Here is a 288,358-nt window from a genome sequence, read left to right on the forward strand (position 1 = left end):
TAAGTGATCATCTGCAGATACCCCTTATGGAGCCAATACACAATAATATCTAAAATATCATCAATCTGAATGACGTGTTCAAAACTCACTTATGCTAATCACAGCGACCATCCTTGCCAAATCAATTATTATTCAATTATTCAAATTCAGCTGATCAGGCTTGGAAATAAACTTCATCAATCAATCAATCAATCAATCAATCAGTTAAAAACGTGATTGTTCTTAAAGTCTAGAAAGTGGCACCTATCACACAATAGACTTTATTAGGTAGATTCACAAAGAGTTAGGCCGGCTTATCAGTAGATAAGCCAACCTAACTCAGAATCTACGCCGACTTATGTTTAAGTGTATTCTCAAACAGAGATACGCTTAAACATATCAAAGGTACGACGGCTTGCGCCGTCCTATCTTAGGTTGCAATATTGAGGCTGGCCGCTAGGTGGCGCTTCCATTGCGGTCGGCGTAGAATATGTAAATTAGTAGATACGCCGATTCACGAACGTACGCCCGGCCGCCGCAGTACATTTACGCTGTTTCCCTAAGGCATTATCAGGCCTAAAGTTATTCCATCTAATAGATGGAATAGTAATGTTAAAGTATGGCCGCCGTTCCCGCTTCGAGATTCAAAATTTTTACGTTGTTTGCGTAAGTCGTCCGCGAATAGCGATTTACGTCGTTTACGTCCACGTCGAAATCAATAGGCCCGTGCGGCGGACTTAGCCGCAATGCGCACTGGGAAATGTAGGCACCTGGCGCATGCGCAGTTTAAAAAAAACGTAAAAAACGTAAGGTCAAGCCCCATTAACATAAAACACGCCCCCTAACTTAGCAGGCAAGTACATTGTGAATCATGTACTTGCCTAGCTAACTTACGGCGGCGTAGCCTAAACACGCTAAGCTACGCCGCCGCAAGTTTAAGCCAAGCTACCTGAATCTACCTATATATGTAAACACACAGCTCCCGGTCCTGTCAGGGAAGAAATGCCTGACAGTCTGTTCATACAATGTATGAACAGCGATCAGTCATTTACCCATGTCAGTCCCACCCCCCCTACAGTTAGAACACACCCAGGGAACATACTTAACCCCTTCCTCGCCCCCTAGCATTAACCCCTTCACTGCCAATGGTAATCCAATGCATTTTTATAGCACTGATCGCTATAAAAATGCCAATGGTCCCAAAAATGTGTCAAAAGTGTCCGAAGTGTCCGCCATAATGTCGCAGTACCGAAAAAAATATCGCTGATCACCGCCATTACTAGAAAAAAAATATATTAATAAAAATGCCATAAAACTATCCCCTATATAAACGCTATAACTTTTGCGCAAACCAATCAATAAACATTTATTGAGATTTTTTTTTTACGAAAAATATGTAGAAGAATACGTATCGGCCTAAACTGAGGAATTTTTTTTTTTTTTATATATATATATTTTTGGGGGATATTTATTATAGCAAAAAGCAAAAAATATTCATTTTTTGCAAAATTGTGGCTCTATTTTTGTTTATAGCGCAAAAACTAAAAACCGCAGAGGTGATCAAATACCACCAAAAGAAAGCTCTATTTGTGGGGAAAAAAAACCCCTAAATTTTGTTTGGGAGCCACGTCGCACGACTGCGCAATTGTCAGTTAGAGCGACGCAGTGCCGAATCGCAAAAAGTGCTCTGGTCTTTGGCAAGCCAAATGGTCTGGGGCTATAAGTGGTTAAGATATTTCAATATATATTATATTGCCTTTTGAGGTGTGTGACAAAAATGTTTAATATATTTTTTTAATTTGGAGGTGTTTCTCCTAATTAGATCTATAGCGTTGCTCATCATGCAACTGCTAAGGGGCCTAGTATCATAGGGGGCCCAGTTTTGTCTGCCACTGACAATACAATATGCCATAGCTACTAGCAGTCAGACACATTCAACTGGACTTGTTCTGTGATATTGAAGACATTTTGCAGCCTATTGAACCGAAGAAGTGGCTTAGAGAAGCTTTGAAACATCTTCAAAATGACATAGTTACATAGTTAGTGAGGTTGAAGAAAAGACACAAGTCCATCCAGTTCAACCTATGTGTGTGTGTTTACTAGGGTTGTCCCGATACCGATACCAGTATCGGTATCGGGACCGATACCGAGTATTAGCGGGAGTACTTGTACTCCCGCTAATACCCCCGATACTAAAATAGAATACTTCCCCCCCCCCCCCCCCCCCCAAACCGCCGCCGCTGCCACGTTAATCACCGTGGCGGGGAACATTACAGACAGCGTTGGTTTGAACAGCTGTTTTCCCCGCCGCGCATAGACACTCCCCCTTGCTCGCGATTGGACAGATCCGTCCAAGGGGGAGTGTCTATGCGCAGCGGGGAAAACAGCTGTTCAAACGAACGCTGTCTGTAATGTTCCCCGCCGCGATGATAACAGTAAGTACGGGGGACAATGGCTGCTGTATGGGGGACATGGCTGCTGTACGGGGGACATGGCTGCTGTACGGGGGACATGGCTGCTATACGGGGGACATGGCTGTTATACGGGGGACATGGCTGCTATACGGGGGACATGGCTGCTGTACGGGGGACATGGCTGCTGTACGGGGGACATGGCTGCTATACGGGGGACATGGCTGTTATACGGGGGACATGGCTGCTATACGGGGGACATGGCTGCTGTACGGGGGACATGGCTGCTATACGGGGGACATGGCTGCTGTACGGGGGACATGGCTGCTATACGGGGGACATGGCTGTTATACGGGGGACATGGCTGCTATACGGGGGACATGGCTGTTATACGGGGGACATGGCTGCTATACGGGGGACATGGCTGTTATACGGGGGACATGGCTGTTATACGGGGGACATGGCTGCATTTGGGGACACATTTAAAAAAAAGTATCGGTATCGGCGAGTACATAAAAAAAAGTATCGGTACTCGTACTCAGTCCTAAAAAAGTGGTATCGGGACAACCCTAGTGTTTACGTCAATAGTACATTGTATACCCCTGCATCTTGTGGTCTGACAGTAAAGAACCCTCTACGCATTTTAAGGTTAAATTCACTTCTCTTCCAGTTTTAGTGAATGGCCGCATGTCTTTTTGAATTTGCTTTCACAGAATAGTTTTATCCCTATTGTGGGGTCACCAGTACAGTACTTGTACATTGATATCATATCCCCTCTCAAGCATCTCCTCTCCAGAGAGAATAAATTCAATGCTTGTAGTCTTTCCCCATAGCGGAGATCCTCCAGTCCCTTTATTAGCTTTGTTGCCCTTCTCTGGACTCTCTCTCCAGTTCCAGCACATCCTTCCTGAGGACTGGTGCCCAGAACTGGACGGCATACTCCAGATGTGGCCGGACCAGAGTCTTGTAGAGTGGGAGAATTATCTCTGGAGTGAATCCCCTTTTTAATGCATGCCAATATTCTGTTTGCTTTGCTTGCAGCAGCTTGGCATTGCATGTCATTGCTGAGCCTGTCATCTACTAGGACCCCCAGGTCCTTTTCCTTCCTAGATTCCCCCAGATGTACTCCCACTAGCGAGTAACTTGCGTTCGTATTTTTGGCACCAAAAAGCATTACCTTACATTTTTCAACATTAACCACTTGCCGCCCGCCAATGACATATTGACGTCGGCAAAGTGGTTGTAGAATCCTGACTGGACGTCATATGACGTCCTCAGGATTCTGAGCCGCTGCGCGCCCCCGGGGATAGGGATTTACATCATTTACGTCCACGTCGAAATCAATAGGACCGTGCGGCGTACTTAGCCGCAATGCACACTGGGAAATGTAGGCGGACGGCACATGCGCCGTTTCAAAAAAACGTCAATCACGTCAGGTCAAAGCATATTATCATAAAACACGCCCCCTCAGACGATTTTGAATTAGGTGCGCTTGCACCCGCCGCATTTACGCTACGCCGCCGTAAGTACTTTGAGAAAACATCACTTGCCTCTCTGACTTAAGGCGGCGTAGCGTAAATACGATACGCTACGCCGCCTTAAAGTTGCGGCAAACTACCTGAATCTAGCTATATGTGTGTAAAAAGTCCAAACACAAAATAAGTTCAATAGTGCAAATAGTGAATGTTCAAACAATGTATCAGAGTCCTCAGACAATGTATCAACTTCTTCAAATAGTGTACACAATCTAGTCAGTAAACATTAGGAACAATGGTCTGGCTATCACAAGACCGAGTTCCTTAAGGACCCTCGGGTGCAAGCCATCTGGTCCCCAAGACTTATGTTAAGTTTTTCAAGTCTATTTCTGATTCTGTCTTCTGTTCACACTACTGCAAATTGGATGCGGCTTACCCTGCATCCAATTCGCATGTCAGAAAATTGTGACCGGTGTCTTGGTTCCCCTATCGGATAGGGTCCGGTCTCGACTGCGCAGGCGCAGTCGGAGGCTGCGGAAATCTCTGAGTCTGAACACCTGTTCGTCAGCTGTACACGCATTCGCTCCTGATGATACACGACGCGCAACAAGGGCCCGAAAAAGGGGTGGAGACTGATGTCACATTGAGCAGTGCTTTTTAGCTTGGTTATACACGCCGCTCTATACTACACGCTGCTCTATACAGCAAGGGGCGCATGTGATATTGAGCAGTGCTTTTTTGGGGGATGGTTTTCTCAATAAAATACGCGTCTCACATCCGCCCCTTGCTGTATAGAGCGGCGTGTATAACCAAGCTAAAAAGCACTGCTCAATATCACATCCACCCCTTGCTGTATAGTGCGGCGTGTACTATAGAACGCTGTGTATTACCAAGCATCGGTGGTGTGTATAAACAAGCATCGGGAGCGAACGCGTCTACAGCTGACGGACAGCTGTTCAGGCTCGCTGATTTCCGTCGGCTCGGATTGCGCCTGCGCATTCAAGGGGGAACCGTATCGATAGGAGGAACCAAGGGCCAGATCCACAAATATCGGGCGTAATTTAACTTTTCCCATTTAAGTTACACTGCCGCAAATTGTCCAAGTTAGTGCCCGATCCACAAAGCACTTACCTGGAAATTTGCAGCGGTGTAACTTAAATCTGTCCGGCGCAAGGCGGGCCAAATAGAATGGGGCGAGTCCCATTTAAATTAGTCGCGCTCCCGCGCCGGACGTACTGCGCATGCTCCGTCGGGTAAATTACCCGACGTGCATTGGGCTAACTGACGTCGCACCGACGTCATTTGCTTAGACGGTAACGTAAATGGCATCCAGTGCCATTCACGGACGTCTTACGCAAATGACCTTGATGTTTAAATTTCGACGCGGGAACGACGGCCATACTTAACATGGCTTAGGAGAACTAGGGCTCAGCCCTAGTTTTACGCGGCGTAACCCGACGGAAACTACGTAGATTTAGATCGACGGGCTGTTCGGGACGTTCGGGGATCGCCGTAAATCTTCATTTGCATATTCTACGCCGGCCGCAATGGCCTCGCCACCTAGCGGCCGGCCTAGAATTGCATCCTTAAGATCCGACAGTGTAATTCAATTACACCTGTCGGATCTTAGGGCTAGCTATGCGTAACTGGTTCTATGAATCAGTCGCGTAGTTAGAAACAGAGATACGACGGCGTATTAGTAGATACGCCGTCGTATCTCGTTTGTGGATCTGGCCCCATATCGTTAGAACACCGGCTCTCTATGGAGCCGGTTCACACATCTCCAGAGCGGCTCCGGTGCGAATTGCACAGGAGTCCTGTTTGTCTTCCGGGCTGTTTCAGGTCCGAATTCAGCCAAAAATTTGGGCTGAACTCGGACCTGGAACATTGATGCACCAGACCCTTGCTGTGAGTCGCTCCGTGCCTTAGGGTGCTTCCTGTGACATTTTATTAGAGAGATTACCTTGATATGGAAAGCAGAGGAAGGAGGCCACATCATGTAGTTACCAGGGGTCAAGTCCTGCGGAAAAAAGTGTGGGAACTCCCAACCAAGATCCACTCCCCCACCAAATAAAAAAGATACGCTCATATGCATAATTACTGAACCGCATTTATTAATTTTTTCGATCCACTGTATCTTAGTACAGTTCTTTCTAAAGCAAGTTCTTTCTAAATCCCGCGATAACTCGCGGCAGACCTCCGCAATGTCTCCTGGGAACAATGACAAAAGCTCCCAGGAGACATTGCGGCATCGAGGAAGTGACGGAATACCCGCACACTACCCGATGAATCCAATATACAGGAAGCGACCTGTAACATAAAGGTGACTCGAGCTGGTCATCGCCGCTTAGCGAAGGATTCGCTCGGGCGGCTCGGCTGCTCGGGTCCTGCAAATGGAACATAGGGCCAGATCCTCAAAAGGGATACGCCGGCGTAACTGCTGTTACGCCGTCGTATCCCTGTGTCTAACTATGGAACTGATCCACAGAATCAGTTTCTCATAGATAGGCAGAAGATCCGACATGTGTAAGGGACTTACACTGCCGGATCTTAGAATGCAGTACCGTATCCGCCGCTGGGGGCATTTCGTGTCGAAATGCCGCCTCGGGTATGCAAATTAGCACTTACGGAGATCCACAAAGCTTTTACGCTTCGTTTTTTCTCTGTAAGTTTTAGTTTGCAAACGCAAAATTAGGGCTGCTTTTACAAAGTGTAAACTGTTTACACCTTTGTAAAAACAGACCCTTCTGTCCAGCGACGCGATTTTTTTTTTGTTTTGAATTTTTTTTTTTTCGCCGTATCATTTTTTTTTTCCCGACGCAACTTTATTGACCCGTCGCAATCCACAAAGCTCGGCGTAACGTAATTTCGTGCTATGCACGTCAGGAAAATGACGTCACAAGCATGCGGGGAATGGGAATCGTCCCCATGAAAAGAGGAACGCCTTGCGCCGGCGGAATTTAAGTTACACAGCCAAAAATTTCTAGGTAAGTGCTTTGTGGATCGGGCACTTAGGTAGAAATTTTAAGGCAGTGTAACTTAAATGGTAAAATTTACGTTACACCGGATCTTTGTGGATTACCCCGAGTTCCTGCTGTGAAAAAAGTGCAGGAACTCCGTTCCCACGCGTTCAAGCAGGACTTGAGCCCTGGTAGTTACGCCTCTGGTTATCCCAACAGTTATTAAAAAAGAAAGTCCCATTGCAATGAGAATGCATACTTACCACCTCCATTCTTATAGCATAGATAAGGAAACCGCCACACATTGCCCAGTCCAACGGCAAACCCTACACAGGACATCATGAAATCCAAATGCATGGCCCACGTCTCTCGAACCGGAGGGGCTGTAGTGCTCCGGGTTCCTTCATCATTCTTCCCAAAGCTGGGATCATGGTCTTTCTTTAGACTTAGTTCTTTTGAGGCATTACTACAATACGCGTCCTCCAAGTTTACTTTATAACTAATAGTTTGCACCTCCATCTTGTTCTTCTCCATCTTGAAGGACGCTGGTGATGTTAGCTGGAACGGTGGCTTGTTATGAATGAATGGTTGTATGGCGTTGTCACAGCAAGTTCTCCTTGTGTTTAAATAAATACCAATACTTGGCAGGGAATGTCAACGACCAAACAGCGTATTGGAGGATGTCGTAAGAGAGAGAGACTGGCGTGTTCCAATTCAAGGTTGGGCGATCCGTAAGTCAGGTACAGTAAATTGTTTCTGCGCTGACGTGTGCAGGTCCAAGATGTGCTGCTAATGCTTCTACAAATATATCCTGAGACATGCGAGGAGAAGACGATCCGACACAGCTGAATGGGATCGTTCACCAACCTGTCATTTAAAGGATTGCCTGTGGGAGGTCTGCAAAGGCCCACAGCCAATACGTTCCTCCTAGTCACATTTCAACAAGCACTGGCCCCCAGAATAGTTCTGTAGACTCTGCTGTACGAAAAGATTCATTGGCTTGGGCTAATCAACATACAATAGTGCCCATGCAGTGCAATGTAACGTAAACAAACCAGAGGGGGGGGACTGTTTTGTGTCAACGAGACAATCACAATTTTCAGCAAAATACGCACAAGGAAGGAAAATTACTTTTTTATTTAAAAAAAAAAATTAGGTCGATTTTCAATTTTTTTTATAAACAATGTAAAATTTCTTTAGGATCAATGAAGAAAGAGAAATTCAATTACAGTAAAACCTTGGTTTGAGAGCGTTTTGCAAGACAAGCAAAATGTTTCAATACATTTTGGGCTAGATTCAGCAAGAATTTACGCCGGCGTATCTATAGATACGCCGCGTAAATTCAAAGCTGCGCCGGCGTATCTTCTTTCTGTATTCAGAAAGCAAGATACGCCGACATTAGCCTAAGATCCGACTGGCGTAAGTCTCTTACGCCGTCGTATCTTAGGGTGCATATTTACGCTGGCTGCTAGGTGGCGCTTCCGTCGTTTTTGGCGTAGGACATGCAAATGACCTAGATACGCAGATTCACAAACGTACGCCCGGCGGAATTTTTTACGTCGTTTGCGTAAGGTTTTTTCCGGCGTAACGTTGCTTCTGCTATATGAGAAGCAACCAATGTTAAGTATGGACGTCGAATTTTGAATTTTTTACGTTGTTTGCGTAAGTCGTTCGCGAATAGGGCTGGACGTAATTTACGTTCACGTCGAAAGCAATGATGATTTGCAGCGGAATTTTCTAGCATGCGCACTGGGATTCTTTCATGAACGGCGCATGCGCCGTTCGTAAAAAATGTAAAATACGCGGGGTCAACAATAATTTAAATAAAACACGCCCACATCATCCCCATTTGAATTAGGCGGGCTTACATCGGCCCACATATGTTACGCCGCCGTAACTTAGGGCGCAAGTTCTTTATGAATACGGAACTTGCGCCCTAATTTACGGCGGCGTAACGTGATACGTTACGCCCACACTAAATTACGCAGGGCTATCTGAATCTAGCCCTTTGACTTGATATACAAGCGATGTCTTGATATACAAGTAGCGTTTACTCACAACTGAGTATAAAACAGAACAGAGGTGCCTCTAAGTGTAGCAATATGGTTACATTTAACCACTTCCGCCCCGGACCATTTCGCTGGCCAAAGACCAGAGCACTTTTTGCGGTTCGGCACTGGGTCGCTTAAACAGACAATTGCGCGGTCGTGCGACGTGGCTCCCAAACAAAATTGACGTCCTTTTCCCCCCACAAATAGAGCTTTCTTTTGGTGGTATTTGATCACCTCTGCGGTTATAAACAAAAATAGAGCGACAATTTTTCGCTATAATAAATGACCCCTAGAAAATTTATAAAAAAACATTTTTTTTCCCTCAGTTTAGGTCGATATGTATTCTTCTACATATTTTTGGTAAAAAAAATTGCAATAAGCGTTCATATAGTTATTGCATCTACAAAATAGGGGATAGTTTTATGGCATTTTTAGTATAATTGTTTTTACTAGTAATGGCGGTGATCTGTGATATTTATCGTGACTGTGACATTATGACGGACACATCGGCAATGGCACAAAGGGGAGGGTGGGACTTTAAATGAGGCGCATATGTGGTGCACCTCCATCCCTAATTCTGGAAGAATAAAAAATAAGGGAGTTTTGGGACTTTAAATGACACATCGGACACTTTGAAACATTTTTGGGACCATTGTCATTTTCACAGCGACCAGTGCTGAAAAAATGCACTGATTACTGTGAAAATTACACAGGCAGTGAAGGGGTTAAACACTAGGTGGTGCTGAAGGGGTTAAGTGTGTCCTAGGGAGTGATTGTAACTGTTAGGGGGCGTGGCTACGAGTGACACGTCACTGATCACTGCTCCTGATGAGAGGGAGCAGCTTTCGGCCTCACGGCCGGGCACCCACTGTGCATGAGCGAGCGGCACTGCGCATGCGCGAGCGGTGCGGCGCCGTCCGATTGGACAGGCGCTCGCCTACAGGGAGGGGCTGCAAGAAGGCGATTAAGCTAATCGCCTTTCCAGCCCCTCGGCGGAAGGAGGAAGTGGGACAGGAAGTCCCCTTCTCCTGAAGCCCCCACTCCTCCCCCAAAAAAATTACGGTACATGCCAAATGTGGCATGTAGGGGGCGAGGAGTGGGTTAAGCGGAAGTTCCATTTTTAGGTGCAACTCCGCTTTAAGATAAAAGTTATCCTGGTTAAACCACGAGTCCTGTAACCTGGGACCCCCACATCAGGTGGGTTTGGGTGCTCAGCAGTATTAGGCCTGAAACCCCTGGAAGCTGAGAGACCCCTCAATAGCAGGGAGTGTTTGCCAGTGTGGCCTGGAGGGTATGAAGAGGTAAGCCAAAGTGGTGTCTCTCAGACCCACCATCACGTAAAATGGTGAAGTAGGCCTGTGAGGTGTTCGGCATAGCTCCCAACTGTCCCTGATTTGAAGCAATGTCCCTCTTTCCCCCTCATTTGTCCCTCATTTTGATCTGATCTATTTACAGGGTGTGCCATTTATATGGATACACCCTAATAAAATGGGAATGGTTGGTGATATTAACTTCCTGTTTGTGGCACATTAGTATATGTAAGGGGGGAAACTTTTCAAGATGGGTGGTGACCATGGCGGCCATTTTGAAGTCGGCCATTTTGAATCCAACTTTTGTTTTTGGTGTATCCATATAAATGGCCCACCCTGTAGATGTACATACAATTAACTTTGTATCAATCAAAAAGTGTTTTCCAGCGCTAAACATTTCATCTGGTTTCTAAATTTCTGTATTTGTAAATTCCGAAAGCCAATATAAAGAAATAGTAGTGGTAAAAAAAGCACTTGTGGGTTTAACCAATCTTGTTTTTTTTTTGTACAATTCCCCTTTAAGGGGGCGTGGCAAGGGGTGTGTCCTATGCCTGCATACTTTTTCTGATAGGTGTCCCTCATTCCCATCTCAGAAAGTTGGGAGGTGTGGTGTGCAGCTTAGGGGGTTTACAAGCAGGTACCACGATCATGGTTCCCAAATGTCTGTCATTTCATAGGACTGTCCCCCTTTTGGAACCAAATTCCGATGTCCCTTGATCAACCTTTTATGTCCGTTGTTTTTGGTCTGATGTATAAACCTCTATAAAAGAACATATTGACTTGACACATTTTATAAAACTTTTATAATATTTTAACCACTTCCCGCCTGCCGTATAGCAACATGACGTCAGGAAAGTGGTTCTGTTATCCTGACCAGACGTCAATTGACGTCACCAGGTAAACAAGCTGACGCACGCCCGTGGGGGCGCGCAGCGGGGTGATCGCCGTTGTGATGCGTCAGTCTGACATACCGCAACTGAGATCTAGGTAAAGAGTCTCTGACGGAAACTCGCTCATCCGTGTCTTTATGGACCTTGCTTTGTGCACTGGTGTGCAGTCATGTTGGTACAGGAAGGGGACATCCCCAAACTCTTCCCACAAAATTGGGAGCATGAAATTGTCCAAAATGTCTTGGTATGCTGAGGCCTTAAAAGTTCCCTTCACTGGAACTAAGGGGCCAACTCAACCCCTGAAAAACAACTCCCCACACCATAATCCCCCCTCCGCCAAATCATTTGGACCAGTGCACAAAGCAAGGTCCATAAACACATGGGTGAGCGAGTTTGGTGTGGAGGAACTTGACTGGCCTGCACAGAGTCCTGACCTCAACCTGATAGAACACCCTTGGGAGGAATTAAAGCAGAGACTGTGAGCCAGGCCTTCTCATCCAACATCAGTACCTGACCTCACAATGCACTTCTGGAAGAATGGTCAAACATTACCATAGACACACTCCTAAACCTTGTGGACGGCCTTCCCAGAAGAGTTGAAGCTGTTATAGCTGCAAAGGGCGGGGCCAACTCAATATTGGACCCTACGGACTAAGAGCCCATTCACATCTAGGCGACAAAACGCCGGACGCTTCTGCCGCTAGAGGGGAGAATTCCCATTGCTGTCTATGGAGATGGTTCACATCTCATAGACGCCGTACGCCTGCCGCCTGAAAAAAAGTCCCGGACCCTTTTTTTCAGGCGGCATTGGCGTTCGACCATACAAAGCAATGGCAAGGCTTTGTAAAATTAAAAAAAAAAAAAGTTACACACTCGCGGCAAAATACGCCGCGTACGCGGCGTATCTTGTCGCGGAGGTGTGAATGGAGCCTTAGACTGGGATGTCATTGAAGTTCAGGCGTCCCAATACTTTTGGTAATATAGTGTATGTCCAGGGGTATGCTTACATATTTGTCCTCAGAAAGGTAACCCTCTTTCTCATCTTAGGCTGGGTTCACACTACGGTTTTCCCGTCCGTCAGCCGCATACGATTTATATGGAAAACCGTATGCGGCTGAAACGGACGGGAACGTATGGAACCGCACACATGTGCGTTTTCCATTAACATTAATGTTAAAGGAAAACGTATGCGTTTGCCATACTGTTTTAAAAACGACCGCAAAACCGTGGTTGAACACGGTTTTGCGGACGTTTAAAAAACGTTTTGCCAGCAAATCGTACGCACCCGGATGCATTCTCTATCTATACGTTTTCCCGTCCGGGCCCGTACGTTTTCAATACTGAAATCGTATGCGGCTGACGGACGGGAAAACCGTAGTGTGAACCCAGCCTTAGAAAGGTGGGAGGTTTTCATTATTTACACAAAAAATAAGAAATAATGAGCCAGAAACTCTTTAGGTTTGTAAGAATTATTTTATTTAAAGTAATAAAGACATTGGGGTAGATTCAGATAGAATTTACGCCAGCGTATCCATAGATACGCCGCGTAAATTCAAATCTGCGCCTGCGTATCTACTTTTTGTATTCAGAAAGCTAGATACGCCGACATTAGCCTAAGATCCGACTGGCATAAGTCTCTTACGCCGTCGTATCTTAGGGTGTATTCTCACGCTGGCCGCTAGGTGGCGCTCCCGTAATTTTCAGCATAGAGTATGCAAATTACCTACTTATGCCGATTCACAAACGTACGTGCGCCCGGCGGTAGTTTTTTACGTCGTTTGCGTAAGTCGTTTTTGTCGTAATGTTGCTCCTGCTATTAGGAGGCGCAGCCAATGTGAAGTATGGACGTCGTTCCCGCGTCGAAATTTGGAAATTTTACGTTGTTTGCGTAACTCGTCCGTGAATGGGGCTGGACGCCATTTACGTTCACGTCGAAACCAATGACGTCCTTGCGAGGTCATTTAGCGCAATGCACGTCGGGAAATTTTAGGGACGGCGCATGCGCAGTACGTTCGGCGCGGGAACGCGCCTAATTTAAATGATCCACGCCCCCTACCCGGATCATTTGAATTAGGCGGGCTTGCACCGGGGGATTTACGCTACGCCGCCGCAACTTTACAGGCAAGTGCTTTGTGAATCAAGCACTTGGCCGTAAAACTTGCGGCGGCGTAAAGTAAATGTCATACGTTACGCCGCCGCAGATTTGCCCGATTCTACGTGAATCTGGGCCACTGAAGTAAAAAAAGACCCCTCTACTAATTCCCTTACAGATATTGGCCCGGATTCATGTAGAGCGGCGTATATTTGTGCGGGCGTAGCACATCTCATATGCGCTACGCCGACGTAACATAGAGAGGCAAGAACAGTATTCACCAAGCACTCGCTTCCAAACTTGCGCCGGCGTAGCGTAAATTGGCCGGCGTAAGCCCGCCTAATTCAAAGTAGGTTGAAGGAGGGCGTGATACATGTAAATGAACCGTGACCCCATGCAAATGTATGGCCGAACGAACTGCGCATGCGTGCGCATGCTCAGAATCACGTCGCATATAGTCCCTAAGATACGACGGCTCAATGCCTTCGACGTGAACGTAGCTTACGCCCAGCCCCATTCACGTACGTAAACGACGTACAATACGACGGCTGTTCCGACGTCCATACCCTAACATGACTTACCCCTGCTTTATGTGGGATAACTTTACGTCGGACGTACGCCTTACGTACACGGCGTAGATTACTGCGTAAGTACGTTCGTGAATTGGCGTATCTTGCTCATTTACATATTCAACGCGTAAATCAATGGAAGCGCCCCTTGCGGCCAGCGTAAATATGCGCCCCAAGATACGACGGCGTAGGAGACTTACGTCGGTCTGATGAGGCCAAAATTCAGGCGTATTTTCTTTTAAGAATTAGGCGCATAGATACGACGGCGCATCCATGCACTTAGGCGGCGTATCAGAAGATACGTCGGCGTAAGTGCTTCAAGAATCCGGGCAATTGTGTATAGACACAATACAATGTCCTAGCCCCAATTCCCAATGATAAAATATTTCCAGCCACTTTAATCCAATTGTTGTTCTCTGGTCTTCTATCTACATAATCATATAATCACATAACTGCATTTACACTGAGGACCTCCCACTGGTAGGACGTCTTCATGACACACAAGATTTTCTCTGTAGGTAGAACAATATAATGAAAAGTAAACATGAACCACCGGTCTTCATTTCTATATACACATATATATATAACAAACCATGTAAATCCTAAAAATTCACAATACAGCAAAACCTTGGACTGCGAGCATAATTCATTCCGGAAACATGCTTGTAATCCAAATCACTTGTATATCAAAGCAAATTTCCCCATAAGAAATAATGGAAACTCAAATGATTCGTTCCACAACCATTTATTCATAAATCCTTCAGTTTATAGTCCATATAAAAAGATTAGAGCAATGTGAAGGTTGTGTAACCATAAAATGTCCATCCACAAATGGAAGCCTCCACAAGGGGATTAGACGCAAAATCCAGCAGGAGCTCCAGAGTATAAAAAAGAGAAGAGAGGGCCCTTTCACACGGAGCGGATCAGTAATGATCCGCTCCGTGGGCTAGATTCACATAGATTAGCGGATCTTTAGATCCGCGTAATCTATGTGATTTACAATCCGCCGGCGCACTTTTGCGAGGCTAGTGCAGTATTCACAAAGCACTTACCTCCAAACTTGCGCCGGCGGATCGTAACTCCCCTGGCGGAATTCAAATTCCGCGGCTAGGGGCAGTGTACAATTTAAATCAGGCGCGTTCCCGCGCCGATTAAACTGCGCATGCGCCGCCGGCGATATTTCCCAGTGCGCATGCTCCAAATGACGTCGCTAGGACGTCATTGTTTTCGGCGGCAACGTAAATTCCGGCCATCCGTATTCCCGACCGACTTACGCAAACGACGTAAAAATTTGAAACTCGGCGCGGGAACGACGGCCATACTTAACATTAGCTACCCCTCATATAGCAGGGGTAACTATCCGCCGGAAAAAGCCGAACGCAAACGACGTAAAAAAAAAGCGACGGGCGGGCGTTCGTTTCTGAATGGGCGGAAATCGGAATTTGCATATTCCTCGCGTAAAAAAACGAAGCGATACCTAGCGGCCGGCGGGATATTGCAGCCTAAGATCCGACGGTGTAAGTCACTTACACCAGTCGGATCTAAGGGAGATCTATGCGTAACCTGATTCTTATGAATCAGTCGCATAGATCCGACCGTCGGATCTCAGAGATACGACGGCGTATCAGGAGATACGCCGTTGTATCTCTTTGTGAATCTGGCCCTGTGTGTCCGCAAAGCTCAGCGGGGATCCTCCATAAAATCCCCGCTGAGCTGGCAGCTGACAGGGCGGTCCCCGCACACTCCCCCTATGGGGGATCGCACGAACACAGACCGTATGTCCGTGTTCATCCGATCCGATCCGGCAGACGGAAGAAAAATAGAATTTCTTCCGTCCGCAAATGCGGATCTTTGCGGAGGCAGACAAATTACGGGTGTCAACGGATGTTCATCCGCTGACACCCGTAATCACATAGGGACCCATGTATGTCCCGTTTTCATCCGTAAACGGACGGATGAAAATGCGCACATACGGGGCCAGATTCAGATAGGAGATACGACGGCGTATCTCTAAGGCCAGCCGGTCGTATCTATGCGACTGATTCATAAAATCAGGTTACGCATAGATATCCCTAAGATCCGACAGGTGTAAGTGACTTACACCGTCGGATCTTAGGCTGCAATTCCAGGCCGGCCGCTAGGTGGCGCTTCCGTGTCTTTTACGCGTCGAATATGCAAATGAGCATTTACGCCGATTCAGAAACGAACGACCGCCCGGCGCTTTTTTTTTACGTCGTTTGCGTTCGGCTTTTTTCCCGGCGGAAAGTTACCCCTGCTATAGCAGGGCTAAGTGCGGCGTATCCTATGTTAAGTATGGCCGTCGTTCCCGCGCCGAGTTTTGAATTTTTTACGTTGTTTGCGTAAGTCGTTCGCGAATACGGCCGGACGTAATTTACGTTAACGTCGAAACCAATGACGTTCAAGCCTCTCGGAAGACTGTCAATCAAGAAGGAACGCCCATTCCCGCAGCCCATACCCGGAAGCGACGGAGAAGATGCATCTCGTAAACGGGTAAGTACGGATCATATTTTAAAACAAATAGCAGATTCCCCTAGACAAAACGAGCATAAAGCGAAGGGGAAAATGTGTAAGGTATGGGTGAACCTCCGCTTTAAGCCCTCGCCTCAAAAACTTGCGGCGGCGGATCGTAAATCAGATAGATTACGCGGATCTAAAGATCTGAATCCGGCCCACGGTCCGTACGTGTGAAAGGGACCTAAGTGTAGCAATACTGTATATCTCCCCCGATTGCCCCCTCCCCTTTTCTGTCAGCTGAAGAGAGAGAGAGAGCGTCACTAATTGAATTTGTCGCGCCGCTGCCTTGCTTCCTGCCCGCTGTTTTCCTTTTAGAGAATGCCCCCCCTGCCCTATGGAGCGGACACTCATGAGCAATATGGTTACATTTAATGAAGATACAACATATAGCAGCTCACATGATTGATGATTAAAAGAGGCACATCTAAGTAAGGAGACATCTGGGGTAAAGCTGTCCACATAGACCGTCCTCCTCACCGACGGCTCTCACCGATGTCAGTCTGCAATCGTGACCAGGAAGACTACCCTGCAGTAGAGCGATCTGAAAGAGAGGCTTGAATCACTCGTGGAAGGGACGGCATCAATGGCGGTGAGGAGGACGGTCTATGTGGACAGCTTTACCCCAGATTCCTGCCTACATAGATGTGCCTGTTTTAATCATCAACCATGATTTATAAATGTTGTACCTTCATTAAAGTGGAGGTCCACCCTAAAAAAAAAAAAATTGCCAAAAAGGCTACAAAAAAATGAGGGAAAAAAATATATATTTTTTTATACTTACCAGAAGTGGCTATTACTAGGAAGATCGTTCTAATCTACCTCTTCCTTGTCCGCGGTCATGGGCGTCCGCTCCATAGGGCAAGGGGGGTCATTTGCCCCCCCTGGAATCGCCAGTGAGAGCCAGGAGCAGGGCCGAACTGGCCCTGGGGCCGCTTTAAGCGGTGACTGCAGCGCTCCCCTCCTTCTGTTCTCCGGCGCTCGTATCGTATGTCATGGCGCTGGGTCTGTGTGCAAGGTCCCGCCCCCCTAGTTTGGCTCGTCTTATAGTCTTTTAGTGTTCTGCCTATCACACGAGCCGAAATAGGGGGGGCGGGACCTTGTATAATTTAAAGGGGGCCAGTGATGCAGGGTGCTGTGTAATGTAAAGGGGTCCAGAAGTGTGGGGTACTGTGTAATGTGAAGGGGTCCAGAGGTGCAGTTGTGGAGAGGGGGTACACAGTAGTGACAAAGAGATATTGAAAGATGCAGGGGGCACATTGGGGTGTTTTTAAATTTTAACGTGGGGGGGGGGGCGCTTTTATCCACCGCTAGCAGTCGAAGAAAGGGTAAAATGCGACTGTGTATCGCCGCTGCCGAAGCGCCCCCCTCTGAAAAAATGTCAGCTGACGCCCATGTCTGCGGTGGTCTTCTTTCTTCTCTTCCTCGCGCTGCCTCCTGAGAAATGGGGAGCGGTGTCTTCTGGGACCTATGTGTCTCCCAGGAGACATCCGCCCATTCACATAGCACCGCGCGACTCTCGCATGCGCAGTAGGGAATCGGGCAGTGAAGCCAAAACCTTCATCAGGGGTAACGAGCAGGGGTGAGTATGGTCAAAAGTTATTTTTTAACTCAGTAAGAGTGGTTCCATATGAAAAAAGTTTGTACAAGCGCTAATAAAAGCAAATTGTGGGAATGGGGATACAGAGGAGCATCATCCAGTACCAACTTGAACTTGAAACTAATAGATTCAGGTCCTGAGATTTAGCCAGTGGGCAACGATGTCCAGATTCCAGTGATCCAGTGGGGTAGATTCAGGAACAATTTCCGCCGGTGTAGACTGAGATGCGCGGCGTAAATGCCAATTTGCGCCGGCGTATCTCCGCGCCGTATTCAGCAAACAATATTACGCCGTAACGTAGATTTTTTTTTTTCGTTTGGACCTTTCCACGCCGGTGCGGCGTGGGCGCCCATTTACGCTGGTCTGAACTAGCGCGGCCCTGGTTTTTCTATTTTAAATATGCAAATGAGGGAGTTGGTCCGATTCAGCAAATTACGAATTGCCGGCGCAGGCTACTCCCGGTGCGTGTAACTCTGGTTTGCAGCGGAAAGTTACCCTTTATAAAGCAGGGGTAACTTTGCACCAGACTTGCTCAAGTCAGCTGGAGAGGGCCCGGATGGGAACCCCCTTAAAGGTCCGGAGGCCACCAGGGCCCCAGATGGCAACCCCCCTTTTTTTTATAAAAATAAATTACCAAATAAAGGGGGCTTTCCATCCGGGACCTCTGGGCCCTTTAATAATAATAATAATAATGATAATAATAATAATTATATATATATTTTTTTGTCCGAAAGGCACTGGCTGTGAACTTGTTCTGCATACAGACGGCAGAACTTTTTCAGCCAACATTCACGAAACGACGTAGTTTTTCTGCTCTTTTGTCCGATGGAGCGTACAGACAGTTTGATTATACGACAAAACACGTCCATCGGAATATTCGATCCCAAAGGTGTTGAGGTCAGGACTCTGTGCAGGCCAGTCCAGTTCCTCCACCCCAAACTCACTCATTTATGTCTTTATGGTCCTTGCTTTGTGGACTGGTCCAAATCATTTGATGAAAGGGGGGATTATGGTGGGGGGTTGTTTTTCAGGGGTTGGGTTGGCCCCTTAGTTCCATTGAAGGGAACTCTTAAGGCGTCAGCATACCAAGACATTTTGGACAATTTCATGCTCCCAACTTTGTGGGAACAGTTTGGGGAGGGCCCCTTCCTGTTCCAACATGACTGCTCACCAGTGCACAAAGCAAGGTCCATAAAGACATGGATGAGCAAGTTTGGGGTGGAGGAACTTGACTGGCCTGCACAGAGTCCTGACCTCAACTCGATAGAACACCTTTGAAATGAATTAGAGCAGAGACTGCAAGCCAGGCCTTCTTGTCCATCAAAAAAATATAATTACAAATATATTAAAAAAAATATATATTTTTTTTTAAAAAAAAGGGGGGTTCCTATCTGGGCCCCTGGGGACCCCCGGGCCCCTTACAGGTGTACTGCCTGTACCCCCCTGATGGTGGCCCTGGTCATAAGTCTCCATTGCTGTTATGAGGGCTGACATCTCCTGGGTGTTAAAGTTTTTTTTCCTCCTCTGCCTGTGGGGAACGGGAGTAGCCATCTCACAGCAAATGTACCTTCCCTGGGGGGGGAATAAAGCTGGATGTACATTTGCATCGGCTGGGCGTAAGTTGGGCCGGCGTATCTCTGTAAGTTGGGCCGGCATAGTTGTGAGCATGCTCAGAAGGGAACGAACGTACTGAGCATGCTCCGTTCAAGATACGCCGGGCGTAAATCACTGCTCCACGTTCAGAACATCATTTGCATAAGGTCACACCCACTTCCACTTACGCCGAGGAAATTAAGTTAGGCCGGTGCAAAGTTAGGCACAAGTGCTTTGTGAATACCCTACCTGCCTCTCCACGCTGGTCCGGCGTAGTGTAAAAAAGATGCACTACGCCGGTCCAAAGATGCGCCATTGTACATGAATCTGGCCCAGTGTAAGGCAGTATACGTTCAGCAGGCAAGGATGTGACGCTATCGGGACCTTCAATAAAGCAACACAAATCAGTGGATGGCTCCAAAACAGTTCCTGTATGCCGCTGTGATCGCCCCTATATGTCCCCATATATCCCGATATATCAAGATTTGTGCTTGAAAAGGTGATATGGTAGAGGGAGAAAAAACATTTGGGGCAGATTTATGCTATTATAGATGATTGAGGATAATTGTGCTAGGAGGAGAATTTGGGGAGGGGGATGTGTGCTAGGAGGGGAATTTTGGGGGGGGGGGGGGGGATTTGTGCTGGGGGGGGATTTGAAGTGGGTGGGGAGAGGAATTATGCTCGGAGAGGAAATTTTGGGGGGCAAAAGATTTATCGTAGGTGGAGGAAATTTGTTGGGGCTAGGGGGGTTGTGCTGGGAGTATAAGGAGGCAGTGGATTTTAAGTGGAAAGGGGGGGGGGAAGGCAAAGATTTGTGTATGCAGATTGGTTCTCAATTTTTATGGGGGTGGGGGATTTTTGCTGACCCATAATGCTCATATATCTTGGGAAGGGGGGGGGGGGTACAATTTGGTCTGTTCTCCCTGGCTTCTGGATGACCTTGTCCCGGTGATCTGACGATATGGTTCCTCCTATCGATATGGTTCCCGTTTTGACTGCGCAGGCGAATCTGAGCCGACAGAAAACACAGAACCTGAGCAGCTGTAGCAAGAGGTCCAGGGCGACGTGAAATTTGCTTCGCTCGGACGTCTCGCTGCGCTCGCTCAGCCTCCTGGCTCTTTTTTCAACATCCTCCAATCCACGGGGATGTTAAGGAATGAGCCTGGATGCCGCCCGAGGTTCGGAGATTCCCGCGGGCTTCGTCTGCGCCTGCGCAGTCAAGCAGGGAACCATCTCGATAGTTGAACTAGATCGACAAGACACCGGCACTGTGTGTGGTCATCCATTTGTACCTCCAATGCCTAGCAGCAGCACAACCACAATGGCTATAAACACAACTATTAATTGTAAGGGCTCGTTCAAACCTGCCCCATTGGTCAGTGTTGCCCACAGTGGCGGTTCGTCCATAGAGAGCGCTGGAGCGCCGCCCCCTCTGGCTCTCACCGCCACTGAGTCTAATAACATAGATTCATGCATTGCACAAATCTATGTTATTGTCGCCACTGCCGCTGTTCTATTCAGATGGCCGGACATGAGCGCCGACCATCTGAATAACGGCAGCTGGTTGGCTGTACGGAAGTGCCTATCAGAGCCAGCGGCGACGAAGGGCACAGTGACATCAATGTGGCGACAATAGGCACAATGGGGACAATTGGCACAGCGGCATGAATGGGCACAGTGGCGACAATAGGCACAGTGGGGACAATTAAAGGGCACAGTGACATCAATAGGCACAGTGGCGACAATGGGCACAGTGGCGACAATTAAAGGGCACAGTGGTGACAATTGACACAGTGGCGACAATTGATGGCACAGTGGCTGCGTTTGATGGCATGGCACAGTGGCAACAATTGATGGCACAGTGGCTGCATTTGATGGCATGGCACAGTGGCTGCGTTTAATGGCATTGCAAAGTGGTGCGAATTGATGACACAGTGGCTGCGTTTGATGGCATGGCATAGTGACTGCATTTGATGGCATGGAACAGTGATGACAATTCATGGCACAGTGGCTGCGTTTGATGGCATGGCATAGTGACTGCATTTGATGGCATGGAACAGTGGTGACAATTGATGGCAAAGTGGCTGCGTTTGATGGCATGGCACAGTGGTGACAATTGATGGCACAGTGGCTGCGTTTGATGGCATGGCACAGTGGCTGCGTTTAATGGCATGGCACAGTGGTGCGAATTGATGACACAGTGGCTGCGTTTGATGGCATGGCATAGTGACTGCATTTGATGGCATGGCACAGTGGTGCGAATTGATGGCACAGTGGCTGCGTTTGATGGCATGGAACAGTGGTGACAATTGATGGTACAGTGGCTGCATTTGATGGCATGGCACAGTGGTGACAATTGATGGCACAGTGGCTGCATTTGATGGGCACAGTGAGGCTGCAATTTTTTTTTCCGTTTGCGCCCCCCCAAAGATTTTGAGCACCAGCCGCCACTGGTTGCCCAATGCTGCCCAATATAGACGAGGCAAAGTGTGCCGAAAAATAAATAAATTGGGAAACAAAATGGAAGCTGTAATCATTTTTACCCTATTCATAATATAAAAACACAAAGCTTTGGGTCTAGATGTACTTTAAATTGGCGACGATGCAAAGGTGAGAAGCTGCCAGCACATGGCATTATTGTCCTATTAGATTTACTCCAGGGACAGACAATGGCTGACTCCCGCCTGTGTTATTTGTACTGTCCGCTCATTGTTCTGCCCATGGAATTCATTACAGATAAGCATGAGAAATCGCTATTTGATTGCAAAACTATTGATCATAGTAAAAGCCATTCATAGGCTTCAATGTACTGGAGGGCAGAAGACAGATTGGAGATTATTCCTGGCTCCAAGCCTATCTTTACTAAACGCAGTTATTGAGTGAAAAGATTACCCTGTGCTTGCCATAGAGACTCATTTATCTCTTTGCTTAGTGTACATTGATGGAGTGATGTATTGTCAGGGAGAAATTCTCAGAATACTATTTAGTATGAAACAGGTAAATTATATACAGTATTAGCTAGATTCAGGTAGAGTTATGCCGGGTACAGACGAGAGGATTGATCCGCGGATTTGGATCCGATGGAGTGTACTCACCATCGGATCGAAAAGCGTGCCGAAATCCCATCGCGATGACGTGTCGCGCCGTCGCCGCGATGACGCGGCGACGTGCGCGACGCTGTCATATAAGGATACCCACACATGCGTCGAATCATTACGACGCATGCGAGGGAGGGAATCGGACGGATCGATCCGGTGAGTCTGTACAGACCACCGGATCGATCCGCTGAAGCCGAATCCAGCGAATAGATTTCTTAGCATGCTAAGAAATTTTTATCTGCTGGAAATCGGTCGGCCCGAAAAAAATCCGTGGAAAAATATCCGCTGGGTTGTACACACCAGCGGATCTATCCGCTGGAACTGATCCGCAGATCAATTCCAGCGGATAGATTCTCTCGTGTGTACGGGGCCTTAGGCCGGCGTATCAGTAGATACGCCGACCTAACTCGGAATCTGCGCTAACCTAAGTTTAAGTGTATTCTCAAACAGAGATACACTTAAACCTATCTAAGATACGACGGCTTGCGCCAGGGATGGACTGGCCATTGGGACTACAGGGAGTTTCCCGGTGGGCCGGTGGCTCAGTGGGCCAGCTTCAGTGACAGTGGACCACCGCCCCCCTCCACTCCTCTGTCTCTCCCTTCCCACAGCGCTCACCTTCTCTCCCTCCCCGCAGCGCTCACCTGGGGGGAACAAAGATGCAGGGGGAGGACCAGAGGAGCAAGGGGGACGACAGGGGAGCATGGGGGAGGGGACAGACAGCTGACTCAACAGCTATGGCCTGGCAGTTTCTGCCTAATCTTGTCCCATAAGGGGGGGGCACCAAACGTATTGTTTGCCCCGGGTGAAATAATGTCTAGCTTCCCCACTGGTACTGCCTATAAGAGTACCAGTACCAGCCGTTCTACGCTAATAAACTAAAACAGCTAGTGGCTAGTGAAGGGGGAGAGGGGGCTTGGGTGGCCGAGGGGGGGGGGGGTGCGGGAGTTGTCCGGTCGCCATGGGAGAGACCTGTCAAAGTGGGCCAGTCTGGATGAAGTCCAGGGCCAAATTTTTGTCCCAGTCCAGCCCTGGCTTGCGCCATTCTATCTTAGGGTGCAATATTTAGGCTGGCCGCTAGGTGGCACTTCCATTCCATTCTAACAGTTCTCTTACAGACAGTGGGGTAGATTCAGGTAGGGGCGCGCACTGATACAGCGGCGCAGCGTATCGTATTTACGCTACGCCGCCGTAACTTACAGGAGCAAGTGCTGTATTCACGAAGCACTTGCTCCGTAAGTTGCGGCGGCGTAGCGTAAATGGGGCCGGCGTAAGCCCGCGTAATTCAAATGTGGAAGGGGGGGCGTGTTTTATGTAAATAACGGATGACCCGACGTGATTGACGCATGCGCCGTCCGTGTACATATCCCAGTGTGCATTGCTTCCAAGTACGGCGCAACGACGTATTGGTTTCGACGTGAACGTAAATTACGTCCAGCCCTATTCGCGAACGACTTACGCAAACGACGTAAAAAATTCAAATTTCGACGCAGGAACGACGTCCATACTTAACATTGCGTGCGCCTCTTAATAGCAGGAACAACCTTACGCCGAAAAAACCTAACGTAAACGACGTAAATAAATTGCGCCGGGCGTACGTACGTTTGTGAATCGGCGTATCTAGTTAATTTGCATAATCTACGCCGACAACAATGGAAGCGCCCCTAGTGGCCAGCGTGAGAATGCACCCTAAGCTACGACGGCGTAAGAGACTTATGCCAGTCCTATCTTAGGCTAATGTCGGCGTATCTTGCTTTCTGAATACAGAAAGAAGATACGCCGGCGCAGCTTTGGAATTACGCGCCGTATCTATGGATACGCCGACGTAATTCTTTCCTGAATCTACCCCAGTCTCTGCATATGCCTCAGCAAGCATTTCCAAAACCATTCATGTTGGGCTCAGCTGAGTGTTCATGATTCTGTTAAGCAGAGTGTTGGAGGTGGAAGTAACATAGGAAGATGCTACTGATGTGGCCTCATAGCCGAGTAGAATTAATAATTAACAATAATCAGGACTTTTTTTTCAGCAGGAACGCAGTTTTGACACCACAAAAACTGAATGTATGTAATGGGAAGAGGTGCTGGGGTGTGCTGGAGAATCTATTGTTGCTGGCTTCTGGGGGACATATTGGGCCAGATCCACAAACGAGATACGACGGCGTATCTACTGATACGCCGCCGTATCTCTGGCCCAGATTCAAGTAGAATTGCGCGATATTTGCGGGGGGGAGCAGGGCAACGATTTTGCCCTGCGCCCCCGCAAATATTTTGCGCTGCCCTCGATTCACGGAGCAGTAGCTCCGTGAATTGCGAGGGCGCGCCGCCAAATTTGCCCGGCGTAAGCGCGCGCAAGTTAAATGATCCCGCCGGGGACGGGAATCATTTAAATTAGGCGCGCTCCCGCGCCGAGCGTACAGCGCATGCTCCGTCGGGAAACTTTCCCGACGTGCATTGCGGCAAATGACGTTCCAAGGACGTCATTTGCTTCTAAGTGAACGTGAATGGCGTCCAGCGCCATTTACGTTTCACTTACGCAAACGCCGTGAAATTCAAATTTCACGGCGCGGGAAGGCCGGCTATACTTTAGCATTGGCTGCCCCTACTATTAGAAGGGGCAGCCTTGCGCTAAAAGTAGCCGTACGGAAACTCCGTACCTGGCTTGCGCGGAGCCCGCGCAAGCTTGTGAATCAGTGGTAGTATGAAATTTGCATACTACACGCTGATACACAATGGGAGCGCCCCCTAGCGGCCCCCGCAAGAATGCAGACTAAAATCTGCGAGGCATAAGAGCCTTATGCCGCGCAGATTTTAGCCTGCAGTCGGTGTAACGAGGTTCCTGAATCAGGAGCACTCGTTACACCGGAGCAAGTAAGCACTTGCGCTGCGTAACCTATGGTTGCGCGGGCGCAAGTGCTTCTTGAATCTGGGCCTCTGTTTCTAACTATGCGGCTGATTCATAGAATCAGTTACGCATAGCTAGCCCTAAGATCCGACAGGTGTAATTGAATTACACTGTCGGATCTTAAGGATGCAATTCTAGGCCGGCCGCTAGGTGGCGAGGCCATTGCGGCCAGCGTAGAATATGCAAATGAAGACTTATGGCGATCCCCGAACGGCCCGTCGATCTAAATCTATGTAGTTTCCGTCGGGTTACGCCGCGTAAAACTAGGGCTGAGCCCTAGTTCTCTTAAGCCATGTTAAGTATGGCCGTCGTTCCCGCGTCGAAATTCAAACATCAACGTCGTTTGCGTAAGACGTCCGTGAATGGCGCTGGACGCCATTTACGTTAACGTCTAAGCAAATGACGTTGGTGCGACGTCAGTTAGCGCAATGCACGTCGGGTAATTTTTCCCGACGGAGCATGCGCAGTACGTCCGGCGCGGGAGTGCGCCTAATTTAAATGGGACTCGCCCCATTCGATTGGGCCCGCCTTTTCGCCGGACGGATTTAAGTTACACCGCTGCAAATTTCCAGGTAAGTGCTTTGTGGATCGGGCACTAACTTGGAAAAATTGTGGCGGTGTAACTTAAATCGGGAAAGTTAAGTTGCGCCCGGGCTACGTGGATCTGGCCCATTGTTGCTGGAGGGGATCTATTTTTGCGAAGGAAGGGGGTTTATTGTTGCTGGGGTGTTCTTCTTTTGCTCGTGGTGGATCTATTGTCGCTGGGGGATCAGTCTTTGCTAGGAGGTATGTACTGTTGAGAGAGGGGTCTTTGTTGCTGGTTGCTGGAGGGTCTATTGACGCTGGCTACTGGGGATTTTATTGTTGCTGGAGGGGATCTATTTTTGCAGGGGGTTCTATTGTTGCTCGGAGGTGGGCAGGGGGCGGAGTCATGGGTGGCTTGGAAGGAAGGAGTTTCTGCACCTCTTCTCTGAGAAAAAAGCCCTGACAATAGGTAATGTTTATGCTATGCAGAATGGTGGAGGAACGGTGACGTAGGCTGATGATACTGGTGTAGACTTGTTGGAGGTAAAACTAGGGATTGGAACCAATTCAGAAAACCTTTCCAACTGCTTCCCTCATAAGTGGTCATCACAGTTAGGTAGATTCAGGTAGAGTTAGGCCGACTTATCAGTAGATAAACCGACCTAACTCAGAATCTACGCCGCCGTATGTTTAAGCGTATGCTCAAACAGAGATACGCGTAAACATATCAAGTTGCAATAATTTGAATGGCCGCTAGGTGGCGCTTCTATTGCGGCCGGCGTAGATTATGTAAATGAGTTTGTACGCCGATTCACGAACGTACGCCCGGGCCGCCGCAGTCGATTTACGCCGTTTCCGTAAGGCCTTAGGTGGCCTAAAGTTATTCCACCTATGAGGTGGAATAACAATGTTAAAGTATGGCCGCCGTTCCCGCCGCGAGGATTGAATTTTTTACGTCGTTTGCGTTAGGCCCCATACACACGATAGAATTTATCCGCGAATACGGTCCAGCGGACCGTTTCCGCGGATAAATCCTCTCGTGGATTTCGGCGGATTTTCATGCGATGGTGTGTACACACCATCGCATTGAAATCCGCGCCGAAATCCTCTGGCGATGACGTGTCGCGCCGTCGCCGCGATTATGACGCGGCGACGTGCGCGACGCTGTCATATAAGGAATTCCACGCATGCGTCAAATCATTACGACGCATGCGGGGGATCCCTTCGGACGGATGGATCCGGTGAGTCTGTACAGACCAGCGGATCCATCTGTTGGGATGGATTCCAGCAGATGGATATGTTGTGCATGTCAGCAAATATTCGATCTGCTGGAATCCATCCCAGGGGAGAAATATCCGCGGAAAAAGATCCGCTGGCGTGTACACACCATAGGATCTATCCGCTGAAACCCATTCGCTGGGATTTATCTGCGGATAGATTCTATGGTGTGTACGGGGCCTAAGTCGTCCGTGAATCGGGAGATACGTCGTTTACGTCCACGTCAAAATCAATAGGCCCGTACGGCGTACTTAGCCGCAATGCGCACTGGGAAATGTAGGCGCATGCGCAGTAGCAAAAAAACGTCAAAAACGTGAGGTCAAGCCTCATTACCATTAAACACGCCCCCCTTCAACCCATTTGAATTAGGCGCCCTTACGCCCGCCGCGTTTACACTACGCCGCCCTAAGTAAGGAGGCAAGTACTTTGTGAATCATGTACTTGCCTCTCTTACTTAAGGTGGCGTAGTGTAAACACGCTAGGCTACGCCGCCGCAAATTAGCGCGCCCCTACCTGAATCTACCCAATGGACATCTTTCCAACTATCATAGATGGTATAAGGTTGAATGGGAGCCAAGGCAAGGTAATAGCTCCACCCCTTAAGTTGACATTGATAAGGATTATATTAGCGAAGCCGCCATTTGTATTGCTTGACCTCATCAGATACCATCTCCCTATAAGTAATGTATCTCCTCCCTTGTGGAGTAACAGGCAGATGCAGAGTATTCAGAAAGAACTTGCGCCCTTAGTTACGGCGGCGTAACGTATGTGTGGCGGCGTAAGCCCGCCTAATTCAAATGGGGATGTTGGGGGCGTGTTTTTTTAAAAATTTCACTTGACCCCGCGTTTTTGACGTATTTTTGGAACGGTCCGTAAAATATCCCAGTGTGCATTGCTCCAAAGTACGCCGCAAGGACGTATTGGATTCGACGTGAACGTAAATGACGTACAGCCCTATTCGCGAACGACTTACGCAAACGACGTAAAATTTGCAAAAGTCGGCGCGGGAACGACGGCTATACTTAACATTAGCTACGCCTCATATAGCAGGGGTAACTATACGCCGAAAAAAGCCTAACGTAAACAACGTAAAAAAAAATGCGCCGGCGGGACGTACGTTTCTGAATCAGCGTAAATACCTAATTAGCATATTCCTTGCGGAACTATACGGAAGCGCCACCTAGCGGCCAGCGTAAATATGCAGCCTAAGATACGACGGTGTAAGACACTTACGCCAGTCGGATCTTAGGGAAATCTATGCGTAACTGATTCTCTGAATCAGGCGCATAGATACAACCGCCCGCACTCAGAGATACGACGGCGTATCAGGAGATACGCCGTCGTATCTCGTTTCTGAATCTAGCCCAGGGTCTGCAGGTGAGTCATCTGTACACAACAATAGGGCAGAGCTGGGCACCATTAGTAGCAGCACTTCACACCGAGATATCAGGACACAGCAAAAGACTAAGGGCCAGATTCACGTAGCTCAGCGGATCTATAGATCCGCTCGATCTACGTGAATTAAGATCCGCTCCCGCAAGTTAAGGAGGAAAGTGGCTAATTCACAAACCACTTACCTCCAAACTTGCGACGGCGGATCCTAAATCCCCCGGCGGAATTCAAATTCCGCGGCTAGGGGAGTGTACTATTTAAATCAGGCGCGTTCCCGCGCCGATTTAAATGCGCATGCGCCGTCCGGGGAATTTCCCGGCGTGCATTGCTCCCACTGACGTCACTAGGACGTCAGTGGTTTCGACGTGAGCGGGACTTGCGACGCGCGTGTTCGTGAATCGGCGTACGCAAACGACGTTGGAAAATTCAAATTCGACGCGGGAACGCCAGCTATACTTAACATTGGCTGCGCCTGCTAAAAACAGGGGTAAGTATACGACGGAAAACCGCTACGGAAACGACGTAAGAACACTGCAACGGGTCCACGTACGTTCGTGAATTTGCGTATCTCGCTGATTTACATATTATTTATCGTAAATCAGCGGGAACGCCCCCGGCGCCATTTTTAAATTGAAAAAAAGATCCGACAGTGTAACACAGTGTGACACTGTCAGATCTTAGCCCTATCTATGCGTAACTGATTCTATGAATCAGGCGCATAGATAGGACCAGTGTAAGTCAGAGATACGATGGTGTATCTGTAGATAATACACTGTCGTATCTCTTTGTGAATCTGGCCCTAAAACTTCAAGGCAGGGTCGTCTTAACCTCTTGACCACTGGGCACTTAAACCCCCTTCCTGACCAGACCAATTTTCAGCTTTCGGTGCTCTCACAATTTGAATGACAATTACTCCGTCATTCAACATTGTACCCATTTGAAATTTTTGTCCTTTTTTTCACACAAATAGAGCTTTCTTTTGGTGGTATTAGATCACCTCTGGGTTTTTTATTTTTTGCGCTATAAAAGAAAAACGACCGAAAATTCTGTAAAAAAAAAAAAAAATAACTTGTTTCTGTCATATTCGCAGGTTATTTCTCACACACAGCATATGCATACCACGAATGACACCCCAAAACACATTCTGCTATTCCTCCCGAGTATGGCGATACCCCATGTGTGCAACTTTTACACGGCGTGGCCACATACAGAGGCCCAACATGCAGGGAGCGCCATCAGGCGTTCTGGAGCACCCAGGCCAATTCTGACATTTCTCTCCTACATGGAAAAATCACAATTTATTTGCTAGAAAATTACATAGAACCCCAAAACATTATATATGCGGAGTATTGGGGTATTGCGGAGTATTTGGGTATTGCAGAGTATTGGGGTATTGGGGGTATTGCAGAGTATTGGGGTATTGCGGAGTATTTGGGTATTGGGGGTATTGCAGAGTATTTGGGTATTGGGGGTATTGCAGAGTATTGGGGTATTGCAGAGTATCACGCAGGGTATTGGGGTATTGCAGAGTATTGCGCAGGGTATTGGGGTATTGCAGAGTATCGGGGTATTGCAGAGTATGGGGTATTGCAGAGTATCGGGGTATTGCAGAGTATCGGGGTATGGCAGAGTATCGGGGTATGGCAGAGTATCGGGGTATGGCAGAGTATCGGGGTATGGCAGAGTATCGGGGTATGGCAGAGTAACGGGGTATGGCAGAGTAACGGGGTATGGCAGAGTATGGGGTATGGCAGAGTATTGCGCAGGGAGGGATGGCAGAGTATGGGGTATGGCAGAGTATTGCGCAGGGAGGGATGGCAGAGTATGGGGTATGGCAGAGTATTGCGCAGGGAGGGATGGCAGAGTATCGGGGTATGGCAGAGTATTGCGCAGGGAGGGATGGCAGAGTATGGTGTATGGCAGAGTATTGCGCAGGGAGGGATGGCAGAGTATTGATGGTACTGCAGAGTATTGCTGGTACTGCAGAGTATTGCGCAGGGAGGGATGGCAGAGTATGGGGTATTGCAGAGTATTGATGGTACTGCAGAGTATTGCGCAGGGAGGGATGGCAGAGTATGGGGTATTGCAGAGTATTGATGGTACTGCAGAGTATTGCGCAGGGAGGGATGGCAGAGTATGGGGTATTGCAGAGTATTGATGGTACTGCAGAGTATTGCGCAGGGAGGGATGGCAGAGTATGGGGTATTGCAGAGTATTGATGGTACTGCAGAGTATTGCACAGGGAGGGATGGCAGAGTATGGGGTATTGCAGAGTATTGATGGTACTGCAGAGTATTGCACAGGGAGGGATGGCAGAGTATGGGGTATTGCAGAGTATTGATGGTACTGCAGAGTATTGCACAGGGAGGGATGGCTGGATCTGTGACTGCAGTTGTCACAGATCCAGCCCACAGCAGCTGCTGACACCCCGCGCTCCCCCCCCCTCCTCTCCTCTCCTCTCACACTGTACCGAACGGTACAGAGAGGAGAGGGAGGAACCGGCGTCATCAAATGACGCCGGTTTGTTTACAAGTGATCGCTCCGTCATTTGACGGAGCGATCACGTGGTAAACAGCCGGGATTCGCGGCAATTTACCGTGACTCGTGATGCGCCGGGTCTTCTAGACCCGGCGAGCACGGACACTTCCGCGAGCGCGCCCCAGGGGACGCGCAAACGCGGAAGTGCACGAGGACGTCCCAGGGACGTCCTGTCACAGTAACTCGACCGCGCTGTAGCAGTATTTTTGCTATAGCGCGGTCGGCAAGAGGTTAATAGCATCTTGGGCCCCTGGGCAAAGTAATGCTCTGGGGCCCCTACAATGATGACAGTGTAGGTAAATAGACATCAAATAGGTAAGAGGCAGACTGCCTCCCCTGTGTATCTATCACTCTCAGTGCTATCATGGGGCCCCCAATTACGGGGAAAGGTGGGCTCAAGGACCAGCTGCTTTGGGCAAAGTGCAGGGGCCCCCCATGCAGCTGGGGCCCCTGGGCAGTGTCCAGGTGTGCCCTCTCATTAAGACAGCCCTGCTTCAAGGGACAAGGGAATTTAATCTGGGATAGTTGGCAAGTAAGTGGCAACTGCTTTGGGCCCCACAACAATGACAGGTCCCAGGGCAGCTTCCCCTTTTGCCCTGCCTTAAAGATGACCCTGACCTCTTCTACCCATAGGGGGAAGACTCTAGATCCACTCAAACTCAGCCAATTACATCTACTGTCATCTCATATCTATGGGCATGTTTTATTCTGTTCACAGTGTAATGTGAGCACACAGCTGGTAAAATAATTAAAGCACAAATTTAACCTCGGGGACCAGTGGAAAGTCTGATTAGAATTCCATTTTTTACATTTTATTAGGTCATTCAGAATATTTCCACAATGTTCTACAAATACAGCATAAGTAAGAGAGACCTACAGATATTCAGAGGAACATCACATGAATGTTCGGGAAATATACCAGCTTTATTGTCTTAACCACTTAAGGACCGGACCAATATGCTGCTAAATGACCCAAGGGGTTTTTACAATTCGGCACTGCGTCGCTTTAACAGACAATTGCGCGGTCGTGCGACGTGGCTCCCAAACAAAATTGGCGTCCTTTTTTCCCCACAAATAGAGCTTTCTTTTGGTGGTATTTGATCACCTCTGCGGTTTTTATTTTTTGCGCTATAAACAAAAATAGAGCGACAATTTTGAAAAATAAATAAATATTTTTTACTTTTTGCTGTAATACATATCCCCCAAAAACATATATACATTTTTTTTTCCCTCAGTTTAGGCCGATACGTATTCTTCTACCTATTTTTGGTAAAAAAAAAACGCAATAACCGTTTATCGATTGGTTTGCGCAAAATTTATAGCGTTTACAAAATAGGGGATAGTTTTATTATTTTTTTTTTTTACTACTAATTGCGGCGATCATCGATTTTTTTTCGTGACTGCGACATTATGGCGGACACTTCGGACAATTTTGACACATTTTAGGGACCATTGTAATTTTCACAGCAAAAAATGCATTTAAATTGCATTGTTTATTGTGAAAATGACAGTTGCAGTTTGGGAGTTAACCACAGGGGGCGCTGTAGGAGTTAGGGTTCACCTAGTGTGTGTTTACAACTGTAGGGGGGTGTGGCTGTAGGACTCTATCAAGTCTCTATCGAGTCTCCCTATAAAAGGGATCACTCGATCGATGCAGCCGCCACAGTGAAGCACGGGGAAGCCGTGTTTACATACGGCTCTCCCCGTTCTTCAGCTCCGGGGAGCGATTGCGATGCGGCGGCTATAAATGAATAGCCGCGCCGTCGTCCCGGATTGCTCCCCGCGGGTATCCGACTGCCGCATGTAGTGGGGGGGGTCCCGATCGGACCCCCGACCCGCGGAAAGGCAGGGACGTACAGATACGCCAATGTGCCTGTACGTGCCATTCTGCCGACGTATATCTACATGCGGCGGTCGGGAAGTGGTTAATTGCAATTTATTTTTTCCGCCGCTAGGTGTCGCCGATGTCGTTTTCCCGATCGAGTATGCAAATTAGCAAAATACGCAAATTCCCGAACGTATGCCCGACCGACGCAGTGAAGGTACGACGTTTCCGTAAGATTTGCGATGCGTAAAGTTGCCCCTGCTATATGAGGCGCAGCCAATGTTAAGTATGGCCGTCTCATAACTTGCTTCTGGGCATGCGCGGGTTTAAAACGTTTTGCCCACACACGATCATTTTGTACAACACGAAAAACGACATTTTGAAAAACGACATGAAAAAATGCAGCATGTTAGAATTTTTTTTATGTCGTTTTTCAGAAGCCGAAAAACGATGTGAAGCCCACACACGATCATTTTAAATGACGTTTTAAAAAATTTCGTGTTTTTTTTCATGCCGAAAAACAAGCGCGTGTACGCGGCATCAGACTTGGGTCTATGGCTTTCCCAGTGCACACCTGCACTCTATTAGGTGGATTCAGAAAGACTTAGGCTGGCGTATCAGTAGATACGCCAGTCTAAGTCTGAATGGGCGCCGGCGCTAATTTAAGCGTATTCTGGAAACCAGATACGCTTAAATTAGGCTCAGATACGAGCGGCGTAAGTGTCTTACACCGTCGTATCCTAAAGTGTAATTTTTAGGCTGACCGCTAGGTGGCGCTTCCATTGCGGTCGGCGTAGAATATGTAAATCACTAGATACGCCTATTCACGAACGTACGCCCGGCCGACGCAGTACAGATACGCCATTTACGTAACGCATTATCAGGCCTAAAGTTATTCCATCAAATAGCTGGAATAGTAATGTTAAGTATGGCCGTCGTTCCCGCGTCGAAATTCAAAAATTTTACGTCATTTGCGTAAGTCGTCCGTGAATAGGGATTTACGTCATTTACGTTCACATCGAAACCAATAGGACCGTGCGGTGTACTTTGCCGCAATGCACACTGGGATATGTAGGCGGATGGCGCATGCGCCGTTCGTAAAATACGTCAATCACAAAAGGTCACCCCCACATTACCATAAAACACGCCCCCTCAGCTAAATTTGAATTAGGCGCCATTACGCCCGCCCGATTTACGCTACGCCGCCGTAACTTAGCAGGCAAGTACTTTGTGAATACAGTACTTGCCTTGCAAACTTAAATGCCATACGCTACGCCGCCGCAACTATGCGCCCGCCTACCTGAATCCACCTATATGGCTTCTCCAGTGCACACCTGCACTCATCGGGAGGGTGGAGCCCAGAACCCTGGTCCTGACTCTATTATCAGGCTGGGTTCACACTATACTACACGACTTTCATTGCGACATTGGTTCTACACTGATCCTACATTGGTCCTACATTTATCCTACATCCATCTGACTTTAATCACTTCCATACCAGGCACTTACGCACCTTCCCGCCCAAGCCAATTTTCATCTTTCAGCACTGTCGCAGTTTGAATGGCAATTGCGCGGTCATGCTACACTGTACCCAAACAAAATTGACGTCCTTTTTTCCCCACAAATAGAGCTTTCTTTTGGCGGTATTTGATCACCTCTGCGATTTTTTTTTTTGCGCAACAACTATTTTTTGTAAATAAGTTTTTCTCTTTCAATTACGGGCACTGATATGGCGGCACTGATGGGCACCGATGAGATGGCACTGATGGACATCGATGAGGTAGTACTGACGGGCACAGATGATGTGGCACTGATTGGCGGCGCTGGTATGCGGCACTGATGGGCACTCATAGGCGGCACTGATGGGCACACATAGGCGGCACTGATGGGCACACATAGGCGGCACTGATGGGCACACATAGGTGGCACTGATGGGCACTCATGGGCAGCACTGGGCACTCATAGGCGGCACAGATGGGCACTCATGGGCGGCACTTATGGGTGGCACTGATGGATACTTATGGGTGGCACAGATGGGCACTGATAGGTGGGCACTGGGCATGGATGGGCACTGTGGGGTGGCACTGATGGACACTGTGGGGTGGCACTGATGGACACTGGGGTGGCACTGATGGACACTGGGGTGGCACTGATTTAACCATGTTGCCAGTCAGTGCCCATTTGTCAAAACGCAGCGTTTTTTACCGCGATTTTTTACAGGTCTAGGGTCACCAATGTAAAACGCCCAAATTCGAGCGACAAAAAAGGGTCCAGAACTTGTTTGAGCTTCAGGCGTTCGGCGTCAGGCGTTTTGTAGTGGAGATGTGAACCATCTCCATAGAGAATAATGTATTTTTTCCCCTCTGGCGTTTTGGGGCGTCGCGCTTCAGGCGACAAAACGCTCAGGTGTGAATGCAGCCTAAGGCAAGTAAAACTGCTTTCAGGTACCTTAGGCTGCATTCACACCTGAGCGTTTTGTCGCCTGAAGCGCGACGCCCCAAAACGCCAGAGGGGAAAAAATACATTATTCTCTATGGAGATGGTTCACATCTCCACTCCAAAACGCCTGAAGCCGAACGCCTAAAGCCCAAACAAGTTCTGGACCCTTTTTTGTCGCTCGAATTTGGGCGTTTTACATTGGTGACCGTAGACCTGTAAAAAATCGCGGTAAAAAACGCTGGCCCAGATTCAGGTAGAATCGCGCAATATTTGCGTGGGCAAAGAGCAAATATTTTTCTCTGCGCCCACGCAAATATTGCGCTTTGCCCGCGATTCACGGAGCAATTGCTCCGTAAATTGCGCGGGCGATATGTTAATCAGCCGTGCGTAAGGCTGCCTAATGTAAATGATCCCGCCGGGGGCGGGAATCATTTAAATTAGGCGCGCTCCCGCGCCGAGCGAACAGCGCATGCTCCGTTGGGAAACTTTCCCGACGTGCATTGTGGCAAATGACGTCGCAAGGACGTCATTTGCTTCTAAGTGAACGTGAATGGCGTCCAGCGCCATTCACGGTTCACTTACGTAAACGACGTTAAATTTGAACGTCGCGAGCGGGAAGCGCAGCTATACTTTAGCATTGGTTGCGCCTGCTATTAGCAGGAGCAGCCTTATGCTAAAGTCGCCGTACGGAAACTCCGTACCTTGCGTGCGCAGGGCCCGCGCAACTTTTGTGAATCGGTGGTAGTATGCAATTTGCATACTATACGCCGATCACAAAGGCCGCGCCCCCTAGCGGCCAACGCAAGAATGCAGCCTGGGATGTGAAGGCATAAGGAGGCTTATGTCTGTCACATCCTAGGCTGCATTCGGTGTAACGAGGTTCCTGAATCAGGAGCACTCGTTACACCGGAGCAAGTAAGCCCTTGCGCAAGTGCTTCTTGAATCTGGCCCGCTGTGTTTTGTCGCGGCAAATCGCGGTAAAAAACGCCTGCATTCACACCTAGGCGTTTTGTCGCCTGAAGCTCGACGATAGAATATGCTGTAGGGGAAAAATAACATTGGCCCAGATTCAGGTAGGGGCACGCACTGATACGGCGGCGCAGCGTATCGTTTTTACGCTACGCCTCCGTAAATTACTTGAGCAACGCTGCATTCACGAAGCATTTGCTTCGTAATTTGCGGCGGCGTTTCGTAAAAGGGGCCGGCGTAAGCGCGCGTAATTTAAATGATCCTGTAGGGGGCGTGGATCATTTAAATTAGGCGCGTTCCCGCGCCGAACGTACTGCGCATGCTCCGTCGGGAAAATTTCCCGACGCGCATTGCGGTAAATGACGTCGCAAGGACATCATTGACTTCGACGTGAACGTAAATGGCGTCCAGCGCCATTCACGAACGAGTTACGCAAACGACGCAAATTTTGAAAATCGCGACGCGGGAACGACGTCCATACTTACCATTGGCTGCGCCTCCTAATAGCAGGAGCAGCCTTAAGGCGAAAACGAAGTACGCAAACAACGTAAAAAACGAGCGCCGGCCGTGCGTATGTTTGTGAATCGGCGTTAGTATGCAATTTGCATACTCTACGCTGACAACTACGGGTGCGCCACCTAGCGGCCAGCGTCAGAATGCACCCTAAGATACGACGGCATAAGAGACTTATGCCAGTTGTATCTTAGGCTAAAGTCGGCGTATCTAGCTTTCTGAATACAGAAAGTAGATACGCCGGCGCTACTTAGCAATTACGCTGCGTATCTATGGATACCCCGGCGTAATTGCTTGCTGAATCTACCCATTGTTCTCTATGGAGATGGTTCACATCTCCACGCCGAAATGCCGAACGCCGAAACGCCGAACGCCTGAAGCGGAAACAAGTCCCAGACCCTTTTTTGTCGCGCGTATCGGGCGGCTTCGGCGTTTCCCATAGCCGACAATGACCACTACGAAAACATGGTTAAAAACAACGCGTTTTGTCGCGGCAAATCGCGGTACAAAACGCTGCAATTTGTCGTGGAAAATCGCGTTACAAAACGCAGCAAATCTAGGTGTGAATGCAGCCTTAGACATAAATGAGCATTTGCCCCTTGCAGCACAGGGACGGTGGTGGTCGAGGGGGGGCGGCCTTGGGGTTGGGAGCCGCACTGCAAGACCAGTTTTACATTTCCCCCCGGAGTTTAGCCTTAAGATAGTTCTGAAAAATCCCGTTCTAGAAGCTTCTCTCGGACACGCAGGGGTGTGTAGTAAAATCTCCTGCATCCATGTAGCCGCTTCATTATTCACCACCGGGGAGCAAATAAAATGGAGATATGATGTGCGGTGGAAATTTGATGCATCACCTCGGTATTATCTTCCAATAAATCCATATCATTCCAGTAAAGAGCGTTTAACATACATACTTCCATGCATTGTATATTTAGGGCTAGATTCAGGTAGATTCACGCATTGTTACGGTGGCGTAGCGTATAGTATTTACGTTACGCCGCCGTAAGTAAGTGAGGCAAGTGCTGTATTCACAAAGCACTTGCCTCCTAAGTTACGGCGACGTGGCGTAAATGGGGCCGGCGTAAGCGCGCCTAATTCAAATGAGGATGAGGGGGGCGTGTTTTATGTAAATGGGTGGTGACCCGACGTGATTGACGTTTTTTTTACGAACGGCGCATGCGCCGTCCGTGTACATATCCCAGTGTGCATTGCTCCAAAGTACGCCGCAAGGACGTATTGGTTTCGACATGAACATAAATTACGTCCAGCCCTATTCGCGAACGACTCACGCAAACGACGTAAAAAGTTCAAAATTCAACGCGGGAACGACGTCCACATTGCGTACGCCTCATAGTAAACAGGAGCAACGTTTACGCCGGAAAAAACCTTACGCAAACGATGTAAAAAATTCCGCCGGGCGCACGTACGTTTGTGAATCGGCGTATCTAGGTCATTTGCATATTCTACGCCGAAAACTACGGAAGCGCCACCTAGCGGCCAGCGTAAATATGCACCCTAAGATACGACGGCGTAAGAGACGTACGCCAGTCGGATCTTAGCCTAATTTCTGCGTATCTTGCTTTCTGAATACAGAAAGAAGATACGCCGGCGCAGATTTGAATTTACGCGGCGTATCTATAGATACGCCGGCGTAAATTCTCTCTGAATCTAGCCCTTAGTATATAATATATATATGCATGTGTATTTAATGTATTCATTACGTTGGTCGAATGCCGCAAAGCATCCCCCCCTGCATGCTAATACCTTCGCTGTCGTCTTTTTTTTTCTCTGCAGAAAAACACTGCGCTTTCCACCAGTTCATCGGACGTGAGAAGAATGATATGGATTTGAAGCCAATGCATTTCTGATCCACGTTCATTCCTAGTATAGTGTGGAGAAGCGCTGCCCTCTACTGGGCGGACTGAGGGACCACACCCAACGTTCCAGACTGGGATGGCAGTGAGCGATGAGCTACGGATTTGCTGCATTGTGCGTTGGGTACACTCGCTAACGCTTTTTTTTTTTAAAGTCTCCAAGAAGGAATTGCTATACTATAGAGCCCTGGATATCATCCAGAGCCAAAATCTGCGCAGCGATCTATACATTTCCTACGCATTCCTCCCAACTTTCAGAGAGAAGGACGTCTTTAAGCACAAAGGCCCAGATTCTCGTATCTGGGCGTAAAACTGCGGCGGCGTAACGTATGTCATTTACGTTACGCCGCCGCAAGTTTTACAGGCAAGTGCTTTATTCACAAAGAACTCGCCTGTAAAGTTGCGGCGGCGTAGCGTAAATCCCCCGGCGCAAGCCCGCCTAATTCAAATGAGCTGGGTAGGGGGCGTGGATCATTTAAATTAGGCACCGAACTTACTGCGCATGCGCCGTCCCTAAAAATTCCCGACGTGCATTGCGCTAAATGACGTCGCAAGGACGTCATTGGTTTCGACGTGAACGTAAATGGCGTCCAGCCCCATTCACGGACGACTTACGCAAACAACGTAAATTTTTAAATTTCGACGCGGGAACGACGGCCATACTTAACATTGGTTGCTCCTCATATAGCAGGGGCAACTTTATGCGTCGCAAATCTAACGTAAACATCGTAACTTCACTGCGTCGACCGCGCGTACGTTCGGGAATTCGCGTATTTTGCTAATTTGCATACTCAGCTCGTGAGGTTAACCAAAAAATCAACAAATTATAAGTCCCAATAAGTGTGCATATACAAATTGGTAGAAAACTTGGTTGAAAAGTTCCTAATAATAGTCCATAAACTAAGAGGTGAATCCAATTCTGTTGTTAAGGTTGGGACAATATCCGAGTGAGAACGTTCAGGCTTAACCCTTACCAGAAGTATAGATCCCCAAGGATCAAAAAGAGCCATCCATAATGTAGCCACAAATAGATCCAACATGGAGCGGTGCAGGAGTTCTTACTTCCGTGGACTCAGCTCAGTGAAAAACAAAAAACAAAAGAGAAAAATAGTGCAAAAACGTATGGTGAGCAGACACAGACTAACTCCCAGTGACTAATGTTGACAAACACTGTGCAGTAAGGCTGGGGTCCCACCACCAAAAAGACACACTGACCCTTACCGGAACAAGGCGACCCTCAAAGGATCAGTGTTGCATGTCAGTGTGTTACGATCTACAGCAAGGAGGCGTTTGTCAAGCAAGTCCTTTCAGTCCAGAGGTCAGGTAGCCAGGAACCATGAAAGATATGCAAACTCACATAGTGAAATACCGCCAAGGTTTAATCGATAAAAAAAGTAGAGCACTTACAGTTAAAATGTGTAAAAACAGCAAGGACAAATTGTAGCCGGCCGGCGAACAAACAAACGAGGCACGTCCTCAGTACGCGGTGACGTCAGCACGCCAACCTCCCAACGTTTCGTCTTCGGATAGACTTGATCACGGGAAGTCTATCCGAAGACTGGGGGCCAGATCCACAAAAGAGATACTCCGACTTAACTGCTGTTCAGTCTGTGTGTAACTTTGGAAACGATCCTCAAAAGGCTTTTTCCAAAGTTAGGCAGAAGATCCGGCATGTGTAATTGAATTACACTGCCGAATCTTAGGATGCAGTACCGCATCCGCCGCTGGGGGCATTTCGAGTCGAAATGCCGTTGCTAGTATGCAAATTAGCACTTAAGGCGATCCACAAAGCTTTCTAGCTTCCTTTTTGCGCCGTAAGTGTTATTTTGCAAGTGTAAAATTAGGGCTGGTTCTACAAAGTGTAAACTAGTCACACCTTGTAAAAGCCCATTCCAGCGACGGCATTTGGTATGCTTTCCCGAGGGAGAACTCCACGGCAATTTGTAAAAACAAAACCGGCATGGGTTCCCCCCCAGGAGCATACCAGGCCCTTAGGTCTGGTATGGGTTGTAAGGGGACCCCCCTACGCCGAAAAATCGACGTAGGGGGTCCCCCTACAATCCATACCAGACCCGTATCCAAAGCACGCTACCCGGCCGGTCAGGAAGGGAGTGGGGACGAGCGAGCGCCCCCCCCCTCCTGAGCCGTGCCAGGCCGCATGCCCTCAACATGGGGGGGTTGGGTGCTCTGGGGCAGGGGGGCGCACTACGGGCCCCCCCACCCCAGAGCATCCTGTCCCCATGTTGATGAGGACAGGACCTCTTCCCGACAACCCTTGCCATTGGTTGTCGGGGTCTGCGGGCCGAGGCTTATCGGAATCTGGGAGTCCCCTTTAATAAGGGGGCCCCCAGATACCGGCCCCCCACCCTAAGTGAATGGATATGGGGTACATCGTACCCCTATCCATTCACCTGTAGGCAAAAAGTTAGTTAGTAAACACACAACACAAGGCTTTTTAAAATATTTTATTATTCTGCTCCGGATGCCCCCCCTGTCTTCGTTATTAGCTCAATTAGCAGGGGGGGCTTCTTCTTCCGCTCTCCGGGGGTCTTCCACTCTCCGGGGGTCTTCCGCTCTCCGGGGGTCTTCTCCGCTCTCCGGGGGGGGCTTCTCCGGACTCCGGGGGGCTTCTTCCATCTTCTCCCCTCTTCCGCTGTTGACTCGGCGAACCCCGGTTCTTCTGCAGCTCTCCGGTGCCTTCTTCTTCAGCGCTGGCTGCCTGCTATGTTTGTGTGTTAGCTCGATTTCAAACAGGCAGCCAGCGCGGTCTTCTGTGGCGTCAGGGTCTTCTCTTCCTTTCTTCCGATGTTGCCTCGTCGCCTGTTGTCGCTGTAATGATGGAAGCGCGCCTTGCATCCCATTTATATAGGCATCACCGTCCCATCATGCTCCGGCAGGTACCCACGTGGTGGGTGCCTACCCACGTGCACCCACCACGTGGGTACCTACCGGAGCATGATGGGACGGTGATGCCTATATAAATGGGATGCAAGGCGCGCTTCCATCATTACAGCGACAACAGGCGACGAGGCAACATCGGAAGAACAGAAGACAAGACCCTGACGTCACAGAAGACCGCGCTGGCTGCCTGTTTGAAATCAAGCTAACACACAAACATAGCAGGCAGCCAGCGCTGAAGAAGAAGGCACCGGAGAGCTGCAGAAGAACCGGGGTTCGCCGAGTCAAGAGCGGAAGAGGGGAGAAGATGGAAGAAGACCCCCGGAGTCCGGAGAAGCCCCCCCGGAGAGCGGAAGACCCCCGGAGAGTGGAAGACCCCCGGAGAGTGGAAGAAGAAGCCCCCCCTGGTAATTGAGCTAATAACGAAGACAGGGGGGGCATCCGGAGCAGAATAATAAAATATTTTAAAAACCCTTGTGTTGTGTGTTTATTAACTTTTACTTTTTGCCTACAGGTGAATGGATAGGGGTACGATGTACCCCATATCCATTCACTTAGGGTGGGGGGCCGGTATCTGGGGGCCCCCTTATTAAAGGGGACTCCCAGATTCCGATAAGCCTCCGCCCGCAGACCCCGACAACCAATGGCAAGGGTTGTCGGGAAGAGGTCCTGTCCTCATCAACATGGGGACAGGATGCTCTGGGGTGGGGGGGCCCGCAGTGCGCCCCCCTGCCCCAGAGCACCCAACCCCCCCATGTTGAGGGCATGCGGCCTGGCACGGCTCAGGAGGGGGGGGGGGCGCTCGCTCGTCCCCACTCCTTTCCTGGCCGGCCGGGTAGCGTGCTTTGGATACGGGTCTGGTATGGATTGTAGGGGGACCCCCTACGTCAATTTTTCGGCGTGGGGGGGTCTCCTTACAACCCATGCCAGACCTAAGGGCCTGGTATGCTCCTGGGGGGGAACCCATGCCGGTTTTTTCTTTGAAAATTGGCATGGAGTTCTCCCTCAGGAATGCATGCCGCTGTCATTTTTTTTTTTTCCCGACGCAACTTTTTTAAGCCGTCGCGATCCTCAAAACTCGGCGTAACGTAACTTCGCGCATGCGCAGTACGGCCGGCGCGGGAGCGCGCCTCATTTAAATGGGACTCGCCCCATTTGAATAGGAACGCCTTGCGCCGGCGGAATTTTAGTTACACAGCCTGAAATTTCTAGATAAGTGCTTTGTGGATCAGGCACTTAGGTAGAAACTTTAAGGCAGTGTAACTTAAATGGGATTTTTTAAGTTACGTCAGGTTTTTGTGGATCTGGCCCTGGGTGTTTATGTGCATTTTTCCTAAGCGTCTTCAGGGGCTTGTCTGCTTGCATTTCCTTGGAGGTCACTTCCTTTCCTTTTTTTCATTGTGTAGCCAAGTCCCGGGACCCCTAGAGGCCTAATGGGGACCTCCAGAGTTAGGGACAGCTGACATCCTTCTGTGTAGAGTGGGTTACAAGGCATGGTGGGTGTACTGCAAGATGAACAGGTGGGCGCCAGACACTTTTTGAATGCAAAGACATTTTTTGTCTCTTGAACAGAACTGGGGGTTCAGGGAGATTCAGGGATCAGGGAGATTCAGGGACTGTTTCCATTTGCTTCGACTTCAACACAGATTAAAGATCCTACCGCTACAACGTGCATTTTTGATGCTTTAATGAAGCTTGGCAACTGCCCTGTGCATACTGATTTTCTATTTGTTTTACAGGGGCCCAGTAGGACCCCAGCTCATTAGTACCCCCATTCAGCAGATCCCCAGCTTAGTAGTACCCCCACTTAACAGATCCCCAGCTCATTAGTACTGCTGTTCAGCAGATCCCCATCTTTTTGGTAACCTCATCCAGCAGATCTCGTGCTTTGCTGATATTATGCTCAGTAGTAACTCCCAGCTCTGCTAATCCCTCCGCTTAGTAGTAACTCCCAGCTGACCACCCCCCCCCCACTAAGAAGTAACCCTCTGCTCTGCTGATCCCTCGCTTAGTAGTAACCCCCAGCTCTGCTGTTTCTTCACTCAGTAATAACCCCCAGCTCTGCTGTTTCTTCACTCAGTAATAACCTCCAGCTCTGCTGTTTCTTCACTCAGTAATAACCCCCAGCTCTGCAGTTTCTTCACTCAGTAATAACCCCCAGCTCTGCTGTTTCTTCACTCAGTAATAACCCCCAGCTCTGCTGTTTCTTCACTCAGTAATAACCCCCAGCTCTGCTGTTCCCTCACTCAGTAATAACCCCCAGCTCTGCTGTTTCTTCACTCAGTAATAACCCCCAGCTCTGCAGTTTCTTCACTCAGTAATAACCCCCAGCTCTGCTGTTCCCTCACTCAGTAATAACCCCCAGCTCTGCTGTTCCCTCACTCAGTAATAAACCCCAGCTCTGCTGATCCTCTGGTTTTCTGACTCTCCTCTCTTTCTGGTCTCACCTCCCACTATATTGCTCCCATGCTGCACACTACATGCAACATCTGCTTGTTTCTACTGCTCTGGTCCCCCAATTCTGTTGCTCTTCTGCCACTAGTCTTCTCTCTCCAGTTGAGATCATCTTCCGCTTTAGCATTCCCATATTGCATATGACGTTTGCCGTCTGCTAGTTGCTCCGCTCCAGTCAGGACCCCCCTCACCTTCATGCTGCTCCACACCAGATGTGACGTCTGCACCAGACACTCCCAGAATATATAAACATGAACTGGAAGTGACTGTTGATGATGTCTTTACGGTTCATTTGTTGGTTTACCAGTGCATCCTGGGATATCTCATACCAGCAATACCTTCAAAACGAAGCAAAGCTAACTGAATAAAAGCCTCTGAAAAACTGCAGGTGCTGTTAGCGAGCGTTGCCAAAGACTTCTATGGAGGATTTGGAGACGCTTTGAAGCACCAAGAAAGCGACCTGGGGTTTATTTTTTGCAACCATGCAATGTATGAACAGGACTAAAAACTTTCAATTTTATTTATTGACTAAAAGCTTTGATTAAAGTGCTTTAAAAAAGAGTGTCCAATGCCACGTTTTAAAGCAAGCGTAAACCAGCCCTTGGGCCCCATTCACACCTTGCAAAACAGAATTGGGGGCGTTCCAACAGAGGCCACTTGAAGTCTTCATCGGAGGCCCAAGGGACACACTGAGCGCATGTAGACAGGAAGTGGCTGCAAATAGACTGCAGGAGATAAGCAGCTTTAAGATGTACAGTGCCTTGAAAAAGTATTCATACCCTTTGAAATTTTCCACATTTTGGCATGTTACAACCAAAAACTTAAATGTATTTTATTGGGATTTTATGTGATAGACCAGTGGTTTCCAAACTGCGGGATTTTATCTGGCCCTTGGGGGACTATTTCATTCACTGATACCAACTTTGGGGCATAATTCCCCCTCACTGACCCCAGTCAAGGGACACAATTCCTCCCAATGGCACCAACAATGTGGCACAATTCGTCCCAATGACACCAATAATGGGCAACAATTCCTCCCAATGACACCAGCGATAGGGCACAATTCCTCCCAATGACACCAGCGATAGGGCACAATTCCTCCCAATGACACCAGCGATAGGGCACAATTCCTCCCAATGACACCAGCGATAGGGCACAATTCCTCCCAATGACACCAGCGATAGGGCACAATTCCTGCCAATGACATCAATAATGTGGCAAAATGACTCCCAATGATCCCCAACAACGATCCAAAATTCCTCCCAATGACCCCAACAATGGGGCAAAATTACTCCCAATGACACAAATAATGTGGCACAATTCCTCTCGCTGACACCAAAAATTGAGCATTGTGTTTTTCCCACTGACATTGGGACCTTTTTTTATTCTCAATACCCACAGTCCGGCCCCCCAAAAGTCTGAAGGACAATAAACCGGCCCTTTGTTTAGAAAGTTTGGAGACCCCTGTGATAGACCAACACAAAGTGGCACATAATTGTGAAGTGGAAGGAAAATGATAAATGGTTTTCAATTTTTTTTACAAATAAATCTCTGAAAAGTGTGGTGCAAATTTGTATTTTAGCCCCCTTTACTCTGAATCCCCTAAGTAAAATCTAGTGGAACCAATTGCCTTCAGAAGTCACCTAATTAGTAAATAGAGTCCACCTGTGTGTAATTTAATCTTAGTATAAATACAGCTGTTCTGTGAAGCCCTCAGAGGTGTGTTAGAGAACCTTAGTGAACAAACAGCATCATGAAGGCCAAGGAACACACCAGACAGGTCAGGGATAAAGTTGTGGAGAAGTATAAAGCAGGGTTAGGTTATAAAAAAATATCCCAAGCTTTGAACATCTCACGGATCGGAAAATGGAAAGAGTATAGCACAACTGCAAACCTACCAAGACATGGCCGTCCACCTAAACTGACCAGCCGGGCAAGGAGAGCATTCATCAGAGAAGCAGCCAAGAGGTCCATGGTAACTCTGGAGGAGCTGCAGAGATCCACAGCTCAGGTGGGAGAATCTGTCCACAGGACAACTATTAGTCGTCTCTCCACAAATCTGCCCTTTATGGAAGAGTGACAAGAAGAAAGACATTGGGGAAAGAAAGCCATAAGAAGTCCTGTTTGCAGTTTGTGAGAAGCCATGTGGGGGAGGGGACACACCAAACATGTGGAAAAAGGTGCTCTGGTCACATGAGACCAAAATGTAACTTTTTGGCCTAAAAGCAAAACACTATGGCCCGGATTCACAGAGAGCGGGCGCACATTACGCCGCCGTAACGCAAATAATATACGCTACGCCAACGCAGCGCAGAGAGGCAAGCATGGAATTCACAAAGCCAGTGCTCCCTACGCTGCGCTGGGTTTCGAAGGCGTACGCCGGCGTAGGTGGAAGTGGGCGTGAGCCATGCAAATGAGGCGTGACCCCATGCAAATGATGGGCCGAGCGCCAGACAGATATACGTATCACGAACTGCGCCGAGACGTGGACAAATCCCCCTGCGAATGCTCACAACCACGTCGGAACAACTGCCTAAAATACGCCGGATCACTGCGTACGGCGTGAACACAATCTACGCCCAGCCAGACACGTCCAACGTAAAATACGCCGGCTTGTGTTCCCTGGTGCAAACCTTTGTATGTCTGCTGCTGAGTTACACCTCCTTTATGTGGAATTACTTTACGCCGGACGTACAACTTACGCGCACTGCGTCAGGCGCACGTATGTTCGTGAATTGCCGTTTTTCACTCATTTGCATATTTAAATGGGTAATCAATGGGAGCGCAAACATGCGTCCAGCCTAAATGTACGCCCACCCTACGCCGGCATAGGCAAGTTACGTCGGCGGGGTGAAGCCTGTTTTTAGGCGCATCTTAGTTTGTGGGTCTGGCGCACACATACGCCGGGCGCACATTTGCACTACATCGATGTAAAGTGATTTACGTTGGCGTAAGTGCTTTGTAAATCCGGGCCTATGTGTGGCAGAAAACTAACACTGCACATCACCCTGAACACACCATCCCCACCGTGAAACATGGTGGTGGCAGCATCATGTTGTGGGGATGTTTTTCTTCAGCAGGGACAGGGAAGCTGCTCAGAGATGATGGGAAGATGGATGGAGACAAATACAGGACAATCTTAGAAGGAAACCTGTTAGGGTCTTAAAAAGACTTGAGACTGGGGTGTAGGTTCACCTTCCAGCAGAACAACGACCCTAAACATACAGCCAGAGATACAATGAAATGGTTTAGATCAAAGCATATTCATGTGTTAGAATGGCCCAGTCACAGTCCAGACCTAAATCACATTGAGAATCTGTGGTAAGGCTTGAAGTTTGCTGATCACAGACGCTCTCCATCCAATCTGACAGAGCTTGAGATATTTTACAAAGAAGAATGGGCAGAAATGTTCCTCTCTAGATGTGCAAAGCTGGTAGAGACACCCCAAAAAGCCTTGCAGCTGTAATTGCAGAAAAAGGCAGTTCTACAGGGTGACTCCGGGGGGCGCCATACAAATGCCCCCCACACTTTTCACATATTTATTTGTAAACTATTTGGAAAACCATTTATCATTTTCCTTCCACTTCACAATTATGTGTCACTAAAATCCCAATAAAATACATTTACGTTTTTGGTTGTAACATGACAAAATGTGGAAAATTTCAAGGGGTATGAATACTTTTTTAAGGCACTGTAACAAAGAATGAAAAAAAAAGGTGATTTTCTTTCTTATTAACCACTTGAGACCCGTGCTGTAGACGAAAGACGTCCACAGCGCGGCTCTCAACTGCCTCAACTGCCTGTCCCTTTATTTGCATTCCCCGTGCGCGCCGCTGGGGGCGCGCAGTGGGTAAAAATTGTGCCCGGGGCATCGCTAAGGTGCCGATGCACGTGCCTGGCGGCCACGATGTCCGCCTATGCCCGCGATCGGCAGTGACAGTAGGAACGTGGAGTTCTGTGTGTGTAAACACAGAGCTCCACGTCCTGTCAGGGAGAGGAGACCGATCTGTGTCCCTTGTACATAGGGGCACAGCATCGGTTACCTCCCCCAGTCAGTCCCCTCCACACACAGTAAGAATCACACCCAGGGAATACATTTAACCCCTTCCTCACCCCCTAGTGTTAACCCCTTCCCTGCCAGTCACATTTATACAGTTATCATTGCATTTTTATAGCACTGATTGCTGTATACATGTGAATGGTCCCAAAATAGTGTCAAAAGTGTCCGATATGTCCGCCGCAATATCACAGGCCTGACAAAAAAATCGCAAATTGCCGCCATTACTAGTAAAAAATAAATCATAAATCTATCCCCTATATTGTAGGCGCTATAACTTTTCAAACCAATCAATATACGCTTATTGCGATTTTTTTTAACAAAAATATGTAAAAGAATACGTATCAGCCTAAACTGAGGAAAAAAATATATTAAAAAAAAATAAAAAATGGGATATTATTATAACAAAAAATAAAAAATGTTGGGCTAGATTCAGCATACTATTACGGCGGCGCAGCGTATCGTATTTATGCTGCGCCACCGTAAGTTTGAGAGGCAAGTGCTGTATTCACAAAGCACTTGACTCCTAACTTACGGCGGCGTAGCATAAATGTGGCCGGCGTAAGCGCTCGTCATACAAATGATGTTGAGGGGGGGGCGTGTTTTATTTAAATTAGGTTGACCCCGCGTATTTTACGTTTTTTACGAACGCCGCATGTGCCGTTCGTGAAAAAATCTCTGTGCGCATGCTCGAAATTCCGACGCAAATCGTCATTGCTTTCGACGTGAACGTAAATTACGTCCAGCCCAATTCGCGTACGACTTACGCAAACAACGTAATAAATTCAAATTTTGAAGCGGGAACGACGTCCATACTTAACATTGGCTGCGCCACCTAATAGCAGGAGCAACGTTACGCCGAAAAAGCCTTACGCAAACGACGTAAAAAACTACCCCCGGGCGCACGTACGTTCGTGAATCAACGTAACTAGGTAATTTGCATATTCTACGCCGAAAACAACTGAAGCGCCCCTAGCGGCCAACGTAATATTGCACACTATTATACGGCGCCGCATTCAAGTTACGTCGGCGGAGGAAGCCTATTTTTTAGACGTATCTGCCTTGGAGAATCGCCTTAACGATACGCCGACGCAGATTTGAAATTACGGCGGCGTATATAGTATGCTGAATCTAGCCCAGTGTGTTTTTTTTTTATTTTTTTTGTCTTTTTTTGTTTATAGCGCAACAAATAAAAACCGCAGAGGTGATCAAATACCACCAAAAGAAAGCTCTATTTGTGGGGAAAAAATAATAAAAATATAATTTGGGTACAGTGTTGTATGACCGCGCAATTGTCATTCAAAATGCGTCAGCGCTGAAAGCTGAAAATTGGTCTGGGCAGGAAGGGGGTTTAAGTGGCCAGTAATGAAGGGGTTAAACAGCCAATAAAAGGCCATTGAGTTAATAAATAATCACATTTCCCCTGTGATTATGGTGTGACAACCCACCTCCCCTTTCGCAAGGCTTTATCTGCATCCCTTTGGCCTTTATTGTTTCATTAATTAAAGAGATGTGAATATGTATTATCTTCTCTGGGGAGGCTGCTCTTGCTTCATTTGATTCTGCACATGGCACTGGTGAGCACACGCTGGCAGAGTCAGGTCACCCACATTCCCCTCCGCCTGCTTTATTTTGCTGGAAGGAGCCAGGCAATGACGTCAGGGCATCTCCTGACCTGTTTTCCTGCACCCGCCTCTCCCTGCAACCTGCCAGCCTCATTCATCTTTCAAGGCAGCGATTCATGTTTAATGCCCTCTTTAGATAAAGCCGAGATAGAGCCGAGCGCAGCTTTGGCGATTAATATCTCCGGCGCGGTCTCGCCATCTTGTAGGATGTACAAGATGTTCGGTATTCCCTACATCTCTCACCCCGGACTCTGATGAAGACCGTCATGACAGGTGTCACTCAAGGTGTACGCGGGAAACCTTCACCGAAGAAAACACGACGGCTTGACATTTCAACCCACGCAGGAGACGCGGCCTACTCCCAGAGTCGCCCTGATTTGCACCCTGGATGCATATCGTTCCGTCTCATGGGGTCCCTGAACGTCTCAGTCCCGGGGCCACATCGTATATTTTCCAAATATTGGGGGGACAAAAAATAAATTAAGATTTTTTTTTTGGAATCAGGGTAATATGATTTAAAAAAAAAAAAACTTCAGTAACATCAGAGCCCCCCTTTACATCAGAGTCCTCATCAACGTCCCCCCTTTACATCAGCGATCTCATCAGTATCACCCCTTACATCAGAGTGTTCATCAGCGTCCCCCCTTACAGTAGAGTGTTCATCAGCGTCCCCCCTTACATCAGAGTGTTCATCAGAGTCCTCCCTTATATCAGAGTTCTCATCAGCATCCCCCCTTATATCAGAGTGTTCATCAGCGTCCCCCCTTACAGTAGAGTGTTCATCAGCATCCCCCCTTACAGTAGAGTGTTCATCAGCGTCCCCCCTTACATTAGAGTCCCCATCAAAATCCCCTTTTACATCAGAGTCTACCTTAGGAATGCCCCTTTAAATCAGAATTCCCATAGGAGTCCTTCATTACATCAGAATTTTAGGCCTCCATCAGAGCTCCCTTACATCACAGGCCACCTTAGGAATCCTTTACTGACATCAGAGTCCTCATTAGAGCCCCTCTTACATCAGTCTGCCTTAGAAGTCCTTACATAAGGATCCCCATTAGAGCCCGCCTTACATAAGGGTCCCCATCAGAGCCCGCCTTACATAAGGATCTCTATCAGAGCCTGCCTTACATATGGGTCTAAATCAGAGCCTGCCTTACATATGGGTCTTCATCAGAGCCCGCCTTACATATGGGTCTTCATCAGAGCCTGCCTTACATATGGGTCTTCATCAGAGCCCGCCTTACATAAGGATTTCCATCGAAGCCCACCTTACATAAGGATCCCCATCAGAGCCTGCCTTACATAAGGGTCCCCACCAGAGCCCGCCTTACATAAGGATCCCCATCGAAGGCCACCTTACATAAGGATCCCCATCCAGGGATGGTCTGGCCATTGGGACTACAGGGAGTTTCCCGGTGGGCCGATGGCTCAGTGAGCCGGCTTCAGTGACAGCGGACTGCCGCCCCCCCTCTGCTCCTCTGTCTTTCCCTTCCCACAGCGCTCACCTACTCTCCCTGCCCGCAGCATTCACCTGGGGGGAACAGAGATGCAGAGGGAGGACCAGAGGAGCAGGGGGGACGAAAGAGGAGCATGGGGGAGGGGACAGACAGCTGACTCAACAGCTATGGCCTGGGAGTTTCTCAGTTCTGCCTAATCTTGTCCCATAAGGGGGGCACGGAACTGATTCTTTGCCCCAGTTTAAATAATGTCTAGCTTCCCTACTGGTACTGCCTCTAAGAGGACCAGTACCAGCCATTCTACTCTAATAAAAGTAGAACGGCTAGTGAAGGGGGAGAGCGGGCCTGGGGGGGGGGGGGGGGGGGGGTTGTCCGGCCGCCATTGGGAGAGACCTGTCAAAGTGGGCCAGTCTGGATGAAGTCCAGGGCCACATTTCTGTCCCAGTCCAGCCCTGTCCCCATCAGAGCCTGCCGTACATAAGGATCCCCATCGGAGCCCACCTTACATAAGGATCCCCATCAGATCCCACCTTACATAAGGATCCCCATCAGAGCCCACCTTACATAAGGATCCCCATCAGATCCCACCTTACATAAGGATCCCCATCGGAGCCCACCTTACATAAGGATCCCCATCAGATCCCACCTTACATAAGGATCCCCATCAGAGCCCGCCTTACATAAGGATCCCCATCAGAGCCCACCTTACATAAGGATCCCCATCAGATCCCACCTTACATAGGGGTCCCCATCAGAGCCCGCCTTACATATGGGTCTTCATCAGAGCCTGCCTTACATAAGGGTCCCCATCAGAGCCCGCCCTACATATGGGTCTTCATCAAAGCCCGCCTTACATAAGGGTCCCCATCAGAGCCTGCCTTACATAAGGGTCTTCATCAGAGCCTGCCTTACATAAGGGTCCCCATCAAAGCCCGCCTTACATATGGGTCCTCATCAGAGCCCGCCTTACATATGGATCTTCATCAGAGCCCGCCTTATATATGGATCTTCATCAGAGCCCGCATTACATATGAGTCTTCATCAGAGCCTGCCTTACATAAGGGTCCCCATCAAAGCCCGCCTTACATATGGGTCCTCATCAGAGCCCGCCTTACATATGGATCTTCATCAGAGCCCGCCTTATATATGGATCTTCATCAGAGCCCGCCTTACATATGGGTCTTCATCAGAGCCTGCCTTACATAAGGGTCTTCATCAGAGCCTGCCTTACATAAGGGTCCCCATCAGAGCCCACCTTACATATGGGTCCCCATCAGAGCCTGCCTTACATATGGGTCCCCATCAGAGCCTGCCTTACATATGGGTCCCCATCAGAGCCTGCCTTACATATGGGTCCCCATCAGAGCCTGCCTTACATATGGGTCCCCATCAGAGCCTGCCTTACATATGGGTGCCCATCAGAGCCTGCCTTACATATGGGTCTTCATCAGAGCCCACCTTACAAAAGAGTCCTCAACAGAGCCTACCTTACATAAGGGAGCAGTAGCCAAATGTAGGACAGCTAGCACTAAATACTTATTTTCTATTTTGCTACACCATAGGGGCTTAGGGTTGCCACTTTTTCTTCAAGCCAAACCCGAACACTTTAGCGGCACACAGTAAACTTTTTATGGTTTAGTATACACTATAGGATTGTAACAGACCTGGGCAGTGGCGGCTGGTGGTTATTTTTTTTTTGTGGGGGGCGTCAAACAGTGCCCCCGCAGCTGCCCCCCAGTCTGGTCGGTTGGTCAGACCACTTACCCCATCCATTGCGGGCATCACAGGCAGCTTTCCCCCCAAAACACCCCCCCCCCTTAGGAAGTCATGCCTCCGGCATCCTTCAAGCGGATGGGCGCACGGATAGGGGGCGGCGCCCGTGTGCCCTTAATTGACGGGCCGCCCCTGGACCTGGGATACCTTTGGGCACTCCAAATAGAATAGTAATGCGGTGCACCACATTGCCCCATTTCCCTCCTGCCAAGCCTTGTCTGAGCCACATTCTTGCCTGAATATTGTGTCCGGGTTTCAGGTGGACTGAAACCCTGACACATGATTCAAAATCCAGACTGTCCAGGTGAATTCGGACAGGTGGTAACCATTTAGGGGCACGTAGTCCCTGTCTGCAATGGGCATTTGCTTTGGGTCTGATAGAGCCAGTGTCAGATCCCCACATCAGTGCTAGCTGGGACTGCAAGCAAGTGTAAGTGCTGGAGATTGAGGAGAAGAGATTGTATATACTGGAGTGTATATAGTTAAGTCCCTACCAATTCCTTCAATCCAAGTTCTATTCCCCTAATAAAAAAAAAAAAACAAGGTTGCAAGGACTGCTTCTTGACTCTGTGGGCCAGATTCACATAGAATTGCCCAGGCGCAGCATATCAGAGATACGCTACGCCGCCGTATCTTACCTGGCTCTAAGTCGAATCCAGGAAGATTTCGCGCCGTAAGTTACAGCGGCGTAGTGTATCTCTCAGTGCTTATTTCATATTGGGCGGGTAGGGGGCGTGATTCATTTAAATGAAGCGCGTCCCCGTGCTGATTGAACTGCGCATGCTCCGTTTTGAAATTTCCCGCCGTGCTTTGCGCGAAATGACGTCGCACCAACGTCATTTTTTGAACTTAGACATGAGTTACGTCCTTTCCTATTCATGGACGACTTACGCAAAAAAAAAAATTAAAATTCGACGCGGGAACGACGGCAATACTTTAACATGGCAAGTCTATCTATACGCCACTAAATAGCAGCTTTAAAGCGGAGGTTCACCCATAGCCAACACATTTTCCCCTTAGATTCCTGCTCGTTTTGTCTAGGGGAATCGGCTAGTTGTTTTAAAATATGATCCGTACTTACCCGTTTTCGAGATGCATCTTCTCCGACGCTTCCGGGTATGGGCTGCGGGACTGGGCGTTCCTTCTTGATTGACAGTCTTCCGAGTGGCTTCCGACGGTCGCATCCATCGCGTCACGATTTTCCGAAAGAAGCCGAACGTCGGTGCGCAGGCGCAGTATAGAGCCGCACCGACGTTCGGCTTCTTTCGGCTACGAGTGACGCGATGGATGCGACCGTCGGAAGCCTCTCGGAAGACTGTCAATCAAGAAGGAACGCCCGCTCCCGAAGACCCATACCCGGAAGCGACGGAGACGATGCATCTCGAAAACGGGTAAGTACTGCTCATATTTTAAAACAAATAGCCGATTCCCCTAGACAAAACGAGCATGAAGCTAGGGGGAAAATAGAAAAAAAAAAAGAATTGGTTGAACTCCCGCTTTAACTATACGCCGGAAAAAGCCGACTAGAGACGAAGTAAGAGAATGCGACGGCCGCGCGTACCTTCGTGGATTGACGGAAAAAGCTAATTAGCATACCCAAAGCGGAAAACGACGCAAACTCCACCCAGCGGGCGCCGAAGTATTGCACCTACGATCCGAAGGCGTGCGAAGCCGTACGCCTGTCGTATCGAAGCCAGAAGCCGCAGTATCTTGGTTTGAGGATTCAAACTAAAGATACGACGCAGCAAATTTGAAAGTTGTATCAGTAGATACGCCGGCGTACTTGCTATGTGAATCTGGCCCTGTGTGTCTGGAAATGCGTGGGCTTGGCTGTACAGGGCTGGAGACGAACCACATTCGCCAGCAGCCCCTTCAGAGGTAGCGCTTCATACAGGCTGGTACTGAAGTAGTTAAACGGTACGGCTCTACTTTGTAAGCCAAGACATAAACTTTCCGCCGGCATATGGCTGCTGTGCCAAGCCTCAGTGTGTCAGAGCCGGCCTGCAGAGGGCTTATAGCTGTCGGTGACACAAGCATCTGTGTATTGGCAGGGGTCTTCCCAAATCATCACCGGAATGGCACAGGTCTAGCAGATGGCATGCAATGGCCACCCTCGGGATCTCATTACACACCAGCGTCTTCTACTTTGGAACTTCTTTTTTTTTATTGGGCATTCAACAGCAATGCTACAAAACTCCCCTAATGTGAAGGTATGAAACAAATGCAGTGTATAGTTACAATATTAGGAGTGTGAGCCTGTTAGTGAAATAATAACATTTACATTACGAGCATAATCTGTTCCAGGAGAATGCTCGTAATCCAAAGTACTCGCATATAAAAGAGAGTTTCCCCATTGAAATAAATAGAAATTAAAATAATTTGACTTCAATTGCATGCAATACCGCATGCAGCCAGAGGTGGGGGGGCGCCTCGGAAATGGCCGGAATAGCTTGAGAACAACTCGGCTGACCTCGGAAAGACTTATAGGTAGATTCAGAGAGATTGGTCTAAAATTAGGACGGCCTAGCCTAGTCTTTTTAGGCTACACCGCCTTAAATTATTTAGGTTAAAAGTGATTCTCAAACCACTTACCTTCAAATTTTAGGCGGCGTAGCCTAAAACGAGCGGGCGTAAGCGCGCCTAATTCAAATGACTGGGAGGGGGGCGTGTATTATTGAAATGAGGCTTGACCTCACTTTTATTGAAGTTTTTTACACTGCGCATGCGCTGGGCGACTACATTTCCCAGTGCGCATTGCGGCTAAGTAGGCCGTACGGGCCTATTGATTTAGACGCGTACGTAAACGACGTAAATCCCGATTCGCGGACGACTTGCGCAAACAACGTAAAAAATTCGAACCTCGCGGCGGGAACGGCGGCCATACTTAACATTGTTATTCCACCTCATAGGTGGAATAACTTTAGGCAGCCTATCGCGTACGGAAACGACGTAACTCGACGGTGTAGGCCCGGCGTACGCTCATAAATCGTTGGGAATCGACGTAGCCCCTCATTTACATAATCTAGGCCGGCCGCAATGGCAGCGCCATCTAGCGGGCAAAAGAAACATTGCAGCCTAAGATAGAATGGCGCAAGCCAGCCTATCTTAGGTATGTTTAAGTGTATCTCTGTTTGAGAATACACTTAAACATAGGCCGGCTTAGATTCAGAGTTAGGTCGGCTTATCTGTAGATAAGCCGGCCTAACTCTTTGTGAATCTACCTATTTGTTCCCGAGGTTTGCCGAGGTCAGCCGAACTGTCCTCTGGCCTTTCCGTGCATTTCTGAACGGCAGCGATCAGCTGCGATTGGCGCCGTTCTGCTTCGCTCTGCTTCCGGCGCCTCCCCACCTCAGGCCAAACGCGGTACTGCACACCACTTTGGCCTGAATCATGCTCGTTTTGTGAGACCACACTCACAAACCGATTTAGGATTTTTTTGAATACAGTGCTCGTATTGCGAAACGCTTGGTAACCGCGTTACTCGCAATCCGAGGTTCCACTGTATTGTGAAATATAATCATGAAAGCTTTATTGAGGCTCCTACTAATGATATGTGTTACGCACTGCACTTACACTGATCAGCCATAACATTATGATCACCCACCATAACCCGTTGAGGCTTGGACTCCACTAGTCCTCTAAAGGTATGCTGTGGTATCTGGCGCCAAGCTGTCAGGAGCAGATCCTTTAAGTCCTGTAAGTTGCAAGGTGGGGCCTCCATGGGTCAGACATATTATTGCACAGATGCTTGATTTGATTGAAATCTGGAGAATATGGAGATAATGTGCACACCTCAAATGCATTGCGCTCCTGAAACCATTCTTGAATTCATTAGACCAGGCCACCTTCTTCCATTGCTCCATGGTCCAGTTCTGATGCTCACCTGCCCATTGTAAGCACGTTTGGGTGTGGACATGAGTCAACACCTCAAACATTGTTGTCTAGCTCAAACCATTCTTGAATTCATTAGACCAGGCCACGTTTTTCACTTGCTCCGTGGTCCAGTTCTGATGCTCACATGTCCATTGTAGGCACTTTGGCCGTGGACACTATTCAACGCCTCAAACATTGTTGTGTTCCTCAAAACAATCTTGAATTCATCAGACCAGGTCACCTTCTTCCATTCCCTCGTGGTCCAGTTCTGATGCTCACATGTCCATTGTAGACACTTTTGGCTGTGGAAATGCGTCAACACCTCAAACATTGTTGTGTTTCTCAAAACAATCTTGAATTCATTAGACCAGGCCACCTTCTTCCATTGCTCCGTGGTCCAGTTCTGATGCTCACATGCCCATTGTAGGCACTTTTGGCTGTGGAAATGCGTCAACGCCTCAACCATTGTTGTGTTCTTCAAAAAAATCTTGAATTCATCAGACCAGGCCTCCTTCTTCCATTGCTCCGTGGTCCAGTTCTGATGCTCACATGCCCATTGTAGACACTGTGGGCTGTGGACATAAGTCAACACCTCAAACATTGTTGTGTTCCTCAATACAATCTTGAATTCATCAGACCAGGCCAAATTCTTCCATTGCTCCATGGTCTAGTTCTGATGCTCACATGCCCATTGTAGGCATTAGGCACTTGTGGCTGTGGACAAGAGTCAACACCTCAAACATTGTTGTGTTGCTCAAACCATTCTTGAATTCATCAGACCAGGTCACCTTCTTTCATTGCTCCGTGGTCCAGTTCTGATGCTCACGTTTTCATTGTAGGCACTTTTGGCTGTGGACACGGTTTAACACCTCAAACATTGTTGTGTTCCTCAAAACAATATTGAATTCATCAGACCAGGCCAAATTGTTCTATTGCTCCGTGGTCCAGTTCTGATGCTCACATGCCCATTGTAGGCACTTTTGGCTGTGGAAATGCGTCAACACCTCAAACATTGTTGTGTTCCTCAAAACAATCTTGAATTCATCAGACCAGGCCACCTTCTTCCATTGCTCCGTGGTCCAGTTCTGATGCTCACATGTCCATTGTAGGCACTGTGGGCTGTGGACATGAGTCAATACCTCAAACATTGTTGTGTCCCTCAATACAATCTTGAATTCATCAGACCAGGCCAAATTCTTCCATTGCTCCGTGGTCCAGATCTGATGCTCACATGTCCATTGTAGGCATTAGACACTTTTGGCTGTAGACAAGAGTCCACATCTCAAACATTGTTGTGTTGCTCAAACCATTCTTGAATTCATCAGACCAGGTCACCTTCTTCCATTGCTTTGTGGTCCAGTTCTGATGCTCACATACCCATTGTAGGCACTTTTGGGTGTGGACATGAGTCAACACCTCAAACATTGTTGTGTTGCTCAAACCATTCTTGAATTCATCAGACCAGGTCACCTTCTTTCATTGCTCCGTGGTCCAGTTCTGATGCTCACGTTTTCATTGTAGGCACTTTTGGCTGTGGACACGATTCAACACATCAAACATTGTTGTGTTCCTCAAAACAATCTTAAATTCATCAGACCAGGCCACCTTCTTCCATTGCTCCGTGGTCAGTTCTGATGTACACGTGCCCATTGTAGGGCTCTTTTTGCTGTGAACACAGGTCAGCGTGGACACTGACCGGTCTACATACACAACAAACTAAGATGCTCTGTGTGTTCTGACACCTTTCTATCGGGACCAGCATTACGTTTTTCAGCAATTTAAGCTATAATAGCTTATCTATTGGATTAGATTACACAGGCCAGCCTTTTACTTTCACACGTGCATCAATGAGCCTTGGCTTCCCATGACCCTGTTGCCGGTTCACCGTTTTTCCTTCTTTGAATAACTTTTGGTCGATCCTGACCACTGGAGACTGGGAACATCCCACAAGAGCTGCAGTTTTGGAATTTCACTGACCCAGTCTTCTAGCCCAGGGGTCATCAAACTTTCTAAACAAAGGGTCAATTTACTGTCCTTCAGACTTAGGTATAGCATTTTTTTTCCAGCATCAGTGGGAGTAAACTGTGTTCCATCTTTGGTAATAGTGGAGGGATAGTGCTCCATTGTTGGTGTCACTGGGCAGAATAGTGTCTTGTATCAGTTGGAGGAATAGTGCCCCAAGGGCTGGATGAAGGCAAGCGGAGGGCTGTATTTGGCCTCCGGGCTGCAGTTTGGAGACCATTGGTCTAGCCATTATAATTTGCCCCTTCTCAGTTGTTGTCATAGATTATTGAATACATCAGCAACTGGCCAAAATTTGCTTGGTGGGTGCCAACCTGCCTGACCTCATCGAATGAAGAATCAAAGGAGCCATGCAGAAAATTGTGGGCTGAACAGTGCCTGTATCCAGCTAGATGGTCAGGTACATTGACAGCCGGAAGAATACAAGAGCCATAACGGGAGATTCCTCCATCCTCGCTGTTTAGCGTGTGCATGGCCAGCTTTAGGCTCCAGTGTTGGATGAGGTTTAGCCAGGTGGATGACGACACCGCCATTCCCCTTCCTCCAAGACGTGGTGATTGGCTGCTCAAGACCCAGCAAGGTGACATTGTCTCTTTAAAGAGTTTTAGAACTCTCTGGCATCCCCGGAATTTGAAGGCTTTTAGTTAGAATAAACACTTGTAAACACTTATGATCCATGGAATGTTTATGGAGACACATCTACAAGTAGAGGATTGTCCAGCTGCAAAAAGAAGATGGTCTTGTGCTTGAAGAAACTATCCTGTGTCCTTAGATTTGGAAATGCAAATTTTTTGAATGAACAGTTATCACATGAGATGCTTACAAGCAAGGCCCTGATTCACCGCCAACAATGGAGATGCTGGCCAAGGGCACCTCCCACCATCGTCCTACAACAGGAAATATAATTATTACTAGTCATACAACATTAGAATTCTACTATAGCTTGTAGGCGGAACATTCCACCGGAAAAGTATGATTGCAGCATCGTACAGTTTCGCTGCTCCGTCGGATCTTCTTTGAACATTCGATAGACAGTCAGACACCATAAGCCTTCAATGACAGATTCAACCTTAACCACTTAAGACCCGGACCAAAATGCAGGTAAAAGACCAGGCCCCTTCTTGCGATTCGGCACTGCGTCGCTTTAACTGACAATTGCGCGGTCGTGCGACGTGGCTCCCAAACAAAATTGGCGTCCTTTTTTTCCCACAAATCGAGCTTTCTTTTGGTGGTATTTGATCACCTCTGCGGTTTTTATTTTTTGCGCTATAAACAAAAATAGAGCGACAATTTTGAAAAAAATTCAATATTTTTTACTTTTTGCTATAGTAAATATCCCCCAAAAACATCTAAAAAAACATTTTTTTCCCTCAGTTTAGGCCGATACGTATTCTTCTACCTATTTTTGGTAAAAAAAAATCGCAATCAGCGTTTATTGGTTGGTTTGCGCAAAATTTATGGCGTTTACAAAATAGGGCGCCTGGGTGCACTGCACCATGTGCACCTGCCCAGGATCCCATTCCACATCTAAAGCCAATTGGGTTTGGGGCCTAAATGGCAGGTGCTTCGGGGGAATCTTCCTGGCCACTGCCATTGATGAACCCTCCACAAATGGTTGAGTTCTGAGACCAAATAGCCCCCTAGCATACAGCTTGTTTAGCCAGGTCTCAGCTTTGCATGGGCACAAACTGGGGCCCTGACTCCTCCCTGCCCTCTCAGGTTCGACACTTTTTTGGGCATAGGTCCTCTCAGGAGTCACTACTTACACTTTGTTCACAAATCCTGACCTTCCCAGTGGTTCCAGGTTTAGTCCATTGGGGATCCCATCCCACACCTGAGTTCCATAGGAATAGGGGCCCAGATTGCAGGCAGATGTGTGTCCAGGAAACCTTCCTGGCCACTGCCATTGATGGACCCTCCATCACTAAACCACTAGTCACTCTTGACTGAACTAGCAGTCCTTACCTATTTTGGTCCACAAACATGTAAAAACGAAGTGTACAAATATGGCATTATTTACCAAAAATATGGTTGTCAACCTTGGTTCCCCACCTTGGTTTCGATTGATTTCACATCTATGGTGCTCAATTTGCTTTACAGAGGTGATCGACCAACTTACATGTGCTATCCCTTCCTGGACTGCAGGCCTGAAGCCTATCTACTTACCCATTAAGGGTAACGTGTGTACATGCCTACTGCTACATCTCTCTCACGGCTCAGGTGGACCTACTGGGACAATGGGTGTGCAGATGGGGAAGCCTCCCAGGGCGCAGTGGTACTGGAGGGCGTCCCTCTCACCACACCCAAGCTTCAGATCAGTGGCTAGCAACCAGTGGGCCACAGCTTCATGTCTGCTTTGACAGCAACACTGTGCTCCAATATACCCGCTCTCCACCCCATCCACCCACAGCTGGCACATGCAACTACCTTCTAGCAACAAGAAAGCAAGCAATAGCCATGGGTGGGCAGTGCACATTCCATGCCAACCATGGACAGCTGGAGCAAGGGGGCAACGAATGGGCACAAGGTGGTACACCTATTCTATGGCATGCATTAGGAGGGGGGTGCAGTTCTGCATCCTTGCCCTGGGCACTGTACAGATCTGTCCTGCTTTTGGTAGCCTACTGCCACCCTATACAAAGTGGGTAGATCCATCCTTAGAAGACAGCGGGCTTAACCCTCAAAAAAGTGAGACCAGCTAAGTAGGCAGTAACCCCCTGCTACAGATGCGTTAACCCAAAGGGCATTAACATAGGCGTGCGCACAGGGTGTGCCAGGTGTGCCTGGGCACACCCTAAGCGAATAAAAGAAAGAAAGTCACCGCTCCAGGTGGGTCTACTATATGGTCATGCACTGATACAGGATTCCAAGGGTGCTGGCGGTGCACTATGGCTGAATAAGCACTGATTTTGTGCAAAACGTCGGCTGTCCCCTGTTTCTGTTGCTGTGATCTGGTAATGCTTTTGCTGTTCATTTAATAAAAGACAACCTGTACGGTTTTTGGAGTGCGGCCATCCATCCTTCATTCAACCTTTACCCTAATCACCCTGTGTGGTGCAGATTGCCCCGAAATATACTGCGTTAAACCTGCACTAACGCACAGAAAAATACAGCATTAAACGGCACATAACACACTGAAATATACAACGTTAAACATGCACTAACACACGGAAATATGCTGCATTAAACGTGCAGTAACACACTGGTATATACTGCGTTAAACATGCAGTAATGCACAGAAATATACTGCGTTAAGCGTGCAGTAACGCACAGAAATAGACCCCTGATATTTCACCAAAGCTCCCTAATGGGGCTCCTAAAATAAAGTAAATATATAATAAAAAATAAAAAACTACTGACACTGTCCACTGCCCTATTGACACCATCAGTATACTGTATATACACATGAAAATATGTTTGAGCTTTGGGGTGCACACCCTATTGCAATAGGCTGCGCACACCTATGGGCATTAACACGTGTTGTGTAAGGCCCCGTACACACGACCAAACATGTATGCTGAAACTGGTCCGCGGACCAGTTTCAGCATACATGTTCGGTCGTGTGTAGGCGCGAGCAGGCCGAATTCCAGCAAACATTTGCCCACCGGGCCTTTTCCCAGCAGACAAATATTCCTGGACGTGTTTTAAAACCGTCCGCTGGAATCCTGCCCGCTCGGACATGTACGGTCGTCAGTACAGACCTACCATACATGTCCGAGCGCCCGCCGTCCCTCGCATGCGTCGAATGACTTTGACGCATGCGTGGAAGCCTTTAAATGGCAGGCCCGCCCACGTCGCCGCGTCATCGCCGCGTCATCGTCGCAGCGACGACGCGGACACGCCCCGCGTATTGTTTACGCGCGGACTTCTGTACGATGGTTAGTACAGCCATCGTACAGAAGCCCTTTGGCAGGCATATACGGTGAAAACGGTCCGACGGACCGCTTTCATCGTACATGTTTGCTCGTGTGTACCGGGCCTTAGGGTGGCCAATTCATTTCCGTGGGGTCCCTAGCACTCTACATGTACCAGAAATGGTCCATGTACTGTTTGGAAAAGGCAGCACACCACACCACAGGTTTGATTGGGAATGTATTGAGGATTAATAGCACTGCAGCATCACAACACCCAACGTGCGCTTTCACATTTCCACAGCTCATAGTTATAAATGGAGCCTATCACTTCAGATGAAATCGATATGGTTTCCACCAGCTTCCAGTGAGATTCCCCCCCCATCCAGTGCAGATTAGAAACCAAAAGCCATTTTCTGACGGCAAGCCAGGCCACCACATTCCATTGCAGTAGTTCCCAAGGTGCTGACGGCTCTCGCTGTTTAATCACAAGTTGCCTGGGAGACTCAAGTGGGATGTAGTGTATATCAGGAGTTCCAGGAATAGTTTGAGGACATTTCACAGATCTCGCTGTAGCAACAACCTTAGCCAAAGCAGTAACTGCTACCAAGACCTATGAACCGGCCTCGAGGGCAATTGTTTTGTTTTATCTTGCACCACCACAGCCATAATGCTGATATTGGGGTAGATTCAGGTAGCTACGCTATAAGTTACGGCGGCGCAGCGTAGTGTATTTACGCTACACCTCCGCAACTTACAGGAGCAAGTGCAGTATTCACAAAGCACTTGCTCCGTAAGTCGCGGCGGCGTAGCGTAAATGGGGCCGGTGTAAGCGTGCGTAATTCAAATGGGGAAGGGGGGCGTGTTTTATGGTAATATGTGATGACCTGACGTGATTGATGTGATTTACGAACGGCGCATGCGCCGTCCGTGTACATATCCCAGTGTGCATTGCTTCCAAGTACGGCGTAACGACGTATTGGTTTCGACGTGAACGTAAATTACGTCCAGCCCTATTCGCGAACGACTTACGCAAACTACGTAAATAATTCAAATTTCGAAGCGGGAACGACGTCCATACTTAACATTGGCTGCGCCTCCTAATAGCAGGAGCAGCCTTACGCCGAAAAAGCCTTAACGCAAACGACGTAAAAAACGAATGCCGGGCGCACGTACGTTTGTGAATCGGCGTATCTAGGAAATTTGCATATTCTACGCCGACAACAACGGAAACGCCCCTAGCGGCCAAAGTTATATTGCACACAATTCTACGCCGCCGCAATCAAGTTACGTCGGTGGAGGAAGCCTATTTTTTCAGCGTATCTGCCTTTGTGAATCGGCGTAACGCTACGCGGGCGCGGAATTCAAATTACGGCGGCGTATCTGGAGATACGCCGCCGCAAAAGGTATGTGAATCTACCCCAATGGTTATATCTAGCCACTCTCTGAGGGCACACACATTTAGGGGGTCTATTTATCAAAAAATTTGCTGTTCGAATGTCTCAAACATTCACTCAACTGTCAGGAATCATCCCGTCTTTTGCCTAATATGTTTATTTCCTAGGATCATCAGCTCCATCTAGTGGCCGTAATACGGTATTATGTTGACTAAGGTTTTTCAGAAAAATACTGCATTGTGGCCACTAGATGGAGCTAATTATTCTAAGAAATAAACATATTAGGCAAAATATGGGATTATTTTCGATAGTTGACAGATTTTTTTTTATTTTTTTATAAATAGGCCCCTTATTATATTGAGTGAAGAATTTTAGGAGACCATAGATCAGTGATGGGGAACCTTGGCACCCCAGATGTTTTGGAACTACATTTCCCATGATGCTCAACTACACTGCAGAGTGCATGAGCATCATGGGAAATGTAGTTCCAAAACACCTGGGGTGCCAAGGTTTGCCATCACTGCCATAGATGATAAGATTTTTTTTTCCTTCCACCCACAGGTGGAACAGTTAGTGTTGATGGGGGAATCCCTCCCGCAGCGCTGTTATATTCTGCCAGAAGGGGGCGTGAGGAGCCTTCCCTGCCGGCAGAATAGAATAATTACTGCTAGCTGCTATAGAATACCAATATTAAAAAAAAAATTTTTATAGTATAAGACAGCCCAGGGTGTAAGCATGCCTCGTTCTATATCCTTTTATTTATTCTTATTCTGAGGTGCCATGACTGGTTAGCTGCAGTGGAGGGCAGAGGTGACATTAGAGGACAAATTGATCCTTGATTTCTACACAAAGAGTACCTGTCATCTGCCAAGTGCTATCACGTAGGGGGCTTGATCTGCATGAAAGATAAATAAAAAAGGCATAAAAAAATAATAATGTATATACAGTGCTTAATAATATCATTACATATATAAGCTTCATTAACTTAAAAAAATAAAAATTAAATAAACTCCATATGAACAAAAATTGTAATATTGTAAGCACCGCCTGCCAGCACTAGACAGTTAGGCCCAGATTCACAACGGAGATACGACGGCGTATCTCCAGATACGCCGTCGTATCTCACCGTTGTGCCGTCGTATCTATGCGTCTGATTCTTAGAATCGGTTACGCATAGATATCCATTACATCCGACAGGCGTAAGTCTCTTACGCCGTCGGATCTTAACTGCAATTTTTTTTGTTGCCCGCTAGGTGGCGCTTCCGTTGATTTCCCCGTCGAGTATGCAAATTAGCTAGATACGCGAATTCCCGAACGTACGCGCGGCCGACGCAGTAAAGTTACGACGTTTACGTTAGGCTTTTCCTGGCGTAAAGTTGCCCCTGGGTCTATGAGGCGCAGTCAATGTTAAGTATGGCCGTCGTTCCCGCGTCGAAAATTTAAAAAGTTACGTCGTTTGCGTAAGTCGTCCGTGAATGGCGCTGGACGTAATTTACGTCCACGTCAAAACCAATGATGTCCTTGCGACGTCATTTAGAGCAATGCACGCTGGGATATTTTAGGGACGGCGCATGCGCAGTTCGTTCGGCGCAGGGACGCGCTTCATTTAATATTACACCCCCCCTACCCGCCGAATTTGAATTCCGCCGGGTGATTTACGTTATGCCGCTGCAACTTTACACGCAAGTGCTTTGGCCCAGATTCACAAAGGAGATACTCCATCGTATCTCTCAGAGTATCTATGCGACTGATTCATAGAATCAGTTACGCATAGATAGCCCTAAGATCCGACATGTGTAATTGACTTACACTGTCGGATCTTAGGATGTAGTACCGCGGCCGCCGCTGGGGGGAGTTCGCGTCGTAAACCAGCGTCGGGTATGCAAATTAGGAGTTACGGCGATCCACAACGGATTTTCGCGTTCGCTACGTCGCCGCTAGTCTAATTTCCTGTCGCAAAGTTAGTCGTCGTTTTGGGTGCCTTAACTTTAGACAGCAAACGTATTGCTGTCTAAAGTATGGCCGTCGTTCACGCGTCGAAATTTAAAATTTCACGTCGTTTGCGTAACACGTCCGGGAATACGGAAGTACGCTACGCACGTCGCCGTTCGAAAAAATGACGTCACTTCGCGCAAAGCACGGCGGGAGTTACGAAACGGAGCATGCGCAGTAGGTCCGGCGCGGGAGCGTGCCTAATTTAAATGTTACCCGCCCATTCGATTTGGACCGCCTTGCGCCAGACGTATTTACGATACACCGCCGCAAGTTTCCAGGTAAGTGCTTTGTGGATCGGGCACCAAAACTGAAAACTTGCGGCGGTGTAACGTAAACGGCTTACGTTACACGGGCGCAATTGTACCTGAATCTGGCCCTTTGTGAATAAAGCACTTGCCTGAAAAACTTGCGGCGGCGTAACGTAAATCAGATACGTTACGCCCGACCAAATTTACGCCCATCTACGTGAATCTGCCCCTTAATCTCAACCCCGTAACTGTCATTTTTCCTGGGCAGCTTGATCCGCATAAAAAAAAATATATAAAATGATATCATTACAGATATTAGCCTAATGTTCTTTTGAAAATAAATAAATAAAATACATAGGAACAAAAATCTGATTACTGTAAGCACCCCCTACCAGCATTAGACAGTTAATCTCAACCCTGCAACTGTCATTTTTGCTGGACAGATTGATCCACATAAAAAATATAAAATAATATCACTACAGATTAGCCTCATGTTCTTTTGAAAAAAAATAAATAAATACACAGGAACCTAGGGCCAGATTCACAAAAGGGATACGACGGCGTATCTGCTGATACGCCGTTGTATCTCTGTTTCTATCTATGCGACTGATTCATAGAATCAGTTACGCATAGATATCCCTAAGATCCGACAGGTGTAATAGTTTTACACTGTCGGATCTTAGGATGCAGTACCGCGGCCGCCGCTGGGGGGAGTTTGCGTCGTAAACCAGCGTCGGGTATGCAAATTAGCAGTTACGGCGATCCACGAAACTTTTTCCCGTCGTTACGTCGCCGCAAGTGTTAGTTTGCCGTCGCAAAGATAGGGCACCTTTTACAAAGTGTAAAATTACTACACCATGTAGAAGTATACCCGTCTTTCCCGCGTCGCTTTTGAATTTTTTTTTTATTTTTTTTTTCCCGCGCAAGTCTTTTTTTCACGTCGCGATTCACGTTGGCGCGTCGTAATTTCGCGCAAAAAAGCACGTCGGAAAATTTGCGTCGGGAGCATGCACAGTACGTCCGGCGCGGGAGCGCGCCTAATTTAAATGGTACCTGCCCCATTTGAATTGGCCCGCCTTGCGCCGGACGGATTTAGGATACACCGCCGCAAATTTCCAGGTAAGTGCTTTGTGGATCGGGCACTTAGACAGAAAATTTGCGGCAGGGTAACCTAAATCGGTTATGTTACGCTACGCCCGGGCTACGTGAATCTGGCCCCAAGATCTTATCATTGAAAGCCCCCCCTACCAGCATCAGACCGTTTTTTTAAAAAAAAATATCTTTATTAGTTTTTCATATAAACACAACATTGTAACCTAATACATTACATTTCAAAAAGAGGATTATTAGTATACACAACCCGTCCCCTCGCCTACCAGCATTAGACAGTTCATCTCAACCCTGTAACTGTCATTTTTGTTGGGCAGCTTGATCCATATAGAAATAAAGGTATGCAAAATAATAAATAGAGCAATATATACAGTGAGGAAAATAAGTATTTGAACACCCTGCTATTTTGCAAGTTCTCCCACTTGGAAATCATGGAGGGGTCTGAAATTGTCATCGTAGGTGCATGTCCACTGTGAGAGACATAATCAAAATTTTTTTTTCCAGAAATCACAATTTATGATTTTTTAACTATTTATTTGTATGATACAGCTGCAAATAAGTATTTGAACACCTGTCTATCAGCTAGAATTCTGACCCTCAAAGACCTTTTAGTCTGCCTTTAAAATGTCCACCTCCACTCCATTTATTATCCTAAATTAGATGCACATGTTTGAGGTCATTAGCTGCATAAAGACACCTGTCCACCCCATACAATCAGTAAGAATCCAACTACTAACATGGCCAAGACCAAAGAGCTGTCCAAAGACACTAGAGACAAAATTGTACACCTCCACAAGGCTGGAAAGGGCTACGGGGAAATTGCCAAGCAGCTTGGTGAAAAAAGGTCCACTGTTGGAGCAATCATTAGAAAATGGAAGAAGCTAAACATGACTGTCAATCTCCCTCGGACTGGGGCTCCATGCAAAATCTCACCTCGTGGGGTCTCAATGATCCTAAGAAAGGTGAGAAATCAGCCCAGGACTACACGGGAGGAGCTGGTCAATGACCTGAAAAGAGCTGGGACCACCGTTTCCAAGGTTACTGTTGGTAATACACTAAGACGTCATGGTTTGAAATCATGCATGGCACGGAAGGTTCCCCTGCTTAAACCAGCACATGTCAAGGCCCGTCCTAAGTTTGCCAATGACCATTTGGATGATCCAGAGGAGTCATGGGAGAAAGTCATGTGGTCAGATGAGACCAAAATAGAACTTTTTGGTCATAATTCCACTAACCGTGTTTGGAGGAAGAAGAATGAGTACCATCCCAAGAACACCACACCTACTGTGAAGCATGGGGGTGGTAGCATCATGTTTTGGGGGTGTTTTTCTGCACATGGGACAGGGCGACTGCACTGTATTAAGGAGAGGATGACCGGGGCCATGTATTGCGAGATTTTGGGCAACAACCTCCTTCCCTGAGTTAGAGCTTTGAAGATGGGTCGAGGCTGGGTCTTCCAACATGACAATGACCCAAAGCACACAGCCAGGATAACCAAGGAGTGGCTCCTGTAAGGAGCATATCAAGGTTCTGGCGTGGCCTAGCCAGTCTCCAGACCTAAACCCACTAGAGAATCTTTGGAGGGAGCGCAAACTCCGTGTTTCTCAGCGACAGCCCAGAAACCTGACTGATCTAGAGAAGATCTGTGTGGAGGAGTGGGCCAAAATCCCTCCTCCAGTGTGTGCAAACCTGGTGAAAAACTACAAGAAACGTTTGACCTCTGTAATTGCAAACAAAGGCTACTGTACCAAATATTAACATTGATTTTCTCAGGTGTTCAAATACTTATTTGCAGCTGTATCATACAAATAAATAGTTAAAAAAATCATACATTGTGATTTCTGGATTATTTTCTTTTTGATTATGTCTCTCACAGTGGACATGCACCTACGATAACAATTTCAGACCCCTCCATGATTTCCAAGTGGGAGAACTTGCAAAATAGCAGGGTGTTCAAATACTTATTTTCATCACTGTATACTGAAAAAATGATATTATTCAGTATATACATTTCTTTTTTGCATACCTTTATTTATATATTCCACGTAGATCAAGCTGTCCAGCAAAAATGACAGCATTAGAGCGTTAATCTAAACCCTGTAACTGACAGCGGTCAGATTTTTGTTCATATGGATGAGACATATATATAATAATATTATTCAGTATATACGTTCCTTTTTTTTACATACCCTTATTTATATATTCCATGCGGATCAAGCTGTCCAGGAAAAGTGACAGTTATGCCTTGTACACACGATCGGAATTTCCGATGAAAAAAGTCAGACGGAATTTTTTCATCGAATATTCTGACCGTGTGTGGGCCCCATCGGACTTTTTTTTCCGTCAGAGTTTTGTTTGTTTTTCCGATCGTCTGTGTGGAACTCCGACGGGGGAAAAAAAACACGCATGCTCAGAATCAAGTTGACGCATGCTGGGAAGCATCGAACTTCATTTTTCTCGGCTCGTGGTAGTGTTTTACGTCACCACGCTTTGGGCGGTCGGAATTTGGTCTGATGGTGTGTATGCAAGACACGCTTGAATAGAATTCCGACGGAAAATTCCATCGGATTTTATCCCATCGGAAATTCCGATCGTGTGTACGGGGGATTACAGGGTTGCAATTAAAGGTCTAATGCTGACAGGGATGCGCACAGCGATCAGATTTTTGTTCATTTGCATAGGTGTGCGTAGCCTATTGCATTAGGGTGTGCACTCCAAAGCTCATGCACATGTGTGTATATACTGTATACTGAGAGTCTCAGTAGGGCAATGGATGGTGTCAGTAGAGAAGTGGAAGGTGTCAGTAGGGCAGTGGACGGTGTCAGTAGAGAAGTGGATGGTGTCAGTAGAGCAATGGATGGTGTCAGTAGGGCAATGGATGGTGTCAGTAAGGGAGTGGATGGTGTCAGTAGAGAAGTGGATGGTGTCAGTAGAGCAATGGATGGTGTCAGTAGGGCAATGGATGGTGTCAGTAGAGCAATGGATGGTGTCAGTAGGGCAGTGGATGGTGTCAGGAGGGCAGTGGATGGTGTCAGTAGAGCAGTGGACGGTGTCAGTAGAGAAGTGGATGGTGTCAGTAGGGCAGTGGACGGTGTCAGTAGAGAAGTGGATGGTGTCAGTAGAGCAATGGATGGTGTCAGTAGGGCAATGGATGGTGTCAGTAAGGGAGTGGATGGTGTCAGTAGAGAAGTGGATGGTGTCAGTAGAGCAATGGATGGTGTCAGTAGGGCAATGGATGGTGTCAGTAAGGGAGTGGATGGTGTCAGTAGAGAAGTGGATGGTGTCAGTAGAGCAATGGATGGTGTCAGTAGGGCAATGGATGGTGTCAGTAGAGCAATGGATGGTGTCAGTAGGGCAGTGGATGGTGTCAGGAGGGCAGTGGATGGTGTCAGTAGAGCAGTGGACGGTGTCAGTAGAGAAGTGGATGGTGTCAGTAGAGCAATGGATGGTGTCAGTAGGGCAATGGATGGTGTCAGTAGAGCAATGGATGGTGTCAGTAGGGCAATGGATGGTGTCAGTAGAGCAGTGGACGGTGTCAGTAGAGAAGTGGATGGTGTCAGTAGAGCAATGGATGGTGTCAGTAGGGCAATGGATGGTGTCAGTAGAGCAATGGATGGTGTCAGTAGGGCAGTGGATGGTGTCAGGAGGGCAGTGGATGGTGTCAGTAGGGCAGTGGATGGTGTCAGTAGGGCAAGGGATGGTGTCAGTAGGGCAGTGGATGGTGTCAGTAGGGCAATGGATGGTGTCAGTAGAGAAGTGGATGGTGTCAGTAGGGCAGTGGATGGTGTCAGTAGAGCAGTGGATGGTGTCAGTAGGGCAGTGGATGGTGTCAGTAGAGCAATGGATGGTGTCAGTAGAGCAGTGGATGGTGTCAGTAGAGCAATGAATGGTGTCAGTAGGGCAAGGGATGGTGTCAGTAGGGCAAGGGATGTTGTCAGTAGAGCAGTGGATGATGTCAGTAGAGCAGTGGATGGTGTCAGTAGGGCAGTGGATGGTGTCAGTAGGGTAGTGGATAGTGTCAGTAGGGCAGTGGATGGTGTCAGTAGAGCAGTGGATGGTGTCAGTAGGGCAGTGGATGGTGTCAGTAGAGCAGTGGATGGTGTCAGTAGGGCAGTGGATGGTGTCAGTAGAGCAGTGGGTGGTGTCAGTAGAGCAGTGGGTGGTGTCAGTAGGGCAGTGGATGGTGTCAGTAGGGCAGTGGATAGTGTCAGTAGGGCAGTGGATGGTGTCAGTAGAGCAGTGGGTGGTGTCAGTAGAGCAGTGGATGGTGTCAGTAGAGCAATGAATGGTGTCAGTAGGGCAATGGATGGTGTCAGTAGAGCAGTGGATGGTGTCAGTAGACAAGTGGATGGTGTCAGTAGGGCAGTGGATGGTGTCAGTAGAGCAATGGATGGTGTCAGTAGGGCAATGGATGGTGTCAGTAGAGCAATGGATGGTGTCAGTAGAGAAGTGGATGGTGTCAGTAGGGCAATGGATGGTGTCAGTAGGGCAGTGGATGGTGTCAGTAGACAAGTGGATGGTGTCAGTAGGGCAATGGATGGTGTCAGTAGAGAAGTGGATGGTGTCAGTAGGGCAGTGGATGGTGTCAGTAGAGCAGTGGATGGTGTCAGTAGGGCAGTGGATGGTGTCAGTAGAGCAATGGATGGTGTCAGTAGAGCAGTGGATGGTGTCAGTAGAGCAATGAATGGTGTCAGTAGGGCAAGGGATGGTGTCAGTAGAGAAGTGAATGGTGTCAGTAGAGCAATGGATTGTGTCAGTAGAGCAATGAATGGTGTCAGTAGAGCAATGAATGGTGTCAGTAGGGCAAGGGATGGTGTCAGTAGAGAAGTGGATGGTGTCAGTAGAGCAGTGGATGGTGTCAGTAGGGCAAGGGATGGTGTCAGTAGAGAAGTGAATGGTGTCAGTAGAGCAATGGATTGTGTCAGTAGAGCAATGAATGGTGTCAGTAGAGCAATGAATGGTGTCAGTAGGGCAAGGGATGGTGTCAGTAGAGAAGTGGATGGTATCAGTAGAGCAGTGGATGGTGTCAGTAGGGCAATGAATGGTGTCAGTAGAGCAATGAATGGTGTCAGTAGGGCAATGGATGGTGTCAGTAGAGCAGGGATGGTGTCAGTAGAGAAGTGAATGGTGTCAGTAGAGCAATGGATTGTGTCAGTAGAGCAATGAATGGTGTCAGTAGAGCAATGAATGGTGTCAGTAGGGCAATGGATGGTGTCAGTAGAGCAGTGGATGGTGTCAGTAGAGCAGTGGATGGTGTCAGTAGGGCAGTGGATGGTGTCAGTAGGGCAGTGGATGGTGTCAGTAGGGTAGTGGATAGTGTCAGTAGGGCAGTGGATGGTGTCAGTAGAGCAGTGGATGGTGTCAGTAGGGCAGTGGATGGTGTCAGTAGGGCAGTGAATGGTGTCAGTAGGGCAGTGGATAGTGTCAGTAGGGCAGTGGATGGTGTCAGTAGAGCAGTGGGTGGTGTCAGTAGAGCAGTGGATGGTGTCAGTAGAGCAATGAATGGTGTCAGTAGGGCAGTGGATAGTGTCAGTAGGGCAGTGGGTGGTGTCAGTAGGGCAATGGATGGTGTCAGTAGAGCAATGGATGGTGTCAGTAGGGCAGTGGATGGTGTCAGTAGGGCAGTGGGTGGTGTCAGTAGGGCAGTGGATGGTGTCAGTAGAGCAATGGATGGTGTCAGTAGGGCAGTGGATGGTGTCAGTAGGGCAATGGATGGTGTCAGTAGAGCAATGGATGGTGTCAGTAGGGCAATGGATGGTGTCAGTAGGGCAGTGGATGGTATCAGTAGGGCAGTGGATGGTGTCAGTAGGGCAATGGATGGTGTCAGTAGGGCAGTGGATGGTGTCAGTAGAGCAGTGGATGGTGTCAGTAGAGCAATGGATGGTGTCAGTAGGGCAGTGGATGGTGTCAGTAGGGCAATGGATGGTGTCAGTAGAGCAATAGATGGTGTCAGTAGGGCAGTGGATGGTGTCAGTAGGGCAGTGGATGGTGTCAGTAGAGCAGTGGATGGTGTCAGTAGGGCAGTGGATGGTGTCAGTAGGGCAATGGATGGTGTCAGTAGGGCAGTGGATGGTGTCAGTAAAGAAGTGGATGGTGTCAGTAGCGCAATGGATGGTGTCAGTAGGGCAGTGGATAATGTCAGTAGAGCAGTGGATGGTGTCAGTAGGGCAGTGGATGGTGTCAGTAGGGCAAAGGAGGGTGTCAGTAGGGCAGTGGATGGTGTCAGTAGGGCAGTGGATGGTGTCAGTAGAGCAATGGATGGTGTCAGTAGGGCAGTGGATAGTGTCAGTAGGGCAGTGGATAGTGTCAGTAGAGCAGTGGATAGTGTCAGTAGGGCAGTGGATGGTGTCAGTAGAGCAGTGAATGGTTTCAGTAGGGCAGTGGATGGTGTCAGTAGGGCAGTGGATGGTGTCAGTAGTTTTTATTTTTAGTATTTTATAATTTTTTATAATTGTATTTCTTTAAATGTCAATAGAGCAAGGGACGGTGTCAGTAGAGAAATGGATGGTGTTAGTAGAGCAATGGATGGTGTCAGTAGGGCAGTGGATGGTGTCAGTAGGGCAATGGATGGTGTCAGTAGAGCAATGGATGGTGTCAGTAGAGCAGTGGATGATGTCAGTAGAGCAGTGAATGGCGTCAGTAGGGCAGTGGATAATGTCAGTAGGGCAGTGGATGGTGTCAGTAGGGCAGTGGGTGGTGTCAGTAGTTTTTATGTTTATTATTTTATAATTTTTTACAATTTTATTTCTTTAAATGTTTTCTTTTTCAATTTTTTTTTAGGAACCCAGTTAGGGGGCTTTAGTGAAATATCAGGGATCTAAACAGGGTGAATATGCATCACATGGGGTGATTAGTGCGCACGCCTATGTTCACATGTATGAGACTAATATATGTAATATATATATATATATATATATATATATATATATATATATATATATATATATATGTATATATATGTATATATATATATATATATATTAGTCTCATCCATATGAACATAGGCGTGCGCACTAATCACCCCTAATCACCTCATTTTCTTTTTGGAGAAAAAACAAAATCCATATGAACAAAAATCTGACCACTCTGAGCTTCCCTGCCAGCAATAAACAGATAATCTCAACCCCTGTAACTGTCATTTTTGCTGGACAGCTTGATTTGCCTTAAAATATATATATATATATATATATATAAAAGCATGCAAAAAAAAAAAAGAAACGAGAAAAAAGGAAAGAAATGTCTATACTGAATAGTCTCATGACAGGTAGTAGCCTCATACAGCTACCAGAATAATTTCATGCTCTCGTGGTCCTTCAATCCTGATAGCCTCCCGCCGAGTCGAATATTCACCCCCCCAGGTCTTTCACACTTTCATTCATGCAACAGATGCACGCGGGGGGGTAATTTTTCCATCCACTGTGAATCCTTCCTAGGGGCTACTCAGCAGCAACCAGTGATCTGCAGACATTTTTCAGCAATGTCCTTATAAGGATGGACCCCTTTAAGGGAGATGGATGATAAAGGGGTGGGGAGAATAGATGATAGGGAGGGTAAGAGAGAGAGAGAGAGAGAGAGCGAAGGAACAGAGAGAGAGAGAGCTACAGTTTGCTGGCCTGGACTGTAGGGGATGAGAATGTTTTAAATAGCATGGAATATGTTCACACAGTCACACAGCTCTGCATCACTTTAGAAGAGACGCTCTCCTCCAGACACACCAGGCTAATGCACTACTGATCACAGCCAGGTAGGTTCCCCATTTTCTCAACCATTTAAAGGGCAGCCTTCCTTTTCTTTTTATATTGATTTCTCGCCCGGAATCCCTCACAACAATATTTTCCTTTTTTATTTAATTTTTCTTGTCTTTTTTTTATTCATTTATTTATTACCTTGTTTTATTGATTACTCGCCCGGGATCCCGCACAACAATATTTTCCTTTTTTCTTTTTATTTCTTGTCTTTTTTTTATTTCTTTTTTTATTACCTTGTTTTATTGATTACTCGCCCGGGATGCCGCACAACAATATTTTCCTTTTTTCTTTTTTTTTTCTTGTCTTCTTTTTTTTTTTTATTGGCTTGTTTTATTGATTACACGCCCGGGATCCCTCACAACAATATTTTCCTTTTTTCTTTTTTTTTTCTTGTCTTTCTTTTTTTTTTTAATTGGCTTGTTTTATTAATTCCTCACCCGGAGTCCCCCACAACAATATTTCCCTTTTATTTTTTATTTGTTTTAGCCTTCTTTTTATTTTTTATTGGCTTGTTTTATTGATTTCTCTCCCGAGATCCCCCATGACAATATTTCCCTTTTATTTAATTTTTTCTAGCTTCTTTTTTTATTGGTTTGTTTTATTGATTTCTCGCCCGGGATCCCCCATGACAATATTTTCCTTTTTTTTTTCTTGCTTCTTTTTTTATTGGCTTGTTTCATTGATTTCTCGCCCGGGATCCCCCACAACAATATTTCCCTTTTATTTATTTTTTATTTTAGCCTTTTTTTTTTATTGGCTTGTTTTATTGATTACACGCCCGGGATCCCTCACAACAATATTTTCCTTTTTTCTTTTTTTTTCTTGTCTTTTTTTTTTTTATTGGCTTGTTTTATTGATTACTCACCCGGGATCCCCCACAACAATATTTCCCTTTTATTTTTTATTTTTTTTAGCCTTCTTTTTTTTTTTTATTGGCTTGTTTTATTGATTTCTCACCCGGGAATCCCCCACGACAATATTTTCCTTTTATTAAATTTTTTCTAGCTTCTTTTTTTATTGGCTTGTTTTATTGATTTCTCGCCCGGGATCCCCCACAACAATATTTCCCTTTTATTTTTCTTAGCTTTCTTTTTTTTTTTTATTGGCTTGTTTTATTGATTTCTCGCACGGGATCCCCAATGACAATATTTCCCTTTTTTGTTATGGCTTCTGTTTATTTTTTATTAGCTTGTTTTATGGATTACTTGCCCGGGATCCCCCACAACAATATTTTCCCTTTTTTTAACCTTATTTTTGTTTATTCTTTACTTTTTTTTTATTGCCTTGTTATATTGATTACTCACCCGGCATCCCCGTGACAATATTTTCTCCCCCCCCCCGTCTAATTTTCTCACCCAATGGCATTTTGCTGGTGAGGGGTGACCCCAGAAGCCTTTTCAGGACCGATCAATGATATTTCTCCTTTGACAGCAGAGATGGAAAGGGGGGAGAAGTGTATGTGCGTTGGGGGGGGGGGGGGTTGGTTTGTTTCTATGGGAAGTTGTAGCAGGGTGCAGCATGCAACACTTGCTTAGTTAGGAGGACAGGACGCCCGCCTCGCTCGCTCTTCAGTGGAATTTTGGCATGCTGGGCACACGGGCGTCTGGTGCCAGTGCTGAGTCTAGAAAGTTGATGCAGCTTTACCTCTATCTTTTAATTAAAGAAATGTTGGCAGTTGACAAGACGTTCAGAGCTAAAGCCTGTTCCGCTATGCCTGTGTCCAGGAGACTCACAAAGGGTTAATTTAAAGAGATATTGTCCGTTAACGTAATATTGAAAGGTAAAGCACATTCCGCTTTGCCCAAGGCCTTGGGCAAAGTGGAACGGGCTTTAGCTCTGTACGTCTTGTCAACTGCCAACATTTCTTTAATTAAAAGGTAGAGGTAAAGCTGCATCAACTTTCTAGACTCCACACTGGCACCAGAAGCCTGTGTGCCCAGCATGCCAAAATTCCACAGAAAAGCGAGTGAGGCGGGCGTCCTGTCCTCCTAACCAAGCAAGTGTTGCATGCTGCACCCTGCTACAACTTCCCATAGAAACAAACCAAAGGGTTAAAATACTGAAATATTTGCAGTTGACATGTTGTTGAAAGCTAAAGCTTATTTTACTTTACCTGTGGGCAGGAGACACACAAAGAATACATTAAAGAAATGTGGGCAGTTGAGGTGCTGTTGAAAGCTAAAGCCTGTTCTACTTTACCTGTGGCTAGGAGACACACCAAGAGCTAATTATAAAAATGTTGGAAGTTGAGGTGCTGTTGAAAGCTAAAGCCCATTCAGCTTTATCCAAGGCCAGGAGTCACACAAAGGGATAAAAACACAGAAATATTGGCAGTTGACATGCTGTTGAAAGCTAAAGCCCATTCTGCTTAACTGTGACCAGCAGACACAAAAAGGGTTAAATACAGAAATGTTGGCAGTTGACATGTTGTTGAAAGATAAAGCTGATTTCACTTTACCTGTGGGCAGGAGACGCACAAAGAGTTATTTATAAAAATGTTGGCAGTTGATATGTTTTTGAAAGCTAAAGCCTATTTTTCTCTAGCTGTGGCCAGGAGACCCACCAAGGGTTCATTTAAAAAATGTTGCCAGTTGGCATGCTGTTGAAAGCTAAAGCCCATTCTGCTTTACCTGTGACCAGCAGACACACGAAGGGTTAAATACAGAAATGTTGGCAGTTGACATGTTGTTGAAAGCTAAAGCTAGTTTCACTTTACCTGTGGTCAGGAGACACACAAAAAATACATGAGGAAATGTGGGCAGTTGAGGTGCTGTTGAAAGCTAAAGTGCATTCCACTTTACCTGTGGCCTGGAGACACACAAAGGGTTATTTATAAAAAAAATTGGCAGTTAATATGTTATAAAAAAAAGCTAAAGCCCATTTTTCTCTAGCTGTGGCCAGGGGATACACAAAGGGTTTCATTTCAGAAATGTTGCCAGTTGACGTGCTGTTGAAAGCTAAAGCCGATTCCAGGGCTTGATCAGGTTGTAACTCTTTAAAGTTAAACCTTTAGGCTGATGTCAGACGGGTGGTTTTGGCCAGGGGACACACCAGGGGTTAATTATAAAAGTGTTGGAAGTTGACATGTTTTTGAAAGCTAAAGCCCATTCTGCTTTACCTGTGAACAGCAGACACATGAAGGGTTAAATACAGAAATGTTGGCAGTTGACATGTTGTTGAAAGCTAAAGCTAATTTCACTTTACCTGTGGTCAGGAGACACACAAAGAATACATGAAAGAAATGTGGGCAGGTGAGGTGCTGTTGAAAGCTAAAGCGCATTCCACTTTACCTGTTGCCTGGAGACACAAAGGGCCAGATTCACAGACAAATACGTTGCGCAGCGGCGGCGTAACGTATCCCATTTACGTTACACCGCCGCAGGTTTACAGTGTAAGTGCTTGATTCACAAAGCACTTACCTGTAAACTTGCGGTAGCGTAGCGTAAATCCGCTCGGCGCAAGCCCGCCTAATTCAAATGGGGCGGGCACCATTTAAATTAGGCGCGTTCCCGCGCCAAGTGTACTGCGCATGCTCCGTCCCTTAAATCACCCGACATGCATTGCGCTAAATGACATCGCAAGGACGTCATTGGTTTCGACGTTAACGTAAATGGCGTCCAGCGCCATTCACGGACGACTTACGCAAATGACGTGAAATTTTAAATTTTGACGCGGGAACGACGGCCATACTTAACATTGGTTAGGCCACCTAGAGGGCATGCTTAGTTTTACGTGACGCATCTCTACGGAAACGACGTAAATTTAGATCGACGGGCAAAGCGGACGTTCGTGAATCGCCGTAACTAGTCATTTGCATATTCTACGCCGACCGCAATGGAATCGCCACCTAGCGGCCGGCCTAGAATTGCATCCTAAGATCCGACGGTGTAACACAAGTTACACATGTCGGATCTTAGGGCTATCTATGCGTAACCTGATTCTATGAATCAGGCGCATAGTTAGGACGGGCGGATCACAGAGATACGACGGCGTATCAGGAGATACGCCGTCGTATCTCTTTTGTGAATCTGGCCCAAAGTTTTTTTTTTATAAAAATGTTGGCAGTTGATATGTTTTTGAAAAGCTAAATCCAATTTTTTTCTAGCTGTGGCCAGGAGATACACAAAGGGGCAGATCCACAAAAGGATTACGCCGGCGTATCTACTGATACGCCGGCGTAATTTTAAATTTCCTGCGTCGTATTTTTGTTTTGTATCCACAAAACAGGATACGACGGCATCTGGGATCGATCCGACAGGCGTACGTCTTAGTACGCCGTCGGATCTAAGCTGCAATTTTCCGGCGGGCGCTAGGTGGCGTTCCCGTCGAAATCCGCGTCGAGTATGCAAATTAGCTAGTTACGGCGATCCACGAACGTACGTCGGCCCGGCGCATTTTTCGTTCGGCTTTTTCCCGGCGTATAGTTAAAGCTGCTGTTATGAGGCGTACTCAATGTTAAGTATGGCCGTCGTTCCCGCGTACAATTTAGAATTTTTTACGTTGTTTGCGTAAGTCGTTCCCGAAAAGGGATTTGCGTAGAATGACGTCACAGTCGTAAACATCGGCTTGTTCTGGGTTAATTTCGAGCATGCGCACTGGGATACCCCCACGGACGGCGCATGCGCAGTTAAAAAAAAACTTTGTTTACGTCGGGTCACAACGTATTTACATAAAACACGCCCCCATTACATCCATTTGAATTCTGCGCCCTTACGCCGCAATAGATACACTACGCCGCCGTAAATTACGGCGCAAATTCGCTGAGGATTCAAACCAAAAAAATGTAAGTTACAGCGGCGTAGTGTATCTTAGATACGCTACGCCCCGGCGCATTAATGCGCCGATGTACGTGGATCTGCCCCAAAGGGTTTAATTTCAGAAATGTTGCCAGTTGACGCGCAGTTGGATGTAACTCTTTAAAGTGAAACCTTTAGGCTGACGTCAGACGGGAGATTTTGGCCAGGAGACACACCAAGGGTTAATTAAAAAAGTGTTGGCAGTTGACATGTTTTTGAAAGCTAAAGCCCTTCTTTACCTGTGGCCAGGAGACATACAAAGGGTTAATTATAGCAACGACGCCAGTTGACGCGCTGTTGAAAGCTAAAGCTGATTCGGCTTTACCTGTGGCCAGGAGACACGCAAAGGGTTAATTAAAGAGATGTTGGCAGTTGGCACGCTGTTGAAAGCTAAAGCCCGTTCCAGGACTCGATCTGGATGTAACTCTTCAGAGTTAAACCTTTAGGCTTCATTTCCATGGACGTTTTTACAGACACTTTTCTGAGCGTTTTTTGCAGCTTAACCACTTAACGCCCGCTGCACGCCAATTTACGTCCACAGAATGGCACGTACAGGCAGATGGGCGTATATATACGTCCCTGCCTTCTAGCGGGTCGGGGGTCCGATCAGGACCCCCTCTGCTGCGTGCGGCGGGGCAGCTTACCTCAGGGAGCGATCTGGGACGACGGCGCGGCTATTCGTTTCTAGCCGCCCCGTCGCAATCGCTCCCCGGAGCTGAAGAACGGGGAGAGCCGTATGTAAACACGGCTTCACTGTGGCGGCGTATCGATCGAGTGATCCCTTATATAGGGAGACTCGATCGAAGACGTCACACCTACAGCCACACCCCCCTACAGTTGTAAACACACAGTAGGTGAACCCTAACTCCTACAGCGCCCCCTGTGGTTAACTCCCAAACTGCAACTATCATTTTCACAATAAACAATGCAATTTAAATGCATTTTTTGCTGTGAAAATTACAATGGTCCCAAAAATGTGTCAAAATGGTCCGAAGTGTCCGCCATAATGTCGCAGTCACGAAAAAAAACGCTGATCACCGCCATTAGTAGTAAAAAATAAATAAATAAATAAAACTATCCCCTATTTTGTAAACGCTATAAATTTTGGGCAAACCAATCGATAAACGCTTATTGCGATTTTTTTTACCAAAAATAGGTAGAAGAATACGTATCGGCCTAAACTGAGGAATTTATTTTTTTTATATGTTTTTGGGGGATATTTATTATAGCAAAAAGTAAAAAATATTCATTTTTTTCAAAATTGTCGCTCTATTTTTGTTTACAGCGCAAAAAATAAAAACCGCAGAGGTGATCAAATACCACCAAAAGAAAGCTCTATTTGTGGGGAAAAAAAGGACGCCAATTTTGTTTGGGAGCCACGTCGCACGACCGCGCAATTGTCTGTTAAAGCGACGCAGTGCCGAATCGCAAAACCTGGCCTGGGCATTTAGCAACAAAATGGTCCGGGGCTTAAGTGGTTAAAAACGACTCTCCATGTTAGTCTATGGCCTCATGCCCACCATGACGTTTTTGAGCTGTAGATGGCTGATCCGTTTTTAAGCTGCAAAAAAAAAAAACAGTACCAGTGCGTTCTGAAGCTCCAGAGTAGAGGTGTAAAAACGCTCAGAAACGCGCAAAAACGCTACCGCAGCGTTTTTGAGCTCCAGCTAAGAAAAAAACAAAAAATTCAAAAAAACAAACAAACATGGACAGGCGTTTTTTAAGCTGTAAAAAAGGCTAAAGAAAGTGGCTGTAAAAACGTCCATGGAAATGAAGCCTTAGGCTGTAGTCAGACGGGTGAGTTTGAGGCTGAGATGAATGAGTGCCGCAAATCATTAATGCCGGGGATGACAGCGAGTGATTGAATTGCTAGAGTGGTCGTTGATCGCTTCACGGCATTGTGCTCTGCTAACAGGCGCTCTCCTTTAGTGACTTGAGCAACATTCCAAAGAAACATGCTTGGAATCTTGCCATCATCGCAAAACTCTACAGAGCTAGAAAATGGCTTTAAAAATGTAAGGGGGGCATTTATTAAAGAAAAAATTATAAAAAAATAAAATTGCAGAGCTATTCCTCCTGTGAAAATGCATGTACGTTCGTTATGTGTGAATCGGGGGAACATTGAATGTTATCAGGATATTTTCTCTCCAGGTCGAATGTTGATCATTCATATTAAATAGACAGGACCAGGAAAACACTGCATTATGGCTACTAGATGGAGCTGAGAATCATAGTACAGTTGAACCTCGAATTACGAGCATAGTCCGTTCCAGGAGTATGCTCGTAATCCAAAGTACTCGCATATCAAAGCGAGTTTTCCCATTGGAGTCAATGGAAATAATTTGTTCCGCATTGACTTCAATGGAATGCAAGGCGCGGGGGCGCCAGAGCGCCGAAAACCGGCGAAAAGGCCAGAGGACACTGCGCCCCTGTACTTCAGGCCAAATGAGGTACTGCAGGCCAATGTTCGGCTTCTCTCAGCTCCTGCGCCCCCGTATCTCAGGCCAAATGAGGTACTGCAGGCCAATGGTCGGCTTTTCACGGCTCATGCGCCCCCGTACCTCAGGCCAAATGAGGTACTGCAAGCCTATTTTCGGCTCTGCTCGGCTCCTGCGCCCCACGTACCTCAGGCCAAATGAAGTACTGCAGGCCTATTTAGCTTGAATTCTGCTCGTCTTGCGAGTCAACACTCGCAAACCGTGTCAGAATTTAAAAAAAAAGTTTGCTCACAAATCAAAACGCTCTCAAACCAAGTTACTCTTAAACCAAGGTTCCACTGTAAATACATAGTTATCTAGATTTCATTAGCTCCATCTAGTGGCCATAATGCGTTTTTTCCCCTGAATCACCTTATTCTGTGTGAGTGATTAAAGCGGGGGGTTCACCCTAAAATTAATTTTTTGCCTAACCTATCTCTAGCCTTAATAAAGGCTTGTAGCGTTGTCAATTTTTTTTTTTTGTGTACACTTACCTGTCTTCAGCCATCGACGTAAGAGAATGCGACGGCCGCGCGTACGTTCGTGGATCATCGGAAATAGCTAATTTGCATACCCGACGCGGAAAACGACGCAAACTCCACCCAGCGGACGCCGAAGTATTGCATCTTAGATCCGAAGGCGTACGAGGACGTACACCTGTCAGATCTAACCCAGATGCCGTCGTATCTTGGTTTGAGGATTCAAACTAAAGATACGACAAGGGAAATTTGAAAGCACGCCGGCGTACTCTGTCTGTGGATCTGCCCCCAGTGTGTGTGTCATATATATATATATATATATATATATATATATATATATATATATATATATATATATGTGTGTGTATATATGTATGTATATATATATATATATATATATGTATGTGTGTATATATGTATGTGTGTATATATGTATATATATATATATATATATATATATATATATATATATATATTTTTTTTTTTATTATTTAAAATATATATTATAAATATATATTATATATTATTTTTGAAAAATATAGTGTAAAGTTGCAATTTCTTACAGCCAGACATTGATGGTCATAGTGTCCATAGTTGACTTTCAGGGTGACCTCGGATAGTCTCCAGTCCCATAACAGGGACCAGTGTACCCCCAGTGTACCCCCATGCACATGCAGTGATGCGGGTTAATAAAGCACATTTTTTGGTGTCTGCTTCCAAACGTATTTATGCGCCGTGACCGGCGTTTTTTTTTTTTTTTCTCTCTAACCTGAACAGCCGGCATAGACCATACATCCATTTTTGTCTGTAGGGATTTCTTGCATCAGAAAACACGACCTGCTTGAAGTACAGAAATGATCGGACCAGGCCCCTTCACTCGGTGGAAATCACTTTTAGTAGCCATTTATTTTATCTATTTACAGTACAAAATTCCATAACCGGATGAAATTCAGACTGACGCAGAGAATATTTTTATGCACGCTGCATGAAAATACAAATTGTAGGACGAATGCAAACTAGAACACTGACTTTTTCCTACATAAACGAATATTGTAATCAGATGTACATTATCTCACAAAAGTGAGTACACCCCTCATATTCTTGTAAATCTTTTCTTCTATCTTTTGTGATAGAACACTGAAGAAATGACACTTTGGTACAATGTAATGTAGTGAGTGTACAGCTTGTATAATGCCGCGTACACACGATCATTTTTCGGGGTTCTAAAAAATCTGACCACAGATTTTCTATGGGATTGAGGTCTGGGCTTTGACTAGGCCATTCTCACACATTTACATGTTTCCCCTTAAACCACTCTTTAGCAGTGTGTTTGGGGTCATTGTCCTGCTGGAAGGTGAACCTCCATCCTAGCCTCAAATCACACACAGAGTGGCACAGGTGCTCAAGAATATCCCTGTATTTAGCACCATCCATCTTTCCCTCAACTCTGACCAGTTTTCCAGTCCTGACTGCTGAAAAACATCCCCACAGCACGATGCTGCCACCACCATGTTTCACAGTGGGGATGGTGTTCTTTGGGTGATGGGATGTGTTGGAATTGCGCCAGACACAGCGTTTTCTTTGATGGCCAAAATGTTAAATTTTAGTCTCCTCAGACCAGAGCACCTTCCTCCATACATTTTGGGAGTCTCCCACATTCCTTTTCGCAAACTTAAAACGTGCCATTTTGTTTTTTGCTGAAAGTAATGACTTTCTTCTGGCCACTCTGCCATAAAGCCCAACTCTATGGAGCGTACGGCTTATTGTCATCCTATGTACAGATACTCCAGTCTCTGCTGTGGAACTCTGTAGCTCCTCCAGGGTTACCTTAGGTCTCTGTGCCGCCTCTCTGATTAATGCCCTTCTTGCCCGGTCCGTGAGTTTTGGTGTGCGGCCGTCTCTTGGCAGGTTTGCTGTTGTGCCATGTTCTTTCCATTTGGTTATGATAGATTTGATGGTGCTCCTAGGGATCATCAAAGATTTGGATATTTTTTTATAACCAAACCCTGACTTGTACTTCTCAACAACATTGTCCCTTACTTGTTTGGAGAGTTCCTTGGTCTTCATGGCAGTGTTTGGTTAGTGGTGCCTCTTGGTTAGGTGTTGCAGCCTCTGGGGCCTTTCAAAAGGGTGTGTCTATGTAATGACAGGTCATGTGACACTTAGATTGCACACAGCTGGACATCATTTCACTAATTCTGTGACTTCTGAAGGTAATTGGCTGCACCAGAGCTTTTTCTGGGCTTCATAACAAAGGGGGTGAATACATACGCACAGGGCCGCCATTAGGAATTATGAAGCCCCTTACACAGCCTCAGGCATGGGCCCCCTATAGCAGAGAACCTGGGGGGTGCTGTCGCCTGAAATTGAGAAGCAGGGGGGGGGGGGGGGCTTTACAAAAAGGAAGAAATAAAGAAAAATATATATAAAAAAAGGGGGGTATTCATCTGGGGCCCTCTGGGCCCTTTAATAATAATAATAATAATATTATATATATATATATATATATATATATATATATATATATATATATATATATATATATATATATATATAAAAAAAAAGAAAAAAAATATATAAAAAATAGATTATTTTTTTTTATAAAAAAAAAAAGGGAGATTGTCTTCCGGGGCCCTGGGGATCTCCGAACCCCTTACAGGTGTACTGCCTGTACCTCCCTGATGGCGGCCCTGCATACGCACATGCCAATTATCAGTTTGTTATTTCTGAAAAATTGTTTTATGTACATATTTTTGCTAATTTTACTTCACCAACTTAGACTATTGTGTTCTGATACATCACATATAATTCAGATTAAAAAAAAACCCACTGAACTAAAGGGTGTAATGTAACAAAATAGGTAAAAAGCCACGGGGGTGAATACTTTTGCAAGGCACTGTATATCAGTGGCCTCCAAACTATGGCCCGTGGACTGGATGTGGCCTTTTTCTTGAGTTGAGAGGTATCCTGCATTCTTGCATTTATCCAGCTCTTGGGACACCTTTCCTCCTATTGACATCAACAATGGGGCCTAATTCCTGCCACCGACACCCAATGATGGAACATTATTCTTCCCACTGATCTAAATGATGGAACATTATTTTTCCCACTGATACCAACAATGGTGCACGATTCCTTCCACTGACACCAACAATAGGGAACTATACCTTCCACTGACACTATGATGGGGCCGACCGCCACACGCCTATTTACAACGACAGAATGGCACGGACAGGCAGATTGGCGTACAGGTACGTCCCTTTAAATCTGCCGCCCAGCGGGTGCGCTCGCGCCCGCCACGTGCCTCGCGAGTGCGGCCGCAGGTCCCGGGAACGCGATTTTCCCCGGGAGTCCCGCGATTGCGGTCGGCAAGAGCAGAACAGGGGAATGCCTTTGTAAACAAGGCATTCCCCTATTCTGCCTAGTGACACTGTCACTGATGACCATTCCCCGTGATCGGGAACGGTCATCAGTGAAATGTCACGTGTAGCTACGCCCCCTAACAGTAAGAATCACTTCCTAGGGAACACTTAACCCCTGCAGCGCCACCTTGCGGTTATCCCCCTCACTGCCAGTGTCATTTTTACAGTAATCAGTGCATTTTTATAGCACTGACCGCTGTAAAAATGACAATGGTCCCAAAATGGTGTCAAAAGTGTCCGATGTGTCCGGCATAATGTCGCAGTCACGATAAAAATCGCTGATCGCCGCCATAACTAGTAAAAAAAAAATTATTAATAAAAATGCCATAAACAGTCCCCTATTTGGTAGAAGCTATAACTTTTGCGCAAACCTATCAATAAACCCCTTTTTTTACCAAAAATATGTAGAAGAATACGTTTCGGCCTAAACTGAGGAAAAACATGTTTGATATTTTTTTGGGGGATATTTATTATAGCAAAAAGTTAAAAATATTGCAATTTTTTCAAAATCGTCGCTATTTTTTTGTTTATAGCGCAACAAATAAAAATCGCAGAGGTGATCAAATACTACCAAAAGAAAGCTCTATTTGTGGGGAAAAAAGGACATCAATTTTGTTTGGGAGCCACGTCGCACGACCGCGCAATTGTCAGTTAAAGCAATGCAGTGCCGAATCGCAAAAAGTGGCCCGATCTTTAACCACCAAAATGGTCCGGGGGTGAAGCGGTTAAAAGCAGCCGAGCATTCTACAGAGGAAATACTGGATGTCCTCTATTAAACTTGAAATGTTTAAATGGACCCTGTCTCCAGGGGAGGGAAAACCGTAAATAGAAACAGCCTGTAAGATTACTAATAATTACCAGTCTGGAAGACATGGACTCTTATCTCCATTCTTGTAAAGCAACAGCCACCTCTGATAACCTACACTTCAAGGAGCATGATAGTTTGACCCCCCAAAGGATTCCCCTGCTCAGCTCCTATTGTGTGCTGTAGTAACAAAGTGTCTGTTTGGTGGAAACAATGAACACAATGGCCCGGATTCACAAAGCACTTTCGCCGACGTATCTCCAGATATGCCGCGTAAGTGCAAATATGCGCCGTCGTATCTGTGCGCCGTACTCACAAACTAAGATACGGCACTAAGATACGCCTAAAAACAGGCTTCATCCCACCGACGTAACTTGCCTACGCCGGCGTAGCGTGGGCGCATATTTACGCTGGACGCATGTGGCGCTCCCATTGATTTTCTATTCCAATATGCAAATGAGGGAAATACGGCGATTCACGAACGTACGTGCGCCCGACGCAGGCTACGACTAGTGCGCGTAAGTTGTACATCCGGCGCAAAGTTAAGCCCCATAAAGGAGGTGTAACTCAGCAGCAGACATGCAAAGGGCTGCACCAGGGAACTCAAGCCGGCGTATTTCACGTAGTTTACATTGGACGTGAATATGGCTGGGCGTAGGTTACGTTCACGCCATAGACAGTGATCCGGCGTATCTTAGGCAGTTGTTCCGACGTGATTGTGAGCATGTGCACTGGTATGCGTCCACGGGACGGCGCATGCGCCGTTCGTTATACGTATCTGTCGGCCCTACATTTGCATGGGGTCATGCCTCATTTGCATGGCTCACGCCCACTTCCACTTACGCCGACTTACGCCTTGGAAACCCAGCGCAGTTTTGGGAGCATTGGCTTTGTGAATTCCATGCTTGCCTGTCTGCGCTGCGTCGGCGTAGCGTACAGGAGATATGCTACGGCGGCATAAATGTGCGCCAGTGTCTGTGAATCTGGGCCATCGGGTGACAGGGCATTAAACATGCCCTAAAGTGTTGGATACCAATGGCTGCCATAGCTGTGCAAGAGAGCAAAGACTGGAGTCACCAGATTGGTAAGTATTTGTAACCTACTGCTTTTATTAAGCTTTATTTTTTCATAGCAATAGGGCAGCGATGGTGGACCTTGGTACCCCAGATGTTTTGGAACTACATTTCCCATGATGCTCAGCTACACTGCGGAGAGCATGAGCATCATGGGAAATGTAGTTCCAAAACATCTCAGGTGCCAAGGTTCACCATCACTGCAATAGGGTCACTTTATTTGACAACTTGACATGGCTTCTTAATGGGCTGACGAATACCTTCCCACGCCGCCGGTTTACAAAGAGCATGTGGTAGCGGGGCACTGGACACTGATTTTCACAAGTTCTCAAAAGATGGACAAAATCATTACTAGTGCCTAATGGCTTATGCCTCGTACACACCACCGAGAATCTCGTCGTAAAAGAAACATCATTTCCCTCTATGAGATTCTTGTCAAGCTTTCCTTGCATACACACTGTCGAGACAAAATCTTGTCGTTCTCAAACGCGGTGACGTACAACACGTACGACGGCACTATAAAGGATAAGAGCGATTCCACAGGCGCCACCCTTGGGGCTGCTTTTGCTAATCTCGTGTTACTGCGTGTTAGTAAAAGTTTGGTGAGAGACGAGAGACGCGCTTTTCAGTCTGTTACAGCGTGACAAATGTGCTATCTCCATTACGAATGCTACTTTTACCGAAGTGGTTCTCAACCTGGGGGTCGAATGATGATTTGCCAGGGGTCACCGAATCCTGGGCTGTTCCTGAAGCCCGCGCTGCTCTCCCAGCCTTTTCACGGCCGCCCAGCAGGGCTGTTCCTGGAGCCCACGCCCGCCCATTCAGTCTCTTCGCAGCCGCCCATTCAGTTCACAGCATGGTTGGGGGCAGAGACTAGAGGTCAGCTGACTGGTGAGGAATGTGAAGTGGGAGGGGCTGGAGGAGACCCTATCTCCTGATTTCGGCATTGGTGTCACTGCTACGAGACACTTGAAGCCGGAGACACAGTGAGTAACACTTATAGTTGCCATTAACCACTTAAGCCCCTGACCAATATGCTGCTAAATGCCCAAAGGCGTTTTTACAATTCGGCACTGCATCGCTTTAACAGACAATTGCGCGGTCGTGCGACGTGGCTCCCAAACAAAATTGGCGTCCTTTTTTCCCCACAAATAGAGCTTTCGTTTGGTGGTATTTGATCACCTCTGCGGTTTTTATTTTTTGCGATATAAACAAAAATAGAGCGACAATTTTGAAAAAAATGCAATATTTTTTATTTTTTGCTATAATAAATATCCCCCAAAAACATATATAAATTTTTTTTTTCCTCAGTTTAAGCCGATACGTATTCTTCTACCTATTTTTGGTAAAAAAAATCGCAATAATCGTTTATCGGTTGGTTTGCGCAAAATTTATAGCGTTTACAAAATAGGGGATAGTTTTTTTGCATTTTTATTAATTTTTTTTTTTTTTTACTACTATTGGCGGCGATTTTTTTCGTGACTGCGACATTATGGCGGACACTTCGGACAATTTTGACACATTTTTGGGACCATTGTCATTTTCACAGCAAAAAATGCATTTAAATTGCATTGTTTATTGCGAAAATGACAGTTGCAGTTTGGGAGTTAACCACAAGGGGGCGCTGTAGGAGTTAGGGTTCACCTAGTGTGTGTTTACAACTGTAGGGGGGTGTGGCTGTAGGACTGACGTCATCGATCGAGTCTCCCTATAAAAGCGATCACTCGATCGATGCAGCCGCCATAGTGAAGCACGGGGAAGCCGTGTTTACACACGGCTCTCCCCGTTCTTCAGCCTCGGGGAGCGATCGCGATGGAGCGGCTATAAACGAATAGCCACGCCGTCGTCCCGGATTGCTCCCCGCGGGAATCCGCCCGCTACACGCAGCGGGGGGGGGGTCCCGATTGGACCCCCGTCCCACGGAAAGGCAAGGACGTATATATACGTCCTTCTGCCTGTCCGTGCCATTTTGCGGACGTAAATAGTCGTGCGGCGGGCGTTAAGTGGTTAAAAGTCCCTAGGACAGTTCTCAGATCAGCAGATGACCTTGATCAAGAGCATCTAATTCGGCTGATCAGAATTCCCCCCAGCACTGCCACTCATCCCACCCCCATCCAGCACAGCCACTTATCCCCTATAGAAGGTTGAGAACCACTGCCCTAGAGCCTGTTTCATAAAGTAGGGACAGTAGGGAGGCTTTAGTATGCTTTTTTTTTGTGGCATTGGAAGTCCTACGCCAGAAAGGACAGTGGTAAGCTGAACTGGAGCAGCATTTTCTCCAAGAACGATAAGTATTTTAGCCTTTTCATTACTTTTTATATATTTAGCCTAGCAAGAATGTTACCAGAATGCTGTTAGCACTTGAGTACAGGTTCCCTTTATGGCAGATACTGTACCAAAGAATAAACATATATCATGCGCTATAATGAACTGCATTTCCCATGGTGCTCAGCGCAGAATTCGGCGCTTGACAGCTGGAAATGTATTGCCTGGTTTTCTCCCCATATGAAGACCTTCAGTTCATAGAAGAGCTATACATATTTTATTTTCCCTTTGTGCTGTCTCATAACGCACATACACTTGGTGCTACTAGCAAGACACAAGCTGCTGCCTGGTGCCCCTGCTCACTTCCTCACTGGAATGATAGGCAGTTATATTTTTATCATCAGGTCCGGGAAACGCGGCAATTATTCTACCCAGATTATACAGAGGGCACAGGAGAAATGTGAACAAGAGGTGAACACACTGAAACTGCTGCAATATACAGTGGGCTAGATTCACAGAGAGTTACGCCGGCGTATCAGTAGATACGCCGTCGTAACTCTGAATCTACGCCGCCGTAAATTTAAGCGTATTCTGGAAACCAGATACGCTTAAATTAGGCTAAGATACGAGCGGCGTAAGCCTCCTACGCCGTCGTATCTTAGCGTGCATATTTACGCTGGCCGCTAGGTGGCGCTTCCGTCGATTTCAGCATAGAATATGCAAATGAGCTGGATACGCTGATTCAGAAACGTACGTGCGCCCGGCGGATTTTTTAACGTCGTTTGCATAAGGCTTTTTCCAGGGTAACGTTACTCCTGCTTCTATGAGGCATACGCAATGTTAAGTATGGACGTTGTTCCCGCGTCACATTTTGAAAATGTTACGTTGTTTGCGTAAGTCGTTCGTGAATAGGGCTTTGCGTAAATTACGTCCACGTCGAAAGCATTGACAATTTGCGGCGGAATTTCGAGCATGCGCACTGGGATTCTTTCACGAACGGCGCATGCGCCGTTCGTTAAAGACGTCATTTACGTGGGGTCATGTTTTATTTACATAAAACACGCCCACCTCTTGCAATTTTAAATTCGGCGCGCTTACGTCGGCTGATTTACGCTACGCCGCAGCAACTTACGGAGCAAGTGCTTTGTGAATACTGCACTTTCCCGTCAAAGTTGCGGCGGCGTAGCGTAAATAACATACGCTACGCCCGCACAAACTTACGGCGGGCTACTTGAATCTAGCCCAGTATATATATATATATAAATTTATATACAGTGCCTTGAAAAAGTATTCATCCCCCTTAAAATTTTCCGCATTTTGTCATGTTACAACCAAAAATGTAAATGTATTTTATTGGGATTTTATGTGACAGACCAACACAAAGTGGCACATAATTGTGAAACGGAACGAAAATGATAAATGGTTTTTAGAATTTTTTACAAATAAATATTCTATGTGAAAAGTGTGGGGTGTATTTGTATTAAACACTTTGTAGAACCGCCTTTCGCTGAGATTACAGCTGCAAGTCTTTTTGGGGATGTCTCTACCAGCTTTGTACATCTAGAGAGCAGGGATGGACTGGGACAAAAATTTGGCCCTGGACTTCATCCAGACTGGCCCACTTTGACAGGTCTCTCCCATGGCGGCCGGACAACTCCCGCCCCCCCCTCGGCCACCCAAGCCCCCTCTCCCCTTTACTAGCCACTAGCCATTCTACTTTATTAGAGTAGAACGGCTGGTACTGGTACTCTTATAGGCAGTACCAGTGTGGAAGCTAAACATTATTTCACCCGGGGCAAAGAATCAGTTTGGTGCCCCCCCTTATGGGACAAGATTAGGCAGAAGTGAGAAACTCCCAGGCCATAGCTGTTGAGTCAGCTGTCTGTCCCCTCCCCCATGCTCCTCTATTGTCCCCCCTGCTCTTCCCCTTGCTTCTCTGTTCCCCCCCAGGTGAGCGCTGCGGGGAGGGAGAGGAGGTGAGCGATGCGGGAAGGGAGAGACAGAGGAGCAGATGGGGGAGGCGGTCCGCTGACACTGAAGCCGGCCCACTGAGCCATCGGCCCACCGGGAAACTCCCTGTAGTCCCAATGGCCAGTCCATCCCTGCTAGAGAGGGACATTTCTGCCCATTCTTCTTTGCAAAATATCTCAAATTCTGTCAGATTGGATGGAGAGCGTCTGTGAACAGCAATTTTCAAGTCTTGCCACAGATTCCCAATGTGATTTAGGTCTGGACTGTGACTGGGCCATTCTAACACATGAATGTGCTTTGATCTAAACAATTCCATTGTAGCTTTGGCTGTATGTTTAGAGGTTGTTGTCCTGCTGGAAGGTGAACCTCCGCCCCAGTCTCAAGTCTTTTGCAGACTCTAACAGGTTTTCCTCCAAGATTGTCCTGTATTTGGCTCCACCTATCTTCCCATCAACTCTGATCAGCTTTTCTGTACCTACTGAAGAAAAGAATCCCCAGAACATGATGCTGCCACCACCATGTTTTATGGTTGGGATGCTATGCAGTGTTAGTTTTCCACTACACATAGCGGTTTGCTTGTAGTCCAAAAAAGTTTCATTTTGGTCTCATCTGACCAGAGCACCTTCTTCCACATGTTTGCTGTGTCCCCCACATGGCTTCTTGAAAATCGCAAATGGGACTTCTTATGGCTTTCTTTCAACAACGGCTTTCTTCTTGCCACTCTTCCATAAAGAGCAGATTTGTGGAGTGCTGACTAATATTTGTCCTGTGGACAGATTCTCCCACCCAATTGGATCTCTGCAGCTCTTCCAGAGTTACCATGGGCATCTTGGCTGCTTCTCTGATGAATGTTCTCCTTGTCCGGCCTGTCAGTTTAGGTGGACGGCCATGTCTTGGTAGATTTGCAGTTGTGCCATACTCTTTCCATTTTTGGATGATGGATTGAACAGTGTTCCGTGGGATGTTAAAACAAATCCCCCTTTAAGAGCATTGGGCGGAGGTGACGTTTGACATTGCTTCCGCCAGTCAATGTTATGGAGCCAAGCGACCACAGGAAAGGACGCAATCGTCTCTGCCGCTACCGGCGGGTCCAGTAAGCGGCGGTGACCCCCAGAGCACAGGGGAGGGTGGGCACCTCTTCAGTCACCAATAAAGACGTTCTCCTGGCAAAACCACCTGCTGAAGAAAAGGATACTGGGGTTACGGCAGCTAGCTTCAACCATAACAACGATATCCCTCTTCAAAGAACCGCCATATAATGACGGCGATCCGTAAGTGGTTAAAATACATAAAGATCCTAAAAATTCCCCCGGTCACCCCATTGTGCCCAGCACTGAGTCAGTTACCATGCCTATAGCTAAATACCTGAATAAGTGTCTTTAATAACACCTTTAATAATCTAAACTCGTTTATTTATACGAGATACTCAAGTAAAATTGAACACTTGACACTTCCCCCTGACTCAATGCTGGTCACTTGGGATGTTGTGAATTTATACAAAGCTATTCCACATACATACATTGGGTTTTGGGTTTGGAAGCTTGCCAACGACTATTAACTGACTCAAAAAATACAGTTCAACTCTTTTCTTTTAGAACTGTTGAAAATGTCTTCCTATATAAAGAAACGCATTATTTACAGCTCACGGGAGCTGCGATGGGTTCAATTGTGGCCCCCACCATATGCCAATGCGTTTATGGATATGCTGAAACATGCACTCCTTTACAATTGTAAATTGTTCATTGATTTTTTTAACAGCTTGGTACAGATTTATCGACGACGCATTTGCTATATCGGTGTGCAACCTTGAATCTTTGTTATTGTTCAATGCATATTGGAATTATTTAATTCCTGTTTGGAAATTGAATGTATCTATTAATAACAGAGAAATAAAATTTCTGGACACATTCTTAACTATACATGATGGACACATTATTAGTGGCCTATACAGAAAACCCACCAATCGTAATCAATTGTTGCACTTTTCCAGCTTCCACCCCCCTGGAGTTTTTAAATCTATTCCGCGGAGTCAATTTAAATGTGTAAATAGAATTACTATCAATCCTGACACATGTGAAACTAGATGCGATGAAATGGAGGGCAGGCTCCGACAGCGTGGATACCCTAGAGAAATAGGGCCAGATTCACAGTGGGGATAAAACGTCGTATCCCTGTTTCTATCTATGCGCCTGATTCATAGAATCAGTTACGCATAGATAGCCAGAAGATCCGACAGGTGTAATTGTTTTACACTGTCGGATCTATAGGATGCAATACCGCGGCCGCCCCTGGGGGGAGTTCGCGTCGTAAACAGCGTCGGGTATGCAAATTAGGAGTTACGGCGATTCACAACGGATTTTCGCGTTCGCTACGTCGCTGCTAGTCTAGTTTCCTGTCGCAAAGTTAGTCGTTGTTTTAGCTGCCCTAACTTTAGTCAGCAAGTGTATTGCTGTCTAAAGTATGGCCGTCGTTCCCGCGTCGAAATTTAAAAATCAACGTCGTTTGCGTAAGCAGTTCGGGAATACGGAATTACGCTACGCGCATGGCCGTTCGAAAAAATGACGTCACGGTGCGCAATGCACAACGGGAGTTCGGAAACGGAGCATGCGCAGTAGGTAGGAGGCCGCCGGCGTAGGTTTTCATCGCAAGTGCTTGGTGAATCAGGCACTTGCGATGAAAAATTGCGTCGGTGTAACGTATCTACGATACGTTACGCCGACGCTCTCCTATGTGAATCTGGCCCATAGTTCATAAAAAACTTACTAATTTGCATTATATTAAAGCAAGAACCACGGGTCGCAGAATGCCATTCACTTCACAATTTATTCCCTTTTCTAACCAGATATACAATACTTTTAAAAAACACTGGTTGATTTTGAATAGCAAATATCCCATGGTCCCAGAATTTTACCACCCCCCCCCTCTTTACACTCATATAGTCGAGGGAGAACCATTCATGATAGATTAGTAACATCTGATCAATATTGTACACCTACCCCCCACGTCACATTCTTGGGTCCACAAAAAAAGGGCTAATTTCCTTGCCTTTGTTGTATAAAATGTACCCATAAAGGTTATAACATACCAATAAGAGATTACTACACTTGTCAATCATATGTAGTATATATTTTAAAATGTCCATGCGAGACATAAATATTACATTCGGGACAAGTTGGAGAAATTACCTTTGGCAAGACATTTATTAGAAAAAGGTCACATAGTATCGCAAGCTTAGATACATGGTAATTGATAGTGTATCTAGGAACAGACAGGGAAGCAATAGAGAAAAGGAGCCGAGAAAAAGAGTGGTTGATTTGGATCCATAGGCTAGATACTCTACAGTTCAAGGAGTTAAAATCGGATTTTGACTTGTACAGTTACAATAAAAAGTATGTGAACCCTTTTGGAATGATATGGATTTCTGCACAAATTGGTCATAAAATGTGATCTGATCTTCATCTAAGTCACAACAACAGTCTGCTTAAACTAATAACACACAAAGAATTAAATGTTACCATGTTTTTATTGAACACACCATGTAAACATTTACAGTGCAGGTGGAAAAAGTATGTGAACCCCTAGACTAATGACATCTCCAAGAGCTAATTGGAGTGAGGTGTCAGCTAACTGGAGTCCAATCAATGAGATGAGATTGGAGGTGTTGGATACAGCTGCCATACCCTATACAAAACACACACCAGTTCTGGCATTGCCTGATGTGAATGATGCCTCGCACAAAAGAGCTCTCAGAAGACCTACTATTAAGAATTGTTGACTTGCATAAAGCTGGAAAGGGTTATAAAAGTTTCACCAAAAGCCTTGCTGTTCATCAGTCCACGGTAAGACAAATTGTCTATAAATGTAGAAAGTTCAGCACTGCTGCTACTCTCCCTAGGAGTGGCCATCCTGTAAAGATGACTGCAAGAGCACAGCGCAGACTGTTCAATGAGGTGAAGAAGAATCCTAGAGTGTCAGCTAAAGACTTACAAAAGTCTCTGGCATATGCCAACATCTCTGTTAGCGAATCTATGATTCGTAAAATCACTAAACAAGAATGGATTTCATGGGAGGATACCACAGAGGAAGCCACTGCTGTCCAAAAAAAAAAAACATTGCGGCATGTTTAGAGTTTACACAAGAGCACCTGGATGTTCCACAGCAGTACAGGCAAAATATTCTGTGGACAGATGAAACCAAAGTTGAGTTGTTTGGAAGAAACACACAACACTATATGTGGAGAAATAGAGGCACAGCACACCAACATCAAAATCTCATCCCAACTGTGAAGTATGGTGGTGGGGGCATCATGGTTTGGGCTGCTTTGCTGTGTCAGGGCCTGGACAGATTGCTATCATGGAAGGAAAAATGAATTCTCAAGTTTATCAAGACATTTTGCAGGAGAACTTAAGGCCATCTGTCCACCAGCTGAAGCTAAACAGAAGATGGGTGTTGCAACAGGACAACGACCCAAAGCATAGAAGTAAATCAACAACAGAATGGCTTAAACAGAAGAAAATACACCTTCTGGAGTGGCCCAGTCAGAGTCCTGACCTCAACCCGATTGAGATGCTGTGGCATGACCTCAAGAAAGCGATTCACACCAGACATCCCAAGAATATTGCTGAACTGAAATAGTTCTGTAAAGAGGAATGGTCAAGAATGACTCCTGACCGTTGTGCCCGTCTGATCTGCAACTACAGGAAACGTTTGGCTGAAGTTATTGCTGCCAAAGGAGGTTCAACCAGTTATTAAATCCAAGGGTTCACATACTTTTTCCACCTGCACTGTGAATGTTTACATGGTGTGTTCAATAAAAACATGGTGACATTTAATTCTTTGTGTGTTATTAGTGTAAGCAGACTGTGATTGTCTGAGGCGATGCGTTGTCAGGAGAGAAAAAAATCTCCTGCAAGCAGCATCTTTGGAGCGGTGAGAGGAGCGGTGTGTATACCGCTCCTTCCCATTTAAAACAATGGGAAACCGGGGTAATAATGCACTGCTAGCGGCTGAATCCCGCGGCAATTCCGACGGTATAGCGGCGCTATACCGCCACCGCGCCTCCTGCCCCAGTGTGAAAGGGGCCTAAGGGGTGTACTCATTTTTGTTGACAGTGGTTTAGACACTAATGGCTGCGGGTTGAGTTATTTTGAGGGGACAGCAAATTTACACTGTTATACAAGCTGTAAACTCACTACACAACATTGTAGCAAAGTGTAATTTCTTCAGTGTTGTCACATGAAAAGATAGAATAAAATATTTACAAAAATGTGAGGGGTGTATTCACTTTTGTGAGATACTGTGTAATTCTATAGATTTTTTCTTTATTTTTTTATCCTTTTTCTTTTCATTTTTTTTCTAATACACTGTTATCGACCGACAGTATCTTTGTGGTGTGGAAAATTTGAAAATACCTGTTGACTTTTTGGCCACAGCATTGATTAGTATTGTGTAGTGATAATGAATTGTGTATAATCATGTAGCCATTAATTGGTTCCAGATGGTTCAATTGTTTAATGATGATGTAAATGAGCTAAATATTCTACCATACATGTGGTAATTTGTAGGTATTTGGTCTTTGAAGGAAGGGCGTTATCTGTTCAAGCCTGAAACTGTTACCATGAATACCATGTATTTATGTATTTTTAATCTCTTCGTTCAAATATTTTTTGTGCAGCAATCCCACCTCCTTTTTCTATATATATATATATATATATATATATATATATATATATATATATATATATATGGCTAGATTCGGGTAGGGGCGCGCAATCTACTGGCAGCGCAGCGTATCGTATTTACGCTACGCCGCCGCAACTTACAGGGGCAAGTGCAGTATTCACAAAGCACTTGCTTCCGTAAGTTGCGGCGGCTTATCGTAAATGGGGCCGGCGTAAGCGCGCGTAATTCAAATGTGTAAGGGGGGGGCGTGTTTTATGTTAATGTGTGTTGACCTGACGTGATTGACGTTTTGCGCCGTCCGTGTACATATCCCAGTGTGCATTGCTCCAAATGACGTCGCTAGGACGTCATTGGTTTCGGCGTGAGCGTAACTTGCGTCCGGCCGTATTCTGAATCGACTTACGCAAACAACGTAAAAATCCAAAACTCATTGCGGGAACGACGGCCATACTTAACATAGGATACCCCTCACATAGCAGGGGTAACTATACGCCGGAAAAAGCCGAACGCAAGCGACGTAAAAAAAAAGCGACGGGCGGGCGTTCGTTTCTGAATCGGCGTAAATGCTCATTAGCATATTTGACGCGTAAAAGACACGGAAGCGCCACCTAGCGGCCGGCCTGGAATTGCAGCCTAAGATCCGACGGTGTAAGTCACTTACACCTGTCGGATCTTAGGCATATCTATGCGTAACTGATTCTATGAATCAGTGGCATTGATACAACCGGCCGGCCTTAGAGATACGACGGCGTATCAGGAGATGATTATCAATGAGTGTCAATGCTCAATCTATCATTAACCACTTGACCACTGGGCACGTAAACCCCCTTAATAACCAGACCAATTTTCAGCTTTCGGTGCTCTCACAATTTGAATGACAATTACTCAGTCATACAACACTGTACCCAAATGAAATTTTCATCCTTTTTTTCACACAAATAGAGCTTTCTTTTGGTGGTATTTAATCACCGTTGGGTTTTTTATTTTTTGCGCTATAAGAAAAAAAAGACTGAAAATTCTGTAAAAATTTTTTTTTTCTTTGTTTCTGTTATAAAATTTGGCAAATTAAGTATTTTTTCTTCATTCTTTTGCATAAATGTGAAAGATGAAGTTACGCCGAGTAAATAGATACCCAACATGTCACCCTTCAAAATTGCACACGCTCGTGGAATGGCGCCAAACTTCGCTACTTAAAAATCCCCATAGACAACGTTGCAGGGTATTGTGGGGTATTGCGGAGTATTGTGGGGTATTGCGGAGTATTGTGGGGTATTGCGGAGTATTGTGGGGTATTGCGGAGTATTGTGGGGTATTGCGGGGTATTGCAGGGCATTGCGGAGTATTGCGGGCCATTGCGGAGTATTGTGGGGTATTGCGGAGTATTGTGGGGTATTGCGGAGTATTGTGGGGTATTGCGGGGTATTGCAGGGTATTGCGGTGTATTGCGGAGTATTGCGGGGTATTGCGGGGTATTGTGGGGTATTGCGGGGTATTGCGGAGTATTGCGGGGTATTGTGGGGTATTGCGGGGTATTGCAGGGCATTGCGGAGTATTGCGGGCCATTGCGGAGTATTGCGGGACATTGCGGAGTATTGCGGGACATTGCGGAGTATTGCGGGGTATTGCAGAGTATTTTGGGGTATTGCAGAGTATGGGGGGTATTGCAGAGTATTGGTGTTATTGCAGAGTATGGAGGGTATTGCAGAGTATTTATGTTATTGCAGAGTATTGCTGGGGCATTGCAGAGTATTGCACAGGGAGGGATGGATGGATGGCTGGATCTGTGACTGCATGTGTCACAGATCCAGCCCGCAGCAGCAGCTGCTGCTGCTTCCGCTCTCCCCCCTCTCCTCTCTCACACTGTACCGTTCGGTACAGAGAGGAGAGGGAGGAACCGGCGTCATCACATGACGCCGGTTTGTTTACTAGTGATCGCTCCGTCATTGGACGGAGCAATCACGTGGTAAACCGCCGCTATCAGAGGCGATTTACCGTGATCCGTGATCAGCCGGGCGGTCACGGAGAATCCCGTGTGCGAGCCCCACAGGGTGCGCGATTCTGGGAGGACGTACATTGACGCCCTCCCAGAGTTAAGCAACCGCCTTGTAGACGTATTTCGTCTATAGGGCGGTTGTTAAGTGGTTAAGCATTGACACTCAATGAGAAACGCGTCAGCTGTTTATCCCACTGTGTGCTGATACCTGTAGTGTATTTTTTCCTGTACCCAATAAAGGGCACATCTTTTTTAAGCTACTGGAGTGCGGCTGTCCATATCCTTGTTGTTTTTGCACGGCCTCTAATCTACATGCAGGGCGCCGGACGCATTGATTTCAATATTTTTTATTTTTTTTTGGGCGCAGAGCACTAGCAAGTTAATATTGGCTAATGTTTTTCTGCTTCTCCTCCCGGTCAATCAGGAACTGGGTTCTGAGACTCGATTGGCGGAGGAGTCTAAGGACTCCTGGCCAATCAGGTCTCAGGACCCACTTCCTGTTCGGCCGGGAGGAGAAGCAACGCCTATTCGGCCGGGAGCCTGGAGCGAGGAGAAGCCATCTAAGGTAAGGCCAGACTGATCGCCACCTTCCCATCCGATCACTGCCTTCCCGTCTGTGTCCCGTGGGGTAGCGGTTGTGCGAGTGAGGGGGGTGCAGGTTTGTTTGCCGCCCCCCAAAATATCGAGCACCAGCCGCCATTGCTTGGAAGTTTTCGGGCAAGCTGAACGAAATCCCACCATCATTTTTGTAAGGGCCCTTTCACACGGGGCGGATCAGTAATCAAGTGCAGGAGCAAGTGCAGTATTCACAAAGCACTTGCTCCGTAAGTTGCGGCGGCGTAGCGTAAATGGGGCCGGCGTAAGCCCGCGTAATTCAAATGTGGAAGGGGGGCGTGTTTATGCTAATATGTGATGACCTGACGTGATTGACGTGTTTTACGACCGGCGCATGCGCCGTCCGTGTACATATCCAAGTGTGCATTGCTTCAAATGACGTCGCAAGGACGTCATTGGTTTCGACTTGAACGTAAATTACGTCCATCCCTATTCGCGAACGACTTACGCAAACGACGCACAAAAATTCAAATTTCGAAGCGGGAACGACGTCCATACTTAACATTGGCTGCGCCACCTAATAGCAGGAGCAACGTTACGCCGAAAAAGCCTTACGCAAACAACGTAAAAAACTACCGCCGGGCGCACGTACATTTGTGAATCGGCGTAACTAGGTCATTTGCATACTCTACGCCGAAAACAACGGAAGCGCCACCTAGCGGCCAGCGTGAGAATGCACCCTAAGATACGACGGTGTAAGAGACTTATGCCAGTCGTATCTTAGGCTAATGTCGGCGTATCTTGCTTTCTGAATACAGAAAGAAGATACGCCGGCGCAGCTTTGAATTTACACGGCGTATCTATGGATACACCGGCGTAAATCGTTGCTGAATCTAGCCCACAGGCCGCCCGTGTGAAAGGGCCCTAAGAGGTTACTTCCTGCTTCATCAGCTCCATCTAGTGACCAAAATGTGGTATCGTTTCTCATGGAGTTATTTCAGAAAACTATACAGCGTTTTGGCCACTAGAGGGAGCTGACGACACAGGTTTTAATCTCTTACAAAAATTACAGTGACATTTCGTTCAGCTTGCATGAACTCTTCTGAAAATTCATGGAAATAATTTTTTATAAATTGACCCCAAAATAATTCAATAAAACATGTATTTAGACAATGTTTGCTTATCACGAGTTTAGCTTTGATTTGTACTCATTGGCCCGGATTCAAAGAGATCTGCGCTCTATTTGCGGTGGCGCAGGGGAACAATTTTGCCCTGCGCCCCCGCAAATATTTTGCGCTGCCCTCGATTCACGGAGCAGTAGCTCCGTAAATTGCGAGGGCGCGCCGGCAAAATTGCCCGATGTAAGCGTGCGCAATGTAAATGATCCCGCCGGGGGCGGGAATCATTTAAATTAGGTGCGTTCCCGCGCCGATCGTAAAGCGCATGCGCCGTCGGGAAACTCCCGACGTGCATTGCGGCAAATGACGTTGCAAGGACGTCATTTGCTTCAAAGTGAACGTGAATGGCGTCCAGCGCCATTCACGAATCACTTACGCAAACGACGTAAAATTTGGACGTCGCGACGCGGGAAGGGCGGTATACTTTAGCATTGGCTGCCCCTACTATTAGAAGGAGCAGACTTACGCTAAAGACGCCGTACGGAAAATCCGTAACTTGCGTACGCAGGGCCCGCGCAACTTTGTGAATCGGTGTTAGTATGCAATTTGCATACTATACGCTGATCACAATGGGAGCGCCCCCTAGCGGCCAACGCAATAATGCAGCCTAAAATCAGCGTGGCATAAGAGCCTTATGCCACGCAGATTTTAGGCTGCAGTCGGCGTTACGATGTTCCTGAATCAGGAGCATTCGTAACGCCGGCGCAAGTCAGCAATTGCGCTGCGTAACCTATGGTTACGCAGGCGCAATTGCTTACTGAATCTGGGCCATGTAGTGTAAATCTCGACTGGAGATAGTAAATAAGACTTTTTTTCTTCTAGAGATGGATGCTTGTGCTCACTACTGTTATGGAAGCAGTCAACAGTGATTAATGACTGCGTTTCACTGGGTCCCAATAATTAAACATAGAGAATTGGGACCGGGACTCGCCATACAGAGGTGTGTATCTGATGCAGAACACGGCTTGTTGGACAGGTACATTAATGGCGCTGTCACACTCTTCTCTGTGACAACATCTAATGGGAGGCAGAGATGCAGCAGAACAGCCGTGTATCTCTACAGACTATCAGGGGAGTCTGTGATGTCTGGCATGCAGAGACATTGACTAAATGAACTACTTTTTTACTGGGAGCAGATTTGGATGTGCAGAATTTTCATGCATGGTTTACCTAAAGCTGAAATCCAGGCGCAAATTAATACAGCTTTGTAATTAACCAATTCAACTCGGGCCAATTCCCATACTTCTCACATACATGTAAAAATCGAGATTTCCGGCAAGAAAATTACTTAGAACCTCCAAACCTTATATATATATATTTAAACTGGGGCCCTAGAGCAGTGATGGCGAACCTTGGCACCCCAGAACTACATTTCCCATGATGCTCATGCACTCTGCAGTGTAGTTGAGCATCATGGGAAATGTAGTTGCAAAACATCTGGGGTGCCAAGGTTCGCCATCACTGCCCTAGAGAATAAAATGGTAGATGTTGCAATATATGCTACATAGCAGTTTTTCAAATGCAATTTTTTTTGGGGGGGGGGAACACTTAAAGGGGTTGTAAAGCTTTGCATTTGTTTCACCTTAACCCCCGGACCATATTGCTGGTCAAAGAACAGAGCACTTTTTGCGATTCGGCACTGCGTCGCTTTAACTGACAATTGCGCGGTCGTGCGACGTGGTTCCCAAACAAAATTGGCGTCCCTTTTTCCTCACAAATAGAGCTTTCTTTTGGTGGTATTTGATCACCTCTGCGGTTTTTAGTTTTTGCGCTATAAACAAAAATAGAGTGACAATTTTGAAAAAAATGAATATTTTTTACTTTTTGCAGTAATAAATATCCCCCAAAAATATATAAAAAAAACATTTTTTTCTTCTCAGTTTAGGCCGATACGTATTCTTCTACATATTTTTCGTAAAAAAAATCGCAATAAGCTTTTATTGATCAGTTTGCGCAAAAGTTATAGCGTTTACAAAATAGCAGGTATTTTTATTAATATTTCTTTTTTACTAGTTTTGGCGGCGATCAGCGATTTTTTTTCGGTACTGCGACATTATGGCGGACACTTCGGACACTTTTGACACATTTTTGGGACCATTGGCATTTTTATAGCGATCAGGGCTATAAAAATGCATTGGATTACTATAAAAATGCCACGGGCAGGGAAGGGGTTAACACTAGGGGGAAGGGAAGGGGTTAAGTATGTTCCCTGGGTGTGTTCTAACTGTAAGGGGGGGGACTGACATGGGGAAATTACTGATCTACTGTTCATACATTGTATGAACAGAAGATCAGCATTTCTCTCCCTGACAGGACCGGGAGCTGTGTGTTTACACACACAGCTCCCGCCCGGTCCCTGCTCTGTAACGAGCGATCGCGTGTGCCCGGCGGCGATTAAGCCCGCCGGGCACGCGCACGGAAGTCAGGGGCGAGCGCCCACCGGGCACGCACACGGGAGTCGGGAGTGAGCGCCCACCGGGCACGCGCACGGGAATCGGGGGGGCGAGCGGGGGGCTCGCACGCGCCCCTAGTGGCCTGCGCGAGAGCCGACGTATAGCTACGGGCTCTCGCGCATTTTAAAAGATCAGCATTTAAAGGAGCGGCATGGAAAATGATTGGCTGAACCGCAACTGCGTCCAATGAAATGCAGCCGCTGTTCATGTATTTTAACAGCTGGTGGGGTCTTGAAATGTAGCAAGGGTCTTTTCAATGGAAGAGAATGATCCAGCGGTTTTTGTCCAGCCAATGTCTTCAATGGCATATGAAGTTGCAAGAAGAGACCAGAGAAGAGTTCTGATTTATACAAAATCTTATTGGTGGATAACTATGTGCAGCTCTGACAGTGTCGATATTTTGGCAGTTTGCAGATTTTTTTCTACTGAGAAAAATACCTTTCAGACTCAGCCCTTTAGTTCCCTGGGTGTGTTCTAACTGTAAGGGGGGGGGGGGGACTGACATGGGGAAATTACTGATCTACTGTTCATACATTGTATGAACAGAAGATCAGCATTTCTCTCCCTGACAGGACCGGGAGCTGTGCGTTTACACACATAGCTCCCGGTCCTCGCTCTGTAACGAGCAATCGCGTGTGCCCGGCGGCGATTGAGCCCGCCGGGCACGCGCACGGGAGTCAGGGGCTTTCTTTAACCACTTCCATACCAGGCACTTACGCACCTTCCCGCCCAAGCCAATTTTCAGCTTTCAGCATTGTCGCACTTTGAATGGCAATTGCGCGGTCGTGCTACACTGTACCCAAACAAAATTGGCGTCCTTTTACCCCCACAAATAGAGCTTTCTTCTGGTGGTATCTGATCACCTCTGCGATTTTTTTTTTTTTGCGCAACAACTAAAAAAAGACTGAAAATTTTGAAAAAAAAATACGTTTTTATTTTTTTCTGTTAATTTTTTTGTAAATAAGTACGTTTTCTCTTTGAATTACGGGCACTGATATGGCGACACTGATGGGCACCGATGAGATGGCACTGATGGATATCGATGAGGTAGTACTGACGGGCACAGATGAGGTGGCACTGATTGGCGGCACACATAGGCGGCACTGATGGGCACACATAGGCGGCACTGATGGGCACACATAGGCGGCACTGATGGGCACACATAGGCGGCACTCATGGGCACTCATGGGCGGCACTGATGGGCACTCATGGGCGGCACTGGGCACTCATGGGCGGCACTTATGGGTGGCACTGATGGATACTTATGGGTGGCACAGATGGGCACTGAAAGGTGGGCACTGGGCATGGATGGGCACTGTGGGGTGGCACTGATGGACACTGTGGGGTGGCACTGATGGACACTGGGGTGGCACTGATGGACACTGTGGGGCAGCACTGATCTACCCATGTTGCCAGTCAGTGCCCATTTGTGGGCACTGATTGGCATCTTTTTTATTTTTTAAAGCTTTTTTTTTTTTTTCAAGACTTTTTTTTTTTTTTCCCAATACTTTTTTTTTTATTTGCCCTTCCCCGAGGAGGGGCTGCGCTGATAAACAATCAGCGCGAACCCCCCCTGTCAGGAGAGCCGCCGATCGGCTCTCCTCTACTTGCGTCTGTCAGACGCGAGTGAGGAAGAGCCATCAACGGCTCTTCCTGTTTACATCGTGATCAGCCGTGATTGGACACGGCTGATCACGTGGTAAAGAGCCTCCGCCGGAGGCTCTTTACCGAGATCGGAGATGCAGGGTGTCAGACTGACACCCTGCATCACCGATCGCCGCGCTGCCTGCCCCCACTGGCGCGCGCGGCATGAAATCCTGCAGGACGTCCATGGACGTCCAGTCAGGAATTCAAAGCCACTTCCCGGACGTAAATCGGCCATAGGCCGGGCGGGAAGTGGTTAAGGCAGGGCAAAAGGGGCGGCTTCCCTGGGCCATGTCATTGTTGTGTGGCCCAAAGCAGCTGCCTCATACTTCAGCTAACTATCCTGGTTTAAATTCCCTTTAACTTTTAGTCCTGTGCTGTGTCCTGATATCTCAGTGTAAAGTGCTGCTACTAATGCTGCCGAGATCTACCCTATTGTTGTGTTTACATGTAAATAACCATAATTCATATGTAAATAGAGGTGGCATTCATATGTAAATAGCTGAGGCCGGCGACATTCATATGTAAATAAAGGTGTCATTCATATGTATATCATGCCCCTCTAGATGATGTGCTGTAACCTCTAGCAACCAATCAGTGAGCAGTATTACTGTACAATAACCTCTAGCAACCAACCAACAAGAAATAATGTGCTGTAACCTCTAGCAACCAACCAGTGAGCAGTATTACTGTACAGTAATCTCTAGCAACCAATCAACAAGAAGAAATCACGTGCTGTAACCTCTAGCAACTAATCAGTGAGCCGTAATGTGTGCTGTAACCTCTAGCAACCAGTCAGTAAGTGGTAATGATATGCTGTAACCTTTGGTGGCAACCAATCACAATCACTGCCTGATCTGATACAGTAAACTGATTTTAAGTCTAGATGATATTTATTGTATGTCTCAGAGCAGGTGGAGAGCAAAATGCATGGGGGGGGGGCAAAGACATTTTTTGCCCCTGGTCCAATCAACATTAAATACGGCCCTGGTATTCAGGATGAGCTTATCAATGATAGCTTGGCAGTGGTCACCATTGCTGTGTTCTTCCACGCTCGTAGTATTCAGACAGAGAATGGGCTAGATTCAGATAGATTTGCGTAATAATGTGCGGGCGTAATGTATCTCCGATACATTACGCCGCCGTAAATTAGGGCGCAAGTTCCGTATTCAGAAAGAACTTGCGCCCTAATTCAAATTTGGATGATGTGGGCGTGTTTTATATAAATTTAGTGTGACCCCGTGTATTTGACGTTTCGCCGTCCGTAAAAGAATCCCAGTGCGCATGCTCGAAATACCGCTGGCAAATCGTCAATGCTTTAGACGTGAACGTAAATTATGTCCAGCCCTATTCGCGAACGACTTACGCAAACAACGTAAAAAACTCAAAATTCGACGCGGGAACGACGTCCAACATTGCGTACGCCTCATAGAAGCAGGAGCAACGTTTCGCCGGAAAAGCCTTACGCAAACGACGTAAAAAAAATTCCGCCGGGCGCACGTACATTTGTGAATCGGCGTATCTAGGTAATTTGCATATTCTACGCCGAAAACGACGGAAGCGCCACCTAGCGGCCAGCGTAAATATGCACCTTAAGATACGACGGTGTAAGAGACTTACGCCAGTCGGATCTTAGCCTAATTTCGGCGTATCTTGCTTTCTGGAGACAGAAAGAAGATAGGCCGGCGCAGCTTTGAATTTACGCGGCGTATCTATAGATACGCCGGTGTAAATTCTTGCTGAATCCGGCCCAATGTGTGTACGGCTTTGTTTTGTACTATCGGTCTGCGGTCTTTCCATATGTTTCTAATTAGGGTTTATACTAATTCTCATCCCATGTAATGGATTGCCGATGGAGTGTTTAGAAGGAAGTGTTTCCTGCCGAGAGCAGATGAAACGACTTTTTATTATATCTCTTGTGAATTGTGGGGGGCCGGATGGGGGCCGGCGGTTTTATTTTTATATAAGATTATTGAAGAGCGCGGAGATCTCAGGGGGATTAGTCTGACAATCCACGTCCAGTTTTGGAAGCTTCTCTGTTTTTCTAACTTATGTATTAATTCTCAATATTATAAAAGATAAGTTAGAGTTTTGTTTTATCCCACTGAGGGTAAAGCGTCAGTTTGGTTTTGCTACTGCAAGATTCTGCTTCCACCTTCGTCTTCCACTTCCCACCACTTTCTCTGCTAACCAATCAGATTGTAGGAAAATTCTAGTGCAATCACATAAGTCACCCCTCCAATCAGATGGGCCTGTGTTTCTGCTTCCACCTGCCCCCATAGCCCCCCCCCGCCCCAGAGATCCTCACTCTGCCCCTCCCAGTCCTCAGAGATCCTGTACTTCCTTGATTGAAGGAGCACAAGAGAACCAGCCTGCTCCTGAGCCCCGCACCAGCCTGCTCCTGAGCCCCACACCAGCCTGCTCCTGAGCCCCACACCAGCCTGCTCCTGAGCCCCGCACCAGCCTGCTCCTGAACCCTGCACCAGCCTGCTCCTGAACCCTGCACCAGCCTGCTCCTGAGCCCTGCACCAGCCTGCTCCTGAACCCTGCACCAGCCTGCTCCTGAACCCTGCACCAGTCTGCTCCTGAGCCCCGCACCAGTCTGCTCCTGAGCCCCGCACCAGCCTGCTCCTGAGCCCCACACCAGCCTGCTCCTGAGCCCCGCACCAGCCTGCTCCTGAACCCTGCACCAGCCTGCTCCTGAACCCTGCACCAGCCTGCTCCTGAGCCCTGCACCAGCCTGCTCCTGAACCCTGCACCAGCCTGCTCCTGAACCCTGCACCAGTCTGCTCCTGAGCCCCGCACCAGTCTGCTCCTGAGCCCCGCACCAGCCTGCTCCTGAGCCCCGCACCAGTCTGCTCCTGAGCCCCGCACCAGCCTGCTCCTGAGCCCCGCACCAGTCTGCTCCTAAGCCCCGCACCAGCCTGCTCCTGAGCCCCGCACCAGTCTGCTCCTGAGCCCCGCACCAGCCTGCTCCTGAGCCCCGCACCAGTCTGCTCCTGAGCCCCGCACCAGTCTGCTCCTGAGCCCCGCACCAGTCTGCTCCTAAGCCCCGCACCAGCCTGCTCCTGAGCCCCGCACCAGTCTGCTCCTGAGCCCCGCACCGGCCTGCTCCTGAGCCCCACACCAGCCTGCTCCTGAGCCACACACCAGCCTGCTCCTGAGCCCCACACCATCCTGCTCCTGAGCCCCGCACCAGTCTGCTCCTGAGCCCCGCACCAGTCTGCTCCTGAGCCCCGCACCAGTCTGCTCCTAAGCCCCGCACCAATCTGCTCTTGAGTCCCACACCAGTCTGCTCCTGAGTCCCAAACCAGTCTGCTCCTGAGCCCCACACCAGCCTGCTCCTGAACCTCACACCAGTCTGCTCCTGAGTCCCGCACCAGTCTGCTCCTGAGCCTCACACCAGTCTGCTCCTGAGCCCCGCACCAGTCTGCTCCTGAGCCCCACACCAGTCTGCTCCTGAGCCCCGCACCAGTCTGCTCCTGAGCCCCACACCAGTCTGCTCCTGAGCCCCGCACCAGTCTGCTCCTGAGTCCCACACCAGTCTGCTCCTAAGCCCCGCACCAGCCTGCTCCTGAGCCTCGCACCAGTCTGCTCCTGAGTCCCGCACCAGTCTGCTCCTGAGTCCCAAACCAGTCTGCTCCTGAGCCCCACACCAGCCTGCTCCTGAACCTCACACCAGTCTGCTCCTGAGTCCCGCACCAGTCTGCTCCTGAGCCTCACACCAGTCTGCTCCTGAGCCCCGCACCAGTCTGCTCCTGAGCCCCGCACCAGTCTGCTCCTGAGCCCCACACCAGTCTGCTCCTGAGCCCCGCACCAGTCTGCTCCTGAGCCCCACACCAGTCTGCTCCTGAGCCCCGCACCAGTCTGCTCCTGAGTCCCACACCAGTCTGCTCCTGAGCCTCGCACCAGTCTGCTCCTGAGCCACACACCAGTCTGCTCCTGAGCCCCGTACCAGCCTGCTCCTGAGCCACCGCACCAATCTGCTCCTGAGCCCCGCACCAGCCAGCTTCTGAGCCCCACACCAGCCAGCTTCTGAGCCCCACACCAGCCTGCTCCTGAGCCCCGCACCAGCCAGCTTCTGAGCCCCACACCAGTCTGCTCCTGAGCCCCGCACCAGTCTGCTCCTAAGCCCCGCACCAGCCTGCTCCTGAGCCCCGCACCAGTCTGCTCCTGAGCCCCGCACCAGTCTGCTCCTGAGCCCCGCACCAGTCTGCTCCTAAGCCCCGCACCAGCCTGCTCCTGAGCCTCGCACCAGTCTGCTCTTGAGTCCCACACCAGTCTGCTCCTGAGTCCCAAACCAGTCTGCTCCTGAGCCCCACACCAGTCTGCTCCTGAGTCCCGCACCAGTCTGCTCCTGAGCCTCACACCAGTCTGCTCCTGAGCCCCGCACCAGTCTGCTCCTGAGCCCCACACCAGTCTGCTCCTGAGCCCCGCACCAGTCTGCTCCTGAGCCCCACACCAGTCTGCTCCTGAGCCCCGCACCAGTCTGCTCCTGAGTCCCACACCAGTCTGCTCCTGAGCCCCGCACCAGTCTGCTCCTGAGCCCCGCACCAGCCTGCTCCTGAGCCTCGCACCAGTCTGCTCTTGAGTCCCGCACCAGTCTGCTCCTGAGTCCCAAACCAGTCTGCTCCTGAGCCCCACACCAGCCTGCTCCTGAACCTCACACCAGTCTGCTCCTGAGTCCCGCACCAGTCTGCTCCTGAGCCTCACACCAGTCTGCTCCTGAGCCCCGCACCAGTCTGCTCCTGAGCCCCACACCAGTCTGCTCCTGAGCCCCGCACCAGTCTGCTCCTGAGCCCCACACCAGTCTGCTCCTGAGCCCCGCACCAGTCTGCTCCTGAGTCCCACACCAGTCTGCTCCTGAGCCCCGCACCAGTCTGCTCCTGAGCCTCGCACCAGTCTGCTCCTGAGCCACACACCAGTCTGCTCCTGAGCCCCGTACCAGCCTGCTCCTGAGCCACCGCACCAATCTGCTCCTGAGCCCCGCACCAGCCAGCTTCTGAGCCCCACACCAGCCAGCTTCTGAGCCCCACACCAGCCTGCTCCTGAGCCCCGCACCAGCCAGCTTCTGAGCCCCACACCAGCCAGCTTCTGAGCCCCACACCAGCCTGCTCCTGAGCCCCACACCAGCCTGCCCCTGAACCCCACACCAGTCTGCTCCTGAGTCCCAAACCAGTCTGCTCCTGAGCCCCACACCAGCCTGCTCCTGAACCTCACACCAGTCTGCTCCTGAGTCCCGCACCAGTCTGCTCCTGAGCCTCACACCAGTCTGCTCCTGAGCCCCGCACCAGCCTGCCCCTGAGCCCCACACCAGTCTGCTCCTTAGTCCCAAACCAGTCTGCTCCTGAGCCTCACACCAGTCTGCTCCTGAGCCCCGCACCAGTCTGCTCCTGAGCCCCACACCAGTCTGCTCCTGAGCCCCGCACCAGTCTGCTCCTGAGCCCCGCACCAGTCTGCTCCTGAGTCCCACACCAGTCTGCTCCTGAGCCCCGCACCAGTCTGCTCCTGAGCCTCGCACCAGTCTGCTCCTGAGCCACACACCAGTCTGCTCCTGAGCCCCGTACCAGCCTGCTCCTGAGCCACCGCACCAATCTGCTCCTGAGCCCCGCACCAGCCAGCTTCTGAGCCCCACACCAGCCAGCTTCTGAGCCCCACACCAGCCTGCTCCTGAGCCCCGCACCAGCCAGCTTCTGAGCCCCACACCAGCCAGCTTCTGAGCCCCACACCAGCCTGCTCCTGAGCCCCACACCAGCCTGCCCCTGAGCCCCACACCAGTCTGCTCCTTAGTCCCAAACCAGTCTGCTCCTGAGCCCCGCACTAGCCTGCTCCTGAGCCCCGCACCAGCATGCTCCTGAGCCCCACACCAGTCTTCTCCTGAGCCCCGCACCAGTCTGCTCCTGAGTCCCACACCAGTCTGCTCCTGAGCCCCGCACCAGTCTGCTCCTGAGCCTCGCACCAGTCTGCTCCTGAGCCACACACCAGTCTGCTCCTGAGCCCCGTACCAGCCTGCTCCTGAGTCACCGCACCAATCTGCTCCTGAGCCCCGCACCAGCCAGCTTCTGAGCCCCACACCAGCCAGCTTCTGAGCCCCACACCAGCCAGCTTCTGAGCCCCACACCAGCCTGCCCCTGAGCCCCACACCAGTCTGCTCCTTAGTCCCAAACCAGTCTGCTCCTGAGCCCCGCACCAGCCTGCTCCTGAGCCCCGCACCAGCATGCTCCTGAACCCCGCACCAGCCTGCTCCTGAGCCCCGCACCAGCCTGCTCCTGAGCCTCACACCAGCCCGCTCCTGAGCCTCACACCAGCCTGCTCCTGAGCCTCACACCAGCCCGCTCCTGAGCCTCACACCAGCCTGCTCCTGAGCCTCACACCAGCCCGCTCCTGAGCCTCACACCAGCCTGCTCCTAATATCCACACCAGTCTGCTCCTGAGCCCCACACCAGCCTGCTCCTGAGCCCCACACCAGTTTGCTCCTAAAACCCAACACCAGTCTGCTCCTGAAACCCCCCCCCCCCTACACTGCATCTCTTTGCCCTCACTCAACACCCATGGAAGCATACCCCCTCCTTACACCCAATGCTCCCCCCTACTTTTATTGCAAACCCCTGCTGCCCCCCGTGCTCAAAGCACATCACCCTTATCCTGTTCTGGAATGGAAACACTTTTGCTAGTTCCTAGAAGACTGCACATACTTGGTATCCATCCACCGCTGTGCAGACATATGCTCTCATACATGCAGCGTCCTTCAGGAAGCCCCATACATCATAGAGATAAACGAGGTCCACTCACAGCCCATGGCAGCTGTCAGAGTCAATACACGTGTGCAAGGTGTGGGGATCACACATGTCTCTATAAGGGCCGTCTATGTGATTGATTATTATAGGAAACAGCAGTAATGGACCCAATAGGGCTCATCCACTAAGGAAGCCGAGAATCTTTAACCAATAAATTGTGCAAATATTCAGTTCTCCAATCGCATGAAGATGAAATAATTAAATCGGAATTTTTTATTTTTACTGATGGTTGAAGCAAATAATCACACAATTTATTATTTGCAGAAAACTTGAGTTTTCTTCAAATAATAATAATAATTACTTTAGCGGGCATTTGGCAGGCGGTGAGGAGGCTTAACGTCACTGCTTCTTTTCACCCTTAAAATACCACACCACCACCATGCCGCAACTGCGTATTCATTAAATTTTTTTTTTATTTGTTTACTTCAATGTTGGACTTAAAAAAAGGGGACTAAAAAAAAAAAAAGTAAAAATATATTTAATTTGTTTTCTTTTTTTTAGGCAAATAAGATATATTTGAATATTAAACGATAAAATATATTCATATTATTTTATACTAAAAATAAATGCCTGTATGATAAACAAATTATAATTAAATGCTTATATAATAAATAAAATATATTTATATTATTTTATATTAATAATAAATACGTGTATGATAAACAAATTGTTATTAAATGCTTATATAGAAAAAATATATTAATATTATTTTATATTAATAATAAATTCCTGCATGATAAACAAATAATTATTAAATGCTTATATAATAAATAAAATATATTCATATTATTTTATATTAATAATAAATGCCTGTATGATAAACAAATATTTTTTAAATGCTTATATAATAAAAAAAAATATATTCATATTATTTTATATTAATAATAAATGCCTGTATGATAAACAAATAATTATTAAATGCTTATATAATAAATCAAATATATTCATATTATTTTATATTAATAATAAATTCCTGTATGATAAACAAATTATTATTAAATGCTTATATAATAAAATATATTAATATTATTTTATATTAATAATAAATGCCTGTATGATAAACAAATAATTATTAAATGCTTATATAATAAATCAAATATATTCATATTTTATATTAATAATAAATGCCTGTATGATAAACAAATAATTATTAAATGCTTATATAATAAATAAAATATATTCATATTTTATATTAATAATAAATATGTGTATGCTTAACAAATTATCATTAAATGCTTATATAGAAAAAAAATATATTAATATTATTTTATATTAATAATAAATGCCTGTATGATAAACAAATAATTATTAAATGCTTATATAATAAATAAAATATATTCATATTTTATATTAATAATAAATACGTGTATGCTAAACAAATTATCATTAAATGCTTATATAGAAAAAAATATATTAATATTATTTTATATTAATAATAAATGCCTGTATGATAAACAAATAATTATTAAATGCTTATATAATAAATAAAATATATTCATATTTTATATTAATAATAAATACGTGTATGCTAAACAAATTATCATTAAATGCTTATATAGAAAAAAATATATTAATATTATTTTATATTAATAATAAATGCCTGTATGATAAACAAATAATTATTAAATGCTTATATAATAAATAAAATATATTCATATTTTATATTAATAATAAATACATGTATGATAAACAAATTATTATTAAATGCTTATATAATAAAATATATTAATATTATTTTATATTAATAATAAATGCCTGTAAGATAAACAAATACTTATTAAATGCTTATATAATAAATCAAATATATTCATATTATTGTATATTAATAATAAATACCTGTATGATAAACAAATTATCATTAAATGCTTATATAGAAAAAATCTATTAATATTATTTTATATTAGTAATAAATGCCTGTATGATAAACAAATAATTATTAAATGCTTATATAATAAATCAAATATATTCATATTATTTTATATTAATAATAAATGCCTGTATGATAAACACATTATTATTAAATGCTTATATAATAAATACAATATATTCATATTATTTTATATTAATAATAAATACGTGTATGATAAACAAATAGTTATTAAATGCTTATATAATAAATAAAATATATTCATATTTTATATTAATAATAAATGCGTGTATGCTAAACAAATTGTCATTAAATGCTTATATAGAAAAAAATATATTAATATTATTTTATATTAATAATAAATGCCTGTATGATAAACAAATAATTATTAAATGCTTATATAATAAATAAAATATATTCATATTTTATATTAATAATAAATACGTGTATGCTAAACAAATTATCATTAAATGCTTATATAGAAAAAAATATATTAATATTATTTTATATTAATAATAAATGCCTGTATGATAAACAAATAATTATTAAATGCTTATATAATAAATAAAATATATTCATATTTTATATTAATAATAAATACCTGTATGATAAACAAATTATTATTAAATGCTTATATAATAAAATATATTAATATTATTTTATATTAATAATAAATGCCTGTAAGATAAACAAATACTTATTAAATGCTTATATAATAAATCAAATATATTCATATTATTGTATATTAATAATAAATACCTGTATGATAAACAAATTATCATTAAATGCTTATATAGAAAAAATCTATTAATATTATTTTATATTAGTAATAAATGCCTGTATGATAAACAAATAATTATTAAATGCTTATATAATAAATCAAATATATTCATATTATTTTATATTAATAATAAATGCCTGTATGATAAACACATTATTATTAAATGCTTATATAATAAATACAATATATTCATATTATTTTATATTAATAATAAATACGTGTATGATAAACAAATAGTTATTAAATGCTTATATAATAAATAAAATATATTCATATTTTATATTAATAATAAATGCGTGTATGCTAAACAAATTGTCATTAAATGCTTATATAGAAAAAAATATATTAATATTATTTTATATTAATAATAAATGCCTGTATGATAAACAAATAATTATTAAATGCTTATATAATAAATAAAATATATTCATATTTTATATTAATAATAAATACCTGTATGATAAACAAATTATCATTAAATGCTTATATAGAAAAAAATATATTAATATTATTTTATATTAATAATAAATGCCTGTATGATAAACAAATAATTATTAAATGCTTATATAATAAATAAAATATATTCATATTTTATATTAATAATAAATACGTGTATGCTAAACAAATTATCATTAAATGCTTATATAGAAAAAAATATATTAATATTATTTTATATTAATAATAAATGCCTGTATGATAAACAAATAATTATTAAATGCTTATATAATAAATAAAATATATTCATATTTTATATTAATAATAAATACGTGTATGCTAAACAAATTGTCATTAAATGCTTATATAGAAAAAAATATATTAATATTATTTTATATTAATAATAAATGCCTGTATGATAAACAAATAATTATTAAATGCTTATATAATAAATAAAATATATTCATATTTTATATTAATAATAAATACATGTATGCTAAACAAATTATCATTAAATGCTTATATAGAAAAAAATATATTAATATTATTTTATATTAATAATAAATGCCTGTATGATAAACAAATAATTATTAAATGCTTATATAATAAATAAAATATATTCATATTTTATATTAATAATAAATACCTGTATGATAAACAAATTATTATTAAATGCTTATATAATAAAATATATTAATATTATTTTATATTAATAATAAATGCCTGTAAGATAAACAAATACTTATTAAATGCTTATATAATAAATCAAATATATTCATATTATTGTATATTAATAATAAATACCTGTATGATAAACAAATTATTATTAAATGCTTATATAATACAAGTTATTCATATTATTTTATATTAATAATAAATGCCTGTATGATAAACAAATAATTACTAAATGCTTATATAATAAATACAATATATTCAGAATAATTTATATTAATATCATATGTATCACGAACACTGGCTGCAGGGATCTTTTCTGCCCACATTCACTCTTTTATTGTTCTTGTTATATTTCCCTTTTTGTTACATTTTTTAAATACTGTTTTCTTGTATTTACCCTAAGGCTGCATTCACACCTAGGCGTAGGCAATAGCGTCGTTTTCCGGCGTTTTTTTTAGGCGTTTTTTTCGCGCGTATTCATGCTAATATGCGCGTTTGCATACAGCGTTGTCTGACGTTTTTGTACTTAGACGTTTTTTTTTTAGCCAATAGGAAAAACTATCATCTTTTCATCACTTGTTGCTATGTTGGTAGATTTTTTAAATTTTCTGCATGGGCGACAAGTTCTATTGACAAAACGCCCGTAGCAAACGCTTGTTGTCGCGCAATACGCGCGTATCTGGCGTTTTACATTGATTTCAATGGAAAACCAAAAACGCTCAAATACGCGCATATCGCGCGTATTGCGCGACAGAAAAGGGTCCAGAACTTCTTTTGACTACAGGCGATGCGCGTCAGGCGCATCAGCGTGCAGATGTGAACCATCCCCATTGACTTTCATTGCTTTTCGTCCCTCTGGCGTTTGTTCGCGTCGCGCTACATGCGACAAAACGCGAAGGTGTGAATGGGGTCTAAGACCATTCCTGGTTTGTATTATTCCTTTTTTTTTGGTTCCATACATTTTTTTGTTTTATTTTGAACTATACATGTTCATTGAAAGAGCTGGTCACACTGGTCTCTGTTCCATGTATTCCTATGTAGGCACCGGACTGCCTTGGTGGCTAGCTGTTGATTGGCTTACTGTTAGTTAGATCACTGTTATCCGTTAACTGTTTCTTATATGTGCTAATGATATTACTGTTTACAGTTTGCGTTGTTTGGGGTAATGTGCTCAAGCTCTTACCTCACCTTGTGTGGTAAATATTCTGTGTGAATTTACAGTGAAGTGAATGTGGAAAGTGAATCTTTTACTTTACATCGTGACAGCAACAGTAGTTGTCCTTTTTCAGTCCGTTCATGAATTGGGGATTTTAGGGCTGCCCAAGGCTGTGCAATATTTAAGGGCTCACAGTCCAGATATAATGGGTTTCTCTGTCATGTTTCTTCTCCAGGTATTCGGTAACACAGAGCTGAAGCCATGCCTCTTGGGAAAAATGGAAAGAAGAAAACTGAAGACATTAATATGGTGTACAACATCAAGGAGAAGCTGGGAGCGTGAGTATCTGAAGGAGACAGTTTAGTTCTAGATAAGTGGCTTTCGCACGTGTCCTAAGGCCTGACTTACAGACAATGGTATACACTGGCTCAGATATTAAAGGGTCACTAAAGGAAAATAAAATTTTTGCTGAAATGACTGTTTACAGGGTATAGAGACATAAAAGTTAACTGAGTCCTTTTAAAAATGATTAAAAGTAGATAAAAATCAATCATATAATGTACCTCTAGTTTCACTTTCACTTTTAAACTGGCTTCATGTTCCTGTGAACTAGAGAGACACACAGAACAAAAACAAACAAATCCAGGGCAGTGTTTTGTTTTTAAAATTAATCTGATTGGTTCTGGGAAGTTATAGACACACAGTAATGACAGCTTAGACCACCGTGAGAAAGCTCCCAGTATGATGGTTATAAGGAGCCAGACAACCAGGAAGTGTGGAGATCACAGCAGAATTACATCAACTTCAAAGCAAAAACAAACAATGAGGACATGAAACCAGTACTGCATTAAGGTAAAGGAAGCTATTTAGCTAAAAAAAAAAAAATCCTTTAGTGACCCTTTAAATGCTTAGGAGACCAAAACTGACCTCACGTGTTACAATCAAACTGTACAATCTTCTATGTTCAGACAGAATTGCACACAAATCTTAAAAAGTATGGGCTCACATGATTAACTAAAAGGATAGTGTAAACTGTTGCATGTGAAATACAAATTAGGGGCCAGATTCAGGTAGACTTACGACGGGCGTATCAGTAGATAAGCCGTCGTAAGTCCGAATCCGCGCCGTCGCAACTTTATGCGTATTCTCAAACTGAGATACGCTTAAATGTTGCTAAGATACGGCCTTTGTATCTTAACTGCATATTTACGCTGGCCGCTAGGGGCGTGTACGCTGATTTACGCCTAGAATATGTAAATCAGCTAGATACGCCTATTCACGAACGTACGCCCGGCCGTCGCAGTAAAGATACGCCGTTTACGTAAGGGGTTTTCAGGCGTAAAGATAAACCACCAAAAAGATGGCGCAGCCAATGTTAAGTATGGACATCTGTACCGCGTCAAATTTTACGTCGTTTGCATAACTCGTCCGTGAATGGGGCTGGCCGTAATTTACGTTCACGTCGAAAGCATTGACGATTTGCTGACGTCATTTGGAGCATGAGCACTGGGATACATCCACGGACGACGCATGCGCCGTTCGATCGAAACGTCATTTACGTGGGGTCACACTTAATATACATAAAACACGCCCACAGCTTCAACATTTGAATTAGGCGCGCTTACGCCGGCCCTAATACGGTACGCCGCCGTAACTTCGACGGCAAAATCTTTGAGAATACCATACTCGCCTCGCAAAGTTACGGTGGCGTAGCGTATAGGAGATACGCTACGCCCGCCTAAAGGTATGTGAATCTAGACCATGATCGACTTTAAGGGGGCGTATGTATAGAAAAAATTGCAAAGGTATCCATCCTGTGAAAACTGTATGTACATTCATTCTGTGTGCTTGGAGTCAAAATCGAATGGTATTAGGCTATGTTCCCTCCAGTTCAAATGTTATTCATTCATACAGAATAGACTTTATTGCATTATGGACACTAGAGGGAGCTGATGATCATAGTAAAGAAATACTTTCTTTACTATGATCGTCAGCTCCATCTAGTGGCCTTAATGCTGTATTTTTTTTTTATTTACTCTTCCTGGGCAAGTGATCTGCAGCCAGGTGAGAGGCCATCCACTGTCAGAGCCAACAAGTAGGCAGGATACTATTAGCATTAAATTTTTTCACTACACTCCGCTACTGTGCAGAGCCCGCCTCTGATTGCTACCAGAGTACTGCAGTTCCAGGAGGGTGGCCTTATGTCCTTGCAGGGCCTGGGATCCCTCCGGCAGTTCACCTGAGCTACCAAAGCTACACTGAACTTCACTTTGAGGGATGCTTTCTGTAATGGTCAGGGGTTAACGCCGTTTACGACATTCCATTCCACCCAGGACACGACAGCTGATCGACACTCCACAATCCAGCAGAACAGGACCCATACAGATTCCCCAGAAACGAGACACAGCTCTGTTCTCTGGTTCAACGAATAGATAGTTTAGTGGTAAACTCAGGCTCTTATATACCCTGTTTCTCCGAAAATAAGCCCTACCCCGAAAATAAGACCTAGTGTGAGTTTCTGGGATGGCTGCAATATAAGCCCTACCCCAAAAATAAGCCCTAGTTAAAGTCCTTGTAAAAACATGTAATCCGTTCTGTAAAAAGATTATATAATGTGCAGTGTGTCTCCCTTTTGTAACTTTATTGTGGAAAATACCTTATTTACAGCACTGCTGGATGCTCACGTGACCCGCCGGAGCTCTTCTCCTCTCCTCCCGGCTGATGTCAGCTGTTTTTTTTTTTCAATAAAACTTTATTAAGCCCCTACCCACTGCAGTACTCAGAGTGGGGCTGACGTCATTGGGGATCTTGGCCCCTCCCTCTGCAGTATTTGGAGTAGGAAAGAAGAGCTCCAGCGGGTCACGTGAGCGGCAAGCGGCACTGTAAATAAGGTATTTTCCACAATAATGTTACACAAGGAGACACACTGCACATGATATTATCTTTTTACAGAATGGATTACATAATTTTATGAGGTCTTTAAACAAAGGTTTATTTTTGGGATTACAGAATTTCACAATGCTGACTCCAGAGGAGAAACTTTTTTGTACATACCATAAATAAATAAGACATCCCCTGAAAATAAGCCCTAGTGTGTTTTTTGTAGCCAGAATTAATATAAGACCCGGTCTTATTTTCGGGGAAACACGGTAGTTAGCAACCAAATATGAACAATGACTCAACTCCACCCACAACATTATACAATGCTTCCTAATGAGCCTCCAATACACATCTTGTGTTGACTTTCTGGCACCAGGTCTGACACATCAGACATCTGACCTTTAAGACTGTGCTAGCTCACAACACATTTATCATCAATAGAACTTCACACAATACAGTGTCAATTAGCATACACAATGGAAGGTCTTAGAAGCCAGACTAAGGTTAATTTACATGACAGTAGCAGACTTAATTATCACCTTAAAGTGGAGGTTCACCCTATAAAAAAGTTCTAACACTACATCCAGCCCAGTTCTGCATATAAAATGACACTGACCTTTTTTTTTTTTTTTCGTAGATAGCGTTTAGCCGTGGAATTCACTGCGGCTTCCGGGTAGGGAATCCCGCGGGAGTGGGCGTTCCTATTGACATGCCAATTGATTGACATGCTAAACGACGGCGCACACAGCGTGTCACGACTTCCCGAAGGAAGCTCGGGTCGGGTCGGCTCGGCTCTATTCGGCGCCTGCGCACCAGCGCCGAATAGAGCCTAGCCGACCCGTGCTTCCTTCGGGAAGTCGTGACGCGCTGTGTGCGCCGTCGTCTAGCATGTCAATCAATTGGCATGTCAATAGGAACGCCCACTCCCGCGGGATTCCCTACCCGGAAGCCGCGGTGAATTCCACGGCTAAACGCTATCTACGGGGAAAAAAAAAAAGGTCAGTGTCATTTTATATGCAGAACTGGGCTGGATGTAGTGTTAGAACTTTTTTATAGGGTGAACCTCCACTTTAACAGTCTGTGTTCCCACATGAATGAGTCACTCAACCTGTAATATTTCTAGATATCCTGCAATACATTGTGAATTATCATTACTGTCCCATCTCATGTAATCCGAGATATAATTTCTCAGTCATCCTATGCCCCTAGTGGACATAGGATGACCCTAGACACAAGAGTCATTGGTGAAGCTGAAACAGGAGTACCCCACACCCTTCAAGAGCCTCTGGGTCCCACGGGCCATACCGTTACACTTTCTATGAGTATAATTGCAATTATCTGTTTATGTTCTGAACATGTTTATTGTGATCAGCAGTTCCATCTAGTGGCAATAATGCTGTATTTTCCTAATTTACTTTATCTGGGCAAGTGATCTGCAGGCAGGTGAGAGGCCCTCCACTGTCAGAGCCAACAAGTAAGCAGGATACTATTAGCGTTCAACTTCTCCACTATACTCCGCTACTGTGCAGAGCCCTCCCATGATTGTTACCAGAGTACTGCAGTTCCAATGGGGTGGCCCTATGTCCTTGCAGGGCCTGGGATCCCTCCAGCCATTCATCTGCATCACCAGAGTTACTCTGGACTTCACTGTGATGGATGCTGTCTGCGAGGATAATTTTAAGTTGCTGTATGTGTTCTGAACTGTTTTACTGAAGTAGTGATTCTCAGGCCCAGATTCACAGAGTGTGGGTGCACATTACGCCGCCGTACAGTAGAGTAACCAATGTACGCTACGCCAACGCAGCGCACAGAGGCAAGCAAGGCATTCAACAAGCCAGTGCTCCCAACGCTGCGCCAGCGTGGCATGGGATTCGAAGGCGTACGCCGGCGTAGGTGGAAGTGGCCGTGACCCATGCAAATGAGGCGTGACCACATGCAAATGATGGGCCGAGTGCCAGACAGATACGTATCACGAACTGCGCATGTGACGTGGACGCATCCCCCTGCGCCTGCTCACAACCACGTCGGAACAACTACCCTATACTACGCCGGATCACTGCGTACAGCGTGAACGTAACCTACGCCCAGCCAGACACACGTCCAACGTAAAATACGCCGGCTTGTGTTCCCTGGTGCAGACCTTTGCATGTCTGCTGCTGGGTTGCGCCTCCTTTATGGGGAATAACTTTACGCCGGACGTACAACTTACGCGCACCTCGCGTAGCCTGCGTCGGGCGCACGCAGGTTTGTGAATCGCCGTATTTCCCTCATTTGCATGTTTGAATGGCTAATCAATGGGAGCGGCACCATGCACCCAGCCTAAATGTGCGCCCACCCTACGCCAGCGTAAGCAAGATACGTCGGTGGGGTGTAGCCTGGTTTTAGGCGCATATCTGTTTGTGGGTTTGGCGCACAGATACGACGGCGCACATTTCCACTTACGTCGGCGTAACGTGTTATACGCCGGCGTAAGTGCTTTGTGAATCTGGGCCTCTCTCCTTAAAAAGTTTTCTAGAGACTATGAAATGCAGACACATTACTCTGATTGGGCCATAGGGACATTGCTGGGGGAGTCCATGTTTGTGCAGCTTTCATTATCAGTTTTGTGTTGTTCTGCAGCTTATGCATGATCTTTGCTTTTCTGACCTTAGGGATCCATAGGGATCCAGGACTTTTTTTCAGCAGAAACCTTAACAGCTAGGACTTTGCTTATTGGAAGCCTAGGGGGCCATTACTTTTCATTTCGGAAGCCTAGGGAGCCAGGATATTGCGTATCGGAAGCCTAGGGAACCAGAACATTGTGTATTGGAAGCACATGGAGGCATGATGGAGGATGGAACTAAGGCCGAAGTGCCCATACTGGATAATGTGTTCTTAATACATGCCCTGTGCCTAGGGATATTGAATATCGGAAGCCTAGGGAGCCAGGACTTTGCTCATCTGAAGCCAAGACTTTACTATTGAAAGCATAGGAAGCCAAGACTTTGCTTATGGGAAGCCTTGGAAGCCAGGACATTGCTTTTCGGAAAGCCTAGGGAACAAGGACTTTGCCTATTGGAAGCCTAGGGAGCCAGGACATTGCTCGTTGGAAGCCTAGGGAGCCCGGACATTGCTTATGGGAAGCCTGGGGAGCCAGGACATTGCTTGTTGGAAGCCTAGGGAGCCAGGACATTGCTCGTTGGAAGCCTAGGGAGCCAGGACTTTGCTTATGGGAAGCCTGGGGAGCCAGGACGTTGCTCGTTGGAAGCCTAGGGAGCCAGGACATTGCTTGTTGGAAGCCTAGGGAGCCAGGACATTGCTCGTTGGAAGCCTAGGGAGCCCGGACTTTGCTTATGGGAAGCCTGGGGAGCCAGGACATTGCTTGTTGGAAGCCAGGACGTTGCTCGTTGGAAGCCTAGGGAGCCAGGACATTTTGCTCGTTGGAAGCCTAGGGAGCCCAAACTTTGCTTATGGGAAGCCTGGGGAGCCAGGACATTGCTTGTTGGGAGCCTAGGGAGCCAGGACGTTGCTTGTTGGAAGCCTAGGGAGCCAGGACATTTTGCTCGTTGGAAGCCTAGGGAGCCCAGACTTTGCTTTTGGGATGCCTGGGAATCCAGAACATTGCTTGTTGGAAGCCAGAAGTTTGCTTATTGGAAGCCTAGGGAGCCAGTTCTACACAATACTTCTCAATCTCACAATGGAGGTCTATGAGTTACCTAACTAATTGAAAACCATACACTCCCTGGCCCGGATTCACAAAGCACTTGCGCCAACGTATGTCGAGATACGCCGCGTAAGTGCAAATATGCGCCGTCGTATCTGTGCGCCTGACTCAGAATCTAAGATACGCCTAAAAATAGGCTTCATCCGACCGACGTAACTTGCCTATGCCGGCGTAGAGTGGGCGCATATTTACGCTGGTCTTATTTGGAGCTCCCATTGATTTTCTATTCACATATGCAAATGAGTGAGATACGCCGATTCGCGAACGTACGTCCGTCCGTCCGACGCAGTGCGCGTAAAGTCTTACGTCCGGCGCAAAGTTATGCCCCATAAAGGAGGTGTAACTCAGCAGCATCCATGCAAAGGGAACACAAGTTGACGTATTTTACGTAATTTACGTAGGACGTGAATATGACTAGGCGTAGGTTATGTTCACGCCGTAGGCAGTGATCCGGCGTATCTTAGGGAGTAGTTCCGACGTGATTGTGAGCATGCGCACTGGGATGCGTCCACGGGACGGCGCATGCGCCGTTCGTTATTCGTATCTGTCTGGCGCTCGGCCCATCATTTGCATGGGGTCACGGCTCATTTGCATGGCTCACGCCCACTTCCTAGGAAACCCAGCGCAGTTTTGGCAGCACTGGCTTTGTGAATCCAGTGCTTGCCTCTCTGCGCTGCGTCGGCGTAGCGTAAAGGAGATACGCTGCGGCAGCATAAATATGCGCCAATGTATGTGAATCCGGGCCACTGTGTGAATTGTGTTGAGGGTGCAGGGGTCTGGTAAAAAAAACAGACCTTCTGTTTGTCATTGAAGGTCTGCTTTAAGTGCAGCAGATGTAGGGCCGGATTCAGATACATTGGCGTATCTGTACGGCCCGCGTAACGTATACGTTACGCCGCTCTAACTTTGGGCGCAAGTTCTTTATTCACAAAGAACTTGCGCCTTTAGTTAGAGCGGCGTAGCGTATGTGTTGCGGCGTAAGGCCGCGTAATTCAAATGGGGATGTAGGGGGCGTGTTTTATTTAAATTTCCCTCGACCCCGCGTTTTTTATGTTTTACTTGAACGGCGCATGCGCCGTCCGTAAAATCTCCCAGTGTGCATCGCTCTAAATGACTTCGCAAGGACGTCATTGCTTTCGTCATGAACGTAAATTACGTCCATCCGTATTCGCGAACGACTTACGCAAACGACGTAAAAATTTCAAAACTCGGTGCGGGAACGACGGCCATACTTAACATTGGCTGCGCCTCATAGACCCAGGGGTTACTATACGCCGGAAAAAGCCGAACGCAAGCGACGTAAAAAAAAAACGCTGGGCGGTTTCTGAATCGGCGTAACTCCTCATTTGCATGGCTCACGCCCACTTCCACATACGCCGGCTTACGCCTAGGAAACCCAGCGCAGTTTTGGCAGCACTGGCTTTGTGAATCCAGTGCTTGCCTCTCTGCGCTGCGTAGCGTAAAGGAGATACGCTACGGCAGCATAAATATGCGCCGCTGTATGTGAATCCGGGCCACTGTGTGAATTGTGTTGGGGGTGCAGGGGTCTGGTAAAAAAACAGACCTTCTGTTTGTCATGGAAGGTCTGCTTTAAGTGCAGTAGATGTAGGGCCGGATTCAGATACATTGGCGTATCTGTACGGCCCGTGTAACGTATCTCAGATACGTTACGCCACTCTAACTTTGGGCGCAAGTTCTTTATTCACAAAGAACTTGCGCCCTTAGTTAGAGCGGCGTAGCGTATGTGTTGCGGCGTAGCGTATGTGTTGCGGCGTAAGGCCGCGTAATTCAAATGGGGATGTAGGGGGCGTGTTTTATTTAAATTTCCCTCGACCCCGCGTTTTTTATGTTTTACTTGAACGGCGCATGCGCCGTCCGTAAAATCTCCCAGTGTGCATCGCTCTAAATTACTTCGCAAGGACGTCATTGCTTTCGTCATGAACGTAAATTACGTCCATCCGTATTCGCGAACGACTTACGCAAACGACGTAAAAATTTCAAAACTCGGCGCGGGAACGACGGCCATACTTAACATTGGCTGCGCCTCATAGACCCAGGGGTTACTATACGCCGGAAAAAGCCGAACGCAAACGACGTAAAAAAAAAACGCTGGGCGGTTTCTGAATCGGCGTAACTCCTCATTTGCATATTCGGCGCGTAATAATACGGAAGCGCCACCTAGCGGCCGGCCTGGAATTGCAGCCTAAGATCCGACGGTGTAAGACACTTACACCTGTCGGATCTTAGGGACATCTATGCGTAACCTGATTCTATGAATCAGGCGCATAGATACGACCGTCGGAACTCGGAGATACGACGGCGTATTAGGAGATACGCCGTCGTATCTCTTTCTGAATCCGGCCCGTAGTCTGCAATCAGGATCGGAGTCATTTGGGGACAAAAGTGGACTTTTGATGTTATAAAAAGAAAAAGAAAATAACCATGGTCCCATTCATTGTTATGATAACCCTTGGCATAGAATCATAAGAGAGGTATGACAATTACATCACAATACAAACATATCGGAATGTGACCGGGAACAAGGAGTTGCCCTGGAAACAGCAACTAATATACATGCAAAAAAAAAAAAAAAAAAGGCTAGAGATCCGTTATTATAAAGAAAAATATAGCATGGAGTTATTCTTTTCAAATTAAAAAGCGTGCTCGCCCCCTCCCTTTCCACATCCCTGCAGAAACATTGCGTCTCCCCGCAGGGATGTAGTCCCAAGGGAGGGGGCGAGCACGCTGACTAACCCCCAGCCAAAATGGCTTGGATGATGGGGGCAAGCTTACTGAGGAGGAACAGGAAGTGAGAAATTCAGACAAAGAAAAAAAACATTTAGAAGGGAAATGGAAGGAAAAGGTAAGTGAACCAACAATGCACTAGCTTAGAGGAACCTATTTAGAAAATAAAAAACAAACCTTTACAACCCCTTTAATTTTGAAAGTAGCTACAGAAAAGTCAACCAACACCTTGGCAAGAACAGAGCAAAGGCACAGTGGTGTCGTCAGCTTCAGTAGTCAGCCAGTGGGAGATTGGGTGGGTCCGCAAACTGATATTATAGCAAGTAAATTATGCGCAAGAAGTTTATCAGAGCATTGTTATTGGAGGCAGCATAGTCAGTAAAAAAAGCTGAAATCAATGAAAGTTCCGGCTGTTTGGGGTGGTGATGGGGGATGTGCGGGTATGCTTGAATGGGAGTATGTACACAGGGCTGCCGTCAATAAGGAACAGAGACCATGTTCCAATCTGGGAGACAAACAAGGAGAGAGGCGCCTCTGGGTGCAGTACTTAAGACAGTTTTTACATTATTAAAAAACACAAGTAAAGAAGCCACTCACATTTTGGTGGTCAATCAAAAACGTGTGGATACAGTTTTCCAGGAGGGTAGGTAGGTATCATCTGGTGGAGTCTTTTCCCTTTGTCCCTGGTACAGCGCTGTGGGATGCAGGGGATCTGTCCTTCTGCCGCTGGTGTGATCTTTGATTTTCGGCGGTGGGCAGGGGGATACTGTGCAGGCGCTGCAAGCCGTGTGTGCCGATGGACGAGCAGGGATGACGTCACCAGGAAAGCGACGCGTTTCTGAATGCTGGCCGCGAATGAAAGGGCTGCCGCATTCCTTTCTCAAGCTGTTGATACGGAGCGTGGGGCTAAACTTTGTATGACGGGGGAGTGGGCGGAGCTAGTCGGGAGCAGACTGCAATAGGTTTAGAACTAAGAGCTGGGCGGGCCGATCTCCGAGCGGGACGAAAAATTAAAAATAGATAATGAAAAACAAATGAAAAAAATATATATATGAATGAAAAATATATAAGATAAAAATCGGGACAGAAGTGGGAGAGAAAAATAGTATATATATGTATATAAATGACAAAAGGTGGGAAACCAGGGGTAGAACGATGTATAGTAATGAAAAAAAGGGGAAAAAAAGAAAGAAGGGGGGGGGAGAGAGGGGGAGGGGCGGGGGGGGGGGTTTATTAATGACAACAGTAGGGTGTTGTATTTTATTAGAGCTGAGGGTTCTGGTAAGAGGAAGGCTAGAAAAGAATAATAGTAATAAAAAGTAATAATAGGAAATTGAGTATAAATAATAAAAGTAAAGATAGGAAGGCTATAGAGGGACTGGCGAGGGTGCAGTTATAACAGGAGTGGTGACAAATTAGGCAAGGGGAATGGTAAACAATAGATTTTTTTGGGTCATGAAGTCATGACACCGAGAATAAAGAACGTTATTATGAACAACAATATGCCATATAAATCATGTACATGGGGTGTAGGGGGAAGAGGGCTGGTATGATTAGAACAATTAGTTGGTATGAACAAAACACATTCGGGTGATGAGGGTACATATATAAATATATAAATATAAGTATATATATAGAGAGGGTACATACATAACCATATCGTACACAATTCATATTGAGGGTGATGGGGGGGGGGGGAAGGGGGGGGGGGGAGGGGAAGGGGTAGGGGAGGGAGGCGGGGAACAAGGGGGGGGGGGGACAGTCAAAATTATTTTATTATTGTAAGGGGATACTTACACCCGTCAAGACTATAAGGAATGAACACCCGCCAATTAACCCAGACTATAGGTAGGTCTGAAAGTAAAAAATGGTGGTGAAAGTATTAGAGATGGATCATAATATATGGTGGATAGGGAAAAGGAGGGGGAAAAAAAGAGGAAGGGTAGGGGGGGGGGGGAAAGAGAGAAAGAGAAGAGGGGGGGGGGAAATTAAGTTTAGTGAAAGGGGAGGGGGGAATGGGTCTTCCGGGGGGGGCTGATGGATTTTTGTGTACTTTTATTACCTCCCCAAAGTACACAAAAATCCATCAGCCCCCCCCGGAAGACCCATTGTGGCAGCCATGGACAGTGTTACCACCGGGTTCAGTTTATATATCGACCAATTTCTCCAGCCTATTGTGTTCCAATTAGAATCATATGTCCAGGACAGCACACATCTTCTTGAGTTTTTTTCCCCATACCAGTGGGAGCCAACGTACACATGGCTCTCACTTGATGTCTGCTCCCTATACACATCTATCCCACACTCCTTCGGATTGATGGCACTGGAACAATTCCTGTTAAATGAACCCCTCATCAATCCTCGCCAAGCCTCTTTCATCCTCTCAGCCACACTCTTTTGTCTTACACACAACTACTTCACTTTCAACGGAGATTTCTTCCATCAAATCCAGGGCACCGCAATGGGCGCCAATTTTGCTCCCTCGTACGCAAATCTAGCCATGGGCTATTGGGAAAACAACCATATCTACCGTAACAACCCATTTTCTTCCAATATAGCCTACTTTGGACGCTATATCGATGATATCATTATCATCTGGGACGGCCCCCATGAAACCATTCCCCTATTCATCGACCACTGCAATAGCAACCTATATGGGCTATCATTTACATCTGCGTTCAATCCCATCTCCATGACATTCCTTGATCTTGAATTGGGACACGACGGACATTCCATCTGGGCTAAGAACTACACAAAACCAACAGCAGGAAATTCATACCTACATTTCAAAAGCTGTCATTTACCCAGCTGGAAAAACAACATCCCCAACAGCCAGTTCTGTCGTCTAAGACAAAATTGTACTAAAGATTCAGACTATATTGAACTCAGTCAACACCTGAAAAAGAAATTTACTGAGAAGCAATACCCAGAGAGCCTAACTGAAGATGCATTTAGACTCTATCTGAATGGAAAACCTTCGAAACCTAAAAGAACTATGGACGACCATCCTGTCAGGTTCATGACCACATTCCATTACAAACACAAAAAAATGGAAAGCATATTAGTTAAACACTGGGATATCCTTTTACAGGACCCTCATCTCAAACCCATCCTTCCAGCTCGTCCGAAAATCACATATCGTAGAGCTCCCAACCTCTTAAATAAAATTGCTCCCAGCAAACTCAAACCTACCCCCACCACATTGGTCACATCCACCCTCATACCACTAGTCGGTATGTACCAATGCAGAAAATCCCACTGTAAAACATGTCACTTCGTTCAACATGGACAAAAAAACTTCCACACAAAAGGGAAAACATATCCTTTAAAAGACTTTTACAACTGCTCATCGGAATTTGTTGTATATGGTCTCAGCTGCCCTTGTGGCCTCCTTTACATAGGGCGAACCATACGACCTCTAAGAGAGAGGTTTGGAGAGCATAGGAGAAACATAGAAGGCGGCACAGACCCGCACAGTGTCCCCAGACACTTCACCATGCTACACCAACAATCTACCTCAGGACTCCAAGTTTGGATAATAGAACAAATTGATAAAACACTCCCCCCAGCTGAAAGATTCAAAAAACTGTGTGCTCGTGAGACATATTGGATCTACAGTTTGGACACCCTCTCGCCTGGCGGCATCAATGAAAGCATTGAAATCTCCACCATCCTATAACCACCCACCCTCCACCCACCCTTGTCTAGCCCTCTTCCCATTCTCCCTCTTCTTCTCCTGTCTACTTCTGCCTTTCCCTTTTCCCCCCTCCCCTTTCACTAAACTTAATTTTTCCCTCCCCCTCTTCTCTTTCTCTCTTCCCCCCCCCCCCCCCTACCCTTCCTCTTTTTTTTCCCCCTCCTTTTCCCTATCCACCATATATTATGATCCATCTCTAATACTTTCACGACCATTTTTTACTTTCAGACCTACCTATAGTCTGGGTTAATTGGCGGGTGTTCATTCCTTATAGTCTTGACGGGTGTAAGTATCCCCTTACAATAATAAAATAATTTTGACTGTCCCCCCCCCCCCCTTGTTCCCCGCCTCCCTCCCCTACCCCTTCCCCTCCCCCCTCCCCATTCCCCCCCCCCCCCATCACCCTCAATATGAATTGTGTACGATATGGTTATGTATGTACCCTCTCTATATATATACTTATATTTATATTATTGTTATTCATAATAACGTTCTTTATTCTCGGTGTCATGACTTCATGACCCAAAAAAATCTATTGTTTACCATTCCCCTTGCCTAATTTGTCACCACTCCTGTTATAACTGCACCCTCGCCAGTCCCTCTATAGCCTTCCTATCTTTACTTTTATTATTTATACTCAATTTCCTATTATTACTTTTTATTACTATTATTCTTTTCTAGCCTTCCTCTTACCAGAACCCTCAGCTCTAATAAAATACAACACCCTACTGTTGTCATTAATAAAAAAAAAAAAACCCCGCCCCTCCCCCTCTCTCCCCCCCCTTCTTTCTTTTTTCCCCCTTTTTTTCATTACTATACATCGTTCTACCCCTGGTTTCCCACCTTTTGTCATTTATATACATATATATACTATTTTTCTCTCCCACTTCTGTCCCGATTGTTATCTTATATATTTTTCATTCATATATATATTTTTTTCATTTGTTTTTCATTATCTATTTTTAATTTTTCGTCCCGCTCGGAGATCGGCCCGCCCAGCTCTTAGTTCTAAACCTATTGCAGTCTGCTCCCGACTAGCTCCGCCCACTCCCCCGTCATACAAAGTTTAGCCCCACGCTCCGTATCAACAGCTTGAGAAAGGAATGCGGCAGCCCTTTCATTCGCGGCCAGCATTCAGAAACGCGTCGCTTTCCTGGTGACGTCATCCCTGCTCGTCCATCGGCACACACGGCTTGCAGCGCCTGCACAGTATCCCCCTGCCCACCGCCGAAAATCAAAGATCACACCAGCGGCAGAAGGACAGATCCCCTGCATCCCACAGCGCTGTACCAGGGACAAAGGGAAAAGACTCCACCAGATGATACCTACCTACCCTCCTGGAAAACTGTATCCACACGTTTTTGATTGACCACCAAAATGTGAGTGGCTTCTTTACTTGTGTTTTTTAATAATGTAAAAACTGTCTTAAGTACTGCACCCAGAGGCGCCTCTCTCCTTGTTTGGCCGCAAACTGATATTGTTGGCCAGTGCGAATGTCCATTACATTGGTGGTCGGTGGGAAGAATTTACAGATCTGTACCACTAGGGGGAGAATTTACAATATGGAACCTTGGATTACGAGCATAATCTGTTCCAGAAGAATGCTTGTAATCCAAAGCACTCGCATATCAAAGTGAGTTCCCCCATAGAAGTCAATGGAAACAAAAATAATTTGTTCCGCATTGACTTCTATGGCATGCAATACCGCATGTGGCCAGAGTTGGGGGGGCACCGGAGAGACTCGGGAATACTCAGGGACTGTTCGGCTGCATTCAGAAACCCTTGGAAAGGCTCGGAAACACTCTGGAACGGAGTATATTTGAGTGTTTCCGAGCATTTCCCAGCGGCTCTGGCGCCCCCGCACCTCTGGCCAAATGCGGTACTGCACACCACAGAGGCTTGAATCCTGTTTGTTTTGCGAAACAACACACGAAAACCGAGTCAGGATTTTTACAGAATAATTGCTCGTATGGCGAAACGCTTGTTAACCGCGTTACTCGCAATCCGAGGTTCCACCGTATATGAAATGCATAGCAGAAATATAGAACAGCTAGTACATAAACATATGCTACTCATTAAGTTATTTCTCAAAATATGTGCTTAATTCATTTTTTTCCCCAGAAAACTGGGCCATTTACTGATAATTCCTTTCAGCCATCTGCATGTAAGCACCATGGATGTAGTCAGGATCAGAGCCAGTGTCCTCTGGGGCTGGTAAACTGGAATTTTCATGTTATAAAAAGAAAAAAAATTAAAGGAAAAAATAAAAGGAAAAAAATAAAATAAAAAAAAGCAGTGTACAATTCAGTGTTACGATAACCCTTGGCATAATATTACATGAGTGGAATGACAATTATATCACCATACAAACATATCGGAATGTGACTGGGAACGAGGAGTTGTCCTGGCAACGGCGAGAAACATCCACGCTACGGAAAACAAGCCGGAGATCCGTTACTATAAAGCAAAATAAACAGCATGGAGATTGGAGATGGTTAACCCCCTTCCGTCCAGCCCTACCGTCCGTTAAAGTGGGTCTATGTGCCAGGGGTGGGGCTAGGGTTGCCACTTTTTCTTCAAGCCAAACCAGAACACTTTAGCAGCGTACAGTCAATTTTTTTTTTTTGTATATACTATAGGATTGTAACATACCCAAAAGTGTCCTGGCACTCCATAGAGAATAGTAATGCGGCACACATAGTGCCTCCTTACCCTCCTGTCAAGCTCTGGTCCGAGTAACATTTCTGTCTAAATAATGTGTCCGGGTTTCAGGCGGACTGAAAACCAGACACATGATTCAAATCCCGGACAGGTGGCAACCGTAGGTGGAACAGACTTCCCTATCTTATGTGCACAGAGATTGGCTGTCACAGTGGTTACATGATTGGGAGCCAGGGGCGGACTGACCATTGGGACTCTCGGGCACTGCCCGAGGGCCCCATGCCACTAGGGGGCCCCATCAGGGTTGCCAGGCTCAGCAAAACCAGGGACACTATGTAAAAATCATTTTTTTTTACATCTTCCCCTGATATGTCCGAAACCGACATGCTTTTGATGTGAAAATCCTGACATTTTAGCTGCCCTGCCTCCTGGCATGGTGGCCATCTGTAAGCCCGGGGGCCCCATAATCTTCTATTGCCCGGGGGCCCCATAATCTTCTATTGCCCGGGGGCCCCATGAGTTGTCAGTCCACCCCTGTTGGGAGCCCATCCTACGTGGATCTCACTCATGACAAGAGACCAGGAGCTGTCTGTGACAAAAACGAACTCACATGTCCAACAATCTGTGACGCCAGGGCTTTTTTTCTCAAACAATAGGTGCTGAAACTCAACCACGACCTCCCAAAACCCCTCCCCCCCACACACACCCTCCAAATCACATCAAATATTGGTTGTGGTCAGATTTCACACAGTAGGAGGGTCTTAAAGGGGTTGTAACACCTGGTAATGACGGCCCCCCAGCTCCCCCATTTTACTTACTGAGCCCAAATCTGCTGTTGATTTGCTAGATTGATAGCAGCGCAGCCATTGGCTCGCACCGCTGTCAATCACATGCAATGATGTGTCGCGCCGGGGGGCGGGGCCGTGTGATACAGTCGGCGGCTATGGACGCCGGACGTATCAGGGGAGCGCGCCCGCAAGCTAACCCCCTTGGGAGAGGGCTTCCCATGAAAGGGGTTAGCTGATGTGGGGAGGAGCCGAGACAGCCACTGAGGGACCCCAGAAGACCAGGTTCGGGACCACTGTGTGAAAAACGAGGTAAGTATAACATGTTTGTTTTTTTTTATTTTATTTTTTTAAACGGGAACCTTTATTGTCCCTTTAAAGGGGCATTACATACCAGGATTGCACTACATACAGAGTGCAGAGTTCATGGGGGTTACACACAGAGTGCAGAGTTCATGGGGGTTACACACAGAGTGCAGAGTTCATGGGGGTTACATACAGAGTGCAGAGCTGTCACTTGTAAACACAAAAACCAGACTTCTGTGTTTACAGATGATCGTGGTGAGCAGGCACCAAAGGGTCTGAGCCAGAGGTGGTAGGAACCGAGTTCCCCCAGAAAAAAAGCCCTGTGTGACGCTATAAGGAGGCAGCTATCTCTTCTGAGTTCTTGCAGCTGACCACCTGATGATGTGCATGCACTGTTGCCAGTCATCAGGTAGCTGGCTGCAAGAACCAGGAAGAGACACCCCCCAACACCCCATCCTGTTGGCACACCACAATGCATGCACAATAGGATGATCCTAGGCCTCCTGGGCTACTGCATACAGTATGTCATTCTTGCCTAGGTTAAAAATACATTAAGAAGTTACAATTGTAAGGGGGAATGGGGTAGGAGCAGACTGATACAAAAAAAAATGTCTTTAAAATAACAAACATGTTATACTTACCTCCACTGTGCAGTTTGTTTTGCACAGAGTGGCCCTAATCCATGTCTTCTGGGGTCCCTCGGCGGCTGTCTCTGGTCCTCCCCGCAAGAACTCATCACAGTCATGCGAGAGCTCGCATGGCGGTGAGTAATTGCGGGCGCGCTCCTGTGATAAAGCGAGCGGCCATAGCCGCTCACTGTATCACTCGGCGCGCCGCGTCACTGGATGTGATTGACAGCAGCGCCAGCCAATGGGAGGCTGCAGCCTGGTGTTTTCTTACATAGCCTTCCAGGATATACATGCTCAGTGAAGTCGGTCATAATAAACACCACTCACCTTCTTCCGCTGCAGGCTCTGCCACGATATGCATGCAGGGGTCCTCAGATGCCCCCCGGTAACTCCCCCGCTTACACGTCTTCTAGGTGCCGCCATGCGCATGCGCCGGAAACGATCGTTCGCGGGGAAACGATCGCTGTTCATCAAGCATCTCGCTTGAATCTCCTACAGGTACACATGCGCAGGTTCCTTTGGTTAAAACATTGGGAGGCCGAGGCTTCCTGCAAAAAAATACTTGGCAGCGTTCCCCTTTGGAGGTGAGCGCCTGTTTGGAGATGACCTGGATAAATACATCCAAAAGATTACCAGTGGCAAGTCTACCCTATTGCCGGTTAAATGAAAGATTAAGCATCCCTCATTTAAAACGTACTCTTTATCCAGCCCCTGGAGCCTCAGTCTCCAGGCAGTGGCGACGGCCGCCCCAGTATAACACTAGGGGAAAAGCCCAGAGCCAAGCCCAAGGGCAAAAAATAACTTGAGGTTCAAAGTCTAAACAGACCCCCAAAACTTTCCTATGAAGGGATTTCCCCGCTCTGCAGAGTGGGGGGAAGGCTGCTGCTTTTCGCAAACGCCCGGCGTGACGAGGTTCAAGACAAGTGGGTCACCTCCACAGTGTCCTCCAGGCTACAAGCTGGAATTCAGAGAACTTCCGCCACACCGTTTTCTGAGATCAAGAATTACCAAAGATCCATAAAAAAAAGAAGGCCTCTACTACTGGCCTTGGAACACCTGTTGTCCCAAGGGGTAATCTTGGAATTAGCCCCAGAGGATCAGGGGTCAGGATTCTATTCAAACCTGTTTACGATTCCAAAACCAAACGGGGATGTCAGACCTATCCTAGATCTAAAGAGTCTGAATCAGTTTCTGAACATTCGCTCCGTCCTCATGGAGTCTGTTCGTTCAATAGTTTCCACCCTTCAGGGAGGAGAATTCCTGGCATCAGTAGACATCAAAGATGCATATCTGCATGTGCCAATATTTCGCGCTCACCAAAGATTTCTAAGGTTTGCGGTGGATCAGCGCCACTTTCAGTTTGTGGCCCTTCCTTTCGGGCAGGCTACAGCACCTCGAGTATTCAGCCGCTCGCTTGGACCACTATGTGCCCAGCACAGTGGAATATTTAGAGGACCTAGGCTGGGTCCTCAATTTGAAGAAATTTTCCTTGCAGCCTCAAAGAAGGCTAGAGTACTTGGGCATGATCATAGACACATCCCTAAGCAAGGTATTCCTTCCCAAGCCAAAGGCAAAAGCCATAGGAGACTTGGTCCGAGTGGTAAAGGCAAAGAGAAGGCCTTCCATCCGTCTTTGCATTACATTTTTGAGAAAGATGGTAGCCTCATTCAAGGCTGTCCCTTACGCCCAGTTTCACTCAAGACCATTACAGGGCAGGATTCTGTCATCTTGGAACAAGGATGTTCAGGCCCTGGATCTTCCTATGGTCTTATCTCCAGGGGTTCGCCAGAGCCTCAATTGGTGGTTGCTCCCCCAAAATCTGTCAGAAGGGAAATCCTTCACTCCAGTTACCTGGAAAGTGGTAACCACAGATGCCAGCCTTCTAGGCTGGGGGGCAGTGCTAGAAGAAGCATCTGCCCAGGGAAAGTGGCCCGGGGCCGAAAAGCTCCTACCCATCAACATTTTGGAGATTTGGACAATTCATTTGGCCCTCAAAGTTTGGTCTTGCTGACTGCAAGGCTGGCCTGTTTGGGTTCAATCCGACAATGCTACGGCCGTAGCCTATCTCAATCACCAAGGAGGCACCAGAAGTCTGGATGCCCAAAAAGAGGTGAATCACATCTTGGCCTGGGCAGAAAGGCATATTTCTCGCCAATCTGTGGTCTTCATTCCAGGGGTAGAAAATTGTCAGGCAGATTTTTTAAGCCGCCAGCAACTCCAGGACAATGGTCTCTACACCCCGACATATTTCAAATCATATGTCAGAAATGGGGAACCCTAGATGTGGACCTGTTGGCTTCCAGGTTCAATGCAAAACTTGACAGTTTTATGTCAAGAACAAGAGATCCCTATGCTCAAGGCTCAGATGCCTTGACAATCCCATGGGATCGGTATTCCCTGATTTATGCATTCCCTCCAGTACCACTCCTCCCACCATTCCTTCAGAGGGTCAAGGAGGAAGGAAAGTCTGTAATTTTGGCCCAGGAGACCCTGGTACGCAGAAGTCGTAAGGATGGCAGTAGGAAGACCTTGGATTCTTCCATTACGCCCCCAGACCTATTATCACAGGGTCCAATATTCCATCCGGCCTTACAAAGTCTAAATTTGACAGTTTGGCTGTTGAGACCCACATTCTGAAGAAACGTGGGCTCTCGGGACCAGTCCTATCCACCCTGGTTAATGCTAGGAAGCCGGCCTCCAGGCTCTACTACAGAATCTGGAAGCCATATGTTTCCTGATGTGAACCCAGAAGGTGGCATCCTAGGAAGTTTGCCATTAATAGGATTCTTGCCTTTCTTCAGTTGTGCTTAGATATGAGGTTGGCCTTGAGCACTGTCAAGGGCCAAATCTCGGCCTTGTCGGTATTCTGTCAGAAACCGCTTGCATCTCATTCCCTAGTTAGGGCATTTGTTCAGGGTGCACTGCAGGTTAAATCTGCCAATTAAGTCTCCCGTGTGCCCATGGGATTTGAATTTGGTATTGTCTGTTTTACAGTAGCTACCTTTTGAACCTATACACCAGATTTCTCTAAGGCCTCGTACACACGACCGAACATGTCTGCTGAAACTGGTCTGTGGACCAGTTTCCTCGGACATGTTCGGTCGTCTGTACGGCCGACCGGACAATTTTCCGGCAGATCAGACAGGTTTCCAGCGGACAAATGTTTCTTAGCATGCTAAGAAACATGTCCGCTGTAAGCCTGTCCGTCGGACATGTTCGGTCGTCTGTACGACTCACCGGACATGTCCGCTCGGCCGAAAGCCCTCGCATGCGTCGAAGTAATTCGACGCATGCGTGGAAGCATTGACCTTCCAGGGCGTGGCGGCTGACCTTGTTCGCTGTCCGCGGGAAATTTGGTCTGATGGTGTGTACAGCCATCAGACCAAAATCTGCCAGCGGACATGTCCGATGAAAACGGTCCGCGGACCGTTTTCATCGGACATGTCCTGTCGTGTGTACGAGGCCTTAGTCTGTTGACACGGAAACTGTTTTTTTCTTGTAGCCATATCCTCAGGTAGAAGGGTATCGGAATTGGCGGCTCTTTCGTGTAAAGGCCGTATATGATTATTCATGAAGACAAGATGGTGCTACGGCCTCACCCGAATTTCTTACCTCAGGTGGTTTCAGGTTTTCACCTAAACCAAGATATAGTCCTACCGGGCCGAATTCAGATACATTGGAGCATCTTTCGGCGGGGCGTAACGTATCTCAGATACGTTATGCCGCCGTAAATTAGGGCGCAAGTTCCGTATTCAGAAAGAACTTGCGCCCTTAGTTACGGCGGCGTAACGTATATGGTCCGGCGTAAACCCGCCTAATTCAAATGTGGATGATGTGGGCGTGTTTTATTTAAATTCACTGTGACTCCACGTATTTGACGTGCGCCGTTCGTGAAAAAATCCCAGTGCGCATGCTCGAAATTACGCCGCAAATCGTCATTGCTTTAGACGCGAACGTAACTTACGTACAGCCCTATTCGCGAACGACTTACGCAAACGACGTAAAATTTTCAAAATTCGACGCGGGAACGACGTCCATACTTAACATAGGATTCGCCCCATATAGCAGGGGTAACTTTACGCCGGAAAAAGCCTAACGTAAACGACGTAAAAAAATGCGCCGGGCGGACGTACGTTTCTGAATCGGCGTAAATACCTCATTTGCATATTCCTCGCGGAAATATACGGAAGCGCCACCTAGCGGCCAGTGTAAATATGCAGCCTAAGATACGACGGTGTAAGACACTTCGCCAGTCAGATCTTAGGGAAATTCTGGCGTATCTTGCTTTCTGAATACAGAAAGAAGATACGCCGGCGCTTCGTAGCACTTACGCGGCGTATCAATAGATACGCCGGCGTAAAGGCTATCTGAATCCGGGCCACCGTCTTTTTTTTTTTTCTCAAATCCGCAGTCTGCGGAGGAAGAGAGTCTACACTCTCTAGATGTTGTAAGAGCGGTAAGGGTTTATCTGCAAGCTACGGCTCAGATAAGGGGCGCAGGCTTGTTTGTAAGTGAAGCCATGGAGTACTAGCAGACCAGGTCATCATGCTGAGAAGTGTTATTATACAGATAGTGGGGGGGGGGGGGGGGGGGGGGGGGGGTCGTTGTTTTTTTTTTTTCTAGCTCTTCTTGGCTCAGCAATCAAGAAACATTTAAAATGCACGGTTCTCTCTTAGGACCCAAAACTCTGTTCATATAGTCCACTGGTTAAAAATTTAACTGAAGCTTTCACAAAGTGAAGCTCATTGAAGTGTGAAGGATCCTCCAAGTTTTTGTGCGTTGAGGAGTCGTGATCGAACAAAACACATCAGGAATGCGTCTTGAGCAATCCGTTTTAGCACTTGTATACTGTACATGGCTATGGGGTAGACATGTGCATTCGTTTTCGTTAGAATGTATTTTCGTCCGAAAATGGGGTTTTTTCGTTATCGTTTTAACAAACGATAACGAAAGTGCAAGAAACGAAAACCGAAAGATCCGACATAAAAAATGCTTTATTTTCGTTTTCGTTGTGGTAAAAATTCGATATAGAGAGATTCGACATTATAGGGAAAAGATTCGACATCATAGAGAAAAGATTCGACATTATAGAGAAAAGATTCGACACTATAGAAAAAATAGATTCGACATTACAGAGAATAGATTTCGATTTATGAGAAAATAGATTCGACATTATAGAGAATAGATTCGACATTATTACTAGTCATACAACATTAGAATTCTTGTAGGCGGAATATTCAAACGGAAATGTACGATTCAACGTAAAGATTCGACGTTCCGGCGAATATTCTTTTGACCATTCGACAGAAACCAAGTATTATTGGATTTTCGGACAAAAGCTATTCCCCAACGAAAAACGAAATAAATCAAAACGATTTTCGGGAGTAACTAAATAAATTTATTTTCCAAACGAAAACGAAAAAACGAAACAAAATATTCCAGTCTGCACATGTCTACTATGGGGTAACTCCAAGTGAATTCCATCAGTGAACTGCTAATGTAATTAAATGTATGATTTTTTTTTCGTTTTGGATGGAGTGGAGAGGGATTAGAACACCTGTCGGGTTTTTATTGCTGTATGTGCCCCCTTTAGGGAGATTCACCCTCTCTGTTTCTTCTGCTGACCACTATCACCAAGAATGAAAGCAGTGGCAACCCGTCCATTAAGGGCCACACGGGTGCCGCCCCCTCTATCACGCCACCCCCTATAAGTATCATGGATTTGCATAGCATGAATCTATACATGGCTGCCATGGCCACCCCCTATTCATGCATCCGGCCCCTTTTCAGACACCGGGCGCCTGAATTACAGCGAGGGGGGAGTTTTTTTTTTTGAAGCACCCTATTAGAGCCATAGGCACTAATAGGCTTCTGAATAGGGTCAACTTGGAGTGCAGAGTGGTAACCACAGATGCCAGCCTTCTAGGCTGGGGGGCAGTGCTAGAAGAAGCATCTGCCCAGGGAAAGTGGTCCGGGGGCCAAAAAGCTGGTGTTAGAAAAGCGAATATTCATTTGCTTTTCTAGCACTGACCCGCCTTCTCCGCCAATCAGGAAGCACAGGTCCCATCACCTGATTGGCTGAAAGGACAGGCGCTCCTATTGGACGCCTAGCAGGAAGAAAGAAGAGACACATGGAGGACACAGCTTGCCGCTGACTGACCCGCTGTCCTTCCCACAGCTCGCCGCTGTCACCCGCTGCCTGACCTGCCACCAAGAAGGGGTAAGTGCCGGTCAGACAGCGGGCAGGGGGTCACAGTGGCTGCATTTGATGGGTACAGTGGCTGCAGTTGATGAGCACAGTGGCTGCAGTTGATGGGCACAGTGCTGCATTTGATGAGTACAGTGGCTGCATTTGATGGGTACTATGGCTGCACTGGATGGGCACAGTGGCTGCACTTGATGGGCACAGTGGCTGCATTGGATGGGCACAGTGGCTGTAATTGATGGGCACAGTGGCTGCACTTGATGGGCACATTGGCTGCACTTGATGGGCACAGTGGCTGCAATTGATGGCATAGTGGCTACATTTGATGGGCACAGTTAAACAGTGGTTAAACAGTGCTGTGTTCCCTAACACTGACCCGCCAATAAGGTTCACTGGGTCTGGTTACTGGCAGGGCCGGATTCCAGACAAGGCCAGGCCTCGGGGCGGCAGTGGGTGCAGGGGCGGCACTGCGGCTGAGAGGAGAGGACACTTTTACTTTCATATCAGGAGTTCCCCTCTGTCATGCGGATGGTGAGAGGGAAGAGGAGGTAAGATAGTTCTTGGCAGTAGCAACCCCCCTCACGGTTCTCAATGTCATTTTGTCATTTTCGGCAGCAGCACCCCCCAATGCTCAATGTCATTTTTGGCAGCAACAACCCCCCCGCTTCTCAGTGTCCTGCCGAAAAAGTCCCCCGGCGGATAATGTCCCCCCCTGTACTGCGCAGGCGGGGGCGGCATTGAAGGACCTGGCCTTGGGGCGGCAAAGGGAGTAAATACGGGCCTGGTTACTGGTCACCTGATTGGCTGAAGCGGCAGGCTTGGAAGGATAAGAGGAGGAGCGGGCAGGAGAAGAGTCTTCCTCATCGAGGAAGAAATTGAGGACACTGCTCGCCACCTGAGGCTGTCACCCGCTGCCGAACCTGAGACAAGGCAACGTTTGGGGCACTGTGGCAACACTTGAGGCACACTGGAAGCATTGGGCACACTGGTACACTGGCAGCATTGGGAACACTAGCAGCATTGGGCACACTGGCAGCATTGGGAACACTGGCAGAATTGGGTACACTGGCAGCATTGGGCACACTGGCAGCATTGGGCACACTGGTACACTGGCAGCATTGGGAACACTAGCAGCATTGGGCACACTGGCAGCATTGGGAACACTGGCAGAATTGGGTACACTGGCAGCATTGGGCACACTGGCAGCATTGGGCACACTGGTACACTGGCAGCATTGGGAACACTGGCAGCATTGGGAACACTGGCAGCATTGGGCACACTGGTACACTGGCAGCATTGGGAACACTAGCAGCATTGGGCACACTGGCAGCATTGGGAACACTGGCAGAATTGGGTACACTGGCAGCATTGGGCACACTGGCAGCATTGGGCACACTGGTACACTGGCAGCATTGGGAACACTGGCAGCATTGGGAACACTGGCAGCATTGGGCACACTGGTACACTGGCAGCATTGGGAACACTGGCAGCATTGGGCACACTGGCAGCATTGGGAACACTGGCAGAATTGGGCACACTGGCAGCATTGGGCACACTGGCAGCATTTGATAGCACAGTCGCAGCATTTGGTGGGCACAGTGGCAGCATTTGGTGGGCACAGTGGCAGCATTTGATTTTTTTTTTCAAATTATTTTCAGTTTATTTGCGCCAACCTCCCCCCCCCCCCCCCCCCCCCCCCCCCCCCACAATTATTTTTTTTAGCACCAGCCGCCACTGATATACAGAATATTCTGATAAAATGGAAAAGGAACAAGCATCCCCATATGAGTAATAAAGCATTCTTTTCCACGCAATGATTTTGTTGCTTGCTTTATGTTCTAGGCAGTGATAGAATACAGAGCAGACACAACCTACATGCTCAAGGCTTCTGTTTTCCACCCAGGCTTATCTGTAGTGATGTATCCATGAAAACAAGAAACCCTTTAACAAAACTAGATCTCGGCTGTGAAATCTCTGGCGCACCAGCATGTCGTCTTAATTTAAACCTAGAAACGGTTCAGTGGTGACGAAACGCGGTGGAGGAACGAGGGCCTCTCTGTTGAAGGGAGCTGCGGCGCATTGGAGGGTGTTCGCACCCTGCAGACAGAATGACAGCAGTCGGGAACACGCTGTGAGGGACAGGAGCATGGAACTTACTCTTAGTTGGCTTGCTGCTGTCACACGCACACTCCCCTATTGTCTGTCACTTTCTATCTGCCCAGGCTTTGTATTCCCGCTGAGTTAACTGATCACCAGGCTAGACAAGCTGCAGCTCAAGGACCTCTTGTGTATCCGTCCCACCAGTGATTGGAGGAGACAACCTGTGGCTTTCTGGAAGCTATTCAATGCAGATAGACATCCCGCTGTGTTAAAGTAGATCAGACAGCCCCCGTCGTCTATTAACCACTTAAGACCCGGACCTTTAGGCAGCTAAAGGACCTGGCCAGTTTTTGCGATTCGGCACTGCGTCGCTTTAACTGACAATTGCGCGGTCGTGCGACGTGGCTCCCAAACAAAATTGGCGTCCTTTTTTTCCCACAAATAGAGCTTTCTTTGGGTGGTTTTTGATCACTTCTGCGTTTTTTTGCGCTATAAACAAAAATAGAGCGACAATTTTGAAAAAAATGCAATATTTTTTACTTTTTGCTATAATAAATATCCCCCAAAAATATATAAAATTTATTTTTTTCCCTCAGTTTAGGCCGATACGTATTCTTCTACATATTTTTGGTAAAAAAAAAAACGCAATAAGCCTTTATCGATTGGTTTGCGCAAAATTTATAGCATTTACAAAATAGGGGGTAGTTTTATTGCATTCTTATTAATAATTTTTTTTCACTACTGATTTTTTTTCGTGACTGCGACATTATGGCGGACACTTCGGACAATTTTGACACATTTTTGGGACCATTGTCATTTTCACAGCAACAAATGCATTAAAAATGCATTGTTTACTGTGAAAATGACAATTGCAGTTTGGGAGTTAACCACAAGGGGGCGCTGAAGGGGTTATGTGTGACCTAATTTGTGTTTCTAACTGTAGGGGGGTGTGGCTGTAGGTGTGACGTCATCGATTGTGTTTCCCTATAAAAGGCAACACACGATCGATGACGGCGCCACAGTGAAGAACGGGGAAGGCGTGTTTACACACAGCTCTCCCCGTTCTTCAGCTCTGGGGACCGATCGCGTGACTCCAGCGGTGATCGGGTCCGCGAATGTCGCGCCCGCGGAGCTTCGGACCGGGTCGCGTGCATGCGCCCGCGCGACCCCACGGCTGGGCTTAAAGGGCAACGTACAGGTACGTTGATGTGCCCAGCCTGCCGACGTATATTGGCGTGAAGGGGTCCTTAAGTGGTTAAAGGGGTAGTAAACCCGCTGACACTATAGCCCCGGAAAAAAAAAAGGCATAATGCATCGCATACTAGCTCATTATGAAATACTTACCTTAGAACGAGGCGTCGGTATCTCACCCGGTCCACGCCGAGGCAGCTGACATTTTAACTCGGCATGTGTTCCGAGTATCCAGCAACTCACAGCGCTGGAGCTGCGATGTCGTCACTCCCATGCATGCGCGTGGGAGACTTCTTTCCGGCAAGGTCCGGCGTCGGCCGGGCTTTTAGCCGAGAATCCCCGATGCGCAGGCGGCGCTGAAGTCAGCGGCTCATTGCGAGGGGAATATCTCCTAAACCGTACAGGTTTAGCAGATATTGGCCCGGATTCAGGTACAATTACCCCTTATTTGCAGAGGCGCAGGGCAGCGTTTTTGCCCTGCGCCCCCGCAAATTTACTGCGCTACCCGCGATTCACGGAGCAGTAGCTCCGTAAATTGCGTGTGCGCTGTGTAAACTTGCCCTGCGTAAGGGCGCCTAATGTAAATGATCCCGTAGGGGGCGGGAATCATTTAAATTAGGCGCGCTCCCGCGCCGAGCGTAGAGCGCATGCTCCGTCGGGAACTTTCCCGACGTGCATTGCGGCAAATGACGTCGCAAGGACGTCATTTGCTTCAAAGTGAACGTGAATGGCGTCCAGCGCCATTCACGAATCACTTACGCAAATTACGTAAAAATCGAACGTCGCGACGCGGGAACGTCGGGTATACTTTAGCATTGGCTGCCCCTGCTATTAGAAGGGGCAGCCTTACGCTAAACAGGCCATACGGAAACAACGTAAATTGCGTACGCAGGGCTCGCGCAACATTGTGAATTGGTGTTAGTATGCAATTTGCATACTAAACACTGAGCACAATGGGAGCGCCCCCCTAGCGGCCATCGCTAGAATGCAGCCTAAGATATGCGTGGCATAAGAGCCTTATGCCACGCAGATTTTAGGCTGCAGTCGGCGTTACAATATTCCTGAATCAGGAGCATTCGTAACGCCGGGGCAAGTAAGCAATTGCGCTGTGTAACCTATGGTTACACAGGCGCAATTGCTTCTTGAATCCGGGCCATTATTTTTACCTACAGGTAAGTCTTATTATAGGCTTACCTGTAGGTAAAAGTTCAAAAAAGGCTATACAACCACTTTAACTACACATATTTACTCTTGTCAAAGACAAGATGCGGGTTTTCACTGGAGATTTGTTATAGGGGAGGGGGGGGGGGGGGTATGGTGGATAGGTCAGTTGTACATAGGGACACAGATCGGTCACCTCCCCCAGTCATTCCCCTCCCCCCACAGTTTGAATCACTCTTAGGGAACACATTTAACCCCTTCCTCGCCCCCTAGTGTTAACCTCTTCCCTGCCAGTCACATTTATACAGTAAGCAGTGCATATTTATAGCACTGATCGCTGTATAAATGTGAATGGTCCCAAAAATGTGTCAAAAGCGTCCGATGTGTCTGCCATAATGTCGCAGTCCCAATTAAAATCACAGATCGCCGCTATTACTAGTAAAAAAAAATAAAAAGGGCATAATTCTTTCCCCTATTTTGTAGGCGCTATAACATTTGCGCAAACCAATCACTATACGCTTATTGTGATTTTTTTTTTTTTTACCAAAAATATGTAGAATACGTATCGGCCTAAACTGAGAAAAAAAAATGTTTTAAAAAAAATTGGGATATTTTTTATAGCAAAAAGCAAAAAATATTGGGCCAGATTCACGTAGAATTCTGGCCGTATAACGTATTGCATTTACGTTACAGCGCCGCAAGTTTTATGGGTAAGTGCTTGATTCATAAAGCACTTGCCTGTAAACTTGCGGCGGCGTAGCGTAAATCCGTCCGGCGCAAGCCCGCCTAATTCAAATGGGGCGTGTATCATTTAAATTAGGCGCGTTCCCGCGCCGAACGTACTGCGCATGCTCCGTTTTGAAATTTCCCGCCGTGCTTTGCGCGAAATGACGATGCACCGACATCATTTTTTGAACGTCGACGTGAGTTACGTCCTTTCCTATTCACGGACGACTTACGCAAAAAAAAAAAAAGTTGAAATTCGACGCGGGAACGACGGCCATACTTTAACATGGCAAGTCTAAAGATAGGCCACAAAATACCAGCTTTAACTATACGCCGGGAAAAGCCGACTAGCGACGACGTAAGAGAATGCGACGGCCGTGCGTACCTTCGTGAATCGCCGTAAACAGCTAATTAGCATACCCGATGTGGAAAACGACGCAAACTCCACCCAGCGGGCGCCAAAGTATTACACCTACGATCCGAAGGCGTACGAAGCCGTACGCCTGTCGGATCGAAGCCAGAAGCCGTCGTATCTTGGTTTGAGGATTCAAACTAAAGATACGGCGCGGCAAATTTAAAAGTACGCCGGAGTATCAGCAGATACTCCGGCGTACTTCTTCTCTGAATCTGGCCCATTGTGTTTTTTTTTTCAAAATTGACGCTCTTTTTTTGTTAATAGCGCAAAAAATAAAAAACGCAGAGATGATCAAATGCCACCAAAAGAAAGCTCTATTTGTGGGGAAAAAAGGATGTCAATTTTGTTTGGGAGCCACGTCGCACGACCGCGCAATTGTCAGTTACTGTAATTGTCAGAAAGCTGAAATTTTGCCTGGGCAGGAATGGGGTATATGTGCCCCGTTAGCAAATGGTTAATTTTTCAAGCATTTGTCAGAAAAAAATAATAAAACAAAAAAGATATGTGGTTATGTTACGGTATTTCTGGATCTGACTTCTGCCGTAAGGATATGTTTTTTTTTTATTCCGCCCGCTGCTTTAATTACGTGCCTGTGCCCACGACATGTCAGGGAAGGGGAGGGAGGGCCAGTAATGCGTGCCTAGGTGCAGCAACAGGACATTTACAGTAAGCAACGTGCGGCGCGAGGCTGCTGTAATCAGCTGGAAATTGCGTGTAACATCACAGCGCTGCCTGCTCCACCGACACGCAGCTGATTAATCCAATCTCTCCCCTCCTCCGCCTTATTTGCCAGCCATCATATCAACCTGGCTGGATGCCGTTGTTGCTGCCCTCCTCTTCCCACACAGTGCCATCGTCTGTGGGAGTTGATGCCAGCCTTCCACCTGTTAACTAGGAGGACTGCTAGTTAGTGAGAGCGGCGGAAGGGGCGAGCGTGGGCTCTGAGCACACAGTGCGTGGGTGGGTGTCCCTTCGGTAGAGCAGAAAGTCACTAGCATGTAGAGGCCGAAGACTTGGAAGAAGAAGCGATGAAACAAATAGCGGGGAAATTGAGTAAATGGGGCCGCTTGTGTCACCTTAACTGTAGCTTAGCAGCGATGTACAATAGACGAGGTGTGATTCACTAAATAATTAGGTGGTGATAACACGGCTCGTTATTCCGGGAGCCTTAACTCATTTATTAAAGATCTACTGCAGACGTCTCTGTATTGCCTAAACGGCAGCAATAGGCAGAAAGGCAGACCAATTGAAACCCTCCAACCCAACCTGCATCGCCACTCGCCTCTGTATGTATAGGCCAAATGTAAAAAAAATATTCAATATATAGCACCCCCTTAGCCCCTGGGAGCAGTTAGGGACCTCCCGGTGGTTGGGTGGCTTGATGACTAATGCCCCGTACACACGATCGGAATTTCCGATGGCCTAAAATCCGATGGAATTTTTCGACTGAATTCCGTTCAAGCTGTCTTGCATACACACTGTCAGACCAAATTCCGACCATCCAAAACGCGGTGACGTAAAACATTACGACGAGCCGAGAAAAATGAAGTTCAATGCTCCGAGCATGCAGTTAGAAGAATGACCCTTACCATTGGTGATCAGTGGGAAGAATGTTCCTTGCATTGGTGATCAGTGAGAAGAATGTCCCTTACATTGGTGATCAGTGGGAAGAATGTTCCTTACATTGGTGATCAGTGAGAAGAATGTCCCTTACATTGGTGATCAGTGGGAAGAATGTCCCTTACATTGGTGATCAGTGAGAAGAATGTTCCTTACATTGGTGATCAGTGAGAAGAATGTTCCTTACATTGGTGATCAGTGGGAAGAATGTTCCTTACATTGGTGATCAGTGAGAAGAATGTTCCTTACATTGGTGATCAGTGGGAAGAATGTTCCTTACATTGGTGATCAGTGGGAAGAATGTTCCTTACATTGGTGATCAGTGAGAAGAATGTTCCTTACATTGGTGATCAGTGGGAAGAATGTTCCTTACATTGGTGATCAGTGGGAAGAATGTTCCTTACATTGGTGATCAGTGAGAAGAATGCTCCTTACATTGGTGGTCAGTGAGAAGAATGTTCCTTACATTGGTGATCAGTGGAAAGAATGCGCCTTACATTGGTGATCAGTGGGAAGAATGATCCTTACATTGGTGATCAGTGGGAAGAATGATCCTTACATTGGTGATCAGTGGGAAGAATGTCCCTTACATTGGTGATCAGTGGGAAGAATGTCCCTTACATTGGTGATCAGTGGGAAGAATGTCCCTTACATTGGTGATCAGTGGGAAGAATGCTCCTTACATTGGTGATCAGTGGGAAGAATGTTCCTTACATTGGTGATCAGTGGGAAGAATGTTCCTTACATTGGTGATCAGTGGGAAGAATGTCCCTTACATTGGTGATCAGTGGGAAGAATGTTCCTTACATTGGTGATCAGTGAGAAGAATTCTCCTTACATTGGTGATCAGTGGGAAGAATGATCCTTACATTGGTGATCAGTGGGAAGAATGATCCTTACATTGGTGAACAGTGGGAAGAATGGCCCAGATTCACAAAAGAGATACGACGGCGTATCTCCTGATACGCCGTCGTAATTTCTGTTTTAGGGTCTTCCTAACTATGCGGCTGATTCATAGAATCAGTTACGCATAGTTAGCCCTAAGATCCGACAGGTGTAATTGAATTACACTGTCGGATCTTAGGATGCAATACCTCGGCCGCCGCTGGGGGGAGTTTGCGTCGTAAACCAGCGTCGGGTATGCAAATTAGTAGTTGCGGCGATCCACGACGGTTTTTCGCGTTCGCTATGTCGCTGCTAGTCTAGTTTCCCGTCACAAAGTTAGTCGTCGTTTTAGCTGCCCTAACTTTACACAGCACACGTATGTGCTGTATAAAGTATGGCCGTCGTTCCCGCGTCGAAATTTAAAATGTTTTTGTTCTTGCGTAAGACGTCCGGGAATACGAAAGTACGCTACGCACGTCGCCGTTCGAAAAAATTACGTCACTTCGCGCAAAGCACGGCAGGAATTTCAAAACGGAGCATGCGCAGTAGGTCCGGCGCGGGACCGCGCCTATTTTAAATGGCACACGCCCCTTTGAATTCCGCGGGCTTATGCCGGAGGCCGTCGGCGTAAGTTTTCATGCAAGTGCTTTGTGAATCAGGCACTTGCGATGAAAACTTGCGGCGCTGTAACCTATCTACGATACGTTACGCCGCCGCGATTCTACGTGAATCTGGCCCAATGTTCCTTACATTGGTTGTCATAGAAAAGAATGTTCCTTACATTGGTGATCATTGGGGGGAATGTTCCCTATATTGGTGATCAGCGGGAAAAATGTCCCTTACATTGGTGGCAAGTGCGAAGAACGCTTCTTGCATTGGCGGTCAGTGGGACCCCCCCTTTACAATGGCAACCAGTAGGAAGAATGCCTCCATTACAGTGGTGGTCAGAATGCCTTCTCTACATTGTCATGCGGCTGACTCTGCCAAGTGGTGTTGGCACTAGAACTATGCAGGCACCATCAGATTGGAGGTTAATCAGCCACAGCTGATAGAACCCCTAGTGTCCTCTTGAGGAACCCTAGTTGGGAATGGTTGATTTAGACCAGGGGTGGGCAATTATTTTTTCGATGGGGCCACATGAGAAACTAAAAATATTTTGGAGGGCCGGGCCAAAAGGCCAAACTCAATACTGCATAAAATCAATTGTATTTCTTTATAAAAAGCAGTAAATATCATTGTTGGACAACTGGTACGAGTACTTGTTATAGTTAAACAATGAAAAAGTGAGGTTGCCTTACAAGAAAAAATTTTTTATTAAACAAAATTTCCCAAAACAATGAACATTTTTCACTATTTGTGACTCATATTAGTGAAAATTATGGTTTATGTATGTCTTATTGTCTTAGTGATTGATTCACATCACAACTTCATTGATAGCTTTTTTGTATGATTTTTAGTTTTGCTCATTACTGCCACACACGTGCAATGCATGGCTGCATGTGTGTGGCAGTAATGAGCAAAAGCAAAAATCATACAAAAAATAAGGGTATCAATTTCAAATCAATGAAGTTGTGATATTAATCAATCACTAAGACATACATAAACCAGTGTGCCATCAATTGCTGCCAGTGTGCCATCAATTGCTGCCAGTGTGCCATCAATTGCTGCCAGTGTGCCATCAATTGCTGCCAGTGTGCCATCAATTGCTGTCAGTGTGCCACCAGTGTGCCATCAATTGCTGCCAGTGTGCCATCAATTGCTGCCAGTGTGCCATCAATTGCTGCCAGTGTGCCACCAGTGTGCCATCAATTGCTGCCAGTGTGCCATCAATTGCTGCCAGTGTGCCATCAATTGCTGCCATTGTGCCATCAATTGCTGCCAGTGTGCCATCAATTGCTGCCAGTGTGCCACCAGTGTGCCATCAATTGCTGCCAGTGTGCCATCAATTGCTGCCATTGTGCCATCAATTGCTGCCAGTGTGCCATCAATTGCTGCCAGTGTGCCACCAATTGCTGCCAGTGTGCCATCAATTGCTGCCAGTGTGCCACCAGTTTTTTTTTTTTTAAGTTTATTTTCATAAATTTTTCTCAGTTGTACCTTATCCTCTTAATTTGTCTCCTTTTCCCACTCATTTCTTCCTTTTTTCCTATTCTCATTTCTCTATCATCTTTTTATTTTTCACTCGTATTTTTTCTCTTATTTTCCTCTGCTTTTCTGTTTTCCTTATTTTTCTCTTTATATAGTCCCCTTTTTTTTCTATCTGTTTTTCCCTCTTCTTCCCCCTTTCTTATCTCCTTTTTGCCAGTGCCACCATTCATCTTTATCGATTTACACTTTCCTGTCTCCTCCTCCATTACCCCCTTTCTCGTTTACCTGTTTTGCTTCTTCTGTGTCTCCTTTACTTGTCTCTCGATCTGATGGCTTCACTTCACACGTGTCTTCCTCCCTCCTGTTGTTTTTTGAATGGACGTAATCTGTCTGGGTGGACGGGGTCTCCAGACGTCATACGTCATCAGCGGCCCCAGCCCTGGCAGCGTCGGCGTTGCCTAGCTACTGCAGGCAGCAGAGCGTGTGCGGGGACAGCAATAGCTGTTTTGATTGGATCCGACCTGCTTCCTAGCAACCACGGATCCCTGCACAGCACTCATGCTGTTCAGTGTCTCTGGCTTCTCCCAGCCCTGCTCTGATGATAGATGACATTGGGCAGGAGAGCCTGGAGACTAGAGGAGACACAGGCACAGCCGCATAGAGGGAGGTAAGCGGTGACCGCGGCCTGTGTTAACGCTCTCCAGGCCGCGGTCCCCGCTTACCTCCAGCTGTGCGGCCCGGTCATAAACAAATATCGGACTGCGGCCCCCCCGAACCTCACTCAGCTGAGGGCCCCATAGCGCCCGCGTGGGTCGCTATGGCGGTAGTTCCGCCACGGCCATCCACTACAATGCTATTTCTAGCGATCCGCCCGGGGGCCGGATTAAAAGGTCCGCCGGGCCGTATACGGCCCGCGGGCCGTAGTTTGCCCACCTCTGATTTAGACCCTTGGTGCTCAAGCTGGGGCCCTGTGGTATATGATGTGTGCCCTCAGACCTCAGCAGTCTATAGTGGAAACATTGATTGGGGTAATAGCATTTATCTCTACTAGCCGGCGGCTTCAGACGTAGCGTTGAAAGCTGTCCTGGCTGATCAGTGCATTAACCTTAGTTCAGAAAATTCTTAAAGCTCAATTACTGCTCATTAAATATATTATTGTTAATCAGCTTTCTTTAGAAGCCTGTAAAGATGCAAGTACCTTTTCAATCAACAGAAGATGCTAATGCCCAATGCTATCATTGTCTGGCATCCATGTGTGACTTAAATGTCTACTTCAACCCCCTTTTCTTTTTTTTTTTTTTTTTTCAGTTTACAATAAATTTATTGAAGAGCAGTACAGTACACGTTATTGCCGCCAGCACATTCTGGGGCCAGTATTAAATACGTACAATGCTTGTCAAAGTATTCATGTCAGATAAACAGCCATCTTTAGAGGAAAAAAAAAAAAACCTAGGTCACCCACCCACTTCGTATGCTAACAATTACATAAAAGCAGGTATCCCCTATAAGTGCACTTAATTCTATTGCCAGTCCCGACACCCCCTATGGGCACAAACTGTGTCGGGGACAGGCTAATTCGATAAATTCAGGAGATACATTCTTAAACACAGAACTCATCTCGCGGCTCCAGAATAACAGAAACCTCCAGAGTCGGTCGAGAGCTCTAAAGTGAGGAGATTAATACAAGGATCTAGTAGTTCTTTCCTCCTCGGAGAATCCTAACGATACCTACCAAGGCATAAAGAAGCTTCTGTGGTCCTAGAGCTGTATGAGCATCAAGTTCTAGCTAAAGCAGACCGAGGTACAGTGACTGCTATCAAACGTTGTATTAGTGAGAACAACAGAAATAAATAATATATAAAAAAAAAAAAGAAAAGATAGCCTAAAGATATAGGAGCAGAAAAAGAGAAAAGGAGAAGAAAGAAGGATATTACCGGCTACAGACTGTAAACAACTGTAGAATTCGCCTAAGGTTCCAGCGTGAGGGATATACCAATATGTCTAGCCCAGGGCTCCCAAATCGCCTCAAATAGATTAGTAGTGTTTAGAATTGAGCTAATCATTTTCTCTTGGTTCATGATCCAAGATATTTTCCTCTTGGCCGCCGAGACAGATACCGTAGGTTGTTTCCATGCCCCAGCTAAATTAGTTTTTGCCCCTAAGAGCATAAAATCAATCAGTTTTTGAGTAATTTTGGGGGCTACTTCAACCCTTTTACCCCAGAGGAGCCCTTAAAATAATTCTAAGGTCATAGGGAACCCTTTTAAAAAAAAATACATTAGCATGATCAGTAAGTTGTAGAACATTTTTTAAAAATTGAAACAAAGAAAATAGCATAACTAGAGCATTTGACACCCAGAGTGGCTTTTTTCAGTGGGAACGCAGGAGAACGCAATTATTACACTTTAAAGGGGTTGTAAAGGTTTGTTTTTTTATTTTCTTAATCGGTTCCTTTAAGCTAGTTCATTGTTGGTTCACTTAACTTTTCCTTCAATTTCCCTTCTAAATGTTTTTTTTTTTGTCTGAATTTCTCACTTCCTGTTTCTCCTCAGTAAGCTTTCCACCATCATCCGAGCCGTTCTGGCTGGGGGTTAGTCAGTGTGCTCGCCCCCTCCCTTGGGACTACATACCCTTGGGAACACAGCATCTCCCCGCAGGAATGTAGTCCCAAGAGAGGGGGCAAGCACGCTGACTAACCCCCACTCAGAACGGCGGGAATGATGGGGGCAAACTTACTGAGGAGGAACAGGAAGTAAGAAATTCAGAAAAAGGAAAAAAATTTTTTCGAAGGAAATCGAAGGAAAAGGTAAGGGAACCAACAATGTACTAGCTCAGGAGTCTCCAAAATACGGCCCTCCAGTCTCCCATCATGCCCTAGTCATGTCTGTGAATGTCAGAGTTTTGCAATGCCCCATGGGATGTGTAGTTCTGCATCAGCTGGAGGGCCGTAATTTGGAGATCCCTGCACTAGCTTAAAGGAACCTATTTAGAAAATAAAAAATGAACCTTTACAACCCCTTTAATGTATGTAATGGCAAAGGGTATTGGGGGACCTATGATGCTGGCTGCTGGGGGATCTATGAAGTGCAGCGCAGGACTTAGGGTGGTGGGGGCCCCTGGGCTTAATAGTCGAAGGGGCCCCCCTGGAGCAGAGAAGCAGGGGGGGTGGGTTGTTACCGCCGAACGATCATAGTTGTTGAGGGGGGGTGGGGGGCTGGATCCGCGGACCGACCTATCGAAGTTGAGGGGGGACAGTGCGCCGACCGATCATAGTTGTTAAGGGGGGGTGGGGGTGCTGGATCCGCGGACCGACCTATCGAAGTTGTTGAGGGGGGGCAGTGCGCTGCCCGATCATACTTGTTGAGCGGGGGGGGATCCGCCGACCGACCAATCAAAGTTGTTGTCAAAGGGGCAGCCGCTGGACGGTCTTCTTACCTCTTCCCAAGGCCGCCTTCAGGAATTTTGGGGCCCCTTACACAGCTGCAGTGAAGGGGTCCCTTGGAGCATCGAAGTTGTTGTGGTGGGGGGGGGCTGGGGTCTGCCGAGAATTACATCCATCCGCCGAAGTTGTAGAGCGGAGGGGATTGCCGCGAAATTGCGGGAGGGGGTTGCCGCGATTGGGCTTGAGCCCAGTCAAGCCCAATGGTAAGTCCGGCCCTGACGAAGTGTGTCTAAAAAGTTTGCTGAATGGTATCAGAAAACAAATAAAACAGAAGATACAAATAAATTACCTTTATTGGCCTTCAAAATAATCGCCATCCTTCACAACACAAGTTTGGCAATGTTCATAAAGCTTTTGGAAACTGTCAGCAAAGGCCTCTTTAGACATCGATCGCAGAACCGCTGCCACACGATCTTGGATTGCAGCCACGTCCACAAAACGGTTGAACCAGTTTGTGCTCGCGGCTTCAGTCCCGTACATTTTCACCAACATTTCATGTGTCGCTGTTTTCCGCAATTTGTAGGAGAACTTGATGTTCACTCATTGCTCCATTGCACTGTGACCCTTACGGTCTCTCACACTGACTACGTTTGACTCCCCGCAGCGGGTTTACCCTGACGGTCACGTGTACTCCACACTAGATGGCACTTCTCAACGAACGTCCCACACTCCGCTTGAGTGCTTTCGTAATATACCACTTCCTATCAGTCTGGATATAGATATCAGATATTCCAGCTGCTCTCAAGCACACAACGAGACGAGACTTGTTTGTCTGCTGAACATGGAGTCTTTAATAGAACCAAGAATACAACCTTATATACAGTTAGAGGAGGTAACCAGAACATAAATTAACATGAGCCAATTAACTAATCATTTACGCATAGATATGACCTTTTCATGGTAGACGTCACGTCTCCTCGCTCACCTGCTATACAATACACATTATCATAAGTGTAAACACAGGACATCTTCACACAATAGCAGGGTCAATTAACACAGAGAACAGACAGATAGCTGGAGGTGAGGACATTAGCATCTAACAGTATGTATCCCAACATTATGAATAAGTCACTCTTACAATTAACCCGTTAAGTTCAGAATCAACAAACAGTAAATAGTTCTTTACAGATATCCTGGAATATATTGTGGATAATAATTACGTAATAATCCCATCTCAGGTAGTCCAATATATAATTTCTCAGTCACCCTATGCCCCTAGTGGGCATAGGATGATTTTAGACATAAGAGGGTCCAGGGATGTCCCGGGTGAGTCTGTCACAGACGTGTCTCTGGATAGCCATGTGCATGCGTGTGCACCTGGCCCATGTTGCTATTGAGATATCAGACCATTCACCAAACTTTTTAGACACACCTTATATTGTTGCTGGTGGGGATCTATTTTTGCGTGGGTGTCTGTTGCTGCTCGGGGGGGAGGGTCTTATGTTGTTTAAGAGGGCAATTGTTGCTGAGAGGGCAATTCCAGCTGGCTGCTGGAACATCTGTTGTTGCTGCTAGGGCTCTATTGTTACTAAGGGTAGCATTTTGTAATGGGGATCCTTCACCCCCCATCCGGTGGCTCACATTTTGGGTGCTGGCCTCAGCCCAGCTCTATCCAGACCACACCCCCAACGTGTTTCGCCCTGCCCTTGGGGCTTAGGCATAGAGGTGGGCTCCAGTTCCTTGCTAGATGTATGGTCGGATGACCATAGAGGGAGGAGGGATGCCCTGTCTGATCCCACAGCTAGTCTTTGACGGCACAGTGAAAGATAGAACAAGGTATTACTTGTACATTGTCACCTGGGGACAGAACACATTAATAAAAATGAAACGAGACTTCTTTGTATCTCTGCTTTTATCTCTGCACCAGTGCATTGAAAATTAAGCTGTCAGCAGAACCTTTGTATCTGACTGATATTCTTTTCTAATGTCATGAAGACTAAACTCCCATAACTTGCAGTAGTGATTGGGCCTGTGGTTCTTAAATTGATAGTAAAGTAAGAAGGTTTTTTATCTTAATGTATTCTATGCATTAAGATAAAAAGCCTTCTGTGTGCAGCAAGCCCCCCTAATACTTACCTAAACCAGCGATGTCGTAGGAGTATCTCAGCTGCCCTGGGATCCCCTCTTCATTGGCTGAGACAGCAGCGCAGCGTCATTGGCTCCCACTGCCGTCAAAGTCAGTCAACCAATGAGGAGAGAAAGGGGGCAGGGCCAGGCTGTGGCTCCATATCTGAATGGACACAGCTGTGGCTCGGCTCACTTTCCCCCATAGCAACCTGCTGGCTGTGGGGGCACTCAACATCAGGAGCACCGGAGAGGGACCCGAGAAGAAGAGGCTTTAGTGTCACTTTAACCCCGGACCATTTGACTGCCAAATGACCGGGCCACTTTTTGTGATTCGGCACTGCGTCGCTTTAACTGACAATTGCGCGGTTGTGCGATGTGGCTCCCAAACAAAATTGACATACTTTCCCCCCCCCACAAATAGAGCTTTCTTTTGGTGGTATTTGATCACCTCTACGGTTTTTATTTTTTCGTCACGGCGACGGCGCGGCCACGTCACCGCCTTCGCTGTCCGCGGGAAATTTGGTCTGATGGTGTGTACAGCCATCAGACCAAAATCCGCCAGCGGACATGTACGATGAAAACGGTCCCGTCGTGTGTACGAGGCCTAATGGGTTCAGCTTCGGGTGCCAAGCCAAGTGTAAGTCAGCTTCATCTAGAGCCAGATTTAGATCTTGAATGGCCCGGGGGGCACATGAGGTTCGGGGTCCCCTTATACACAGAGTTGGTTTACATTCTCAATGACAGAGTGACTCCTCCCCAGGGCTAGAACTGAGCTCCAGCAGTAATCGGCGTGCGCTCCTAGCAGTAGGACGTACAGCTCCTGGAGCCAGATAGGCAGGGCTTCCACCCCCAGCTTCAGCCTTGTTTGGTAGCTTTCCTCCGCTGACCTGCACCTCAGCTTCCCCCGGCTTGCCTGTCGTCCCCTGGCTTCCTACTTCTTCCCTCCGTCAGGGAAGCCTGCAGGTAAGCCCCTCTTTCCAGGGCCATCCACCAGCACTGTTGGCGGCCGTCCTTTTCAGGACAAGCCGCCCAAACAAACTTAACATCACGGCTCTCCCCTTCTCCTTCTAGCCCCCAGGCTAGACATCCCCCCACCACCTCCTTGTCTTTGTTTCGGCGTCTTCTGGCGTCTTTTCAGACATCCGCGCCGGCCTGTGGAGCGCCGCGGCTGCCGCGATCTAGGAAAGACCGCGGCTTCACCCGCGGCCTAGCGGCGAGTTGCCTCCCTCCCCCCCGGAATCTCCTCCGAAACGGCCAGAAAACTTCCCCCCATACCACAGAAGGATACCAGGCTCTCCCAGTCGCCCATCCACTCTTCCTTGGCAGCACCTAATGCCAACAGATAGTCCCCAGCCTGGAGCCTGCTGCCTGTTCAGTAGCCATCTTGCTACACCCAGCAACAAGGGCACCCTTCATCCCCCCCCCTTCTTAATCCACAATTAAAACTTGATCCAGGGCTTTTCCCGATCGCCTCTATAGGGGTCAGGAAGGAATTTTTTCCCTACCGCAGCATATTGGCACAGCTCGGCTAGGGTTTTTTTTGTCTTCCTCTGGACCAAGTCAGGAGTGAAGATTAACCCTATCTTCCCTCCATCACCCTTAAACCCCCCCCCCTGGTGGTTAGCGACCATGGTTAATCTGCAATATTCTGCAGAAACCATTTGGGGCCTGAGGCGTTTTGCCGCAATACTACCAGCCATCTCCAAAAAAACTCTGAGAATTGAACGATTATTGAGGATCGGTCAACGATCGACTGTCAAAAATCTCAGCCATTTACCCCAGACTAAGCACATATTATGTGCTTTGATCAACACAAGATCGGCAGTAAAACACCGACTAGAAATCCACGATTTCATTCTACAATACGATTTAGACTGCCTCTTTATTACAGAGAGCTGGCTTACAGCCGACTGTAACACCATACTGGGAGAACTGGTGCCAGAAAACTATCGTATTATAACCGAAAACAGACTAGGACAAAGAGGGGGGGCCTGGCAGTGATCCACAAGAATCACATTGCGATCATTAAACCGGTCCTTCAAAACCCTCTTCCATTCATGGAAACCCTTACTCTGCAACTGCAAACAAATTCCCAGGAGACCGTCCGTATTCTACTCTGCTACAGGCCACCTGGCCCAAAATCGCAGTTTCTACCATCATTGACGGACTTCATCTCCACTTACACCCTTAACAGCAAACACCTTTTGCTGCTCGGGGATTTCAACCTCTGGGCCAATTCCTCACAAGACCCCGTTGCCGATGCCTGCATTGACCACCTCGAAGGTTTAGGGCTACAGCAATTAGTATGTGGGCCCACACATACTTCTGGTCACACGCTTGATCTTATTTTCAGACAAGATCTGGAAATAAACATTCTGGAAAATGAACCATTGCCATGGACAGATCACCATGCAATTAAATTAATAATCTCCAAAATCCCCCCCTTAACAAAAACATCAAAACCAGTGACAACACACTGGACTAGATGTCAGAAGAAGCTCCATTCGGAACTCTTCAAAACCACATTAAGGGAAAAAATAAAAACAATTCAACCTCATCAAACTGCCCTAGAAACACTAGACGCCATAAACACAGCCCTATTACAGTCAGCCGACTTAAAAGCCCCGAAACGCAAAACCTCCATCCGGAAAAACACTTCCAGTTGGTTCAACAACCAGATGTCGTTACTGAAACAAGAGCGCAGAAGGGCGGAAGCCGCCTGGAAAAGAAGCTCCTCAGAAGAAAACCTCATTATTTACAAAGCAATAACAAGAAAATACCACAAAGAAATCTTCATAGCCAAGAAAAACTATTTTTCCAAGGCTATAAACAGCACCCAAAACCGCCCCCGCGAACTCTTCAAGATGGTCTCTCAGACCATGAATCCCGTCTGTCTTGAACCCCCCAATTCAGATACCCAGGAGTTTTGCGATGAATTGTCGGATTGCTTCATTAATAAAATTGAGGGAATCCGGGAAAGCATTCAGCAGAACAATAGTCCCGAAACCCCCCCCCCCCCCCCCCAATTATTCACATAATACCCACAGAAATTCACCACAATCAGGAAGGTTCACTCTTGAGCCCGTCTCAATCGATGCCACTAAAAATATCATCGGTTCTCTGCGAAACAGCACAGCGCCAAATGATATCATCCCCACTAAACTGCTGAAGGAATGCGCCGACATCCTGGCACCTCCAATCACGCAGCTCATAAACCAATCTTTCAAGGAAGGCTCAGTGCCTTCCCAGTTGAAAGAAGGCATAATTAAACCCATCTTAAAGAAACCTACTCTTGACCCCAAGGACCCACTTCACCGCCGTCCCATTACAGGCCTAAACGTTTTTTCCAAGGTAATGGAGAAAGTAGTGGTACAACAGTTGCAACAGCATCTAGATACCCATAATCTACTTGATCCATTTCAATCGGGTTTCCGTCCCGGATACGGGACGGAAACAGCGTTGCTCAAAATATGGGACGACGCTCTCGAGGCCGCAGACGAAGGAGATTCTTGTCTCCTGGTTCTGTTGGACCTAAGCGCAGCCTTCGACACGGTAGACCACAAACTGTTACTAACTCGGCTGGCTGACGTAGCCAAAGTCGCAGAAGGTGATTTATCTTGGTTCTCCTCCTTTTTGGAAAACCGATCACAAACAGTGAAATTAGGACCTTTCACTTCTGAGAAACGCACGGTATCATACGGAGTCCCTCAAGGATCGCCTCTGTCGCCGGTGCTGTTTAACATCTATCTGCGTCCTCTTTTTGAAATCATTAGTAGCCAAAAACTACTTTATCATTCTTATGCAGACGACACGCAACTGTACTTCCGCATTTGCAACAAAAAGGATCACCATCTCAATCTAGAGACATCCCTCTCTTTGATAGAGAACTGGATGACAAAGAGTTATCTTAAACTCAACGGAGCGAAAACAGAACTTCTCCTGTTTCACGCCAAGCGTTTGAATCAACCTGCAACTATTTGGATACCCCCGCCCATTCTGGGCAAAACCATCACCCCTAGCGCCAAAGTCAAAAGTCTCTGGGTCATCTTAGACTCTCACATGACATTGGATGCACAAATAGGGTCGGTAGTCAGCGGATCTCACCATCTGCTGCGCCTACTTCGTAAACTGACTCCTTTTATTCCCAAAGAAGACATAGCGGCCGTGGTGGGAGCGATTGTAAACTCCAGATTGGACTATGCAAACGCCCTTTACCTCGGTCTCCCAAAGTTCCAAATCGCTCGTCTGCAAGTCGTTCAAAATACGGCCGCCAGACTTGTGACGGGAAAAAAACCATGGGAATCAATCTCACCTTCGCTGAGAACCCTTCACTGGTTACCAGTAAAAGACAGAATTGCTTTTAAAGCACTCTGTCTTACGCATAGATGTATCCATGGGAACGCTCCCCATTATCTGTGCGAAAAAATAAAAGCTCACAACCCCAATCGCGTTCTACGATCCACCAACCAAAATCTGCTCCAAATACCTAAAGCCAGGTATAAGTCTAAAGGAGAACGAAGATTCGCGGTCCAGGGTCCCAGACTATGGAACGCTTTACCAACCAGTATTCGGTTGGAGGAAAACCATTTAGCATTCAGGAGAAAGATCAAGACGCATCTCTTTTGATACCAAAGGAGACAGGAACAACAAGCGCCCAGAGGCGATTTAGTTCGCATGTGCCGCGCTATATAAGTTTTTCATTCATTATTTCATTCATTCATTCACAGTCACACATGCACACACATTTAAAATGCATGACACAAAGTCATTCTGAGGTCACACATGCAGTCATAGTGCTCTAATTTATTTTTAAAAAAGGACACAATATACCATATATAATATTACTTCCCAAGATACATTTACCAAAAGAAAGTACGTTTTTTTATTATACATTTCATATAATTGTATTATTTATTTATTATTATTTTATATTTTTTTATATTGTTTTTTTATATAATTTTTGTATAGAAGAGGGCCAGGGGCAATCACCCCTTTTGCCCCTTTATAAATCCGGCCCTGGTTTCATCTACAGTCCACTGCCTCTTAGTTATTATAGAGGGGGCTGAAACTCTGACAAAGCCCATTAGTTTTCTGCCCAGATGCCAGCATGCTCATTAATAAGGATGAGGATTTGGTCTGGCAGAGGGACAAACTGGCATTAGGAGCTGCATTTGGCAGCTTTTTTGCACATGTAGCACCCTCCTTGTTAGGTGTCTAGGAAGCTGGGCAAATACATTTTTGGGCTCCTCTGTAGTCAATGAAGCAATTGTTGATTGGCTTTTTGGCTATTCTTACAGACAGTAGGGTTGATTGCTCTCCCCTGTCTTCCAGAGGCTTCTGGAACATAGAGGGTTGAACAAAGAAAGTCTCACTCACTCATTTATTGAGCTCCAGCCAATCCCTGGAGAGGTGTGCTCAGAAGGTGGCTGTAGAGGCAGCTAAATAATCTTAGATTTAGAGCAGAATTGTGCTGACTACTTCTTCTAGAGGGAGTCCATCTATTTGGCAGTGGCTACCCCCTTCTGCAGCAGCTATACTGTCCCAGCAGCCATTCACCGAAGTCCCAGCCATCACAAATTTTGGGACCCCTTACACAGCTTTAGGCAGGGCCCCCCTAAAGTAGAAAGCAGAGGGGGGGGGGGTGCTGACAGAAAAAAAACAAGTGTAATCTTCTATTCTCTCCTGACGTGAGATAATAAGTGGGGGGGGGGGGGGGGTCTTCCATGGATCAATGCAAAAAAAAAAACGGGAGGGGGCCCCTTACAGGTGTAATGCAAAAAAAATAAAAAATACAGAGGGGGGCCAGCTTGGCCTATAAGGGACACTGGGGACCATTGGGCCCCTTACAGGTGTAATGCAAAAATGCAAAAAAAAAACAGAGGGGGGGCAGCCGGGCCTGTAAAAAAAAAATCAAAAGAAAAAAAACGGGAGGGGGGCCAGCTTGGCCTATAAGGGGCCCTGGGGACCAACGGGCCTCTTACAGGTGTAATGCAAAAAAAAAAACGGAGGGGGGCCATCCGGGCCTGTAAAAAAAAAAATTTTAAGAAAAAAAACGGGAGGGGGGCCAGAAGGGCCCCTGGGGACCATCGGGCCCTTTACAGGTGTAATGCCTGTACCCCCCTGATGGCAGCCCTGCCCAGCTGTGGCAGAGCTGGTGGTCCTATTACTTAGGATCCCTTTTTTGGAGTTAGTTAGGGGTTTCCTCACTTGGCCTAGGCTGGAGAGCTCAGTGAAGAGTGCCTGGTGAATACTGGGCGGAGGCATCCAGGGACTAATTCTAGGGAAGGTCTGGTTAATCACAGCGGCTCCTTTTGGGGTAGCGCTACACACATATGCATCAAATTCAAGAGGAGGCTCAAGACCACGCATACAGTCCTGGCTCATCCTCCCTCATGGTGGCGGTCAGTTTCCCTTCACAGATGTCATTGGTGGTGATGATTGGAGATCAGTATTTATATTTTTGATTTGGTAACTTTCAATACTAATTTTGTATCTTTTTTTTTTCAGAGGAGCTTTTTCTGAAGTGGTCCTTGCGCAGGAAAAAGATTCAGAGAAACTGGTAGCCCTAAAATGTATCCAGAAGAAGGCCCTGCGTGGAAAGGAGGCGGTGGTGGAAAATGAAATTGCAGTCCTTAAGAAGTAAGTTGGCCATTAAGGGACAAAGCTAATAGTAGGGACATGTTTTGAGATAAATATAATTACAGTTTTTATCGGGGTATTGTGCGCTCCCGCGTATAGCGCGCACCCCTAAAGTTGCCCCGAAATTCCTGTGGAAAAAAGATTTTTGTACTTACAGTTTTGGTGTCTTGCGCGGCGTCCATCGGCGGCCTCGTCGGGTCCGGCGTCCGTCTGCGGCTTCGGGTGTCCTCTTCGTCGGGTCCGGCGTCCTTCTGCGGCGTCCTCCCCGCTCGTTTCCCGCTTTCCCGCGCCACACTCGGGCAGGCTCGGCTACTGTCGCGCTCACGTCCTGTACGTCCAGGACGTGAGCGCGGGAGGAGCCGAGACTGCCCGACTATACACGAGTGTACTGCGCTCGTTATATGCCGGCGCAGTATTCAAACTCGGCGCGGGAAAGCGGGTATCGGCGTATATGATTTTCAGGGCAAAAAAGTGCGCGGTATACACCGATAAATACGGTAGATCTTGCTACCCAAATTTCTGTTACCTGTCAAACAAGGAAAAAACAGCTGCAGAGTCCATGCATCATACTGTATATTGATTTTCATATATTTATAATAGAACTAAACTAAAAAAAAACGCAAAAAAATTGAACATTTGCCATGATATAGGAACATTTAAAAACTGTGACCAAGTACCCTAAAGTTTCTCTTTTGTGTAGAATTTTTCTTGAAAAATAGCAATGCACCTTCTGGTAAATGAGTGTGCCTAGGCACTCCTGTCTCTAGCCGCTTGCCGACCGCCTCCTGTACTTTTACGTCGGCAGAATGGCACGACTGCACAAAGTAACGTATATTTACATTACTTTGAATTTCGCACGGTGCGGGCGGGCGTGCGTGCATGTGCCGCCTGCCGCGAGCTCCGTGACCGTGCCCGCGGGACCCACAGACTCTATGTCCGCCGGTGTCCCAGGATTGTGTCACAGAGCTGCAGAACGGGGGGATGCCTATGTAAACAAGGCATCTCCCTGTTCTGCCTAGTAAGGCCTCGTACACACGATAGGTTAAACAGAGGACAACGGTCTGATGGACCGTTTTCATCGGTCAAAACCGATCGTGTGTGGGCCCCATAGGTTATTTAACCATCGGTTAAAAAAAAGCCAACTTGCTTTAAATTTAACCGATAGGAAAAAAACGATCGTTAGTAGGCACGACCATCGGTTAAAAATCCACGCATGCTCAGAATCAAGTCGACGCATGCTTGGAAGCATTGAACTTCGTTTTTTTCAGCACGTCGTTGTGTTTTACGTCACTGCGTTGTGACACGATCGTTTTTTTAACCGATGGTGTGTAGGCGCGACGGACCATCAGTCAGCTTCATCGGTTAACCGATGAAAACGGTCCATCGGTCCGTTCTCATCGAATGGACTGATCGTGTGTACGCGGCATTACAGGATCAGTGTCATCAGGAGCAGTGATCAGTGTTGTGTTACAGGTAGCCCCGCCCCCACACATAGTTACATAGTTAGTCAGGTTGAAAAAATACACAAGTCCCTCCAGTTCAACCATAAAAAAAAATAAAAAAATAATAATAATATCGTATAACCCTATATACCTAATTCTATACCCACAGTTGATCCAGAGGAAGGCAAAAAAAAAAAAAAAAAACAGCAGAGCATGATCCAATTTGCTACAACAGGGGAAAAAATTCCTTCCTGATCCCTGAGAGGCAAACGGATTTTCAACTTTACCTAATAAATAAATGTCAGTACCCAGTTATATTCTGTACATTTAGGAAAGAATCCAGACCTTTCTTAAAGAAATCTACTGAGCTGTCCAGAACCACCTCTGGAGGGAGTCTGTTCCACATTTTCACAGCTCTTACTGTGAAGAAACCTTTCTGTATTTGGAGATTAAATCTTTTTTCCTCTAGACGTAAAGAGTGCCCCCTTGTCCTCAGTGTTGACCGTGAAGTGAATAACTCAACACCAAGTCCACTGTATGGACCTCTTATATATTTGTACATGTTGATCAAATCCCCCCTTAATCACTTAAGGACCCCTTCACACCGATATACGTCGGAAGAATGGCACGGCTGGGCACATCCACGTACATGTACGTGGCTCTTTAAGCCGTGGGGTCGCGCGCGCCACCGGCGCGCTCCCGCGACCCGGTCCGAAGCTCCGTGGCCACGGGACTCGCTGATCCGATCGCCGCTGGAGTCCAGCGATCGGTCCCCGGAGCTGAAGAACGGGGAGAGCCGTATATAAACACAGCTTCCCCGTTCTTCACTGTGTCGCTGTCATCGATCGTGTGATCCCTTTTATAGGGATACACAATCGATGACGTCACACCTACAGCCACACCCCCCTACAGTTAGAAACACATATTAGGTCATACATAACCCCTTCAGTGCCCCCTGTGGTTATCTCCCAAACTGCAACTGTAATTTCCACAGTAAACAATGCATTTTAAATGCATTTTTTGCCGTGAAAATAACAATGGTCCCAAAAATGTGTCAAAATTGTCCGAAGTGTCCGCCATAATGTCGCAGTCATGAAAAAAAATCGCTGATCGCCGCCATTAGTAGTAAAAAAAAAATTATTAATAAAAATGCAATAAAACTATCCTCTATTTTGTAAACGCTATACATTTCGCGCAAACCAACCGATAAACGCTTATTGCGATTTTTTTTACCAAAAATAGGTAGAAGAATAAACTGAGGAAATTTTTTTTTTTATATATTTTTGGGGGATGTTTATTATAGTAAAAAAATATTGAATTTTTTCAAAATTGTCGCTCTATTTTTGTTTATAGCGCAAAAAAATAAAACCGCAGAGGTGATTAAATACCACCAAAAAAAAGCGATATTTGTGGAAAAAAAAGGACGCCAATTTTGTTTGGGAGCCACGTTGCACGACCGCGCAATTGTCTGTTAAAGCGACGCAGTGCCGAATCACAAAACCTGGCCGGGTTCTTTAGCTGCCTAAAGGTCCGGGTCTTAAGTGGTTAATCTCTTCTCAAGAGAGAATAAATTCAGTTCCTCTAATCTTTCCTCATAGCTGAGCTCCTCCATTCCTTTACACAGTTAGAATCACTCCCTAGGACACACGTAACCCCTACCTAGCCCCCTAGTGGTTAACCCCTTCCCTGCCAGTCACATTTATACAGTAATCAGTGCATTTTTATAGCAAATGACAATGTTCCCAATGTCATTAAGGTGAAAAAAAAACGGGAAGCTTTACAAGCCCTTTAACATCCTGCATAACAAGAACGATGACTAAATGTTTCTAGATTGGAGCTTTTCACTCTAAACTGAAACAGAACTTTCTCCTGCAAGGCTTTGAAGCTCTTCTATCACTCATCACATTTTCGGAGCTTGTATGATTGATTTGAGAGTCTCCTAGGTAACTAAAATGATCGTCTGCTAATCCGTATATACTCGGCGAGCGCAATTGTGCTGTGCCAAAGGATAATTGACTTATTTTCTTTTTGTTACATTCTCATTTGAACTTTTCACCCTTTTCCAGCACCTCTCTGTACATAGCTGGTAGGCCTCGTACACACGAAACTCGGTCAAAACCCGGATTCTGCCGAGAATCTCTGTCGTCTGTACAGTTTTGGCTCGATGGAGCCGCCGAGGAGCTCGACGAGAAAATAGAGAACATGTTCTCTATTTTCTCGTTGGCCGCGTTGTTCTATAGGAGAAGGCGGCCCGCCGAGCTCCTCGGCGGCTTCATCCCAAAACGAGACGAGGAACTCGACGTGCCAAGCACGTCGAGTTCCTCTGTCGTGTGTACGGGGCCGTAGAGTTTCTATAGATACTATTAGGAAGACAAGCTAAGATATGAACATTGGGGCATATTGCCAAATATTCAAAAGAGGGCAAAATTGGAATGTAACTATAGTGACCAACTGATTTGATTTTGTGAGGTTATACAACTCTTAAACAACTTAAAAAAAAAAATCGGGCAGTAGAAGAAGGTGTTTAGAACAAAAACCGGCAGCGTTGATTACTATGCAATCCTTTCCAGTGCTGTTTTCTGCAGTAATTGCTTCATCCACTAGATGTCCTCAGTCTTCCAAGTTAAACGACACCCAGTATCATTCAACCCAGAAGACTGAGGACATTCAGTGAGTGCAGGGGTGGAGATCTCACCTCTGAGAAGGCATTAGCAGCAACACCCTACATTAATTTAAAATAATGCAGAGAACAAGATGAGCACTACTGCAGATCCCCCACCATCAAGAGAAGAGCTAAAGAGGCAGACAACCCTGTAGGTATGAGACCAGCCAGAGAGGTAAGTATTATGGTCTCTGGTTTCAACAAAATACTATCTACATGGGGCCAGATTCTCAAAAGAGTTACGCCGGTGTATCTACTGATACACCGGCGTAATTCGAAATTCCCGCCGGCGTATCATTGTTTTGTATTCACAAAACAAGATACGCCGGAATTAGGCTAGGATCCGACTGGTGTAAGTCACTTACACTGTCGGATCCTAAATGCAATACAACACTGACCGCTAGGTGGCGTTTACGTTCAGGTCTCATTTGACTATGCAAATGAGCCTGATACACCGATTCCCGAACTAATTTGCGTTGCGTACTCGTCGCGTACGTCGTTTCCGTAAGCGTAAGGTTACCCCTGCTATATGAGGGGTAACCTTACGCCAGTCCGCCGTATGCCATGTTAAGTATGGCGTCGGGTCCGCGTCGGCTTTTTCCGTCGGTTACGTCGTTTTCCTAAGTCGTTCTTGAATACGACTTTACGTCAATGACGCTCACGTCGGTGTCATTGACGTTTTCCGTTGTGAGCTGGAGCATGCGCACTGGGCTACTTTTCAGCCCGGCGCATGCGCAGTTCAATCGGCGCGGGGGCGCGCTTAATTTGAATACAAGCCGCCCCCTTTGAATTACGCGGCCATACGCCAGGACATTTACACTACGACGCCGCAAATTACGGAGCAAGTGTTTGGGGAATACAGTACTTGCTCCTGTAAGTTGTGGCGGCGTAGTGTAAATAGCTTACGCGAAGCCGCCGCAGGATGTACGAGAATCTGGCCCATGGAGTTTGCATGTTCTTCCTGTGCTTGCATGGGTTTCTTCCAGGTACTCTGGTTTCCTCCCACACTCCAAAGACATGCTGGTAGGTTATATGACTCCTGTCCAAATTGTTTCCACCACTAGATGTCCTGAGTCTTCCAGATTGAATGACACCCAGGATCATTAAACCCAGAAGGCTGAGGACATTCTGTGAGTGCAAGGAGTCATGAACCCACCCCTGCGGAGGTATCACCACAACACCTTGTTTTTATTTACAATAATGCAGAAAACAAGGTGGGCAGGCCACTGCAGATCACCCACCATTAGGAGAAGATTTGTAGAGGCAGATGACCCTGTAAGCCCCAAGACCAGCCAGAAAGGTAAGTATTATGGTCCTGGTTCTAAGAGGACACTATCTGCATGGAGTTTGCATTTTCTCCCTGTTTTTTTGCTTGGGTTTCCTCATGGTACTCTGGTTTCCTCTCACACACCAAAGACATGTAGCACTACCCCCGCAGGAGCTGCTGGTTTAGATTTTGGGTGGCACGTTACCTCTATTCTCGCTGTCCAGGGTGAAAGGAGAGTCCAAAGAATTTCAATGTCCACACACAATGTACCTCTTTCTCTTGGGGTTTATTTTGAAGAACTTAAGTAGAAAAGAGGAGTAAGGGGTGGAAAGGTAGGTAGGTTCAGGTGCCAAGTAAGGAAACACTCCTGCGTCCAGCAAACAGTTCTCGTCGCCACTCTAGCCAGAGTGGGCATTGCTCACCCGGATAGGTCCCTCTCACTGGCCTAGCAGCCGGGATGGCGCACAAAATAAAGTACAGTCTTTGCCACAGATCTTCATTTCTCGGTGAGATATTTTGGTCCGGAATCCTCTGCCACAGGATTCAGCACCAGGATCGCTTTAGCTTTCTTACTAGAACCTTTGAATTCGACAGGCGACACTATCAAGCCTTTCAGTGAACGGTGCATTCTTTGATGAAGCTTCCAGGCCTTCTCCTAAGGTACCAGCCTCTTGCATGGTCACTCCCAGGATAGGTCCTCCCCTGCTTCATCCAGTGGCTTCCTCCCGCAGGACGGACAGCACAGGATCACCTCTGCGGTACAGGCCCCAGTCAGACAACTGGGCCCAACAGAAGAAGCCGCAGCCCCGGGCCAACGTGGTCCTGGAACCAGGATTCACAACACGCACCCCTGGCCAGGCGGGCCACGAGGCGCGCACGGACGGACCCCGCACCAATGGTATCTGTCCCTTAAGTACCCCTTCCCAGCATGAACAGCGGGGCAACCACTCCCACTGATTCGCTGCTGAGGGGAACACTCAATGTACCATGACCCAACTGCTGCCATCCTTGGCCTGGGGTGGTAATAACACCCCCAAGCGTTCAATGGTGGATCCCAGCACAGCCATGGCTGGAACAGAGGCTAAATTGCCCTTAATCACTCTGGTCTGAGCCAAATAATAGCTCAAACCCCCATTAAATTTGAGGCAGCGCCTGTTCGTCAGGAGCAGGGCGCTACAGACATGCTGGAAGGTTAATTGGCTCCTGTCCAAATTGCTACCACCACTAGATGCCCTCGGTCTTCCAGAAGACTGAGGACATTTTGTAGATGCAAGGTATCAAGATCCCACCCCTGAGGAGGTATCTCCACAACACCCTATGTTCATTTACAATAATGCAGCGAAGGAGAGCACCACTGCGGATTACTAACCATTGGGAGAAGATATAAAGAGGCAGAGAATCCCGTAATTAATGAGACTTGCCAGAGAGGTAAGTATTAGTGTCCCAAGTTTGCATGTTCTCCCTGTGCTTGCATGGGCTTCCTCTTGCTACACTGGTTTCCTCTCACACTCTATATGCTGGTAGTTTAATTAGCTCCTGTCCAAATTGCTACCCCAACTAGATGTCCCCAGTCTTCCAGATTAAATGACCTCATCATCATTCAACCCAGAAGACTGAGGAGATTCTGTGAGTGCAAGGTGTCATGATCCTGCCACTGAGGAGGTACCACCACAACACTGTGTATTCATTTACAATAATGCATTGCAGAGAACAAGGTGGCAACTACTGCAGATCCCACACCATCAGGAGAACAACTGAAGAAGCAGAGAACCCTGTAGGTCAGGTGATCAGCCAGGGAGGCAAGTATTAAGGTCCCCAGTTCGAACAGGACACTATCGGTATGAAGTTTGCAAGTTGTTCCTGTGCTTGCATGGGTCTCCTTTGGGTACTCCGGTTTCCTCCTACACACACCAAAGACATGCTGGTAGGTTGATTGGCTCCTGTACCAACTGCTACCACCACTAGATGTCCCCAGTCTTCCAGATTGAATGACACCCAGGAACATCCAATGCAGTGCGGTAGATTCCAGCGTTTAGAAGGTTGAAACAGGCGATGATGAGGCGATTTAATGCCTCCTCACCACCCCGTCAAATGCTTATCAAAGAGCAATCTCAATGTGTATTCAGTATACTTCTGCCCTTCAAATATATTGAAATTTCAACAGAGGCAGGGGACCCGGATCTAATACGCAGACCTGGCATTTTACTGCATTGTCCAATTAGGAACTCCCTTAAAAAAATTCAAGGACTACCATTTGCGGATATATTAAATGCATTTTTATTTACACATATTATACCTTGCTTGTCTTTCCTGTTTTATTCTATGGTGATTTATACAATGATATCCAATGGAATGGCAGAGACGTGACAATGTCGCCCCGTATAAGTCCATAACATTCTATACGTGTCTAGGTGAAGGCAGAATAAACAATTTAGAAGGAAAGCAGACTCCTTATGTATTCTGGGAATACTAAACAGATAACCAGAAATATTTCATTGTAATTGTATATATGAAAGTATGTACAGTAAGTATGTACAGTATCTGCTGTCAGCACTACTTACCTTTCACAATCCAGAGCCACCTCTTCTTCTATGGAGGTTGGAGGGTGGCCATGCGCACTTCTAGGTCCTTCTCTTCCTGTCAGGCCACAGCCAATCTGAGCAGATTCCCCCCCCCCCCCCAGTGACTTCCTTCTCTTACCCAGCTTGGTGGACTTGGTGCAGCTCCCAGCGCTCTACAAGAGCAATGCTTGCTACTAGCAAGCTCCAAAGCCCCTTCTGAGCCTGCAGTGGCGGCTGGTGCTCAACATTTTTGAGGGGGTGCAAACAAACAGAAAAAAAAACATCAATTGCAGCCACTGTTCCCATCAAGCGCAGCCACTGTTCCCATCAAGCGCAGCCACTGTGCCCATCAAGCGCAGCCACTGTACCTATAAATTGCCGCCACTGTGCAATCAAACTCAACTACTGTAACCATCAATTGTTGCCACTGCGCCCCATAAATTGCCGCCACTGTGCCCCATCAATTGCTGCCAGGCTGCCCAATCAATTGCTGCCAGTGTGCCCCATCAATTCGAACCAGAGGTCAGGCAGTGGACACAAATAAGTAGGATACTAACCAGAGATTATAGGAGGCGATGAACACGAATAACCAGGATTCAAGTCAAAGATCGGGGCAGGCAGCAGACACAAATAAACAGGATACTAACCATATCCATAGGTTAGGGCAGGCCGCGGACAGAGATAGGACTATCTCTGTCCGCTGCCTGCCCTAACCTATGGATAGTTTCCTGGATATTTGTGTCCACTCCTGCTCTGACCTATGGTTAGTATCCTGTTTATTTGTGTTTGCTGCCTGCCCCGATCTTTGACGTGAATCCTGGTTATTCGTGTTCATCGCCTCCTATAATCTCTGGTTAGTATCCTACTTATTTGTGTCCACTGCATGACCTCTGGTTCGAATGCTAGGTTTTTGTGCCCACTGCCTGCCCAAACTTTTAATTGTATACTTGTTATTTGTGTCTGCTGCCTCTCCTGGTCTCTGGCTAGTATCCTGGTTATTTGTGTGCACTCCTGCTCTGACCTATGGTTAGTATCATATTTGTGTCTGTTGACTGCCCTGACCTTTGACTTATATCCTGGTTATTTGTGTTCACCGCCTCCTCTGACCCTGGTTAGTATTCTGCTTATTTGTGCCCACTGCCTGCCCAAACCTTTAATTGTACAGTTTTGTTCAAAATTATTCAACCCCCCCAATGCTGTAAAGGGTTTTAGGGAATTTAGTGTACATTTGTAATTGTATTCAGAATGAAATCCTACAAGGACTTCTTAACCACTTAAAGACCGGACCAATATGCTGCTAAATGACCCAAGGGGTTTTTACAGTTTGGCACTGCGTCGCTTTAACAGACAATTGCGCGGTCGTGCGACGTGGCTCCCAAACAAAATTGGCGTCCTTTTTTCCCCATAAATAGAGATTTCTTTTGGTGGTATTTGATCACCTCTGCGGATTTTATTTTTTGCGCTATAAACAAAAATAGAGCGACAATTTTGAAAAAAATGCAATATTTTTTACTTTTTGCTGTAATAAATATCCCCCAAAAACATATATATAAAAAAAAATGTTTCCTCAGTTTAGGCCTATACGTATTCTTCTACCTATTTTTGGTAAAAAAAAAAATCGCAATAAGCGTTTATCGATTGGTTTGCGCAAAATTTATAGCGTTTACAAAATAGGGGATAATTTTATTATTTTTTTTTTTTTTACTACTAATGGCGGCGATCCTCGATTTTTTTCGTGACTGCGACATTATGGCGGACACTTCGGACAATTTTGACACATTTTTGGGACCATTGTCATTTTCACAGCAAAAAATGCATTTGCATTGCATTGTTTATTGTGAAAATGACAGTTGCAGTTTGGGAGTTAACCACAGGGGGCGCTGTAGGAGTTAGGGTTCACCTAGTGTGTGTTTACAACTGTAGGGGGGTGTGGCTGTAGGACTGATGTCATCGATCGAGTCTCCCTATAAAAGGGATCACTCGATCGATGCAGCCGCCACAGTGAAGCACGGGGAAGCCGTGTTTACATACGGCTCACCCCGTTCTTCAGCTCCGGGAAACGATCGCGACGGAGCGGCTATTAACGAATAGCCGCGCCGTCGTCCGGGATCGCTCCCCGTGGGAATCCGACCGCCGCATGTAGCAGGGGGGGGTCCCGATCGGACCCCCCACCCGCGTCTAGGCAGGGACGTACAGGTACGCCCATGTGCCTGTACGTGCCATTCTGCCGACGTATATCTGCATGCGGCGGTCGGGAAGTGGTTAAAGAACCATATGCAACTAAAATGACATCAATTGGTTTTGTAATACAGTAGTAAATGTTTATTTTGTGAATTCTTCATTTACACAATTATTCAACCCCTTAAAGACTACCACTCTGAAGAACAGAGGTTCATTGAAGTGTTTTCAATCAGGTATTGAAAACACCTGTGGATTGAGGGAGCTGCAATAAAGCATAATAAGCACCAATCAGGCAGCTTTAAAATGACTGTGATACTCAGCTCCTTCTAGACATTTACTGGTGTGGTTACAAACATGGTGAAGTCAAGAGAATGGTCCGGGAAGACAAGAGAAGAGGTGATTACTCTTCACAGGAAGGGCAATGGCTATAAGAAGATTGCAAAGATGTTAAACATACCAAGAGACACCATAGGAAGCATCATTCGCAAATTCAAGGCAAAGGGCACTGTTGAAACGCTACCTGGTCGTGGCAGAAAGAAGATGCTGACTTCGACTGCTGAGCGCTACCTGAAGCGTAGAGTGGAGAAAAGTCCCCTTGTGACTGCTGAGGAACTGAGAAAAGATTTGTCAGATGTGGGTACTGAAGTTTCTGCTCAGACAATACGGCGCACACTGCGTAATGAAGGCCTCCATGCCAGAACTCCCAGGCGCATCCCCTTGCTGTCTCCAAAGAATAAGAAGAGTCGACTGCAGTATGCCAAAAATCATGTGGACAAACCACAGAAGTTTTGGGATTGTGTTCTGTGGACTGATGAAACAAAATTAGAACTGTTTGGGCCCATGGATCAACGCTATGTTTGGAGGAGGAAGAACAAGGCCTATGATGAAAAGAACACCGTGCCTACTGTGAAGCATGGCGGGGGGTCAATCATGCTTTGGGGCTGTTTTGCTTCTGCAGGTACAGGGAAGCTTCAGCGTGTGCAAGGTACCATGAATTCTCTTCAGTACCAGGAGATATTGGATGACAATGTGATGCAGTCCGTCACAAACCTGAGGCTTGGGAGACGTTGGACCTTTCAACAGGACAATGATCCCAAGCATACCTCCAAGTCCACTAGAGCATGGTTGCAGATTAAAGGCTGGAACATTTTGGAGTGGCCATCGCAGTCACCAGACTTAAATCCGATTGAGAACCTCTGGTGGGACTTAAAGAAAGCAGTTGCAGTGCGCAAGCCTAAGGGCCCTTTCACACGGAGCGGATCAGTAATGATCCGCTCCGTGTGTCCGCAAAGCTCAGCGGGGATCCTCCGTAAAATCCCCGCTGAGCTGGCAGCTGACAGGGCGGTCCCCGCAAACTGTGCAGGGACCGCCCTGTGTTTCCTCCGCTCTCCCCTATGGGGGATCGGACGAACACGGACCGTATTATCCGTGTTCATCCGATCCGATCCGGCAGACGGAAGAAAAATAGGATTTCTTCCGTCTGCAAATGCGGATCTTTGCGGAGGCGGACAAATTACGGGTGTCAGCGGATGTTCATCCGCTGACACCCGTAATCACATAGGGACCCATGTATGTCCCGTTTTCATCCGCAAACGGACGGATGAAAATGCGGACATATGGTCCGCTAGTGTGAAAGGGCCCTAAGAATGTGACTGAACTGGAGGCTTTTGCCCATGACGAATGGGCGAAGATACCCGTAGATCGCTGCAAGACACTTGTGTCAAGCTATGCTTCACGTTTAAAAGCTGTTATAACTGTAAAAGGATGTTGTACTAAGTACTAAGATTGAATGTCAACTGGGGGTTGAATAAAACTGATAATGATGTGAGCACAGAAAAGACATTTGTGGTTATTTCATTATAAATGTTATGTTATATTTGTCTGACCTACACGTGCCTCTTTGATTTAATTGTAAGCAGGATGACTGGATGATCAAAATCAATGTCAAACTGGCCAAAACAATCAATTTCAGTGGGGGTTGAATAATTTTGAATACAACTGTATATTTGTTATTTGTGACTGCTGCCCACCCTGATTTCTGGCTAGTATCCTGGCTATTTGTGTCCATTGCCTGCCCTGATCTCTGGCTAGTATACTGGCTATTTGTGTCCATTGCCTGCCCTGATCTCTGGCTAATATCCTGGCTATTTGTGTCCTTTGCCTGCCCTGATTTCTGGCTAGTATCCTGGCTATTTGTGTCCATTGCCTGCCCTGATCTCTGGCTAGTATCCTGGCTATTTGTGTCCATTGCCTGCACTGATCTCTGGCTAGTATCCTGGCTATTTGTGTCCATTGCCTGCCCTGATTTCTGGCTAGTATCCTGGCTATTTGTGTCCATTGCCTGCCCTGATCTCTGGCTAGTATCCTGGCTATTTGTGTCCTTTGCCTGCCCTGATCTCTGGCTAGTATCCTGGCTATTTGTGTCCTTTGCCTGCCCTGATCTCTGGCTAGTATACTGGCTATTTGTGTCCATTGCCTGCCCTGATCTCTGGCTAGTATCCTGGCTATCTGTGTCCATTGCCTGCCCTGATCTCTGGCTAGTATCCTGGCTATTTGTGTCCATTGCCTGCCCTGATTTCTGGCTAGTATCCTGGCTATTTGTGTCCATTGCCTGCCCTGATCTCTGGCTAGTATCCTGGCTATTTGTATCCATTGCCTGCCCTGATCTCTGGCTAGTATCCTGGCTATTTGTGTCCATTGCCTGCCCTGATCTCTGGCTAGTATCCTGGCTATTTGTGTCCATTGCCTGCCCTGATCTCTGGCTAGTATCCTGGCTATTTGTGTCTATTGCCTGCCCTGATCTCTAGCTAGTATCCTGGCTATTTGTGTCCATTGCCTGCCCTGATCTCTAGCTAGTATCCTGGCTATTTGTGTCCATTGCCTGCCCTGATCTCTGGCTAGTATACTGGCTATTTGTGTCCATTGCCTGCCCTGATCTCTGGCTAGTATCCTGGCTATTTGTGTCCTCTGCCTGCCCTGATCTCTGGCTAGTATCCTGGCTATTTGTGTCCATTGCCTGCCCTGATCTCTGGCTAGTATCCTGGCTATTTGTGTTAGCTGCCTGCGATGAGCTTTGGCTAGTATCCTGGTTATTTGTGTCTATTGCCTGCCCTGATCTCTGGCTAGTATCCTGGTTATTTGTGTCCATTGCCTGCCCTGATCTCTGGCTAGTATCCTGGTTATTTGTGTCTATTGCCTGCCCTGATCTGGGATATTTGTGCTTGCCATCTGCAATGACCTTTGGCTTTTATCCTGGTTATTTGTGTCTTCTGCCTAGCCTGATCTCTGGCTAATGTTCTGGTTAGTTGTATCTGCTGTCTGCCCTGATCCTTGGCTTGAATCTTGGTTATCCATGTCCAATGCCTGTCCTGACCTCTGGCTGCTGTCTTGGATGTCCTCGTCTGCATTCCTGCCATTTGTTCCATTCCTTCACTATCTGGTGTGCTTTCTGATCTGTGTGGTTTGTAGTGCCTGGAGCAGGATGAACCCAGGAGCTGTCAGCCTCCAATGCCCCTGCATTCCTCTTGCCAACGCTTGTCTTGGGCAGGTACTTGGAGATAGAGATAAGCGCCAGCTATCAATGTAGACAACTCCTTGCCGCATTGTCAGAAAGTCGTGGGGGGAAGGGTCTTGTCCAGTGGCGGCTGGTGCTCAAATTTTTTTAAGGGGTGCAAGCAAACTGAAAAATTCTGAAAAAAAACATCAATTGCAGCCTCCCTTTGCCCATCAAACACAGCCACTGTGCCCATCAAACGCTGCCACTGTGCCCATCAAACAGCCACTGTGTTTATCAAACGCTGCCACTGTGTTTATCAAACGCTGCCACTGTGCCCATCAAACGCTGCCACTGTGCCCATCAAACGCTGCCACTGTGCCCATCAAACAGCCACTGTGTTTATCAAACGCTGCCACTGTGCCCATCAAACGCTGCCACTGTGCCCATCAAACAGCCACTGTGCCCAAACGCTGCCACTGTGCCCATCAAACGCTGCCACTGTGCCCATCAAACAGCCACTGTGTTTATCAAATGCTGCCACTGTGCCCATCAAACGCTGCCACTGTGCCCATCAAACAGCCACTGTGCCCAAACGCTGCCACTGTGCCCATCAAACGCTGCCACTGTGCCCATCAAACAGCCACTGTGTTTATCAAATGTTGCCACTGTGCCCATCAAACGCTGCCACTGTGCCCATCAAACGCTGCCACTGTGCCCATCAAACGCTGCCACTGTGCCCATCAAACGCTGCCACTGTGCCCAAACATAGCTATACACTTTTTGAAAGATAAAAAGTGAATTTTATACACATCTATACAGATCAGACCAATATGAGGGACAAATGAGGAGGAATGAGGGACAGAGGGACATTGCTCCAAATCAGGGACAGTTGGGAGCTATGAAGCATGCGTGTTTGTACTTTGGAGTTTTGTCCGAAGGACTTCTGGATAATCCGACAACACACATTTGTTGGCGGACAATTTTAAAGCATGCTATCAGGGGCGGACTGACAACTCATAGGGCCCGGGGGAAAAGAAGATTATGGGGCCCCCTGGCTCACAGGTGGCCACCATGCCAGGAGGCAGTGCAGAGGCGGGCCAGCTAAAATCTCAGGATTTTCACATCAAAAGTATGTCGGTTTCGGACATATAAGAGACAGATGTAAAAAAAACACAGATGTTTACATACTGTCCCTTGTTTTACTGAACCTGGCAACCCTGATGGGGCCCCCTGGTGGCATGGGGCCCTCGGGCAATGCCCGAGTGCCTCAATGGTCAGTCCGCCCCTGCATGCTATCCAACATTTGTTGACAGAAAATCTGACAAACAATTGTGAGTGAGTGAAAAACTTGTAAAGCGCAACACATGCGAACTGAATCGCCTCTGGGCGCTGTTTCCATTTCATGGGTAAGGAACCCCTTGACCTCAGAAGAGATGGGTTTTAATCTTTCTCCTGAAGGCCAAGTGGTCGGACTCCAGTCGGTTGGTGGTTGGTAGTGCATTCCACAGGCGAGGTCCCTGGACTGCAAATCTTCGATCTCCTTTGGACTTGTATCTGGCTTTGGGTATCTGGAGGAGGTTTTGATTGGTGGATCGCAGAATGCGATTGGGGTTATGGGCTTTTATTTTTTCGCATAGATATTGGGGGGCGTTGCCTTGAATACACTTATGCGTTAGGCAGAGTGCCTTGAAAGTGATTCTTTTACTGGCAACCAATGAAGGGATCTCAGAGAAGGTGAGATTGATTCCCATGTTTTTTTCCGGTCACTAGTCGAGCGGCCGTATTTTCAACGACTTGCAGACGAGTGATTTGGTATTTGGGGAGTCCTAGATAGAGGGCATTTGCGTAGTCGAGTCTGGAATTGATGATTGTTCCCACCACGACTGCAATGTCCTCTTTCGGGATAAAGGGCGTGAGTCTGCGTAGTAGGCGCAGCAGATGGTGGGATCCGCTGACTACCGACCCTATTTGTGCATCCATTGTCATGTAGGTATCGAAAATGACTCTGAGACTTTTGACTTTGGTGCTAGGGGTGATAGTTTTACCCAGAATGGGTGGGGGAGTCCAGGTTGACGCGGGGTGACTTTTCCGGTTTGCGTGAAACAGGAGAAGTTCTGTTTTTGAACCATGGAACCATTGTCCGATGGAGCGTACAAACAATTTCCGTCGGATAATCCGGGGGGCGTGTTTTATGTAAATGTATGATGACCTGACGTGATTGACGTTTTTTGATGCGCCGTCCGTGTACATATCCCAGTGTGCATTGCTTCCAAGTACGGTGCAACGACATATTGGTTTCGACGTGAACGTAAATTACGTCCTGCCCTATTCGCGAACGACTTACGCAAAAAATTCAAATTTCGAAGCGGGAACGACGTCCATACTTAACATTGGCTGCGCCTCCTAATAGCAGGAACAACCTTACGGCGAAAAAGTCTAATGTAAACGACGTAAATACATTGCGACGGGCGTACGTACGTTTGTGAATCGGCGTATCTAGGTAATTAGCATATTCTATGCCGACAACAACGGAAGCGCCCCTAGCGGCCAGCGTCAGAATGCACCCTAAGATACGCCAGTCGTATCTTAGGCAAATGTCGGCGTATCTAGCTTTCTGAATACAGAAAGTAGATACGCCGGCGCAGATTTGAATTTACGCGGCGTATCTATGGATACGCCGGCGTAAATTCTACCTGAATCTACCCCATAGTGTATATTTTAACTGTATGTGAAAGTCAATGGCATTTTGTTGTCACGATAATACTTATTTCCCATTAACCATCAGAAAAATTGACAATTGTGGCGAACCTCTAGAATTTTTTTTTTCTATTTTTCTTTTGGTGGTGGGTAAGAAATATACAGCAAAAATGTTTAAAAAAAATTCTCTTTTGGGTCCTTTCTCTTTGGATTATCGTGATTAATGGCACCCCAAACATGGTATGCTCAAAAACGTGCATGAGCACCTTTCACTGGCGTAGGGCGACGCCATGAATGGGTTGCCCTATGCACGCAGCACGAAAATGCGCATAGAAATGGCACAATTTTGCCACACCTTTACCAAACGCTACAGCATGAATGCAGCTTTGTTTTTTGGACTTTTTTTTTTCCGCAAAAAGCAGCGTTTTGCATGTAATAGAATTCAATGGACCCGCATCCAAGTACCACGTTTTTACCGCAATTTTGCAGCGATTTGCGTTTTTTTTTTTTAACCTGTTAATACAGTAGCTGGTTGTTAACCACTTGCTTACTGGGCACATAAACCCCCTTCGTGCCCAGGCGAAATTTCAGCTTCCGGCACTGCGTCGCTTTTACTGACAATTGCACTGTCGTGCGACGTGGCTCCCAAATAAAATTGACGTTGTTTTTTCCACACAAATAGAGCTTTATTTTGGTGGTATTTGATCACCTCTGCGGTTTTTATTTTTTGCGCTATAAACAAAAAAAGAGCGACAATTTAAAAAAATATATATATTTTTCACTTGTTGCTATAATAAATATCCCATTTTAAAAAAAAAAAACTTTTTTTTTTCTCAGTTAAGGCCGATACGTATTTTTCTACGTATTTTTGTAAAAAAAATCGCAATAAGCGACTGGTTTGCGCAAAAGTTATAGCGCCTACAAAATAGGGGACAGAATTATGATTTTTTTTATTATTTTTTTTTTTACTAGTAATGGCGGCGATCTGCGATTTTTATTGGGACTGCGATATTGCGGCGGACATATCGGACGCTTTTGACACAAATTTGGGACCATTCACATTTATACTGCGATCAGTGCTATAAAAATGCACTAATTACTGTATAAATGTGACTGGCAGGGAAGGGGTTAACACTAGGGGGTGAGGAAGGGGTTAAATGTATTCCCTGGGTGTGTTCTAACTGTGTGGGGGGAGGGGGGTGACTGGGGGAGGTGACCGATGCTGTGTCTCTATGTACAAGGGACACAGATCGGTCTCCTCTCCTCTGACAGCAGGTGGAGCTCTGTGTTTACACACCATCATTACACACAGAGCTCCACGTCCCTGCTGTGTCACCGCCGATCGCGTGTACCCGGCGGACATCGCGGCCGCCAGGTACACGCATCGGCTCTTCAGCGATGCGCCGGGACAGTGTTTACCCGCTGCGCGCCACCCAGTGGCGCACGCGGGTAATGCTTTTAAAAAGACATCCAAAGACGTCCACTTGGCACTTGAGAGCCGCGCTGTTGACGTCTTTTGTCAATAGCGCGGGTCTGAAGTGGTTAAAGGAAATGTAAAAAAAAAAAATTGGCGGCTAAAAAAAATTTTTTTTTATAAAACACAAATCGCGGTAAAATCAAGGTAAAAACGCGTGTCGAAAAACGCAGCAAGCACCGCAAAAACGCTCAAAAGCAAACATGCATAGGTGTGAATCGAGCCTTAGGGTTTAATACTACTTTGATTAGCGCATACCACAAACCTCTGCTTGGCTTGGCTCTCCATTGGTTGGGCTCAGGGGCCGATAGCTCTCAGCGTTCCCTATACTGTGATAATAATAATAGGGTCTGCGACTACATTACAGCAAGCCTACAGAATGGAGGGAGGGGGGGGAGGGGTGGGTTTATTATCTCGCAGTGCAGGCGGCTCAGCAGATAAATGGCGTGTTTAAACATTAAATTAAATTCTTTACAGACAAGAAGCTCAATATTCATAACAAGGCCGGATTATACCGCGTCCGGGAGCAGCGCGTAGAGTCGCTAAATTAATAGAAGAACGATGGCGAGATATCGTTTTATTAAAAGTCGGAGCCTACAAAGGTCGGAGCGTCAGGGAGAGATTATATATACGTTGCTGCGCTTTTTTTTTTGCAGCCTTGGGGCTGTGACCGGACTTTTAACCCCTTGTGGACGGAAGGTAAAATAAACCGCAACGTCTGAACGCAGCACCTTAAAAAAAAAAAAAACTGCAACGATTTTGGCTCCATTCACACCTAAATCTGCACAAAAAAAAAAATGCGTTTTTGTATTCACTGTAAGGCTGCATTCACACCTGAGCGTAGGTCATTCGGACGTTTTTCCGGCGCGTATTCATGCTTATTTTCACGTTTGCATACAGCGTCGTTCAACGTTTTTGTACTTAGACGTTTTTTATTTTAGCCAATAGGAAAAATCATCATCTTTTCATCACTTGTTGCTATGTTGGTAGATTTTTTTTTATCTTCTGCCTGGGTGAAATGTTCTATTGATTAAAGCGACGAAACGCCCGTAGCAAACGCTCGTTGTCGCGCTAGTCCCTTGAATCGAGCGTTTTCATTACTTTCTATGGGAAATGGAAACGCTCAAAAACGCCCAAACCGCCCGAGCTTCAGGCGTCTTGGAGTGGAGATGTGAACCATCTCCATAGGGAATAATGTATTTTTTCCCCCTCTAGCGTTTTTGAGCGTCGCGCTTCAGGCGACAAAACGCTCAGGTGTGAATGCAGCCTAAATGAAAACGCGGCTAATAGACGTGCGGTAGAATAATATGCAACGCTTAAAAGCTGCATGAGCTACTTTGTCAAGCGTATAATTCACCTGGAGACGTTCACAGCTAGGCATAGTGAGAATGTGCGCAAAAATCGCGCCGCGTTCGTGCGCGTTCTCGCGCTACGTGAGCAGGGCAGTCCAAACGCAGCGCGATTTTGCTCGCATTCTCAATATGCCTAGCTGTGAACGTCTCCAGGTGAATTATACCGCATTTTTTTTTCACGGTAAATTGAGTCCTCATTGGGTGGTAAACGGTAATGACTGACTATCTACAGTTTTAATGATCAAATTAAAAGCGGCCCAAAAATGATAAAAAAAAATATTGGTATATTTCTTGACCCACCTCCAATAAACACTCAAAAACAATTCTCCGACTCTTGGGGCCAGATCCACATACATTTCGATCGGCGCAGTGTATCAGAGATACGCTACGCCGCCGTACCTTACCTGGCGTATATTCGAATCCTCAGCGAGTTTGCGCCGTAAGTTACGGCGGCGTAGTGTATTTCTGGCGTCGGATTTCAAATTGGGCGGGTTGGGGGCGGGTTTCATTTAAATGAAGCGCGTCCCCGCGCCGAATGAACTGCGCATGCGTCGTCCCCGAAATTTCCCGCCGTGCATTGCGCTAAATGACGTCGCTAGGACGTCATTTTTTTAACTTAGACGTAAGTTACGTTCATCCCTATTCACGGACGACTTACGCAAAAAATAAAAACATTTCAAATTTCGACGCGGGAACGACGGTCATACTTAACATGGCAAGTCTATCTATACGCCGCAAAATACCAGCTTTAACTATACGCCGGAAAAAGCCGACTAGAGACGACGTTAGAAAATGCGACGGCCGCACGTACGTTCGTGGATCGTCGTAAATCGCTAATTTGCATACCCGATGGGGAAAACAACGCAAACTCCACCCAGCGGGCACCGAAGTATTGCATCTACGAAGGCGTACGAAGCCATGCGCCTGTCGGATCTCACCCAGATGCCGTCGTATCTTGGTTTGAGGATTCAAACTAAAGGTACGACGCGGGAAATTTGAAAGTACGCCGGCGTATCAGTAGATACGCCGGCGTACTTCGTCTGTGGATCTGGCCCTTGGTGTTCACAGGGATCATATATATGTCTATTGGTTGTTTGCACCCAGAGGGGAGTGACTAAAACACAGAATCTGGTGCAGCTGAGCATAGTAACCAATCAGCTTCTAACTTCCACTTGTTCAATTAAGTTTTGCCCATCTGGAAGCTGATTGGCTATTATGCAAAGCTGTACCAGATTCTGAGCGCTCCAGTTCAATCTCCCCCTTGTGGGGCCAGGAGACAGAATCACGTAATTTGTCTTTTAACCACTTCCCACCCGCCATATAACAGAATCACGTGTGCAAAGTGGTCCTGACTGGACATTATATGACGTCCAGCCGTGATTGCGCGCCCGCGTATCAGTCTGACACACCGCAACTCCGATCGTGGAAAAGAGCCTATGGCGGAGGCTCTTTACCACGTGATTAGCTGTGACCAATCACAGGTGATCACAGCGTGTAACCGGGAAGTGACGGTAAACGTCTTTCCTCGGTTTGCGCTGACAGGAGAGCCAATCGCGGCTCTCCTGACAGTAGGGTTCTGCACTGATAATTAGAGCATTGATTATCAGCTCGGCCCCCATGAGAGGTGCCCACCACATCTGCCAGTCAGTGCCCATTAGTAATGACTGTCAGTACCTCATCATCAGTCATCTGTCAGTGCCCATCAGTGTCACCTGTCAGTGCTGCCTGTCAGTGATGCATAGAAGTGCCTCTTAGTGATCGCTCGTCACTCTGCTGCCCCCCCGCCATCCTCGGTGAGGGAACCAGGAAGTGAAGCGCTCCGGCTTCACTGCCCGGTTATCTACGGCGCATGCGCGAGTTGCGCTGCGCCTGCTGATTGCCTCCCGCTGTGCTCTGGGAGCCGAGTGTTCCCAGAAGACAACGGGGGGGGCTGGAGGCAGAGGTGACGTCCTGCCCCCGCAGTCTGTGGCCGGAAGTGGGTGCAAATACCTGTCTTTAGACAGGTATCTGCACCCCAATCCCCCCTGAAAGGTGTCAAATGTGACACCGGAGGGGGGAGGGATCCGATCAGCGGGAGTTCCACTTTAGGGTGGAGCTCCGCTTTAAAACGATAACGAAAATACCTGAAATTCGGACAAATGCATTCTGACGAAAACGAATGCACATGTCTAGACGTCACCGCGTTCTTGACATTCTTTTGAATGGCCGTCTGTATGCACGGCTTTGCAAGACAAGCTTGCCAGGAATCCCGTCAGGAAAACTGTCGTATTTTTCCTGACGGGATTCCCGGCCGTTTGTACAGGGCCTCATTGCGGTCCCTTTTTTTTTTTTTTTTTTATGTAGCCTTGTAATCTGATCAAAATGTTATCTTTTTCGGCAGTTCTATAGCTTCTTTATACTTGAGCCCAAAAGCAGAACTTTCCCGGTTTCTATGGAAACCCCAGAACTCTGCGTGCTTGGTCTCCCAGGAAAGATGAAATTATTCAAAGCAACGTCCATCTTCTTCTTTTTTTTTTTTTTCGCCCACCTTATAATTATGTGTGTAAGATTCCACAGATCGGGGGAATAAAGATGTCTCTTAAAAAAGCGCAAACAAACCTTATATTATTATCTAGATCACGAGAGGAACCTGCACAGTCTCCATCCTTTTAGAAAACTTTTCCATGTTATACATCAACCAAAAAACTTCCTAAGTGCATGAGAAAAAATAAATAAATATATACACCGCATCTAAAATCATCTAAAATCATGCCCCAAAATCGGTCTCGGACGAGAGGACATCCGTGATAGGCGGAACACTGAACAGAGGCTCTTCTGGGAAAATTAGTGTTCCGCCTATCACGGAACAGCCTGAGGAGGAGGCGCGGCTTTTAAATAATGGACGCCCGCAGCCTGAGAAACTCTGCAAACAGGAGAAGGTAGGAAGATCTTCAAGGCAGGCATACTGGCACAGTGAGGCATGTATAATGGCACAGTGAGGCATGTATAATGGCACAGTGAGGGGTCGTCTTATACAGTGAGTATATCCCAAAACCAGCATTTTAGCTGGAAAATTAGGGGGTCATCTTATAAGCTGGCAAATACGGTGTATATGTATATATATATATATATATATATATATATATATATATATATATATATATATATATATATTGTGACAGGACGTCAGGTAAATCTGTGGGTGTTGTCACAGATGGGAGATACATTTCTGCCTTGTTTAGACAATACACCAATTATTCTAAGGTGTCGGCTGCAGAAGCAGCCAGAAAGATTTAAGGGCGTTGGAAAACTTCAGCTGTTCAGAATGAGGCAATTAAGGCCTCTATAAGTAATCCAGAGGATTACTACTGAATGCTGCATCCTGATGCTTTTTGAGTGAAGGAGAGCAGTGAACAGAAATACTTCTGAAGAGGTGAGGTGCTGTTGATTTTTCTGTGTGATAAAAATCAAAAAGACTATTTGTTTTTCTGCTGTATGACCAGCAGTGTCTGCTCAGCAGTAGGCTGTGCCAGACTCCCTAGATAGGTTCCTGTGTGGTGAAGGTAGACGCCCCAAGTAGCCAGGGTTTATTTTATGTTTGATTTTGTTTATGCTGTTTGGATGCTTGCACTTGTTTCCAGCAAGATGGAAGAATAAACCAAAATCTTTGTTTTCAACCGTCTTCGGCTGTTTCTCTGTATCGTTCCGTGTGTAGTGAACCCATCCAGGGGTCACACACCCCTGCTACCGAGCTAACCCCTTACACAATATATATATATATATATATATATATATATATATATATATATATTATATAAAAATCAGTTTGCTGTACATTGTGCAATGTTTAAAAGCTAAAATCTAGACAAACCGCTAAATGCTCACCCATATGTGATTTGTTATGCCCAAAGAAGAATTTGTAATTCTATTCAGCCCGTCTTATAAGGCCACACAGCCATATTTGGCCATTGACATGACAAGCTCCAATCAACTCTCAGAGCTCTGCCCACTGAGCACTGCAGAGTGTAGCTTCAGCTCCCCGCCCCCTTTTTTTCTGACAGCTCAGACAAGCTTTAAAAAATTCTGAAATGGACGTAGTGAAGCGAAGATTGTAGATTGCAGATAAAAAAAGTACAAATTACAAAAGGGGATTTGTTTACTCTCGTATCACCTGAGGCCAGTCACGTCACTAGGTACAGTATATGTGATGCCGCGTACGCACGACCGTTTTTAAAGACGTGAAAAATTAAATTTTTTTAAACGGACATTAAAAACGGTCATGTGTAGGCCAGAGCATTTTTCATGACGTGAAAAATGGGCATGAAAAATTTAGAACGTGCTCTAATTTTTCGCATGTCGTGTGTGGGCTTTAACGACGTGAAAAAAACACGCATGCTCAGAAGAAAGTTATGAGACGGGAACGCTCGTTCTGGTAAAACTAGCGTTCGTAATGGAGATAGCACATTCATCACGCTTTAACAGACTGAAAAGCGCAAATTGTCTCTCACCAAACTTTTACTAACACGAAATCAGCAAAAGCAGCCCCAAGTGTGGCGCCATCTGAATGGAACTTCCCCTTTATAGTGCCGTCATATGTGTTGTACGTCACCGCGCTTTGCGCATTTTTTTTTTCACGATCGTGTGTATGCAAGGCACGTTTGACAAGAATCCCGTAAAAAAAAAAACGTTGTTTTTTCCATGACATTAAAAACCAGTCGTGTGTACGCGGCATAAAAGTTTACAACCACTTGACTAATTGGCACTTTTACCCCCCTTCCTGCCCAGGCCAATTTTCAGCTTTCAGCGCTGTCACATTTTGCGTGGTCATGCTACACTGAACCCATATAAAATGTTTATCATTTTTTTCCCCACAGAAATGGAGCTTTCTTTTGGTGGTATTAAAAAAAAAAAAAAAACCCCAGTGGTGATTTATTATATTGCTAAATAAATGAAAACATATTTTTTTTTTTTCATGGTTTGACAAAATTTTGCAAACAGGTAATTTTTTCTCCTTCACTGATTTGCACTGATAGGCTGCACTGGTAGGTGGCACCAATAAGTGGGACTGAGGGGCACAGGTAGGCAGCACTGATAGGCTGCTCTGATGGGAATGGATGAGCACTGATGGGCTCTGATAGGCTGCACTGGTATGCACTGATGGGCACTTGTTACTGGTCTCAAAATATCCATATAAACCTCAGTCCGTCACACACGGATGGGCTGCACTGATGGGCTCTGATAGGCTGTACTGATAGTCACAGATGGGCTGCACTGATATGCACTGATGGGGCCCACCAACAGGCGGGACTGCTGGGCACTGGTAGGCAGCACATATAGGTGACACTGAGGAGGCACTTGTTGGAACTGCACTCATAATCCAGACACTAATGATTGGACACAGCTGATCACGTTGTAAAGGGCCACTGTAATTGGTCCTCCCCCCCCCCCAATCTGTGATCACAGGAGGACCTCATATGACGCCATCCCAGAACTGGAGGGCTGCTCTGTAGCTGTCATTGTATTTCTTCCCATGCAATACTGAGATTTGCTTGCTACACAAGCCAGCCGTATTGTAATTGTTGTTAAAAATGACCTTTCCATTTAAATCTGTAGCCGTTGTCATTTTCTGTAAAATTCTAAGCAATGTAATTTCCTGCTCATGTGATTGGCTCACTTATTTTCCCAGAACTACAATAGAGTTATAATATAATGTCAGCAGATCCTTGTGGTCCTTTAGAGAATGCAAAAGGCCCCTCACATTAGTTTAAGGAGCTCCTCGGATAGCAAGCAATTGTGCTTCAAGTTTGAAAAAGGCTATTGCTGGACATGCCAGGCTTCACAAGTTGGTTGCAGCAAGTTGGCATTGCATGACTCCAGATCAATTTTCTTTGCAAACCTTCTGCAAGTCTGCTGCAAGTTCTGGTTCAGTTATGTTGTGCATTAGTCCTCCCACCACAGGGGGTCACTGTGGCTGAATTTTCATGCTGTAGACTCACCGCTGCAACTTTGCTCTTGCTAGAGACTCGCCACGCAAATTTGCTACAAATTCGAAAAGTGTCAACGAGAAGTTGTGCTTCAAGTGCTCTGCAAGTGTACAACTTGCCAGTAAAAATGTGCAGCAAGTTCAGTGGCGGTTCGTCCATAGAGGGCGCCGGAGCGCTGCCCCCTCTGGCTCTTGCACAGCCACTGAAATACATAGATTCATGCATTGCATGAATCTATGTATTTTCACCACTGCTGCCCACTATTCAGATGGCCGGATGGTGAGCGCCGGCCACCTGAATAACGGCAGCTGGTTGGCTGTGTGGAAATGCCTATCGGAGCCGCTTTCCGAGTACAGCCCTCAGGCTGTAGTCGGCTTCCGAATGCTTATCCTCGGGACGTACCGGTAACCTGATTGGCTGAAGCGTCATCGAGGGCGGGAGAAGACATTGAGGGATGTGGAAGGAGGATGGCTGACCCCCAGAAACAGGGCCGCTGATAGGCCAGTACAGCTGGCCCTGTTGTACCGGGCCCGGCCAGCAGGGGGGCCCGGCAACCTGATCAGATCAATAAGTTAATGTAGTAAAAAAAAATCCTGCAGCCATGTCCCTTAACGTCGATCAAATGCCCAACCACCACAACCATTTGATACTGACATACCACCGACACCCCCCAAATCAGATTTTACGTTTTTCTACGTTTTTTTTTCGTTTGTTTGTGATCGGTTTTTGTATTATTAGATGGCTGCAGGGAAGTGACTATTTTGTCTATTTCGGGTGAGGAAGAATACCACCTCCGCACCGCTCCCTGTGCTGGCTCAAGTCCCGGCCAGCGGACAATTGCATTGCTAGACGGGTGCGGGGGGTGCGGCCCAGGTGACGCCATCCTGACTCTCCCTAGGGTTTTTTTTTCCCGCTGACCCCACTGGAATAACACGTCCAGCTCCGCAACCGTGCCTGGCGTGTGTCCTGCTTCCTCCTCCCTACTTCCCTGCTGAGCCAGTGACATCTCAGACATGATGATGTCACGATCTCCACCCGGGCGGCGCGGCTGCACGCGATCCTCGTCTGAGTCTCCTCTCCAGCTGCAAGCGAGTGCTGCAACAGGTAGGAGGGAGGAAAGGGTGACACTGACAGCTTACTATGGGATGTCCACTGCCGGCCCAAGCCTGAAGTGAGGTGTGAGGTGTACACAGACCAATGGAGGGACACTGCTGTGTATGCTGAGCTAAGATTTGTTTGTACTGTACTGTCGTAGATGGAGGAGGAGCACAGAGGGCACAGAGTGTGGAGTGAGGGGTCTCTATACTTAGTGTAAGGGGGGTTTGTTCTTAGTATAGGGGTTCTGAGCTGGGGGAGGGTGTCTGTACTTAGTGTAAGGGCGGCCTAGTACTTAGTGTAAGGGGGGTCAGGACTGGGGGAGGGGGTCTATACTTAAGAGGTGACTGTACTAAGGGAGGGGGTCTGTACTTATTGGAGAGGGGGCCTAGACTAAGGGAGGGGTGTCTATAGTGAGGGGGTGTGGTCTGTACTGAGGGGGACTATAGTTAGTGGAGATGGGAATCTGTACTCAGGAAGGGGGTCTGTACTATTGGAGGGGATCTGTACATAGTGGAGGGGGGTCTATACTGGTGGAGGGGATCTGTACTGAGGGAGAGGGGTATATACTGGTGGAGTGGGGTATGGACTGAGGAAGGGGGGTCTTTACTTAGTGGAGGGGTTGTGTACTAAAGGAGGGGGTCTGTACTTAGTGGAGGGGGATCTGTACTTAGTGGAGGGGGGTCTGGACTGAGGGAGGTCTGTACTTAGGGGAGGGGGCTCTATACTGAGGGAGGGGGGTGGGCTATACTGAGAGAGGGTGTCTGTACTGAGGGGGACTATACTTAGTGGAGGGGGTCTGTACTTAGTGGGGGGTCTGTACTGAGGGAGGGGGTTTATACTGGTGGAGGGGGTTTGGACTGAGGGGGGGGGGGTCGGTACTGAGGGTGGACTATACTTGGTGGAGAGGGGGTCTGTACTGAGGGAGGTTGTGGTCTATACCTAGTGGAGTGGGGGGCTATACTAAGGGGTAACTATAGTTAGTGTAGAAGGGGGGCTGTATTAAGGAAGGGGGGTCTATTCTTAGTGGAGAGGGGGGTCTGTACTGAGGCTGGACTATACTTGGTGGAGGAGGGGTGGCTCTGTCTGCCCATAATGCATGTGCTGCCTGCAGAGACAGTGCCACCCATGCCATAATGTGCTGCAGACAGTGCCACCCATGATGCTAATGCCATAACGCATGTGCTGCCTGCAGAGACAGTGCCTACCCATGCTGCCAATGGCATTATGCCATTGGCGGCATGGATGACAGTGTCTGCAGCACAATATGGCATTGACGGCATGGGTGGCACTATCAGCAGGTAGCACATGCGTTATGGCATTGGGTCATGGGTGGCACTGTCTGCAGCACATTACGGCATTGGTGGCATGCAGGGCTGGACTGGGACAAAAATTTGGCCCTGGACTTCATCCAGACTGGCCCACTTTGACAGGTCTCTCCCATGGCAGCCAGACAACTCCCGCACCCCCCCGGCCACCCAAGCCCCCTCTCCCCCTTCACTAGCCACTAGCCGTTCTACTTTATTAGAATAGAACGGCTGGTACTGGTACTTTTATAGGCAGTACCAGTGGGGAAGCTAGACATTATTTCACCCGGGGCAAAGAATCAGTTCGGTGCCCCCCCCATGGGACAAGATTAGGCAGAAGTGAGAAACTCCCAGGCCATAGCTGTTGAGTCAGCTGTCTGTCCCCTCCCCCATGCTCCTCTGTCGTCCTCCCCCTGCTCCTCCCCCATGCTCCTCCGTCGTCCCCCCTGCTCCTCCCACTGCTTCTCTGTCCCCCCAGGTGAGCGCTGTGGGAAGGGAGAGACAAAGGAACGGAAGGGGGGGGGCGGTCCGCTGTCACTGAAGCCGGCCCACTGAGCCATCGGCCCACCGGGAAACTCCCTGTAGTCCCAATGGCCAGTCCATCCCTGGTGGCATGGGTGGGACTGTCTGCAGGTAGCACATGCATTATGGCCCATAACACATGTGCTGCCTGCAGAGACAGTGCCACCCATGCCGCCAATGCTGTAATGTTCTGCAGACAGTGCCACGCGTTCCGCCAATGCCGTAATGTGCTGCAGACAGTGCCAGCTATGCTGCCAATGGCATTATGCCATTGGCAGCATGGGTGGCACTGTCTGCAGCACAATATGGCATGGGTGGCACTGTCTGAAGTACATAATGGCATTGGCGGCATGGGTAGCACTGTCTCTGCAGTACATTTATGGCATTGGCATGTCCCGGTGTCAAGTCGCTGGGCCAGGGGGCGGAGCCATGGGTGGGGCTGAAGGCGGGACCAGGGGCGGGACTGAAGGGGGCCCCGTCAGGTAGGTTGTACGGGGCCCCATGATTTCTATCAGCGGCCCTGCCCAGAAAGGTAAGTGTAAGCATTTTACAGGGCACAGTGGCATCAATGGGCACAGTGGCGACAATTAAAGGGCACAGTGGTGACAATTGAAGGGCACAGTGGTGACAATTGAAGGGCACAGTGGTGACAATTGAAGGGCGCAGTGGTGACAATTGAAGGGCACAGTGGTGACAATTGATGGGCACAGTGGCTGCGTTTGATGGCATGTCACAGCGGTGACAATTGATGGCACAGTGACTGCGTTTGATGGCATGGCACAGTGGTGACAATTGATGGCACAGTGGCTGCATTTGATGGCATGGCACAGTGGTTGCATTTGATGGCATGGCACAGTGGCTGCATTTGATGGCATGGCACAGTGGCTGCGTTTGATGGCATGGCACAGTGGTGACAATTGATGGCATGGCACAGTGGTGACAATTGATGGCACAGTGGCTGCATTTGATGGGCACAGTGGCTGCATTTGATGGGCACAGTGAGGCTGCAATTGTTTTTGTTTTTTTTTTCGTTTCCGCCCCAACCCCCCAAAAAAATTGGAGCACCACCCGCCACTGAGCAAGTTAATAGACTTACAATTCAACACTGCCACAAATTTGTGGCAAGGTATCCTTGCTATCTGGGTTGTAACCATATGTTGATACCCTAGTCATGAAAATGTACATACATTATGAGCAACTGGGGTAAGAAGCCTGTTAATCTAACAGTAAGTCACTAGCTGGTGTAAGGAATCTGCAGGTTGGCTAATGAGCTCGGAGGCAAACACAAACAAGTGGCCCTTTCATTGTAGGGCAAGATTTCTGTGGGCTAAAGACAGCGTACACCATTGGTTGAAGGGCATGATGAAAGGTGGGTGGCTGTAAAGCACCAGGTTCTCTATCAGCAGTTCTCAACATTTCAGTCTCATGACATCCCAGGAAGTTGGATCTGAAAGGCTTCTTTCTGCCAGATTCTGTGATCACAGGTCTGAATGGGTAAACTATATATTGCCCAACATATGTCATTAACTGCGGGTCTCCATGCCAAATCAATGTTCGAATTGTAAAGTATCTCAACTTGGGGCCCCTTAGCCCAACATGTCTTAGAAGGCTTGGTCTAGAGGCAAACGCCCCCCTGGCCTCAGGTTGGTCCTCTCCTGCTAACAAATCTTGTTCATTTACTTCTGTTTTAATTTTCGATGCTGTCTCTGTTTTTTGATAAAAAAAAAAAAAAAAAAACTTGTTTCAAGTAATTTCATTTCTTTCCTTTCTTATTTTTATAGGATCAAGCATAACAATATTGTTGCCCTGCAAGATATTTATGAGAGCCCCACTCACCTTTACTTGGCAATGGAACTGTAAGTAACTCTTGTTTTAAATAAAGAGCTGTGTGTGTGTGTATATATATATATATATTTCTAATTATGATTTTAATGCAATATTTGTAGAACTCCCCTTTCTCTGATCCCCCTGAAGAAGCCAAAGTATAAATTGCTCAAAAAAGGCTTCTCCCCAGTAACCAGTGGAAACTGTCTTTTTGGACTAGTTAATGGAAAAATATCCATTAATGTGATGGATAGTAAATGGGGACTCTTTTCTTAGAGGAGAAGTTGTAATTTTAATATTTTTTTTATATTGGTACAATATTGTAGAAATCTCCTTTCCCTGACCTCCTGAAGAAGACAAAGTGTTACTAGTGGAAGTTAGAAACTAGTAACAGGAAATGCATTGAGAAAAAGCTTCTTACCCATCACCAGTGGAAACTAACAGTTGGACTACTTAACCACTTAAGGACCCGCTCATGCACATATACGTCCTTTTTTTTAAAGATGGATATCTCGGTAACGGCAGCAGCTGCTGTCACAACCGAGATATCTATCTTTACTGTGAGCGGTCCTGTAAACAATAACGGTGGTCTCTGCGGCGGATTCGCCACAAGATCACCTTTATCGGCGGCGGGAGAGGGCCCCCCCTCCCGCCAGTCCTTTCCTCTCCTCGGCTGGGATACAAGTGAGGGCAAGATAGCCCCCACCCATCCCCATAGCATAGCAGGGCGGAAGTGACGTCAAAACGTCACTTCCGCCCATGCTTCTTAAAGCAATACTTTCTAAACGTCATTTTAAAAAAAAAAAAAATATTTTTATTTATTTATTTTTTTGCATTTAAGTCTGAATATTAGATCTGAGGTCTTTTTGAACCCAGATCTCACATTTAAGAGGACCTGTCATGCTTTTTTTCTATTACAAGGGATGTTATATAAAAAAAATTGGGCTAAGTTTACTGTTGTCTTATTTTTTAATAAAAAAAAGTGACTTTTTTCCAAAAAAAGTGCGCTTGTGAGACCGATGCGCAAATACGGTGTAACAAAAAGTATTGCAATTACCGCCATTTTATTCTCTAGGGTGTTAGAAAAAAATATATATAATGTTTGGGGGTTTTAGGTAAACAGTGGATGAGAATAGGGAGTGACTACCTAGGGATGGAGTTGTGATTTTAATGTCTTTGTATCCTAATACAATATGTTTGTAGAAACTTTATTTTTGTGATCTCCTGAAGAAACCAAAGTGTTAAATGCATTGAGAAAAGGCTTTGCCCTCATCACCAGTGGAAACTATCCTTTGGACTACTTAATGAAAAAAATAGCAAATAATGTGGAGGGTGGTAAATGGGGAGTGTCTATCCAGGGAAGGAGTTGCGTTTCCAATATCCTTGTATATTAATAGTTACATAGTCAGATTGAAAAAAGACAAGTCTAATAAAAGGGGGGCAAAAAAAATCATACAATTCTGTATAAACAATCCTATACCCACAGTTGATCCAGAGGAAGGCAAAAAACCCCAGCAATGCATGGTCCAATTTTCTCCAGCAGGGGAAACAATTCCTTCCTGATCCCCTGAGAGGCAATTGAGTATTCCCTGGATCAATTTTACCCACTCAACCCCCGGACCATATTGCTGGTCAAAGACCAGAGCACTTGTTGCGTTTTGGCACTGCGTCGATTTAACTGACAATTGCGCGGTCGTGCGACGTGGCTCCCAAACAAAATTAGCGTCCTTTTTTCCCCACAAATAGAGCTTTCTTTTGGTGGTATTTGATCACCTCTGCGATTTTTAGTTTTTGAGCTATAAACAAAAATAGAGCGACAATTTTGAAAAAAATGAATATTTTTTACTTTTTGCTGTAATAAATATCCCCCAAAAATATATAAAAAACATTTTTTTTCCTCAGTTTAGGCCAATACGTATTCTTCTACATATTTTCTGTAAAAAAAATCGCAATAAGCGTTTATTGATTGGTTTGCGCAAAAGTTATAGCGTTTACAAAATAGGGGGTATTTTTATGGCATTTTTATTAATATTTTTTTTTTACTAGTAATGGCGGCGATCAGCGATTTTTTTTTTCTCGGTACTGCGACATTATGGTGGACACTTCGGACACTTTTGACACATTTTTGGGACCATTGGCATTTTTATAGCGATCAGTGCTATAAAAATGCATTGGATTACTATAAAAATGCCACTGGCGGGGAAGGGGTTAAGTATGTTCCCTGGGTGTGTTGTAACTGTAGGGGGGGGCCTCACTAGGGGAAATGACTGATCGCTGTTCATACATTGTATGAACAGAAGATCAGCATTTCTCTCCCTGACAGGACCGGGAGCTCTGTGTTTACATACACAGCTCCCGGTCCTCTCTCTGTAACGAGCGATCGTGTGTGTCCGGCCGTGATCGCACCGGGCCTGCGCGAGAGCTGACGTTATATTACGTGCTCTTGCGCAGGGGAGCCGACCTGCCGCCGTAAAACTGCAGTGGCTGGTCGGCAAGCGGTTACCTACAAATGTTAGTATCCAGTTGTATTATGTAAATTTTAGGAAAGTAATAGTTATAGTTAATAATAGATACTTCCCCCCGATCTCCTGTAGAAGCCATAGTGTTAAACGTGTTGAGACAAGGCTTCTTTCTCATCACCAGTAGAAACTATCCTTTGAACTACTTAAGCGATTGAGTTGTGATCTTAATATCTTTGTATGTTAATACAATATTGTAGAAACCTAATTTTCCTGACTACTGAAGGAGCAAAAGGATGAAACACATTGAGAAAAAGCTTATCACCATTGAAAACTATCCTTTGGCCACATAATGGGCTATGACAGTCCTAATAACAGTCCTCAGATAAGATGCAAAACATGCAAAATGACAATCTTAGTGATGTGTTCTGAAAACGTCCTTTGAGAACCAAATCCAGAAGTTATAACTTGCAATGTTCACCTTCACCAAAACTGCAGGCAAAAGACACCCAAACATGCTCAAAGTAAGGATGGCAGCTTACCAGAGAGCAATGACCCTTTTAATTAAAAAATAAGTCAATTGGACTTGTAGCAAAGTATGTTGCTGACATGGATGGATGGAGATGATGCGGATGGAATCACAACTCCTGCCTCACTAACAGGCTCGGATCAGGATATGGAAATGAAAAGATAAACGGCAATAGTGTAATCCCGTTTTAATGAGGAAAAACAATATACAAGTAAAAAGCCGAATTGCTGCTTACATTCTGGGGTGCCACAGACCCGGCACTGAGGCTGCATGGCGATATTGTGGGTACATACAAAGTCCCAAGTGGAGATGTCCTGGCGTGCGTTACACCCGTGACGGCGGTGAGCCAAAGGGACCGAAGGTGACGTTGGAGCGCGACCTAGTGACGCCTCGACAGCTGTTTCGTATTGCACGTCTTCAGGAAGCGTGCTAGGTCACGAGATACACAAGTTTAAATGGGCCTGTCAATTAGCTGGCTATGGGAGGAGTTTCGGACTAAATCCAGCCTCTGTCCCGGGTCCCTGTGCATCACAACGCTAACGTTTGTAACTGACAGATATACACAATTACACATAACTCCATAGCATGAAATTACTTGTGAACTCTAAATAATATATATAGCATTACCACAATGAAATGGCTAATCAATATCGTAAGGGGTTAGCTCTGTAGCGGGGGGGTGTGACCTCCTGAGTGGGTTCACTACACACTGAATTATACAGAGAGGCAGCCGTGGGTGGTTGAAAAAACAAGGATTATGGAATGAATATTCCATATTGCTGGAAACAAGTGCAAGCATCCAAACAGCATAAACAAAAAAAAACATAAAATAAACCCTGGCCACTTGGGCCGTCTACCTTCCACACAGGAACCTATCTATGGAGTCTGGCACAGCCTACTACTGGGCAGACACTGCTGGTCTTCCAGCAGAAAACAATAGTCTTTTGATTTTCTTATCACACAGCGAAAATATAAACAACCACTTCACCTTCAGAAGTCTTCCTCAGCTCACTGCTCTCCTTAACTCAACAAGCCTCAGGATGCAGCATTCAGTAGTAATCCTCTGGACAACTTATAGAGGCCTTAGTTTTCTCATTCTGAACAGCTGAAGCTATCCAACATCCTTAAACCTTTCTGGCTACCTCTGCAGCCGACACCTGATAGTAATTGGTGAATTTTCTAAACAAGGCAGAAATGTATCTCCCGTCTGTGACAACACCCCCAGATTTACCTGACTTCCTGTCACAATATATTAAATTAAAATAAAAAAAAATGATAAACTAAATACAACAACAGATTCAATTACATATGAAAATACAATAAATTTAAAAATGATCATAGTACCTCGGTAACAATGATCCCACTGAATCCTATTTACAGTTAGATCTATTAATTGAACTAGAATGCAGGGTTATTCATTAGTTAAAAAGCAATTGAGGTCCAATTCAATATTGAGGCCCTGTGGCTGCATAGTGCCCAATGGATACAGCCACTGGGTCTCATTCTGGGAAATGGCCTTCTTAAGGTCTGTTCCCCGCCAATTGAAAATTGCTCTATCCCATAAAAAATTAGTTGATGGGGGTCCTTATTATGACACTGGAGAAAATGACGTGACCCACTATGGTTAGGAAAACCCTTGGCAATATTGGTCACGTGTTCCTTGATCCTGACCCTCAGTTCTCTAGTGGTGCGCCCCACGTATTGAAGGGCGCAGGGGCATTCCAAAACATATGTCACATGTTTGGAATAGGATGTTACCAGGGGTTTGATTTTTGAACTCCTGTTGTGTCCTGTTTGATTATCAAAGGACGTTTTCAGAACACATCACTAAAATTGTCATTTTGCACTTTTTGCATCTTATCTGAGGACTGTTATTAGGACTGTCATAGCCCTGTAATGCTCCAGTTAATCCAGATGTATGTATATCCAATGATTGATTTCTTTAACTTTTTGAAGGATTGGTTTTAGGACTGTCATAACCCTACCATGTTAGGGATATTTCACTTGTGACAACACTTATTATTATTATTATTCAATATTTTTTGCACTGTGGTGGTTCTTCTTATGCATTTGTTTCACTATATAAATCCTAGTCTTCAATCTAAATTTATTTTAGTGCATCCTAGCACTATTTTCCCCTAGGGCTTAACAGTAATATCACTTTTGTGGTTGCATAGACAGACTGGTGTTTTGACTTTATATATATTTTTTTTATTATTATGTTATTTAATTAATACTTAATTTAACCAGCACCCCCACCAATATATATTGTTTATTTTTCTCAACGTTTGTTCCTTGCACCGAAATGTTGGGGTAGCAGCTTTTCCTTATTCTATCATCAATTTAACTAGGCACAAGGTTTATTTCCTATTTCCATTATACAAATATAGGACTCTTCTTTTTCGAGGTGCAGCTGAAATGTTATCTCAGATTCAGAAGAGAGCGGATTAGGTGACCCAGGCAGCTTTTATTATCTTCTACCTTCAGGTAGACAGCTGGAACACATTTAATCCACATGCACACTCGCTCTGGAGTCAAACTTGCCTAATCCCCCATATTTTCTGATTGACATTGTAATGCATTGAATGTTGCTTGGGATAGCACACTGATTCATGACATCTCTCTTGCAGAGTCACGGGTGGCGAGCTCTTTGATCGCATCATTGAGCGAGGATATTACACGGAAAAGGATGCCAGTCAGCTCATCCGACAGGTCTTGGACGCTGTGCAGTACTTGCACAATATGGGAATTGTGCACCGTGATCTCAAGGTATTGTGGACTTGAATTGAGCTAAAAAACAGGGGTGCTATTTAGGATACCATTTACTGTTGTAGAGGGTTCAGACTCAATGCAGGGACAAACTCAGTCTCTTAAGGAAAACACCATGTTTAATGCACAGGGCATTTCCAAACAGAAGAAAAAAGGGCATCTTGCCATCAATCAAACAAAATAAACTTCTTCTACACCGAACCTTACTGTGTCCGTAGTCTGACCAGTCCTATGGTTTGGTAGTAAGTGTCCTTACCGGGGCCGATCCTAGGCAGGGTGCACAGGGTTCTCCGCACCCAGGCGCCACAGAGGTGGGGGCACCGAAGCTCCAAAGTGCTCCCCTCACTCCTTCTTGTCTGTGTCCAGAGGTGGAGCGCATGTAGCGGGTGCTGCAGTTCCCCATCCCGCTTGCTCTTTCCGCTGGCAACTGACAAGAGCGAATACCTCCCACTGTCCCCGGAATTTGGGCTGGGTACCACAGCGGAGCCTAGTACTGGAACACGTTCCGGTAATAGGCTCCACTAATTAATTCTGTCCAGTGTGCATAGAGCAGTCTCCTGTCTGCCCCACCCCCTCTGCGTGTGTTGGCTCTTTTCCCATAGGCGGTGTGATGAGAGGCTTCTGGGTTGGCCGGAGCTGCTGCCAATCATCCTGTGCACTCCCAGAAATGCTCTCCGAGTGCCACCCTCCAAGTAACCAAAGATGCTACGTATGCCCCGCCCCCTGTAATGTGCTTCTGCTCCCAGCGTGCCCAAGCTACATGGATCTATTGAACAAGTATTGATCTATGGGGACACCTGCTGTGGGGGGCTCTGATGGGGACACCTGCTGTTATGTATCACGTACCTGGTAGCCAGAGCCCGATGGTAGGAGAAGGCCTCTCTTACAACTCTGGCTCGTGAGCTGCCGGATTGGGAACAGCAGACTCAGGAGCCTGGCGGGGTAGGAGTGCCGGCGTGCTGGGTAGGTGAAGCAGGTGCTGACTTCCTCTGGACGGGTAGGCTGGAAGGTGATTGGATCACTGATAGCAGACGGAAGCGGAGTCAGGTAAGCCGGGTCACAACAGATGGTTCAGGTAATCAGGTGCAGCAGGCAGAAGAGTAATCAGGGTACAAGCAGGAAGGTCTGGCAATGGTAGGTCAATCAGAAGAGGTGGTCAATGGAAGCCGAGGTCAGGATCGGAGAGGTACGGATGGTCAAACAAGCCGGGTCACAAGTTCAATCAGAGGTTCAAATCAGGTAAGCAGGTTCTCAGGTTCAAGTTCAATCAGGGACTGCAGATCAGACAGCAACTTGCAGGAAGCAAGGACTGAGCTTTTAAAGGCGTTTTGGCGCCAAGGAGGGTTCACGTGCACGCGCGCGCTCCCGCTGCGCACGTGCGCGCGCGCGCGCCGCTGACGCACGCGCGCGCGCCGCTGACGCACGCGCGCGTCCCGCTGATGCACGCCGCTGTCTCAGCCCAATGCTGGGCTGACGATTTTGGAAGGTGAGTCCCTGACATTGCCCCCCCCCAAGGGGCAACCTCCGGATGCCCAGTCGGGCCATTTTGTCAGGGTGAGCGAGAAAAAATGCACGTATTAGTCTTTTGGCATGGATATTACCTTCGGGTTCCCAGGAATTGTCTTCTGGTCCATAACCTTTCCACTTGATCAGGAATTGGTTTTGTCCTTGTCTTTTCCTACAATCCAGGATAGTCTCTACCACGAATTCCTCGTTGCCATCGACATGGATCGGTTCGGGAGGTTTGGACCCCCTATTAGGAAAAGGATCTGGAACTGCGGGTTTTAACAAAGAGACATGGAACACAGGATGCACTTTAAGAGAATCAGATAAGGATAGTTCATATGAAACTGTATTGATCTTTCTTTTAACCGGAAAGGGTCCCAAAAATTTTGGTCCCAATTTCTTGGATGGACAGGCTAGTCTAAGATTGTTCGTAGAAAGCCATACCTGGTCTCCCGGTCTCAGATCTAGCTCACCTCTCCTTTTCCTGTCAAAGAACCTCTTACTGTCAGCCTGGGCCTTGGTCACCGTCTCCCGTAACAGTTGGTTATTGCGGTTGAGGAACTCCATAGTGCTCTGTACAGCCGGAACTGAGGACTCTGAAAGAAAGTCTGGTAAAAAGGTTAAGTTGAAACCATAGTTGGCAAAAAAGGGAGATTGCCCCGTAGCAGAATGACTGGCGTTATTGTACGCAAATTCTGCTAGGGGTAACAGAGACACCCAATCATCTTGGGAGAACGTTGTAAAACACCTGATGTACTGTTCCAAAGTCTGATTGGTTCTTTCAGTTTGCCCATTGGTCTGGGGATGATAGGCCGAGGATAGAGCAAGTTCAATCTGTAGCGTCTTGCAGAGAGCTTTCCAGAACCGAGAGGTGAATTGAACTCCTCTATCTGACACGATGTTGGAGGGCACCCCATGTAGTCTGACGATTTCTTTAATGAATACACGAGCAGTCTCAATGGCAGAAGGTGTATTCTTTAAAGGAAGAAAATGGGCCATTTTGGTCAAACGGTCCACAATCACAAAAATGACAGAACAACCCTCAGAGCAGGGAAGTTCTACAATAAAATCCATGGCGATCATTTTCCATGGTCGATCGGGTACAGGTAGTGGTTTCAGTAGGCCCCAAGCTTGGTTTCGGGGTGTCTTGTTCCGGTTACAGATAGGGCAAGATCGGATATAGGACTTGCAAAAATCCTCCAAGCCGGGCCACCAGAAGGTGCGGCGTACTAGTTCCAGGGTTTTGCGAACCCCAAAATGTCCTGCCAGTGGGTGATCGTGCAGATGTTTTAAAACTTCGACTCGGGTCTTTTCAGGTACAAAAATTTGGCTTCCTTTCCAAAATAATCCATCTCTGGACTCTAGAGAAATATTGGGAGGTTTTGAAGATTCAGATGACGCTCCTCTAAGTAATGATATAAGATCGGCATGTAATAGCAGAAAGCTGTTTTCTGGAAGAATGGTGTCAGGGGTAGAGGTGTCCTTTGGGTTGTCAAACATTCGGGACAGAGCGTCTGGCTTGACATTCTTTGATCCAGGACGGTAGGTGATGTGGAAACAGAAACGGGAGAAGAAGAGAGCCCAGCGGGCCTGTCGAGGTTTCAATCGTTTAGCAGTTCTTAAATATTCCAGGTTTTTATGGTCCGTATAAATTAGTACTGGATGTGCAGCACCTTCCAACAGGTATCTCCACTCTTCTAATGCGGCCTTGATGGCCAATAATTCACGATCACCTACGTCGTAGTTTCTCTCCGCAGGGGAGAGTTTTCGGGAGAAGAAGCCCACAGGGTGTACTAAGTCCTTGTTCCCAAGTCGTTGAGATATAACGGCCCCTACAGCGACTTCAGAAGCATCCACCTCAAGGAGAAAAGGTAGAACCGGGTTGGGGTGACTGAGGATCGGAGCAGAAGTGAAGAGTCCCTTCAAGGTGTCGAAGGCCTTCTGAGCCTCGGAGTTCCAGTGGAAACGGAAATTTTGTCTGGTGAGTTGTGTAATGGGAGCCACGATGGAAGAAAAACCTTTAATAAAGCGTCTATAGAAATTTGCAAATCCTATAAATCTTTGTACCCCCTTTTTATCTAGAGGTACTGGCCAGTCCAGAATGGCAGACACTTTCTTTGGGTCCATCTCGATTCCCGTCGGGGAGATCACCAGACCCAGGAACTGAATGGTGTGTAACTCAAATTCGCATTTTTCTGCCTTTGCGTATAAGCCGTGCAGGCGGAGCCGGTTTAAAACTCTGCAGACATGCTCCCGATGTTTGTCTAACGAGCCAGAGAAAACCAGTATATCATCCAGGTAGACGATGACGAAGATGTCTAAAAAGTCTCTAAACACGTCGTTGACGAAATGCTGAAAGGTAGCAGGAGCGTTGCATAACCCAAAAGGCATGACGAGGTACTCGTAGTGGCCATACCGAGTGCGAAAGGCAGTTTTCCACTCATCACCGTCTCTGATGCGAATTAAATTATAAGCCCCCCTCAGGTCCAGCTTGGTGAAAATGGTGGCGGATCTTAGTTTTTGGAATAATTCAGGTATTAGGGGCAACGGGTATCGGTTTTTAACCGTGATGTTGTTGAGCTCCCGATAGTCGATGCATGGGCGAAGGGTTTGATCCTTCTTGGCAACAAAAAATATTCCAGCACCCGCCGGTGAGGTGGATGGCCGAATGAATCCCTTGTTTAGGTTTTCATCAATGTAAATTTTCAGAGCATCTTGTTCTTTCTCGGATAATGGAAAGATGCGCCCAAAAGGGATCTCAGCCCCAGGAAGCAGTTCTATCGGGCAGTCATAAGGACGGTGAGGTGGTAGGGAGTCGGCCCCCTTTTTGCTGAACACATCGAGGAACTCGTGATAATGTTCCGGGACGGACTGGAGTAAACTGGGATCGGTGTTCAGGCATAGCAGAGTGGGAGAAAAACTAGGTACTTGAGGTAAACAATATTCTTGACAGTACCGAGAAGGAAATCGCAAAGTTCCAGAGGACCAATCAACCTGAGGGTTATGAATCCGGAGCCAGGGAATGCCAAGAATTACAGGAAAAAGAGGAGAGGAGATCACATCCAAAATTAATAATTCTTTATGATGAGCGGAAGTAGTAGCGGGTAGAGGAAGGGTTTCTTGTGTTACTTGTCCTGATTTAATGTGGGATCCATCAGCTAGAAAAACGGAAAGTTTGAAGTTCTTCCTTCGAAGAGGAATATTGTGTAGGTTGGCAAAGGCGGCATCAATGAAGCAGCTGCAGGCCCCGGAGTCAATAATTGCGTTGACCGGAATCGTTCTTCCTTGGAGCTGAAAAGACAGAGAGAGAGCAAGGTGGTTTGTATTGACTGGGAGAGCGGAAACGTTGAGAGAAACAGAGGAATGGCACTTACGCATCTTGGTGGGACAGTTGGCGACGTAATGACCGGGCTCACCGCAGTATAGGCATAGATTCAATTGACGACGGCGTGCTCGTTCTTCTGGAGGCAATGTGGGTCGCATGACTCCGAGTTGCATAGGCTCAGAAGTATCTGGAGGGGAGCTGGCAGGACTTGGGCAGACAGGTGGTTGATATCGGGATGCAGGCATGGGTGCTTTGGTAGTGACCCAAACTGGACGATTTAAATGAGAAGAACGTTCGGTCCGTCGTTCCCGTAAGCGTCGATCAATCTGAATAGCCTTGTCGATCAAATCTTCTAAGGTATCAGGAACCCCGATGCGAGCCAGTTCATCTTTTAAGGCCTCTGAAAGTCCCAGGCGGAACTGGTGTCGCAGAGCTGCGCTGTTCCACTGAGTGTCCGCACTCCAGCGGCGAAAGTCCGCGACATAATCCTCCACTGCTCGGCGGCCTTGTTGAAGTGCGAGCAGGGCGGCCTCGGCAGTGGTAGTCCGCTGAGGATCATCATACATTTGTGCCATGACCCGAAAAAAGGCTAGTAAAGTCTCTGTGTTGGTGCCATTTTCTTCCAATAATCGGTGTGCCCAAGCTAGGGGCTCTCCTTGAAGAAGAGAAACCACAAATCCCACTTTAGTGGCTTCTAGGGAAAAAGTCCTTGGTTGAAGGGCAAAATATAATTGACAGGCATTACGAAAATCCCGGAATTTGGAACGATCCCCGGTGAATCGCTCTGGCATCGGAACTCTGGGTTCGGGCGGTAGCATTACTACGGATGGAGCAGAGGCCGATGGAGATGATCTGGCAGCGGATGTAGAAGCTGTGTCTCCGGATAGGTTCTGTACTTGACCTTCCAGTCGCATGTAGCCGTCCTGTAGGTTCTTTACAGCTTGTGTGAGGGATGCGAGGTGTTTGCAAATCTCCTCCATGGCCGGGGCCATTCCTGAGGGCTCTGTCATGGCTGTCTGATACTGTTATGTATCACGTACCTGGTAGCCAGAGCCCGATGGTAGGAGAAGGCCTCTCTTACAACTCCGGCTCGTGAGCTGCCGGATTGGGAACAGCAGACTCAGGAGCCTGGCGGGGTAGGAGTGCCGGCGTGCTGGGTAGGTGAAGCAGGTGCTGACTTCCTCTGGACGGGTAGGCTGGAAGGTGATTGGATCACTGATAGCAGACGGAAGCGGAGTCAGGTAAGCCGGGTCACAACAGATGGTTCAGGTAATCAGGTGCAGCAGGCAGAAGAGTAATCAGGGTACAAGCAGGAAGGTCTGGCAATGGTAGGTCAATCAGAAGAGGTGGTCAATGGAAGCCGAGGTCAGGATCGGAGAGGTACGGATGGTCAAACAAGCCGGGTCACAAGTTCAATCAGAGGTTCAAATCAGGTAAGCAGGTTCTCAGGTTCAAGTTCAATCAGGGACTGCAGATCAGACAGCAACTTGCAGGAAGCAAGGACTGAGCTTTTAAAGGCGTTTTGGCGCCAAGGAGGGTTCACGTGCACGCGCGCGCTCCCGCTGCGCACGTGCGCGCGCGCGCGCCGCTGACGCACGCGCGCGCGCCGCTGACGCACGCGCGCGTCCCGCTGATGCACGCCGCTGTCTCAGCCCAATGCTGGGCTGACGATTTTGGAAGGTGAGTCCCTGACACCTGCTGTGGGAGGGGCTCTGATGGGGGACACTAATGAAGACTTCTTAGGGGAGCATCTCTGTGTTTGAGTCGTAGCCATAGAGACATTTGTAAAGGGGAGGAGTTAGTAAGATGACCACGCCCATATGGGGGCGCCAGAAATATTTCTGCACCCAGGAGTCTGTGACCCTAGGATTGGCCCTGGTCCTTACAATCGCACACACTTGTATCCAAAATCGGGGATAAGCCGCCATGGAGACCCATACTCTCTCACTGAGAGCTAGGACCAGATGCCTTAATAAAGACCTGAAAGGAAAACCTTAAACTGCGGTCCAGGAAACCATACTGAGGAGTTATGGATGCTGCTATTGCGGACATTTCCTTCTGAAAATACTACTTCCCTGGCTGTCATACTGATCTGGTGGGTTCAGTACTATCAGAGCCATTGATCCCAGCACAGGTATGCAGAGTGGGACTTCTGATTTCGTTCTGACCTTCCTAATCTGCATGCTTGTTCTGGACTAGTGTCCTTGGAAAGTACTAAAGCTGGAGACAGCCAGGCAGCTGGCACTTTCAGAAGAAGGAAAGCAAGCATCTGTTATCCCCAATGCCTCCTATTCTTTTTTTTTTCCTTCACAAGTATGCCCTGTCTTCATTTTATATGGAAAAATAAGTATTTGGTGGTCCTCTATGACTAAGTGTCATGGATATGCAATAGTCTGGCAGCTTACCTGTCTCCATCTGTCCATTAGAGGCCTGACTCTGTTCTGGTTACCTTTTTATCTCCTCTCCTTCCTGTATGGCCCCACCCAGGAAGTCTATATTAACTGTTGCTCTACAGGCCTGCAGTGCTGTTCAACCGTGTTGTTGGCTTTAGTTCCTGCCTGCAGTGCGCTACGATTATCTTCCTGTGTACCATTTTTTGCTCGTCCCTGACTTCTCCTGTTTGCCTGCGATCCTGACCTTTTGCCTGTCCCTCGGTTACCCTTGTCTGCCTGTTGCCCTGACATTGGCTTACCCATCAATACCGCTTGTCCTGGTTGCTGCTTCCCCTCTCTCCCTGCTGAGCGTGACCTAGGGGATCCCAGGGGTCGCGACCTGGATCCAGCTGTGGCAAAGGCCATCCTCACCACTAGAGGCTCTGGTGAACTCAAAGCTGGGTCTTAGACTCCGCGCCCTGGGTGATCTTGGGTTCACGCTTCCTCTCTAATCGCAGCAGTCGGCCATAGGTTTCACTACCCTGAGGTGCATCCCTGACCCCAACGGGGTGCACTTGTCACCTGGCCACAGGTGACCTGACACTAAGTCCCTGTTGGGCTGAAATGGAGGTGATGGAGCAAAGTCTGACAGAGGGCTGTTTGGCTTGAGGTGTATGTATCCAAGTGACAATAAAGTATAGGTTGGGCTTTCCTTGGTTTTTGAGTTTACCTCTAAGTGATATGAGCTTTTGTAAAGGACCATACACTCCTCAACAAGATGCGTTGTTTCTGAGAAGGTATTTATGGTTTATGTGCACATCTTTATCTTTAATTTCAGTGTCTGCCCTTGCAATAATCAGTCCTGGTTTACTTCCTCGAGTACTGACTTACAATATTCTTCTTTTACTCAAAGGATCTCTCTACACTGTTCCCCAACATCATGCATTCAAAGCTTCACACATGCCACACATAGTCTATATCAGGGTATGTAAACCAGGGTTCCTTCAGAGTTTGCTAGGCATTGTTTTAAGCCAGGGGTCTCCAAACTTTCTGAAGAAAGGGTCAGTTTACTGTCCTTCAGACTTTAGGGGGGCCGGACTGTGGTCGTTGGGGGTAGAAATTGTCATGGGGGAGTAAACATTGCAGGGAGGAACAGTGCCCATGGTTGGTTTCAATTTGAGGGATAGTGCCCCAATTGTTGGTGACAGTGGGAAACATAGTTCCCCATAAATGGTGTCAGTGGAAGGAATATTAGCCCATCATTGGCGTTAGTGGGAAGAATAGTGCCCCATCATTGGTGTCAGTAGGAGAAATATTGCCCTATCATTGGTGTCAGTGGGAAGGATAGTGTCCCATCGTTGGTGTCAGTAGGAGGAACAGTGTCTTGTATCAGTGGGAGGAAAAGTGCCCCAGGGGCTGGAAAAAGGCAAGCAAAGGGCCACTTCCAGCCCTCAGGCCGCAGTTTGGACACCACTGTTTTAAGCAATAGCCAATTTTTGCCTCTCAGATAAGTTCCCACTGCCACCATTATACTTTTTAGCTATTTGTAAGGGGGTAATTCTTCCCACTGACCATCAGACTAATGTATCATGAGTTGTAGATATAGTAAGTTTTAGCATTGTTTTCCTTGAGACCAGAAACTTATTTCAAGGGTTCCTTTGTGTTGAGAAAGGCTGTTCTATATCTTTATTGTTTTCAGTTTATTCTTTATGCTTTCAGCCAGAGAACCTCCTCTATGCAACTCCTTTTGAAGACTCCAAAATCATGATCAGTGACTTTGGCCTCTCCAAGATTGAAGATGGTGGAATGATGGCCACAGCTTGCGGGACACCAGGCTATGTGGGTAAGGACTGCAAACATTTAGGACTGGTTACCATTTATCTCTAAAGGTGGAGTAAAGGAGGATATAAGGTATCATTTAAAATGAATAGCTTGATTTCCCAATGGTTGAAGTTGCTTTTTGTTGCGTCTGCAGCCCCTGAACTCCTGGAACAGAAGCCATACGGGAAAGCTGTTGATGTATGGGCCTTGGGTGTCATCTCATACATTCTGTAAGTATTGCCCAGGACTTATTCCAATTGGCTGTGTCACATATATATTTCAGGTGATTTGGGGAAAAAATTGGGGTAAAGCATAGGGTATTGCCCAAATAAACCAAAAAACTTTAAAAAAAAAACCTTTATTGTACAAAAATTACTCCAATCTAAAAAAAATAATAATTCATAGGACTGCCCAGTGAAAACATTAACTTTAAAAGGAACTCAATTAAAAAGGTTTAAATGTTTTACATGGGCAGTTCTAGGAATATATATTTTTTAGTTTTTTCATGTAATTTATTTGAGCAACACCCTGGCCCAGATTCAGAGAGACTTACGACGTCGTCGTATGTATGCGCCTGATTCATAGAATCAGTTACGCATACATTCTGCCAAGATACAAGCGACGTAAGTCCCCTACGCCGTCGTATCTTGGGTGCATATTTACGCTGGCCGCTAGGTGGTGCTTCCGTTGATTTCCGCGTTGAATATGCAAATGAGCTAGATACGCAGATTCACGAACGTACGTCGCATTTAGTTACGCCGTTTATGTAAGACATACGCCGATGTAAAGATGAAGCTTGTCTCTAGGTGGCGCAGCCCATGCAAAGTATGGACGTCGGAACAAGCGTATCTTTTTACGTTGTTTGTGTAAGTCGTGCGCGAAAAGGGCTGTGCGTAAGTTACGTTCACGTCGTAGGCAGCGCACTGGGATACGTCCACGGACGGCGCATGCGCCGTTCGTTCAAAACGTCAATCACGTCGGGGTACGATTCATTAGCATAAAACACGTCCACCTCTTTACAATTTGAATTAGGCGCGCTTACGCCGGCACATTTACGCTACGCCGCCGTAACTTAGGACGCAAGTGCTTTGTGAATACAGCACTTGCCTCTCTAAGTTGCACACTTACGCCGCCCTACGTGAATCTAGGCCCCTATGGTTTACTCAAATTTCCCCTATATCATATTTAGTCTTGAAGTCTCGGTGTACATTTATTGTGTTTTTTGTTCTCTTGTTTGCGCTTTTATTTTTTTATAAAAATGTTTTTTTTAAATGGGTGCTCCATAAGACCCTGATGCCTCCCATTTAGCCTTGTATGTCTCAATCACCCTATGATATGTTTTATTAGATTTACAGTGCAAACTCTAGGCAAACATATAATTTTTTTTACAGCACTAAAGCTTCTGTTAGTAACTTTGACAGTGTCATGTTATAGAAACAGGCAGTAATTGGGTGATATTTAAGCAATATATAGAGTGCAGCCATATTCAAATAGTTAAACTTAAAGAAGAACAAGTATTTTTTTTTCTGTCTCCAGTTGGTGCTTCCCACCCCAACTATAAGGTCCAATCTGCCCCTTCCCTCCTGCCACGGCTGATCCAACAACAGCTAGGAAGAAGACGACTGCTTCATAACAGCAGCTTGTCTCGACGTTCTTGAGACAAGCAACAGGAATACAGATGCAGACATGTGCACCCTTGCTCTGCATTCCTCTTGCCACTGGGAAAGTGAAGACAAGCCGTTGTTATGAATCATCCATCTCCTTCCTAGCTGTTGTCAGATCAGCTGTAGCAGGAGGAGGGGGGAAAATCAGACCTGATAAGCTAGGGTTAGGGAGTACCTAGCAACATGAAGCAAACTACTACATGTACTTTGTCCAATGGGGACAGAACGGCAAAAAAATTGAACTAATGATAGCTCTTCTTTAAGTAAGCCTCTCACTTTGTAGGACAGGTGAAGGGAATGTCAAAGCTCCTGGAGGTGCTCATATCTACAATTATTAGTCATCCAGAGAGCAAGAGCAGCCAATAAATGCGAGGCAACCAGTATGCAAATATTGAATTTTTATCTCTGAAGTCAGAGCTCTGCCATGGTTTCCACTCATCCCCCCTCTCCTGCAGTGTCCATTTTACCAGGCAGTACTACTGCCAAATGCAGCCCATTCACATCAATGGTGTCCCGTCACAACAGCTCTACAAACGCGTGTAATGCACAAGCTTGCATGGTGGTGCTGCAGGCCTTCAAGGGTTAAAACAAGTGTCCAAGTGGAGATAAGATGCCTCCTAGCTACTTGTCAAATGTGGTGGATTGATATTCACAGGGGCATTGGCAGCCACAAGTGTAAACAAGCCCTAACAGTGTGGAGCAGGGTTAGCGGAGATGCTTAGGCACTGATGGAAAAGGGAGCGAGTTGAGCTGAGCTGCTGAATCATTTCTGATAGGGAGGAATGGTGAGCTGAGCTGCTGTTGTAAGGACTTGAACAACATCATTGCTTCAGATGGAAACTTAAGGGGGTTGTAAAGGAATTTTTTTTTTTCATAATAAGCATCCTTAAGCTGCAGACATTCCACTTTTCACTTCCTCATTGTTCATTTTTGCTCAGAAGTTGCTCTATTTCTTCTCTGTTCTGTTCACTTCCTGCTTGTCTGATTGTTACTGACCACCGTGACGGGAGGCTTTACTGCGGTGGTCAGTGACGTGCTCGCCCCCTCCTGGGAACTACATCTGTGCGGCAGGACGCTCTCTACGTGTTAGAGACTTCAAGGAGGTGTGAATTACTGGGTGTGCCGCAATGCATACTGGGAAATGTAGTTCTTACATGAACGAGGGCCGCAAACCAGGAAGTGAATGAGAGAACAGAAACTAAAACGTCGGAGGTGATGTAGATGAAGGAATTTAATAGGTATTTACTCGTTTTTTAACAGAGTCATTACACTATTCTGTCTGTCTACATTGCAGACATTAATTTTAGGCAAATTTTTTTTTTCCTTTAAAGGATGAATTGCTCCACAGTTCCTTTAGCTACAGTGGTCAGTCAGGTCTTGTTTTAAAGCACTGCTTGTTAAAAATACATAAATACTTGAACCTCCATAGTCTGGCCAGAGTACAAAGGTGTATTTTAAAGTGACTTGTAACTAAATGGACAAACAGATTTGATCAAGTTGTTACTATTTTACAGACTGTGTGGATATCCGCCATTCTATGATGAAAATGACTCCGAGCTTTTCAATCAAATCATAAAAGCAGAGTATGAATTTGATTCGCCATACTGGGACGATATATCTGAATCAGGTACGGTGTGTATCCTAGCCTATCTGTTCCTGTATTTAGCTGGACTTTCCTGGGTTTTGTACAGTAAGAGAGATGGGGCTCATCTCAGCGAACGCCATTTAACTGAATATGAAAATATGGAGTGTGGTTTGGTAGATAAGAAGGGTGGAGAAGTTGATGGGGGAGGGGGGGGATAAGGCTTAAAGTGGAGGTTCACCCGGAAATAACATTTTTTAACCTTAGATTCCTGCTCATTTTGTCTAGGGGAATCGGCTATTTTTTTTTAAATCGAAGCAGTACTTACCGTTTTAGAGATGCATCTTCTCCGCCGCTTCCGGGTATGGGCTGCGGGACTGGGCGTTCCTATTTTGATTGACAGTCTTCCGACAGTCGCATCCATCGCGTCACGATTTTCCGAAAGTAGCCGAACGTCGGTGCACAGGCGCAGTATAGAGCCGCACCGACGTTCGGCTTCTTTCAGCTACTCGTGACGCGATGTATGCGACCGTCGGAAGCCTGTCGGAAGACTGTCAATCAAAATAGGAACGCCCAGTCCCGAAGACCATACCCGGAAGAAGATCGCTCTCTAAAACGGTAAGTACTGCTTCGATTTTAAAACAACTAGCCGATTCCCCTAGACAAAATGAGCATCAATCTAAGGGTAAACATTTTTTTATGGGTGAACTCCCGCTTTAATGACCATGATCACTCACAAAAAGAAAACATGCGGTAGGTGATTGCTCTAGCTTACTAAAATTGCGGCACTTTACAAATTCATTCTTCTCCATTTGTACCTGCATCTGACTTTTTCTGTCGGAATTTCCGACAGCAAAGATTTGAGAGCTGGTTCTCAAATTTTCAGACGGTAAAAGTTTGTCTGTATGAAATTCCAACATGCAAAAAAAACATGCATGCTCGGAATCAATTTGACGTTGTAGTGTTGTACGTCACTGCGTTCTTGACGGTCGGAATTTTGTGTGACCGTGTGTATGCAACACAAGTTTGAGCCAAAAATCCGTCGGGGAAGAAAACCATGGTTTTCTTGTCGGAATTTCCGATCGTGTGTACGCGGCATAAGGGGGTAATTTTTCCCAACAACCACAAGTGTAAGGCCCCATACTCACGAGCAAACATGTCTGCTGAAACTGGCCCGCAGGCCAGTTTCAGCAGACATGTTTGGTCGTGTGTGGGCGCGAGCGGGCCGAATTCCAGCAAACATTTGCCCGCCGGGCCTTTTCCCAGCAGACAAATATTCCTGGACTTGTTTTAAAACAGTCCGCTGGAATTCAGCCCGCTCGGACATGTACGGTCGTCAGTACAGACCTACCGTACATGTCCAGGCGCCCGCCGTCCCTCGCATGCGTCGAATGACTTCGACGCATGCGTGGAAGCATTTTAAAGGCGGGCCGCCCACGTCGCCGCGTCATTGTCGCGGCGACACCGCGTCATCGACGCGGCGACACCGCGGACACGCCCCGCGTATTGTTTACGCGCGGACTTCTGTACGATGGTGTGTACAACCATCGTACAGAAGCCCTCTGGCAGACATGTATGGTGGAAACGGTCCGACGGACCGCTTTCACCATACATGTTTGTCCGTGTGTACCCGGCCTAAGGAGCATTCTTCTCACTGATCATCAGACTAATGTATCATGAGGCTGCAGATATAGTATTTTTTTTAGCAGGGGTTGCCTGAGACTAGAAATGTATGTTAAAGGTTCCTCTGTGTTGAAAAGGTTGAGAAATGCTGCCCTAGACAGAGGCCCTCAAAGATCCTATGGTTAATTATGGCATGGCTATGGACAGGGGCGTTGCTAGGTGGCAAAAAGACTAGGGGCTTCAGCCCGAAGTCGGCATCGGGGGGTGGGGTGGGGTTTGCGGGCAAGGTGGAGTGGTGCGGTGTGACCTACCTGAAACACATAATTATTGATTGATGGACATCACACGTCCCGCGGTCCCGGATTGGACCAGTGGGAAGTCAATCATAGGCACTGCAGGCTCCAGAAGGCGGAACAGAAGACAAAATGGTCCCTGCTCGGCGGCACTCGGGGCTCGTAATTAAACACTGCATGCCCGAGACTCTGGGCTTTTCGGCGGCCCATTCAGGGCTCCAGCCTCCTTAGCCCACCCCTTACGACGCCCCTGGCTATGGAGATGCACAGTCATACAGTATATCTGCCACCCTTCCAGCTGATCTCGCTGTCTCTTCCTCTGTGTGAGAAATGAATAAAAAAAGATCCTCCTGTCGTCTTTGCTCTGTATGACTTCACTGGATGCTCCTTTCATCACATTTCACCGACACTTTTTAAGCCAAATGGTTTCAATTCACTAAATGCTTGTAAACCAAAAGATATTTCTATGCTTCCAGAGCCACAAAAACGCATTCTAATAAAGACAGGAAAAAGGATCTTCACAAGTACAAAAAAATGAAATAATAAGATCCCTGGGGAATAGAGGTGTCCTAGCTCATAGATGTCAGCCATTAGAGATACGTTGAGACGGTACACAGAAAACCAGTCCATAGAGAATCGGATACCGCTACCAACACATTGCTACTGATAACTTAAATTGCAGCAGACATTTTTAACTTTTGATGTGTTTTTGTGTTTTTTTTTTGTCTATCTTTTGTAGTTGTGTGATATTTCGAATTGGTGTTCTTTCTAATGAAATCCAGTAAGGCTTCAGGACAATTGAGGCCTTGTGGCTTGATTGGGCTGCCTGCCCAATTAAAGTAATTGAAGAGCGAATATTTTGAGTCTTACAAATTTTCAGCCATGACTTGTTCTCTATTAGCGACAGTATAGCAGGTGGTTCTTAATGCCCAGCCACCCATCAGCGTGACCCAGAACTTTGACCGAGCTGTCACCAAACGCTCATGATCACAAACTTAAGGGTAGCTGGTAGAAAGAGCTCCAGGTGACATCAGCACAGTGCGGAAAGATCGGGAGCCCATCCTACTGGATTGAACACTTGCTGTTTGGACATTCGTCTGAACGCCAAACATTTATGGCATTTGGAGTGGAAGAGTGTGACAGATGGCTGTTAGTTGTTGCTAAGGAAGTAGCAGGTTCTGGCACCCGCTGTGTCCTTACCAACCACTGATGTCACCTGGTCCTTTAACTTATATGATCAGGAGTCCCTAATCACATCTGCAAAGGGGGTGGGGGATAGAGGGCGAAACCATTGCGTAAATATAATACATGACCATATTTTGGAAATAATGTTTACCACTATCCCCACCCCTTTCCTTATACTGCTCATCAGAGAGCTGTCATTTGCCAAGTTGTCAGGTTTTCTTTTGATAGCGCATCTTGATTGACATAGATGTCCTCCTTTCCTGGTCTGCCAGGTTTCATGCTTGGATAAGGGTCTGGTATGGAATTTTTTAGAGGGGGAACCTCATTCTTTTTATGTTTAATTTTTTATGGGGTCCCCCTGTAAAATCCACATTGCTCCCCCTTAAAATACACTTTAGACCTAAAGATACTAGAATACATTAGGGGGGACCCCATGCTTTTTATTTGGTGTGAGATTCCCCCATAAACATCTGTGTGAGATCCTCATCTAGGATAGGCACTTGGTATAGATCGGGGGTCTCCAAACTGCGGCCCGAGGCCCGGATGTGGCCCTTTGCTAGCCTTTATCTGGCCCTTGGGGCACAATTCCTCCCACTGATACGAGGCACTATTCCTCCCACTGACAAAAATAATGGGGCGCTATATCGTCCACCAATACCAATGATGGGATGCTATTCCTCCTAATAGGGGGAATACTCCTCCTCCTATTGACCACCAACCCTGAGGCCATATTTGTTCTCACTGATGCCGGGCCCATGACATTTTCTTCCTCTGTTGGCCACAATCCGGCCCTCCTAAAGTCTGAAGGGCAATAAAGTGGCCCTTGGTTTGAAAAGTTTGGAGACCCCTGGTATAGATAATGGAATCCCTGGCTGTTTGCCTACAAACAAAACGAAGCATCAGGGAACTGTCATTTTGCCAGTAATTTAAGCACACCCTTCTCTTTGTAAACGTTAGTGTTGCTGTAGTAGGTTGTATATATCACCCAGATGCACCACCTCACAGGCAGGGTCAGGGCATCCCCCAGACCTGTTATTTTTTGTAGTTTTGCATTTTTAATGTTTTACTTTCAGCATTATTAAGATCACTGTTTGCAGCAAAATAAAATACATATTTTTTTTTGCTTTGGTACATGTCCCCCAGGGCAGTGCCCACTTCCCAATGCCCATTGTTTGACAATCCGTTCCCTATTAGCCCAGAAAATGGCCAGAACTGTCTGATGATTGTGGACTTCCTGTGACACCAGAAATTGGGGTCTTTCAGATTTGTCTGCTAACAACTGGACTGTTTGTTGCCAGTCAGTGATAAATTGTGGGGGGGCTGAAGAATTTCTGTCCTCATATTTTTTCATCTGTCTACTCAGCTAAAGACTTTATCCGACACCTGCTGGAGAGGGAGCCCGAGAAAAGGCTGACCTGTGAACAAGCCCTGCAGCATCCATGGTAAGATTACCAATCTGACCGCTCATCTTTTTATATTCCAATGCGAGAAAATGGGTACGGGTCTATTATTAAACAGGCATCATTTTTACCCAGCACGTAGGTGCAAACACCACCAATTGAAGAGCATGTTATTTCCCTTTCTATTGCGTTGCAGTTGAATTGGCCAACATTGCCCATTATGAGCACAAACCAAAGCAATTTATTGATCTGGTATCAAATAGTTGACGGTAGAGATCTAAAGGAGAATGAATAATCGGTCGTACAGTATATGGTGAACTATGGGGAGCCCGGCCATTTGTAAAAGTAAACAGTCTTTATTGTCTGCTCAAAACCAGGCAATCAAAACAGCTGCCTTTAGCAAAACAAATAAAAAACAGTCCATATTTTTGGTATGATGAAAAGAACACATTGGCTCACCACCAGTATACCAATCCCACACCAGGGTTTAGGGTTCCCTTCCTGTGGAAAGGCCGCAGGAGTTCAGAAAACTATTGGCTAGATTCACAAAGAGTTACGCCGGCGTATCAGTAGATACGCCGTCGTAACTCAGAATCTAAGCCGTCGTATGTTTAAGTGTATGCTCAAAACTCAGATACACTTAAACCTAGCTAAGATACGACGGCCTGCGCCATCGTATCTTAGCTGTCTAGTTCCGCTGGCCGCTAGGGGCGTAAGCGCTGATTTACGCCTAGAATGCGTAAATCAGCGAGATATGCCGATTCACGAACATACGCTTGCTCGTCGCAGTAAAGATACGCCGTTTCCGTAAGGCGTTTTCCGGCGTAAAGTTAGTCGAACAAATAGCTGGCCTAGTCAATGTTAAGTATGGCCGTCGTTCCCGTGTCGAAATTTGAAAATTTTACGTCGTTTGCGTAAGTCGTCCATGAATGGGGCTGGACGTAATTTACGTTCACGTCAAAACCAATACGTCCTTGCGGCGTACTTTGGAGCAATGCACACTGGGATATGTCCACGGACGGCGCATGCGCCGTTCGTAAAAAACGTCAATCATGTCGGGTCACGAGTAATTTACATAAAACACGCCCCCCTGTTCCTCATTTGAATTAGGCGCGCTTACGCCGGCCCATTCACGCTACGCCGCCGTAACTTAGGAGGCAAGTGCTTTGTGAATACAGCACTTGCTTCTCTGACTTACGGCGGCGTAGCGTATATGCGATACACTACGCCGCCGCAAAAGTAAGCCAGTCTATCTGAATCTGGCTAAATGTCTCAGATGCCAGCCAGTCCATACTTGAGCCTTTACAATCAGTTTTAGGTGTCATTTTGGACAATTTCATGCTCCCAACTTTGTGGGAAGAGTTTGGGGACAGCCCCTTCCTGTTCCAACATGACTGCGCACCAGTGCACAAAGCAAGGTCCATAAAGACATGGACGGGTGAGTTTGGGGTGGATGAACTTGACTGGCCTGCACAGTCTCCCAAAGGTGTGCTATTGGGTTGATGTAATGAGGACAGTCAGGTTCCTCCACCCCAAACTGGCTCATCCATGTCTTTATGGACCTTGGTTTGTGCACTGGTGGGCAGTCATGTTGGAACAGGAAGGGGTCGTCCCCAAACTGTTACCACAAAGTTGGGAGCATGAAACTGTCCAAAATGTCTTGGTATGCTGACGCCTTAAAAGGTTCCCTTTACTGGAACTAAGGGGCCAACCCCACACCATAATCCCCCCTCCACTAAATGATTTGGACCAGTGCACAAAGCAAGGTCCATAAGACATGAATGAGCGAGTTTGGGGTTGAGGAATTTGACTGACTGGTCTTACCTTACCCCAATATAATACCTTTGTGATAAATTAGAACAGAGGCCGCGATTTAGATACATTGTCGTATCTTTGAGCGGGCGTATCGCATCTCATATGCGCTACGACAACGTAACATAGAGAGGCAAGTGCAGTATTCAGAAAGCACTTGCTCCCTAAGTTACGGTGGCGTAGCGTAAATGGGCCGACGTAAGCCCGCCTAATTCAAATGAGCAAGGAAGTGGGCGTGTTGTATTAAAATGAACCGTGACCCCATGCTAATGAGGGGCCGAACGAACGGCGCATGCGCCGTCCGTGGACGTATCCCAGTGCGCATGCTCAGAATCACGTCGGATAGAATGCCTAAGATAACTTACGCACAGCCCTATTCACGTACGACTTGCGTAAACGACGTAAAATTCGACGCTTGTTCCGACGTCCATACCTTAGCATTAGCTGCGCCTCATAAAGCTGGGGTAACTTTACGCCAGACGTAAGCCTTACGTAAACGGCGTAGCTAAATCCGATGGGCGCAAGTACGTTTGTGAATCGGTGTATCTAGGTCATTTGCATATTGGACGTGTAAATCTACGGAAGCGCCCCTTGCGACCAGCGTAAATATGCACCCAAGATACGACGGCATAGGAGACTTACGTCGGTCGTATCAAGCTAAAATTCTGGCGTATCTTGGTTCCTGAATACAGGGCATAGATATGACGGCGCATTTTTGAACTTACGCCGCGTATCAATAGATACGTCAGCGTAAATCGTCTCTAAATCCGGGCCAGAGACTGAGATCCAGGCCTTATCGTCCACATCAGTGCCTGACCTCACAAATGCGCTTTTGGAAGAATGGTCCAACACTCCCATAGACACCCTCCTAAACCTTGTGGACGGCCTTCCCAGAAGAGTTAAAGCTGTTATAGCTGTAAAGGGCGGGGCCAACTCAACATTGAACCCTACGGACTAAGACTGAGATGCGATTAAAGTTCATGTGCGTGTAAAAACAGGTCCAGGACCCGTCCCTAGCGTCCAGGGGTGGACTGACCATTGAGTCACTCGGGCACTGCCCGAGGGCCCCATGCCACTAGGGGTCCCCATCAGGGTTGCCAGGCTCCATAAAACCGAATCTGTCCCTGATATGTCTGAAACCGACATGCTTTTGATGTGAAAATCCCGAGATTTTAGCTGCCCCGCCTCTGCACTGCCTCCTGGCGTGGTGGCCATCTGTTAAGCCCGGGGGCCCCATAATCTTCTATTGCCCGGGGGCCCCATGAGTTGTCAGTCTGCCCCTGCTAGCGTCCTGTACAATGGTCAGCCTTTAAATCTGAACTCCAGACCGATATAAAATACACAAAGAAATGCAGCTTGGTACTCATTGATGCAGCATCTTGCGATTCTGTATACAGCAGTATTTAGACTGGGAGAGGTTGTGGTCAGACTGGGAGCCAATCGGGTGTTCTGCATGCAAATGTGTTAACAGTGAACATGCTACCAGGACGTGAGAGCAGAGTGAGCAGAAGGTTGACTCAGCGCCGGCCTTTGGGGTGTGCGAGCTGTGCGGCCGCACAGGGCACCATGGGCAACAGGGGCGCCGTGCGGCCATCCAGAGGCGTACTAGGGGAATGGGGGCGTACCACACACTGGGGGGTGTCAGACCGGCAACAGGGGGGCTACTCTGAACGGGGAGTCTGCATTGAAGGGGTGGATACACTGAAGTGGGTCTGCACTGAAGGGGGGTCTGTGTAACATGCAGGGGGTCCAGAGCTGCAGGGTTCTGTGTAATGTAAAGGGGTCCAGTGATGCAGGGTGCTGTGTAATGTAAAGGGGTTCAGAGGTGCAGGGTGTTGTGTAATGTAAAGGGGTCCAGTGATGCAGGGTGCTGTGTAATGTAAAGGGGTTCAGAGGTGTGGTGCTGTGTAATGTAAAGGGGTCCAGAGGTGCAGGGTGCTGTGTAATGTAAAGGGGTCCAGAGGTGCAGGGTGTTGTGTAATGTAAAGGGGTCCAGTGATGCAGGGTTCTGTGTAATGTAAAGGGGTCCAGTGATGCAGGGTGCTGTGTAATGTAAAGGGGTCCAGTGATGCAGGGTGCTGTGTAATGTAAAGGGGTCCAGTGATGCAGGGTGCTGTGTAATGTAAAGCGGTCCAGAGGTGCAGGGGGCTGTGTAATGTAAAGGGGTCCTGTGATGCAGGGTGCTGTGTAATGTAAAGGGGTCCTGTGATGCAGGGTGCTGTGTAATGTAAAGCGGTCCAGAGGTGCAGGGGGCTGTGTAATGTAAAGGGGTCCTGTGATGCAGGGTGCTGTGTAATGTAAAGGGGTCCAGTGATGCAGGGTGCTATGTAATGTAAAGTTAAATTAAAACAAATTATTTGTTACAAATATTGTTTTCCTCTTTGTGTATGTTTAGGTGACCAGGGGGTGAGGGGTGAAGATGGGGGGGTGCCACAGGATTAGCTTGCACAGGGCGCCTGAACACCTATGGCCGGCCCTGGGTTGACTCCCTGGTCTGCTGCTGCTCTTTCATTATCCATTTAGAAGGCTGGGACTGGAGAGTGGACCCTACTTTTTTTTTTTCGTAGCTTAGGTGTGCCAACCACCTGGCTGCGCTGTGTGGCGGAGCTGTGTAAATCTCAGGACTTGATGCACAGTAATACGAATCCTTCGGCGGGCAAAACGCGTCCTGTGTATGTAATTCATCTGTGTATTTCCATCTTTCCCAGCAGTTAGAATTTCAATGCAAAGTGAAATGATATCTCTGGCGGTTGAGGCCGCTACAGGCAGGACAATGTCTACAAGCGGCGCGTTCTCAATCTCTCAGACCTTCAATTTCCAATCTGTGTTTCTTTTCCCCCTCCTGTGATTCCTCCAGCTTGTACTTTAGTTTCTTTAAAACGCCAACAGAAAAAAAATACATCTTCATTCCTCCTAATAAAGCGGCATCCCATGGCCCCGCAGTGCTTGGCAGAGCTCCCAGCCGCTCCCCATTGCATTCTGGGAGCATTTCAGGAGTCCTGATAATGGAGTGCAGTTTTTCTTATGTGATGAATAAACGGCAAAACATTTAATAGAGTGAATGATACTTGTGTACCCATTCCGTGTGATGGATGGCGCGGTGTTGGTGCACCCGGGCAAAAGGCAATCTCTGTGGTTAGATAGAAAAATGACCTGATTGACGCTCAGCGGTCCACCAAAGGAGAGGCGGGAGTCAGATACAAAGGAAAGGAAGAAATACAGAGCTGGAGCGGATCTCCGGGAAAAACGTCTAAATACGACAAAGAAATACAGACAAGGGGAGATTTTACCTGCCAAAGGATTTGTATTTCTGTCCATCCAGTCCGGAGATTTACACAGCTCTGCAACACAGCACAGCTTTGTCTGACTTCAAAGGAGACCTGACTTTTTTCTCAGCTGCAGTTATAAAACATGGTCTTGTCCCTCCCCCAACCCGTGATTGGATAGTGAAGGAGAAGCAGCAGAATGATGAACTTATCTCTCTGTCATATTAAATACATTGTATGATCTATTAATGAACTGTATCTATCTACAGTGTCTAGCTATCCACATCTATCTATCCATCCATTATTTGTCTATCAACATCCATCCATCACTTGCACTCTTAACAGTGCCCATCAACCCATCCTTCCCTCCCATGACAGTGCCAATCCATCCATCCCCCCCCCCCCACTATCCTCAACAGTGTCCATGCATACCTCCTTCCCTCCCATGACAGTGCCCATCAACCCATCCTTCCCTCCCATGACAGTGCCAATCCACCCCCCCCCCCACTGTCCTCAACAGTGTACATCCATACCTCCTTCCCTCCCATGACAGTACAAATCCCTCCACCCCCCCACTGTCCTCAACAGTGCCCATCAACCCATCCTTCCCTCCCATGACCGTGCCAATCCATCCACCCCCCCCCCCACTGTCCTCAACAGTGCCCATCAACCCATCCTTCCCTCCCACGACAGTGCCAATCCATCCATCCCCCCCCACTGTCCTCAACAGTGCCCATCAACCCATCCTTCCCTCCCATGACCGTGCCAATCCATCCACCCCCCCCCACTGTCCTCAACAGTGCCCATCAACCCATCCTTCCCTCCCATGACCGTGCCAATCCATCCACCCCCCCCCCCCTGTCCTCAACAGTGCCCATCAACCCATCCTTCCCTCCCACGACAGTGCCAATCCATCCATCCCCCCCCACTGTCCTCAACAGTGCCCATCAACCCATCCTTCCCTCCCATGGCAGTGCCAATCCATCCACCCCCCCACTGTCCTCAACAGTACCCATCAACCCATCCTTCCCTCCCATGACAGTGCCAATCCATCCACCCCCCCCCCCCCACTGTTCTCCACAGTGTCCATCTATCCATCCATCCTTGACAGTGTCCATCCATCCATTTCTCCCTACTTCAACAATATCTATCACTCCATCCATCCCACGACTGTGTCCATCACTCCTTCCATCCCACGACTGTGTCCATCAGTCTATCCATCCCACGACTGTGTCCATCAGTCTATCCATCCCACGACTGTGTCCATCACTCCACCCATTTCACGACTGTGTCCATCACTCCACCCATTTCACGACTGTGTCCATCACTCCATCCATCCCACGACTGTGTCCATCACTCCATCCATCCCACGACTGTGTCCATCGCTCCATCCATCCCACGACTGTGTCCATCACTCCACCCATTTCACGACTGTGTCCATCACTCCATCCATCCCACGACTGTGTCCATCACTCCATCCATCCCACGACTGTGTCCATCGCTCCTTCCATCCCACGACTGTGTCCATCGCTCCTTCCATCCCACGACTGTGTCCATCACTCCATCCATCCCACGACTGTGTCCATCACTCCTTCCATCCCACGACTGTGTCCATCACTCCTTCCATCCCACGACTGTTTTCATCACTCCATCCATCTCACGACTGTGTCCATCACTCCATCCATCTCACGACTGTGTCCATTACTCCATCCATCTATCCATCCCTTCCTTCTTCAACAGTGCCCATCCATCCCTCCCTTCCTCCTTCAACAGTGCCCATCTATCCAATTCAAACTAAACACTGTGTCCATCACTCCTTCCATCCCACGACTGTGTCCATCACTCCTTCCATCCCACGACTGTGTCCGTCACTCCTTCCATCCCACGACTGTGTCCATCACTCCATCCATCCCACGACTGTGTCCATCACTCCATCCATCACTCCATCCATCCCACGACTGTGTCCGTCACTCCATCCATCCCACGACTGTGTCCATCACTCCTTCAATTTCATGACTGTGTCCATCACTCTATCCATCTCATGACTGTGTCCATCACTCCATCCATCCCACGACTGTGTCCGTCACTCCATCCATCCCACGACTGTGTCCGTCACTCCATCCATCCCACGACTGTGTCCATCACTCCATCCATCCCACTACTGTGTCCATCACTCCATCCATCTATCCCTCCCTTCCTCCTTCAACAGTGCCCATCCATCCATCCCTCCCTTCCTCCTTCAACAGTGCCCATCCATCCCTTCCTTCTTCAACAGTGCCCATCTATCCAATTCAAACTAAACACGCTATCTATCTATCTATCTATCTATCTATCTATCTATCTATCTATCTATCTATCTATCAATCCATCCCTCCCTTCCTCTTTTTACAGTGTTCATCACTCCATCGATCCCCTCCGTTGGCTGCATCCATCGATAACTCCATTCTTCCATTGTTCCTTTGACAGTGTTCATTCATCCATTCCTTCATCAGCCCCTCTCTCCCTCGACAGTGTTTATCCATTCATCCGTTTATCCATGCCCCTCCCCCCTTGACAGTGTCCACCTATTCATTCCTCCCACAACAGTGTCCATCCATCCATCCATCCATCCATCCAATTGATGACAATAGCCTTATATGTATGATTTCTTTGTATATGAAGGGACAGAAAGAATCATGCTGTGTTCTATGATCCGATATAATATTTCTGATCCCACATGCTGCTCTCTCTGCTCCTGGCAGGATCTCCGGAGATACGGCGCTAGAACGAGACATCCACGGTTCTGTCAGTGAGCAAATCCAGAAGAATTTCGCCCGGACTCAGTGGAAGGTGAGATGGTCATCATTGTATTATGAATGGTCTGTGTGTATAAAAGGTTCACTAGACAACTGTGAAAAACATCCACACAGCTCCAACCAAACTTGCCGTATTTTGTGTAATAATAATTAGCCACCTACTGGCTACATGCCCCCAGCCCACAGCAGAGCATCCAACCCCCATAATGCCCCCAACCTTCAACAATGTCCTACAATGCTCCCTTAACCTCCCACTGTGTTACCCAACCCACTGCAGTGCCCCCCTAGCCTACTGCGGAGCCACCAGCCACCCATAGTGTTTCCAACAATGTCCCACACTGCCACCTCAACCTCCCACTGTGCTAACGAGCCCCCTGAAGTGCCCCCCCCCAGCCTACTGCAGAGCCTCCAAGCCCCATTATGCCCCCAACCTCAAACAATGTCCCACAATGCCCCATAACCCCCCACTGTGTCACCCAACCCACTGCAGTTCCCCTCTAGCCTACTGCAGAGTCTCCAAGCCCCATTATGCCCCCAACCTCAAACAACGTCCCACAATGCCCCATAACTACCCACTGTGTCACCCAGCCCATTGCAGTTCCCCTCTAGCCTACTGCAGAGGCACCAGCCCCCATAGTGCCCCCCAACTTCCAACAATGACCGACACTGCCACCTTAACCTGCCACCTGCAGAGCCTTCAACCCCCATATTGCCTCAACCTCCAACAATGTCCCACAATGCTCCCTTAACCTCCCATGGTGTCACCCAGCCCACTGCAGTTCCCCTCTAGCCTACTGCAGAGCTACCAACCCCCATAGTGCCTTCAACTTCCAACAATGATCCACACTGCCACCTTAACCTGCCACTGTGCTAACCAGCCACCTGCAGAGCCTTCAACCCCCATATTGCCCCAACCTCCAATAATGTCCCACAATGCACCCTTAACCTCCCACTGTGTCACCCAGTCCACTGCAGTGCCACCCTAGCCTACTGCAGAGCCACCAGCCCCCCAACCTTCAACAATTTCCCACACTGCCACCTCAACCTCCCAAAGTGCTAACCAGCCTCCAACAATGTCCCACAATGCCCCCTTAACCTCCTACTGTGTCACCCAGCTCACTGCAGTGCCCCCCTAGCCTACTGCAGAGCCATCAGCCCCCCCCATAGTGCCCCCAACTTCCAAAAATTTCCTACACTGCCATCTAAATCTCCCACTGTTCTAACCATCCCCCTACAGTGCACCCCAGCCTTCTGCAGAGCCTCCAGCCCTCCATAATGCCTCCAACAATGCCCCCTTAACCCCCCACTGTGTCACCTAGCCCACTGAAGTGCCCCCCAGCCTACTGCAGAGCCACCAACCCCCCATAGTGCCCCCAACTTCCAACAATGACCCACAATGCCACCTCAACCTGCTACTGTGCTCACCAGCCCCTTGCAGTTCCCCCCAGCCTATTGCAGAGCCTCCATAATGCCCCCAACCTCTAACAATGTTCTACAATTCCCCCTTAACAGCCCACTGTGTCACCCAGCCCGCTGCAGTGCCCCCCAGCCTACTGCAAAGCCACTAGCCCCCACAGTGCCGCTGACAATGTCCCACAGTGCCCATGCAAAGTCCCCTCCAGAAATCTCAGATATCACTATGGAGCCACTAAGTCTGCTACAGAGACCCCTAACACCCTCAAGAACCCCCCCCCCCCCCCCCCAGTATCTCCACGCCATCCAGAACCCCTCCAACATTTCAATCCATGTGATGGGAGTGAAAAATGTTGGTTCCTCAATGCTTTCCTCTGTATTTTAACTTATACGAGATCTGGCTACTGGGATCCTTATGGGTGTCATTAGAGACTGAAAAGAGCATAATGTTTAGAAAGACCTTGTCTGAAAGATTTGCAGAGGATGAAGGCGCCATCAACATGGCTGACATGCAAACAGTGCATATTTGGTTTTTAAACATTACATTACATTACAGCTTTATTTTATATTATTTTTTAGAGGGCATTTAATGCAACGTCCTTCCTGCGCCATATCACTAAAATGGGTCAAAGTGCTGAAGTAGATACTGATGATAACGCAGGGGAGACGGTCCAGGAGGAGAAAGATAAGTGGTGATTGGAGGTAAGAAATGGATCACAAGAATGGATATTTTACTTTAAAACTTCCAATGCCTCTGATGTGATCTGCTGCACTGTTAGCTATCTCTGATGACTACACAACACCTCCCCCGATTTGATGGCTAAGAGGAGAGAGGGTGGTGTTTGTAGTCCTGTCCTAGAGGGACAAGGCTGCTTCTTAAAGAGGAGTTCCACCTAAAAATTGAACTTCCTCTTATCCCACTCCTCACCCCCTTACATGCCACATTTGGCATGTAATTTTTTTGGGGGGGGAGTGGGGGCTTCAAGAGAAGGGGACTTCCTGTCCCACTTCCTCCTTCCGCCGAGGGGCTGGAAAGGCGATTAGCTTAATCGCCTTTTCACAGCCCCTCCCTGTAGGCGAGCGCCTGTCCAATCGGACGGCGCCGCTCGTGCATGCCCAGTGGGTGCCCGGCCGTGAAGCCGAAAGCTGTCACAGCCGGGTGCCCACAGTGACAATGAAGACGCCAGCCGGGGAGGGGGGGAGAGGAGCGGAGCCCCGGCCGGCGCGTCGCGTTCGCATATGCACGTGAGCTCGGCGGGGAGCTTTAAAAAAAAAAAAGTTTTTATTATTATTAATTTTAGTTTTTATTTTTTAACTGTCCATGATACAAGAGACTGCAGACATGATACAGGAGATGGTCAGACTGCAGACATGATACAGGAGATGATCAGAGACTGCAGACATGATACAAGAGATGGTCAGAGACTGCAGACATGTTACAGGAAATGGTCAGACTGCAGACATGATACAGGAGATGATCAGAGACTGCAGACATGATACAAGAGATGGTCAGAGACTGCAGACATGATACAGGAAATGGTCAGACTGCAGACATGATACAGGAGATGATCAGAGACTGCAGACATGATACAAGAGATGGTCAGAGACTGCAGACATGATACAGGAAATGGTCAGACTGCAGACATGATACAGGAGATGATCAGAGACTGCAGACATGATACAAGAGATGGTCAGAGACTGCAGACATGATACAGGAAATAGTCAGACTGCAGACATGATACAGGAGATGGCCAGAGACTGCAGACATGATACAGGAGATGGCCAGAGACTGCAGACATGATACAGGAGATGGCCAGAGACTGCAGACATGATACAGGAGATGGCCAGAGACTGCAGACATGATACAGGAGATGGCCAGAGACTGCAGACATGATACAGGAGATGGCCAGAGACTGCAGACATGATACAAGAGATGATCAGAGACTGCAGACATGATACAAGAGATGATCAGAGACTGCAGACATGATGCAAGAGATGATCAGAGACTGCAGACATGATACAGGAGACTTTTAGAGACTGTGAACATGCTATAAGAGTTATTGGACAGTGTGGACATGCTTCAGGAGACACAGAGTTTGAAGCCTCGTACACACACATGGTTTTCTCGTCCAGAAACAGCAATAAAACTGCCGGCAGAGCTTTTTTCCGACAAACCGTGCGTGTGTACGAGGCTTTGAACCTGCTCTCTATTTTCTCGTTGTGATTCTCGGAAGTGTTTTCCTGCCGAGAAACCCGAGTGTCTGTATACTTACCTGCTTCCATGAAAACCTGTGCATGCTCGATGAGACTTTGGCGCATGCGCGGAAGCTTCCAAGGCATAGTGTAGGGTGTAGCAAGATGCGGCGACGGAATCGAATGTGACAAGCGCATGGTCATCGTAGTCGATGATGTCACCGCGTTCTTGTCATTCAAAAGAACGGCCCGTGTGTACACTCGGCGAGCAAGAAAGCTTGCCAGGAATCTCGTCAGGAATAACGTTTTTTTCCTGACGAGATTCCCGGCCATGTGTACAGGGCTTGAGGCACATTACATGAGATTGCTAGAGATCACTGCTACAACAACGAAAGGGGGGAGACACAAATGAGTGGGGCCTTACAAATAGTTTCAGAGGGCCGAATGCGGCCCCGGGGCATCAGATTGGACACCAGGGGTTTAGATATACTTTAATTAGGTCTGGCGATTTATGTGCTTGATACACGAGTCGGTCTCTTGTAGAGCCTTAATGAGTCTCTGCGAGCATGTGGGGGTTGCTGAGCATCCTTCAGACAAGTTTGATGAAACAACACAATCCAATGTAGCCTACACACAATCGGGAAATGGGTTGGCTGCAGTTCCAATACATAAACATGAATGCTTCATGAGGTTTGTTGAGATCTTTTATGTGCCCAAATGTGAACTAGCGTGCTTTATATGCAAAGTCTCGTTATTACTCCCTTCCTAGCCCAGAGATCATCTATCATTGATGAGACTGAAGCCTATCATTGTGGCGCTGGCATATAGTTTACTAATGAGCCTTCTCATTATGAAACGTTGAAACAAAATATTCCTGCACTATGGGAAACCTGATAGGATTGTAGAGCAGCCAGCACCCCCCCCCCCCCCGTTATATCCAAAAGGATATAATAATGCAGATAAATATACACTATATTGTCAAAAATATTGGAACACCTGCCTTTACACGCACATGAACTTTAATGGCATCCCAGTCTTAGTCCGTAGGGTTCAATATTGAGTTGGCCCACCCTTTTTCAGCTATAACAGCTTCAGCTCTTCTGGGAAGGCCGTCCACAAGGTTTAGGAGTGTGTCTATGGGAATGTTTGACCATTCTTCCAGAAGCGCATTTTGTGAGGTCGGGCACTGATGATGGACGAGAAGGCCTGGCTCACTGTCTCCTCTCTAAGGATGAGCTCTGGTGTGTTCGCATGGAACACGTGCAGAGCCCGCCAGGAAGTGAGCACAGCGCTGTGCTAATCACAGCCAGGGAGACATTGTCCCGATGCTCGGCTGCAGGGATCGTGAAATGTCTCCCTGACTGTTATTAGCGCAGCGCTGTGCACACTTCCTGGCGGGCTCTGCACGTGTTCCATGCGAACACACCAGAGCTCATCCTTACTCCTCTCCAATTCATCCCAAAGGTGTTCCATCGCATTAAGGTCAAGCCTCTGTGCATGCTAGTCAAGTTCCTCCATCCCAAACTCACTCATCCTTGACTTTATGAACCAAGCAGCCCTCCTCTCAGGTCCCAAATTAATTCCCTTTAGGAGGGAAAAGGACAATCTCCTCAGGGCTCCAGACTATTTTAAAGTTCAGCGCCATCCAAAAGGGGAAGCTCCTCTTGTTTGCCTCCACTGCCACATTTGGCACCTTTCGGGGGGGAGCGGCTACATGGTTTTGACAGATACCCAGTCCCTGCAGCGAAGCCAGCAGGAAGTTCAGCCCCACACTGCCAGGGAGAACCAGCTGTGAAGCTGCAAGTCTTTACTGCTGGTTTCCCTTAGTCGAGATGGCGGCGGCAGCAGCACCTGAAAGCCGATTGAAAAATTAGCTGGGGTGAAGACACCGCTAGATTCGTGGACAGGTAAGTGTCTAATATTTGTATTTGTAGTTTCTGACTTGGCTTGCATATACACGGTCACTCAAAAGTTCTCTGAACTTTCATTTGTCAAGAACGCGGTGACGTACAACACTACGACGAGCCGAGAAAATGAAGTTCAATGCTTCCGAGCATGCGTTGGAATTTTGTGTCGTCAGAATTGCTACAGACAATCGGATATTGAGAACCAGCTCTCCGTATTCTGTTTACGAAAATTTTGACAGCAATAGTCTGATGGAGCATACACACGGTCGGAATTTCCGTTCAAAAGCTCACATTGGACTTTTGCTGTCGGAATTTCTGATCGTGTGTATGGGGCATAAGATCCAGAAACTTCTTTCAGAGGCAGGGGGAAGCAATCAAACTCCCAGCCTGTGAATCCCTGAAGACCAGACCAAACAATCACTGGTCATCTGTTTACAGAAGAAGCCAACAACGAAATTCACCTAGCAGCCTAACTAGGGAGGTGTTACACAAACATTAGCATAGAAAACAAGCTTGGAAAGTTGTGGACCTCCAACGGTTTGAAGGCCCTTTTCTGTCCCAGCATGGCTGTACTCTTGTGCATAATGTAAATTCTAAAGACCAGTTTCAGTGCAGGGTATGGAGTAACTGTACAGCAGAAAACTCCTTCGTTATTTTCAATGCTATGTTACCTTACGATAGTGATCATATAGATATTGTGTAAAGAATGTGAGTTTTTGTCCTTTTTATCCACATTGTATTGCCTTTATGTTCTTTATTGACTTTGCTGACTTAATTCCTCTTTCCATTACCATTAACAGCTGGAAAATGAAGACTTGACGTCTGGAGTCCCCCCATATCAGGGATCTCCATGTCAGGCACTACACCCTTGCATGAGCTTGTGGTGACACCTGTCTGCATGATGCCTACAGCGGCCAATGGCTGTTCTTCCCTTAGCCCACCACGGCCCCACTTCAAGCCCCCCTGTTCCTCCAGCTGGCCACGGTTCATTGAGAAGTTCTTGAGATGGAGATGGCTGCTTCCATATGGTTCGTCCCTCACTACCTCCTCATTCAAAGGGCCATAAACAGACATGGACTTAGAGATCGCTCACTGGTTGTGTTGTGTTGAAGTCCTCTGTCGTAATGAGTAATGCTAAGGATGGCCATGGGACCCAGAACCTGAGGATAATACGTTGGCCCATTAGATTTACACATCATTGTCCTTTTTCACACACTAACATATTTTTCCACTTGATTTTCTTAAAACTTTTGCATTTATTTAGATTTGAAAATTATGTATTGTTTAGTTTTTATTGCCATCACGTTAATGGGGCATTATGAGATCTTGTGCAAGTATGAGCCATATCAGTTGTCCCAAATATTTCATTTCAAATTTTGTCTAAACTCCACCACTTATTTGGACCTTCTTACGTTATCACCTTCTGCAACTCCATGTCCATACGTAAGTTGTTTTTAAGCCAATCATCCCATCAATCAAAAAAAAAAAAGTATATCCTCTTAAGTTTAGAGGTTGCAGAAGATGATGTATCCCAGGACGGGAAATCTTTGTCCCAAGGGCAAGCGAAGGTTATGTTCTGAAGTGGCTGATTGGAAGGTGGAAGAAAAGACGCCACGAGAATGGAGGATTGGGACCTGGAAGGCTGGGAAGACCCTGAGCTGAATTGTATTTTGGATTTGGATGTATTGGATGTTTATCTTCTAGTGGAAATATGTCTCACTTCATTGTGAACCCTTGGATCTGTGCCAAATCACGGACCTTGTGCTCCTCCTGTTGTCGATATGATGTAACAATGCTGCTGAAGCTCGGTTGGAGGAGACACTGTTATAAAAAGAAAAAAAAGAACATATGATAACAGTCACAGGATAGTTTGTGGACTCACCGACACTCATCAAATTCCCCTTTCCCTTGTGGAGATGTGCCAAAATATTGAAAGTGTGCTTAGGCTTCTGGTGTCATTATGAAACTAAACTAGTTATCAGTGTATTAGGACCGTGGTTTATTTTCTCAAAGAGTGTACTCTTGTGATTTAACTGTATTACATTAAATACAATTGCTGACCAGAAGATCTTGCATGGATATGTCTTTAGTTTGTTCTTAATCCTCTTAGGCCCCATGCACACGAGAAGCAAATGCAAACACATGTAAACTCAAGTTTTCAAAGGCAAAAACCGGCGCTTAAAATGCCAGTTTTTGCCGCGAATTTTGCGGCGTTTTGCCGCGTTTGCGGCTATCAGCGTTCATAACAAAGACATTGTAGACCCTCCCAAAGCTTTGAAACACAAAAACTTTTGCGTCTGAACCCAAAATTTTGCATCTGAAAAAACGAGCCTAAACCCAACTGCTTTAAAACGCAAAAAAACGTGAATGTGTGCATGGACACATAGGATAACATTAAATGTGTTCAGGGGCAGTTGAAAAAAATGCCCAAATGCCTCTAAACTCGAGTTTACCAGCGTCTCGTGTGCATGGGGCCTTAAATTCCAAACCTCCATGCTAACCTGTCAAGTTGAGTGAAACAGGATGGCACTGGTTGCGTCAACGGCATTACTATATAAGGGCTGTCTATAGGAACGCCACCATATATCAGTGCACATATGATGGACCTTTGTTATTATTTAAGAATAACAAAAGATATAAGAAAAACCACTAAGCATTGAGAGTAATTGCTATACAATTAAATATATGTATAGTGCAGTGTAACCTCGTTAGGATGGTGTACAGAGTTTTGCAAACAAAAGCTGAATTTAGATTTAAAAGCACCTCAAGACAAAATGGTAACCCATATGCCATTTGTCAGAAACAGTGGGGGGTTTTACACACACACACTCGGCAGCTTGGATTTACAGCTGCTCTATCCCTTGTGTACACCCCCCAGTACGATCATCCCCAAATTTCCCCCAAACACACACATGAAGTTTGGCCTTGCTGCAAAGGTAGCACTGTGTAGCAGAGTGTAACAGCTCTGGTGAACGGAGTGAACCACAACCGCGGTTAGCAAGGATTTCAATGCTCTTCTTTATGTGAGAATTCAGTATTGGACCCCAGGCGTCACTACACGCAAACAGGAGTTTGGGGGTTCTCTACATCATTTCTCTCTCACATAAAGAAAGGCGTTGAGCTACTAAGGTTGGACGCACCACAACATGTGACCAGAGCTTAGCGTTTAAAATTATAGCATACACTTAAAGATTCCAAATGCACCTCTATATGCAAGTGATTATCAGTAAGGGACCCCAGGCGTCACTCCACGCAAACAGGAGTTTGGGGGTTCTCTACATCATATCACTTAAACATATAGTAATGCATTAGGCCACTAAGAGTGTTGGTATGAAAATACCATCAACCCTTAGCATAGAAAAGTTAGAGCGAACATGTTCAGCAAGTCAGGGCAAGGCCCATAAGCAAATAACACTTATGTCAAGCACGTAGTAAATAGGAGTTGTTGAGACAACTAATAGTTGCATATGAGAGGCAAATATAGCTCAGGTAATAATAGTTGCATATGAGAGGCAAATATAGCTCCGGTAATTTGACAGTAGATACTTTTAGACATTCCTTAGCAAACAGTCATACGCACAACAGTCTATCCCAAGTAGTATGTTAATAGCCACAAGCCATAATAAATAACAGCAATTGTTTTAGGTGGAGTATGCAGCAGATCTTTCTATAGTACTACAAGTGACACAATTGCTACTTATCCGTTTGCAGGGCTTCAGTGTAGCAAGAAGGGATTCCGTAGTGTAGGGTGTCAGCAAGGAAGGTCTCAAAGGTTGTCCCCGGCATTGGCAGTCTGTTGCAGTTAATGTAGCGGCATTAATGCAGAAGTTGCAGGCTGGTCAGTTGTTGCAGCATTGTGAGCGATGGCACCATTGTTTGTAGCATGGCCGACCTACGGCTGACAATAATAGAATGGTGTGCAGTCAGCACACCGCTCTGTTTATAGCATCGAGGCAGGTGCAGTGCATAAGCACTGATTCAAAGGGAACCGCCGTAAGTTGCAGCGCACTTTCGCGTTCCACGGTGGAACGCACACGACGCCGCCCAGTCGCCATATGCGCTCCACGCCAGAACGCATTATGACGGCGCGAGGAGTGCCTGTTACACAGGGCAGGCATTACCATAAGGAGGCTTAAGCATCCGCCTTAGGGTGCTAGGATAGGGCCGGGCGGCTGGTGCTCCATATTTTGGGGGGGGCGGCAAACCAATGCCACCTGCCAGGTCCTAAGACTCCTACTAGGGGTTCTTTGACCTGTGGCTGATTGACTTAAAATTTGAAGGTGCCTGCATAGTTCAAGGACCAATGCAATGCTGTCTTTAGGCCTGACCTTACCAATATAAGTGGTATTCCTTCCACTGAGTACCACAATGTAAGGAACATTCTTTCCACTGAGCGCCAATGTAACAGGCATTCTTCTCAATCACCATCGATGTAAGGAGCACATTCTTCCCACTGATTACCACTACAAGAATTGCATTCTTCCTACTTACCACCAATGTAGTTGGTATTTTTCTAATTGACCCTTGATGAATTGGTTTTAGCGAGGGTTCCATGAGACCTGAACGGTAGGGGTTCATCTTGGGTAAGAAATTTGGGACAAGCTTTTCTACTAGAAAGTATGCATTTATTGCTGCCATTATCCCTTATAGGGGATTTCCTCGCTGTTCCTGTGCTAATACCTATCATATAGACAGGAAGTAAAGATAAATCTCACATAACCACACAGATAAGAATTAAAGCCTAGTAGAGTTTCTTACCCCTCACTGTTGTATCCAAAATTAAGGGAAAGAATTTCTGGAGTTGGGCTTTAACCTAAGGTTCATGATCTGGAAAAGGTATGCTTGTGTTTCTTCATTCCAGCTACATTTCCCAGGAGGAAAGTAGAAAACATCCATCCCTTTGGCAGCAGTTTCTATGCTGCGGTTATCATAATACCTCTTCTCATTACAATTTACAGATTTACAATTGAATCGAGTCAGTTGGCCAGAGAACAAATGCTAGTTCCACTACGTAAAGCTGTCTCCACCTTTTTAGCCTGGAGGGACCCTTGAAAAAAAAATTCACATCTTGGGGATTTCCTGAATTAATTTTCATATCTACAGTTCACGGTATTTTAGCATCAATAGAGTGCTTTTGGTGTTCAAGAGCTAAAGGACACTTGCGTTAATTTTCAGGGGCAAACATATCCCATGTCATACTACATACCGTACCTAAGAGACCAGAGCTGCTTCACTCATCCCACACTGCTGTCTATTGCTAGAGACCAGGGGCCAGATTCACGTACCCGCGGCGCAGCGTAACGTAACCCGTTTACGTTACACCGCCGCAAGTTTTCCGATTTAGTGCCCGATCCACAAAGCACTTACCTGGAAATTTGCAGCGGTATATCGTAAACACGTCCGGCGCGACGGAAATCGAACACTTGCGACGACGTAACGACGGGAAAAATCTTCGTGGATCGCCATAACTCCTAATTTGCATACCCGACGCTGGTTTACGACGCAAACTCCCCCCAGCGGTGGCAGCGGTACTGCATCCTAAGATCCAACAGTGTAAAACAATTACACCTGTTGGATCTTCTGGCTATCTATGCGTAACTGATTCTATGAATCAGTCGCATAGATACTCTGAGAGATACGACGGAGTATCTGAGATACTCCATCGTATCTCTTTTGTGAATCTGGCCCCAGAAGCCTTAAGATACCATCAAGTGCACATGAATCTGCTCCAATGGTGGCCAGTAGCATGACTTCTGGGGACCTCACGTAGAGCCCCAATTGAGAACCCTGATGTTCACAGTTGTCATAGTTGTCATAGGAAGGCAAGTCTGCTCTGAATTCAGGAAAAGTGCAGCATGGTCATCACCCCATTACAGGTAGCTGAAATCAAGAGCAGTGCAGCATTGTTACCACCCCATCACAGGTAGCCAAGTTCAGGAGCAATGCAGCAATGTTACCACCCCATCACAGATAGCTGAACTCAGGAGCAGTGCAGCATAGCCACCACCCCATAACAGGTAGCTAAATTCAGGAGCAGTGCAGCATTGTTACCACCCCATCACAGGTAGATGAATTCAGGAGAAGTGCAGCATTGCTACCACCCCATCACAGCTGAATTCAGGAGCAGTGCAGCATTGTAACCACCCCATCACAGGTAGATGAATTCAGGAGCAGTGCAGCATTGTAACCACCCCATCACAGGTAGATGAATTCAGGAGCAGTGCAGCATTGTAACCACCCCATCACAAGTAGATGAATTCAGGAGCAGTGCAGCGTTGTAACCACCCCATCACAGGTAGATGAATTCAGGAGCAGTGCAGCAGTGTAACCACCCCATCACAGGTAGATGAATTCAGGAGCCGTGCAGCATTGTTACCACCCCATCACAGGAAGCTGCATCACTGTCAGAATCAACATCATGTGGGCAGGGCGCAGCACCACTCTCTTGAATGGGTGAGTTTGACAAGTGGTAACTCAACATGTCACGTTAAACTTGCCACTGCACTTCAACATCTTCCTCCGGCTGTATTTTAGAAGTCATTTTAGACTTCAGGTGGGCTGTAAAACCACAGCTCAGCTGCCTGCTTTTACTATACCCCCCCCCCGGCCACACATGTGAAAGAGGCCTGAGATAAGTAAAAATTATTTACTCCTTTTAGAAAGTCAAGTAGGCAGATTCAGAGCGAGTTACGCCGGCGTATCAGTAGATACGCCGTCGTAACTCTGAATCTGCGCCGTCGTAAATTTAAGCGTATTCTGGAAACCAGATACGCTTAAATTAGGCTAAGATACGAGCGGCGTAAGTCTCCTACACCGTCGTATCTTAAAGTGTAATTTTTAGGCTGGCCGCTAGGTGGCACTTCCGTTGAGTTCGGCGTAGAATATGTAAATGACTAGATACGCGGATTCACGAACGTACGTGCGCCCATCGCAGTAAAGATACGCAGTTTCCGTAAGGGATACGCCACGTAAAGATAAAGCTGCCCCTAGGAGGCGTAGTCAATGTTAAGTATGGCCGTTATTCCTGCGTCACAATTTGAAAATTTTACGTTGTTTACGTAATTCGTCCGTGAATGGGGCTGGACGTAATTTCCGTTCACGTCGAAACCAATACGTCCTTGCGGCGTACTTTGGAGCAATGCACACTGGGATATGTGTACACGGACGGCACATGCGCCATTCGTAAAAAACGTCAATCACGTCGGGTCACGATCAATTAACATAAAACACGCCCCCCATCCTCATTTGAATTAGGCGCGCTTACGCCGGACGCATTTACGCTACGCCGCCGTAAGTTAGGAGGCAAGTACTTTGTGAATACAGTACTTGCCTCTCTGACTTAAGGCGGCGTAGCGTAAATACGATACGCCGCCTTAAAGTTGCGGCGCTCTACATGAATCTAGCTATAGGTCTCTTTAGACAACCATATACAAGAAATCAGCAAATAATGGACATATCTTTAAGCGTCATGTCTGTTTACATCTGGTGTGAATGGAATGGTTGTTTTTGTCCTAAAAACTGGAAATCCCCTCTAAGCAGTATGTTTAAAGATGTTTTTGTCTACGTTGAGTTATGTCTTAAATTTTAGCTTGAGACTAATGTTAGCCGTGACATCATGGCACGTGGGATGGAGCCAGGAGATTCCCACCGTCAGATGAGCGTTCGACTTGGAGCCAAGCAATATGACTCATATCACCCCGTCATCACCGGGAACTGGGGAACAAGCTATTAAGAGAAAAAATATATAAAAGCATAGGAGATAAACAATGTTTGCCATTTATTACGTCTGGTGTATTTATGGCAGGGAACAGCTCTGTCTTCTCAGGTTTGGCAGTTTGACAATTCCATCTTCTGCTTGATGAGCTGATCTGAGAGTCTTTGTTGATGTTTGTTAGGATCGTTAAAGCCGAACTTCATAGGGATATAAAAAAACACAAACTGATGAGTTCTTAACTGTCTCTTGAGATAAAAAAAATAAAAATGAATCACAGACACCCTGTAACAGAACATTTAACACTTACCTTTCCAGGCAGAGGCAGGGCTGGACTGGGACAGAAATTTGGCCCTGGACTTCATCCAGACTGGCCCACTTTGACATGTCTTTCCCATGGCGGCCGGACAACTCCCGCACCCCCCCTAGCCACCCAAGACTCCTCTCCCCCTTAGCTAGCCACTAGCCATTCTACTCTATTAGAGTAGAACGGCTGGTACTGGTACTCTTATAGGCAGTACCAGTGGGGAAGCTAGACATTATTTCACCCGGGAGAAAATAATCAGTTTGGTGCCCCCCCTTATGGGACAAGATTAGGCAGAAGGGAGAAACTCCCAGGCCATAGCTGTTGAGTCAGCTGTCTGTCCCCTCCCCCATGCTCCTCTGTCGTCCCCCCTGCTCCTCCCCCTGCTTCTTTGTTTCCCCCCCCAGGTGAGCGCTGCGGGAAGGGAGAGACAGAGGAGCGGAGGGGGGCGGCGGTCCACTGTCACTGAAGCCGGCCCACTGAGCCATTGGCCCACCGGGGAACTCCCTGTAGTCCCAATGGCCAGTCCATCCATGGGCAGAGGATGAGTAAAGTCTTGGCTGTGTTCAAAAGCCTGCAGCTACCCATTGCTTTCAGATGAGACCGATGCCAGGTCCCCCCGCAGTGCTCTGTGGTTCCTTGCTCTGGCCACTATATCACAGAATACATCCACAGGAGACACTAGATTTCCCATAACTAGGGTTGCCGCTTTTTCTTCAAGCCAAACTGGAACACTTTAGCGGCGCACAGCAATTTCTTTGTTCATTTTTTAACCACTTGCTGACCGCTGCACGCCGATATTTGTCGGCAGAATGGCAGCGGTACGTCCCCTTTAATGAATGAATGAAAACTTATATAGCGCAACACATGCGAACTTAATCGCCTCTGGGCGCTTGTTGTTCCTGTCTCCTTTGGTATCAAAAGAGATGAGTCTTGATCTTTCTCCTGAACGCCAAGTGGTTTTCCTCCAACCGAATGCTGGTTGGTAAAGCGTTCCATAGTCTAGGCCCTTGGACCGCGAATCTCCTTTCTCCTTTGGACTTGTATCTGGCTTTCGGTATCTGGAGGAGATTTTGATTGGTGGATCGCAAAACGCGATTGGGATTGTGAGCTTTTATTTTTCCGCATAGATAATGGAGAGCATTCCAATAGATACATGTATGCGTTAGACAGAGTGCTTTAAAAGTGATTCTGTCTTTTACTGGCAACCAATGAAGGGATCTCAGTGAAGGTGAGATTGATTCCCAGGGTTTTTTCCCAGTCACAAGTCTAGCGGCCGTATTTTGAACGACTTGTAGACGAGAGATTTGGTACTTGGGGAGTCTGAGATAGAGGGCATTTGCATAGTCCAATCTTGAGTTTACAATTGCTCCCACCACGACCGCTATGTCTTCCTTGGGAATAAAAGGAGTAAGTCTGTGTAGTAGGCGCAGCAGATGGTGAGATCCGCTGACTACTGACCCTATTTGTGCATCTATTGTCATGTAGGAGTCAAAGATGACCCCAAGACTTTTGACTTTGGCGCTAGGGGTGATGCTTTTGCCCAGAATGGGCGGGGGGGTCCAAGTTGTTGCAGGTTGATTCATACGTTTGGCGTGAATTTAAGAAGCCGTGCGATGGGTGCTCACTCTCCGTGACCATGGCCGCGGGTCCTGCGAACTCGATGTTCACTGGTAGCCCGCGATCGTGTCATGGAGAGGCAGAAAGGGGATGCCTGTGTAAACAAGGCATTTCCCTGTTCTGCCTAGTGACCGGACGCTGATCGTCTGCTCCCTGTCATCAGGAGCAGCGATCAATTTCGGGTCACAGGTAGCCCAACCCCCACACAGTTAGAATCAATCCCTAGGACACACTTAACCCCTTCCTCGTCCCCTAGTGTTTAACCCCTTCACTGCCAGTGTCTGTCAGGGATGTACTACCCGCTTCAGAAGGCGTGCGCCTATGCACATGCACGGACCACGAATGTGCTTTGGCGCCCAACAGCCTATTAAAGACACTCTAGGGATGTTGCCCTTTGCGGTTTGATCTGCTTCTGTTCTCTGTGTTTCTGATTCTGTACTTGTATCCTGTGTATGACCCGGCTTCCTGACCTTGCTTCTGTCTCCAGTCCTGACTTTGGCTTGTTAGACCCTGCTCAGCTACCTGCCTGATTGCCTGATGCCAAGACCCAGCCTGGACTACTCTCTGCCTGCCGTTTATGCTGTCTACCCTGATGTGCATGACCCCTCTTCTGTCTGCTAACCTGCACCTGCTAACCTGCATCCCCTGCTCCCTGCACCAGCCGTTCCAGGTTCCTCTAGGCTCCACTACTCTTATGCAGTGAGGACCGAACAGGCACCGTTAACTCACCGTGCTCTTACCACCACTGTCTCCACTCCAGTGGTCTCCGAGCCGGTAGGTCTCCCTCCGCATGTCAGGCTCAGACCTAAGGTAGGTTACATTGTCATTTACACAGTAATCAGTGCATTTTATAGCACTGATTGCTGTGAAAAAATGACAATGGTCCCAAAATAGCATCAAAAGTGTCCAATGTGTCCGCCATAATGTCGCAGTCACAATAAAAATTGCTGATCGCCGCCATAACTAGTAAAAGAAAAATGAATAATAAAAATGCCATAAAACTATCCCCTATTTTGTAGATGCTATAACTTTTGCGCAAATCAATCAATATACGCTTATTGCGTTTTTTTTTACCAAAAATATGTAAAAAAACACAGCGGCCTAAACTGAGGAAAAAATCTTTTTTTTTTTATATAATTTTTTTATATCTTTTTTTTTATATTTATTAAAGCAAAAAGTAAAACATATGGCTTGTTTTCAAAATCGTCGCTCTTTGATTTTGTTTATAGCGCCAAAAATAAAAACCACAGAGGTGATCGAATACCACCAAAAGAAAGCTCTAAAAAAAAAGGAAGTTAATTTTATTAGGGAGCCACGTTGCACGACTGCACAATTGTTAAAGCGACTCAGTGCTGAATCTCAAAAAATGGCCCGGTCATTGGGCAGCCAAATTCTCTGGGGCTGAAGTGGTTAATATACTCTATAGCAGTGGTCTCGATACTGTGGCCCAGGGGCCAGATGTGGTCCTTTTCTTGCCTTTACCAGCCCTTGGAGCACTATTACTCTCACTGATATGAGACACCATTTCTCCCACTGACACCAACACACTACAATTCCTGCCAATGATACCAACGATGGGGTACTATTCCTCCCAATTGTGGTGATGTTTTCTCCCACTGATGCCAGGAAAATGTCCACTCCTGCCATAGTCCAGTCCCTATAAAGTCTGAAGGACAATAAACTGGCCCTTTTTGTTTAGAAAGTTTGGAGACCCCTGATCTATAGGATAACAGACATGGGACACCTTTGGGCACCCACAAGAGAAAAGTAATGCAGCGTGCATAGTGCCCCCTCACCCTACTGTCAGGCTCTGTTCCAAACTACATTTATGGCTGAAAAAAATGTGTCCAGGTTTCAGGGGGACTGAAACCCAGATACATGATGTGAGTCCCAGAAAAGGTGGCAACCCTACCCATAACTAATATCCAAAGCTATGTTTAGATGCCTTTTTTATCATTAGAATGGATTGCTTTGGCAAGGCTGCTATCATGCAATAAGAGTACCCTCAAACAGGAGAGATAGGAGAGGATCCAGATATACAGAACACAGTAATGGCACCACGCCAGTGGTAGTAAAGTTTAGAGAGATTGGATGATTAGCGATATATAGAAAAGCCAACGTGTTTCAGGGGCTTGCACATTTCCCTACCTCAGGGTCATATTCACTTCAGCAATGCCTGGACTCAAAGACAGACGGCTCCCCTGCGCGAGAGCACGTAGCTATACGTCGGCTCTCGCGCAGGCCACTAGGGGCGCGTGCGCGCCCCCGCATTCCCCCGACTCCCGTGTGCGTGCCCGGCGGGCGCGATCGCCGCCGGGCACACGCAATCGCTCGTTACAGAGCGGGGACCGGGAGCTGTGTGTGTAAACACACAGCTCCCGGTCCTGTCAGGGAGAGAAATGCTGATCTTTTGTTCATACAACATATAAACAGAAGATCAGTCATTTCCCCTAGTAAGGCCACCCCCCCCTACAGTTAGAACTCACCTGCTTGCCGACCAGTTTTACGGCGGCAGGTCGGCTCTGCCGGCCGAGATCATGTAATATTACGTCATCACGCCGAGCAGCCAATAGGGACGCATGCGCGCCACCGGAGGCGCGATCACCGCCGAGCACCTGCGATCGCTTGTTAAAGAGCGAGAACCGGGAACTGTGTGTGTAAACACACAGCTCCCGGTCCTGTCAGGGGGAGAAATGCTGATCTTTTGTTTATACAATGTATGAACAGCGATCAGTCATTTCCCCTAGTGAGGCCAGCCCCCCTACAGTTAGAACACACCCAGGGAACATACTTAACCCCTTTCCCGCCCCCTAGTGTTAACCCCTTTCCCGCCCCCTAGTGTTAACCCCTTCACTGCCAGTGGCATTTTTATAGTAATCCAATGCATTTTTATAGCACTGATCGCTATAAAAATGCCAATGGTCCCAAAAATGTGTCAAAAGTGTCCGAAGTGTCCCCCACAATGTTGCAGTACCGAAAAAAATCGCTGATCGCCGCCATTACTATTAAAAAAAAATATTAATAAAAATGCCATAAAAATACCCCCTATTTTGTAAACGCTATAACTTTTGCACAAACCAATCAATAAACGCTTATTGCGATTTTTTTTTTACAAAAAATATGTAGAAGAATACGTATTGGCCTAAACTGAGGAAAAAAAATGTTTTTTTTATATATTTTTGGGGGATATTTATTATAGCAAAAAGTTAAAAATATTCATTTTTTTTAAAATTGTCGCTCTATTTTTGTTTATAGCGCAAAAACTAAAAACCGAAGAGGTGATCAAATACCACCAAAAAAAAACTCTATTTGTCGGGAAAAAAGGACGCCAATTTTGTTTGGGAGCCACGTCGCACGATCGCGCAATTGTCAGTTAAAGCGACGCAGTGCCGAATCGCAAAAAGTGCTCTGGTCTTTGACCAGCAATATGGTCCGGGGGTTAAGTGGTTAAGAAGGGATGACACCAAGTGATGGGCAGAAGGCTCTGAGGACAATTTGACCTCAGTGAGATATTTGTGTCATTGCTAATAACTGTTATATAATGCATGTTTTCATATTCTCTACTCTATTTTACAGTCTACATATTAAACAGTATAACTGCCAGTTCAAATAACATCAAGATTTTCTAAATTTGGAGATGAAAAACCAAAGCAAAATAGGTCGAAGTTATGCAGGAATTTTTATACTGTATGGAAAGATTTGCCTGTTAGATGCAGAAGAATAATAATAATTAAGAAAAAGGGAGATGGACATTTTGGTTCATGGAGCATAGTGCAGATAGTTTATTGATAAGCATTGACATGCATTGGTTGTCTACAGCATGGCCGATTTTCATCACTGCAGCCTGAAGGCACCCAACAGTTGGTGACCAAAGTCACAGCCCTCTGCTAGAGTCACCTCCAATGTGAGATGACTATTCCTATAGGAAAAATGCGTGGCCAATAATTAAGAAAGAGTGCCCATATTGCCTGTGCTGTCTGTAGGCATGTGCACTGTAGGCAACGGTATTAATTTGTAAAAGGATTTTTTTTTTGGTAACTTTCTTTTGGCTGCGGTTTTATAATTTATTCAGATTCATCATAAGTTAGATAAGCTATTAAAAGTAGATTACTGGAGTAATTTCCAATTTATATTTCAGCCATTCTCATGCAGGGCTCCTTGAGCTGTGACTGATGGTGCTTGCATAGGGTCCTGGGCCAACACAACTTGGAATAGCTTGCGGTATGACACAAGAAATCTTTTAAGCTGTCTGCCAGGGTAGCATTCTGACTACCACTTAAGTAACATTCTTCCCAATGACCCCCAATGTAAGGAGCATTCTTTTAATTGACCCCCAATGTAAGGAGCATTCCTTCCACTGAACACCAATGAAAGGGGCATTTGTCCCACTGACCAACAATATAAGGAACATTCTTCCCACTGATCACCATTGTAAGGAACATTCTTCTCACTGATCACCAATGTAAGGAGCATTCTTCCCACTGACCACCAATGTAAGGAACATTCTTCCCACTGATCACCAATGTAAGGAACATTCTTCCCACTGATCACCAATGTAAGGGACATTCTTCCCACTGATCACCAATGTAAGGAGCATTCTTCCCACTGACCACCAATGTAAGGAGCATTCTTCCCACTGACCACCAATGTAAGGAACATTCTTCCCACTGATCACCAATGTAAGGGACATTCTTCCCACTGATCACCAATGTAAGGAGCATTCTTCCCACTGATCACCAATGTAAGGAACATTCTTTCCACTGATCACCAATGTAAGGGACATTCTTCTCACTGATCACCAATGTAAGGGACATTCTTCCCACTGATCACCAATGTAAGGAGCATTCTTCTCACTGATCATCAATGTAAGGAGCATTCTTCTCACTGATCACCAATGTAAGGAACATTCTTCCCACTGATCACCAATGTAAGGGACATTCTTCCCACTGACCACCAATGTAAGGGACATTCTTCCCACTGATCACCAATGTAAGGAACATTCTTCCCACTGAACACCAATGTAAGGAACATTCTTTCCACTGATCACCAATGATTAGTTCTAACAGGGATTCCCCCAGGCATTCTTTCAAGGGTTTATCTAGGTAAAGGGTTGAGAAATCATGGACGCTGCAAATGCATTGTATTAAATTAATTCTTATGAGTATCGGTGCCTGAGAATGCTGGCCTATAAGGAATAGAAATGAGAACTGATGAATTGTTGGTCGCTGGAAGGCTAAGTTAACTATATGTTTGCCAGTATAAGACTCCAAGAAGTGAACTTATAGTTTCCTGTTTGCTATCACGGTTCAAGGTAGGTATCATATGCAGGTCCAATTTACGTAGGGGGGATTTATTTTGGGGACGCAAGATAAACACACCCCCCAATTATCGGTTGGAAAGTGACATAGGAGCACTCCGGGGAGCTAGGGTGATTTCTCGCCCAGTAAATGTGTCTAAATAATCTTCATGTTGGTAAACGATAATTTTGCCACCTAGAAATTAAGGTTCTGAAGTGTATATTAGGCTGGTGTAGTAACAACTTGAATTGGGACACAGAAACCGCATACTCTGGACTAAACCATTAGGCTTAAAAGAGGCGGGGAGTAAATAAATACTGTAAGGCGCCCCTCAATTTTCCAAACTGGGGAAGCGAATAAGAGCCTTAAATAAAAACAACATGAACAGGGCTACGAGGGGCACCGCCCCAAAGACCCCCAAGAATAGCGCAGCAACTAGCACGATTAAGCAATACATGACTCAGGAGGGGAGTGCAAAGAGTCCATGAATTACTAAGAAAATTGAAAAAAAGAGTGGGGTTAAAAAAGGAGAAGGAGGATCAGTCCACTCAAATGCTGGCATAACAACAGAAAGTGAACAAAAGATCAGTAGATTGGATGAGCAAAGAACAGATACACAAATCCCAACGAAGGGGGAAATTAATCAGATGCTAATGAGACTAGAAAACGTGATAAAGGCAGAAATCAATATACTAAGAACGGACTTAGATTATCTTCTGGCAAGGGTAAAAGGGACGGAAGAGAGAGCGGAAAAACAGGACCAGGAACTAAGCAAACTAAAAGAACAAGTTAAATTAACACAACAAAACCAGAGGATGATAATATATCATTTAGAGCAGTGGTCATCAACCTTGTCCTGCAGGGCCCACTAACAGGCCAGGTTTGCAAGATAACTGAAATACATCACAGCTGATATCATTTGCTCCTCAGTGATTGCAGTATTCTAGACTGCATCTCCCCAAGGTAATACATAAAACCTGGCCTGTTCGTGGGCCCTGCAGGACAGGGTTGATGACCACTGATTTAGAGGATCAAGAGAACCGAAACAGAAGACAAAACCTAAGAATCCGCTCGATTTTGGAAGAAAGAGGAGAAGACCTGAGAAAAATCAAGAATGTAATATTCAATCCCTTATTGGACAAAGGTGCTGAAGAACTCCTTCAAATTGAAAGAGTGCATCGAGTTGGAAGACCAAAGAATACAGAGGGAGACTGGCCGAGAGATATAATAGTAAGGTTCCGGCATTATGAGGACAAAGCAGAAATATGGTCAAGACTAAGGGGAAAACCACCTATTCAGTACAAAGGGACTGAGATACAAATTTTTACAGACCTAGCATTGGAAACACTAACAAGGAGAAGACATCTCAAACCCCTTCGGGAGCAGATGCAGACACAGAATATTAAATATCAATGGGGATTCCCTGCATGTCTTATCCGCCAGAAAGAAGGAAGATCGGCTAGATTAAGGTTCCCAGAAGAATTGGCAGGATTCTGCCATAAATTGGATTTGCAGACCCCAGAACTGCCAGGATGGGTAGAATAACTAAATTATGCATAGTTAGGCTAGGCTCTATGAGGCTGGCCATCGAGATCTTGGTGTTGGGGGAGGCGTGGGGGCGGGCGGGAGGGGAACGGGGTGAAAAGTAGTCGCTGGGGCTCGGAGTGGCGCCTCTGCCAGCTGCTCCCCCCCCCGGTTATGTGGGGGGGAGGGATGGGGGCGTGGTCGGAGCCACACCTCGATATAGGAGAACCAGTGGCAATGTGGAGGAGGGGGTCACTTATGGTTCTGAGGCCAGGATTGGGCCAAGGGGAAGGGAAAGGGGGGGGCTTGGGGAGGGGGATAGGGGGGAGGGGAATACCTCACTGACTCCACAACAAAGAAAGGGAAAATTTTACGGCAAACAGATCAAACGAGGACAGCAAAAAAGTTTCTGTCCTATAATGTAAGAGGTCTAAATACTCCCCTAAAGAGACACAAGGTACTAAAAGAAATCAAGCAGTATAGAGCAGATGTTGTCTTCTTACAGGAGACTCACCTGACTCTGGAATCTAACGTAAAACTATACTCCCCGACTTGGTACTACGGACATACTATCTCAAAGCGAGCAAGGGGAGTGGCAATAGGTTTTGCGAGAGAAATGCGGTTCACTTTGGAGGCTAGGATGACGGATACGGGAGGAAGATTTCTCTTCCTAAAAGGCAAATTAGGCGACATGGAATGTACCTTGGCAAATATCTATGCCCCAACGTGAACCCCATTAAGTACGTTAATGAAATTATGGGAAAGTTGAAGGATTTCAGTACTGGATACGTGATTTTGATGGGAGATTTCAATTTCTGCATGAATCCGACAGTCGATAGTACGTCCTGAGTACAGGGGATAAATAACGTTCAACTCAAAAAGATAAAACAAAAAATGTATAATAACCAGATGGTGGATATCTGGAGGATACTACATCCAAAAACACAGGATTTTACGTTCTTCTCCCCTGTTCATCGGACGTACTCTAGGATTGATTATATTATGGTGGACCATAGATTACTGGAGAGGGTAGTAGAAACAAGTATTGAAATCACGACACTTTCAGACCACGCCCCTATAACTATGAAAATAAACACCTCCGGACAGCAAAATCAACCCTTGATTTGGCGGCTTAATGGAAATTTGCTCCGTGATGAGGAAGAATTAGAAAGGGTGAAAAAGGAACTAGAACAATACTTCCTGACAAATGACACTGAAGGGATATCGGGGGCCACCTTATGGGAAGAGGAATCTTGATTTCGGAGCTACGCGGAAAATCTGAGAGTAACGGGATAATGAGGATAAATAGGAAGTAAGGTAAAACTGCCAAAACAAGAAGATCGGGAGTCATGAGGGGAGGGGGCAGGGTAGGAAGGAGGGGGGAGGAGGGAGGGTTATTTGGTGGAGGTTTTCCAAAGTGTTTTATATATGGATATGTCCTTGGCTGGCCCTTATTGGACCTATAAAGGCCATTTGGTTTGCAATTTTGATAAAATAAAACAAAATGAAAGCGCAAAAGAAAACCACAAATAATGCAAAAACGTTGCAGAGACGATTGAAGCAAATAAACCATGAGCAAGTCTCTTGTTTAGGTGGAGTCTGAAGTGGTTTTTAAAAAAAAAAAAAAGAAGAAAACCCTGGATTCAAAACTCGCCATGGACAATATCTGCAGGCTGAGGTGCCTGACAAGTCGCCCCAGTGTGAACCAGCTCTAATGGTTGCACTGCTGGTGTGGGTTGTCTCCGAGCTGGTGTGTCACGGCTGGAGGCCTGGTATGGTAAAAGTCCCCGCAGTGTTACAAGCAGAACAAGTTGGAATTCTGGGTGCCGTCATAAGACCAACAGGCTTATAAGTTAACCACTTAACCCCCGGACCATATTACTGCCCAAAGACCAGAGCACTTTTTGCGATTCGGCACTGCGTCGCTTTAACTGACAATTGCGCGGTCGTGCAACGTCGCTCCCAAACAAAATTGGCGTCCTTTATTCCCCACAAATAGAGCTTTCTTTTGGTGGTATTTGATCACCTCTGCGGTTTATAGTTTTTGCACTATAAACAAAAATAGAGCGACATTTTGAAAAAAAATAATATTTTTATTTTTTGCTATAATAAATATCCCCCAAAAATATATAAAAAAAAATGTTTTCCTCAGTTTAGGCCGATACGTATTATTCTACATATTTTTCGTAAAAAAATCGCAATAAGCGTTTATTGATTGGTTTGCGCAAAAGTTATAGCGTTTACAAAATAGGGGATATTTTTATGGCATTTTTATTAATATTTTTTTTTTACTAGTAATGGCGGCGATCAGCGTTTTTTTTCGGTACTGCGACATTATGGCGGACACTTCGGTCACATTTTTGGGACCATTGGCATTTTTATAGCGATCAGTGCTATAAAAATGCATTGGATTACTATAAAAAGTGAAGGGGTTAACACTAGGGGGCGGGGAAGGGGTAAAGTATGTTCCCTGGGTGTGTTCTAACTGAAGGGGGGGGGGTGACCTCATTAGGGGAAATGACTGATCTTCTGTTCATACATTGTATGAACAGAAGGGGCCAGATTCACGTAGATCAGCGGATCTATAGATCCGCTCGATCTACGTGATTTAAGATCCGCTCCCGCAAGTTTGGGAGGCAAGTGGGTAATTCACAAACCACTTACCTTCAAACTTGCGGCGGCGGATCGTAAAACCCCCGGCGGAATTCAAATTCCGCGGCTAGGGGGAGTGTACTATTTAAATCAGGCGCGTTCCCACGCCGATTTAAATGCGCATGCGCCGTCCGGGGAATTTCCCAGCGCCGTCCGGGGAATTTCCCAGCGTGCATTGCTCCCACTGACGTCACTAGGACGCCAGTGGTTTCGGCGTGAGCGCGACTTGCGACGCGCGTGTTTGTGAATCGGCGTACGCAAACAACGTAAGAAAATTCAAACTCGACGCGAGAACGACGGCTATACTTACCATTGGCTGCGCCTCATAGAAGCAGGGGTAAGTATACGCCGGGAAAGCCGCTACGGAAACGTCGTAAGAAGACTGCGTCTGGTCCGCGTACGTTCGTGAATTTGCGTATCTCGCTGATTTACATATTATTCAGTGTAAATCAGCGGGAACGCCCCCGGCGCCATTTTTAAATTGAAAATAAGATCCGACAGTGTAACACAGTGTAAAACTGTCGGATCTTAGCCATATCTATGCGTACCTGATTCTATGAATCAGACGCATAGATAGGACCAATTTCAGGCAGTGTAAGTCAGAGATACGACGGTGTATCTGGAGATACACCGTCGTATCTCTTTGTGAATCTGGCCCAAGATCAGCATTTCTCCCCCCTGACAGGACCGGGAGCTGTGTGTTTACACACACAGCTCCCGGTCCCCGCTCTGTAACGAGCGATCGCGTGTGCCCGGCGGCGATTGCGCCCGCCGGGCACGCGCACAGGAGTCGGGGGCGAGCGGGGGCCGCGCACGCCTCCGGTCTCCGCACACGCGCCCCTACGGGCTCTCGCGCAGGGGAGCCGACTTGCCGCCAAAAAAGACGGTGGACGGTCGGCAAGCAGTTAAGTTGTTATTGTTAATAAAAAGGCTCCTATGGCCATTTGTACTCCATGTCATGTGTGGTCTCATTAATGTAGTTAATAGCAAGGGGGATGGCGAGTACTCATGGTCGGGCACGTCTTATCTACACCGGTCATGTACTTACTGAAAATACTCGTCTGCAGAGGCTCCTGGATAATTTCATAGGACGTAGAAAAACTCTGGAGCACACTTTGTTCCATTTACAGGCAGATGGGTTTTAAGTGATTTCCTAAGAATGAAATGGGTGATAAGTGGCACTATACATGGACACTATAATGTCAGAATTCATGTAATTACAACTGTTGGGGAAGGCTCACACACGCGCCACATCCTGCTGTTCTTTCCAAGTCATCCCCTGTAGTCCAAATCTAAACATTTTAAGAGGCTGAAGTGATTCTCTGGAAAAAAAAAACGTCACGAGAAGTTCAGTCTCTGGTCTTTGCCAAGCCTGGGGTTGTCATAACATGAGCCAAATTAAGAGCACCTTCTCTCCCAAAGTGCGCTATCAAGACCTGTTTATGGCAGATTCGTGGACTCCATTCCTGCAGCCTCTCTCCACTCTCTGGAACATTTCATGTTAAACATTCACACTTCTTTTTCCCTTTCCAGGCATTGTGGTTTGTCTCTTTTCCACATATAGAGCTAACGCCAGGACATATATATATATATATATCCATTTTCCATACGGAGGTCTATATCCTTTATGGAGAGCAGTTTATTTAATAATTATGGACCAAAGTGAGTGTTCATTTTTTTATTTTTAGCGCAGACTCACTTTGCCGAGAGGATGTCTAAAGCCTCATACAAACGATCGGACTTCCATCGGACTTTTCTGTGGATTTTTTGTCCAAAGGGGCGTTGGCCGTGAACTTGTTCTGCATACACACGAGAGAACTTTTTCAGCCAACATTCACCAAACTATTAGCTAGATTCGGTAGGTAGGAGAGCCTAACGTTAGGCAGGCGTAGCGTATCGCATATATTCATATCATCTGTATTTTTTATTTTGCTTTAACTACTCTATAAGGACTTTTCCACCTACCTTCTTCTTTTTTTTCCTGTGGATACATAGATGGCATTTTTTTCTACTCTTTGAACCACATCACCAAGCACTGAATTGTCAGGTTTTGCTTCCGTGTTTGCTACACAATAGTTGTGCGTTACTGTTTCTTTTCACAATACAAGTCTGAGTCTACCTGTTAGAAATTTCTGTATGTAGTCCTACAGAAGAGACAGTGTATAGTCCATATGGGCTTTGCTGCTTAACCTATTCCAATGTAAGTTTGTCATCTGGATGTGCATCAATGCTGTGACAAGCAATCATAACTTTCTAGTAAACCACTGAGTAATAGTGATGCGACATGAAAAACTTTTATTAGCTCTCCTATACCTCTCAAGCATTCAATCATTTTCAAGATGTGCCTTATGTACGTTAGAGAGGCAAGTGCTGTATTCACAAAGCACCTGCGTCCTAAGTTACGGCGGCGTAGCGTAAATGGGCCGGCATAAGCGCGCCTAATTCAAATGAGAAAGAGGTGGGCGTGTTGTATTAAAATGAACCGTGACCCCATGCAAATGAGGGGCCCCCCCTCTGTCCCTCTCTCACACCCCAATCCCCTCCTCCCCCTCTCACACCCCAATATCCTCCCCCTCTCACACCCCAACCTCTTTCTCACCCCCCTCTCTCTCCTGCCTCCTCATCCCCTTACCTCCTCCTCACATCCTTTCTCACCTACCTCTTTTCCCCCCTCAGGGGGCAAGAGCCCCATAATTCCTAACAGCGGCCCTGTGAGTGAGAGCACAAGTTTGGATGTGTTTTTTATTCCTGTGTCCTGCCGACACACTGGGCACAAAGATGCAGCACCTGCCTCTACTTTGCCTTCTCTCCAAGCATCCCCACACAATGGAAGGAAAGAAGAAAAATGGCACTACAGTAGAGCAGCTTCGCTCCATCCCCAAACTACGGCTCCCACACTGCCTGCCTCAAAACGGCTCTCGGTAAGGCAGTCTAATGTGGGTCTTTAGGGGCAGGGGACACTGGTGGGGGGGGGGGGGTTCCCTGATCTAATAAAGGTCTCTATTGGGGGGGGGTACTGATATAAGGGGACCTAATGGGGATCCTCTATGGAGAACCTCTAAATTATGGAGTGCTCCCGAAGGTGTCCCAGGTCTTTACAATCCTACAGTGTATACTACAAAACAACATTGCCATGTACCGCTAAAGTGTTCGGGTTTGGCTTGAAGAAAAGGTGGCAACCCTAGATAAAACACGTCCGTCAGACCGTTGTTATCAAAAAGTTGGATCGTGTGTATGGGCCTTAAGGATGCCTTCCTGTGTTTCTGCTTACCACGGGCCCCCTTCGCCGTGCATCGGCACTGATGTGTGATCGCTGTGTCCCTTGGACACAGCTGATCACAGATCAGGATACAGAGCCAATCACAGCTGCTCTTTACCATGACCAGCTGTGTCCAACCACAGCTGATCACAGTGTAAACAGTATTTGGCAGTCGTCTGCTCGGAGAGACGATAACCGGCAAATCCACACGGGGGGGACATCTACACTGATAATTAGGGCACTGATAATCAGTGTCCCGATGATCAGTACAGTACCAAAAGTGGACATCGTGCTGCCAATCAGTGCCCGACCAGTGATGCCTGTCAGGGCCCATCAGTGCTGTCTCATCAGTGCCCATTAGTATAGCCTATCCGTGCCCCTCAGTGCAGCATATTAGTGCCTTCTCATCAGTTCCATCTCATCAATGCCTATCAGTGCCGCCTCATCAGTGAAGGAGAAAAATTACTTATTTGCAAAATTTAATAACAGAAACTTTTTTTCAATTTTTTTTATTTTTTTTATTTTGGTCTTTGTTTTAAATAGAAAAAAAAAATAGCGGTGATTAAATACCACCAAAAGAAAGCTCTGTTTTAAAAAAAACTTTGTTTAGGTACAGCATTGCATGACTGCAATGCCACTCGCTGGCATCATTCCTCCTTTTGCCCCCTCCTCACCTCTGTGTTGAAAAAGGGGTGCATTTATAAATATTCACTGTATAATCTTTTTCAAGATTTCAAGATTAATTTAGCTATACGTGTAAGGGAGGATGGTAGGTGAAGTCATTGTGTAAGGAAAAAACCCTCAAAGTATTGTAACAGAAGTGCCCGTAGGAGGATAATGAACTGGTGTGGTGGACCGTAATGGAGGAAATGTCTCGACAGACACTTCTTCCCTCACGGTCCACCACACAAGTACATTACACTTTTACGGGTGCCTATGCTACAACTCCTTAAGGACTTTTTAACACACCTACCTGATGTGCCTCAAGTGAACCTCAGGCTGGACCCTGAACATTCAACATGACTAATTCTACAATCATGTGGTAACAGATATATTCTACACAAACGCTGAGCATAGGTTGTTTTTAACTATTATATTTGGATACTTGCAACCTTCATAGATGTAATTCATACCATCTGTATTTTTTATTTTGCTTTAACTACTCTATAAGGACTTTTCCACCTACCTTCTTCTTTTTTTCCTGTGGATACATAGATGCCATTTTTTTCTACTCTTTGAACTGCATCACCAAGCACTGAATTGTCAGGTTTTGCTTCCTTGTTTGATACACAATAGTTGTGCTTTACTGTTTCTTTTCACAATACAAGTCTGAGTCTACCTGTTAGAAATTTCTGTATGTAGCCCTACAGAAGAGACAGTGTATAGTCCATATGGGCTTTGCTGCCTAACCTATTCCAATGTAAGTTTGTCATCTGGATGTGCATCAATGCTGTGACAAGCATTCATAACTTTCTAGTAAACCACTGAGTAATAGTGTTGTGACATGAAAAACTTTTATTAGCTCTCCTATATCTTTCAAGCGTTCAATCATTTTCAAGATGTGCCTTATGTAATCCTGCATATCCTGGCCTTTCATCAGCTTGGTTTGGTATAGCCTTCTAATGAAATACAGTTTTTATTGCTGAGATTAGCTCTTTCATGCACCTTTTGCAATCCTTTCCACATTTATTTAGCAGTATTACACTTACATATACAGTACGTATGATTGTGATCACCTTCTATGCTAAGAGAGATTGTGCTCTGAGCTTTTTGGTCTTTCTCTATCCACTCATCTGAAGGGTGTTCTGGCCTGACTTCATTTATACATTTCCACGTACCTTCTCTTATTGGGAGCATTTTCATCTTGAATTTCCAAGACTGGTAGTCCTGGTTTGTCAGATTTGCAAACAAAAGCTTTGTTGCAGCTGTGTTAATGTCCATTTTATTTTTTTCTGTTACAGTATTTTTTCTCTTGCTGTATCTTGCTATAGCAGGTTATTCTCTGGGTTTCTGGGTGGGCGTTTGATCTATTCCTGGGCCCATAACCTGTTAGAAATTCTGTAGGGCTATATACAGAATTTCTAACATGAAGTGCACAGTCCACATGACCTTTGCTGCTTAACTGCAAACAGGAAACCGTAACTTTATTTTAGGAAAAGACATAGAGCAGGGGTGCCCAACCAAAGGCCCGGGGGCCACATGTGGCCCACGGAGCCCTCTGATGTGGCCCGCGACCTCCTGCTCTTGGATGGCTGGTTGGCAAGCCCAGATTGCAGGTTGCCAGGTTGCCGACATGCCAGCCGAGATCATCAGTGTTGTAAATTAAGCCAGTGGTAGAGGAAGCAAGTGGCTTTTTAGAAAGTGCACCACACCTGCAGGATATAATAGCAGGGCAGCCATCTCAAATTTTGGGGCCCCTTACACAGCTTTAGGCAGGGCCCCCCTGGAGCAGAGAACCGGGGGGTGGGGGGTTGGTGCTGACGAAAAAACAAACAAATGTAATCTGTTCTCTCGGAAGGGGGGCCAGCCGGGCCTGTAAGGGGACCTGGGGACCATCGGGCCCCTTACAGGTGTAATGCAGAAAAAAAACAGGAGGGGGGCCACCCAGGTCTGTAAGGGGTCCTGGGGACCATCGGGCCCCTTACAGGTGAAATCCAAAAAAAAGGGAGGGGGGCCAGCCGGGCCCCTTACAGGTGTAATGCCTGTACCCCCCCCTGATGGCGGCCCTGTATAATAGACGATTATGGCAAAGTGCAGCTAACCGCAAATCCACAGGTACAATTCGTCACAATAGACCGCAGACCATCAGTGTTAAAGCAGCCTTAGGCCCCTTTCACATGATCGGTCCAACCCAATCGGACTCTCCATTCACCTCTATGGAGCGGTAGATGTAAACCGACCATTTACACCCACCTACCTCCAATCCGATCTGCTAAAAAAAACAGAAGTTGATCTGCCCCCTTTTATCTGATTGGATCGGAGGGCCCATAGAGTAGATTGGGCTGTGTCTGCTTTGCATTTGCAGAGTGGACACCGACCTGTCATCTGCTCACTCCACTCATTGTGGCCCGCGACTGGTTACTAAGTCGCTTATGTGACCCTTGGCCTTCAAAAGGTTGGGCACCTCTGACATAGAGCAATACCATAGATGCAGGTATAAACACTGCCATCTACTGTTTGAAGAATAAATTGCTATTAAATATTGATGTACAGTAGTTGTTAATTCAATTCAAGTTATGGTTATCTGCTAGGCCCTCACATACCATGTAAATTGTTAGGAAAAAACAAACAAACAAAAAAGACTAAAGAGCAGTAACAAGAAAAATATGCTTACTGTATCTTAGGCTTCCTGCCTGTTCTCATAGACCCTGGTCAAGCCTCTCCACCTTTCCATGGTATTCTGGAAAAATCGAGGATCCCTAACCTTGCGGGCATACACTCCAGCTTGTAGGCAGGTTTGGTTCCTTGGTTCCTCTATGACTTCCTACAGTCAACAGGGGGGAACAGCTGTCTGAATGGATCCTGATACCCCCTGTGACCTCAATGGACATATTGAGTCAGGGCAGTGTCTTAGACACTGGCCCCCGGGTTTGACATTGATTTTGCGAGTGGCCAGAGTGGGGTTAGGTTCCTCGTCTGAAAGTGCTTAGAGGTAGGGAAAGGCTCCAGAGGAGGAGGAACAGTGCAGGGACTTCATCTACTTCACTTCAAGAAGCCTCCCCTTTAGGTGTAGACCAGCAAGGCCTCATTCTATTCATCGTTGCAGACAATGTCAACATCTCTCAAGTCTACATATTGCAAGGATGGGGGCTCTAAGCAAGGGTCACATGAGAGGCCTACCCCAAGGGGGGGGGGGGTTGGCTATCCTTTGCGCCTTGTACAGGATCACTTGAGTACACATGGGGCACCTTTTACTTTTTGTGCCATTTCCATCAAAGCTCCAGTACAAGATTGGTGAACCTCTGCCCATCTTTACTTCGGAGGCACTCTGACTCTCTAAGATGCTCTTTGTATACCCAATCGTATTGCCAATTAACCTAAGTAGTTGGCAAAATGTTCTTCCAGTTCTTCCTTGTTAGTACCACTTACTTTGTCAGCTTTCACTACTTTTTTGAGACTTGTTGCTGCCATCCATTTCAAAACAGCTTTATTTTTTTCCTAAAAGGTAAATTGCCTCAGTTTATACGGTTGATATGTTTTCTATTTTTCTATTGTGACAAAAATATGGGTTTATGAGATTTGCAAAACATTGCATTCTGTTTTTATGTAGATTTTACACAGCGTCCCAACTTCTTTGGGGGTATGTGTATATATACAGTGTATATGTCGGAATCACTTCCCACACTCTGAGGCCCCATACACACGAGAGGATTTATCCGCAGATACGGTCCAGCGGACCGTATCCGCGGATAAATCCTCTCGAGGATTTCAGAGGATTTCTATGCGATGGCGTGTACACACCATCGCATTGAAATCCGCGCTGAAATCCTCTGCCGATGACGTGTCGCGCCGTCGCCGCTATTATGACGCGGTGACGGGCGCGACGCTGTCATATAAGGAATTCCACGCATGCGTCAAATCATTACGACGCGTGCGGGGAATCCCTTTAGACGGATGGATCCGGTAAGTCTGTACAGACGAGCGGATCCATCCGTTGGAATGGATTCCAGCAGATGGATTTGTTGTGCATGTCAGCAAATATCCATCTGCTGGAAATCCATCCCAGGGGAGATTTCTCTGCGGATAAATATCCGTTGGCGTGTACACACCATAGGATCTATCCGCAGAAACCCATTTGATGGGATTTATCTGCGGATAGATTCTATGGTGTGTATGGGGCCTGAGTCTGAATATAGATATCAGATATTCCAACCGAGAACTTGACAGTACTTGTTTTTGCTGCTGAACATGAACTGTTTATTTGAACAAAGGCACACAGAGAAACACTCAGAGGACAATCCCCTCTCCTTTGCATAATGAAACAGGGCGGGGTAGACTTTACCTCCACCAGTAGCACGACACAGGTGTATTCAAACGTCTCATCAGTAGACTGTCTTTGGGAGGGGCTGCTCGAGACCCCCCCCCTACAGTTAATCCACAGAGACTTAGACCCCTTGAACACTGAGGAGTTTTTCAGGCGGTACAGCGCTAAAAATAGCGCTGCTATACCGCCTGGAAAACTCCTTCACTGCAGACTCAATGTGAAAGCCCGATGGCTTTCACACTGAGGCGATGGGCTGGCGGGAGAGAAAAAAATTTCCTGTCAGCGGCATCTTTGGAGCGGTGAGAGGAGCGGCATGTATACCGCTCCTTCACCGCTCCTTCCCATTGAAAACAATGGGAAACCGCGGCAATACCGCCTGCAATGCGCCTCTATAGAGGCGCATTGCGGGCGGTATTAACCCTTTATCGGCCGCTAGCGGGGGTTAATACCCGCGGCAATCCCGGCAATATAGCGCCGCTATTTTTAGCGGCGATATACCGCCACCGCGGCTCCCGCTTTAATGTGAAAGGGGCCTTTTACATCCCATAATAGGTTGCTCCCAAGGCAGACACAATCACCTCAAATGATCTAGTAAAGAGTCTAGAACAGTATGAGACACATTATATATATATATATATATATATATATATATATATATATATATATATATGTAGCGCCTGTGTACTTTCAGTCCAGGTGCTATTTTAAATTTAGAGGGGGGATGAGAGAGTTAATTAGCTCTCATCCAAGTGATTTGTGCCAATTGGGTCTCTGTTCTAGCTGGGCTGTACTGTCAGTTCATTCTGTGTTCCTGGGGTGCTTTTCCACCCCGGGGCGACAGGTGGCAGCAGTGGAGTTCAGCCTGGAGAAGCTCTTGCCAGCAGCCAACCAGGAGAGGTTTTCCCTCGCGGGGAATGCTGGGGGAGTGTACTTCTTGAACAGATGCCATTGGGCAGGGTCTTGTTCCCGGGTGTGGCACCCACCTTCAGGGTGGCCACGCATCACAGGCCCCGGCGATGTGGCCTACCAGGCCGGGGCGCACGTGCTACGCTGTGTTCTTGGTTCCAGGACCCTGTTGGCCCGGGCAACTGAAGCTGTGGCGAGGCCCAGTGATTGACTGGGTCCCCAAATTTTCAGAAGAGATCCCAAGCGAGATGTGCTGTTCGGTGGGGAGTCAGCCTGAGGAGAGCCAGAGAGGCAGGCGATCAAACAGGGCCTCGACAATCCATCGGGGATCAAGGTGACTGGACACTGAGAGGTTGGATGTTGGCAACCTGTCAGTCGGTGACCAGTTGAGAACTACCTGAGGGAGATTCAGGCACTAAATCCACTGAGGAAGATTTACTTCACGATCTACGTCCTGGGAAAGGGCCTGTGGCAGAGGTTCCTCCCTGATATTCATCTGCATTAGGTCTCTGGCAGAGACTTGTTCTACTTTAACCACTTCCCGCCCGGCCTATGGCCGATTTACGTCCGGGAAGTGGTTATGAAATCCTGACAGGACGTTCTAGAACGTCCTGCAGGATTTCATGCCGCGCGCGCCCGTGGGGGCGCGCATCGCGGCGATCGGTGATGCGGGGTGTCAGTCTGACACCCTGCATCTCCGATCTCGGTAAAGAGCCTCCGGCGGAGACTCTTTACCACGTGATCAGCCGTGTCCAACCACGGCTGATCACGATGTAAACAGGAAGAGCCGCCGATGGCTCTTCCTCACTCGCGTCTGACAGACGCGAGTAGAGGATAGCCGATCGGCGGCTCTCCTCACAGGGGGGGTTAGCGCTGATTGTTTATCAGCGCAGCCCCCCCTCGGATCGCCACACTGGACCACCAGGGATGCCCACCCTGGAGCACCAGGGTGGGCAAAAAAAAAAAAAAAGCAAAAAAATAAAAAAATGTCTAAAAAATAAAGAAAAAAAAAAACATAAAGAAAAAAGATGCCAGTCAGTGCCCACAAATGGGCACTGACTGGCAACAATCAGTGCTGCCACCCCAGTGTCCATCAGCGCCACCCCAGTGTCCATCAGCGCCAACCCAGTGTCCATCAGTGCCACCCCACAGTGCCCATCCATGCCCAGTGCCCACCTAGCAGTGCCCATCTGTGCCACCCATAAGTATCCATCAATGCCGCCCATGAGTGCCCATCTGTGCCGCCTATGAGTGCCCAGTGCCGCCCATGAGTGCCCATCAGTGCCGCCTACGTGTGCCCATCAGTGCCGCCTATGTGTGCCCATCAGTGCCGCCTATGTGTGCCCATCAGTGCCGCCTATGTGTGCCCATCAGTGCCGCCTATGTGTGCCCATCAGTGTCGCATACCAGCGCCGCCAATCAGTGCCACCTCATCTGTGCCCGTCAGTACTACCTCATCGATGTCCATCAGTGCCATCTCATCGGTGCCCATTAGTGCCGCCATATCAGTGCCCGTAATTGAAAGAGAAAACTTATTTACAAAAAAATTAACAGAAAAAAATAAAAACGTATTTTTTTTTCCAAATTTTCAGCCTTTTTTAGTTGTTGCGCAAAAAAAAATTATCGCAGAGGTGATCAAATACCACCAAAAGAAAGCTCTATTTGTGGGGAAAAAAGGACGCCAATTTTGTTTGGGTACAGTGTAGCATGACCGCGCAATTGCCATTCAAAGTGCGACAGTGCTGAAAGCTGAAAATTGGCTTGGGCGGGAAGCTGCGTAAGTACCTGGTATGGAAGTGGTTAAAGTTCCGAGTGATACTCTGGCTGCCAGGTCGGTGTGAGCGGCCTGTCCAGGTACACTATACCCATTCCGGCTGGAGTGGCGACCAAAGCAAAGTGCTGTTAGAAGCAGGACTGCTTCTGCATTTTTTAAGCCTGAATCTGCTGTTTTTCTCCTCTTCATACATCTCCCCTATCTACCTCAAGTTTGTCGTTTACCGTGTTGGTATGAATAAAGCACAAGAAAAGACACCTGCTGTTTGGACATTCCGTCATTTGCTGCTCTCATCAACTACCCCTAGACATTGGAGCTATAGAGGTAACAGGCCATCCCTATTCTATCCAGCGGCTGCTGGGGGGGTAGCGCTATATATATATATATATATATATATATATATATATATATATATATATATATATATATATATATATATATATATATATAGTATTCGAGTGTGGTTGTACAGTGAGTCTAATTAGTACAGATCAGACTGGGGTTCTCGGTCACCCTGTGCCCCTAATAGACACAGGGTAACTTACACATATGAGGGGCTATAGGAGCTGGACAAGGAGTCTCCAAGGTAAGCTGGCTTCCACAAGCCCCCTGCCCAAAGTGACTCCTGTCACTGTGTGTGTGTGTGTATATATATATATATATATAATATAGCACTACCCCTGTAGGAGCTGCTGGTTTAGATTTTGGGTTTTGCACGTTACCTCTAAGTTTGTTGTCCAGGGAAGAAAGTCTGTAGAAATTGCAATGTCCACACAAGGGGCTAGATTCACAGAAGAAATACGTATTTTCAAATTTGCCGCGTCGTATCTTAATTTGTGATTCACAAACAAGATACGATGGCTTTTGGCTAAGATCCGACAGGCTTACGGCTTCGTACGCCTTCGGATCTTAGGCTGCAATACTTCGGCCGCCGCTGGGTGGAGTTCGCGTCGTTTTCTAGCGTCGGGTATGCAAATTAGCTTTTACGGCGATCCACGAAGGTACTCACGTGCGTTACGTCGTCGCAAGTCATTTTTTCCCGGCGCAAAGTTAAGCCTGCTTTTTCATGGCTTAACTTTAGAGCAGCCATGTTAAAGTATGGCTGTCGTTCCCGCGTCGAATTTGAATATATATTTTTTTGCGTAAGTACGTTACGCACATCGCCATTCACAAACACGTCGGGGCGCCGTAATTTCACGCAAAGCACGGCGGGAAATTTCCTAACGGAACATGCGCAGAACGTTCGGCGCGGGAACGCGCCTAATTTAAATGGTACACGCCCCATTTGAATTAGGCGGGCTTGCCCTGGACGGCTTTACGCTACGCCGCCGGAAGTTTACACGCAAGTGCTTGGTGAATCAGGCACTTGCGCTGAAAACTTGCGGCGGTGTAACGTAAAGACGATACGTTACGCCGCCGGATTTGTACCTGAATCTGGCCCATGATGTAAAACCTTCAACTGTTAGGTTTTATTTTTGCTGCATAAAACTTGTGAAGGAAGTATAGAGAGAAGGGGAAGGTTCAGGTACGCGGTACAGAATACACAAAAAGTATCTAAAGTTCCAGTATTCACCACTCTCTCCTGAGTGGGTATTGCTCACCCGGATAGACCCCCTCACATGGCCTAGCAGTCGGGATGATACACGGACGGAAAAAAAAAACAGTCTCTGCCACAGACCGTTTGAGAACAAAAGATGGATAGTCAGAAATCCTCTTCCACAGGATTTAAGTCCCGAACTTCCTGCCTTACAGCAAAAGAGCCTTTAAGCCGATCCGGCGGACTGTAAGACAAATTGAGTAGTGGATCCCTTTTTTAACGAGGTCACCAGGCCCATCCCGAGACATCAGCTTGCCTTGCTGTGTCTCCTCCAGGGCAGGTCCTCCCCCGGTTTCCTTTGTTAAGCAGATTCCTCCACTTGGATGGACAGCTTGGGATTCCTTCTAGAACCATAGGCCCCAGCCAGCATAACTGGCCCTACCTGAGAGGAATACAGCGTCGAACCAACGTGGTCCTGGGGCTGGAATCACACACACACGCACCTCGCGCCAGGAGGCCCACGAGGCGAAGGACCCCAAAAAACTGTGTCTGCCCCTTAAAGGGGAGGTTCACCCTAAAAACGACTTTCTATTATTACACTGGCCCCCCACATTACAATACAATTATGCCTATTATGTTTTTTTTTGTGCTGTACATACCTTGGTACAGCTAATTCACCCGTGGCTTCCGGGTTGCGAGTCCCGCGGGAGTGGGCGTTCCTAACATGCTGTTGATTGACGTGATGACCAAAAACGAGCTCCCCCCGTCGCGTAAGCTGCGTCACAATTGCCGAAAGGAGCCGAACGGCGGTGCGCAGGCGCAGTATAGTGCCGACTCGCCGTTCGGCTCCATTCGCCAATCGTGACGCAGCTTACGCGACGGGGGGAGCTCGTTTTTGGTCATCACGTCAATCAACAGCATGTTAGGAACGCCCACTCCCGTGGGGGGCCAATGTAATACTAGAAAGTCGTTTTTAGGGTGAACCTCCCCTTTAAGTATCCCTTCCCAGCATGCACAGCGGGGCACCACTCCCACTGGGCTTCTCCCGAGAAGGGTCACTTAACACACCATGGTTCGCCCGAGTTCCAACATGGGCCTGAGGTGGTAACGCCACCTACAGGCAACAAGGGAAAACTTCTATCAATCACAACCATAGCCAGAACAGAGGCTAATTTCCATTTAATTAGTAAAGTCTGAGCCCAACTATTGGCTCAGACACCCCTCTAAATTTATAGTATCTCCCCAGCCATTGGGAGCCCGGCGCTATATATATATATATATATTTTTTTTACAAATAATGAATGTTGAGGAAATATAAAATTTGGATCCTGAGGGTTCTTGGTATGTGCATGTACTATGTATTAGCAGGTCCAACCTCTCTTGAAAGTCTATGGGCAGCTGATATGAGATAGCGAGTTAGCGGAGGTTGAGAGGATGATTAGATCAGTAGATCTGCTTCACACATCATTTATTCCTGCCAACAGAAAGCCCCGAGCCACACTTACTCACCATTAATCAAAGCTCATATAGGACGATGTTTCCCATAGCGATATTGACGGCTGAACACAGTGATTCTAACGCGTTATCGAAACCAAAGGACACATTTTTTTATGTGCCAGTTTTACAGTCCTTCGATGTGGTGGCTGCATTTGTTTTTTTTTCCAGGTTCCATTCCATTGCTCTCCCCCATTTTGTTATATATTTTTTATGTCTTGCATTGTACAATTATGGTATGTACTAGTGGCAGCTGGTGCTCCATTTTGGGGGGGATCGGCAAAACAACATCCCCCCCAGGTCGGTCAGAACTCCCACACCCCCGTCGCTTTGTTTGTCCGTCGGCCCACCAGCCCCGCACTTACTCCATCTAGGTCACGGGCCACTTCAGATCCTTCCTGCATTTTCCTCCTCCTCAGCGGCCAATATGGTCGCTTCTTCTCTCGGCCAATCGGGTCTCAAGACCTGCTTCCTGATTGGCCAGGAGGAGAATCAGGAAGACAATAGCCAATATTAATTCGCTATTGTCACACAAGTGGGTGGGCTCACCATTTCTAATCATGCGCTTCGGAAAAAAAACGCCATTGGAATCTATACGTCCAGCACCCTGCATGTGGATTAAGGACCCATATGGACAGGCCTCCACTGGTATGTACTGATGGTTAGTGTTGGGCTCAGGAGTATGTAATGTGCTCCATAGTGTATTTAGAGCAGGGGTCGGAATATGTAACATGCAACATAGTGGCCTGGATTCAAGAAGCAATTGCGCCTGTGTAACCATAAGTTACACAGCGCAATTGCTTACTTGCCCCGGCGTAACAAATGCTCCTGATTCAGGAACCTCGTTATGGCGACTGCAGCCTAAGATATGCGCGGCATAAGGCTCTTATGCCCGCATATCTTAGGCTGCATTCTTGAGGTGGCGTTCCCGTTGTGCTCAGCGTATAGTATGCAAATTGCATACTAACGCCGATTCACAACATTGCGCGAGCCCTGCGTACGCAATTTACGATGTTTCCGTACGGCGGTTTTCGCCTAAGGCTGCCCCTGCTATTAGCAGGGGCAGCCAATGTTACGTATACCCGTCGTTCCCGCGTTGCGAAATTAGAAATTTACGTAGTTTGCGTAAGTGAATCGTGAATGGCGCTGGACGCCATTCACGTTCACTTTGAAGCAAATGACGTCCTTGCGACGTCATTTGCTGCAATGCACGTCGGGAAAGTTTCCCGACGGAGCATGCGCTCTACGCTCGGCGCGGGAACGCGCCTAATTTAAATGATTCCCGCCCCCTACGGGATCATTTAAATTGCGCGCGCTTACGCCGAGCATTTTGCCGGCGCGCCCACGCAATTTTAGGAGCTACTGCTCCGTGAATCAAGGGCAGCGCAGTAAATTTGCGGGGGCGCAGGGCAAAAACGTTGCCCTGCGCCTCCGTAAAAAATGTGCAAATCTACTTGAATCCGGGCCAGTGTATTTAGTGTGGGGGTCGGGGTATGTATTGTGCAATATAGTGTATATAGTGCAGGGGTCAGAGTATGTAACGTGCAACATAGTGTATTTAGTGCAGGGGTCGGGAGTATGTATAGTGTTGCTCACGAATATTTGTATTGCGAATATTCGGCTCGAATATGGCATATTCGAGTATTCGCGATATATTCCGAATATTCGCATTTTTTCAATTTGATTTTTAAAACAGATCACATCCTATCGACGTCTAAAAGCATTGCTGGTATGATTAGAGACCCTGGGCCGAGTAGCTAAGCTGAGGCGATCCTTTTATGTTGCAGAATATAAAAAAAAAAAAAATGCGAAATTTCGCTAATGCGAATGCGAAAATGATTGCGAATTTTCGATAACTGTGGTAGGAGAACTCTGATTGTCTCTGATGCAAAAGGGGGGGGGCTTTGTGTATGTTTCTGTTATGAATATTTGTATGTTTGATATTATTTTTTTTTGTAAGAAGGAAAAAATTGCGCATACCTTAAAAAAAGGGGAGAATACAGCAGCAACTCAAAAATGTTATACAACATAAATTAATACAAGACAGAAAATCGCTCTACAAGAATAAAAAATATGTCTAGTGACAAGACATGTGGGCAAATTATAAAATAAGCAAGCGCAAATAACTTGTGAAATACACAGTGAAACAAATATATAAAGAAATATAGTCCCAATAATAGAAAAATAATCTTTCATAAAAATGTCTTTGATATGTGAAGTGAAAAAAAGTCCAAAGCATGCAGCATGAACGTGTTCAATCTTCAAGGTGTTTGATTGACAAACGGCTGTGACAGATGGATAGAGTAAAGAATCACCACCAATGCAAAACACTTTTTATTTTCTATTGTAAAATATCACGAATATTCTGAGCCAATCAGAGTGCTCCTTCCGCATTTGCCGAATATTCGCAATTATTTTGTATTGTAAAATATCACGAATATTCTGAGCCAATCAGAGTGCTCCTTCCGCATTTGTCGAAATCTCGCAATTATTTTGTATTGTAAAATATCACGAATATTCTGAGCCAATCAGAGTGCTCCTTCCGAAATTTCGCCATCAATATCGCATTCGCATTTTGCGAAATTTCAATACAATATCACGAATATTCTGAGCCAATCAGAGTGCAAAATATCACGAATATTCTGAGCCAATCAGAGTGCTCCTTCCGCTGTTGTCGAAAATTCGCAATTATTTTCGCATTCTCAATAGCGAAAATTCGCAATCATTTCATTTCGATAAAATATCACGAATATTCGAATTTAGCGAATATATCTCGAATATTCGACTATATATTCGAGATATATCGCGAAATCGAATATGGCGTATTCTGCTCAACACTAAGTATGTAATATAGAACATGGTGTATTTAGTGCAGGGATCGGGAGTATGTAAAAAGTACAGGAGTTAGAACAATGTAATTTACAACATATTGGCCCAGATTCACAAAGCACTTACGCCGACGTATAACAAGTTACGCCGACGTAAGTGCAAATGTGCGCCGTCATATCTGTGCGCCAGACCCACAAACAGATATGCGCCTAAAAACAGGCTACACCCTGCCGACGTAGCTTACGCCGGCGTAGGGTGGGCGCACATTTAGGCTGGGCGCATAGTGCCGCTCCCATTGATTAGCCATTCAAACATGCAAATGAGGGAAATACGGCGATTCACGAACCTGCGTGCGCCCGACGCAGGCTACGAGAGGTGCGCGTAAGTTGTACATCCGGCGTAAAGTTATGCCCCATAATGGAGGTGCAACCCAGCAGCAGACATGCAAAGGTCTGCTCCAGGGAACACAAGCCGGCGTATTTTACGTTGGACGTGTGTCTGGCTGGGCGTAGGTTACGTTCACGCCGTACACAGTGATCCGGCGTAGTTTAGGCAGTTGTTCCAACGTGGTTGTGCGCAGGAGGATGCGTCCATGTAACGGCGCATGCGCTGTTCGTGATACGTATCTGTCTCGCGCTCGGCCCATCATTTGTATGGGGTCATGCCTCATTTGCATGGGTCACGCCCACTTCCACCTGCGCCTTCAAAACCTACGCCACGCCGACACAGCGTTGGGAGCAATAGCTTGCTGAATGCAGTGCTTGCCTCTCCGCGCTGCATCGGCGTGGCGTACCGCGTTTGCGTTACGGCGGCGTAATGTGCGCCCACCTCTCTGTGAATCTGGGCCATTGTATATAGGGCAGGGGGCAGAGTATGCAACATACAATATAGCGTATAGAGTATAGGGATCAGAACTATGTATTGTACAACATATAATATATAGTGTGAGGGATAGTGCAAGCAATATAGCCTATAAAGTGCATGTATGTTATGTAGTACCTTACCAGGGGGGTAAAACATTCCCCCAGCGTTGGTGATAGTAGAAATAGCTCCCCTAATGATGTGAAGAAAGCCCAGGCATTGTTGTTCAGTGGTCACTTAGTTTTGTACTGTATATGCTACACGCGCTATTCCTTTCCTGGCCAGGTGAGGTCACTGCAGTGCCAGCATAAGATCAATGCTTTACTTTCCCATTCCCACAGGGGGCCCTTTAATCGTGGAGGCCTAAGGCAACTGTCATGGTCTCCTTGACCTTTAGCTGGATCCTGTCGACACATGCCTTATGTCATAAATTGGATTATGAAAAACGATTTTTCCTGATCATCCAATAAAAGGGACAAAAACAATAAAAATGGTTGGAATTGATCAGCACCACATATATAAAATACATGTCTGCAAAGGAGACCTCTATAAATATTTTCAGTTGGGATAAAAAAATAAAATAAAAAAAATACTGGCGAGTAGTAATGAGCGATGGGTTTTTGTGTAGTTTTATAACTGATTTTGTGCTGTTTTCAGGATTTGGTTAATGCCCATTATATTCTAGACAGATTCAATCAATTGACTATATGGTAAAGCCCGGGACTGAGACAGATAATTCATCACCGCTGATTCGGGAATTGTATTAATATTTCAAGTATTGGACTGAATCCAGCACAGAAAAGGGTGGTCCCGTCAGTGCTGTCTTCTATCGCCATCTACTGGGCATTTAGTGTCACCCCTAGAGTATCATAGGCATTCGTGCCAACGATTAGTTCCATCACATCCTGAATATACTGTATGCGATACACACCTGCCACATCTAAAAAATGAATGATGAGAATATAAGAAGTCAAAATAGCAATAGTTAATGGTATGATATATGACAAAGTTTAATATATCCACGTAGTTACATAGTCAAGTTGAAAAAAGACACAAGTCAATCTAGTTCAACCAATAAAGAAAAAAAAAATCATATAATCCCATATACAAAATTCTTTACCCACAGTTATTCCAGAGCAGTGGTCTCCAAACTGTGGCCCGGAGGCCGGATGCGGCTCTTTGCTTATCTTTATCTGGCCCTTGGAGCACTACCGATGCCAATGATGGGGCACCATTCCTCCAAATGATACCATTAACTACTTGCCGACCTGCCGCCGTCATTCTACGGCGGCAGGTTGGCTCTCCTGCGCGAGAGCCCGTCATACTACGTCGGCTCTCTCGCAGGCTACCAGGGGCGCGCGCGTGCCCCCCGCTCGCCCCCGACTCCTGTGCGCGACACCCGTACGCGATCGCTCGTTACAGAGCGGGGACCGGGAGCTGGGTGTGTAAACACACAGCTCCCGGTCCTGTCAGGGGGGGGGGGGGGGAATGCTAATCCTCTGTTCATACAATGTATGAAGAGAAGATCAGTGATTTCCCCTAGTGAGGCCACCCCCCTACAGTTAGAACACACCCAGGGACATACTTAACCCCTTCCCCGCCCCCTAGTGTTAACCCCTTCACTGCCAGTGGCATTTTTATGGTAATTCAATGCATTTTTATAGCCCTGATCGCTATAAAAATGCCAATGGTCCCAAAAATGTGTCAAAAGTGTCCGCCATAATGTCGCAGTACCGAAAAAAATCGCTGATCGCCGCCATTACTAGTAAAAAAAAAATATTAATAAAAATGCCATAAAAATAACCCCTATTTTGTAAACGCTATAACTTTTGCGCAAACCAATCAATAAACTCTTATTGCAATTTTTTTAACGAAAAATAGGTAGAAGAATACGTATCGGCCTAAATTGAGGAAAAAATGTTTTTTTATATATTTTTGAGGGATATTTATTATAGCAAAAAGTAAAAAATATTATTTTTTTTCAAAATTGTCGCTCTATTTTTGTTTATAGCGCAAAAACTAAAAACCGCAGAGGTGATCAAATACCACCAAAAGAAAGCTCTATTTGTGGGAAAAAAAGGACGCCAATTTTGTTTGGGAGCCACGTCGCACGACCGTGCAATTGTCAGTTAAAGCGACGTAGTCCCGAATCACAAAAAGTGCTCTGGTCTTTGACCAGCAATATGGTCCGGGGGTTAAGTGGTTAATGGGACACTATTCCTGCCACTGTTACCAATTCCTTAAACTGATAAATGATGGGACGCTATTCCTTAAATGGACATCAACAATGGGGCACCATTACTTAAACTGATATCAACGATGGGGCACTATTCCTCCCACTGATTCCAACATTGCTTACTTCCTTACTTGATGCATAGCATTTTCTACTCTCGCCAGTCAGTCTGGCCCCCCTAAAGCCAAAAAGGACAGTAAACTTGACCTTTGTTTAGAAAGTTTGGAGACCCCTGATCCATAGGAAGGCAACAAAAAAAAAAACAACCAGCAGAGCATGCTCCAATTTGCTACAGAAGGGTAAAAAATTCCTTCCTGACCCCCGAGAGGCAATCTGATTTTCCCCGGATCAACTTTACCTATAACTTGTGCGACTTGGGACTGTAAAGTCGCATGAGAAATCGTACACCATGATTTCCAATGAGTACTGTTCATAGCTGTACGACTTCAAGTCGCAATGACTTCAAAGTAGTCCCTGTACTAATTTGGTCCCACTTTAATGCGACTTGAGGTCCATAGACCTCAAGAATACACAGGCATTGCTTCAAGTCGCATCAAAAATCGCACGACTTTGGTGTTGCAATAGTGGAAATAGAGCCTTAATGTGAGTACCCAGTTATATTATGTACATTTAGGAAAGTATCCAGGCCTTTCTTAAAAGAAATCTACTGAGCTGGCCAGAACCACCTCTGGAGGGAGTCTGTTCCACATTTTCACAGCTCTTACTGTGAAGAAACCTTTCCGTATTTGGAGATGAAATCTCTTTTCCTCTAGATGTAAAGAGTGCCCCAGTGTCCTTTGTGTTGACCGTAAAGTGAATCACTCAATACCAAGTTCACTATATGGACCTCTTATATATTTGTACATGTTGATCATTTCCCCCCTTAATCTCCTCTTCTCAAGAGTGAATAGATTTAGTTCTTCTAATCTTTCCTCATAGCTGAGCTCCTCCATGCCTCTTATCAGTTTGGTTGCCCTTCTCTGCACTTTCTCCAGTTCCCTGATATCCTTTTTGAGAACTGGGGCCCAAAACTGAACTGCATATTCCAGATGAGGTCTTACTAATGATTTGTACAGGGGGGCAAATGATATCTCTGTCTCTGGAGTCCATACCTCTCTTAATACAAGAAAGGACTTTGCTCGCTTTGGAAACCGCAGCTTGGCATTGCATGCCATTATTGAGCTTATGATCAACTAAAACCCCCAGATCCTTCTCCACTACAGATCCCCCCAGTTGTACTCCCCCTAGTATGTATGATGCATGACTATTCCTAACCCCTAAGTGTATAACTTTACATTGATCAACATTAAACCTCATCTGCCACTTAGTCGCCCAAATAGACAGAACATTGAGGTCGGCTTGTAAATTGGAGACATCCTGTGAAGACGTTATTCCACTGCATAGCTTGGTGTCATCTGCAAAAACAAATATTAGTTTTATTCCCAGACCCAATATCATTTATTTTATTTTTTTTTTTTTTTCCCCACCCCTACTGGCTCCCAGGGATCTCGTCCTGTTCCCCTCTGAGATGTCTCCTAGTCAGTTCAGCAAAGGAAACAATATTTTCGCAACGCTCTAAGAGAAATACACATAAAACCTCGGAAAGGTGCATGCGAGGAGGTGCTAGAGGATTTGCGCCCACTCCCACGTCTCTGGCCCCTAACGCACCCTAACTCTCTCCGCGTAGCTCCATGTTTTTTTGTATTCCTTCCATTTTGCCCATTTCTCTCTGTATTCACTGTTCCTTTCCAGGTAGCTATCTTTTAATTCTTCTAGCCTGTACGTTTCCTCCACTTCGTCTATCCAGTTCCAGACATGTGGGCATTCCTTCTCCTGCCACTTTTTAGGAATAAGTTTCTTGGCTGCATTTAAGAGATGTGGAAGTAACGACTGCTTATATTTTTTAACCCCATCCGTACTGCCGTGAAAGAGCACGGCCCAGGGGTCTTTCTTTATCTCCTCCCCCGTTATGGCCTTGATTTGACTCAGTATTGTGTCCCAGTAGTTTTGAATTTTTGGGCAAAGCCACCATAAATGGGCCATCGTGCCTGTTTCTGAACAGCCCCTCCAGCACTCAGTGGGCTGGTTTGCTTTAAATTTATTGGCTTTGTCTGGGGTTATGTACCACCCTGATAGGCACTTATAATTTGCTTCTGCAGTGCGAACATCTATTGCGGAAAAGTGGGTTAGTTGAATGATCCTCTGAAAAGAATTTGTCCCTCTAGTGCTTCCTAACTGTCTTTCCCATTTCTCTATAAAAGGTGCTTCTCCCCGAGACCCTATCTTGACCAATATCCCGTAAAGTTTAGTGATTGTGCCCTTTGAATTCATCGATTTACAAATCCTCTCCAGTGGGGTCAGCTCCGCCTCCGTCCGTAATGGGCGGGGGAGGTGCTGAACAAAGTGGTGTAATTGGGAATAATGCCACCTATCAAGATTCCAATAGTCCGTTTTGGCTTTCAAATCTCCGTAGGTCATTATATCCCCATTTTTAATAATATCTCCTAGGTGCACAGTGTCCTCCCTAATCCAATTCCCTCCTATTTTATTTTCCCCTGGTGCAAAAAACGGATTTTCTTTTAAATTCATTAGGGGGGAATTAAATTTCCCCTCTAATTGTGCCTGAGTTCTATCCCACATTCTCAGAGTGAGTCGTGTAATGTCCTGTGTTTTGTGCTCTAATGCTCTATGTTGTGCAGGGATCCATATGATATTGTTCAAATATTTGCTAGTTGACGCTTTCTCAATTTGTACCCATCTTTTATCTGGTCTATTCCGGGCCCATTCGACCGCCCGGGATAGAACCGTCGCTTTATAGTAGCTTTTGATATCCGGAACCGCTAGCCCACCCTGCATCTTTCCCTGTTTTAATATGGATAGGGATATTCTATGCTTCCTGTTTTTCCATACATAGTTTAGTAGCAGGGTGTTAAGGATGCTCAGGAACTGCTGTGGGAGGGCGATTGGAACCAATAGAAATTTATAAAGAATTTTAGGGACTACCACCATCTTCAACATATTTATACGACCTATCCATGAAATTGGTTTATTTACTGTATTTTTTAATTCGTTCTTAATCTCGTTTAATAGGGGGACGTAGTTTATTTTATACATCTTCTGTACTGTATTTGCAAGTTTAATTCCCAAATACTTTAGTTCTTTAGTCCAAGGATATGCGCATATTTCCTTTACTGATCCTATCTCTCTTTTATTTAGATTAATGTTCAGGATTTCTGATTTGGTAACGTTGATTTTAAAGTTGGAGATGTCCCCGTAGTATTTCAATACTTTAGAGAGCTTTGGGATGGTATTGACCGGGTTGGTTACGAAGAATAATATATCGTCGGCAAAAGCCGATAATTTATGTTCCTCCCCGTCAACTTTTACTCCGTTGATATCGGTATCCTTACGTATAGTAGCCAGCAATGGCTCCAATGATAAAATAAATAGAAGAGGGGACAGGGGACACCCCTGCCTAGTCCCATTTTTCATCTCGAATGATTCCGAGAGTGTCCCATTTATTTTAATGTTTGCAGTGGGATGGAGGTACAGTGTTTTAATCCACCGGGACATCCTGCCTCCTATCCCCATGGCGGTGAGGGTCTCCATCATGAGCCCCCAGTCTACCCTGTCAAAGGCTTTTTCAGCGTCAACTGACAGGAGCAGACCGGGGGTCTCATTTTGCCTGATGGTCTGTAGCAAAAGGATTGCCCTAAGGCTATTATCTTTGCCCTCTCTGTTGGGGACAAAACCCACTTGGTCAGGGTGCACCAACGAGTGCAAAACCCCCTTCAAGCGTCCCGCCAGTATTTTGGCAAACAGCTTGATGTCTGTATTTAACAGAGAGATGGGTCTGTACCCTGAACAGAGAGAGCTGTCTTTCCCCTCTTTTAAAATTAAAGTAATCACGGCCGCCGTGGCTTCCCTGCTGGTTTCATATTCCGATCCTAACCCATTGAAATATTTGCACAGCCTTGGAATCAATATATTACTAAATTTTTTATAATACATTGTAGAGAATCCGTCCGGGCCCGGGCTCTTACCACCCGCGATAGAGTTTAAGGCTGTTTTAATTTCTGTCTCCGTTATGGGGCAATCCATGTTCAAACTTGCCGTCTCATCCAATCTGGGGAGACACGCCTTAGCAATGAAGTCTCTAGTCTCTTCCTCCCTTTCCCCTTTCTGCCAGCCAAACTGTTTTATTGTATATAGGTCCTCATAATATTTTTTAAAGCTATCCGCAATTTCACTGGTTGCGTACACCAAGTTTCCGTTTCTCCCTTTAATTTTTTCAATGTAGTTCCTTGTTTTCTTTTTTTGGGCCATTTTGGCTAGAAGCTTACTTGGTTTATTCCCCCATATGTACCTCTCCTTAGAAATGCAGTTTAGTTTATACCTTGCTTCATGGTCCGCTATTTCCTTAAGTGCCTCTCTTTTCAGGGTTAAATTCTGGTAAGTCTCTTTTAATCTATGCTCTTTATGTTTGCGTTCGAGGGTCTCTATCTCTTTCCGAAGGGCAATGGTTTTACTTTTCCTTTCTGCTTTTTTTTTAGCCCCCTCCGCGATTAGTATTCCCCTTATGTATGCTTTATGCGTCTCCCACAGGATTGCACTGGAAATCCCTACTGTGTCATTAATGAGGAAAAATTTTTCCAGTTCAGCCTCCACCCTTCTTGCCCCTTCTTCATCTCGGATCAGGCTGTCGTCTAGTCGCCACATCGGCCGCTGTTTCTTTTGTTCAGATAGTATGATTTTCATTGTTATTGGGGCGTGGTCTGACACCGTTATGATTCCGATTTCTGTGTCTATAATAGAGTCAAGCAACCCATGATCCACTAAGATGTAGTCTATTCTAGAGTACGTTCCGTGGGGGGGGGAGAAAAATGTATAGTCATGTTCGTTTGGATGGAAGCTCCGCCAAACATCTACTAGTTGACAATCATGCAACTTATGTTTAATTCTCTGAAGTTGCTCTGTTTTTGTCGCCTTCCCACGGAACGTACTGTCTTCTGTGGGATTGAGAACAAAATTTAGATCCCCCATCAGGATTATATGTCCTTCGGCAAAATTCATCAGTTTTCCCAGGATCTTGCCTAAGTATTGAGTTGGGTGTATGTTTGGAGCGTATATATTTGCTAACGTATAAGTAATGTTATCTAGCTTAATTTTGAGAAATAAAAATCTCCCTTCTGGGTCTGTTAGCCTCGCCTCAAGCGTGAATCCTAGACCCCTTGAAAACCCGATAGCCACACCTCTTGCTCGCTTTGAGATAGAGTCGCCGTAAAACCAAGTGGGGTACGCCGGGGAATATAGCTTAATATTAGCGTCTATGGTCAAGTGGGATTCTTGAATGAATACTACATCCGCTCTAAGTTGTTCGATCTCACCCAGCACTTTTAGTCTTTTGACCGCTGAATTTAAACCCTTTACGTTATAGGATAAAAATTTAACTTCTGTCATTTCCTATAGCTTGGTCGTTTCCTTATACATGCTGACCTTTTTAAGAGATCCCTTGGGAGCCATATTCCCGTTTCCCTCCCTGTTTTGGAGGGGGGTAGTATTCTCTCCCCCTCCATACCCGCCCCCCCAACCCCTCCTCCCCTCCCCTTGCCTAGGCCAGTACATCGCCTCTGAACCATAGGGATCCTCGGTAACCCCTACCCGTTGGTTCTTTTGGATGAGGTGTACCCTCCCGCGCCCTTCCTCACACACTGTCCCCCGGAATTCCCCGGTGGCTCGATCTTATGTGTGTGGGGGTACAGATCCGCACCGCGTCGTTCCCCCATCTAGTCCCCCTCCCTCCGTCCCCCCCCACCCCTCCCGTCTCTCCCTGCCCATTTTCTGAGAGCCCCCTCTGAGGGTCGCTATTTTCTAATCGCTATTCCACCCATCCAGGTAATGCAATCACCGGGATGTCCAATTTATGACAGAACCCCCCCAGATCTTCCGGAAATGTTAGTTTAGCTGACACTCCCTCTTTGTATCCAATCAGGCAGGCTGGGAACCCCCATTGATAAGTAATGTTGGATTTACGCATCTGTTCCAGTAAGGGTTTTAAATGCCTTCTCCTAACCAGGGTTTCCCAGGCCAGGTCTGTGTAGATCTGAATCTCAGTCCCCTCAAATAGTAAGGGGGGCTTTCTTCTCAGTTTCTGCCATATTTCTTCTTTGTCTTCGAAGTGACTGAACCTGACGATTATATCTCTTTCCCATTTGCTTCCTCCCTCCCTGGCCTTTCCCACTCGGTGTGCTCGTTCTATTTTTAAGGGGCCTTCCCTCCCATTGTTTAGGAGGGGAAGGAACAAGTCATTAAGAATTTTCCTCAGGTCTTCCCCTTTCTCTTCCCTAACCGCCCTAATCCTTAAATTTTGCCTTCTATTACGGTTCTCGTAATCTTCCAGTCGGTATTGCAACAGCCTCTGGTTTTGTTTCATTATTAGATGTTGGTTATTTAATTCCTTGATTACTAGATCCTGTTTTCCTATCTTTTTCTCGGCTTCCTCCACCCGTTCCAACGTATGAAATAGATCCGTTCTTAAAGTGGTAATTTCCTGTCTTATTGCATTCTCCAATCTCCTGAGCATAGTATCCATTTCTCCCTTAGAGGGGATGTGAGAGTCCGAGCAAAGGTCTTCCATTTGGCCTGTTTCTTGTTCGAGTTCAACTGACGTATCCGCACTCGGGGTTTCCGCCCCCCCTGTACCCTTTTTATTGGTCCCCGTTTTTTCTGTTTTTTTTACCAAGCCAGGGCTCTTTGCACTGCCTTCCGACGTCATATAATGTCTGATCGTGCTGGTAGTGGCAGTGTCTTTAGGGATTTTAGGGGCGGCGCCCCTTGTTGATCTGTTCATGTTGTGTTTCTTTATCGCTCTGATGCGTTTTCCCAGTTTGAAGGGGGGACGGAGAGCTATGCTCCCCCCCCTTTTTTTTTTTTTTTTTAAAGGGGTTTTTATATTTTTTTTTTTTAAACCGCCCTGGGGGGGCACTTTGAGGAAGTTTCGGAGGTATTAATTAACCCCTGCTGTAATCAAAAAGTTTAAGGAAATGTCAGGAAGTTCTTCCGTTTGTACACTAATTGATTTCAACCCAGTGGGATGCTCACCCACTGGTAGAAACCCCACTCCCCCTGATGCGATTAAGGCTTTACTAAAAGTCCTGCCCCAGCCGATAGCCTCGCGACTTTCATTAGGCAGAAGGCAGAAGGTCAGAGGGGAGGGTCATAATTGAGCCCCCTTTTTTTTTTTTTTTGACGTCAAGTCTATATACTTTGCAGGTACCACCCCTCCTAAGTTTGCGCAATATGTGAGCTGAGGACCTGAGGTCTTGATGAAGTTAGGTCGTTATTTAGTAAAAATGCGCTCTTATCCCATTTGGGCCGGTAACCCCCCCTTACCCAATGATATGGGATATAGTGCTAGACGTCCCCTCTGGTGACTATGTAGGGTCAGACGTAAGATCTAGAGCTTTTCCAGTTCACTTCCAAGTTAAGTGTCCGTGATATGATAGTCAGTTACCTTTGGATGCAGTAATTCCCCTAGAGATAGATGACCATGGAATTTAAATAAGGCGAGCGCGGACTCGTTAATAGGATCAGACGCAGAGTCTAATACTTTCTGCTGGTCCGCCGAGGTAGGTATCCGCCCAATGTAGGACAATCAGCTCGTGGGTGCGTTAATTCTGCGCTGGCGTGGGCGCAACTAATTAGATAGAGCACGTACTGGTTGAATTGGAGAGACAAGAGTAGAGTCTGCTGCTCTTTTTTTTTTTTTTTTTACAAGACCGCCCTGGGAAGTAACCGCAGTATGTGAGACAATCAACCCCTGAATGCTTTAAAACAATACAGATCCAAGCACATATAGTGGATTCACGCATAAGCCGGGAGATTCAAACAGTCAGACGCAGAGTCAAGTGCTTCACTACTAGTCCGCCAGGGCAAATGCCCACCGTGTAGGGAGCAGTCGACTCAAAGAAGCCCCAATTTCACTGCCAGTACATGTGCGTTCAGTAGCAAGATCATTCATTAATGATGAGTGTCCCTCCGAGACAAATGGGAATACCACGTTGCACCTGGACTGGCTTAAAATAGTTCTCCTATGCGCTTATTTAATCAACCTTAAAGATTTGGGGCCGGTGATTTATATGACAAGGTCAGGGTTATTCTCCTTTCCGAGTACAGACCATATCTCTGGGACCCAGGTAGGCTAAGAGCAAGTACCTCAAAAGCATGAAAAAAAACAGCAAACCAGCAAAAGCCAAAGTAATTCAAATGAGGATTTCATGTTACCAGACTTGCCGCAGATCCACTCCTCCGACCTCAGGTCCGATCAGCTGTAGTCAGTGTGTACAGCGGGAAGAGGGGGGCTGCCCCCACACCTTAGGGGGGGGCCTACTCCTCCCCGTACCTTACCTTGCCCGCAGTCTCGTGGGGGTAAGTGGGGGGTGACGGAAGGCGGGTCTCCACCGGGGAGCGGAGACGGCAGGTGGACTCAGCGGTATGGAGGACTATCCGCTCGGCGGGCTCCCTCTGTGCAGCACATCCGCTGACGCTGGGCCTCCTCCGGGTCTCTGTCCTCCCATCTCCCGATGCGCTGTCGGATCCGTGGCGCGGATGGCTCCTCCCTCAGACGTGCGTGTGACACGTACACCACGTCATCCTCACCTCTGGTGATAGCGGCAATATCATTTATAAAGATATAAAGAAGTAAGGGTCCCAACACTGAACCTTGGGGTACTCCACTGATAACCTTAGACCATTCAGAGTAAGAATCAGTAACCACAACTCTGTCCAAGTATACCACGTCCACAGCCACTCCTCTGTCCAGGGTTTTACTTACCTCTTCATAAAAAGAAATCAGGTTTGTCTGACAACTTCTGTCTTTCATGAATCCATGCTGTCTGTTGCTTAAAACATTTTTTTTTTCCAGCAAGAAGTCCTCTATGTGGTCTTTTATTAGTATCTTCCTGACTATAGATGTTAAACTAACAGATCTATAGTTACTTGGTAAAGACTTAGGGCCAGATCCACAACGAGCGGCCATAACTTAACTTTTCCTATTTAAGTTACACTGCCGCAAAATCTCTACCTAAGTGCCAGATCCACAAAGCACTTACCTAGAAATTTTCAGCGGTGTAACTTAAATCCGTCCGGCACAAGGCGTGCCCAATCTAATGGGGCGAGTCCCATTTAAATTAGGCGCGCTCCCGCGCCGGACGTACTGTGCATGCTCCCGACACGATTTTCCCGACGTGCTTTGCGCGAAGTTACGTTACGCCGAGTTTTGTGAATCGCGCCGGGTAAAAAAAGTTGCGTCGGGAAAAAAAAGAGATGCGGCGGGAAAAATTTTCTTTTTAAAGCGTCGCGGGAAAGAAGGGTCTACTTTTACATGGTGTACTAACTTTACACTTTGTAAAAGTAGCCCTAATTTTGCGTTTGCAAACTAACAACTTACGGAGACTTCACGAAGGGAAACCGCTTTGTGGATCTCCGTAAGTGCTAATTTGCATACCCGACGCGGAATTTCGACGAGAAATGCCCCCAGCGGCGGCCGCGGTACTGCATCCTAAGATCCGACAGTGTAAAACTATTACACCTGCCGGATCTTAGGGATATCTATGCGTAACTGATTCTATGAATCAGTCGCATAGTTAGAAACAGGGATACGACGGCGTATCCCTTTTGTGAATCTGGCCCTTTGTTCCCTTTTTAAATATGGGCACCAACATTACCGCATTACTCCAATCCAGTGGTACTATTCCCGTCATTAATGAATCCCTAAAAACTAGATAAAATGGCTTTGAAATGACAGAGCTCAATTCTTTTAGGATCCGTGGGTGGATGCCATCTGGTCCAGGTGCTTTATTCACCTTTATTCTGTCTAAATATTTCTGGACCATATCACTTTTGAGCCATTGTGGATCATTCGGGGCTTTGTAACTACCACCCCCATTATGGACATGAGCTCCCCCATGCTCCTTTGTATACACAGAGCTGAAGAAAGTATTTAATACATTTAGCCTTCTCTTTGTCCTCATCCACTCTAGATTATTTTGTAAAGGGCCTACATGCTCAGACCTGACCGTATTTATATATTTGAAGAATGTTTGGGGGTTTGACCTACTATCTTTTGAAATCTGTCATTCGTTTTGGATTTTTAGTGCCTTGATTTCCTTTTTACATATTCTGCTATATTATTTGTAACATTTAAACGATGATAGTGTTCCTTCGCTCTTATATTTTTTTAAAACGCTTTTTTTTATTATTTATAGCTTTTTTTTATGTTTGGCCGTGAGCCACATAGGTTTTATTTTTAGCCTTTTAAACTTATTGCCCATGGGAATAGACTTTGCAGTGAGTTCACGTAGTCTTTTTGAAGAATTCCCATTTCTGTTCTGTGTTTATCTATGCCAGGTATCGCACAATCCATGATACCTGATTTCCACTGGTCCTCTCTAGGAGGTACTGCAGAAAAATTCTACATGTATGTCAAAAGGTTATCGTTGACTTGATGTGGTGATGGCTGTTTTTTTCTGGACTCTTAAAGAGGATCCCTCTCTTGAATCTCCCCAATGCTGCTTCCCTGTAAGAATCTATGACAAAGCTACACGTGAAAAAGTAAGTGAACCCCATGGAAACTCTTCACATTTTCAACATATTTGAACAGGCAAACATTAGATCTTCAATGAAACAGTGCCTACAGCTATGGGTGATATACCCAAACAAACCATAATATTACAGAAAGGGTTTCTAGACCAAAACTGGATAAAAGAGTCCAAGATAATTTTGGTATAAAAATAATAAAACAGCCAACGCATTTCAGGGGCAACACCACTCCCCCTAATTAGGACTATAAGCGTAAGCATAAAACATAGTCACTCATGTTTGCTCATTATCACACAGCATTGACATTGTACCCAAAGCATTGAGCACGATGCACCATTTTCCCAACTCCTTACCCTGGACTGCATGAATGACACACTGGAAAGAAGAGAGAAGACTTTTATACATAGTGGCAGGACCGCCATCAGGGGGGTACAGGCAGTACACCTGTAAGGGGCCCGGATGGCAACCCTCTTTTTAAGGGTCCGGAGGTCCCCAGGGGCCCGGAGGCCCCCAGGGCCCCAGATGGCAACCCCCCTTTTTTTAAATTATTTTCTTATAAAAAAATATATATATATTTTTAATATATTTTTATTTTATTTTTTATTAAAGGGCTCAGAGGTCCCCAGGGCCCCATATGTAAAAAAAAAAAAAAAAATTCCACAGTTAAGGCCGATACATATTATTCTTCTACATATTTTTTGGTAAAAAAAAAATCGCAATAAGCGTATATTGATTGCTTTGCGCGAAAGTTATAGCGTCTACAAAATAGTAGATAGTTTTATGGCATTTTTTATTTTTTTATTAGTAATGGCGGCGATCTGCGATTTTTATTGTGACTGCGACATTATGGCGGACGCATTGGACACTTTTGACACTATTTTGGAACCATTCACATTTATCCAGCGATCAGTGCTATAAAAATGCATTGATTACTGTGTAAATGACACTGGCAGGGAAGGGGTTAACCACTAGGGGGCGAGGAAGGGGTTAAGTGTGTCCTAGGGAGTCATTCTAACTGTGTGTGGGGGATGGGCTACCACTGACATGACAGCAATCATTGCTCCCGATGACAGGGAGCAGTAGATCAGTGTCCTGTCACTAGGCAGAACAGGGAATTGCATGCATTTTATCCTATATTGGTTCATGCACATTTTGGCATATTTCTAGGGGAGGATTGTGATGCGATGCACGCGTTCAGCTGTCCACATTAACCACTTAAGGACCGCCTCATGCACATTTACGTCGGCAGAATGGCACAGCTGGGCACAAGCACGTACAGGTACGTCCTGTGCTAGTACCCAGCCGTGGGTCGCGGGCGCGCGCCTGCGACCCGGTCCGAAGCTCCGTGACCGCGGGACCCGATCGCCGCTGGAGTCTCGCGATCTGTCCCACGGAGCTGAAGAACGGGGAGAGCTGTATGTAAACACAGCTTCCCCGTTCTTCACTGTGGTGGCGTCATCGATCGTGTGTTCCCTTTTATAGGGATACACAATCGATGACGTCACACCTACAGCCACACCCCCCTACAGTTAGAAACACAAATGAGGTCACACTTAACCCCTTCAGCGCTCCCTTGTGGTTAACTCCCAAACTGCAATTGTCATTTTCACAGTAAACAATGCATTTCAAATGCATTTTTTGCTGTGAAAATGACAATGGTCCCAATAATGTGTCAAAATTGTCCGAAGTGTCCGCCATAATGTCGCAGTCACGTAAAAAATCGCTGATCGCCGCCATTAGTAGTAAAAAAAATTTTGCGCAAACCAACCCATAAACACTTATTGCGATTTTTTTTACCAAAAATAGGTAGAAGAATACGTATCGGCCTAAACTGAGGAAAACATTTTTTTTAGATGTTTTTGGGGGATATTTATTATAGCAAAAAGGAAAAAATATTGCATTTTTTTCAAAATTGTCGCTCTATTTTTGTTTATAGCGCAAAAAATTCAAACCCCAGAGGTGATCAAATACCACCAAAAGAAAGCTCTATTTGTGGGAAAAAAAGGACGCCAATTTTGTTTGGGAGCCACGTCGCACGACCGCGCAATTGTCTGTTAAAGCGACGCAGTGCCGAATCGCAAAACCTGGCCGGGTCCTTTAGCTGCCTAAAGGTCCGGGTCTTAAGTGGTTAAAAAATTTCAGGTCAATGCACCAAAAATGTCTGATGGATTTTGCTCCACAAAGGTCCATGCTGCATGTTTGTGTAAACAGCCTCACTAAACACAACAGATGTTCTCATCTCATGTATTTTGCTTCCACTGGAAAGATCTGAGACAATGAATGAAAATGCTCCCGGTGTGAATGAGCCCATAGAACTGTACTGAGCTTCGTATGAATGAAAGCTTCACAAGGTCACTACCATGATTCCACCACAAGGTGGCAGCAGCTTACTGTCTTTGTTCTGCTATCCTTTCACATTGAATCAGTTTACTGTCCTATTCATTCTCTCTGGTCACTAAAAAAAAAACCCAGGGGTTCTGCCACGGCCCTGTGCATTCTCAGAAACGTGCCAACACGTGCATCACGCTTGCGGTGCCATTCTTTTTAAGGGTACCTCAAACGCGGCTGGAAGATGTGCGTTTTGCACTGCCGCAAAACGCGCCAAAACACGCACAAGCTACTTTGCCACATTTGGCACTTTCAAGTGAATTGACTGTCATACACTGCATCCAGAAAGTATTCACAGCGCTTCACTTTTTCCACATTTTGTTATGTTACAGCCTTATTCCAAAATAGTTTAGATTTATTATCTTCCTCAAAATTCTACAAACAATACCTCATAACGACAACGTGAAAGAAGTTTGTTTGAAATCTTTGCAAATTTAATAAAAATAAAAAATGAAAAAACAAATCCCAAGTACATAAGTATTACAGCCTTTCCTCAATACTTTGGTGAAGCTCCTTTGGCACCAATTACAGCCTCCAGTCTTTCCGAGTATGATGCCACAAGCTTGGCACACCTATTTTTGGGCAGTTTCTCTCATTCTTCTTTGTAGGACTTCTCAAGCTCCATCAGGTTGGATGGGGAGTATCAGTGCACAGACATTTTCAGATCTCTCCAGATAGAGGCGGCTCTTTAATTAGGCAAATTAGGCGGTCGCCTAAGGCCTCGCACTCACAGGGGCCTCGCGGCCACCTAACTTACCCGATGCATTATCCCAGTTTTGAGGGACAGGGGACCTTAACACTGCCGGGCTAAGGCAGCGTTAAGAGCCCTGACTCAGGAGCCACCAGCATCACTAACAACCAGTGAATATCGGTGACACCACCCCTTGTGACATCAATGACCCAGCATGCCCCCAGTCAATGACGTCACAAGGGGCGGGTGACATCACCGGGCGGCCCCGCCCCTTATTTATTAAAGAGCAGGATCTGGGGGCCGCCTTGTTAAAGGGGGCTTCCAGATTCCGATAAGCCCCCTGCCCGCAGACCCCCACAGCCACCGGCCAGGGTTGTGGGGAAGAGGGTCTTGTCCTTGAATTATTTTTCGCATCATGGGTGTGAGTGGGGCCCCATGTCAAATTTTGGCTAAGGCCTCACAAAGCCTAGAGCCGCCTCTGTCTCCAGAGATGTTCAATCAGGTTCAGGTCTGAGCTCTGGCTGGGCCACTCAAGAACATTCACAGAGTTGTCCCGTAGCCAATCCTTTGTTATCTTGGCTGTGTGTTTAGGGTCGTTGTCCTAATGGAAGATGAACCTTCGCCCCAGTGTGAGGTGCAGAGTACTCTGGAGCAGGTTTTCATCAAGGATGTCTCTGTACAGTGCTGCATTCATCTTTCCCTCCATCCTGACTAGTCTCCCAGTCCCTGAAAAACATCCCCACAGCATGTTGCTGCCACCACCATGCTTCACTGTAGGGATGGTATTGGACAGGTGATGAGTGGTGCCTGGTTCCCTCCAGACATGACGCTTGCCGTTTAGGCCAAATAGTTCAATATTTGTTTCATCAGACCAAAGAATTTTGTTTCTCATGGCAGTGGTGTATTTAGGTTTTGTGCTTCCCTAGGCCTGACTAAACTCATGCACCCCCTAATTTAAATATGACCCACCCCATTCCTGTCAAGGCCACACCCCTTTATGTTTAAGACCTGCCCTGACATTTTTCAAGTGGGGACACTAGTTCTTAGGGTCTGGGGGGGTAGGGAGCAATAGATTCCCTTAATTTGCATAGATTTTCTCTCTCTTCCTGTTTGGCTATGGGGCAGGAAGTGAAGGGAAATCTCTGCAATGGGACAAGGATGGTAAAAAAAAAAAAAAAAAAAAAACTGACAGGGGCTATAACCCTCCCTTACTCTATCCAAAATGAAAAAAAAAAAGTGTTGCCTATACAGTGGAACCTTGGATTACGAGCATAATTCGTTCCAGGAGAATGCTAGTAATCCAAAGTACCCGCATATCAAGGGAGTTTCCCCATAGAAGTCAATGGAAACAAAGATTATTTGTTCTGCATTGACTTCTATTGCATGCAATACCGCATGTGGCCAGAGGTGGTGGGCACCGGAGAGCCTCAGAAATACTCGGGAACAGCTCGGCTGATCTTGTAAAGGTTCGGAAATACTCGGGAACTCGTAGTGCCGAGTGATTCCGAGTATTTACGAACCGTTCGGAGTGTCACCGGCGCCCCCGCACCTCTGGCCAAATGCGGTACTGCACACCTTATTAGCTTGAAGCAGGCGGGGACTCTTTCTGTGCTGCCCTAGGCCTGGGCCTTGTTGGCCTAGGCCAGGATACAGCGTTGTCTGAGGCCTCATACAGACGACCGGATCTATCCGCTGGGATTGATCCGCGGATCAGTTCCAGCAGATAGATCCGGTCGTCTGTACGTCCGAGCGGACATTTCCCAGCGGATAAAAATGTTGTAGCATGCTACAAAATCTATCCGCTGGGATCCAGTCCAACGGACTGATCCGGTCGTCTGTACAGACTCACCGGATCAGGCCGTCCGCTCCCCTCCCTCGCATGCGTCGTAATGATTCGACTCATGCGTGGAAGTATTTACCTTCCAGCGTCGCGCACGATGACGCGGCGACGGCGTGACACGTCACCGCGGATGTATTCCGCGTGGATTTCGATCTGATGGTGTGTACAGCCATCAGATCCAAATCCGCCAGAGGATTTATCCGCTGGAAACGGTCCGGCGGACCGTTTCCAGCGGATATCCTCTCGTGTGTACTGGGCCTGAGAGTGCTTCAGGTGCCTTCTGGTAAACTCCAGACGGGCTGTCATGTGACTTTTACTGAGGAGTAGACATGTGCATTCGTTTTTGTCCTGAATTTCGGGTATTTTCGTTATCGTTTTAACAAAACGAAAAACAAATGTGCAGAATCCGAAATCCGAAAGATCCGACATAAAAAAATGCTTCGATTTTCGTTTTCGTTGCTACAACAGTTGGATGTAGATAGAAGATTCGACATGACAGTGAAAATAGCGATCTGTGTCTATCGAATCTGCGGTCGAATGTGCCTAACCTTAACTCTATTAGTCCGAGATTATTCTACATAGAGAGGATTTGACATTATAGAGACAGTGTTGGGGGAGACCATTCGTCATGAACGACAAAGATTCAACAAAGCAGAGAAAAACATACAAACGTTGAATCTGTCATTGAAGGCTTATGGTGTCTGTAAAAAGTTCTAAGAAGATTCGACGGAGCAGCTAAACTGTACGACGCCGCAATCGTACATTTCCGATCGAATGCTCGGCCCATAGGTTATAGAAGAATTAGAATGTTAGTTTACTAGTAATAATAATTTATAAATATAATTAGGGTTGTCCCGATACCGATACCAGTATCGGTATCGGGACCGATACCGAGTATTTGCGGGAGCACTTGTACTCGCGCAAATACCCCCGATACCTAAATAGAATACTTTCCCCCCCTGCCGCTGCCGCCGCATCGCGCCGCCGCATCGAAAGCCGCCGCATCGCACCGAAGCATTTTAAACCCGCCGCATGGGTTAAACGGCGTGCGGTAACATCACAGCTTTCATTTGAATAGCTATAGTGTTCCCGCGCGTATAGACACTCCCCCTTGCTCGGGATTGGATGGGTGATCGTGATCTGTCCAATCCAGAGCAAGGGGGAGTGTCTATACGCGCGGGCAAAACAGCTATTCAAATGAATGCTGTGATTTTCTCCATGCGGCGGCGGCTTTCGGCGGCAAAGGTATGGGGGAAATGGCTGGAGGGACATGGCTGCATATGTGAGGGACATGGCTAGAGGGACATGGCTGCATATGTGAGGGACATGGCTAGAGGGACATGGCTAGAGGGACATGGCTGCATATGTGAGGGACATGGCTAGAGGGACATGGCTGCATATGTGAGGGACATGGCTAGAGGGACGTGGCTGCATATGTGAGGGACATGGCTAGAGGGACGTGGCTGCATATGTGAGGGACATGGCTAGAGGGACGTGGCTGCATATGTGAGGGACATGGCTAGAGGGACGTGACTGCATATGTGAGGGACATGGCTAGAGGGATGTGGCTGCATATGTGAGGGACATGGCTAGAGGGATGTGGCTGCATATGTGAGGGACATGGCTAGAGGGACGTGGCTGCATATGTGAGGGACATGGCTAGAGGGACATGGCTGCATATGTGAGGGACATGGCTAGAGGGACATGGCTGCATATGTGAGGGACATGGCTAGAGGGACATGGCTGCATATGTGAGGGACATGGCTAGAGGGACATGGCTGCATATGTGAGGGACATGGCTAGAGGGACATGGCTGCATATGTGGGGGACATGGCTGCATTTGGGGACACATTTAAAAAAAGTATCGGTATTCGGTATTGGCGACTACTTGAAAAAAAGTATCGGTACTTGTACTCGGTCCTAAAAAAGTGGTATCGGGACAACCCTAAATATAATTATTACTAGTGTCATACAACATTAGAATTCTTCCATAGCTTGTAGGCGGAACATTCGACCGGAAATGTACGATTGCGGAGTCGTACAGTTTGGCTGCTCCGTCAAATTTTCTTAGAACATTCGACAGATACCATAAGCCTTCAATGACAGATTTAATTAATTTGGATTTTCTGACAAATGCATTTTATAACGAAACCCAACAAATGAAAACGAATTTCGGGAGTAACTAAATAAATGTATTTTTCGGAAGAAAACGAAATTCCGAAGCCAAATATTTCAGTGTGCGCATGTCTATTGAGGAGTGGCTTCTGTCTGGCCATTCCCCCATACAGGCCTGATTGGTGGAGAGCTGCAGTGATGATTGTTTTTCTGGAAGGTTCTCCTCTCTCCACAGAGAAACGCTGGAGCTCTGTGACCATTGGGTTCTTGGTCACCTCCCTGACTAAGGCCCTTCTCCCCCCCCCGATCGCTCAGTTTGGCCGGGCGGCCCGCTCTACCAAAAGTCCCGGTGGTTCCAAACTTCTTCCATTAAATTGCAATCAATGCGTCGCCACTCCAGCCAGAGTGGGTGAAGTGCCTCCGGACAGGCCCCTGCCACATGCCTGGCAGCCGGAGTGTCACTTTAGGTTGCCGGCAGGAACAAGTCTCTGCCACAGACTTGGCTCTGATTGGATATTGAGACCTCTGCCACAGGCCTAGTGCAAGATTTACATTGAACAGCAGAGCGAATCCTCCCAGTAAATTACGTTGGGGTCACCGGTTGACAGTGCAAGTGTACCTGTCAATGTTCCGGTCACCAGATCCCCGATGGTTCGTTCAAGCCCCCTTTTGGATAACATGCCTCCGGGTTTTCCTCAAGCCGATTCCCTACCGAACGGCATGCAGCCTGAGAACTCCTCAGTAGAAGTGGAGACCCAGTAAGTCACTGGGGCCCCTTGGCAGCATCAGACGCTCCAGGCCAGGAGGGCCCAGAGTCTGGAACTCCACGTAGCACGTGACCCCAGGCCAGGCGGGCCATAGTGTTGGGGCCCGCGATGTGCACACACCCTAAAGGTGGGTGCCGCACCTGGAACCAGGAACCCGCGAAGAACGCAGAACAACGGCCTCCGCCACAGAAATACCCCTCCCCGGCATGCACAGCAAGGCCCAACTCCTCTCATTGGCTGCTGGGAAGAAGCGGCTCCGCCTGGATCCCTCTGGCGCCATCTGCCGTCCAGAGATGAGACCGTATCTCTGGACGCACAGACCGACCCACAGGACAATCTAGGATTTGGCGACAGCCAAATTTACCAAAATCAAGAATGAGAGCAACATAACTCTCTCATTCTCCCACTAAATTTACATAGCGTCCTTTCTGAAGGTAAAGGGGCGCTACATTATATATATATATAAAATATATATATACTTTTTTAAATAACACTTTTTTATATAACAAACATGTTATACTTACCTCCACTGTGCAACTCGTTTTGCACAGAGTGTCCCCGATCTTCGTGTTCTGCGGTCCCTCTGCGGCTGTCTCGGCTCCTCCCCACATCAGCTAACCTCCTTCATGGGAAGCTCTCTCCCATGGGGGTTAGTTCTTGCAGGAGTGCTCCCGTGATACAGCCGGTGGGTATAGCCGCTCACTTTATCACTTGGCCCCGCCCTCCGGCGTGCCACATCATTGGATGTGATTGACAGCAGCGCGAGCCAATGGCTGCGCCTCTATCAATCCATCCACTCTAGCCAATCAACGGCCAGTCTGAGCGGAGAAGAGGATGCCGGGGGCGAAAGCAGCAGGTGAACGGGCTCAGGTAAATAAAACGGGGGAGCTGGGGGGGGGGGGGGGGTCGTAACTGTCAGATGTTTTTTCACCTTAATGCATAGAAAAACCATGAACCTTTACAACCCCTTTAAATCCACATTGGGCCTTTTTTTTTCTTTTTTACTACTACTTTTCCTTTTATATTGGCTTTTAAAATTTACAAATGCAGCAATTTAGAAATTGGATGAAAGGTTTAGCTCTGGGAAAAACGTTTTGAAAGATAAAAAGTGCATTTTATATACAACTATATTGCCGCGTACACACGATCGTTTTTCGGCATGAAAAAAAATATTTTAAAAAATGTCATTTAAAATGATCGTGTGTGTGGGCTTCACATCGTTTTTCGGCAAAAAAAAAAATTCAAACATGCTGCATTTTTTAATGTCGTTTTTTTGTGTTGTAAAAAATGATCGTGTGTGGGCTAAAACAACGTTTTAAACCCGCGCATGCTCAGAAGCAAGTTATGAGATGGGAGCGCTCGTTCTGGTAAAACTACCGTTCATAATGGAGTAAGCACATTCATCACGCTGTAACAGACAGAAAAGCGCGAATCGTCTTTTACTAAC

At 46.6% G+C, this 288,358-nt stretch overlaps 1 protein-coding gene across 1 annotated transcript; it reads left to right on the top strand.

Annotated features, from left to right (window-relative positions):
- Window positions 1–75,145: 75,145 nt before the first annotated feature.
- Window positions 75,146–231,592, top strand: PNCK (pregnancy up-regulated nonubiquitous CaM kinase). Its single transcript, XM_040322878.1, has 12 exons — window positions 75,146–75,316; window positions 118,060–118,162; window positions 163,638–163,769; window positions 193,570–193,644; window positions 199,231–199,369; window positions 208,292–208,415; window positions 208,548–208,623; window positions 211,572–211,684; window positions 216,104–216,182; window positions 223,960–224,047; window positions 226,006–226,128; window positions 230,327–231,592. The coding sequence occupies exons 2-11, from the start codon at window positions 118,086–118,088 to the stop codon at window positions 226,120–226,122; spliced, it is 1,020 nt and encodes a 339-aa protein (XP_040178812.1). The 5' UTR covers window positions 75,146–75,316; window positions 118,060–118,085; the 3' UTR covers window positions 226,123–226,128; window positions 230,327–231,592.
- The last annotated feature ends 56,766 nt before the right edge of the window (window positions 231,593–288,358 follow it).

Source organism: Rana temporaria, chromosome 9 (assembly GCF_905171775.1).
Source record: "Rana temporaria chromosome 9, aRanTem1.1, whole genome shotgun sequence".
NCBI classification, from domain to species: Eukaryota; Metazoa; Chordata; class Amphibia; order Anura; family Ranidae; genus Rana; species Rana temporaria.

Bases quoted from the DNA above. Each gene is read 5' to 3' on its own strand.
- PNCK (XM_040322878.1), top strand. From the start codon at position 118,086: ATGCCTCTTGGGAAAAATGGAAAGAAGAAAACTGAAGACATTAATATG. The intron at 216,183-223,959 runs GTAAGATTACCA...TGCTCCTGGCAG, and splicing joins CAAGCCCTGCAGCATCCATG to GATCTCCGGAGATACGGCGC. The intron at 224,048-226,005 runs GTGAGATGGTCA...ATTATTTTTTAG, and splicing joins TCGCCCGGACTCAGTGGAAG to AGGGCATTTAATGCAACGTC.